The sequence below is a fragment of the Balaenoptera ricei genome, chromosome 16, assembly GCF_028023285.1.
Source record: "Balaenoptera ricei isolate mBalRic1 chromosome 16, mBalRic1.hap2, whole genome shotgun sequence".
Lineage (NCBI taxonomy): Eukaryota > Metazoa > Chordata > Mammalia > Artiodactyla > Balaenopteridae > Balaenoptera > Balaenoptera ricei.
Genome location: NC_082654.1, coordinates 20,055,427 through 20,312,732, shown reverse-complemented (window position 1 = coordinate 20,312,732; position 257,306 = coordinate 20,055,427). Strand labels below are relative to the sequence as shown.

General features: G+C 39.6%; 3 protein-coding genes and 1 long non-coding RNA gene across 9 annotated transcripts; 1 reads left to right on the top strand and 3 right to left on the bottom strand.

Annotated features, from left to right (window-relative positions):
- Nucleotides 1–69,841: 69,841 nt before the first annotated feature.
- On the bottom strand, nucleotides 69,842–78,427 carry LOC132351087 (uncharacterized). Its single transcript, XR_009498072.1, has 3 exons — nucleotides 78,366–78,427; nucleotides 77,371–77,480; nucleotides 69,842–69,905 (listed from the first exon to the last, which is right to left on the bottom strand). It is a non-coding gene; the product is annotated as an uncharacterized LOC132351087 (long non-coding RNA).
- On the top strand, nucleotides 78,309–202,882 carry ADD3 (adducin 3). Of its 6 annotated transcripts, none has more exons than XM_059900878.1 (15): nucleotides 78,309–78,537; nucleotides 175,344–175,566; nucleotides 185,955–186,093; nucleotides 187,869–188,020; nucleotides 188,985–189,065; nucleotides 189,921–190,070; nucleotides 190,555–190,698; nucleotides 190,811–190,909; nucleotides 192,373–192,555; nucleotides 193,117–193,374; nucleotides 194,672–194,791; nucleotides 195,233–195,319; nucleotides 198,159–198,282; nucleotides 199,914–200,009; nucleotides 200,614–202,882. In XM_059900878.1, the coding sequence occupies exons 2-15, from the start codon at nucleotides 175,372–175,374 to the stop codon at nucleotides 200,904–200,906; spliced, it is 2,121 nt and encodes a 706-aa protein (XP_059756861.1). In that variant the 5' UTR covers nucleotides 78,309–78,537; nucleotides 175,344–175,371; the 3' UTR covers nucleotides 200,907–202,882. The 6 variants fall into 6 exon arrangements, with proteins under 6 accessions (XP_059756861.1, XP_059756859.1, XP_059756865.1 ...); XM_059900876.1 differs by lacking the exon at nucleotides 78,309–78,537 and adding an exon at nucleotides 80,360–80,673; XM_059900881.1 differs by lacking the exon at nucleotides 78,309–78,537 and adding an exon at nucleotides 81,042–81,064.
- Nucleotides 79,589–81,198, bottom strand: LOC132351063 (proline-rich protein 2-like). The gene is made up of 4 exons (XM_059900772.1): nucleotides 81,173–81,198; nucleotides 80,537–80,989; nucleotides 80,138–80,401; nucleotides 79,589–79,997 (listed from the first exon to the last, which is right to left on the bottom strand). The coding sequence occupies exons 1-4, from the start codon at nucleotides 81,196–81,198 to the stop codon at nucleotides 79,589–79,591; spliced, it is 1,152 nt and encodes a 383-aa protein (XP_059756755.1).
- On the bottom strand, nucleotides 96,713–96,976 carry LOC132350762 (ATP synthase subunit f, mitochondrial-like). The gene is given in 1 exon segment (XM_059900209.1): nucleotides 96,713–96,976. A coding segment is annotated over 1 exon segment (264 nt).
- Nucleotides 202,883–257,306: the final 54,424 nt, after the last annotated feature.

Genomic DNA, 257,306 nt, shown 5'->3' with positions numbered 1-257,306 from the left:
CTCAGCACGACCTCACTTCCTGAAGCTTTACTATATCCCCCAGATCACTTATACAGGCAAAATCCAGCTGCTCACTCCACTTGGATAGCCAATAGGCTCCTCAAACTTACAATGTCCGAACGGCACTCCTGGCCCAATGCACCAAAACAAAACTGTGCTCCACCAATCAGTGGCTAGATCTTGGAGTCATCCCTGCCTCCTCTTTCACACCCCACGTCCAGTCTGTCAGAAAATCGTGTCGGCCATGTCTTCAAAACAGATCCCTAATCCAACCGCTCCTTACTACCCACACCTGTCCCCCCTCTAGGTCTGCGTCACTACCTTCTCACCCTTGTGATTGATTACTCAGGCTTCCCTAATGCCACGGGCACTCGCACAGTCTAGCCTAAACACAGCAGCCAGCTTAGTCCTTTGAACTCTGAGATCTTGTCCCTGCTCTGCTTAGGACTTTCTGATGGTTCCTCATTTCACTCAGGCTAAAATCTCTGCTTGATTTGCCCCTAACCATTTCCTGCTGTTCTCACACTGATCGCTCTGCTCCAGTGAATCTGACCTCCTTGCTTTCCTTGAAAAAGCCAGGCAGACTCATGCCCCAGGGCCCTTGGACTTGCTCTTCCCCCAAAATCCAGGGTCCCTTCCTCACCTTTCCCTCCCCTTGCCTTCTAATCTTAGCTCAAGTATCACCTTCTCAACAGACCTACCCTGATCACCCTATTTAAAATTGTAAACCACCCCCAACATTCCTAATCCCCCTTAACCTGCTCAGTTTTTTTCTGTAGCACTTATTATCATTTAACATGATTTAAAAAATGTATTTATATGTATTGTATTCTGCCCCCTACTTTACACACACACACACACTTCACACACACACACACACACCATAGCCATCAGTGCAGGAACGGTATCTGTGTTGTTTAATGATGAACGATACCTGACATGCAGTAAGTTCTCATTACATATTTTCTGCATCAGTGAATGTCCCCAGAATGTGCAGTACTCAAAGGTAGGGATGGTCGCTCTCTTGTTCATTGTTCTGACCCTGGTGCTTAGAACAGCTCCCAGAACAGAGTCAGCACTTCCGAAATATTTGCTAAATGGAAGTGACCACATTTTTAAAAGCGACCTGCACCTCTTGCTTTGACCTTGGTGAACCCCTGATACACCTGTATCACAAGTAGGTTATGCTGCCTGCAAGAGCTTAGAGTTCTAGTTGTTATTCGATCAGCATTTAGACAAGCTAAATTAGACCCTGTAGAAAAAGTATAAAAGAACTAAAAGATGTGGCGCCTTGGAAAGCAGCAGACCGTCTGCTTCATTTCCCCAAATTTATGGAGCCAAAAAAAAAAAAGAATGTAAATATAATGACTGGTTCCAGCCCACATGTAAAAGATGGTGGGAAAGATCAAGTTGTACGAAAAAAAGGAGATGTCTGAGAGACAGATAAGTGGGACCTAAAGGGAACAGGTATTTCGTAATCACATCGCCTAGGAGGAGGCTGCTCAAGATTTATCACATCTGGCTTTAGTCGAGAAAGAGAAATACTTTGTATTCTCTGAACTGGATTTGAATTTCTGTTTGCAGGATAACAAAGCATCCCTCCCCTTCTTGAATTTCTTTCAGGAGAACCTCAGGGAGAAATTATTGAGCCGAATTATCAGCAGAGGGTGAGAACACTGAGGCTATGTCAGGCTCTTCTCCTATCTCTGCAGTCCTCACATGTTTGAAGAGGTGGAACAGTCACACTAACATTTACTGAGTGCTATGTGCCTAGCCAACAACAACCCAATGAGCAAAGGACTGTAATCCTCATTTTACTGGTTGAGGAGACAGATTTACAGTGGTTGAGTCACTTGCCCAAAGTCCGCAAGCTAGTAAGTGGTTGGAGTGTTGTATACATACAGGCAGCAGGATGGATTCCTAGCCCCCAAGCACTTAATCATCACTAAGTTATATGGAAGGGACCCTAGAGGTCACCTCATTCAACCTCCTAGTCTACACAGTGGAAAGCGGGAGGCAACTGGATTCATCATTCAAACTCAGACTGGATGGATTTTAAATGTAGCCAGAAACATTGTGTGGAAACATGTTATGGGTTGAATTGTGTCCTCCCAAAATTCATATGTTGAAGCCTCAACCCCCTGTACCTCAAAATGTGACACTATTTGGAAATAGGGTTGTTGTAGATGTAATTAGTAAAGATAAGGTTGTACTGGGGCAGAGTGAACCCCTAATCCAAATTACTGATGTCCTTATAAAAAGAGGGAATTTGGACACAGAGAAAATGCCATGTGAAGATGAAAACAAAATTCAGGGCAATGCATCTACAAGCCAAAGAACTCCAAAGACTGCCAGCAAACCACCAGAAGCTAGGAAAGAGACATGAAACAGATTTTCCATCCTGGCTCTCAGAAGGAACCAACACTGAGGATACCCTGATCTTGGACTTCCAGCCTCCAGAGCTGTGAGACAATAAATTTCTGTTTGAGCCACCCAGTTTGTGGTAGTTTGTTACAAAAGCCCTAGGAAACAATACAAGATGACTTCTAAATGTCCAAGTGTATGAATTGCAGAACTGTTATTTTGGCCACACAACATTCAACCATTATTCTTCTGGTAACCCTCCTCCTATTTCCCTCTAAGGACCCATCTTTTCTTCCATCCCTCCCTCTCTCATTCTCAGTCTATGTTATTTGGTGAAACACTTGGATTCCAGGCACAAGCCACAGTGATAGGCTCAGAAATTGCTTTGGGGCCAGTGCAACAAAATTTCCATGGTGAGTGCTGGAAGAGAGCCTTGTTCACCTTTGCCAGGCAAAAACCTGGATGTATCCACTCTGGAACTGCTGCCTCTACATGCAGCATGTGGATGGCACCAAAGCAGCAGAAGGCAGAGCAAAGAGAAAGAAAGAGAAGCGGAAACCTCATAACATCATTTGGTCCCTGAATCCTGCCATGCCTTAAACCAGATCTCCCACTAGACTTTTCAGATGTCAACCAAAAAATTTCCTTTTGTGTTTAAGTCAGTTTGATATGGATTTTCTGTCACTTGCAATCAAAAGACTCCTCACTGAATCATTTAAGTAAATTATGCTTCATCTATACAACTGGATTTTATGCATGAAGTAGATATAATTGTATGAATATTGATAATCTTAAACTAAGAAATGGAACAAGTATTGATAGATTGTAAAACAATGTAATATCCCATTTTTATAATTTTATATAAATATGTCTATACTGATATAGATTTATTTTTTAGAATAAAAAGAAAACGATCCACAAAATATTAATAACGCTTATCTCAACGTGGCAGAATTTGGGATGATCTTAATTTTGCTCTGCTTCTTGTTTTTTTTTTGAGATTTATTTTTTAATTTAAAAGAAATTCAAAGTACTAGTCATTTCTCTGAGCCTTTCACCTCTGAAGAGAGAATGAGGAACCTGTTCCATCCTTCAAATCTGAGCACCACATGCAATAGTAGTCCTTCAATAGTCAACTTGATAACTGGTTGATGCCCAGACCAATGATTGCGGCGAAGGGCAACATCCTTTTTCGTAAACACCCAGATGAGAGGACTGAAAAAAAAGAGAGATTCCTGTAAGCTATCAAACAAAATTACAAACTTCAGAGGATGGTTTTAACCTTTTCAAACATTTCAATTTGTTCTAATAAAATTGATAGTTATAGGAACAGTGATGAGTGAGGCTCTCATAAATTGTTATAATATGGTCTTATTTTCTGTAAAGTTAACTGAACGATAGGCTTGTGGTTACACCCTAGAAAGGAATCAGAGAAGAAAAGCCAACTTTCAGGATTGTAGAGTCTGCCAAAACAATGTACTGTAAATTAAGGGTGGGAGAATGCATTTGGCTCAGTTCAGAATCCACTCACCCTTTGTATTCAATGAAAACTGAACTCAGACCTTTTATATCTGAGTTCCATTTACTCTTGGCAAAGTTCAGTTCTCTGGTTCAAAAAAAAAAAAAAAAAACCTCAGGAGGCCCAGAGGTTTTCTTGGACATCAAAAGTTTCTTGCACAAACAACATATTGATGAGCTAAGTGTAAATGAATCAGAAACATACAGAGTAAGTGAATCTAAAACACACACACCCTCCCATGCTATACAAAATACTTAGCACTCAGGGAAGCACTATGTTTGTCTCTTCCCTTAAAGAGGATTCCTTTTTACCATATTTTATCCCTTTCTCAAGAAGTCTTTGAGGGACCTTTGTAAAACGTAGCAAAAGAAAGAGAGTATATCCAGCTGTTCCTGATGTTGACTTCTCACAGTCCCTTCCTGGCTATGCCCTGAAACCTAGGCTTTGGACAGAGGTAGCATGGCCTAGAGGTCAAGGTCAAGAGACAAGTACTGGCCCTGGCTCAGCCACTGAAAAGTCATGTGACTTTAGAACTAGCAGAGCACCTTCTTCTCTGGTTTCCTAAGAATTTGGGTTGGACCAGCCCCTTCCAGACCTGCTATGCATTTGATCAAGCCTTAATAAGAGGACTTGAAGTTGGCAGCCTGGCAGATAAGTTTTATGTGGCCCTCACTGTATTCTTTTTTCATAATAGCTTTATGGGTATATAATTCATGTACCATACAATTCACCTATTTAAAGTATGCAGTTCTTTAGTATATTCATAGAGCTGTGCATCCATCACCACAATCAATTTTAGAACATTTTCATCACACCAAAAAGAAACCTACACCCTTTAGCATCACTCCCCAATTCCCTTCACCCTCTCCATTCTAGGCAACCACTAATCCACTTTCTGTCTCTGTAGATTTGCCTCTTCTGGACATGTAATGGAATTCCATTAAATGGAATTTCTATGTAAAAATGGATTCCATATAAATATATATGGAATATAATATAAATGGAATCATAATATATGGTCTTTTGTGATTGGCCTCTTTCACTTAGCATATTGTTTTCAAGGTTTATCTATGGTGTAGTATGTATCAACTTGATTCCTTTTTATTGCCAAATAATATTCCCTATAATGTTTATCCATTCTTTAGTTGATGCACACATGGGTTGTTTCCACTTTTGGGATATTCTGAATAATGCTGCTATGAACATTCATGTATAAGTTTTTTTGTAGACATATGTTTTCATTTCTCATGATTATATACCTATGGAAATATTGAGTCATATGATCAGTCTATGTTCAACCTTTTGAGAAACTGCTCAACTGTTTTCCAACGTGGCTACGCGTTTCACATTCCCAACAGCAGTGTATGAGGATTTCAGTTTCTCCAAATCCCCACCAACATGTGTTATTATTTTTCTTATTGATTCTGGCCATCTTAGTGGATATGAAATGGTATCTGACTGTGGTTTTGATTTGCATTTCCCTGGTAGCTAATGATGTTGAGCTTCATTTCGTATGCTTTTTTGGCCATTTGTAAATCTTTGATGGAGAAATATCTATTCAGATGCTTTTCCCATTTTTAAATTGGATTATTATTAGTGAGTTGTAAGCATTCTTTATATATTCTAGCTGGAAGTCCCTCATCAGATATATGACTTGGAAATATTTTCTCCCATTCTGTGGTCGTTGCTTTTTTTATTCTAATTAGACAGCAACATTTAAAAAGGAGATGTTCACTATTTAAAAATCCACATCTTGGGAATTCCCTGGTGGTCCAGTGGTTAGGACTCCACGCTTTCACTGCCGAGGGCCAGGTTTGATCCCTGGTGGGGCAACTAAGATCCCACAAGCCATGTGGTGTGGCGGCCAAAAAAAAAAGGATGTAAATTCATTCAAAAATAAATAAAAATAAGAATCCACATCTTCAGCTTCTTCTGGAAAATCAGAAGTTTGGTTTTAGCAACACTGGTCCTTCCTTCTTGTTGCTGGTTGTTTCAGCAACACCAGCGTGAATGGAGCACGGGCTACTCCCTTGAGATGGGACAGGGAGCCCTCCATTTGACCACGTTGTCTTTTCTGTTTTACCTTCTAGGCCTCTGTACACATCCCAGTTAGTGATTCCTTCTCCTAAAGAATTTGACAAAGCACGGACTGAATTTCCACTCCACTGAAATTGCCCTGGCAATTGAGTTGAATCAACTACTTCTTGCTAGAATGTTTTCACCTTTGGCACTTAAACGCAGACTCCCCCAAACTTAGCACAAACAAGCAAGTCCCCCACTCTTCTTGTTTGGTGATTTGGATTGTGTAAGGTGTGAGGCAACTCACTGGGGCTTGGCAAGGCCTCCAGGGTTTTGGCAGCCCTGTTGGTGCTGATGTTATGAGTGTCCCTTTTGCCATAATGCATCCTTATTACTAACTCAAACCAGTTAAACTCAAACAAATGGAGTTGAAAAATACAGTAACAGGCTGCCTGAGCTTCAAAACACTGCCTAAAAATACCAGAAAAACAATTTTGTGCTTAAGACCATAGCCAGGAGTGAAAATCACAATTTCTGACTGTTGACCGTCCCTTTCCCTAATCATAATTTACCTTCCAAAAGCAGCCCCCTCTTAGAATAAAATGAGAATGTCTAAAGAGATATATTAGTAACTTAACCTAGTCATATAACATTCTTTTCCCCTGTTTCTCATCAACCTTTGTTTAACTCTTTACTCATCCATTCCTTTGTTTAAATATGTTTATCCTTACTATTCTTTTTTTAAACAGTTTTATTGAGATATAATTCACATACCATACAATTCACCCATTTAAGGTGTACAAATAAGTGGTTTTTAGTATATTCACAGAGCTGTGCAACCATCAACACTATCTAATGCCAGAACATTTTCATCACCCCCAAAAGAAACCTCTTATCTTTTAGCATCAGTTCTCATTTCTCCCATTTTCCCCAGCCCTGGGCGACCACTAATCTATTTTCCCTTAGTAGAGTTGCCTCTGCTGAGCATTTCATATAAATGAAATCACACAATGTGACATCTTTTGCGTCTGGCTTCTTTCATTTAGCATAATGCTTTCAATGTTCATCCATTTTGTAGCACTTATCAGTGCTTCATTCCTTTTTACTGCAGAATAATATTCCATTGTGTGGATATGCCACGTTTTATTTATCCATTCAAATGGACATTTGGGATATAAAAGAAACTCATACAAACCCATAGCAGCAGCAGCAGGAGCATCACCATCATCATCATCATCATCATCATCCAATTAAAACATGGGCAAAGGACCTGAATAGAGATTTTTCCAAAGAAGGCATACAAATAGCCAACAGATATATGAAAAGGTATTCAATATTACTAATCATCAGGAAAATACAAAACAAAACTACAATGAGATATCACCTCCCACCTGTTATGATGGCTATGATTTTAAAAAATTAAAAACATAACAAATGTTGGCAAGGATGTAGAGAAAAGGGAAAATTTGTACCCTGTTGGTAGGAATGTAAACTGTTACAGCCATTTTGGAAAATAGTGTGGAGGTTCCTCCAAAAGTTAAAAATAGAACTACCATGTGATCCAGCAATCTCACTTCTGGGTGTAGAGCCAAAAGAAATAAAATCACAAACTCAAAGAAAAATCTGCACTCCCATGTTTATTATAGCATTGTTCATTATAGCATTGTTCATAATAGCCAAGATATGGAAACAACCTAAGCATCCATTGACGAATGAATGGATCAAGAAAATGTGGTATATACACACAATAGAATATTATTCAGTCTTCAAAAAAGAAGGAAGTGCTCCCACTTGAGACATGGATGAATCTGAAGGGCATTATGTTAGGTGAAATAAACCAGACACAGAAAAATAAATATCACATGATCTCACTAATACGTGGAATTTTTTTTTAAGTCAAGTTCATAGTAACAGAGTAGAATAGTGGTTACCAGAGGCTGGTGGGTAGGGAAAAGAGGATATATTGATCAAAGGGTATCTTAGTTATAAGATAAATAAGTTCTAGAGGCCTAATATACAGCATGATGAATATAGCTAATAATAATGTATTATACAGTTGAAATTTGCTGAGAAGGTAGATCTCAAGTGTTATTACCACCAAAAAAGGTAACTATGGGAGGTGGTAGATATGTTAGTTTGATTGTTGTAATCACTTCATAATGTATACATTTATCAAAACATCACGTTGTACGTCTTAAGTATATATAATTTTTATTTGTCAGAGATTAATTAATTAATTAAATTTTTAATCAATATGCGGGTTGTTTCCACTCTGGGGCTATTATGAATAATGCTGCTATGAACATTCATGTATAAGTTTTTTTTGGTAGATGTAAGTTTTCCTTTCTCTTGGCTATATATCTAGGAATGGATTACTGGGTCACACGGTAACTCTATGTTTAATATTTTGAGGAACTGCCAAACTGTTTTCTAAAGTGGCTGTGCCATTTTATATGCCCACCTGTGATGAATAAGAGCTGCAATTCCTCTACATCCTTGTCTATTCTTACTATTCTTGATTAATATGTTTGTCCTCCTTCCTCCATCAACTCTCCCCAGATTTCAATGAAATTCTAAATGACTTTTGCCACTGGGGAAGTGAAGTGGCACTTCATTTTAGAGAGAAGCCTTACTTAGCCTCTCTTTTCAGGGAAGCCATTGGAAAAAGTATACTTCAAAGGTCCCCATTACTCTAGTAAATCAGATTTATTTCTACAGTGTGCCATAAACCTGAGTCTCTAAGCACCTAGTCTACATATTTTAGCTACAAACAAAAGAAAGTAATTCAATCACGTAAATTACAGCCATAGATTTATGGAATTTCGGAACTGGAAGCAACCCCCCACCAAAGATTTCGTTTTATAAATGAGGATGCTCAAACCAGGAGATTCATGTGAGCGATGCCACATAGTTGGTCTCTTGCAGAATGAGACTGGAACCCAGCTCTGATGATTCTCTACTATTGGTCTTGTCAGTGCAATCCGGTCACTCAGTGATCGGAGCAAACCCAGCTCAGCAAACACTGGGGCAGTTATAATTTCAAGAGCAAGGGCTGCATCCATACACACACCAAGCAAAGTGAAGAATTAGGTGATTCCCTGGATAATTCCTAGACAAAAGCCACTCAAGTCAAAACCTAGATCGAAGGTCGTGAATCGGGTACTTGAGGGCTGACTCTAGCCCATAGGTATGTTTAGCTTAGGCTACATGGTATTTTAAGATTTAAAAAAAAAAAATAGCTGCCAACTCATAAAAATGAAGAGATTTTACCCCCCACACACAAAGATCTATTAACATTGGGCCTGTGGTTCCTGCTTAATTTTTGCAACGAACAGGCTGGAGCTGAGCAGCACCACCAAGGGCCCACCTAGTGGGCCCCACTCATCATGCTGCAGGCCATGTTCCTGAACGTATTTGAATTCAGGGCTCTTAGTCCAGATGATTGAGACCTGGGTGAGGTGTTGGTGCATTTGCTGTCTGCAGGAGTATTCCCACTCTGTATGGCCCTGGTTAAAGAGAGAAGACAGACACCGGACAGACGGCCGAATACTGGTGGGCAACTGAGATCTCTGCAAGGCTTATCAGGGCAGCAGATGATCAAAACAGGAACACCAGAGTGCTGGGAGAAGCTGTTGGGCCTCTGCGGGGCCTCCTTTCGGCCACAGTTCACAAAATAAGCAGCAGATGCTGCAAGGCCGCCACAGATTTCAAAGAGAAATCAAGACAGCATGTAGCCTCAGAGCACAAGCCCCCACAAGAGAAAGTCTGGGAACAGCATGCCGCCTTGTGAGCTGGGGCCCTTCACCTCCCCAGGTATGAGGCGCTGGGCTTTGCTTGTTTCCAGGAAGTGCCATCTAGTTTGCTCTGCCATGCAGCATGGCAGCTCTTCTAATCAATTGCTAATTGGTGGCCCGGGGAAAAAGAATACCTGAGACCCTAAAGGCGATTCTGAAGACTAAACAAAAGAACACAAGACAAGCACTTTGCACTATGTCTGGAGCCCAGAAAGAATACAAGAAATGTTAGTTCTATTATTACTGGTGAACTCCCACAGTGCATTTTAAAAATCTGATACCTATACATCTTCATAAAATCACGACTGTCAAAACCGCAGGAGTTGTGGAGACCATCTAGTTCACAAAACTTATGAGAAAAGCAGTCTCTTTCTCCCTCGGATGAGGTGGTGGCCCTGACCAGTGTGTGGTCCCATCAGTCTAAGGTTTTGTCAGTGCCTCTATTGTGTAAAGCAAGGCACACCTGTAGACTCCAGGGTCCATTTGCCCACGGGGTAGGCCTCACTGTTATGCTAAAGAGTCACCTTTCCTGGCAGTTTTGGCTCACTACTTAAGAGTCAGGACTTAAGAGGCCCTTGGGTGAGGCTCAGAGACAAATGAGCTCGGAACACATGTGGGAGGGCATGATTTACGTCCTTTCCCTCTTTGCTGGAGTTGCCCGAGTGTGTGAAGAGTGGGATGGAGGGCTCTCAGGTTGGAGTTCAGCACAGCTGTAAAAACAGCCCATCCCCCTGGCCTCCCCCAGCTCTTTGGCACAAAGCAGCCATGGAGTGGCTTCAGGAAGTAGGAGCAAAGGAGGAACTGCTGTTCAACGGAGAGAGAGTAAAACAAAAAGTTTCTATTGTATGACCTCATCACCAACCAAGTCTTTCTTCCTTTCTTTGAAGTTAGGTGGAATTGGAATCATGTGGGTGTTAAGTAATAAAAAATAAATGTAATAGATTAAAGCTCTCTAAAGAAGATTTTGTTGTATGACATGATCACCTGTCAACTGCAAATGGGCTTTAAAAGTCTAAAAACCTTAAGCTGCTATGCTGGGCAAGGCTCTGTCCAACACTTCACCTCACAAATGCCCCTGTCTCTGGGCTCCAGCCTCACCATCCAGTTCCTCAGAGGGACCTTCCCTTGTGTCTCAGGACCTTTGCACACCGTGAATGCCCTAAGAGGCTGCAGGTTCCCTGGAACAGCAACTGTGCTCCCAGGTGTGTGTGTGTGTTAGGGGGCAGGGGAGACTGGCATGGAGCTTAAAGAAAAGAGGATCCAGCTGATCTCTCAAGAGAAGCAACAGGATGAACTGGAAGAAGAAAGGGTCTTAGGAGACCTGCTTCTGCCAATTGCTGAACTGTGTGACCTCAGGGGTCATTGTCCCCACTGGGCCATAATCCCCTTATCTGTAATATGGAAGAATGGATACCCTCCAAGCCCTGTCCCTGCTCTAGCATTTGGTGACCCTAATATCAAGTGAAGAATGACCACGATATTCTTCTCCTACGTCTGCACAGTCAACAGACAGACAGACAGACATAGGTTCACCAAAGGGCACATACAATTGCAGCACTGTTCATTGCAGCCCCAAATCAGAAACTACCCAAATGTCTATAAACAGTAGAATTGATAAATTGTGGTATATCTATACAACTGCATAGAATAAAGCCATGAGAATGAACAAACTACTGCTCATGCACAACGTGAATGAATCTTACAAACAGGACCCAGACACCTAAGAGGTAGATGTTGTCTGAATCCGCCTTTATAAAGTTCAATAACAGGAAAAACCTATTTGTAACATTCGAAGTCAGGTTAGTGGTTACCCTAGCAGGAGAGTAGTGACTAAGGGAGATGAAATGGGGCTTCCAGGGAACTGATGATGTTCTTTCTTGATCTAGGTTCTGGTTTATGGATATGTTGACTTTGTGAAAATTCATGGAGCTGCACTATTACAACTTACACACTTTCCTATATTATTCTTCAATTAAAATTTTACTTAAAGACACTTTTAGAATAAAATACAGAAGACTATCTTTAAGATTTTGGGGTAGGGAAAATTTTTTAAATAAGACACAAAGAATACAAATCATTAAGGAAAAATTGATTAATCTACTACATAAACTTTTTTTAATTAAGAGGGAAACAGAAACAACAGCAGTGAACCTGTAAATAGCTTCAGTCTAAGGAATAACATCATGAATAGGTAACATTTATTTTGCCATGAACTATGCCACACCCCTTGCAAACATTATCCATTGAACTCTCATGACTACCCTGTGAGGTCAACACTATTATCATCCCTATTTTGCAGATGGGTAAACTGAGGCTTGGAGTTAAATTGCTCGGCTACAGGCACTTGGCTAGTGAGCCAGTACTTGAATTCAGGTGGGCCTGACTTCTAAGCTTCCCCACTCCCTGCTCAGCCAAGGAGGTTTAGAGGTCAGGTCATCAGATATCCAGGCTGGAGGGAGAGGGAGGTCACAGGTCACAGGTCCAGATTCCCATCCCAGTCCATTCCCAGCTGTTTTTTCGAAAAGAGCAGATGTGTTATGATACCAAGATGCCTGTCTCCGGAGAGCAGGAGCTGCAGTCCCATCAGAACCCTCTCCTCCTGAGGGAGTAGAGTGAGTGTGAAGGATGGGATGTGGGGTTGAGAACTGAGAGGAGGGGGACAGCCTCCTCCCTTTCATTCCCTGTGCTGTTATCATCAGTGGTGATGGCTTCCATGGTTTCTCAAAAGGAAATCTCTGTCCCGCTAGTCCTCTTCCCCTGGGTGTTGCCCCAAGCTGCCAGGTTCATTCCAATCTCTGAGCACAGTTTCACAGTTTCTCCCACCTGGAAGACCCTACCCCTCCTCTTCTACCTAATTCTGCTATCTTTCCAGGCCCAGCCCGAGCCATACCTATTCTATGAAGTTGACCTCTATTACTCTAGGCCAGCACTGCCCAATAGAACATTCTGGAGAGGAATAATATTCATTTGCTCTGTCCAAGAGGGTGGCCACTAGCCACATGTGGTTACAGAGCACCTACTATGGCTAGTATGACTTAGAAACTGAGTTTTTAATTTTATTTAATTTTATTTTACATTTAAATAGCTACGTGTTGCTAGTGGCTACCATATTGGATAGTACAGCTCTGACTCCCTGTATTGCCTTGATTTTATTCCTCAAAGAACAGAATACAAAGTTGATTGGTTCTCTAAATATTTTATTTGCCTAAGTGTTGCCTTTGGAGCTGAACCATTAGCATAAAGAAGGAGTTAAAGGGAGGAAAAATCTACTTTAATGGCCCTACTATGCTCACGCTGAGCACAGAGCAGGTTGGTCTCTTGCTAAAATCAATTGTCGCCCAGAACAGGCAGAGATAGAATGCAAGGCCTGGAGTACTTGGAACCACAAGTAACCTGATGCTCCACTACAGAGGGGAGGTGCGGGGTGGTGGTGACTCCAGGGAAGAAGCAAGTGCTCCCCTGTCACAGAAGCAGCGCCCAGTGTCCCGATGAGGGCAGCTTTAGTCCCAGCCAAGTATTTCAATCCCTCTGAGGCCTCCTGCATTTCCTGGAATCCTCTTCTTGCACCTCAAAAGTGGCTCACGCTTCCAGAAACTGCCCAGGTCTGAGGGCCAGTGCAGAGATGATTGCAATGCAGCAGGACAGTGAGTGCAGGAGCGCCTCTGGGCGCTAACTAGAGGCGTTAATCTTAGCATTCCTGTGAAGCATTCCTCTGAACTCTCCCTTCCCTTCTCCAAGTCCCAGAAACACCCTGCTTAAGATTTTCTCTCTGAAGTGCTGACTGACCAGCACGGGCCCAGTCCCCATAGCTTGAACTTAGGCACTGCCCACTGGCCTAGGGTGTTTTCCATGGGGACAGGCAGTGAAGAAGTGGGTCACAGGAGTACTACCAGCAACAGCTAGAAAGGAGAAGGGCCTGTGAGTCCCTTGAGACAGGAGGATGAAAGACACACAGGGGCTAAAGCCTATTAACGATGTTCATCAGATGCTGCGTCCCAAGGCCCAGATGCTCCCACAGCTCAAATAGGGATTTTTGAAACAGATGAAGGTTGAGCGGCGAGATGAAGATAGGCATGAAAGGGAGAGGACTGGGGAAGCTCGGACATCGTGGGAAGTAGTCTACACACTAGACAATCTGGGAGGTCCTCGTATGGAGTTGGAGGAGCCTCAGTACTTCCTTTAGGGGAAGGTGGGAGTGGAGAGGAGTGCAGATACCCGCTACCACTCAGGATGCCCAAGCTGCCACTCAAAGATGCCCTGGGGCTGGTCTGGGTAGAGAGGAAGAGCAGGAAGTCACCTGGGTTCCTGGGCGCTTTACGGATGGTCACCCTGGGGCACCACCAGTCCTTACCTCGTCTAGGAGAAGGAAGGATTTAGGCTCTGCCAGCTGTCGTAGACCCCAGCCTCCACCCCCTACGCCCACACTTGCCCTCCTTGTCCAGAGAGAGGAGCATCAAAAGGTTAAATGGCCTGATACAAAAAGCACTAACCCATTTAAGACCCTGCCAGGAAAAAGATAGTCTTCTCCCTCTTCTCTGAGTTCCGCCCTAGCTCGCCCTGACCTTCAGAGACAGGCTTACAGGGTGAGGAGCCCTGTCGCTGCCTTCACCACCTCCCTTCCCCGTCTCTCCTCACTGACTCTCTTCCACCTGCCGCATCCCTCCGCAGACCTCCCAGCTGCCAAACTGAGCACACACCGCTGAGGTCATCTAACTTGGCCTCTGAGATGATCCCTCCCTCCTCCGTGAACTGCTCTTCCCCAGGCCTTCTTGATACAGTGTTCTCCTCACTTTCTCCAGCCCCCAGGGTTCCCCTTCCTTTTCTCACTTCTGTAGGTGTCAGGGTTCCTTCTCACTCACCCTGCACTGCCCCTGGGCACTGGCCCTGCACTGCCCCTAGACGCTCAACCTGAACTTACTTGTCTCCACTGTCATGTCCTTAACCACCTTATCTAAATCTCCAGCCCAAACCTGACTTTCTGAGTAATGAATGGGTCCTTATTCCTAACTCCCTGCTCAACAGTATTGCCCAAATAATTCTGTGGGCACTTGAAACTCAGTATATCCAAAATTAAAATTATCTTCTCTTTTCTCCTTGAAATTTGCTTCTTTTGTTGTAGTTACAAATATTCAATACCATTCTATTCATTAATAAAAAGACAACCCCTAATGAGATGAATTTTTGCATGTATTCCCCTTCCTTCTGTTGACAGATTTACACTCAGCCAAGACCCTTATCCACTCCCACCCCACAACCCAGCCCATCTTATCTTCCCCAGTGTCTGGGAAAGAGAGTGCCAGGCATGGTCCTTGTTTACCAGCATATCCCATCCTCCGGGCCACAAAGTTTGGTTTAGGAATAGGCAGTACATGTCCCAGTTTGAACTAGTGAGATGGGAGGAGATTCTCTGGGGAAAAAAATGCCTCACCCTTATAAATTCCTTGGACAACTGCTTTTCTCCTGGTGGAAGTAAATAAGGAAGCATGTAGCTCTCAGAACATTCTGGCAGTCATCCTGTGATGCTAAGACAGCCAGCCTTAGGGTGAAGCAGACAGCCTGGAAGTCTGAGAAGAAAGAAGAAACTGGGTCTTTGGTGAAGTTCTGGATCAAACCTCACCTGAAGGCCACCTTACCACTGGGCTTATCAATAAATCTGTATTATATTTTAAGACTGTTGGAAATGGATTTTCTCTCCCTTGCAACCAAAAGCACCCTAAGTGATACAACTAGTAATAAGTCCTCAATAACTATTTGTTGAATTGAACTGACCCCTGAAAAACATTAATTATACATTGGCCTCTAGGCGATGTAATGCCTTGATCCAGTTAAACTACACACATCTCATTAAGAAAGCACTTCAGTGGCACAAACTGCTTGTTTTAGAGGTTTCCAGAAATAGCAGGCCTTGAGAAGTGCCTCAGTCATACTGTGGAGGTAGTTAGCCATGCTGCCTACACATAAGCCTGCTTTTCTCTCTCTGTTTCAGTTTCCTTGTCTCTAAATCCAGGTGACAGAACTTGCACTTCCTTCTACTGTTCCTGCATATGAAAAAGTTGGGAAATCAGAGGCATTAAATTTTGGTAAGGTTTTCTTCACATAGCAAGAAGTACAGATGCAATGTATATAAAGGAGGCCCTAGCAATCCTCTCACCTTTGGAAGGACAGTTTATTTCTTGGAAAACTTGTGCGAAGAGCCTTTAGGTTGGCTCCTTATGTTGAGAAAACCTTTAATGAGGTGTCAAAATCACAAATAAAACTTCAACTCATTATGTCCAAAAACAAACTTACCAAGCTACAAGAGTATCTGGAAAAAGAGAGGATCAAACTAGATCAGAGGTTTTCAGTCAGACTATTCTAACACCCTGGTAAATCGCAACCCATGTGTAATGTACGTTTTAAGTAATTTCTTAAAAATAATTGTCTAAGTATCATGTTTACTGTAGAGAACATCTGTTGGTTTTGCCCACCCAGCTTCCATTCTCCTAGTTTCTTATAACAGCCCCTCAATTTTCCTTTAGGGAATACCCCACACCCACTCAGTCTATGTGGTTCAGACAAGACTGACCCCACCTCCATCCCCCATCCCCCCATAGTGGAAAGAGTGGGAGACAATATAGTCCCAGCCAATCAGCACCTCCCATTGGCTTGAACCCTGCGGCTGATTCAGGAAGCGGGCAGTGCTTCCAGGTCAACCCAATGAGTCTTAATCCTAGGATTTATGCCAGAATTACAGTATTGAGAAAATAAAGCTCTCTTTTCACAGAGGGTGCTAATCTTTGAGAATACAAACCTAAGGCTGCCAGCAGCCATTTATCACTCATGAAGCGATTCTGCCTGAAAATGTCAACACAAACTAAAGTAGAACCTAAAGATGGATAAATAGTCTAAGTCCCGATAAAACCATTTGTGCCTCTGGATCCAGCCATGACAGAAGCATCTGCCCCTGCATATTCTTATATGACACAAGTCAGTGCATTTTATCTTTTGCTTAAGTCAGTTTGGGTTGGGGTTCTGTTACTTATAAGAATCCCGAGTTTGCATTTTTGGAAAATAAACTGAATGAAAATAAATTGAGTGAAATCAAGGTTACCCTTATAATAACATCTCACTTGCTTGCATTCTGATACACTTTCTTGAGTGAAAGAGAATGAGGTGGAGAAAGCCAACACAGACAAAGGCATTTGACCTACAGTTTAGGCACCCCTTGAAGTGAGAGAGCAAAAATCTGAACCGACAAAAGAAATGTGTTCTGTTCATGACCACCATTCATCTGTCGTCTTCACAAGAGAAAGCTTGAAAACCTCTTTACTGTTTTATTTCTTAAATTCTTTCAAGAGTGTGTAAATGACTTTTATCATCACAGCACATTTCTGTCTGTAAGCATACCTCAGAGATATTTCAAGTTCGGTTCTAGACCATGGCAATAAAGTGAATATCACAGTAAATCGAGTCACGAGTTTTTGGTTTCCCAGTGCATATAAAAGTTACCTTTACACTGTGCTGTAGTCCATTAAGTGTGCAATACCATTATATCTAAAAAAATGCACACACCTTAATTTAAAAATATTTCATTACTAAAAAAATGCTAACCATCATCTGACAACGCAGGGTTGCCACAAATCTTCAATTTGTAAACAACACAGCATCTGTGAAGTGCAATAAAGTGAAGCACAATAAAATGAGGTATGCCTGCATAGCTTTTTGGATTTCCCAAAGCACTTCCCTGCTTTGGGATACACAGGCACATTTGTACGTATCCAACCCTAAGCACCCAATAGCAATTCTGATACCACTTTACAGATGGAGAAACTAAACCTGAGAAGGGACTTGCCCAGACCCAGAGAAGGAGAAACTCAGGTTTGCTCATCCCAACCAGCTCCCTTTCCTCCTCCTGTGAGGGCAAAATGAGATCATAAACAGGAAAGCACTTGGAAAGAAGGAAACTCTATCGATGCCAGATGTATTATTATAAAGCCAAACCTAAGTACAGAATGACCTTGTTATCACCCCTGCAGTGGGAATGCTTACAGATCAGGCCTGCTTAATCTCCTGGTACCCTGGGGAGAGCATCTGGGGCCTTCTCCAGCAGGGTTAAGTCTTGCATGTTCCTGACATCACTTTCTCCAGAGGGAACCCATCAGGAAGAAAAGAGTGACATCCCCTTCATTCCTTAAAAACATCACCCCCAAATTATACCCAAGTCAGGCCAATCCAAATGTCAGAGGATAATAACATCGATGTCAGGATTCAAAATTTATAGACACTGTGGACATGTGTGATGTTTTGTTTGGGGAAATGGATTCTTCATGTGCATGATATATGGCACCAGATAAAACATGCTGACAAGATTACACACTTGGGGAAGTGGGGGGATACACAAGCATATTATTTTGAAAGTACACTGTTATGACATTTAAAAATTCCAGAGTGAAGGCTGAGCAGATCCAGAGGTTAATGCGATGCGGGAACATGCAGCTGTGCGGGACTGTGAAGAACCATTCATTTTGCATCACAGTGTGCATTTTTCATTTTCTTCTCTCTCAAATCATAGAGCACAGTGTATTTTAAGCAAATTTGATTGGGGGTATATTTAAAAGTACATAATGTGAAGGTAATCATAAAGACATTTTTTTGAAAATACTCTAAAATTAAAAATCTGTTCAAAATTGCAAAATTTTTCACCCGAGAGCCCAGTGAATTGGAAATTCTGCTTATTCTCTTGCCAGCTGGCCAACATGATGGCTGCTATCCTTTGCCAGGAAGAGTCTTGCTTCAATAAATTTGTTTGTTTTTTTACTTACATGAGGTCTTACAGAGTGCAACCCTCATATAACATGTAACTTCCTTATACTCAGATGCACTAAATGCTTTTAGAGGGCTCATTAAGTACAGGCTTTCACACATCTGCTATTTTAAACTTCACAACAGCCTAAGAGGTAAATAATACCACCCTCACCTTAACAGAGAAGAAAATGGAGTCTTAGAGGATTCCAGTAACTTGTCCAAGGTTACATAGATAGGAGGATGCAGAGCCAGAACTCACAGTCAGGGCGTCTAACTGCTCATACCACAGACACCGCAACCCAAAAGAGATGGAGGGCATTCATATGTGCATCCATTGACCTCTAGCTTGACCCAGGTGCTGGGCTAGGTGTTAGGTCAATGGGGACAGGATGATGCCAGGACCAAGATTTCCAAGGGGCAGGCAGAGGTACAAGATACAGGGTCCAAAGTTCCCGGCTGGTTCCAGCAGGCTTCAGTATCTAGAGATTCCCCTGCCAGTATGAGCTGAGGGGTTGTGGGGTGAGGGTTGTTCCTCCTACCAACTGACTCTCTCACTTTCTCTTATTGAGTTCAAAGCTCTGAGAGAGAACATCTGATTGGTTTACTTAATCACTATTAATCCTCTTGTGCAGAACTTTTGTACCAGGCTACTTATAGGCTGCTTTGGGGAGCCTGTAGACTAGCTGCCCTTATGACAAGTGTTCATCTGTGATCTAATCAGCTATGACTTTGGGGTAGGAGATGTTAGGGATGTTGTCCAGTTCCAAGGATAACTTGGTTTACAAGATCTAGGCACCAGGCAGCACCCCAGCACAGAAAGTACAGCGAAAAGTTTAAGCAAAAGCCCAGTTGTTTCAATTAGGCAAAGGTAGCAATAGGCTGCAGTTCAGGGAACAAGTGAGTCTCTGAGACATACCTAGTGCCATTGGGATATCGGACCCTGATGAGCACAACTAACTTGAAACCCTACTTCTACAGGCTAGAGACTCGGACTTACCATCTGCCAAGATAACGGTGGGCTCAGGAACCAAAGAAAAGTGGACAAGAGAGGGCTGGGCTTCCAGATTCTGACTGCTGCCTTTTGTCCAGCTTTCCCTTTCTGGGGATGCTGGGGAGTCTAACCAGCCTGGACCCCCCAGAGTTGGAGCTGGGCATGGAGCTGAGAGGAAGACAGTCTGAGACATGGGTGACTGGGAAGCAAGAACCAGGTACAAAATAAAGGGTCAGCTAAGCAGATCAGGTGAGATGGCAGGAGCAGCGGGGGAGACAAGGTCCAGAGACACGCTCTGAGATACATGTCCCAGGGCACCTGCATCGAACCTGTGGCTTGGCAAGTAAGATTGAGGATCACCATCTGGTTTGGATTTTGGTTTGGCGTTTTGAATTTTTTGCACCATAATCCACACTTTATATACTGATCCAGTACACAAATAACTAAAACGTAATTTCACAAAACAATGTTTATCATTATTAGAGGTGGCTTCTCTGCTTCTAATCTTTTTAATTTCATTTTTATGTTTTTAAAAGTGTGACTCACTAAATTGATTTCACAGCTCATTAATGGATCATAGCTCACAGTTTAAAAACATTGGCTTGACTGTATTTATATGCCTTTTGGCTGTTCATTTTTTCTGTCACTGGCCCTTGGCAATGCCAATGCCAAATTCTTTTAGTAGATGCCATGTTTTGAGACATCTATCCTTCCCATCTAATACCTTCTCTACCGTATAACCCCAGTGCCCCCACATAGGCTCCCCAAAAGGACTGAAACGCTGGATCCATGTGTCTATAACATGATGTTTCTAACTTGGGCATATCTGATTGGACAGGAATGAACAACTGACACACAATGGGTGACCATTTTGAAATTAGACCATTGAGATGACAGTTGGATGGTGGATGGTCCTTGAGATAGGTCTGTAACATACGGTTGTACAGGTTGTGGACTACACAACTCCAGGGATTACCAAGCACATAGACCATAGTGTAAAAGGTGCCCCCTAGAGCCACTTGGTGTACAACCTGTACAACGGTACATGACAACCCTTCTGGAGCTCAAAGTTAATTGCGTTCCAGGGCTAAAAGGGCCATATTCCATCATGTCCATGTAAAATAAAGTGAAAAACATGTTTATGCTATTACCAGAATTCATTTTAGGGAAAAAAATTATCTCTGTATGGGAAAGTAACTTGATAAGCTACTTAGGGAATCCTTCAATGACAAACATAAGTTGGTGCCGAGACATCAGAGGAGGAAGAAAACCACACTGCTTGAGACAAAGGGAAATATTTCTTGGTTTTTCTCCTAAAATGGAGACAGTTAAGCAATGCTGTCTTAGGAGGAAGTTGGTAGGCCACAGCCTGGAATGCCAACCTATAAACAGCAGTGAAGCCTCACTATAAAAATGCCACTGGAAATGTGAAGGAAATGGGAAATCTGAAGTTCCCAAAACTTCTCTCAGTTACAAAAGTGTAAGTTTGTAACAGATACTCTGATAAGCCACATAGGTTGGGATGAGCCACCAGGAACATGATTGTATAAAAACAGAGAATTGGTTTTAAAACAACTTTTTAGGATAGTGGGTCAAGCTAAACACAATACTTTTATTTTACTCAGTGAGCTGTGCATGTTTGGGGCCAGAGTGGAATTGCTCAGGAAGACAAAGCAGAGGCTGAGTACGATGTTCCTCTTTTGTTCTCCCCCCATGCACCCCATGCAAGGCATTGCCTCCCCTCCAAAGATGGATTTGAAAAGTCATCCAATTATCAGTCTTCCCAGGGTGACAAATTGTTAAACTGTCCACTGTATCCAAGAGCTTTTGTCTGGTTCTTGGTGTAAGTAAAGGGGAAAGAGAAAGAGGAAGGGAGAAGAGTAAAAACTAAGGAGATAAGGTGAAGTGAAGGGCTAGTGAAACTCACCAGGGGTGGGTGGTTTAAGAATGGTGACACCTACTGTTTCATTGAAGTTTTACAGCTTGTGGTTGTAAGCTCTTCCTCCATTTCTTCCTCACCAATTTCTCTGTACAGCCTCTCATGCTCATAAAGAATTTGTGTGAATAAGAGGTGTGTGTGATGTGTAGGTGTGTGTATAAATCAGAAAGGGGTTGAGTTTCTTGTCTGGTCACTATTGAACAGAAGAGAGAACTGGGGAACTCAAAAGGGAAAGAAATCCATAAGAACAGAAGCTCCTCTGGGAATTCAGAGATATCTTAGAAAAGTCTTTGGATAACCACAGGACAAGGAATTGAGAGTTCATTCCAGTTTCACCTAGAACTCAAGGAGAAGGGAAGCTCCAGCTAACATCTGAGTTACATACAGAGGAGCAACGAAAGCCAGTCTTCAGAGAGAGAAAGGGTTAAGCAGACACAGAGACTATTTTGTTTCTTGTATTAATTAAGTAGGCTAAGCTGGGGTGACAAAATTTCATAAATGCTCAAAAACAGTAGGAGTTTATTTTTCGCTTACTCAACAATCTGAAGACAGCTCTTTTCCATGTGCTGATTCAGAAACCCAGGCTCCTTCTAGCTTGTGGCTGCACTATTCTCCAGGGTCTAAGATCTCATTATTATCTATATCCAGCCAACAGAAAGGGAATGAAGCAAGGATGTGACATATGACCTTCTTGGCCTGGAAATGGCTTATGTTACTTTCACTCACATTCTTTTGGCTAGAACTCACTCATGTACTTGTGTTCTACTGCATATGTAACCCTGGAAGTGTGGTCTAGCTATGCATTCAAGAAGAAGAAATAGATTTTTAGTAAATAGCTTCAATCTATCATGGTCCACCCTTCCAGACACTAACTGACCATCTGCACCCTTCTTCCCACATAAAGAGCCTGCACTCATGTCCTTCTCAAGGAAGACGACCTAAAGCTCCATTTAGTCACTCCATTCACCTCAGAGTCTGGGATTCTTGAGGATGCAATGTTTTCTCATTCAGGTCTGTATGTGGCTCCTCACAGTCCAGTGATTTATTAACTAAAAGACCAGTTACCTGGCCTCTAACACACATCCACTATAACATGATGGAATAGGACTTGATAACCGCAATAAGACTCCAGTTCAGAAAAAGGAAGAAAGGGAAAAACAGAGTCCTGGGTTAATAGCATGATGGAGCCCTGCTAGGTGGACAGTACGAAGACATTCTGCCTGGTAAGAAAGGGTAAGTTCCCTGCTTAGTCCTTTAATCGGCTCTTTGGGAGGAATTCACTGTCTACTTTTCTCTAGGCCCCTTTACTCCACCCTCCTGATATCCTTCCTTGCCCATTATTATAATTTTTTTAAAATTAATATATTTATTTATTTATTTATTTTTGGCTGTGTTGGGTCTTCGTTTCTGTGCGAGGGCTTTCTCTAGTTGCGGCAAGCGGGGGCCACTCTTCATCGCGGTGCGCAGGCCTCTCACTGTCGCAGCCTCTCTTGTTGCAGAGCACAGGCTCCAGACACGCAGGCTCAGTAGTTGTGGCTCACGGGCCTAGTTGCTCCGCGGCATGTGGGATCTTCCCAGACCAGGGCTTGAACCTGTGTCCCCTGCATTGCCAGGCAGATTCTCAACCACTGCGCCACCAGGGAAGCCCTGCCCACTATTCTTTTTGGCCATTTCTGACATGCCCTCCTTGAAGACTCCACAGCCTTCATAGTCTACTTTCTACTCATGCAAATTTAGGACCAAAGGGTAAGGCTTGACCAGTTTAAGATTATTTCACCCAGGTTTGTGACTCCAGTAGTAATACAATCCCCTCAAAAAATTTGGTAAGCTTCTCATTTATTTGCTTCTAGTAAATTCCAAATGCCAATAACCACACCCAAAATTCTTTCCTGGATGTAGTTCTGAGTCTCTGTAGCTTTCTCACAACTTAATGGCAGCTACCTTGAGGCCAGCTGAACAATAGACCCAAGTGGAAAGGCTACACCCTTAATCTGATCTTTGCTGCAGGGGTTGAACTGCTATATTTAACTGAGAATTCTTAATAGGCTTTTGTCCTTTCCAAGTCTGGGGTTTTAATTTTTTTCTTCTGGTCTTATTTCTTACTGTTTGAGACCCAGAATCAGGTTTTTCAAATTCAGAGGCTTTCTTCAGTCCCTTCTATTTCTGCTTATAAACTGGCCAATTATTGCCAGGGCTCATATTTTTCTAGTAGTAACTTGTTATAAGTAGCAAGGAACTCAACTCTAACACACACTAACATTCTGTCTCTTTTTAATGGCTTCCCCTAGAGCTACAGGTTCATCTTGGTCTGCATTCCAAATGACTGCTGGCAACAGCTGAACAAATATTCTGCCACTGCATGACCTGGGTCACCATTTTTGCAGCCCACTCTATTTTCTTGTCTCTCATTGCACAACTGCTAAATGAATGCCACATAATGTAGGTGTTTCTTACTTAGCACTCCCTTTCTAACACCAATTTCTGTATTACTTAAGGTAGGTAAACTGCTGTTAAAAATAGACATGAAGTATATAATGATTTGAGCAACATAGAAATTTATTTCCCACTCTCCTTGTAGTCTGAGGCAGTTGTTCCTGGTCAATTGAGTGACTCCCCTCCACACGGTGATTCAGGAATCAGATTCCTTTATCCTGTGGCTCTGCCACTCCTAGAACTTCCTCATCGTCTGTGTCCAGTCTCAGAGTGAGACAGGCTGGGACCTGGGATCCTCTACTGGAGTGCTTTGCACCTGAACAAACCTCTCCCTGAGCAATAGGATACAAAGAAACTATAAGAGACTAAAAATACTGCATGCATGCGCAGTTGGGGCCATTATGAGCAATAAGATACAAAAAGGCCACAGACAAACTGCCATTTCTGAGGTGCCGGGAGAAAAAGCAGGGTGCTTCGTGTGATCCCTGCACACAGCACCACCAAGAGGGTGGACAGACCACCTGAGCTACACCTCGTGCCTAACCCATGGATTCACCCTTGTTGTTATCCCATTTAAGGACCCAAGCACCTCCTCTCGGGAAGTGGGCAAGGGTACCTGTTTCTTGCTTTCGCTCCCTTGTGCTGTAGCATGAACCCCATTAAAACCTTGCCTGAAATTCTCATTTGGGCTCATCAATTTCTGTTGATTAAAGAGTCCGAGGGGCTTCCCTGGTGGCGCAGTGGTTGAGAGTCCGCCTGCCGATGCAGGGGACACGGGTTCGAGCCCTGGTCTGGGAGGATCCCACGTGCCGCGGAGCGACTGGGCCCGTGAGCCACAATTGCTGAGCCTGCGCGTCTGGAGCCTGTGCTCCGCAACAAGAGAGGCCGCGATAGCGAGAGGCCCGCGCACCGCGATGAAGAGTGGCCCCCGCTTGCCGCAACTGGAGAAAGCCCTCGCACAGAAACGAAGACCCAACACAGCCATAAATGAAATAAATTAAAAAAAAAAAAATTAAAAAAAAAAAAAAAAAAAAAAAAGAGTCCGAGGACTAGGATCGGTAACAAGAGGGTAAAGAGAGTGTGAAGGGGCATTGCGGCTTATTAAAAGATTTGACCCGGAAGTGGTCCACATAACTTCCACTTGGGTTGTGTTGGCTAGAACTCAGTCATGTGGCCACACCCAATTATAAGGGAAGCTGGGAGATTAGCCCCTGGCTGGGCAGCTATTTTTCCAATAGCAACTCTCTAGTTCCAGGGATCTGCAAACTATAGCCCACAGACCAAATCCAGCCCACTGCATGTTTTTTAAATAAAGTTTTATTGGAACACAGCCATACTCATTCACTTATGTATTATCTATGGCTGCTTTTGCACTTTAAAAGAAGAGCTGGAAGCTGCAACAGAAACTGTGTGGCCCACAATGCCTAAAATATTCTGCATCCGTCACCTTTACAGAAATGTTTTGCTGACCCCTGATTTATCCTATGGAGGCTAGAACTATTGCAGCCACCTTCCTACCACAAGGGGGAGTCTGGAACTGCTGGGGCCCACCACATGACTGCTGAAAGTGAAGCCAGTCAAACAGAAGGCAGAGCCTAGAGATGGAGAGAAACCAAGTCCTGCTGACCTCATTCGAGCCGTGAAGCCAGCCATCCCAGAAGCCAGTTTAGCCTTGGGCTTTTTAGTTACTTGATCTAATACATTTCCTGTTTCATTTAAACCAGTTTGAATTGGGTCTCTATCTCAACAGAAAGGGCCCTATCTGATAACCTCTCCCACCCTAGAGTGGCAGACCATGGGGGAGAGAGTGATGCTTACCTTATAACTAAGAACAGTGATGAAACTTCAGTCTGACTTAGCACACCGATGCGTCAGACCTGAACTGTGGACAAATGCTACTGAGGTGTAACCAACATGTGACACGTCCCCAATTTAAACACTGCAAGCTGTTGAGACACTGGTCGCTGGGAGCTTCTTTTGAATATTTCATGTCTCTCTCTGAGTCGATCAAATTTCTCAAAGCAGGTGAAGTGAAAGGCAAGGGTTCAGCGAGGCAGCTGCTTAACGATCCCTCAGCCCTAGGAGACCTTGCGTAAAACCTGGCCAAGGAACAAAGCAGAGATTTTTTTCCATCTGGCTTGTCCTGGAAAGGCCCTGTGTCATCTACACAATGAAACATAATAAGCGGCCTCTCTTCCAGGCCAAGCCCTTGGAGTTCTCTGCAGGTGTACTGGCAGAGCATGGAGGGGTTGGCAAAGGGCAGGTGGCTTTGTTCCCCCTGCCGCCTCCTCCTCAGAAGTTACTCATTACAGAGTGAGACGGCGGTGTTATATAACGCAAACTCGGCCTGATTCCACTGCAGCACAAGGGAGAACAAAATGTATAATGTCTTCTAGACACAGCAGACTGAGAGGCCATATATAGGACCCTTTAGATTCCGACAGGCAATGCATTGAAGTCAGAATATGCCCTAGTGTATGTATAGCTGATTCACTTTGTTAAACAACAGAAACTAACACACCATTGTAAAGCAATTATACTCCAATAAAGATGTTACAAAAAAAAAAAAGAGAATATGCCCTAGACTTCCTGTGAGGTGCCCCTTATGAAGGCAAACACTTGTATAATAAGAGTCTTCTAGAGTAGAGTCAACAATAGCAAAGCCTGTGTTTCTAATAATTCTTGGCATTGGCCAAGCAACTGCCCTTTGTGGATCTCCAGGAGCTTTGCAAACATTTGCTGTCAAATAACTTTACACACAGGCATACAACTATACTTAAAAATCTCCCTTGTGAATAAGCAAAAACTGACTATACATACTCCCCTTTAATTAATAAATATGTCCTTCTATAACCACATATATCCTGCGACATGAACAAGAAATACAATACCCAGGAGATGGAAATGAGTCCAGCTGCTTTTTAACCCTTTGTAAAAGTATGGGGACATTGTGTAAAGAATGTGGTTTCTGAGCAGAAGTATGTAGGGCAAGAACGCCATAAGCCGCTGAAGCACAAAAAGGCAGGAGCCCTGGAGGCTGTGAGCATGTGGACAGTTGTGCGTGTACCTAGCTGAGTTCAGTCATACCTGTTCAGGTCTCTTGGGGTCACTCAGTAAGGTCTCAGAGTTGGAGGCAGATCAGAGGAAGTTTTATTCAAGGAAATAAACAGTAGCTGGGCCAAAAAGAAAGTTTAAACCTTGGTCATCTAGGAGAAAAACACAAGGTTGGAACTAGAAATGTAGAGGTGAGAAGTGAAGCAAGTTCATGTGCAGAAAAATAAGCCAGAAACTGAGAAGGTCACATAGGGAGGTCAAGTGCAAGGTGAGTCAGGGCAAATGGTCCAGTAGGAAATATATTTATCTAGAGAAAGAGGAGAAAGATTTATTTTCAGAAATTGACTCATGCATTTGTAGAGGCTGGCAACTCTGAAATCCATAGGGAAGCCAGCTAGCTGGAAATCCAAGTAAGAGCTGGTGTTGCAGGCTTGAATACTAAATATGCGGGGCAGGCCAATAGGATTTCAATTCAGGCAAGATTTCTATATTATAGTCTTGAGGCAGAATTCCTTCTTATATCACAAGAAATCTCAGTCTTTGCTCTTAAGATCTTCAGCTGATTAGATGAGGCCCACCCGCATTATGAAGAGTAATCTGCTTTACTTAAAATCAACTGACTGTAAATGTTAACCATGACTGCAAAGTACCTTCATATCTAGACTAGTGTTGACCAAACACCTGGACACAAAATTAACTGTCATGTGTTGTTTAAAGGTACCCAGCAGAAACAAGTTCCTTACATCATAAAGATTCAGGGCTAGGAGAGACTCTATAGATGAGGAATCTAAGAAGCAGAGAATGGTGAAGAGTGACCCTGGGGCCAAAAAGGGAGTCTAGGATTTATGTCTCCTAAAGCCCAGTCAATGCTTTTTCTCAAACTCTGGAGCTAGGCACCCTAAGCCCTAGTGCCAACTCCCACACAGTTTCTTTTTTTGATCAAACTTGGTTGGGTATAAAAACAGACATGTGCCTTTAAATTAGTGCCAGCTAGATCACATTCTATTCTTCCAAATATCTATTTCTTCAATAACTTGAGGAGGAAGTTAGGGATAGCAGAAGGCTAAGGACAACAACAAAACGCAAGAGTTTCCAAGAGTCTGGAAAACATATGTGGACTTGGAGCCTTGCCCTTACGGGTTTTAATTTTGAGTCAACTGCATCTAAGCAGTATTTACTTTGGGAATTCTCATTTGCACTCATGTTCATCTATTTGCAAAAATGAGTTGTCTCAACATGGGCCTGCTTATCAAGATAGGGTTGTTCACTTTTCCATTTATTAGGGCTATCGTGGAAAACTCAGCTTATTTCTGACTTCTGTCAATGAAATGACAGTGCTTGCTGTGTGGAACCATCTGGCCCATGCAGAGCATGGATTGTTTGCACCAAACCCTGCCTGGCATCCCTCTGAGTTCAGAACCCTCCTGTGACTGGGGTGCCTCCAGGAAGTGCTTAGAGCAACAAAAATTTGGCAAAAATAATCCACAAGAGCATCATGAATACAAAAACTCTCCCCACAACAGAACAATTACCAGACAAGCCAAGTACTTTTCTATGGGAACCAGGGTGTACTTGAAGAAATCACCCGGAGACGAAGGCAGAGAGAAACAATCTGTTACCGTTCTTCTAATTTGGCCTGCTTTCATTTCTCTAAAATCACAATTTGCAGTGTGTGGGTGTTACCATGCTGTTTTTTCCCCCTAGCAGAAATGATGACCACGAGAACCTCCACCCTGCATTTGAGCAAGTATCTGTCAATTAGAGTGGTGTATATTGAATATAATAATAGCAGCTTCAGCGCTTATTATGTGTCAAGGAGTGGTCTGAGCATTTTAAGTGAACCAACTCACTGAATCCTCACAACAACCCTATGAGGTAGGTACCATTATTATTTTTATCTTTTAAGTGGGAAGGTGAAACAGAGAGAGGTTAAGTTAGAAAGATTAAATTTCCTAAACAAGTGCCATTGTTCATCAATTCTAAGACAAATTTTTGTCATATTTTAACATCACTGAAATTAGGATATTTCCTGCAATTGATGGCATATTAGCATTGTGTCATAATTTGGTTGGCAGCTCTTTTTCTTAGTGAGGCTTAAAATAATGATTGTTTTACAGTCAATGTCATCTTAAATGTGATGAGATACAGAAGGTGAGAGAGCCAGGGTAGAGTCCAGACAGTTTGGTTCTGGCGTCTGTGTGCTCAGGCCATACAGTGAGAAGCTCCTGCTGCCCCAGGGAGGGGGTAGGGGAAAAATACACTTTGATTTCAACCAGGAGTTCAGAAAGTGCTGTGAATAGGATTTCCAGGAATACCACACCACTTACCTAGTTCTTAAATTGGCCATTAAAAAGCAAAACTTTACTTACTTGGTTTTGAAATGGGAAAAAATAAAAGCCAAGACCGTCTAAGCCCGTTTCTCAGTCTTTTTTATTTTTTTAATCCTCAACACTTTTTGACAAATCTCATACCAGTTCCCTCCCTCTGACACCTCCCAGGAATTCTGATATGCTGACCCTGCCATCACCCCACTCAGAGTGCGAGTCTTCGGCCTGAAGATTACCCCAAAATGTTCTTGTTCTGTGTACAGTTATGCATGGGATTGGATCCCTTTCTCTTTCCCTATCTTCTCGAGCATAGTAATATTCACACAGCACTAAACTTAAATTTTTTTAAAAGAGTGAGGCTGAGCCACAGGGTGTGAGGAAGAGTTAAGTTTATGTGCGCGCACGCGCGCACATGTGTGTGTGTGTGTGTGTGTATGCCGTGTGTGTTTATGTGCTGTGTGTGTGGTTTGAATTTTTTGTTTGCTTTTTGTTTTGTTTTATATTTTCGGTTGTTGGGCAAGAAATCTCTATTTTAGAAAAAGAAGAAAATCTGTAATGTAAACCAATTTATTGTTCCCAGTTTTTCTATCAACAACACATTGATTTTGTTGCCCAGGAAACTAGAGGGAGTTTCTGGAGAATTAATTACCTCATTCCAAACCAAGGGGTCACGAAACGCTCTCTTTTCAACTCTGTTTTCATAGGAAACAAAGGCCATTCCTTGTAGCTCACCTGAGTCTCTCTTGAGTCTGAAACCTGAGCCTCTACTCATAACTGGGATTTCGCACTTCCTGCTGCAAACCATATGTCAGGTTATAACGGGAAAACCCTATAGTTACAGTTCGGGGTTGGGGGTGGGGGGAAAGAAAGGATGAGGTCACAAATCCCTGCAGGAGGCAATCACAGCTCTAACCCAAAGCTGCTAGAAAAACATGTTCCAATAAATTAAATAGATTGTTTTCATAGCCCTTCAACTTCAACATTTGGCTCTTTATGGTTGGAAGTGTCTTTCCCTCTACTCCTTGTCATAATTGGGCTCTTTCTAGACATCTGCAAAAGCAGCTAGCCTGCCCTTGGCCTGTAATCAGCCTGGATTTTGTTCCCTTCACCTGGAAAGTTACTTTAATTAGATGCATTTTTATTCCTCTTCTTCCTTTGGTGGAGGCACCATATACAGAGGATCTGGGGGCAGGTGGGGTCTTCGGAGTCACTAAACCAGACGGAGGCCTCTTAGGGGGCTTCCGTGGTGCCGAGGACCCCCCAGGACTCTAGAAAAAGATGCCTGAGGGATCCAGATGAAAGCACCATGGAAGAATTTGCCCTCCCAAAGGCACAAGGATGGGAGTGAAGATTCATGGACATGCCCCACTGTCAAAAAGGAAGTCTTGAGTACCCAGGAGTAATCCAGTTACCAATCTGAGCCAAAGACGACATTCACCAGGAGTGAGAACATAGTCATTGTCACATACGTGGAGGACGACAGACGACAGGAGTGTTTCCTTAAAAATGACTGGCAGAGAACTGACTCACATGCGGATGGTGGAGGAGAAAGGGAACAGGACTGGAAATCTGGCAGACTTAAATCTGCAACCTGGCTCTGCCACTTGCTAGCTGAGTGATGTGCAGTGAAATATCTGAGCTCTCTGAACCTCTGTTTCTTCTTCTATAAAGTGAGGATTACAATAGACAATAGGACTCTTATGAGAATTGAATTATGCCTTGTATTCCACAGGCACTGAATAAATGCTCTGCCCTATGCAATGCATCATGGGATCTTTAAGCAGAAGGTCCTCACTCTCCACAGGAGAGGGTTAAGGCAGCACCTTTGCCTATGAGGGAGCATCTTTCCACGATAGCAGTTATGCTCTCCCCTACCCCCTCACCCCCAACAAAGGACAGACTGCTCCTACTCTTCAGCGCATCTGAACTCCTTTACTCTGGGGCCTAGTGGGCCTCAGAGGTTAGAGCTGTGCTTATTCCACTTCTCCTAACAAGAGACCAGGAATGTGGACACCTCTGGCCTTGCAGGAACCGTGCTGTTTGAACACATCTGGATCAATGTCATGGACAACTTACCATCTTGTGCACTTTCAAAAACAACGTAAAGGGACATCTCCCTTTCTTTCAGCTCTGTTCTGTGAACTTATTTCCATAATAAGCACATTTTAGAAGGCACTTGGTCTATTGCTGCTTAATCCTTTCTTTGGCCTATAAGCCTTTAAAATGCCCATTCTGCCTGCTTTGGGAACCCCACCTCCTCTGTGAGGCCCTCTCTGGTTGCCCAACACCCAATCTGCCCTCCCTTCTCAGGACTCCTGCAACACTTCTAATAAGCATCATATGGTTGAGCAGGGAACACTCCCCCTCCCCCCTCCTCCTCCTTCTCCTCCTCCTCCTCCTCCTCCTTCTCCTCCTCCTCCTCCTCCTCCGTAGTGCTGTGGTCACCTCTTTGACTGATGTTAAGTCCCTCAACTAAGGCTGCCAGATTAAATACAGGATGCCAGTTAAATTTGAATTTCCAAGAAGCAACAAATACCTTCCCAGTATAAGTGTGCCCCATGTATTGCATCCCGTATTTTTATCTGCTACATCTGGCAACAATAAGGCCAGACTATGACGCTTCTGCATCTACCACTGCACTCAGCATGGAAGTGAGACTATTCTGCAACAGGCAAAAATAATTGCTGGTAACAACAACAATAATAATAGCTAACATTTATAGAGAATCAACCACCTGTATTTGCTAGATACTGCACTAATTAATTTTATATAGCCTATGTTAAGGAGAGGGTACGTATACATACACATGTTGTTGATACACAGGGTAGGATATGATCTTTTTTTAAAGGCAATATAGCTTAAAGATTGAGGGGAGGTCCTCTAAGCCATGTGACCCAGCTCTGTCATTTACTGTCCCTGTGCCCTTGGCTGTTTACCTACTCTTTCCTTATTCCCCTCATCTATAAAGTGATGTGTTTTTCTCCTGGAGCTGTTTAATGGAGATAATACACTAAAGATAAGTGAGATAATACACTAAGGATGAAGAACAGTGCCCAGCACATAGTAAGTTCTCAGAAACTGTCAAAGACATCCTGGTGATGGAGATGGTGTCACTCTTGTTGGAAGTGAGGAGGGAAGCTCTTTGGCCTGAGTAATCAATAGAACCCTCGAGGACAGGTAAGTTTGACAAGTCAGGGGTGATTCCCAAGACAGCAGGAAAGTGGGAAGCAATTTTAGGAAATGTCGAATAGACTTGTTAGCCAGAAATCAGCAACCCTGCTGCTTCAGTTTGCATGGGATTGATTAAAAATTTTCTTTACCATCTAAAGTGCTCTGTTAAACCTGAAGTCCTCATAGCTAAAAAACTTGCTATCTTGACTAGCGCAGTTTATAGGTCTAAAGATGCAAGTTGAATATTCCGTTATATGGTGGATTCTTTTTTAAAGAGGAACCACCAGGTACAGTTCTACACTTGATTTCTAAGCTTATCACAATGAGATAATATTCACCAAGGCACTGAGATATTCAATGACTATAAATCTATCAACTGATAGTCTTTTGGTAATGAACCTTGGGAATCCTCTCCAAAATATCTTTTTGCCCCCTTCTTTTCTACAGGAAAACTAGGGTACCAAAGCACGGGCCCAGCACTCGGGACCTTTGCAAGATCTGGGCTTCCGCTGAGGTTTCTACTCAGAGCTGGGGCTGTGGGAACGAAACCAGAGAGGGTGCCAGATGGCAGAGTGTGGGAAGTCTTGGGCTGGAAAGGGATGGCCAAGATAAACAAGCGACTGGAGGTCTGAAAAATGAATGGATAAACATCCAGACCAAAGTCAACAGTGCTGAAGAATCCAACCCGGTCTCCGCAGCCGGCGACGTTTGGACACATGAATTCAGCCTCAAGTCCTTGAAAGAACTTTTGTGCATCTGATTCTTAAGCAGCCTTGCCTTGGGGCATTGGGGGTGAGGGCAATCACACAGTTCCAGTAGCAGTGCAGGAATTGTTAGATTTTCATCAGCATGACTTTCTGTAAGATTTCTGCTTAAAAATCAATAGATGACTGGATACTGGTTGATATTAAAGAGAGAACGTTAATTTTTATAGTATGATAATGGCATTGCGTTTATGTTTTTAAAAGAATCTTTATCTTTTAGAACTACATACTGAACATTTATAGATGAATGATATGATGTGGATTTGCTTCAAAATAAGCTAGGGGTGGAGGCTGGGCATTGGCCATAAACTTAGAGAGCGTTATACGAGTCTCTCTACCTTTATATATGATCCTTGAAATTTTCCATAATACAAAGGTTTAAATTAAAGTTATCACAGACATATTTATTTTGTATCATAGAAAAAGATACAAACAAGGATCTAATAGAATATATGTCTGGGTTGTTTTTAATTTATTCATCATAAGGGACATTGGTTTCAGGTATACATAGAACAAAATGAAATGGCACACTGGCAAAGTTAAGCCATTTGGAGCTATGGATTAAACCTCTTGTATATCAGAATATTTCATGACAGAATGCCTATGCTTTCCTGTAAATTCACTGATAAAGTGTTTATAGCACTGTTTGTATTCTCACTTTCTGGGATAATTGGATTGTGTAGACTTAATTTTGGGGAACAGTAAATTCAGGCAGTAGGATTTATGGTGTGGACCTAAGAGATGCTTCAGACTAGCAGTTATTCCTTGGTTGGCTGGTGTCCTGTTTGCCATGCAGTGGGATCTTGACACAGACTGGGGCAAAAAGAGGAAACAACTGCTTGAAAGTAAGAAGTCTAACACACTGACCAAAAAGTCCCTGCTGGAATTCTTCTCTGACTCAACTCGTTTCCTCCCAGGCTTCTGGTACGATGGGGGTTTTTTTGTTTATTTGGTTTGTCTTTTCAATCTCCGATAAATTTGAATTATAGTCACTCTATGATGTGTGTTATGGAAAAAAACAAAAAGGCAAACTCTTTAGAATCCTTGTTTAAACTGGAATAACGGATTCAACTTTGAAAGTAATACATGTTCATTTCCTGACCAGCAAAAGACCCCAAATCCTGTGTGACCAGAGTTAGTATTCATGCAACTGCAATGCCTCGAGTCTGTTTGCTGTTGTTGGGGGCTGGGTAGAAATGCCCTGCTGTTTCTCTAAAGTACAGTTGGCACAGTCATTGACTATATGATCTTACTTAGGTTGCAAATGTTGTTAGAAAACCAGCACATGTCATATCACATTGTTTTTAATGCAGTAAAGAGTCAGATGATCCTGCACAGCTTGTGCTGTGCGGGAAGGCCGTGTGCAGGCCTGCCTGCTCTGCTCACCGAATCCAAATCAATTATGCTCTAATCAGGACTGTTTCCGGAACTGGTCGGATGGAGGTTCAGAATGAAAAGGAAAAATTGCTATTTCTCTCCAGATCCTGTTTGCATCAGTGGACTCCATCTGAGACACATCCTGTTTGACCTCTGGCGTAGAGGGGGAGGGGAACTGTTCTGTTTGGCTTTTGACTGTCACTGATCCCAGGACCTCCACTTTCTGTTGTTGTTTTCTTTTTTCTTTTTCTTTTTTTTTTTTTTTTTTTAGGAAAAGCTTGAATTAGTACTAAAACTCAGTCATCATCCTCAGTCCATGAGGATACACAGTCTGAGCTATTCGTGCTTCTCAAATAGTGGTGCATCAGAATCCCCAGGATGCTTGTTTAAAATTCAGATTTCCAGCCCTACCTTGAGACACAGTCTGTAAGAGGATGCTAGTCTAACAAACTACCCAGTTGATTCTGAAGTGTGGTCAAGTTCAAGAATTTGCATCAGGATGAGAACTGCTCAAATCCAGGTTCCTAATCTCAGACCACTGACTCCAGTGAGGCCTAACTCCCCTATTTACGTTCTAATGCTGGGAAAATTGTTTTGAATTTTGGGTGCCTAGAAGGGACAACCAAAAGAGATGCCTTCACTTGTGGGTCAGGCAGACTTAAGGACATCACATCTATACATTCCCGGGGAGTGATCAGTGAGAACTAGAGGGTCAGCTAGAAGGCTACTGTCAGACCCTAACCAAGTTTTCACCAAGCCATGTCAAAAAGAGAAAAATGAGGGTAAAGTTAAATTTATTCGAAGTATTTTGTGATTGTGTTAGCCATATATTTCTGGAAATGTTAAAATACCTGTCTTAGTCTGTTTGGGCTGCTATAATAAAATACTACAGACCGTGTAGCTTATAAACAACAGAAATGTATTGTTCACAGTTCTGGAGGCTGGCAAGTCCAAGATCAAGGTGCCAGCATGGTTGGTTTCAGGTAAGAGCTCCCTTCCTGATTCATAGCCTGCATCTTCTCGCTATGTCCTCACATGGTGAAAGGAGCTAGGGATCTCAAGGGAATCTCTTTTATAAAGCCCTAGTCCCATTCATGAGGGTTCTACTCTCATGACCTAAGCACCTCCCAAAGGCCACACCTTGTAATCACCTTTGGGGGTTAGGATTTCAACAAACAAATTTTGGGGAGACACAAACATTCAGACCATAGCAATATCTTTTCTTTTAGAGATTTATTTTGCGTTTACTTACTTATTTTTGGAGTAGCTAATACATGAGGCCCCTAGCACAAAATTCAAAATGTGAGAAAACCTCCAATATTGATTATGTAGGCCACCTCCCTCCTACCCCAGAGTTCTAGTTCCCAAACCCAGAAGCAGCCACTGTTACTGATTTCTTATTCTTCAAGATATGCTCTATGCATATACAAGCAGATATGTTTATAGAAACTCATTTTTAATACAGCAGGCAGCATCCTGCATCTTGCTTTTTTCACTTAATAACAGATTGTAAAGATATTTCCATATCAATACATTTGGGAAATCTTTTTTTAATTAAATGATAGTGATAATATATTGTCATTGAATATATTTTAAATGTCCTAACGACTATACACGCATACAAACACACACACACACACACACACACAGCAGCCTCACATTAGAGACCCAAAAAAGTTGAAAATTTTTTTCTAGTCCATGAAATCTGAAAGCTGAAGCCACTGGCATGATAATAATAAATATGTAATATATATAATACTAATATAATAATTATTGTATTATAACATTTTATAATTAAATGTTTTTATAGTAATAGTTTATTAAACTATTAAATAATAATAGTAAACATTTCAGAATCAACTAGTTCTAAGCTTAAGCCTTACTTCTGTCACTTTCTAGGTCTAAGAACTTAGGTAAGTTACTAATTTCTCTGAGCCAGTTTACTTATTTAGCAAAACTAAATAAGGGTGAGGTGGGAAATAAAACCTCCTTCCTAAAGTTGTGAGGATTAAATAAATAATGAATAGAAAGCACCTGGAGCCTTGAACCTGAGGATTGTCAGTATGTGGGACAGCTATCGAGAGTTGGCAGCAGACAAATGCTGCAGAGAGGTGACATTAAGTAAAAGCTGAAAGTATGCATTGACTTTAGCGGTTAGAAGATCAGTTAGAAGATTCAGGCAGAGCTCAGTAGAGTGTTGCGGGCAAAAAAGCAGAGCTGGCAGGAGGAGAGGGGTGGCTGGTGGCGAGAGGAAGAGGTTGGTGGTAAGTACATGCATTGTTGCTAAAGTTGGATGCTCGGTGGTCCAGGGGAGGTAGGGTCCTTGCCAAAGAAATACTGTCTTGACAAATAAAAAGAAAATTCAGGAATTCCCTGGCCAGCCAGTGGTTAGGACTCCACGCTTCAACTGCACGGGTTCAATCCCTGGTCAGGGAACTAAGATCCCACATCCCGCATGCCATGCCGTGGGGCCAAAAAATTAAAAAAAAAAAAAAAATCAACCCTCTGGTCCTTTACTTGCATTTTCTGAACACCTAAAAGGAAAAACAGTGTAGAGTAGTATTTCTTTCCTTTTTTTTTCCCACCCAAATCCTATCTGTAAATGGGAAGAAATGGAGAGTGGGTCTCTTCTGCAACTCCACTGGGAAAAAATAAAAGTGGTATAAGTGTTATTGAACAAGTGTTGTTGAAATAAGTTTTAAGAAGTGACTTATGCCATCTTGAAAAGTGAGACATTATAAGATTTTTTTTTTAAACAGTGATGGCAGAACTGACACATCATGTTCTCCTGTTTCTTCACTTTCTGTTTTGTTGAATTTTTTTTTAAGGAGAATTTCAAACATATACTAAAGTAGAAAGACAGCATAATGAACCTTATGATCACCTTCAACAATTATCAACTCATGGCCAATTTCCCGGTACATTCCCTGCACCTCTCCTCAGTATTATTTGAAGCAAGTACCAGAAACCATATCATTTCATCTCCAAGTATTTCAGGATGTATCTCTAAAAGATAAAGATTCTTTTTAAAACAAAACTGCAATACTACTAACATCCCTAAAAAATTAACAATAATCCCTCAACATCATTAAATGTCCAATAAGTGTTCCAATGCCAATGGTCTCATGAATGTCTACTTTCTTTTAACAGATTATTTGAATCAGGATACAGATAAGATCCACATTACAATGGCCTTTTCAAAAAATCAGTAGGATCTCCTTTCATTTCTCTTCCCCCGTTCCCCCTTGCAACTTATTTATTGAAGAAGTGTCTTTCTTTCTTTCAGTCTGGATTTTGCTAATTGCCTCCCTGTGACATAGTTACCATATTCCTCGCACTCCTTCCTAACCCCTAGATTTCCTAAAAATTGAAGACTACAGACTTTTCCATTTTTTTTTACAGTTCAGTGGATGTAAAATAGTATTTCAGGTTTTCCCTGGTGGCGCAGTGGTTGAGAATCCGCCTGCCAAGGCAGGGGACGTGGGTTAGAGCCCTGGTCCGGGAAGATCCCACATGCCACAGAGCAACTAACCCAGTGCGCCACAGCTACTGAGCCTGCACTCTAGAGCCCACGAGCCACAACTATTGAGCCCATGTGCCACAACTACTGAAGCCCACGCACCTAGAGCCCATGCTCTGCAACAAGAGAAGTCACTGCAATGAGAAGCCCATGCACCACAACGAAGAGTAGCCCCCGCTCACCGCAACTAGAGAAAGCCCACGCACAGCAACAAAGACCCAACGCAGCCAAAAATAAATAAATAAATAAATAAATTTTAAAAAATAGTATTTCATTATTTGCTTTTTCCTGTTTATTGATAAAGTTGAACATCTTATTAAAAAATTGAAAATTACATCTGAAGCCTTGATTAGATTCAGGTTTGATTTTTTTAAAAGACTATTTCATAGTGTTTATTTTCATCAGAAGGGACTTAATGTCTAATTCTTTCCTCTCTGTGCTGTTAGCAGCCACTGACGTTTGATGCCAAGTCTCTTAATGTTTTTGGTTTTTCCATCTCTTTTGTTCACTGTCTTTTGGTAAGCTGTTGCTTCTGGGCAAGGCTGAGTCACAAGTTAAGTTCTCCCAGCTTTGGACCACTAACAATTTTCAGAGACCAATTACCCCAAAGTTATGCTTTTCCAGAATGATTTTTTTTTCAGTTATATTGAGATATAATTGACATACAACATTGTATTCGTTTAAGGTACAACCCAGTTATTTGATACATGTAAATATTACAAAATGATCACCACAATAAGTTTAGCTAACATCTGTCACCTAGCATAGTTACAATTTTTTTCCTTGTGATGAGAATTTTTAAGATCTACTCTCTTAGCAATTTTCAAATAAATAATACAGTATTGTTAACTATAATCACCATGCTGTACACTGCATCCCCAGAGCTTATTTATCCTCTAATTGGAAATTTGTACCTTTTGACCACCTTCACCCATTTCCCCCACCGCCCCTCCCTGCCTCTGGCAACCACCAATCTGTTCTGTTTCTTTTTTTTTTTTTAATAAATTTATTTATTTTTGGCTGCACTGGGTCTTCATTGCTGTGCGTGGGCTTTCTCTAGTTATGGTGAGCGGGGGCTACTCTTTGCTGTGGTGCACGGGCTTCTCATTGAAGTGGCTTTTCTTGTTGCGGAGCATGGGCTCTAGGCACGCGGGCTTCAGTAGCTGTGGCTCACGGGCTCAGTAGCTGTGGTTCGTGGGCTCTAGAGCACAGGATCAGTAGTTGTGGTGCAGGGGCTTAGTTGCTCCACAGCATGTGAGATCTTCCCAGACCAGGGCTCAAACCAGTGTTCCCTGCATTGGCAGGTGGATTCTTAACCACTGCACCACCAGGGCAGTCCCTGTTCTGTTTCTGAGTTCAGTTTTTTTAGATTCCACATGTAAGTGAGATCATACAGTTTTTGTCTTTCTCTCTTTGACTTATCTCACTCAGCATAATGCCCTAACGGTCCATCCATGTTGTCACAAATGGCAGGATTTCCTTCCTTTTTTATGGCCAAATAATATATATAATTATCTATTATATACATAATAGATATATCCCACGTTTTCTTTATTCGTTCATCTGTCGATGGACACTTAGGTTGTTTGTCTTGGCTGTTGTAAATAATGTTGCAATGAACATAGGCGTGAAGCTATCTTTTCTAGTGATTTCATTTCCTTCAGATATATACCCAGAAGTAGAATTGCTGGGTCATATGGTAGTTCTGTTTTTAATTTTTTGAGGAACCTCCATACTGTTTTCCATAGTGGTTACACCAATTTACATTCCTATCAACAGTGCACAGTGTTCCCTTATCTCCAAGGGAACCCTTGGAGATAAGCTGGAGTTTGGCCTGCTTTAATCCAACATTCATTCATTTGTGAGGAGACAAGAATTATTACACAGCAGAGTTCCCACCCTTTCCCCTCTCTTTACAGACAAAAAGGATTGTGTAATTGTGAACTCTTCTGCCCTTGGAGAAGGATTCTGTCAAGAGATAACAAGCATTGGTGAGAAACAATATTTGTTATCTCTTGCCTTTTTAGGACAGGTGTTCTGACAGGTGTGAAGTGATATCTCCTTGTAGTTTTGATTTACATTTCCCTGATGATTAGTGATGTTGAGCATCTTTTCATGTACCTGTTGGCCATTTGTGTGGCATGCAGGATCTTTAGTTGCGGCATGCAGGATCCAGTTCCCTGACCAGGGATCGAAGCCGGGCCCCCTGCATTGGAAGCACAGAGTCTTAATCACTGGACCACCAGGGAAGTCCCTGTGTGTCTTCTTTGGAAAAATGTCTAGTTCCTCTGCCCATTTTTTAATTAGTTTTTTTTTGCTATTGAGTTGTATGAGTACTTTATGTATTTTGTATATTAACCCCTTATCAGATATATGATTTGCAAATATTTTTCCTCCCATTCTATAAGTTGCCTTTTCATTTTGTTGATGGTTTCCTTTATTGTGCAGAAGCTTTTTAAAGTAGTCCCACTTGTTTATTTTTGCTTTTGTTGCCTTTTCTTTTGGTGTCAAATCCAAAAAATCGTTGCCAAGATCAATGTCAAGGAACTTACCACCTATGTTTTCTTCTAAGAGTTTTATGGTTTCAGGTCTTATATTCAAGTCTTTAATCCATTTAAGACTGGTCCTGGGTCTTCCCTGGTGGTGCAGTGGTTGGGAGTCCGCCTGCCAATGCAGGGGACACAGGTCCGGGAAGATTCCACATGCCGCGGAGCAATTAAGCCTGTGCGCCACAACTGCTGAGCCTGTGCTCTGGAGCCCACGCACCACAACTACTGAGGCCTGCGTGCCTAGAGCCCGTACTCTGCAACAGGAGAAGCCACCGCAATGAGAAGCCCGCACACCGCAACGAAGAGTGGCCCCTGCTCACTGCAGCTGGAACGAGCCCGTGCACAACAACGAAGACCCAATGCAGCCAAAAAGCAAAAAAAAAAAAGACTGGTCCTAAATCTGTATTATTCTGAACACCAAGAACGGAAAAATAGTACAGAGCGATATCTCTTTAAGACCCACTTCTTTCTTATGGGCCTTAAAGACTGTTCTTGTGTTTCATTCCCTAAAACTGCCCCCACCCTGCAATCTTCTTCAAAAACTTTCTTGCTGGTTAATATGCCTCTTCCTACTCTTCCCCTTCCTTTTTGATTCTGTATCTAGAAAGCCCAAAGAACCATTCAGCTGGCGGTGACAGAATCCTTCGCAAAGGGCAGAGCCATTCACAATTACACAATCATCTTTGGCTGTCAAGACGGGGGAAAGGGTGGGAATTCTGCTGTGTAATAATTTTTGTCCCTTCACAAATGAATGAATGATGGACTAAAGCGGACTAAACTCCAGCTGGGATGCACAGACCCATGGAATGTGTGAAGGGGTGTACCTAAGCAAAATCGTGAGGGGCTGTGAGAAGGATGTGTGCCATGACAGATGGTGCACTGCATTTAACATGAATTAGTTGATCACAGGCACTTTGCTGGACCTGTGGGAGTGATATTTGGGAACAAAGGCCATTCTAGGGCCTCTCCAGTAACTGTATTAAGGGAACCAGTTACTCTCTCTCTCTCTGCATATAGAGCTGCATACTTGACCCTAGACCATGTATCATGCAATGGCATGCTACTTTTTTCCATTTCTGAGTAAACAATCCATGGCCAAAGGCTGACTAAAAAGTGCTGGGCGAATCCTGGGCATCAAGCCCAGCATCCCAAGGTGAGCATATGATGGGCAAAAGAAGACAGGAGCCAAGGGGAAAGGGCCAGTTACTTAGCTCTGCAAGCATCCTAAGCTCCTTGGAATAGATGCGTTTCTCAGCCTCTCCTCCCAGCCCCCTCCTCCAGAAAAATTAGAGCCCAATTTAACAAAGCAGAAAGGTGGACAACTTGACCGTGTGTTAAGTTTGGTTACTTTCAAAGTGATACTCTGGTTTACTTAAAGATGCAGTGTAAATAATTGGCTTCATGTTTCACCAACTCAAATGAAAGATGGGTGTCAATGTGAATAAGTGATAATTCTCTTTTACCCAGAGAAACTCAAACTGAGGCAAAACAGTGGAGTGGTGGAGTTGCTGAGAGCCCAGGCTTTGGGATTAGACAGAGCTTGTTACATCCTGTCTCCATCAATTTGTATCTGTGTGTCTTTGGGCAAGTTTCTAGAAAATGAAGATAACTAACCACACCTACTTCATAACAGTTCGTGAACACATGGGTAAGACATTTTGTAATATGCCAACCAGCGTATGGGTTCAATAAACAGTTTCTGTTGTTGCTACTAGGAGTTCTTGGAGAATCAGACTTCATGAATGTGCAAGATATTTTTAAATAAACTTAAAATTTTTTGGATAATTTTATATTTATGGAAAAGTTGCAAAGATAGTCTAGAGAATTCCCATATATGCTTCACCCAGATTTTTTTTTTTACATTAGCATCTTATATTACTGTGGTACATTTGCCAAAACTAAGAAGCCAACCTTGGCACATTACTATTACTATTAACATATCTATTACTGTTAAACTCGACACTTTATTCAGATTTCACAGTTTCCTATTCCAAGATATAATCTAGGATATCACACAGCATTTAGCAGAATGCTTTTAATTGGCACAACAATCAACATTAATCTATCAATTAGTAACTCCATGGTCAAAACCTAAATATGCCTTCCTAAAACACTTGAGAAGTTCAGTAAGTGGTGCTGAGAAAACTGGACAGCTACACGTAAATGGATGAAATTAGAACATTTTCTCACACCTTACACAAAAATAAACTCAAAATGGATTAAAGACCTAAACGTAAGACTGGAAACCATGAAACTCCTAGAAAAAAACATAGGCAGAGGGACTTCCCCGGCGGTCCAGTGGTTGGGACTCCGTGCTTCCAATGCAGGGGGCGCAAGTTCGATCCCTGGTCGGGAACTAAGATTCCACATGCATACCGCAACTAAGAGTTCACATGCCACAACTAAGAAGTTCGCGTGCTGCGACTGAGACCCGGTGCAGCCAAAAATAACAATAAATAATAAATAAATTAAAAAAAAAAAAAACATAGGCAGAATACTCTTTGACATAAATTGTAGCAATATTTTTTTGGATTTGTCTCCTAAAGCAAAGGAAATAATCATGGCCTGCAAAGCATCTGGCACTTAGTAGGTGTTCAAAAAGTGTGTGTTGCTAAGCTACATGTAAAAGGGAACTCAGATCTCCTGAAAGCTTAATTTGCTTACAGGCACAGTTAGGTGTATTTTGCCTTGATCTGGGTCTTGTTTTGAATAATCTCTTAGAGCGTGACCTTACCTTTCCCCATAGAACTTGTTTGTACAAGACTGTACAGAAACTGAGCAAACAAGAATTACTGTTTGGCAAACATCTTTACCATCGTTCACTCAGCAAGGATTGTCCCCTGGGGGGATCAATTCTGATGTTGAAAATATATATTTTACTTTTATCTGTGAAGAAAAAAAATTCATGTGTGTGAATTCAATTTCTTGGAGGTTGGTTGTGGTAGTTGCTATTTTTCATAAACAGTATTAACCAGGGATGATGAGAATCACCAGGATAGCTCTGGCAATGAGAAGGACAAAGATAAGGATGTCCAGCCAGCCATGAGCTTCCTGGTGTGACCAGGTGGGTCTGCTGTAACCACACTGGGACCTCAGGGGTAAGTTATTACATGACAGGTGTGGCAAGGGCATGGCTTCCTCCACCAGTGTTAACAAATGCAGCATTGCATCCAAGTTGTTCATTTAATCATTCTTTTATTCAACTTAAAATACCTATCAAATGACAACTATAGACCATCTACTAGATTTCTGCTACTGAAAGTGTGGCCTGTGGAGTGTCCATTTACTTGAGGGCTTGTTAGAGATGCAGAATTTCAAGGTCCACCCCAGTCCGCTGAATAAGAATCTGCATTTTAACATGATCTGTGGGTGATTCTCACGTGAGAAGCACTGGACCAGATGACAGGGTTAAGAGCCAGGATCCTGTCAGGAGGCAAATGATGTATTTATTGGAGGGACTATTAATAAAATCTCAGTCAGAAGACTTAAATAGACATTTCTCCAAAGAAGACACACAGATGGCCGACAGACACACGAAAAGATGCTCAATATTGCTAATTATTAGAGAGATGCAAATCAAAACTACAATGAAGTATCATTTAAAAGTCTACAAATAACAAATGCTGGAGATGGTGTAGAGAAAAAGGAACCCTCCTACACTGTGGGTGGGAATGTAAACTGGTGCTGCCACTATGGAAAACAATATGGAGGCTCCTTAAAAACCTAAATACAGAGTTACCATCTGATCCTGCGATCCCACTCCTGGGCATACATCTGCAGAAAACTCTAATTCGAAAAGATTCATGCACCCCAATGTTCATTTCAGCACCTATTTACAACAGCCAAGACATGGAAGCAACCTAAATATCCATCAACAGATGAATGGATAAAGAAGACGTAGTATATATATATATGGAATATTACTCAGCCATAAAAAGAATGAAATAATGCCATTTGCAGCAACCCAGATAAGCCTAGAGATTATCATATAAAGTGAAGTAAGTCAGACAAAGACAAATATCATATATCACTTATATGTGGAATCTAAAAAAATGATACAAATGAAATTATTTACAAAACAAAAATGGACTCACCGACATAGAAAACAAGCTTATGGTTACTAAAGGGGATAGTTGGGTGGGGAGGCATGGGGGTATAAATTGGGAGTTTGGGATTAACATATACACACTACTATATATAAAATAAGTAAACAACAAGGACCTACTGTATAGCACAAGGAACTATACTCAATATCTTGTAATGACCTAAAATGGAAAAGAATCTGAAAAAGAATATTTATATATATATAGGGACTTCCCTGGTGGTCCAGTGGGTAAGACTCCGCGCTCCCAATGCAGGGGGCCCAGGTTCGATCCCTAGTTGGGGAACTAGAATCCCACATGCATGCCACAACAAGAGTCCACATGCTGCAACTAAGAAGTCTGCATGCCGCAACTAAAACATTCCACGTGCCACAACAAAGATCCTGCGTGCCACAACTAAGACCCAGTGCAGCCAAAATAAATAAATAAATATTCTTTTAAAAAAAGAACATAATATACATATGTATATGTATAACTGAATCACTTTACTATACACTTGAAACTAACACAGCATTGTAAATGAACTATACTTCAGTTTAAAAAACATTAAAAAAAACTCACTCAGTTACAGGACACCAATAAAGAATGGTGAAGCATCGTGGAACTAATACTAGCAGAAAGCTATTACATCCCAGCAAGAGCTATAACTGTGGGAGAGAGCTGCTCAGTAGAACCAATGGTCTTCGTTAGAGGGAAGCAAATATTACCAAACTGTGCCTTGGCAAGGAGTAAGCTATGGAATAAATACCCCAACCTTTCTCTCATTTTCTTTCAGCCCAGTGCAAAGCCAGAGGGCAACAGACCCCGGTTGGTATAGTCTATAAAAGTTCCATGTCCTGGACAGAGAACACAGGGGGAAAAGGTAGAAAGTGTCTCTCGTGAGGCCAAAAAAATATCCATCACACCATGAAACACGGGTTCTGTTCTCAGTTGAGTTTGGTCTCTATAAGGCTATGGGTTGGAGGTGATGATAGCCCCTATTGTTACAACTTAAACTTATTTTCAAAATGGCCTTGAATTTGGTATACTAGGATTCTCCTAGATCAATCTTTACCAAGCTAACCATATTTCTGAATAAGTATTATGTGAAAGGCACTCAACTAGAAACTAAGAAAGACATAGAAGTGTTAGATTTGGTCTCTGCTTTCAAGGAGTTTGTGATTTTAGGTAATCGATGTTTCTTACATAAAACTTTGCAAAGAAGCTCAAACAGTCAACCAGAATCCAATGAAGCAGTATACAAAGTTGAGACTGGAACCACACTGCTGGGTTTGAACCTCAGTCCTGATACTTACTAGCCATGGGGCTGGGGACACGCTGCCTAACTTCTCTGTGTCTCCATTTCTTACTCTGTGAGGTTAAAATGATAAAAATAGTTGCCTGCCTGAAGAGACTTTCTAAGGGGACAGCTTCCTACAAAGCTTTCTGGTTTAGAGGAAAATAAAATGTAAATATAAAAATAAGAGTGCTTTTAAGGAATTGAAGTTGGTTTGTACTCAAAATTGATCAAAGGCAAGAGGGAGGGGACATGGGGATATATGTATACATATAGCTGATTCACTTTGTTATACAGCAGAAACTAACACAACATTGTAAAGCAATTATACTCCAATAAAGATGTTAAAAAAACTAATCAAAGGAGTTCTAAATACATATGGGGGTGCAGCTACTCTGGGTATCGAATGTGTTATGCAGCAGTGCCAATGGAGTCCCATATATACTAAGGGCAGATGTCAGTTCTTAAGATTTTGTTTAGTTACCTCTGTGTCAGAATTTCCAAAATTGCAGGCTCCTTTTGTTAGATCCAGCACTGGTTATTCTTTGCTTTTTTGATGAACTTTTGCCCTAAATTTTATTTCCAATCTCCAGTCATTTAGTGGAAGACCATTCGTGACTGGTTAAACACACACGTGCCTGCGCACACACATGCATTCATATATTACATTTCAGGCCAATTGAATTACAAAAGGAACCAATTTGAAAAGTTATTGAATTAAAACCCTAGAAGAGAGAGATGGATTTTATTGTTTGTGGTTGGCATGACAACTTGATATGCTGGAGAGTAATATGTGCTGAGTTCACATCATTGGAGACTATGACAAGTTCAAGGCCAGGACCGTGCCTCTAAATCTTGTTGCCACGGTAATGCTGCATAATGCCAGAGTCCACTGAAATGAATACCTCTGACAGCTCATGCCAGCAGGAGCTATCTGATTAAAAGGGATCTTTTTTAAAAAAAACCAACAACAGTATTTTAACAGGGGCAGGAGCAGAATGCAAAGGCGGGATATTGAAATATGGGCAACAGAAAATGTAAAAGGAAGGCAGCCAATGGATGCCAAGAAGTAACTAATAAAGGATCTGTTTTATTCTCAAGGGGTTGGTGATGTGTGAAGGTCTGCAGGCAGGGAGTCCAGCCTGCTGGGCCATTTTGTAAGTGAAATGATGCTGCCCCAGTTTGGTTCCCTGGCTCAAGTTCAGCAGAACGATTTCACTTGACTGGTGGCCACCTCCCTTCCCACCTCAGACTGACAGATTTTCTTCTCTGATAATGCATGAAAGAAAATGATTTCTGAGGGACTTTATAGGTCACACATATGTCCCAGGATGAAAAAGAAGCCCACAAAAACCTCAGCCCAGAGTAGAGGCCACCAAAATGCCACGGCCTTTAACCACTAGCATGGCCTTTTGGATATTCTCCTGATTCATGTCCCAGTAACTTGTCAGTTGATGATTTACAGGATAATAGTCTTAGGATCATGATCTTAGGGGATCCTCGTTTCCTAACTTTGTGTGCCAGTTTATCTTGGATTTGTCCATGACGAAACCGTAGTCTTAGAGTTTCTTATGCTCTAAGAGTGGAGAAGAAGAAAGGATCCTCAAGTTCATGAGCATATTTCCCATAGGGGTTTGACCCAGGCTCCACAGGAGCCAACTCTCTTTTACACTTCCAGGGATTTAATGGGGGTAATTGGTAAATGGGGACATGCAGGTAAGAGGGTGAAAGGTGGAATTTAAAAGGAATTCAGAATCCCAGATCAGCAGCTCTAATTTAAAATTCACATCAGAGTATTATGTCATAAGCAAATAAAAATTTACTATGTTTATCCCTCCCTATACAAGTGGCTTCTACAGTATAAACTGTAGCGGAGAGAATATTGACCTTAGAACTACCGACCAAAATTCAACTCCCGCCTCCACAAATAATTCACTGAGTGACCTTGGCAAAGTATTTAACATGCTTGGTCTTTTTCTTAAGATATAAAATAAGGTAGATTATCCTAGCCATCACCTGTTGTAACAGTAGTTTGGAATGTACAGCCAAACTACGGAGAGAACTTTTTAGAAATTCAGATTCCCTAGGCTCCACCCCAATTTCTACTGAGTCAAATTTTGTAATTTTCAAGAGCTCTATACATGATTCTGATTTGCATCTCTGTTTAAGAATCACCAAAGAGTACGTATAACTTATACTTACATATATTATGTAAGCTAATATATGAGTTGTCTTAAGCTATCAATCAAAGAAGGGTACTGCTAAAGTCAGGGTTTTTTTTCAGCTTATATGTTTAATATTTAAAACAGGGCAAAGAAATTAGGAATGCAGGAAAGTTGGCATACATAAAGTGGTTATAGTTACTTCTATCATTTGAAGTATTTGGAGATGTCCAAGCTTTAAATGAAAAGCTCCTTGAAATAACTCTCTTGTTCACAGTTTGCAGTATTCCCCTCAGTTTTTATTGATCCAGACAGAATGATAATTGATGTTTATCTAACACTTTCTGGCACTATTCTGAGTGCTTTGTAAGTGTCAGCTTATTTGATCTTACCCCCTCTTACACACATGCTGTAGAGAGATTAAGTAAGCTGTCTGAGGCCTCACGGATAAAAATAGGTGGAGGTGGGCTTTGAAGTCAGGAACTCCACTCCAGAGCCCCACTCTTGATCACGGTGCTGTTCAACCACTTTGTAGGCCATGTATTTCCAAAGGAAATTGTTCAACTTTCTGAAGTAAAAACAAAAGCCTAAAAATAAAAGTTTTCTTGGCCTATATCATCTCTTAAAGTGGGGTTCTTAGACTTCCTACATCTGAATCATCTGAGGTGCTTATTAAAAATGCAGTTTCTGAGGATGTGGAGTAAAGGGAACACTAGTATGCTGTTGGTGGGGATGTAAGTTGGGGCAGCCACTATGGAAAACTGTATGTAGGTTCCTCAGAAAACTAAAAATGGAACTACCATATGATCCAACAATTTTGCTCCTGAGAATATATCTGAAGAAAACAAAAACACTAATTTGGAAAGATACATGCACCCCAGTGTTCATAGCAGCACTGTTTACAATAGCCAAGATATGGAAGCAACCTAAGTGTCCACAGACAGATGAATGAATAATGAAAATGTGATTGATACATGCGTGCACACGCACACACACACACACACACACACACACACACACACACACACAGGAATATTACTCAGCCATAAACAAGAATGAAATTCTGCCATTTGCAAGAACATGGATAGATCTAAAGGGTAGTATGCTTAGTGAAATAAATCAGACAGAGAAAGACAAATGCTCTGCGCTATCACTTACATGTGGAACCTGAAAAATAAAATGCATGAATATAATAAAACAGAAACAGACTCACAGATATGGAGAACAAATTAGTTGTTACCAGTGGGAAGAAAAAATGAGGGAGGGGCAAGATAGGGGTAGGGGATTAGGAGATAAAAATTACTTTGTAACACATGAAAGGATGCTCAACATCACTAATCATTAGAGAAATGCAAATCAAAACTACAAAGAGGTGTCACCTCACACCAGTCAGAATGGCCATCATCAAAAAATCTACAAACAATAAATGCTGGAGAGGGTATGGAGAAAAGGGAACCCTCCTGCACTGTTGGTGGGAATGTAAATTGATACAGCTACTATGGAGAACAGTATGGAGGTTCCTTAAAAAACTAAAAATAGAACTACCATATGACCCAGCAATCCCACTACTGGGCATATACCCTGAGAAAACCATAACTCAAAAAGAGTCATGTACCACAATGTTCATTGCAGCACTATTTACAATAGCCAGGACATGGAAGTAACCTAAGTGTCCTTCAACAGATGAATGGATAAAGAAAATGTGGCACATATATACAATGGAATATTACTCAGCCATAAAAAGAAACAAAATTGAGTTATTTGTAGTGAGGTAGATGGACCCAGAGTCTGTCATACAGAGTGAAGTAAGTCAGAAAAACAAATACCATACGCTAACACATATATATGGAATCTAAAAAAAAAGAAGAAGAACCTAGGGGCAGGACAAGAATAGAGACGCAGACGTAGAGGGTGGACCTAAGGACACGGGAGGGGGAACGGTAAGATGGGACAAAGTGAGAGAGTAGCATGGACATATATACACTACCAAATGTAAAATAGATAGCTAGTGGGAAGCAGCCGCATAGCACAGGGAGAACAGCTCAGTGCTTTGTGACCACCTAGAGGAGTGGGATAGGGAGGGTGGGAGGGAGATGCAAGAGGGAGGAGATATGGGGATATATGTACACGTATAGCTGATTCACTTTTTTATACAGCAGAAATGAACACAAAAATGTAAAGCAATTATACTCCAATAAAGTTAAAAAAATTACTTTGTATAAAATAAATAAGCAACAAGGATATATTATTGTACAGCACAGGGAAATATAGCCATTATTTCATAATAACTTTAAATGGAGTATAAGCTATAAAAATATTGAATCACTATGTACACCTGAACCTTATATAATATTCAATTTTTAAAAATGCATTTTTCAGGGACCACTCCCAGACCTATTGCACTAGAATCTCAGGTATGAGTGGGAACTGTTATTTAGAAAATATACTCCTTAGGTGATTCTTCTTTTTTTTGAGCTTAACTGAGGTATGATGGACAAATAAAAACTGGTTATATTTAGGCTGTGATTTTTAAAAGGTATGCAACATGATTTAATGTAACTGTATACACTGTGAAATGATTACTAATCAAATTACTAATTGATCAAATTACTAATTGATTACTAATCAATTTAATTAACACATCCATCACCTCACATAGTTACTTTTGTGTGTGTGGGTGTGGTGAGAACATACACGATTTAGTGTCTTAGTAAGGTAGGTGATTCTCAGCTCGGTAACGTTTAAGAGCCACTGGCCTGGATCAACATTTGTGGGTCACCACTGTTGGGGATGAGGGTGGGTAGAACACTTGGAAGCCAATGAACCAAAGCTGTTTGCTTTAGAATCAGATGTTGGTTGCTGCCTGGGGTGGAATGTTCAGTCTTGTGACTGATGGGTGGTCTGAACAAGGCACAGCTTCTGCCCAGGAACAACTGGCTGTTGTCTGTCAGGGAGGGAAGCCAGCAAACTGACAGTACAAGTTTGCCTTCAGGGCCCAGATCTCAGTTCCCCTCGGTGGGTTTCCGCTTGTTGCTAGCAGGGCTAGCACTGGCCTGGAACTTTGAAGTTTTCCTTTTCAATATCCAAATGCCAGGGAGGCTTCGTGTCACTGCACACACCGTCTCCGGCACGATGGCAGAATCAGGGAGCAGACTGCTTGGAATGCAGTCTGGCCCCACTGGGGCTTTGAATTGGACTAGAACTTGCAGACTCATAAGAGTTCATCCTGGTATCTTTTACAGATAGGCAAAGAAAAGGAGGCCAAGAGGCTAACCCAGAAGCGCTGGGGATTTGTAGATTGGAAGAAGTCCATGGTGATTCTTTGAGGAACTGAAAAAATTTTAGTGAGGCTTATTGAAGTATAATTTATATGCAGTAAATTTCACTTTTTTTGAGTGTACGGTTTGATGAGTTTTAGAAGCTATACTCAGCATCATACCACCAATGCCAGTTCTGAGCTTTGACTAATGTATACAATCAGGTAACCAACATCAAATAAGATATAGAACATTTCCATCTCCCCCCAAAGTGCCCTTGTACCCCTTTGCAGCCAATCCCACCCCCTTTCCCCCAGCCCCTGACTACCGCTGATTTGATATTACTGTATTCCTGAGTATCACATCAATTGAATCTTACAATATGCACTCTTTTGTTGTTGTATATGTCAGTAGTTCTTTACTATTTATTACTAAGTAGCATCCCATGGTATGGGTTACCACAATTTATTTATCCATTCACCAGATGATGGGCACTGGGATTATTTTCACTTTGGGGCAGAAACTGAGATTTAAATGAGCACTAATTCAGCAAGTATTTATTGAACATGCATATAAGTAGACTCTGAAAACTGAAATTGTTTATGCTTGCAGCCTCTGGTAAAAAAATAATCATCACACTGGAAATTCTAACACCTAAAGAAGAAGGAGCTTCATTTGTGGCCCTGGAAACAAATGGGAAGGAAAAGAATGCCATTAAATGGTGTTGGTGTGACTAGAAGAGCATTTTATGCCCTTCGAAAACCCTGAAATGATACTACCACGCTGAGACACATGAGGGCGCTCTAACCAACAAGCATTACAAACACTTTTTTTTCATTCTAACAAAGGTTGTTTGTATTTTAATTTATTGGAACGCTTTGTTGAAAACCCTGGTGAATTCCCACTCCCACCTTTGGTCTCGTTGGCCACTCTTGGGTGATAGAAAAGAATTTGGCATCAAGTGAATCCGTCTTTGACTAGTCCTCAGGGGTTTATTGTACCCAACCACCGTTTTATGGTGAGGCTCCAGTCGGCTTCCCTACTTAAACTGACAAGAAGAGGCTTCCAAAGAAACCCTAGTGTAGAATACCTCGTGAATCACAAAGAGAACCGAGATCAGCCCTAAAGTTCTTTTTTAAATTATTGTTGTTTTCGGACCTTCCCGGAACAGAGCACACAGTGTTAAAGATAATTCCTGGGCAATATTTTACAGAGACTTGTGAGGTGCTTCTTTCACCTGGTCAACAGTTTGGCTGATTGAGAGTTGCTCATTCCTGTCAGAGGAACCATGGTGATCCATACAGAGGGAAGCTATCTTTACAGCAAAGCAATGCGGAGACAGGACAGGGTTACTGGTTTTGGCTTCTGAGTGGCTGTTCAAAACAAAGACCAAAAAAAAAAAAAAGGGTTCTGGATACATTTTAAATTTTTTGAAAATCACTGACTCATTTGTTACATGGGAACCAAGTACAAAATAAAAGACACTTTATAAAAATTGCATTAGAATGCTCTGATGGGACTCTAAATGAATTTAGTGCTGGGGGCGCATGACTTTCTTGCAAGGTCTGGGAATTCTTAGGGATCACTCTCTTAGGGGAAGAGCTGGATTCCATCATTTGCAAAAATGTCTCCGCAAGGACTTTCTACAATGAACAGCATAAAATGCTCACTTGAAGAAAGAAGTCTTTTACCCCGTCAAACCTAGCCAACATAAAATATGATTGTCTCAAGCAGAACATTACCTCTGGCTGTTATATCCAAATTATATAACAGCATGGCCTTAAAACTGGGAAGAAGATAGTAAAGAGATGATTCTAAGGACAGGGTGTGGCCCTGGCCTGGATTCATGGATGCTTGGCACCAGTCAGGAGGACCGCCCCGGGGTGCTCTGTCTCCACATATGGGTAAAATCCTGAACTACTCAACCAGACCTGGGCACCTTTATATGGTCCCACTGTAGATCTTCTCAATCACCCCCTTCAAAAGGCATTCTCCCATTCTATCTTTACCTTAAACCTTGGATCCAAAGCTCATCATCATCATTATCATTAATATTTGTAGTTTGGCTCCTCTCAACTATGATCTGACCTCCCCATCCTGGTAATCCATCTTCAGACTACTGTGGGAAGAATCTTCCTAATCAACAAAGCCCTTAGCCTCTTCTGCCCCTGCATCTCCCCCAGGAATGTCCTCCCCTCCCACGAGGGCTCACAAAGAAAATGCAGCCTACCCTAACAATCTGGTACCTTCTCATATCAGAGTTGTGTTAAGAATGCCAGGAATGTCAAGTGGCCATCACATTAGCTAACCATCAATTTAAAGTGGATTTACCTAAAAGGTGATGTGCACTCCATTCTATTATAAATCCCTACACTCTTCATCCAGGGGAGAAAGGTGACTTCAAGAGCATATTCTGTACATCAGCAATTGTCTTCTTACAAGTGAGATGCAGAAAGAGTACAATGTGAGAGGAAAGGTGTTCTGTTTATGGAGAGGAAATGCTATCTTTTTGCATTTCAGTTATGTCCCCAGCAAGCAATAGAGTCAAGGGCCAAGCTGACAATTATAACTCCAAGTTTTTCAAGAGAAATGGAAAGGAGGAAAAGGAAATCCAAAGAGTTGGTGACCTGAGTTGGTGATCAAGTTCTGCAAAAGATGAATGAGGAAAAGCAAAATGCCTCAAAATAGATCTGTTAACATTTTCTTTGAAGAATGGAAGGGGGAGTTTCCTACATGCAGTTCAGAATAACTTAGAGACAAATTGTATTTTAAACAAGTTTTCTGATTAGATGGTGTAGTGTTTAGAAGTGTAGATTCTGGATCTGTCTATCTGGATGAAATTCTTCCCCTGCCCCTTAATCTCCATAAGCCTTAGTTTCCCCATATGTAAGATGGGGATAACACCATTGTCCACCTTATAGCATTGCCATTAGAATTAAATACAATAGTCTATTTATACCATCAAGCACAGTGCTGGAAATGAGAAGGGGGATAGGAGATGAAGGAGAAGAAAATAATAGAGTAAGATAAACAGAGAAGGGCCTTGTCCAGACTAACGAAGAAAGACTACGTGAACCCGAGTGTGATCAACACAACCCTGTGCACCTGAGGTCCCAGGAAAGCAATAACGTGAAGGAGCTTTAGTACATGGACTTTGATGTTGTGCTTGTCCATTCAGCATCTTTTGGCTTATTTCTTCATTTTCCACTGTGTCTGATTAAGTGAGTTTGCTTTACAGCCAAGTTCCAGAGAAAGTAAATAGCGAACAAAAAGCAATTATAAATATGCATAGAAGTAAATCCACAAACCAAAGGGATTTTAGAGGCTCTTTAGGTCAACCCTGTGAGGTTGGAGAGTTTAAGTGGTCTGCTCGACTCACTGGCAGCCACGGAGTAGCCAAGCCAGGACTAGACGCTAAAGGATCTCCCTAGTACATTAGACTGCAAGAGAGATGGAGATAATAATAATAATGTTACCTTATTTCATATCGTTTGTCCAACGAAAAATGAAACAGAAACTTTTGTACAGACATCTTTTGAAGTTCAACTCACAATAGGCCTTACACTTTAAATGGGTCACTCTCCATCACCATGGTGATTCTTCCAAGTTTTCCTGGAATCATCAGCTGTTTTCTAATGAGAGCACTCCCCAGAACTTGCAGCTCTACCAAATGGATAAATATTTCCTAGCAGAAAATACTTAGATCCTTAAGCAACTTAGTCAGCAACTGCTTTTCCTTCTCCACTTCTCAGGGAAACAGCCTAGAGAATACTCCTACATTTGCTTTAGGTGTCATAGAGTTCTTTAAAAAAAAAGGTCTTGATTCTACTGATGGCAAGGCTACTTCCCTGGGTGTTGTGTGGTTTATATCTTGAAAAACAGCCACCTTCTTGCTTTCTATCTTTCTAACCAAGCAGTAAGTATATAACAATTTAAAAGCCTTGTGACAGTATGGCAGCTCTTCAAAAAAAGAATTACATGTGATTCAGCAATTCCATTTCTGGGTACATATCCAAAAGAATTGAAAGCAGGATCTTGAAGAGATATTTGTACACCCATGATCACAGTAGTATTTTGTACAATAGCCAGAAACTGGAAGCACCCCAAGTGTCTATCAATGGATGAATGGATAAATAAAATGTGATACATATAATGGAATATTATTCACCCTTAAAAAGGAAGGAAATTCTGACACAGGCTACAACATGGATAAATCTTAAAGACACTATGCTAAGTAAAATAAGCCAGGCACAAAACGACAAATACTGTATGAGTCCACTTATATGAGGTATCTAAAGTAGCCAAATTCATAAAGATGGAAGGTAGAATGGTGGTTACCAGGGGTTGGTGGCACTGGGAAATGGGGAGTTGTTGTTTAATGGGTAGTATAGAGTTTCAGTTTTGCAAAGTGAAAAAGTTCTGGAGATTGGCTGCAGACAATGTGAAGATACTGAACAATACTGAACTGTACACTTAAAAATGGTTAAGATGGTTATTGTTATGTGTATTTTACCACAGTTAAGTTTCTTTTAATTAAAAAAAATAATAGGAAAGAAGAGAGGAGAGAGAGAGAGAGAGAGGGAGGGAGGGAGAGAGAGAGAGATGAGAAGTGTCTAACTCTGTACAGTTTGTTATAGGCATACATACAGTTATTATAGTCTCATTATACTTCAGTAAAATTGTGAAGGTTCACTGGTAAAATCTCAGAGCATTCAGGCAGCCAAAAGCATTAGCCTGCTTTAAACCAGGGTAAGTAGACAGCAAATGAAAGAAAACCAAAACCAAGTATTTATGTATTGTTCTTCTCAGTATCTCAAGCTTCCACTCAGCTCATATTGATCTCCAATCAACTTGAGATATCTGTTCTTCCAGTTTTTTCAATATTCCCAGAGTTCCTTTGCATAAAATATGATTTTGACCAAAACTTTAAAACTAGTGTGTTGATTATTTCACAGGAAAAAAATTGGTTTATCTCTAAAGTGGAGATATGCAAAACCCTAAAGTTCAAATTTTTGCACACCACACAGATCACAAAAAATTTTATATCTGCTTTTATGGGTTGAATTTTATGTCCTCCTTCCTGGCTGAAATATGTACATGTTGAAGTCCTAACTAACCCCCAGTACTTCAGAAAGTGACCTTACTCAGGAATAGGGTCCTTGCAGATGTAATTAGTTAAGGTGAGGTCATATTAGAGTAAGGTGGGTGCCCAATCCAATATAACTAGTGTTTTTATAAAAAGAGGAAATCTGGAAACAGGCACACACCCAGGGAGAATACCATGTGAACATGAAGGCAGAGATCTACAAGCCAAGGAATACTAAAGATTGCCAGAAGCTAGGGGAAAGGCAGAGAACAGCTTCTTCCTCAAAGCCCCAAGAAGGAACTAACCTTGCCGATACCTTGATCTTGGACTTGTAGTTCCCAGAACCATGAGACACTAGATTTCTATTGTTTAAATAGAAACTAATAAGAAGTAAAAAATAAAAATAAAAGCCTTGGCATGAGCTTCCCTAATGCTGTCATTTCTCCTTTCCTTGATTCTTTTGCCTCTTAGCTCCTTCTGCTTTTTTTCAACTCTCTTCTCTCCTGTTTCCCTGTCCTTGGGACTTTTACTTACTCCATGCATCATGGAGTGTTAAAAAAAGGCTTTATTTTTATGCAGTTTATTAACTTGTTTCCTTTTATTATGAAAGTAATACATAGTCACGTTTTAAAATTTACTTTCACATAATTTATAAAGAAAATAAAGTGGAAAAAAGAGACCTCTCTCTTCATTCTCACCTGAGCAGAGTTTCACATCACCTCCCCAGAGGTAATCTCTGTTAAAGTTGGGTAGTCTTCTAGAATTTTTGGTGCCTATACATGCATGCATATATGATTTATGCATTTGTTTTTTAAAAGAGAAAATGTAATCAAATAATGTATGCTGTTCTACACTTGTTTTTCTTCAACTAACAATATATCTTGAATAGCCTTCTGTATCAGTATATATAACTATGCCTCTTTCTGTACGGATGTTCCTTAAGTTATTCAACCAATTCACCAATAAAGAATATTTAGATTATTTTCAGTTTAGTGTTATTGTAGTCAGCACTGAAATGAACATTTTTGTGTTTGTATCTTTGAGCACTTATTTCAGTATATCTACAGGATTATCAATTCTGCACCCAATTTACAATGCGGAGGCGGGGTGTGGTATTCCCCACACCACCAAGCAATTCTTTGACACCAACTGAGTGTCCTACAATTCAACTCAATTCTGACACCATCTACCCTAGAGATAGCATCAAATTCTACAGGTTAAGGGCTCAGTCTTCCACTTCAGACACCAATCACAATTCCAGATGCTTCTGACCTGTGCTTCTGACTGACCACTATAGATTCAAAGTTCCAATGACTCCCTCCTTGGGTTCAATTTATTTGCTAAAGCAGCTCACAGAACTCAAAGAAACATTTTACTTACTAGATTACTGGTTTATTATAAAAGGTACAACTCAGGAACAGCCAGATAGAAGAGATGCACAGGGCAAGGTATGGGGAAAGGGCAGAGAGCTTCCGTGCTCTCTGAGAGTGCCTCTCTCCCTGAAACTGCACATATTCACCAAACAGGAAGCCCTCTGAACCCCATCCTTTTTGAGTTTTTAGGGAGGTTTCATTACAGAGGAATGAAGATCATTGTCCATTGGTGATTAAGCTCAAGGTGGGGAAAAGGAAGGGGCTGTGACTCAAAGTTCCAACCCTCTAATCACGTGGTTTGCTCCTCCGGCAACCAGGCTCCATCCTTAGGTGTGATACACAAGTCACCTCGCTAACAGAACAAAAGACATCTTTATCTCTCTCATCACTTAGGAAATTCCAAGAGTTTTAGGAGCTGTATGCCAGAAATGGGACGTAGACCAAATATATGTTTCTTATTATAAATCACAAGATCACGAGGATAAATTCCTACAAGTAGAATTACTGGGTCAAAGGGGATATGCATTTTACACTTCCATAAATGTTCTCCATGGACTTTAGCATCAGACAAAGCTGGGATTGAATCTGTGCTCTGTCACTAACTGTGTTACTTCAAACAAGTTACTTTATTCATTCTCAACCTCAACTTCCATGGCTATAAAATGGATATAATTTAAAGTCTATCTCAGAGTTGTTCATGGATGAAACAATATGTTTGGTTCATATGGTTAGCAGTTAGTTCACATATACTCATCCCATTCTCTCTCCTTTATTGTCTCTCTCCTAACTTCTCCACGGGTTTTTGCAAAGATCTCATTTCATTTCACGTCAACAAATAGAACATCTGATATATGTAAGATTTGACAAATGCTAAGGGGACTCTTAAGTTTTGTTTGTTTGTTTTAAGGCACAGTCCTTTTTGGAGCTTACAATATTATACGAGAAAAACAACTCTCAGCTCCTCGTATGTGGTAAGCTCTTACTTAATATTGTTGGAATGAATGAGTAAAGGAAGAGAGGAATGTTATTGAATGAGTAACAACACCCAATCTGGAACTGAGTTCAGTGGAGGTCCTAGTATCCTGGAGTGCAGCATGGAGTTGGGAATGATGGAGATGAGGCTTCTTAAAACTTTTCCTCTGAATTCCATGTAATGAATGCAAAGGGGAGCATTGGGTCTGAAGGTCAAAGCATTTTTTTTTTAAAGCAGAGGCAATGCTTTATTTACTTTTTTTGTGTGTGTGGGGGGGGCTGTGTCGGGTCTTAATTGCAGCGCACTGGCTTCTCTCTAGCTGTGGCAAGCAGGCTCCAGAGTGTGTGGGCTCTGTAGTTGTGGCAGGCGGGCTCTCTAGTTGTGGCACGTGGGCTTGGTTGCCCAGAGGCATGTGGGATCTTAGTTCCCCAACCAGGGATTGAACCGGTGTCCCCTGCATTGCAAGACAGGTTCTCAACCACTGGACCACCAGGGAAGTCCCCGGTCAAAGCATTTTGGCTAGAAAATTATTTGAAGTCTTGTATTTTATCTTGACACTTCACATAAAATTTGTATTCTATTCCATAACATATTGTTTGCTTTCATATACATGGCATCCTTCTCCTCAACCCTGGAGACACTCCAGCAAGATGTACCATATTTATCAGATGACTCAGGTCCCTCCTGACACGTTGTCAAGGGTGTGCATACCTGAGTTTGAGAAGCATAACAATAAGATAGATGCTCTCACTTCATGCTTCACCAACTATCTCCCCATCTCTCTACCCTACATACCCATCTCATACTCTCATCAGCCTCATTTCTCCCAAATTTCTGCTAAAATTCTCCCCTATCCCTGCTGTCTCTTCAATCCTGATTTTGTTTTTCTAACTAATCTAAATTTTATGTTGAAACTCCACTACTCAAAAAATATTTAAGAAAAATAGCTCAACGGCAAAAGTCCTCCAATATCATTTGAGACCATTAAAGTCTCGCGGGATAGGCTTCATTTATCCACATTGCTTTGGCTTTTGGTCTGTCTCATCCTTGTCATCTATGACAATAGACTCTTAGAGGAATGTAGCTTGTTTCACTTAAATCTTGACAAACACCGAAACTAATGTTGTGGTCAATTAATGTTGATCTGGTTCTGAGCTCTCTCCTCTGTGTTTGAAGGACACTGTAAATGGCACATATGTTTTGAATTGCTTCTCCAGAGCTCAGGGTGACTCTGATCTGTTTGCCTCTTCTCCATTCCCACTGCCTGCACCCTGGGTCAAGCCCTCATCATCTCTCACCTCGATTATTGCTCTAGTTCCCTGAGTGGAACTTCTTTCTTATCTTTCCACCCCACCCTCCTCCAAGCTGCTAGAGTGATTTTTCTAACACAGAGGTCAGCCCAAGCCATTCTCCTGCTTAAAACTTACGTGGCAATGATCCATAACTACATACAATGACATCATGTTTCACTTATCAACATGAGTGAAAGAACCAGACACAAAAGAGTACATATGTTAAATAAAGCACAAAACCCAGCAAAACCAATCTATGGTGTTAGAAGTCACAATAGTGGCCAACAGGTATGTGAAAAGGTGTTCAACACCACTAATCTTGAGGGAAATGCAAATCAAAAGCACAATGAGATATCACCTCACACCTGTTAGGATGGCTATTTCTTTAAAAAGCCCCAAAAGATAAGTATTGGTGAGGATGTGGAGATAAGAGAAGCTTAATACACTATTGGTGGGAATGTAAATTGGTGCAGCCACTATGGAAAACAGTATGGCGCTTCCTCAGAACGTTAAAAATAGAATTATTGTATGACACTGCAATCCCACTTTTGGGTATTTATCCAAAGGAATTGAAATCAGGATCTCAAAGAGTTCCTGCACTCCCATGTTCATTTTGTAGCATTATTGTCTATAGCTAAGATAGGGAAACAACCTAAGTGTCTGTCGACAGATGAATGGATAAAGAAAGCGTGATACATACACACAATGGAATATTATCCAACCTTTAAAAAAAAAGGAAATCTTGCCTCTTGTGACAACATGGATAGACCTGGAGAACATTAGCTAAACCAAATAAGCCAGACACAGAAAGACAAATACTGCATGATCTCACTTATATGTGGAAGCTAAAATCGTGAAGCTCATAGAAGCATAGAGTAGAATGGTGATTGCTAGGGAAAGGTGAAGTGGGGAGGTGATAGTCAAAGGGTACAAAGTTTCAGTTCTGCAAGATTAAATAAGTTCTAGAAATCTACTATATAATATAGTTCTTATAGCTAACAATATTGTATTGTACACTTGAAATTTGCTAAGAGAGTATGTCTTATGTTAAATTTTCTTACAACACACACAATGATAATTATAATAAAGGGGGTGGGAGAAGATTTGGGAGGTGATGGATATGCTTATGGCTTTAATGGTGGTGATGGATTCATGGTGTATATTTATCTCCAAATTCATTGAGTTGTATACATTAAATATGTATAGCTTTCTACATGTCATCTTACCTCAATAAAGTGAGGAGCAATTGTTGGGATTGCTAGGGATCATGAAAGGGGCTTTTGGGATGTTGTTAATGTCCTATCTCATGATTGGGGTGCTAGTAAAATAGATGTGTTCAGTTTGTGAAAATCTATCAAGCTGTATACTTATGTTTTAGGCACACTTCTCTATGACTTTTCCTTCAACAACAAGTAAAAACAAACAGCCAGTATTGGTTGCTTCCCCTTAGCATGATACACAGTCTTTCATGTATCTCCCACTTGTCCCCCTCCTCCCCCATCCCCAATTATCTTCCCCAGGATCCAGCCACACCAGATGACTCAATGTTCTCCAAACAGCATGCTTCCTATATTTTTCCTGATGCTGCTCCCTCTGACAGGAAGCCCTTTAGTTGAAAGTTGAGTTATCCTTTGAGGTCCCACTCAAATATCACCTCCTCCATGAGATTCCTTTCTGACCACCCTTGGCAAAACTAATGGTTCCCTTCTCTCTGTTTTCACAGTAATTTGTAATTCCTTTCCTACAGCTGCAGTGACCATACTTTCAATGTACAAATACAAGATTCTTGGTCTCAAAAGTATGAATTATACTTAAGAGATCAATAGAATACTGGGATCAGGAAAGGCCTAGAACATCTAGGGTGTGTATGAAACCTCGTATTATAGTAATTTCTCTGGATTTGTGTCTCCACCTAGACCAGAGGTTCTTAATCTTTTCTGTGCCATGAATCCCTCTGGTAGACTGGTGAAGCCTATGGACCCCTCTTTTTAAAGTAAATGTTTACCAAAGTACAACAACAACTATAAATAAGTGCTATAGATGGATAGCTCAATTCATTTGTGTAAAGTGAACACATTGACATTGCTAACATCTGGATCAATAAATAATCCAAAAGTCCCATACCCATCCCAGCCACCACCCCACAAAAGGGTAAACACTATATTGATGTCTAACTCCAGAGGTTAGTTAGCCTGTTTTTAAACTTCTTATGAATTGAATCATACAGTATGTTCCGTTTTACATCTGGCTTCCTTTTCTCAATCTATGTTTGTGAGATTCACCCATGTTGCTGAATGTAGCAACTGTTTATTCAGTCTCATTGCTGGGTGGTATTTCATTGTATGAATATACCACCACTGATTTATCCATTCTTCTATTGATGAAGATGTAGTTTTGTTCTGTTTTTCATTGTGATTAATAGTGCTTTTATGGACATCCTCATACATTTACCATGGTATATATATGGTAAATTTATGTTCTGTATGCATTTCAAAACAATGTTTTTAAATGCATAAAGTACAATACATAGGACCACAAAATAAATAAACTAATATATAGTTTTCAAATTATAAAATTTTAGATATAGCTATGTATATGCCTCTTTATTAACACAATTCCCAGAGCCAGCAGTGGGTCTAATAACTATTATAATTTTGAAGTAATGATGCACAAAATAAAATTTCAAAATTTCTGCAGAACTTCAATGTGCTATGACAATGTGATTTCTGTGGGTGACAAAGTCACACATATTGTGAATTCTTCTGTGATTTGTTGTATAAATTCATAATTAAAAGAATGTTAAATTTCAGTTAAGTGGTTAGTGAATAATAGATATGTGATTTTTTTTTTTCCCATCCAAGTTCAGGAAGTCCCTGAATTCACCTCTGATCTAAGCTTAACCCTCTTAAAAGCAAGGATCATATCCTAATCATATTAAAAATTCAGAATCTGACACAAAACTTGGCACACCATAGGTGCTTAATAAATATTTTTTTAAATGACAGTAGTAAATTTTGGTTGTGTGTATAATATGTGCCAGTACTGTCCTAGGCTCTTTAAATGTTCTTCTAAAACTCCTCACAACAACCTTTTGATAACTACCCCTATTTTGTAGATGAGGAATGGAGGCTTCGATAGTTATGTAATTTGACAAGATTCTATAACCAGTGTCAGGCCAGGAATTCAAACCCAAGTATTTCTGACTCTAAAGCCGCCAGCTGACTGCTGACTACAATGTTTTACTGCTGACAATTGAATGAAGAGATATATGAATAACTGAATGAACAAATTGATGACTAACCAATCACACACACCCTCTAGTTCCCTAACCTTTACAACTAGTGGAATAGTTTCAAGATGCAACCAGCTGGAGTTAGTGATGAAGTCTGGTTTAGTGAAGAGTATTTTTTGTGTGTGAGGCAATTTTGTCCCTTGGGAAAAAACTCAAACCCAGGTGCTCATTAACATCGTTCTTTAATCAACTGAACTCTCATCTGGCAAATGGTAGGTGACGGATGTTTCCAGTGCTGAACTTGAGAAGGCGAGCTCCTGGGCCACAGAGCTTTATTCATAGTAACCAGCACTTAACCCCAAGTGCACACATCAGGTTGTGGAAAGTTATCTGATGATCAAATCTCACTTCCTTTCAAGGAAAACACTTGCACTCTATAGTTAAAATTTTGGCCTTCTCTGAGGTCCAAAGGAAGCAGTGGAAAGGTATGAAGAAACCCTGGGATGTCAGGGGTTCCAGATTCCTCCCTTGACTTGAGGATTTGGATAGGAGGGTATATTTCTAGGGAGTTAAACAAGATGATTTTTCAATTCTGAGACTCTTTTCATCCAAAAGAAACAGATTAACTTTATCCATTTCCCTTAAAAAGGTATTCTCCGAGGAGGACTCTTGAAACTTAGGAAAAGGTAACTAAGAGCTTAAATGTATGTTTCTTTTTTTTTTTTTTTTTTTTTTTAATTGATTAATTAATTTATTTTTAGCTGCGTTGGGTCTTCGTTTCTGTGCGAGGGCTTTCTCTGGTTGCAGCAAGTGGGGGCCACTCTTCATCGCGGTGCGCGGGCCTCTCACTATCGCGGCCTCTCTTGTTGCGGAGCACAGGCTCCAGACGCGCAGGCTCAGTAGTTGTGGCTCACGGGCCTAGTTGCTCCGCGGCATGTGGGATCTTCCCAGACCAGGGCTCGAACCCGTGTCCCCTGCATTGGCAGGCAGACTCTCAACCACTGCGCCGCCAGGGAAGCCCTTAAATGTATGTTTCTGAATTTAGCTATTCTCATGTCATTGTTTTTCAAAAAGATACAAATAATATTTACACATATAAAAACGTTCAAATATGTAACATTTAAAATAAAAAATCAAAATGTCCCTCACCCCCCTAATCCCACTTCTCAGAAGTAAATACGTACTGTTAACATTAACTGTTTCATGTACACATTCCAAACCTTTTTCTAAAACATATAACATATATTTATACCTATTTGCACATGCAAATATATGTACATTCACATATGTATGTATGTATATATACAAATATGACATTACTCTCAGCATGTTATTCTACAACCTACTTTTTTCCTTTAACAATATATCACGGGCACCATGCCAGGTTAGTATATCAAGGTCAACATCATGCTTCATCAGTGCTGCATAGTATTGTTTTATGGATCCATTAAAATTGTTTTTACTGTTCTCCTATTTAAAGATTTAGATCGTTGTTTCTTTTGTTTGCTATTAGAAACCACATGGCAGTGAATATCCTTGTAATTATCTCATTCAAATGCTCATACAAGGATTCCTGTAAGGTAGTGTCTTTTAAGTGGATTTACTTAATCAAAGAGTCATATGTTTTAATTTTTGACAGTTATGACCAAATTTAAGAGGACACACTTTGAAGCTTATACTCCTAAGGAAACTCTCTATGAAGTTTTGACTGACTGTGGGATCCACAGCTCTGGGTTAACTCACAGAATTCCTTTCACCCCAGTAAAGTGAACATGTTCCCTATATTGCCACAATCTCTCCTCCCGGTGCACATTTTAGCAACTATGCTTTGTTTCAGAAGCAAATGATTTCTTTACAGCAAAACTCAGAAGCTGCTCATGTTTCAGAGTGAAGATTAAACTCCACCTCTACTGTGGATTTTTTTCTTAAATGGTTAGCATACACTCACCTACAATTTCACTAAGTCCGCATTCATGCTCCTTTCCCCTTTCCTAATTGTACAAGGAAGAGAAGATTTATTGGGAAGGGAAATGCATTGAAATATATAGGAAGTGGTTATTTATTTAGGACTGGAACAAGAGGAAAAGCTAACAAATTTCAGAACAAACCATTAACAAGGACATGCCATAGACTCCTCAGGCCTCACTAGATATTGATTTTATTATATTCTAAGAAGAAGAATCCTCTTAATGGTCTTTCTATTAAGCACTCTCTATGTGAAGGCATTTTACATAAATTATTTCTAATTGTCCCAACAAATTTGCAGGGTGGGTTGCAATTTCTCCATTAGACAGATAAGGAAACTGAGCCTCATAGAACTGATGCAATGGTCAAGATTTCACTGCTAGGTAAGTGCTTGAGTTGGGATCCAGACTCAGGCTCATCCGATTCTCTTTCCACTGTATTGTATTATCTCTGTCGCCATCCAAGTTGCCAACTCAGAACTTCATAGGAAAGAACCATGGCCAATGAATGGAGGTCCTGACGTACCTCCTGAGGTACACAGACCTTAGCTCAGTTTAAGGAGAATAAAGAGATTATGAGTGCCCTTTCATGGGAGGCTGGGTGATTGGTTTTCTGTCAAAAATACTGTAGACAAAATTCTTGCAGTGGATCAGAGGCTGGATCAAATGACCTCTGAGTCCCTTTCCAAGTCTACAAATGTATAATTTGATTCCCACACCCATTTCACAGATCAGAAAACAGAAGTTGAGAATCCTTAAGTAACCTGCTCAAGTTCACAACTAACTAGTGTGGAACCCAAGCATCATGGTGACTCTTCCACTGACCTTTCCATTGAACACACATACTTCCATGACTGTAGTCTTTCTAGCACTTAGCTACATAATTCTGAATCCCTTTTACAGACATATTTTGTTTTATTGCACTTTGCCGATACTGCATGTTTTTTTTACAAATAGAAGGTTTGTGGCAATCCTGCGTCGAGCAAGCCTATTGATGACATCTTTCCAACAATATTTGTTCATTTATGTCTCTGTGTCACATTTTGGTAATTCTCACAATATTTCAAGCTTTTTCATTATTATTATATATGTTATAGTGATGTGTGATCAGTGATCTTTGATGTTACTATTGCAAAAAGATTACTACTGACTGAAGGCTCAGATGATGGTTGGCATTTTTTTAGCAATAAAGTATTTTTAAATTAAGGTATGTACCTTTTTATAGACATAATGCTATTGCACACTTAATAGACTGGGGTATAATGTAAACACACTTTTATATGTACTGGGAAACCAAAAAATCCGCGTGACTTTCTTTATTGTCATATTAGCTTTATCTTGGTGGTCTGGAACAGAAGTCACGATATCTCCGAGATATGTCTGCACTCCTTTGTTTGTGCCTTTAGCTAACCTAGATTCCACCTTGATACCCCACAACAAATACATGATTAGAGGCAGGGAGTCATGCCTTTGTTTTGCCCTCCCATCTCTTCCTTTTTTTCCCTCCTCCTGTCTCTTCTAAGAGCAAAGGCACCAAGGGCAGGACCATTTGGTGTCACCCTACATTCTCTCTTTTTTTTTTTAACGCCTTGGATTCCTAATCCAATAATAAGAGTGTTAATGTTGTATGTAAAGAAAGTAATGGCATGAGAGAAGAGGAGCTGGCATACTCCCAGAAAAAAACAAAAGCCAAGCCCAACTAGAGGTACATCCTGTAAAAACTCTGGCAGTCTTTTAGACAGCAGTCAGGATTGGATCAATTCTACAACTCATTTCAAGGAAAAGAAAAAGAAAAAAGACTAAGAAGAGTCTTCAAGAAACTACCCGCCTTCTGGGCTGAAGCATGCTGTGCCATGGCCAGACTGCAGGGAGACCGGCTCAGAAAATCTACGCTGTATCTGCAGAGCCTCTGAATGTTCGAGAATAAGTTGTTTAATGTATGTGTCACCCTCACTCTGTACCCAGGTGAGTACAGATGCAAGTCCCAGGCTGGTCTCTCAATTATCTCTCTGGCAAAGAAGTAAAAACCACCTATCAGAAAAAGAACCCACTTTTCTGTGAGAGATCGCCACCCATTCCTCCATCCCAAATCCCCTGTAACAACTTATAAACCCTTCAACAGAATCTGAAAATCAAAGGCCTTGCTCATGCATTTGGAGACTTGACTTGGTTTAGATCTCTAAATTCTTACTATTTTACTTTATCTCTAAATTCTTACTATTTTATTTATTTTACTGTAAAATCTGGGTAAGTAAATTTCTGTCAAGGCTGCTGGAAAGGCTCACCATTTAGTTAACAATTAATATCCAAGTAATTTGGCATCTGGAAAGCCTACTTATTTTGGTTACTTGGTTCACATAGTTTTCAAAATGTAGTTTCAAACATTCAAAGTGAGGGTTAGAAGGGCCTCAAGTACAGGTGGAAGGAAAGACCAGGTGTTATTTCACTAATTGGCTAAGCAGTGTTGGGAGGTGGTAAGAGAAGGGGCTCAGAACCCAGATTTTGTAGTCATTTTACTGCCTGGATTTAAAACCCAACCTCTGCCATTTACCAGCTCTTTGATCTTGGGCAAATTACTTAATTTCTCAGTGCTTCAGTTCCCTTGTTTGTAACAGGAATAATAGGATAATACCTCATGGGGCTGTTGTAAAGATTACATGAGACACCTATATTATAAAGCACTTTGAATAGTACCTGGAATATAGTAAGTGCTCAGCAAATGCTTGTAATACTATTTTATGCTTTAATAATGAGAGTGGTGATCCACCCCTCTCATCTGAGAGGAAAATGACCATGCAGACTCTGTACAGATTTATAGCCAAATATTGTTATGGCTAGTTTTCACAAATAGCAACCGCTGTTAAAAATTAAAATGTTTAGGGCTTCCCTGGTGGCGCAGTGGTTGAGAATCTGCCTGCCAATGCAGGGGACACGGGTTCGAGCCCTGGTCTGGGAAGATCCCACATGCCGCGGAGCAACTGGGCCCTTGAGCCACAACTACTGAGCCTGAGCGTCTGGAGCCTCTGCTCCGCAACAAGAGAGGCCGCGATAGTGAGAGGCCCGCGCACCGCGATGAAGAGTGGCCCCCACTCGCCGCAACTGGAGAAAGCCCTCACACAGAAACGAAGTCCCAACACAGCCAAAGATAAACATAATAAATAAATAATAAATAAAAATTAAAAAAAAAATTAAAATGTTTAAATTAATGAGACTGTTTTTTACATTTGATCTCCACTTACACTGCGTACAATCTGCAAGTGATTAGGTTTCATTTTTATTACTCCTGTTAAACTATAACGTGCTCCTTATCCTCCGTGGATGTGGTTCACACTCAGCACGCTCTTGGCTTTGTTCAGCATCTTGTCTGTTGTGGCTTAATCACTAAGAATGAGGGTGTGAGAAACTTGTTCAAAAAAATATTGCTTACAACACATAAATTATTAATTTCTTAAGCGTCTTAAAGAGTTATAGGTCTTTTTTTAAATGGGGGGAGGGGAGAGGTCAACAAATGACTAGGATTTAACAGAAATGATTAAAAGGACAGGATGTTCTTTTTTCCCCCTAGGGGCCACAGAAGGAAATGAGAACTAAATTTAATATTATGAGTTCTCATGTTCATAAATTGATGTGTTAGGTTTACGTGTCCCAGTAATTATGCCCTGCTTTGGAAAGGCTTACTCTGAAAGTTTAGCCTGAAGACAGAAATTCAGAAGCTGGGAGAGCTGAGTAGGAACTATGAAATAAAAGTGTTGAGAGTTTCCAGCAAGCTATTTATCTCATGTGTAAATTCAGGGCAGATTTGTAAAGTGGGATTATGTGTCATGTCCCAGCCATCCTTTTCTTTCCTACCTCAGTGGTGGAACCAATGTCAAGCCACGGAGCCCTTTCACTCTCATCTGCCTGTTCAGTCTCTGCTATAAGACGTTTACACTTTAATGAAAACTTAGGTCAATGTATTACTGCTTTCAGGAAGGGTTTGTTTTGAAAGTTTTACCTCGAATGACAGATTGCAAGGTTTTTAATTGCTGTGTCATAGATTATATTGCAAGCAACTGAGACCAGTCTAATTAACTTAGGCAAAAGGAATTTATTGGAAGAATAAGGCTCACGGCTCATAAAATTGAAGGTAAAGCTGAAGAATCAGGTCTTGGAAAGGACAGGAGCCAAGTCAAGCAAGATCTTTGCAGCAGCATCTAATCACATTCTCCTCAGGGGCCTCATTCAAAATGAACTCTCATCTCCTTAAGTTTTTGTGTCATTCTATTCAATATTTAAATGCTAGGGAGAGAACATCTGGTTGGTCCAGCTTGAGGCCAACCCCTTGCTCAGGGAAAGGGAAGGTTGCCACTGCAAGAATGGGATGAAAAAAGGTTCTACAAAGGAATACTGAGGTGCTCTTAGTGGAAAAGGGAACAGATGCTGTGCAGACAGAAACATACATTTACTATAATCACCAAGTAAAGACATTTCACATACCTGTCAATGGGTGCAGGACACACTTTGGAGATGTGGAAGAAGAGGAGGATTGTCTCCACACTCAGGTAGCCATTGTTCTTCACATGAAGGAGCCTCCTACGAGACCCTTTGCAATGAGAGCACATAAGTCAAATGAGGTGGGAGGGACCCCAGGATTCTTTCAATGGTTTTCTCTCAAAAGCTTTAAAATGAACACCTTATGATTTAACTGCACTTGAGAATATACCATTGAATTCTTAAAGCCACACTCTTCAGTCTTTTGGGATGGTGCTGAAATGTGGTTTCTAAAGTAAATATTTGAATGAATACTAATATACCTCAACCACTGGTTTAGATTGTAGACCACTGCCCATCTCCTGTCCTGACTAAATATGCAGTTTCCTGAGTGCAATCCCAGACCCACTAAAGCCGAGTTCTGGTGGGGAGGGCTTCGGGCAGGGGCTGATACTGAACGTTTAATAAGCTTCCCAGGTGGTTTTGATGTATGTTTGAGAACCACTCACTGAATGGGACTCAACAAATCCCAATAGCTGTTGAGCACATACTCTGCACCAGTCAGTGTTCTGGCCTCTAGGGATCCAACAATGAACAAGATAACCAAAGTTCCTGCCCTTTCGAAGATTCTTACAGGGAGGAAATTAATGATGAACAAATAGGAAAAATAAACAAGATAATTTTAGAGTGGAGCAAGCATTCTGAAGAAAGAGGGTGATCTTAAGCTTAACATGACCAAACAGAAGTGTTCACTTGTACCTGTCATGCTCTTTCTTCTCAAGTCTTCTCTGTCTTAGATAATGGTGCCCTCTCCACCCAGATGCTCAGGCCAAAGGCCTAGAGGTCATTCTGGGTTGATTTCTCTCTTTCCTTCCCTTTCCTTACCCACCACATGAATCCATTCTCAAGTCATGTCAGCTCTACTCCCAAAACGTGCCCCAAGTCCATTCACTTCTCCTCATCTCCACAGCCACCCCTGCAAAGAGACCCCATTTCCTCTTGCATGGATGGCTTTGATAACTTCCTAATTGGCCTCCCAGTCCCTAATCACTTCCCTCTTGAGCCCATTCTCCACACAGCAGCCAGAGCAAAATGCCAAAAATGTAAATGAGACCCAATCCCTCCTTAGCTTAAAACTTCCCAAAAGTCAAACTTTCACCCTGATCTCCCAGAACTGCATGATCCAGCCCAGCGCCCCCCCCAACCCCACCCCCAGCACTCTGGCCACCTCTGGGGAGCTTTGTCCCTTGCACACAGTGTTCAACCACCATTCCCTTCTCTCAGTCTCCCAGACATACCAAGATTATTCTGCCTCATGACCTTTGAACTTGCTTTTCTCTCCAGCTGACAACTTCAGGTCATTTGGGTCTCAGCTCAAATGTCATCTCCTCAGAGAGGCCTTCTTCATCCTTCCTAACTAGTCATTGTCAATGGTATGTTTTCTTTTCTTTATAGTCCTTAGCATCTGAAATAACCTGACTTGTCAACTTGTTTACATGTTAACATCTGTGTTTTCTCAGTACAATAAAACTTCATGAGTACAAGGATTTTTGTCTGCTTTATTCATTGTTCTATCCCTAGCACCTGGTGGCTGGCACATAATAGGAGTTCAAAGAATGCTATTGCCTCAATGAATGAAAAGAAGTGAGTGTATTAATGGAAAGTAACTCGAGATGGGGCTACTTAAACAGGCTATCCATAAATGAAGGTTGAGTTTTCAGGGTCATGTTTGGGGACTACATGTATTCTAACTTTGCCCCACACAAACTTTTCATTCCAGGCAGACAGGTTTACTTGCTGTTCTGCCAACATTCTTTACACTTTCCTGTCTGCTCAGTGAAGAGACCCAAGTCGTGCTTCACCATGAGTACGGCCTGAGCAAAGTGCTAGGGGACCTGTCTCAGGAAACTCACACACATACCTTTGCTCCTGCCACCTCTGTCATCAAAGGCCCTTCTCCTCCATCTTTCCCCTGTCACAGTTCTGCTCTTCATATGCCCTGTTTTCTCCAGCAGGAATTGATCTCTCTCTTCCCTGACTCCTTTTGGATTCTTTGAGTACACTATTTACCTTGACTCTGGAATAGGTATCAAATATGTGCCTTGGGCAAGTTATTTAACCTCTCTGAGCCTCAGTTTCCTCATTTAAAAAATATGGTTAATGGCACTAATTTAGCAGGATTGATAAGATGATTAAATATATATATAGATATAAAACACCAAGCACAATACTTGGCACATGATCACTCATTAAATGGTAGCTATAACAATTATTATTTCTTATTGTTAATAAAACTATAATAATTATGACAATGATTATTGAAATAGAAAATATTATGTATAATAATTGATAATATAATATTGGTAATAATATTTTTGATAAAATTTATTGCTTGTTTACTTTTCGCTAGGAGCTTTACATTTATTACCTCATATGTAGTGATTTTGCAGTCTGGTTGCTTCATGCATTTGTGTTTTATTTTCCAGCTGGGTGTTTAGGGCATAGGCTAGCTATGTCTCAAGGTTTTGTTGCTGTGTTGTTTTTTTTTTTAATAATCCTCTAAGTGCCAAACTGTGCATAGTTCATTGCAAGTGCTCAAGAACTATTTGTTGCAAATGATAAGATTATCCATAGCTCTGAAATTTAGTGACTTGCATTATGTCAGAATATAAGCTGATCTAGAAAATCTGGAAAATTTAAAACTTGGGCTTAGATATGTCACCTGCTTAAATAGTATGCTGGTGAAAGGTCTGCCGTACATCTATTCAATACTTTTGAACACCTACTATGTGCCATACTCTGTTATAGGCAACTGGCAAAGGCTTCTAAGATAGGCAAATGATGGCATTCATTTGTCTGTATTTCTGGCAGGTTTATAAACTCCATTTTTGCAGTTGCTTTTTTCTTCTAAGAGACTGGCTCCTATGTTGGAATCTAAGCCACTTAGAGAATATTCAAAACATACGGCATTATAAACAGTCAGGCTCTGGAGCCAGAATGCCTGGGTTTGAATCCCTGCTCTGCTAATTCTTTGCTCTGAGATTCTGGGCATGTTACTTATCCTCTACAAGCCTCAGTCCCTTTAACCGAAAATAATAATAGTCCCTATGTTTAAGGATTATTCTGGGTATGAAATGAAATAATGAGTATAAAGTATTTAGCAATGGCATACCATAAGTACTCAGAATATTAGCTCTCATTAAACTACTAGTTTGTATTCCTCTACCAAGCATACTAAAACACTGGACAAGAAGAAACCACCTGGAAACTCATTTTTGAACAAGGAGAGAAGGAATGAACATATACTTAAGTTCCATTACGGGCCAGGCTCTAGAGTAGAAGCTCTCCATATGTTATGATTGACATGTCGTGTGACATAATCCTCACAACAACACGGTTGAACAGGAATTATTTTATGGATGAGGATACTAGGACCTAGAGAGATTAAAATTTTTGCCCAAGTTTACACTGTAGAAAGGGTGGAGCCGGTGTTAGTCCTTCTCTGAACCCTTCTCACATAATAAAAAAGGAGCCACCTATGTTTCTCTCATCCTGTCTCTGAGATTCTACACACAGTACATTGTTTCTGTAGGATAGCAGTACTCAAATTTGGTGCACATGAGAATCACCTGGAATGCTTGGAAAAAACCCTCAATCTACGGCCACATCCTAAAAGATTCTAATTCAAGGATAGGGTCCAGGAACCAGAATTTCAGGAAACACTCCAAGTGATTTTGTTGCAGGTAGCTCCTGATCACATTCTAGAAATAGTGTCATAAGGATTAAAACACCCAGTTTTAAGATCATGTAATATATATTAAAGATAAGCAGCTGGGCTTCCCTGGTGGCGCAGTGGTTGAGAATCTGCCTGCTAATGCAGGGGACATGGGTTCGAGCCCTGGTCTGGGAAGATCCCACATGCCACGGAGCAACTAGGCCCGTGAGCCACAACTACTGAGCCTGCGCGTCTGGAGCCTGTGCTCTGCAACAAGAGAGGCCGCGATAGTGAAGAGGCCCGCGCACTGCGATGAAGAGTGGCCCCCGCTTGCCGCAACTAGAGAAAGCCCTCGCACAGAAACGAAGACCCAACACCAGCCAAAAGTAAATATATAAAAAATAAATAAATAAAAGGTTACTATTAATTTAAAAAAAAAATGTTAATATAACAGCCACACTAAAAAAAAAAAAAAGATTAGCAGCTGAAATTTTAAGGCACGAGATGATAAGATATATAGGTAAATGATGTATTTTAGGTTTAACATAGCAATTGCATACTTTGTATTCATTTTACATTTCTCTCCACAGAAACTGGTAAGTTGCTTTTTTGTGAGTTTTTATCCTACCTATGTGTGGGCCTCTCATTTGGAGTATCTTATTTATAGCAATTGTTTATTAGTTGTTTGTGTATTAGCAGTTATTTATTTAGCCATGATGATTTTAAAAGACTCACCAAATGGAAAATGAATAAATGACAAGTAATACTTTTAGGAAAAAAAGGAGGACTCCGAGGGTGATAGTTTATAAACGTTACAGAAATTTATCAGGCCTGATTACTTAAACAGTTGTATAAGGACCTGTCAGGCATTTAACTGAGGTAATTCCTTTAAAATAAACCATATAGGTCACATAGTGCTAATAAAATATGTTGATGAATCCTTGGGGAGAGGAGAACTCATTAGCATGAGTTCCATGTCAGTCCTTCCTGCTCTGTTCTCCAAGTACTTTCCAGACTCGCTTGACACAAAAGGGTGATCAAAACGTATGTATCATGGCCAAGTTTCAAAATGAATGGTTCATCTAACCCCACTGATTGAATACATGACATTAGGAAGTATTAAAAGGCTGTTGTGCTTCACTGAGTTTACTTTTCGGTCTGAGAGGTTTAAAAAGGTAAATTTGGGGGAAAAGGATGGAAGAGGGATCTCTATATAAATTCTTAGCTCTTCATATTGCAGATGTTATTCCCGACCCAAGGGGAAAAGCTCAAAGCTGAGAAGTTGTTAAATTGGGAGCAGCAGGGTGCATGCGTGTGTGTGTGTGCGAGCCTGTGTGTGTGTGTGTGTGTGTGTGTGTGTGTGTGTATGCATGCACGCACGCACACAGGGAGAGAGATTAACCTGTTTGCTTTCCGAACCAGTAAGTAGTAAAACAGGTTGTTTAGGGTAAAGTACCTTGAACTAGATAGTTGATTTTAAATACATCTGCCTATAATAATACCTTCTATTTACAAAGTACTTTGAAAAGTTCAAAGCATTTTTTCCTTTATTATCATTTGAACTTCATAACCACCCTATGAAGCAGGGACAGCAGGTATTATAAGACACCACGACCACTTAAAAGATGGCTAAACTGAGGCACAAGCATGTCGAGAAACTTGTTCGAGGTCACATAACCAGTTGGTTTCCCAACTAGAACTAGAGCACCGGAATTTTGAAATTTAATCCAGTGCTTTCTTGGCAGAGAGACTCTCCCGCTACTGCTTGATCTACCCAGAGTTCACGTGGAGATTTGTGGCTAAAATTTAATGGGAGAATACAAATCAGGCATGCCTAAAGAGCTCTCCAGAAAGGAATTTGTTTCTCTTAGGTCATGACTGTGTTAGAAAAAGGAAGTAGAGAATGGAGTCAGTTGTTTTAGACAATCCAAATTACAAACAAACAAAAACACTTTGTAATCAGTTTCTGGATATTTTGGGGGCTATTCATTTCATTAATTTGTGTATTCATTTTTTAAAGTATCTATTAAGTGCCTTTATATAAGAGACTGTGCTCAGTACCTTGGGGAAGATACAAAGAAATGCATTTAATTTTGAGGGGTTGCTTTGAATTATACAAATAACAGCCATTTTATTCATTGTCCGTTACCACCTGGTAGATGAAATGAAATGCCTTCCTTGCAGAAGAGCAAGATAAAAACAGATGAAGAAACTGGGCAACTAATTTCCTTCAATTCTCTCCCTATAGGAAGTCTTTTTATTTATTTATTTATTTAATAATTTTATTTATTTATTTTTTGGCTGCATTGGCTCTTTGCTGCTCCTTGCAGGCTTTCTCTAGTTGCGGCGAGCAGGGGCTACTCTTCGCTGCGGTGCGTGGATTTCCCATTGCGGCGGCTTCTCTTGTTGCGGAGCACAGGCTCTAGGCCCACGGGCTTCAGTAGTTGTGGCACATGGGCTCAGTAGTTGTGGTTCGCTGGCTCTAGAGCGCAGGCTCAGTTGTTGTGGTGCACTGGCTTGGTTGCTCTGTGGCATGTGGGATCTTCCCAGACCAGGGCTCGAACCCGTGTCCCCTGCATTGGCAGGCGGATTCTTAACCACTGCACCACCAGGGAAGTCCCTAGGAGGCTTTTTTAAAGAAAAAATGTTGGTGACAAATTGTCTTGCCAGGTATATAAAACACTGATTTTGCTATGTCATCTAATCTAAGGTAATGCCCCTTTGAAACTAGGGAGAGTGGGCTTAGGTTAGTGCCAGGTTCCTTATCAGGAATACCAAATCAGGATTTAAGGAAAAATGTTAGAATCTAGCCCCAAAAGCAACTTCCAAAAAGCATCTCTGAAGGCCAGAATTAAATCTCTACAGTACTTTCCCCTGCCTGGCTCCAAAATGAACTTCTCCTCTTGGCAGGTATGCTTGAGGATGTAGACTAAAGGGAACAGAGGCACCAATGGGTGCAAGGAAACAAGGGCAAGGCCCTGTCATTTGTGTGGAAGATAAGTAAGAGTTTGCAAATAATTGTTGTGAGTTTCCTTAGAGGTCACTTAAAAAAAAAATTCCCCTGGACAAATTTCTTTACTTTCTAGCATAAACATCTCCAAGCCTGAAGGCAAAATTTGTGTTAATATTTACACATATTATAAGCACTTGTTTGATATATCTCTTTAGTTTATACTACATGTACACCAATAGTGTCACTGAGTGAAACTACTTTTTTGTTGTTGTGACAGGTCTTGCTCAGCCCCCAGCGTGGGTGTGTGAAACAGTGTATATGGTCATACGTACTGTTTATTTGATTTATGTGTATGGGAAGAGTGGAGACTGAGTTAACTTCCCTGTGTCCCCATTTTGCTTCTCTGGGTTTCCATTTTTTCCACTTGTGAAATTACAGGGCTGGAGTTGGTGAGCTCTAAATTCTGTTCCAACTCTACCATCCAATGATGCACCAGTTTTTTTTAACTATGTTCTCATCGCTATTAAACATACATTTTGTGCTCCAGCCAGTCAGTATCCTTAGCAATACTGTAGGGTCCTGCTTCAGGAAAACTTGTCATAGTTGGGTACAAAATCATGAGTCAGATGAAACTGTTTTTTCGCTTTACAAAAATGATATTTGATTTGCAAAATAATTTTGGAATGGTGGTAAATAACAAACTCTGGTTGCACATTTAAAATAAAAATTTATTTTTAATCCAAGTTTTCAGGAAAAGTAGTGTAGACTGAAAGATACATGCATTAAATCACACAAAAAAAACCTTTAAATCTCATAAAATCATAGTCTATTGGAATGCTAAAGGAAAATTTCAATCCAACATCCTCAATTCACAAAGTAGGGAACTATGGAACAAAAGAGTTTACTTACTTGCTCAAGATCACACAGGTAGTTAACAAAGGCTGTGCAAAAAAATCAATTGCAGAATATTTCCCATATTTTTCTCTATTCATATTTTGGGACCACACCTCCTCATTTACCTATGAAGAAAAAAATCACAGATGTTGAGTGCTTAAATTGAGGAATATTGTCTAAAATAAAATTTAAAGTTATAATGCAGACTCTCAATTTCCTCATATGTGGACACATCACATTCTAATAGTGTAAACAGTAAATTTGCATGCATTTAAAGTTATCTACTTATGAGCTCCTTAATTTTGCTGAACTTTGAATTGCCACTGAAATAGTACCCTGCTATTATTTTCTTAAATTATTTTAGATTTTTTTGTTTTTTCTATAAATAATATTGTGATTTTTATAAGTACAAAGTGGTATCTGTCAGTAATATATTTTCTTTTTTTAAAAAATTGAAGTATAGTTGATTTACAGTAATATATTTTCTAATACTGACATTCATTGAAATTCCAGATATGCTTGTAAGTATTAGTAAGATTGGACTCTGTTGTTTCCAATCATGTAAATCAGTTTTATTTTATGTATTATTCTTTTCACATTCTTGTATTAAATACTAAGTAACCTTCTTTTATATAGTTATCATTGTAGTGCAATGATTGGAAATTAAATATTAACACAAAATACTATTCAGTTTCAAGGCACATGGCTTTATTTTTGCCATGGACCCCAGTGTTGGAAGTTAGGAGGGCTCTTTAAAACTAATGCTTCTAGCATTTCATTGACTCACACTAAATTGGTCCCTCGATCACCCAGTTAATTTTAACCTTGACCTCCTACAGCTGTACTGCCTTACTCAGTCCAAAAAAACTCTCTGCTTCCACCCTTTCTGCCTTTTATGAAGCAATAGTGGAGAGGAAAAACAAAACCCATTCCTTTAAGAAAGATTCCACCTCCTCTCTCATAAGCAAGTGCCTAATGGTAATTGTGGAGTCTCTACCAAAGTCACTCACTTTACTACTCAGTGCTGGGAGAAGCTGCTGCCGCCACTGCTGCTGCTGCTGCTGCCGCCGCCACCGCCGGTCTGAGGCTGCAGTGGGTTTCCGTGCAGCACTGCAGAATCCACACCTAGAAGATACACACGTCTACTACCCTGGACACAAGAAAGCCTTGGATCCTCAGTGGGTAAGCAAATCTTTTATCCATTTTGTCCAAAAACTGTGGGAAAGGGAGTGATCATGGAAAGGATTGCTCATCAGACATGCTTAAAATGGATTATGTTAATTTGTCTTCCTTTGAGGGGGGTCTAGATTTGTGACTGGCAAATGTCCTGTAGAGTGGAGACTATTGTCTGATATGTACCCCTAACACATTTTGGGGGGGCTATTCATAAAAAGGCTAACCTTGATGCGTGCCAAGCTTTTTTCATTTTTTGCTTTTTAAATGCAAGAAAACATCTAGCCACTCCCAATATCTCTCTCAAATACTGCAGATATTTTAACACGCCACATAAAATGACAGGCCGAGCGTTTTCTAAATATTTTCTTCCCAAAGCCAGGAAGCCTTACCCACGATCCTTTAGGGGTATTTAAAAACCATAAGGCATGGTTAGATTTTGAGCATATGGGATATGGTGGTAGACTAAAATTTCTGTAGCTTTAGTCCAGTGGGGAGAGAAAACGAGGATAAATGAATAACAGTTTGTGCCAAGCCAAGATTCATTTCCCACACTTCGTATGTGGGAAGACGAAACTACATTTTAATTAGCACATTTTTAGGGAAGAGGGAGGGAATGAAGATGAGGGGGATGGCATGAAGTATTTGAGGGGGAAGAAGAGAGTCTGCAGAAGAGGAAGGAAATGAAGGGGACTGTCGCCAGTACCTTGGAAACGCAGGGAGATAAGCGTGGGGAATGAAGTTTGTTGCTGTGTGTTAGGGTGGGGTTGACCCAAGGGACCATGAATAACCGGAATGCCGCTCGGAGGGTGTGCTTGGTAGTGGATTCGTGACTGTGGAGGACATGTATGCGGGAGGGATGTGCAAGTCGTGGGTGGTAGAGAAAGGTGAGCGTTGCTGGGAGGTCTATTTCTATAGTAGGTCGTGTCTGGGCGGCCGGGGTGGGCGGCCCAGCGTCACCTGTGGATGGATCCACATCCCTGCCACTGAGTGCAAAGTTTACCCGGCCCCGAATTCATTTTGAAGGCTGTCGGTGCCTTGACTTTTCACCTCCAAGAGCTCAGCTCTCATAAGGTCTCAAGGCCAGGGGCCAACGTCGGGGTGGAAACCCTCGACAGATGCAAGTGGAGCTCATGGAGAGAGCTCTTGCCCGGCCTCTCAGTGGAGGTGAGCAGGGGAAAGAGGCGCCCCCAAAGGCAACTGTGCTGAGAATACCCAGGCCCCTCCTACGGGGGGCGTGCGGAGGTGGAACCTTAGCAGTGGCCTCCCGCTGGAGACCCAGCAGCCGGTGTGGGCGGCTGAAGCTGACTCGGAAAGCTGTGTCTCGGCCTCGGGAGCTGGGCGGGGGTGGCTCGCTCAGGTTAGGGAGGGCGGCATCTCCAAGGCTCCCCTCCTCCCGCTTGTAGTCTGGTTTCCGTCGGGGTCGTTTACTCCTCCGACCCTCAGGGGACGCCGCTAATCGAAGCTGCCTAGCGGGGAGGACGTTGAAGAGATGCTAGGCAGCTGCCCCACACCAGGCCCTCCCAGAGGCCAGGCCAGTAGGGGCCCGGGGCCGCGGCTTCAGAGACAGGGTGAGGGGAGGTAGGGAGGGGGCCGCAGAGGGCGGGACCAAAGCTTTGGAGGGGCGCGAGAGGGCGCGAGGGGCCGCGCGGGGCGGGGCCTTGATGAGGCGGGGCCAGGAACATCCTGTGATTCCGAGGGGCGGGGCCATGAGCGTTCGGGGGCTGCGAGGGGCCGGCCTGTGGGGGTGGAGCCAGGGGGAGCCTGGGGGCCTAAGGGCGGGGCCTTAGGGGCGGGGCCAGGGGACGCTCGGTGGGCGCTCGGCCAGTCCCGCCAGAGCGCCAGCCGCCTGCCGGTAACGGTCGCGGGGCCGCTGGGCGGGAGGGGAAAGAAGGGGGGTTTAAATTATATTTTTTAAAAACAGAGAGCGAGAGCTAGAGGCAGAGCGACCCAGGTGTCGCCGCTTCCTGCTACACAGGGCTCGGCGCCCAGGTCCCTCCCTTCTCACGCCCCCTCCCCTTCTGCCCTCCCCTCTGGAGCCGTGCGGCGCTTAAGAGGCGGCGGTGGAGGATCGCGCGGCGGCTGCAGCCCCGGCGGCCGCGGAGAAGGAGGGAGGGAAGCACAAAGCCGGCTTCGCGCTGCGAGGTAATCCTGAGGGGAGAGAAGGCGCGGCCTTCCCGCCGGTCCTCCCGGCGGGGACGGCGGGCGCCCGCGCGGGCTGGGCTGCGGGAACCCTTCCAGGGGGTCGCGCGGGGGTGGGGAACGCAACGGCTCGCGGGGTGGAGGGGACTGCCTATTGGCTGCCCCTGCGGCCTCAGGTGGACCCCTCTTCCCCCGGGACTGGAATGGGAGCCTCGGGCTGGTTCGAAGAGGGTGGACCTGCAGGGGAGGATCTCGGGACGCCGGGGGTGGGCCCGAGTCTTTCGGGCGTCCTCTGGTTTCTCCCGGAGGACGGGGAGTTCTAAAAATCAAGAGCTGGCTGAAGCGTCGGTGGCCCGGGGTACTTTAAGCACTGAAGGTGCGCTCCAGGAAGGTGGTAGGTTCCCGCGCTTGGAAAGGGTGGAGGTAAGGGAGGGAGTGTTGGTTAGTTTTGTTTTCCTCATTTAAACAACTTCTGTTACAAGTTGAAAGTATTCAACCAAACCTTTCTCCTGTAATTTGCGTTCCCATCCCCCCCGACCCACACCCACCCCACCCTTACAAACGTATACATGTTAGGTTGCGCTTCCTGCCCGGGGTGACAGGCAGAGTTGGCAGCAGGTCCGCTTTGCTGGTGTCCAGCCTCTTTGGGGGTATGCTATTATAGCTGAGGCAAGACCACAGAGACAGGTAGAATAAGCTAGGCCTCTATTAGAATGGCAGGAATGGCCTCAGGTAAACTTTTTTGTTGCAGAGATTTAATTGCAAGTAGGTGCCCGTTTAAAATGGGAGCGTGAGTAAAACCACTCATTTCTTTGGCACATGTGCTGTTGCAGTTGACCTGCTAGAAAGGTATGGCGAGAAATGGAATTTAACTCAACCAAGAGGCTTTGAGTGAGGATTATATGCAAGTTTGGTGAAGGAGTTGATAAGGTTTGGGGAGGGGTAGGAATCAGCTACATAAACGTGCAGGCACGTTTATGTTAAATTGTACAACATGTTAGATTTAGCAGTATGAAATGGTTGATTTTCTTGGAATGGAGTGCAACTGCATCATACCGGGTACATCCTAATTTTGACTTTAGAAGACTTCTAATGAGACTGTTAAAGAGAGTAAACTAAGAATACAACGTAATTTGTCGTTTTTAAATAAGATGCTTGACTCTTTTTAAAAATGTGTAATTAAGATATGGGACCTATTCATTTATAGGGTTAAGTTACTTTATAACTATGTATAAAGTTTTTATATCTGAGTCTCCATTGCATTGTAATTACACTGTAACTCACTCATTTTCCTCTGCTTATATTGAGCAGATTAACTTTGCAGAGGGAAGACCAGAAAAAAAAATGGCCACTTTTGCTATATTTAAGTGTTCATTTTTCCAAAGAATTCAGTCTGTGCTCTTAAAACTCTTTAAATTGACCGCAAATGTTGGCATGTTGGTAATAGTTGCTTTTAAGGAAAAAAATTGGTGTATCTGTTTCGAATGTTAAACATAATTTAAGAGTTCTTGAGGTAGTTGGGTATGAGGCATTCAATATGTTGCAGCTTTTTACAGGTATGATAGAAGAAAATGTTTGTTGGTAAACATTTGACATATGACATAGGTGATCATATGACATCTAGGAACTGTTTTGCGTAATAGAAAGATTGTATTTTCAGAACATAAGTTTTACATTCCGAAAATGAATGAGAAAATTATACTGTACACTTTGCTATTTCTAACCCCCTTTTTCAATAATGTTACACTGGGATGAATGTGGGTTCTGCTCAATGATGTTTGAAGTGTGGATTTGGTCTTGGTAAAACCAGAACATCTTTTGAGACTAAGAGGACACAGCATCAGCCAACCTCCTATACACAATCCTAAAACCTAAATACAGGGTGGGGCCCAACCTCTGGGGTTGTGAGGCCTCCTGAAGTAGGTCTGTCGTGTCTGAGTGTTTTTGTCACACTCAAGCCTATACAGGTTGTTAGCTGTTTAATCTCTCGTATCTCAGAGTAGTTGGTTAGCAGTTCAGGGCAGCACTTATGTATGTCATCAGAGTAAAAGAAGCATTTCTGTTGAAGGAAGAAGTCACATAAAAGCATAAAAACCCAACTCTGAACAAATTGGGTTTGTAAAATGTTGGGGAATGATAATATCAGAATCTTAACTGAGTTGTTATATGTGAAGTGCTTAGAATATAGTCTGGTACTCAGTGTTTTATGTGTTTATCATCGTCAGTATAAGATGACATTTTTTTTGAAGGTGGCTATATCCTGCAACCCAGCAAGTGAAGACTCAGCAGATATTTGTAACAGCCAATATTTATTTGCTCTACCTCTGTGCCAGGCACAGTTTTATATGATTTAATTTACTTGATCCTCATGACAACCCAGTGCCTAAACAGACATAGAGAGGTTAAGTATTTTGTACAGCTACTAGGCACAGACGGGCTGGTTCTGAACCCAGAGCCTGGCTTGAGAGTGAGCCCGCATAACTAGTAGCCCCTGCTGCTATTACACTTGTGGTAATTCTAGCAAATCAATGAAGTACCTTCACAGTATCTCCAAGACTACAGGTGTGCATATGCCTTGTTTAGTAACACCCTCCTGTGTTAGTACCACCAAGTTGTGTTTAAATGTGAATGGTGGTAATCTGCGTTAAAAGTAGAATCACCTTTTGACTTTGGAAGAGGATTCTCTTTTCACACAACATATGTTTAGCTAGGATGCTAGAATTTGGGCTGTAGTATGTTATCTTTTTAATTACTAAAGATTAAAGTCTTTTTTGTTTTTCAAGCTTGCCAGATGTGTAGGGCTCCAGATGGTCCAGCAGGGCCCTTGGAGGGATTCTGGTTCTGCACTAAATCAGTAGGCCTCATCTTCTGATTACCAACACCACATATTAACCTGAGGTGAATTTTAACTTAAGTTTGTTCGAAATTCCACCTGAGTTGCCTCTTAAAATTAGCCTTACATGGAAAGATGTCACTTGTGGCTTTTACTTTGTCATTCACATTCCTCAAGGAACTGTGTGTTGCTGCTTCACCAGTGTAGTGGATACATCAGGCAAATTAATTATAACCTAAATTAGTAGCTGTTTTACATAATGTTTAGAATATTGTAGAGAGCTAATATGTCCTTTGTTGGCAAGTTAGTGAAAGGTAATATTAGGAAAAAATGTTTAAAAACAAGCATACGTTGAATTAAGAAAGCTCAAACGGTAATGAAGACACAGGTCACTAATCTGTTTCTCATACTAAAAATGCTAATATGTTTTTGCTATAATTAAAATTCACTGCTGTTTCAGATTCCTTTGGAAATATTAAACTTGTAGAGTTTGAATAGAAAACATTTTAAATGTTTAATCAAGAGTACTATTCTTTCTTTTAAACATAGACACCCTATTTGAAATTAATTGAGCAGTCATAGACTGTGTCTTGTCACTGAGGTTCAAAATGGGTGCCCTGATACTTTATTTCATGTCTTCTATGTTAATGCTTTGTCATTTGATCTTGGGGTCCATGCCCCAGTATTTCTAGATGCGATTGTTACGAGGTGTTTCAGGTCCTGCTAGTGACTAAATTTTCTTGGCTGAAAGCCAAGACAATCTCAAATTTTTACTGCAATGGGTTGTGTATATTAAGAATCTTCTCTAAATTATATGTTATCAGCCTTTCATTGACTATGGCTTGAAAGAAAAAAGTCTGTTATCCCTTGTATATCCCTTATGTATAATAGTTAGATGAATTTATTTTTTTCTTCTAGCAGTAGCTAGTTATGGACACACATGAGTGTAACCATACTACTTGGGGTATGCCCTTCCTTTCAGGTTAGTTAGAAATGATTCACTTGGCATTCATGCAGTGAATATTTGAATACCAACAGCATGCATAGAACAGCAACTTTAACTGAAAATTAACTGAAAGTGTTGGAGAAGAAAAGGTGTGTGCGTTTTTTGTTTATTTCATGTGTATTTTAATGTTGATCTGTTATATGTGGACTAGTCGCAAAATCAAGTTCAAAAGTAAGTTAATTGCACAGTTGAAAACATACTTGAATGTCAAGAAAGTACTGTTTAACTTACCCTAAAGTCTTAGATGATAGCATAGATAATGAGAATCAGTCTCTTGTTTCTTTAAACTATTCTTTGTTGGGTATCTTTGAAAAGCTGCGTTAATAATCTCTTTTAGGGCTTCCCTGGTGGCGCAGTGGTTGAGAATCTGCCTGCCAATGCAGGGGACACGGGTTCGAGCCCTGGTCTGGGAGGATCCCACATGCCGCGGAGCGGCTGGGCCCGTGAGCCACAATTGCTGAGCCTGCGCGTCTGGAGCCTGTGCTCCGCAACAAGAGAGGCCGCGATAGTGATCGGCCCACGCACCGCGATGAAGAGTGGCCCCCGCTTGCCGCAACTAGAGAAAGCCCTCACACAGAAACGAAGACCCAACACAGCCATGAATAAATAAATAAATAAAAAAAATTTAAAAAAAAAAAAAAAAAAAAAAAAAAAAAAAATAATCTCTTTTAGGTTTCTAGGACATGACTTACTACACTGAAGGCACAATTTAATAAAGAGTATCCTAGAAACCTTAAAGAATGAATGTGGCTTTCAGAGTTGTCTAGCATAGCTCAAAAAGTAGTTGCATGATCACCAAAAGGTATAAAATGGATGAAACCCATCCCTGATATTAAAAGGCTTTTTGTTTTTGTAAATTTCCTTCTTAGGAAGATTGTATAGACTAGTTTTTAACTATGCCATAGCTGAAATGTTATTATGAAAGATGTTTAGACTTTGACATATAGTTATATCTTTATAATGAGGTTAGATCTAACTTGAGCTTTTTACCTGATGTCAAGCTGATCTGTTTCACCACCATATACTTTACAATTACTTGTTTTAAAAGTTGGCTTTAGTTAAAGCTTAATTGGAAATGGTAAGGCACCCTGATATAAGATGAACTTTGAAACCTCTTGTTTTAAATTGCCTGAAACTGGGCCTAAGGATATTGGTGTATAGCAGTACATTAACTAGCATTTAAGATTGCTACCTCCTCAAACAAGACTACAGTTTGAACCTTGGGTTATGCAGCTCACTTTTTCTGCCATAGGCATACTGACTTCCATAAGATAAAAAATTTCCCACAACCAGCCAGCCAGGGGGTAAAAACACTTTTTATAAACTTAAGGGCAATAACAACAACATATGTTCTTAAAAGCAATGTCTCAAGAAGCACACCGTATATATTAATAAAACAATTTAAAAAATTTGTTGCTCACAATGTGCATTAAGGCAAGTAATATGAAAACTTAATTCTAAGTAACATACATGAAAATGTTACTTTATTCTTTTTGCTAGCTCTTATACCCCTTTGAATTTGTTCTTGTAATTTTTCACTCCCCCACCAAGGAAGTGCTTACTTTGGATGGAAGAGGAAAGGACAGTGCATGTGTGAGTTCAGGAGCCTGTTTAATTCAGCTCTCATGGCTATTGTTGTTTGCCTGCTAGGGGAGCTGGAATTCCAACAATGTAGAAAGCAGTCAGGTTGGAGAAGTGCTGAGTTTTATCAGTGTCTTGGGGACTTAGTATATGCCTTTAATTTGTCACCATCAGCAATGTTTCTGTGAAGTTCTTCCACAATGGCTCAGCTCATCCTGTGCAAGGACAGCATTTCCTTTTCCCCTTTCCATACAATATTCTTATCCTGTCATCTTTTGATCTGCTGGAATGACTAAATGCCATAGCAAAAAGATAGGTTTACTCAGTATCCTCATGGAGAAGGTAGTTAGGCTTATTTGGTATGTCTAAAGAAGTATATTTTGGGATCAAGGCCTCCCCAGGGACTCTTCTTTAAGAACACTCTACTTTTAATCCTACAGAAATTAGAGCCAGCAACTGTAAGCTGAGTTGTTACTTCTAATCTCATTTGTCTTATTAGTACATAAGAAAAAGATTCTGTAAGGTCAGCCTTTTAATATCTAAGGAAGTGGTTGGGGAAGGGTGATAGAGCTCAAGTGGAGTTGTGAATGGGCTTAAGTGCATAGGGCGAGAGTGGACAGGCGAAAGAGATTGGCAATGAAATCGATATATTTTTCTTATTTCTTGTCCCTACTCCCAATGCTTTTTTTTCTTTTTTTAATTTTAAAACAATGTTCCTTTTACCTTGCCTTTCTCCTTTGACTTTTATTGCTAGGACTGAGTTTTCTCTCTCCTAGAGAAAGGTGGAATTTTTAAGGTGATTCCTGTGTGACTGCTGAAAAGTTTGGCTTTCACCTGGAGGTTGCACTAAAAAGAATTTCCTTCCATCTCTCTCCACAACTGTCTGCTTTTTAAATTAAAAAAAAAAAAAATCTCTGAAACAGAAGTGTAAGAAACCTTACTTGTCATGTAATAGTTGGGAGCCATTATGTATTAAAGTAAAAGACATATCATTAATGAATCAGAAATCCATATTATTTAAACCCTTTTTTTTGGCAAAACTAGATGTACAGTAATTTTATATTAGGATGTTTGGTTCTTTTTAAGTGGGTATCAAAGATTACATGAATTTTTTCAACCAAAAATGTTGAAAGTAATACAAAAGTAATATATCCTTCATTGGTCTTAGTGAATGTTGATAATGACAAAATCATAGTTCTCTGAACACTTTGCTGTCGTTAAATACCTTAATGAGATATTTAATAGACAAGATTTGGTCACTAGCCACTGAAAGACTGTCGCCTCTGTAGCAGAATGTAATAGGAAAGGAAAATTTTATGCCTGAATAAAAGGTGTATCTGCTTGACATAGAAAAGGCTCTGAGAAGCTGATTACTTGGTAATCACTTGAGTTAGGTGATTTTATATTGTATTTGATGTTTTATAATCTGAACTTCCTTGGGCTCTTTAAAAGTGTCTGGTTGGACCATCAGCTTTTGATGAATGGGTTTCTGGAGGGATTGTGACGACCAGTTAAGTGCTTTGAAGAGGGAATCCCTGTTTTGTATCACACCTGAATGTCACAGAACATGCTTCTTGGTGCTTTTGTAATTTGGGCCCAAAGGAAAGAGTGCCATCTACTGAATGGCCAGCATCGAGTTGAGCAGCCCCAAGTTTTTGTTGCAGAACTTTCAGCTGGCTCCTGGAGAAACCAGACTCAACTTCATCGAAGGATTTGACAGGATCTTAGCACCAAGTGGAATTGTTGCTTGCTTAATTTTAATTATGCTTCCCAGCAGGAGGCCTAACCACATGATGAAGAACTAATTCACTCCTTGTTGGAATGCATGGGAAAGGAGAAACTTGAAGAAATTGTTGAGACTTAATGTTAAAAAATAGTCTAGCAATGGTTAAATCATTGTTAAATTAGAAGTGTTAGAGAAAGGTATTTTAATGAGGCATGTTTCATTAGTAGTGCTGGTTATTGATGGTCCTGCAGACAATAATAATGTTGTTTAAAATTTGTTTGGGCTTCAAATTGTCAATCATTTGTTTAACTGGAGGTAAGGGTTTTAAAAGTATTTGAATAATTTGGTTTGTTTTTTTCTTTTGCCTTTTTCTTTGTCTCAGGTTCTAAGGCAGTGATTCCTACTTGAGTGAATTCACTGTTTCAAAGTGGATTTTGTTGTTGTTTTGGCTTACTCAAGTGGCCTCCTGTTTTGTTTTTTGTTATGTTTTCCCTAACTTCCAGAAACTGCTTATGGTAGTAGCCATGGGTAGAATTGGAGGTTGTAGAACCAGTTATAGGTCAAGAGTGGAGGTTTATGATGCCTGGAATAGACCCGTCAGAGCCAGACAAGAAGGAATTGAAAGGAAACTTTGTTATGATAAGAAGAATATCTTTGTTATATATCTATTATATATAATTACTTAATTAATCAGTAACCACTTTTCTCAGCCCTTAAACCTGCCAAGGATCATGTTAGGCACTTTACATAAATTACCTGAAGTTTAGTTAAGTAACTTGCCCAAGATCATACAGTTAATAAGTGACAGAGCCAAGACTTGAGCCCAGGGCTAATTCCTTTAAACGCTGTGCTCTACTGCTATTTATTTAAGCTCATTCTTGTTGGTGACTGCACAAAGGACTTGAACTGAGGTTAGAATGATATTTCTACCTCTGCTGGAAAATATTGGTGGTTTTTGTTTGTTTGTTTTAAGAGGGTGATGAAATGGGTAAATGGGATTGAGATTTCACTAGAATCAGGAAATATATGAGAGATGGACTTTCAATATTTGCTATTTGGTTTGTCTATAATGTTCTTTTTCCTTTTGCTATATTATTTATTAACTTAAAACCACAAGAAAAGTTTATTATTGAAACATTGAATTGTTTCACATTGCTTAAAGTCTGCTACTTCTTGGGAGGAAGGGTTAAGTTACTGAAGGATTTTATGCTGGATTTGCGGGGAGGAGCAGAGTTGGGGGTAGGTAGGGATTTGTTAGTCTTTCTATATTTTGCTTGCTCCTAAATACTTTTAGGTAGTAGTACTTTTTGATGTGGCAGTAATATTCCATGTCCACAGCACTATAACGTTCAACCATGTGCTAGTCTGGTCCTGGAGGAACCTCAACTTGTGCGCATCAAGTATGCTCTGTAGACCAAATGAGTACCATACCTCACATTGTGCACTTATACTTTTGAATGCATGTGTTCTCAGTTAAAAGAAATTTAACACCTGACTAATATTGAATATGTTTTTGGTGTTTTAAAACATATTTTGATCTTAAAAGGCATCCTTATTACTTTAAAAGGTTGGGAATCATTATTTTGGTATAATCCAAAGCTTTTAAAATTATAGTTCAGTGATGGTTGTGCTGTGTATTGTAAAACCCAGTTACTCTTTTGGGACTTCTGACTCTTTCCCTTCACATGTAAGAGCATAAAGCGTTATTGTCCAGAAAATCCCCATAGGAATATCAATTATGTAACTCTTTGGGATTCTGACTCTATCTAGTCAAATGTAAAAGAAGCCAGCAACAACTAAGACGACTATACAAAAGATGTTACTTGCCAGTGTGTGATGAATGCTAAATGACAGGTACAGATGACAAATGCCGTAGGTCATCTGGTCAAGAAAAGAGCACCATGGATGGAATGGTCAGAAAAAGGTCCCCAGGAAAGAGGAATAAGGGTGGGCCTTTAAAGGCACAGTAGGATTTCACTAGATGCAGACCATGGAAAGGGTTTTGGCAAGAAATTACTGTCCATGAAAATAGTAATCCTTTTTGTGTAGCATGACAGGAGATAGTTTATAATTGTGGTTCAGTCTCGTCTCACTGTAAGGCACTTGAAGGCTGCAACATACTCGTATCAGAAACAGTGCTGAGGACACACTTCCCTAGGAGGTGTGTTAGAATATTGCAGGGGAAGGGGGAGAGAGTGGTAGGTGTGGTGAAAATCATGTACCTTTTAACAGATGTTCTCTCTGAACCCCATGTGAAAATGATTGGTTCATAGAAACATCCTTCTACTGCTATTTTGAAGCCAGTAATGCTTAAGAAAGTTGGTACTTGAAAAAGACTTTAGAAATCCTCATCATTCCCAACACTGGACAAGGAAAGCCTCCTTTGGGGAAGAGGTGTACATTTTTTTAAAATCCAAATTTATCCATCATTTACTGTTTGCTGAATGCCAGAGTAAAGTTTCATTGATGGTTCTGTTATAACTTTTAACTTTAATGTGTGGATAGATAGAGTTGTTGATACTATGAGGTATAATTTCGACTTAGCTTTTATAAATAACATTGTCTGGTTTTGGATTTTAGAGAATTTGTTCCAAGTGTCTGAATTCTCTTAGATTTAATAGTATTTATCACTTACTATTTGAAAAATACTTAGTGTAACTATTCAAGTTATTTTGAGCAAGTCAGTATTTCTTTTTCACTGTAGTTTTTTAAATATATAAAATACGTAAGGGGTTGAGATCATTTTAAGATACATTTTAGTTTGAAGATGCTGTGATTGTAGTTCTAAGGAAGGTGAGTTTACCAATTAGTGGCTTTAGCTGGAAGGTAGCCAAGAAACCTATGATTGTACTATATGATGGTCCTGGGAATAGATCTAATAGAAAGCCAAGACCATGAAAGTCCTTGGCTCCGTGTATATGTGGCAGTTTAGAAAAGGACATCATCATTCTAGGAACTTGTCAACTCCCAGAGTTTTTTTCAGTTCTTCAGAAGCTAAGGGCCCTTGGCAATAGACAATGGATGGACCCTTTTTGAAAACAATGAAATAGGCAAGGATAGCAATTTTTCTTAAAGCCAACTATAGAAACATTGTAGCATATTTTTCTAGAAATGGTGCTTTCCATTCCCATCACAACTTTATTATGTTTAGTATATTAGTTCCTCATAAATATTTCTCTGGCCTCTTTTTAGCTCTTCTGAGCAGCTTTATGCTTCCTTTCACTTGTTCATTTGTTCAATCAACAAATATTTATTGAGCACTTACTATGTGCCAGGCCCTGTTCTAAGTGCTGGGAATACAGCAGTAAGCAAAACAGACAAACCCTCCTGCCTTAATGGAGTTTATATTCTTGGAGGTAAAGAGAAATAAATAAGTGAAGTATATATTTTGTTAATATAAATATTATGGAGAAATATAGAGCAGGGGAGGAAGATAAAGGGAGTGTTAGTGGGCAATGGCAAATTTAAATAGAGTGGCTAGGTGAAGTCCTCACTAAGAAGGTGACATGTATGCAAAGACTTGAAGAAGGTAAGAGAACGTGTACAGTCGGTATTCTGTATCTGTGGCTTCTGCATCTGCAGATTAAATCAACCACAAATCAAAAATATTTGGGAAAAACAATTCCAGAAAGTTCTGAAAAGCAAAACTTGAATTTGTTGTGTACCAGAGCCTATTTACATAGTATTTATAACTATTTACATACCATTTACATTGGATTAGGTATTATAAGTGATCTAGAGATGGTTTAAAGTATATGGGAGGATGTGCATAGGTTATATGCAAATATTAGGCCATTTTATATTGTGTAAAGGACTTGAGTAGCCACAGATTTTGCTATCGCCAGGGTCCTGGAACAAATCTCCCTCGAGTACTGAGATGACTGTGTAATATCAAGGGGACTATCATGGCAGGCAGAGGGAATACCAAGCATGTGGTACTTGGTGTTGGGAAGCCACTGGATGACCCTTAGAAGTGGGACACGATCTGACCTATGTTTTAAAAGGATTGTTTTGGCTGTGTTTTGACACTAGACCATAGTGGTACAGTAATCTTGGTGAAAGATTGTATCTGATAGAGGTGGTGAGATTTGAGTGGATTCGGAATGTATCTGGATGATAGAATCAATAGAATTTACTGACTGGGATGTTGGGTATAGGTGAGTGGAAGAAGTCAAACTTGACTCCAAGGTTTGGGATGTAGGCAAAAGTTTTCAGGAGGAACTGTTTTGGGGAGTAGGAGAGAACAGAAGTTCAGTTTGAGACATATTAAGTTTTTTTTGTTGTTATCTTTTTTTTTTTTTAACTATTTATTTATCTTTTGGCTGTGTTGGGTCTTAGTTGTGGCATGCAGGATCTATCGTTGTAGCACGCGAGCTCTTTGTTGTGGCACGCAGGCTCAGTAGTTGTGGTGCACGGGCTTAGTTGCCCTGTGGCATGTGGGATCTTAGTTCCCCGACCAAGGATCGAACTGGTGTCCCCTGCATAACAGGACGGATTTGTAACCACTGGACCACTGGGGAAGTCCCATGAGACATATTAAGTTTGAAATGTCTATGAGTGATGTTGGAGTAGATGTTTCTGTGAGTGGAGATCAGTGCATAGTTATTGGCTGACTGTATAAAATTGGGAGTTGTCATTATTTTCCTCTTTCATTTAAAAATATTTGCATATTTAATGCCTTTGATGACTAGAATAAACTTTGCTGTAGTAAGGGTTTGATGTACTGCTGTATACATCTTTATTCTTTGGAGGGGTTTAATCTGTCTTGTAAAATCTAGAATTTACTTTGACTTCTAAGGACACTTAGTCCCAAAGGAAATCTTTTCCTCTAGGGACAGAACAATTTACTTTTAAGCAAAATGTGAAAACAAAAAGTGTTGTTACTGCCCTTAAAAATGTGTATGTGAATGTAAAATGGAACAGTTTGACTGATCCTCCAAAAGTTAATGTGGTTTAATGGTTAAAAGTAGTAACATATTGATAGTTTCCATTATGACCCAGCAATTCTATTCCTACATTATACACTCAAGAGAAGTGAAAACATGTTCACACAAAAACTTGTACACCACTGTTCATGGCAGCATTATTCATAATAGCCAAAAAGTGGAAATGACCTAAATGTCTATCAGCTGATTAATGGGTAAATAAATGTGGTATATCCATGCAATGGAATATTATTCAATCATAAAAAGGAGTGAAATGCTGATACATTTTACTACGTGGTTGAACCTTGAAAACATTATGCTAAGTGAAAGAAGCAAGACACAAAACGCCACATATTGTATGGTTCCAGTTGTGTGAAATGCACAGAATAGGCATATCCATAGTGACTGAAAGCAGATTGATTAGTGGTTGCCAGGGGCAGGGGATAAGGGAAATAGGGAGTGTCTGCTTAATGTGTACTGGGTTTCCCTTTGGGGTGATGAAAAAGTTCTAGGACTAGATAATGTTGATGGTTGCACAACATTGTGAATATACTAAAAACCACTGAATTGTAAGTTTAAAAGTGAATTTTATGGTGTGTGAATTATATCTCAATTTTTAGAGGAAGATACCAGGAAAAAAAGTATATGTGCACACCCATATGTACACAAGAACAACTGAAACAACTTACATGGATCTTATTTCTAAAATCAAACTGTTTTCCCAGTAGAAAGTTGATGAAGCAAGAATTACCACACTAAACTTGGTTTAGCTTGGTTTGCTTAAAGAGGCAGAGTTAAGATACTTAGATCATTCAGGTAGAAATCAGGAAGCAGTTTGTGATCCTATTGGTGGCAAGTCATGGGTGAATCTAAATGTTTTTAAATACCCAATTTCATGGAGATGACCTAGATAAGCAAAAGAAGGCTCTATTATGATCATTTCTATGGGTTTCAGAGAGCAGGAACCAGTTTATAAATAAGTTTATTAGGTCTTAAGTCATTAAAGATGGCTTAATTTTTTTCTGCGTGCCTGTAATTAAAAAATATGGAGAACTCAATTCCCAGCAATTTTTTTCGACAACCCAAGATGATATTTACCTTCTTAAAAACATTATTACCATCAAAGAGTTGCCTGTTGAGGAAGTACAGGAAAGGATTGTCTTTAACTTTTATGTACCACTTACCCTAATGTTATTTTTTTATTAAGACATAATTCACATACCATAAAATTTACCCCCTAATTTTATTATGAATATACATATATTCATATATTCCTTTATTAGAATAAAAACATCTGGAGAACAGAGGTCCATATTATTTGAGTGGCTTGATATGTTTTCAGCATTTTAAGGGAAGCATATGAGAGAACCAGACCGGAACCATAGTGGGAAAAAGAGACACTTATGTAACTGACTCCAGCACCAACCTGAGAGCAATGCTATAGCAACAGTTTAAAGGAAGTGCAGGTGGGCACAGAAAAGGGAAATGTTTATTCCAATGGGAAGAAATAATTCATGGAGGAGGATGGAATTTGAGTTGAGCTTTAGAGGATCTCTTAAATGTTGAAGAGGAGAGTAAATTACTGACCAAAATAATAGGCTATGCAAAGGCATGTGGATCTGTGGATGGATGTGGTGGGAGAGAAAACAGGAAGGTAAGGTTGATAGCACCAGATCATGAAGGCCTTGGGTGCTATTTTAAGAAATTTAGGTTTTATTCTGTGGCACTTATTTTAGCTAAAGAGAGGCATAATCAGATGTGTCTGAGATTTGTTGTTGTGAAGAATGTGGTGATAGAGTGTTGGCAGAGAGGCAAGTTAGGAAGCATTGAGAGATAAGCAAATGAACTGAGGCAATGGCTTTGAGGTTAGAAAGGGAGGAATGGGACATTTTGGAGACAGAAATCCATACAACTTGCTGAACAGTTCAGATGTTGAGAGAACATTTGATCACCAGGGATAGAAATTTAAATATTGTGTTTTACTCCATTTCGAATACTCTGATTTATGACAGAGGCAAGATGCACCTGTAAAACTAGAAATTAGGTGGATTCAGCAAGTCTTGAATGTATCTTTTCCTTACTATACATAAAAGACTTTAGAAATGTGACTATTTCGTAATCTTCTTTAATTTTTACTGCTTGTCAGCTATTACTCAATTTTCCAATCTTTGGATATGTTTTCATTTGTGCATTTGGAAATGGTTGAATAGTCATCATTTTGGCAAAAGAATAGTATTTTTGTTTCCAAATGAAACTGCCTCCCTATGCTGTGCTTTTGTGTTTCGTTTTAAACTTTTGTGTAGTGGAATAATAAAAAAGAACTGAAGGTAGTATTGGGCATTGCAATATTAAGTATTGTACGCTGTCATTACAGGAAGTCATTGTGCCATCTTGAAGTTTCCCCTTTATTACATTTAGTGGTTTATCTTGTAAATTCTAAAGTAACACATGGTAAGCACCTGTAAGAAGCAATTAGAAATGTCAAAAGAAGTACGTGCAAAGTCATTTGTTTTTTTCTGTGTAAATTTAGTGGAGAATTCAATCCAATAAGACTTTTTTGCACATTTGTTTAATGAAACAACTAATATACGATTTGGCTCCTCTGATGTTTCTCATCGCTTATTTACAGGCATGATGGGCCATTTTTGTTTGTTTGTAATTCCCTTTAATAAAACATGTACAAAGAGAGTGTTATATTAGGACACAGTGCTTTTATAAATGGCTGAAAGAAGATACCAGATTTGACAGAACTGACTTCTAAAATATCGCAGTATAAAACTTGCTTTCGTGCTTAAAAATTCTAAGTATTAAGTAATGTTTAAAATAACCTATTCAAAAGCAACTCAATAAAATTAAAAAATATTTTATGGACATTACAATATAATGAGAGTTTAAAAATCAGAAACAAGAGCACTCGCTGATTTGTTTTTAAAGCAAGAATGATTTTATTAACTTGATTTCTAAGGTAAACTTACTATTTGGGTCACATTTTTACGAAATCAATTTCATTTAAAAATATTTGAAATTAACTTTTGAGTATGAAATATGAGGACATGAAACAAAATCCAAAAGGCACAAAAGAGTATAAAGTGAAAGTAAGTTGTCACTCCATCCCTGAACTACTACACTTTCTTTCTTCCTTGTATATTATTCAAGAGATATTTTTCATTCTTTATTTTTAAATTCCTGAATCAATGCTTTGCCTGCCTACACCTGGTGGTTGAATTGCTGCAAAAGAAATATAGCTTTAGGCTCAAAACAACCTGGGGAAATAGCCAGCCCTGTTCTTCTCATAGGTGTGGTTTCTCGATTCATTGTCTCTTTTTATTAAAGAGTGTGCTTTCCTAGCTTCCCCTCCACTTAAGGCAAAGGTATGGAAAGTGGGAGGTGGTAATTGTAATCATCTTTCACTCATATTTTACCCTAGGCAATGACAAGTAACTTTTATGAAGTGATACATGCTAACAAAGCAAATTCCAGCTGAGAAGTGCTCCAATGCAAAAACATTCTCTAGTACCTAAGAAAAAGAATGGTCAGCCTTTCCCATCTTTGTGCATCTACCCTGTTATGCCAGCTGGACTGGACTGCTTCTAAAACTTTACTTTTCGTTTTTTAGTGCTTGGCATTATTTTGTTGACTCTGCCTTTGGCTGTCCACCAAGTCATAAGATTTTCTCCCAAGCCTTGGGATTACCTGACTTGGTTTCTTTTCTTCTTTCGATGGTATTTAATAGAATGTCATTCCTATGGAGATACTGTAAATAATAGTTTCATATTTGTGCTATGTGTGGAAAGGTCCTTTTAAAAAGTTTTCCAATGTATTTTTAAATTTTTGCACTGGTTATCTTTTATTGGTCATTGTTTTCAATTAACATATGAAAAGATTCAGCAGTGATCAGGTTCCTCAAGGAGGAGTGTCGGGCAAAGGTCATGGTCAGGAAAGCACCGTGTGTCCTCTGCACTGGGCCTTCTTCAGTGGTATTTGCAGAGCTGCTCATGTTTGAGTTCCTTCTAAGAAAGGCAGTAGTTGAAAAGCACCTAAGCTGCCAGTACTGTAGAAACCCCAGCAGTGTTTCCTTTCTTCACGTTGACATACCTGTTGTCATACCACTGGTAACCTCTTTGGAACACTCCGGCAATGCCCTTAGGGGCAAAATCCTGCCTCAGTATCCAACTTGGCAGCTCCCCTATTTTAACATCCATGAGTTTCTTCTTCACTGGTGCAACTGATGCCATCTTGGAGTCCTGGGTGTCTGCCAATACTTTTTATTGTGCTAAAATACACATAATATAAAATTTACCATTTTAGCCATTTTTAAGTGTACAGTTCAGTGGTATTAAATACATTCATAATGTTGGGTAAACATCACCAACATCAGTTTCCAGAACTGTTTTCATCTTGTAACACTGAAATTTTATACCGATTCAACAATAACTTCCCATTCCCCCTCCTATATTCCTGGATCAGAAATATTAAGATCAAGATTTTGGGTGATACAAAATCTGTTATTCCTGTTCCTAATCAAGATTGTAATTTGAAACCCTCTATACAGGTCTGTATTATGCAGCAAAGATTGACATTCAATCTTGAATATATGATTGACATTCAAGACCCAGGAATTGAGACAAGGAGCACAGAACCTATGGCCTTTGATACATATTTCAAAGTGAAAAATTTAGCTGCATTATAATTGGAAGAGACCTCACCCCTCAGCTGTGTAAATTATATGTTGGTGGATGGGAGAGGGGGTGATAATTATGGGAGAGGCAGGGATCAGCAAACTGGTGCTAGCTGACCTCTGCCCCCATGACCCAATAAAAAGGAATTTTCCCCAGTAATAGAAATTGGGGTTCCACAGGTTTGCAGGTTTCATTGGATGCTAAAATTCTGCCTTTGTTGAATCATTCAGACTTTCTATTATGAGCAGAAGTGGGAATTCTCTGTAAACTTTATCATTTGGAGAGGCAAAGTTTGGGAGAGTAAAGAGGAGGATGAAATCTAGACTCATAGAATTTTGGAAACCCTCACCTCATTTTTATGGGCGAAGGACTTGGTTTGATTGAGTGAAATGACATGTTCAGAGTGGCTGATCTAGACTCACAACTGTGATTCCTGACTCTCAGCCTAGTGCTTTTTCTACTTTATCACATTACCAGCCATCTTAACCCATTCATGCAATTCTAGGGTGAGGGAGTTCACCAGAATTCCACTTGACCTTCCTTAGAGCAGGGTTTAGGCAGGATGGGAGACCTTCATCTCTTAGGGATTTGAAGCTGCTTTTCAAGAAATAGTTGGTACCTTTCTTTGTTTTAATCTTTCATTGAATTAGGGAGTGTATTGTAAAGAAGTTTTTCTTCTAAAAATCTGGACCATGTCGTGAACTTTCTTGTTATCTTGACGAAAAGCTATGCTGATCTTCTATGTATAGTTCCAGTTGAAGCATGCTCACCACTGAAGCAAGTCATGTACATGGTAAATGTTACTGACATGTTTAGGAACATTATATTAAAAACTCAAACTAGATGTGTTTGGCTGCCTTGATTTTTTTTTTTTTTCTTTCTGGAAAAGAACATATTTAAATGAGAAACAGTTCCACCCTCTGATGAAAAGAAAAAGTTTTAGGTCATTTGTTTCAGTAAAATAGATGATAGAATTTATGGCCCCAATTTTCCATTATTTTCAACTAAGTGTCCCATTACATAAGGCACAGCGAAGGAAGAAATTGGTCATATTAGAAATGTTAATGTTTTAGTATAATTTTGTGATTAAACTCATTTATCAAATAAGATTTTTAGCCATCATATGTTGCATCATACCAAGGACTTTGAATGGAATCTATCAGATTTTTTTTTCAGTGTTTTGGTATAGCATTTGGTTTCATGACAACAGTTTCAGTAGGCAGTGTTCAAGGTAACCTGGTCTTTTCAAAATATTTACTACATATGGCCTTATGTAATACATCCTTCTCAGGAACTGAAAAGACTCATTATTATGGTGGGTGTGTAAATAAAATATAATTGCTTTTGATTTTACTATGAGTATAAAAGATGTGTTTTGATCTGATTTTAAGCCAATGTTAATAGGAGTAGGTACAAGGTCAGAGTACTTTCTGGAGAACTTTGAGTTCAGTGTTTAAGTTGATTTAAACTACTTGGGGGCTAACTGTGTTTCATGATGACAGTATTTGTATTTAAAACCTTATAGGTCAATTTTATGAAAACCATGTCATGTTTCTTTTAAGTTAATTATTGATTTTTTAAAAGCTTCTATTGGTGCTTCTCCCTGAGATTTTGGTCTGTAGAGAATAAAATGTCTTTTAAATAGACGCTTCAATTACCTGAAATTCCTTGGGTCCTTTAATGGAAGATAACCAAATGATTAAGCACACAAGGGAGTTTCAGGGATGTATTGGAAGCAATGACTTCTAGGTGGGTGCTAAAGTCAGCGCACTTTGACTCCTGTATCTTCTTTGGTCTACTGTACTTACAATCAACATTCAGAGGGAAAACTGTAATATTTTGCACAAGTCTTAAGCAATAAAGATAAATGTATTCACGAATGTATATGAAACCAGAAGTTGGAATGATGGCTTTTAGATTTTGGAGGAACATAAGTGAGAAGGCCACATGTTTGGCTGGTTACTATAAGAATTGACATTTATTTACCATTTATGATCAGAATAATTAATTATGGGTTTCTCCAAAGTGTTTTGATAGCCCACTACATTTTCTTTTAAGAGGTTTAGTCATAAGGGTTTGGACCTTCTGTTCAGGGATGGCTTTTGTACACAGTTTGATTTGAAGTCTCATATGAAGGCCCTAGACTACTGCTGTCCCCTTCCCCAAAATACAAGTGTAATTTAAAATTTTCTAGTAGCCATGTTGAAAAAAAATAAAAAGAAACGTGTGAATTTTATTGAACACAATTTAAAAATATCCAACATGTAATCAATATTAATGAAGTGTTGATTAATTGAAATATTGATTTAGTGAAAGATTAATGAAGTATTTTGCTCTTTTTTCAATATACCAAGTCTTTGAAATCTTGTACTTATTTTACATTTTAGTACATCTCAGTTCACACTGGCTGCATTTCAAGTACTCAGTGGTCACATGTGGCTGGTGGCTACCAAATTGGACATTACGGCTCTAGAACATCTTTCTCTTTTGTCCCACATCAGTGTTGAGGATTCTTCCACTAGAAATTTATTTTGGGGGGACTACAGTCTTGCCATCTATCTCTATGTATGCTCTTCTATAATTGAGTGGAAAATGAAAAACTCCATAGAGAAAAAACAATTCTCAATCATATTTGTTTTAACAATTTTTCGCCTTTACAGAAACTAGTACTGCTGAAGAAATGCCAGTATTACTGAATGAGAACTTTAGAGGGCAGCTTCAGTTGGTGTGCGTAGGTGAAGAGAGCTGGGGTAGAAAAGGAAGAGTCAGCACTGCATAGTGGAAATAGGACAGATCTGACTTTGAATCCTGCTGGCCTTGAGCAAGTTACTTCACTTCTCTGAGCCTTTTTACTTTATTCATGTGTAAAATTGGGATAAAATTACCTATCTCTTGAGTTGCTATGAAGATTAAATAAGATGATGTATGTGAAGTATGTCCTGTGTATCTGGTACCTATGAGGTGCTCAATAAGTTTGTGTTGAGTAAATGATTGTTGCTTGCTTATGTCCCCCACTCCCAAATCCCTGCTTGTGAGAGGAATAAGGAAGGAGGTAGGTATGCCTAAAATAAATGTCGAAATAGAGTAAAGAAACCTATCCCGTTTATTAAACTGATTGGGATTCAATGTTTGTCCAGAACAAACTAGTCCCTAAGCATTGTGGTTAATTGAGATTTTAATTCAGGACCATTATCTGAAAGATTCACAAAGTAATGATGTGAAATAGTTCGTACCCTACATTGTTGAAATAGAAATGAATTTTGCCAATTTTATTTCAGTATACTTATTTCAGTAATCAGTAAAAATAGCACCTGCAAATATTTCTAAAATTTGTTTCAATTATTTAAGAGAAAAATCTCAATTATTAAAGATACCTCTTTATCTTTTTACTGCAAGGGATTTTGCAATTTGGAATTTATGTTTTGCATCTACTTCAGAAGGCTTGTCTTCAGAGTAATAGTATACTGATGATTGTAAACTTGTGTAGTAATTGGAACTGAGGAAAACTTCTAAATGGAAGGAAAGCTGCCACTTGGTGACTAAGCTTTATGTTACAATGCAAATGACCTTTTGTTCTTGCTCAGACATTAACATCAATTTGTATTTTTAGATAGAACGGGGACTTTCTGTGTCAGTAGCTGTATAGCATGTTCTGAATCTATTTAGGAGGGAGTTTTCAATCATACATATATTTCTGATTTGCTATGCATTTTGAGAAATTTATAATTCATTGAAATGTGGGAAAGCGTGGAGTGTTCTGAATAGATGATTAGATTAGATATGAACTTTTCAAAGCTTTGTGTGCACCCAGTGTGTAGCCCATATCTGTGGTAATGTTCTTGGAAATCGGTCACGTTTGAAGATTCAGTTCTTTGCCAATAGCATCTGGTTGCACTTTGCATTACAGACTTTGAAAGCAGTTTTTGAATTGCAAAATAGCAAACCACATGACACATTTTCTTACCTGACTGAAAGTTGTTTACAGTTATAGGTGAACGTTAACAAACAACGTAACTGAAGGCATAATTGTCCAAATGCATGGATTGTTGTCACTGACACCTGAGATAGGGGATTCTTATAGTTACCGGCTTTTCAAGTTGTCCAGACTTTTTCATTATTCTAGTGACCCCTGACAGAGGTCTTATTTACTATAAAAGTTCTTAAAGGTTTGTGGAATTTTGAAGGCACTGACCTGGTTGGAATACACTGTGCTGATTGACAATCAAGAAATGGTGTTAATTGATGTCATTGGCATTTCTCTACCAATTTCTTACAGCTCCCTACAGGTGTTACTAGTTACACTCTTGTGTAGATCTTTGTCATAACTGATTGTGAGCTTTTGATATAATAATAGTAATCTAGGGCTAGGCAACCTAGAGAAGATTTGTGCCATGTATTAAGTGGCATGAATCTAGGCTAACCTGTGAACTAGGCAAAATATGTCCTTGGTTTCCTTAAGATTCCCTTCTCAGCACCCCCTTTTTTTGCTTTCTTTTGCTTTCTTCCTCTTGCGTTTCCAGGTGGCTAACCTGTATCAGATAATCTCTGTTGAAATGTTAGTTAATTAGTTCACTGCTTTTCCAGAGATGTTTACATTTTAAAAGTGAGATCTTTTAATAACAAGGCTTTCAAGGTCCCTAGTGGGGTAGTGAGTAACAAGTATTGGGGTTGATTCTGTGGACTGGGCCCAGGCTTGGTGTCAGGATTGTAGGGCCCCACTGTCCAATACAGCAAGCACTAGCTGCGTGTAGCTACTGACCACCTGAAATGTAGCTAGAATTAATTGAGATGTACTGTTAAGTGTAAAATACACACTAGATTTCTAAGACTTAGTACAAGAAAAAGACTGTAAAATAACTCAATTTTTATATTTATGACATGTTGAAATGATGATATTTTGATATATTGGGTTAAATAAAATATATTATTAAAATTAATTTACCCTGTTTCTTTTTACGTTTTTAATGTGACTACTAGAAAATTTAAAAGCAGTTATGGGGACTTCCCTGGTGGTGCAGTGGTTAAGAATCCGCCTGCCAACGCAGGGGACAAGGGTTCGAACCCTGGTCTAGGAAGATCCCACATGCCGCGGAGCAGCTAAGCCCGTGCGCCACAACTGCTGAGCCTGTGCTCTAGAGACCGTGAGCCACAACTACTGAAACCCACGCGCCTAGAGCCCGTGCTCCGCAACAAGAGAAGCCACCGCAGTGAGAAGCCTGCGCACCGCGACGAAGAGTAGCCCCTGCTCGCTGCAACTAGAGAAAGCCCACGCACAGCAACGAAGACCCAACGCAGCCAAAATAAATAAATATATAAATTTATTTTAAAAAAATAAAATAAAAGCAGTTATGGCTCACATTTTATTTCTATTGGACAATGCTATTATAAGGACAAGAGAGTTTATGTTGTGTTCTTACTGTTGGGAGCTTGCAGAGGTTCAGGGAAATGCTCCCTCAGGATGCCTTAGCTACAGCTATTCCAGCTGACTTGGCTGGGCCACTTTGTATTACAGTGCTGTTTTGAGAGCTGTTGCCTACAAGCAGCCACTGTCTCTCCTTGTTCTCTAACTCTCCCAATTCTTGAAGTAAGTATGTATGTATGTATGTATTTATGTATTTATTTATTTTCATGAGGAATTAAAAAAAAAATTTCTCTGCCCACAACCTCTAACAGTTGTTATCTCCTGACTAGCTTCTTCTTGAAGGTAGGTGATTAAAAAGATAAATTTATAGCTACTATTTATTGGGCACTGGCCATGTACCAGATACTGTGCTAGATACTTTACATAAAATCTTGAATCCTAACATCACTTCTTCAAGATTGATAATTATAAATGGCAAAAGAGATTCAGATACATTGTGACTTTGCCCTGGGTCAGCTAGTGGCAGCTATGTGGCAAAATCAGGATTCCATCCCAAATCTCTCTGATTCCAGAGCCATTGTTCTTTCTGCTTTATTATGCTCTACTCATGTTTTCCATTAACTATGTGTGTACTTTAGTCTGAAACAGAGTGCTCTATGTAAAGGGATCTCTTGCCAAATGGTGTTGACTGATCTTTAAGTTGATTTCCTTTGTCTTGGTGAATGACTTCAGTGCTCCTGACTCCAGGTCGCTTTCCTTCCCTGTCTAGTACCTAGTGAGTGGCCCAGACATTAATGGAGAGACTTAAGCTTATTGACAGCTTGTTGAGCAGGACAGATAATCTAAAAGCCTCCTGTGAAAGAGCATCCCTTCCACCTTTAAAGTCAATCAACAAAGAATGTTTCAGATGCCTTCAGGAAGAGGTACAAGAAGAGAACTCTGAATGCCAGGAATATCAAATCTTAGACTTCAGAGACTGGCCGTATAAGGAAGGGGCTTTTTATAGACAAAGGGGGTGAAGTAAAATAATGGGATAGAATAAGCGTATTGAGCTGGATAAGTCTTGTATAATCCTAGGTCATCGTTTAATGGCTGTGTCCTTGACATTGTTGCATTAAGAATGAGAGCAAGGGGAAATAGTCCATGTGTTGGCATGCTTGTCTATAAATTAGAGTAGATATAGTCATAACTCATGAGTGCTCTGGAAGGCTGGATGCTGCATTTACTCTGCTGCCTTCACTTAGGCTCAAGCAAATTTTTGAAAAAAATAAGGGGAGAAAAGGAAGATCAAAGAGGTTCAAGGAGTGAAACTAGACTGGAGGTGGGCCACAGGGAGGTTTGGGCAAATTCAAAAATGCAAAGCCCTTTTATACATGTACACACATTATATTGATAATACTAAAAGCTGTGTAAACTGTAAAATACTGTTATTTCCGGAAAGAAACTGTGATATACTAGAAAGAAAATAAAATTTCTAACTAGGTGGTGTAGATTCAATTTTCCCAGCTCTACCACCCCTAACTGTGTAACCCTAGGAAATTATAGAATCTGAGATAATCATTGTCTTTCTACCTCTCTGACTTTCCTTCATGGTTTAATAAGATTGTGATGAGTTTGGAAACACTTTGGGTATGCTCATGTGCTGTATGCATGTTTTTAGTGTTTTTATACTGTAATTTACTCTTCATCTGAAGTGTTGCTTACCTATGAAACTTCATTGAGAGGAAAAAATGGGTACCCAAGAACACACATGATAAAGGGAAGTTAGAGTTAAATGGCCAACAAGTAGGACTAATTTGGCTCACATCCCTAGGCTTTATAAAAGGGACAGTGGCAGCCTTGTGGGTGAAGGGAATGTGGACCTAATTGCTTATTTAATTCATTCATCCTTTTAACCCCTTTTAAAACTTGACTTTTGTAGGTCGATTATGTAATGCATGAGTGTGCAACCACACACGATGTTTCTCTTTAAGTGAAAAGCCCTATTCAATGACTATTTTAAAAAAGATTTTGATATATTTATAGTAATAAACCTGGTTTGCATTTCTTTGAGGCTCATGGTCTTCAACTTCCGACCAAGTTAGTAAAGGGTTGCTATAACTACCAGATGGCAGTCTTTCTTAATCCAGTGTTAGACATCAACAGACTTACACAGAATGAATGTAAGCAGAATTGAAGCAAAGAATTTGAAGTATTATTTAAACTGCTCATCTTGTAAATTTAGCATAAAGAGGATAAGTTGAATGTATTCATCTTACCATACAATTGTTTGGTTCTCAGGGCAATCCCGGAATGCATCTTTAGTTTGTATTCCATGTAAAATGCTGGCTACAGGGATATTTTGCCAAATGCCAGTTTGAAATTTACTTGGGATCCATCCAGCTGGCAGATCAGTTGTGCTAATCAGATGAGCCCATTTCTGGGGAATGGAATTTCATAGCAGGAGCAGTATCCTTGAAGTATAGTTATTTTTAAAATAAATTAAATTTTAATTTTAAAATTCTCATGTGCTATATTGAAATGTATATAGTATAAACATTGTATTATATGTAGTGCAGATACTTCATGCATTTTTATAAATAATAAACAGCAGGAACAGTAGGTTCATTGTATTGTATTCATTTGTTTTTCATTTCTATTTTGAGTTCCTGGGATCATAACTTGCTTCCCCTTAATCTCTATGAACAAGAAAGATACTGAAGTGCAGATGGGTTAAACCTAGTAAAGGTAGGCAACTCACTTTCTGTGTAGAATTAGCTTTAAACTAATACTCTGTTTAAGGTGTGGTGGTAGATAGGCTTAGTGAAAGACAACTTAGCACAAATGAAAAAGAATTCAAACAACATACATGGGGATTAGACCTGAAGAACTAATATGACTCCTTTTTATCCTCAAAGTTAACCTGTATAAGTGTTAATATACACTTTCATGTTCACATTAGAAACCTCGTGCCCCAGAGTAGCATTTCCCACAGTATGTTCTGTAGATCGTTAGTTCTAAAAGATTTCCCAGGAAAAATAGTTCCAAATATGTTTGGGAAACTATTTTCTGCACTCTTTCTCTTAAAGGCTCATAATGAACATTAGCATAGCAAAGACTGAGAAGTATTGCTAAGTACTGGGTTTACCTTAAAAAAAAAAAAAAACCTCAGTGTATCGCAAATTAAATATGTCACATAGACCAGGGAAATCAATAAATCAATCAGTCTCTCTGATAAAATGTATTAATATCCCATGGAACTCTTGTTTCTTAGAATATACTGGGGGGAAATAATGCCCTTAAGTAATGTGTTAGCAGATCTCAGAGCTTATTTTTGTGATTACTCTTTTTTTAAAAAAATTATTTATTTATTTATTTATGGCTGTGTTGGGTCTTCGTTTCTGTGCGAGGGCTTTCTCTAGTTGCGGCAAGTGGGGGCCACTCTTCATCGCGGTGCGCGGGCCTCTCACTATCGCGACCTCTCTTGTTGCGGAGCACAGGCTCCAGACGCGCAGGCTCAGTAATTGTGGCTCATGGGCCTAGTTGCTCCGTGGCATGTGGGATCTTCCCAGACCAGGGCTCGAACCCGTGTCCCCTGCATTGGCAGGCAGGTTCTCAACCACTGCGCCACCAGGGAAGCCCTGATTACTCTTTTTTTTTTAAAATCACAATTAAAATTATATTTGGCAGTTATAGATATCTTAGCCTGGGGGATAGAATGCTTGTGTTTAAAACTTTTGTTTTAAAATTATAAGACAACTTTACATAGAAATTTTATAATTTTACATAGAAATGTTCATTTCTATGAGGTATGTCTTTACATTGATATTCATATTTTAGGGGCATTTTGATGTTTTTTGTAAATGTAATTTTTCTTATACTTTAAAATTTGCATTTACTTTTGATAGGCCAGATAATTTCTTTAGCAAGCTATTTTCTAATTTTATATTTTTTCAAGAATAAAATAAAATGTAATTGTTTTAAATTCAACTATTAGGTAAAGAGACATTTTAGTAGCAATTAAACTAGTCTGTAATTGTTTTTACCTGAACTGGAAGGAAAATCAAAGATTTCAGTAACCCAAGTTACTGCTATGAAATTTGTTCTATGAAATGAGGTTTTGAGACTGTCAACTTAGACAATGACACTCTACAGATAAACAAATTACTTATCTATATCAAAACCTACTATTTATATTCTCTAACCTGAATATACATCATGGATTTTAAGCATTTCTTGCTTTTCATGAATTCCTTAAAAATGACATCTGAGAATTTTAAAAAATGTTACAGCTAAATGTGGATCTTGAATCATCCCCAGGTTGGAAAACTGGAAAGTTGTGTCGTATTGTGAGTAATAAAAAATACTAAATATATTCAAGCTTAGTGTGAGCCAGTGCATACATTAAATTAAACCAAAAAAGCTTAACCAGCCATGTTTCAGGTTTTGGGATATGTAATGTATAAATATAACCTCCTACAAGAAAAGAAATAGCTGTCTTACCCATTAGTCACCAAACTAAACCATGAGACAATATTTTATTTTCAGTTGTATTTGGAAGACCATGTTTCTGTTAGCTTTGGCTTACCATTTGCTGAATAACTAAAAATGGCATGTTTAAAACTAAGTAGTATTTAATGACTAGACCATCAAACCCCAAATGGAATTGAGGGAGACATTCTTTTACTGAAATATAAAATTTTTTTTCCCTTTAGTATTATGTTAGACAGTACAAGATCCTTAAACTTACTCTCTTATGGAACATAAGGTAAATATCTTATCCACACAGTTTACTTTCATCCATAGGATTGCTTAATGAGGAAGCCTAAAGATTATAGTGATAACTAACTCCACCAGAAAGGAGCTGCTCAGCAACAGAAACAGGATCAAAAATTTTACAGCCAAGCTAGATGAGCTGACGAAAGAGAAACTGCACGTGTGGAGCTAACTTTCCCAGTTACCTCTAGAGGGACCGGCTCTCTTACTGCCAGTGATAGTGTGAAGCCTTTTAGACTGATGGTTCTCAGACATCAGCCTGCATTGGAAGCAGCTGGTGGGCTTAAGCCATAGCTTGCTGGGCTGCACCCCACACTTCCTGGTTCAGCAGTTTGGAGTAAGGCCCAATAATTTGAATTTCTAATAAATTTTCAGGTGATGCTGCTGTTAGGAGACCAAATTTGAGAACCACTGTTTTTTTCCTAGACTAGGAGATCTTTCTGAATCTTCTCTTTTCCTTTTGTTCTTTTTCCTCCCTCATGCCACCCGCTGTCCCCAACAAAGCCAGCTGTCTTCTGTTATGGAACTGTTCCAGAAGCCCTCTTTTCTTATTAGCTTTTCTTATATTGGTTTCCTTTATTTTTTTTAATCATCTACAGTGAGACAGCATTGTACAGTGGAGTCAAATTATAACTGTACAATATTTTTACCAGTCTTGGAATTCTTTATACTTTCTCCAAGCCTTGATATTTCTCATGTAAACATCCCCTTTCATAGTTTAGAAAATACATCTTCCTTTTAAAGTTCAAAGTCTTGTTTCATTTTTGGGGGGAGGTGATGGATGTGTTTATTACCTGGACAGTGGAGCTGGTAAAACGAGTATATACATACATCCAAATTCATCTAATTGTACTCATTAATTATGTGCAGGGTTTTTTTTTCACATCTTTATTGGAGTACCTATCTTTCTTTGAGGGGGAAAAAATGTCACCATTGGAAGCCACATTTTTTTTTTCACATCTTTATTGGAGTATAATTGCTTTACAATGCTGTGTTAGTTTCTGCTTTATAACAAAGTGAGTCAGCTATACATACACATACATCCCCATATCTCCTCCCTCTTGCATCTCCCTCCCACCCTCCCTATCCCACCCCTCTAGGTGGTCACAAAGCACCGAGCTGATATCCCTGTGTTATGCAGCTGCTTCCCACTAACTATCTATTTTACATTTGGTAGTGTATTTATGTCCATGCCACTCTCTCACTTCGTCCCAGCTTACCCTTCCCCCTCCCCGTGTCCTCAAGTCCATTCTCTACGTCTGCATCTTTATTCCTGTCCTGCCCCTAGGTTCTTCAGAACCTTTTTTTTTTTTTTTTTTTAGATTCCATATATGTGTTAGCATACAGTATTTGTTTTTCTCTTTCTGACTTACTTCACTCTGTATGACAGATTCTAACTCCATCCACCTCACTACAAATAATTCAGTTTCGTTCCTTTTTATGGCTGAGTAATATTCCATTGTACATATGTGCCACATCTTCTTTATCCATTCATCTGTTGACGGACATTTAGGTTGCTTCCATGTCCTGGCAATTATAAATAGTGCTGCAGTGAATATTGTAGTACATGTCTCTTTCTGAATTATGGTTTTCTCAGGATATATGCCCAGTAGTGGGATTGCTGGGTCATATGGTAGTTCTATTTTTAGTTTTTTAAGGAACCTCCATACTGTTCTCCATAGTGGCTGTATCAATTTACATTCCCACCAACAGTGCAGGAGCATTCCCTTTCCTCCACACCCTCTCCAGCATTTATTGTTTCTAGATTTTTTGATGATGGCCATTCTGACTGGTGTGAGGTGTTACCTCATTGTGGTTTTGATTAGCATTTCTCTAATGATTAGTGATGTTGAGCATCTTTTCATGTATTTGTTGGCCATCTCTGTGTCTTCTTTAGAGAAATGTCTATTTAGGTCTTCTGCCCATTTTTTGATTGGGTGGTTTGTTTTTGTGATATTGCGCTGCATGAGCTGCTTTTATATTTTGGAGATTGATCCTTTGTTAGTTGCTTCGTTTGCAAATATTTTCTCCCATTCTGAGGTTTGTCTTTTCGTCTTGCTTATGGTTTCCTTTGCTGTGCAAAAGCTTTTAAGTTTCATTAGGTCCCATTTGTTTGTTTTTGTTTTTATTTCCCTTACTCTAGGAGGTGGGTCAAAAAAAATCTTGCCGTGATTTATGTCATAGAGTGTTCTGCCTAGGTTTTCCTCTAAGAGTTTTATAGTATCCGACCTTACATTTAGGTCTTAATCCATTTTGAGTTTATTTTTGTGTATGGTGTTAGGAAGTGTTCTAATTTCATTCTTTTACATTATCTATCCATTTTTCCCAGCACCACTTATAGAAGAGGCTGCCTTTTCTCCATTTTATATTCCTGCCTCCTTTGTCACAGATAAAGTGACCATAGGTGCGTGGGTTTATCTCTGGGCTTTCTATCCTGCTCCATTGATCTATATATTTCTGTTTTTGTGCCAGTAACATATTGTCTTGATTACTGTAGCTTTGTAGTATAGTATGAAGTCAGGGAGCCTGATTCCTCCAGCTCTGTTTTTCTTTCTTAAGATTGCTTTGGCTATTCGGGGTCTTTTGTGTTTCCATACAAATTGTAAAATTGCTTGTTCTAGTTCTGTGAAAAATGCCATTGGTAATTTGATAGGGATTGCACTGAATCTAGATTGCTTTGGGTAGTATAGTCATTTTCACAATATTCATTCTTCCAATCCAGGAGCATGGTATATCTCTTCATCTGTTTATGTTATCTTTGATTTCTTTCATCGGTGTTTTATAGTTTTCAGAGTACAGGTCTTTTGCCTCCTTAGGTAGGTTTGTTCCTAGGTATTTTATTCTTTTTGTTGCGATGGTATATGGGATTGTTTCCTTAATTTCCCTTTCTGATCTTTTGTTGTTAGTGTATAAGAATGCAAGAGATTTCTGTGCATTAATTTTGTATCCTGCAACCTTACCAAATTAATTGATTAGTTCTAGTAGTTTTCTGGTGGCATCTTTAGGATTTTCTATGTACAGTATCATGTCATCGGCAAACAGTGACAGTTTTACTTTTTCTTTTCCAATTTGTAGTCTTTTTATTTCTTTTTCTTCTCTGATGGCCGTGGCTAGGACTTCCAGTACTGTGTTGAATAATAGTGGCGAGAGTGGACATCCTTGTTTTGTTCCTGATCTTAGAGGAAATGCTTTCAGTTTTTCACCATTGAGAATGATGTTTGCTGTGGGTTTGTCATATATGGCTTTTATTATGTTGAGGTAGGTTCCCTCTGTGCCCACTTTCTGGAGAGTTTTTATCATAGATGGGTGTTGAATTTTGTCAAAAGCTTTTTCTGCATCTATTGAGATGATCATGTGGTTTTTCTTCTTCAGTTGTTCATATGGTGTATCACATTGATTGATTTGTGTATATTGAAGAATCCTTGTATCCCTGGGATAAATCCCACTTGATCATGGTGTATGATCCTTTTAATGTGTTGTTGGATTCTGGTTGCTAGTATTTTGTTGAGGATTTTTGCATCTATGTTCATCAGTAATATTGGTCTATGATTTTCTTTTTTTGCGATATCTTTGTCTGGTTTTGGTATCAGGGTGATGGTGCCTCGTAGAACGAGTTTGGGAGTGTTCCTCCCTCTGCAATTTTTTGGAAGAGTTTGAGAAGGATAGGTGTTAACTCTTCTGTAAATGTTTGATAGAATTCACCTGTGAAGCCATCTGGTCCTGGACTTTTGTTTGTTGGAATATTTTTTATTACAGTTTCAATTTCATTACCTGTGAGTGGTCTGTTTATATTTTCTAATTCTTTCTGATTCAGTTTTGCAAAGTTGTACTTTTCCAAGAATTTGCCCATTTCTTCCAGGTTGTCCATTTTATTGGCGTCTAGTTGCTTGTAGTAGTCTCTTAGAATCTTTTGTATTTCTGCGGTGTCAGTTGTAATCTCTCCTTTTTCATTTCTAATTTTATTGATTTGAGTCCTCTCCCTTTTTTTCTTGATGAGTCTGGCTAAAGGTTTATCAATTTTGCTTATCTTCTCAAAGAACCAGCTTTTAGTTTTATTGATCTTTGCTATTGTTTTGTTCATTTCTATTTCGTTTATCTCTGCTCTGATCTTTATGATTTCTTTCCTTCTACTAACTTTGGGTTTTCTTTGTTCTTCTTTTTATAGTTGCTTTAGGTGTAAGGTTAGATTGTTTATTTGAGATTTTTCTTGTTTCTTGAGGTGAGCTTGAATTGCTATGAACTTCCCTCTGAGAACTGCTTTTGCCGCGTCCCATAGATTTTGGAACGTCGTATTTTCGTTGTCATTTGTTTCTAGGTGTTTTTTGATTTCTTCTTTGATTTCTTCAGTGATCTCTTGGTTATTTAGCAGTGCACTGTTTAGCCTCCATGTATTTGTGTTTTTTACTGTAATTGATTTCTAATCTCATAGTGTTGTGGTCAGAAAAGATGCTTGATATGATTTCAGTTTTCTTAAATTTTCCAAGGCTTGATTTGTGACCCAAGATGTGATCTATTCTGGAGAACGTTTCATGAGAAGAGAGTGTGTTCTTCCGCTTTCAGGTGGAATGTCCTAAAAATATCAATTAAGTCTATCTGGTCTATTGGGTCATTTAAAACTTGTGTTTCCTTATTTCTTTTCTGTCTGGTTGATGTAAGTGGGGTGTTAAAGTCCCCCACTATTATTGTGTTACTGTCAATTTCTCCTTTTATGGCTGTTAGCATTTGCCTTATGTATTGAGGTGCTTCTATTTTGGGTGCATAAATATTTATAATTGTTATGTTTTCTCCTTGGATTGATTGATCCCTTGATCATTATGTAGTGTCCTTCCTTATCTCTTGTAACTGTCTTTATTTTAAAGTCTATTCTATCTGATATGAGTATTGCTACTCCAGCTTTCTTGTGATTTCCATTTGCATGGAATATCTTTTTCCATCCCCTCACTTTCAGTCTGTATGTGTCCCTGGTTCTGAAGTGGGTTTCTTGTAGACAGCATATATAAGGGTCTTGTTTTTGTATCCATTCAGTCAGTCTGTGTCTTGGTTGGAGCATTTAATCTATTTACATTCAATGTGATTATCAATATGTATGTTCCTATTACCATTTTCTTTTTTTTTTCTTCATTTTTTTTAAGTCTTTATTTTATTTTTTTTAACTTTGGGTTTATTTATTTATTTATTTATTTATTTATGGCTGTGTTGGGTCTTCATTTCTGTGCGAGGGCTTTCTCTAGTTGTGGCAAGTGGGGGCCACTCTTCATCGCGGTGCACGGGTCTCTCATTATCGTGGGCTCTCTTGTCACGGAGCACAGGCTCCAGATGCACAGGCTCAGTATTGTGGCTCACGGGCCTTGTTGCTCCGCGGCATGTGGGATCTTCCCAGACCAGGGCTCGAACCCATGTCCCCTGCATTGGCAGGCAGATTCTCAACCACTGCGCCACCAGGGAAGCCCCTATTACCATTTTCTTAATTGATTTGGGTTTGTTTTTGTGGGTCTTTTTCTTCTCTGTGTTTCCTGCTCAGAGAAGTTCCTTTAGCATTTGTTGTAAAGCTGGTGCTGAATTCTCATAGCTTTTGCTTGTCTATAAAGCTTTTGATTTCTCCATCAAATCTGAACGAGATCCTTGCCGGGTAGAGTAATCTTGGTTGTACGTTTTTCCCTTTCATCACTTTGAATATGTCCTGCCACTCCCTTCTGGCTTGCAGAGTTTCTGCTGAAAGATCAGCTGTTAACCTTATGGGAATTCCCTTGTATGTTATTTGTTGCTTTTCCCTTGCTGCTTTTAATAATTTTTCTTTGTATTTAATTTTTGATAGTTTGATTAATATGTGTCTTGGCATGTTTCTCTTTGGGTTTATCCTGTATGGGACTCTTTGCACTTCCTGGACTTGATTGACTATTTCCTTTCCCACGTTAGGGAAGTTTTCAGCTATGATCTCTTCAAATATTTTCTCAGATCCTTTCTTTTTTTCTTCTTCTGGGACCCCTTATAATTAGAATGTTGGTGCGTCTAATGTTTTCCCAGAGGTCTCTGAGACTGTCCTCAATTCTTTTTATTCTTTTTTCTTTATTCTGCTCTCCGGCACTTATTTCCCCCATTTTATCTTCCAGCTCGCTTATCTGTTCTTTTGCCTCAGTTATTCTGCTATTGATTCCTTCTAGAGTATTTTTAATTTCAGTTATTGTTTTGTTCATCACTGTTTCTTTGCTTGTTAGTTCTTCTAGATCCTTGTTAAATGTTTCTTGTATTTTCTCCATTCTGTTTCCGAGATTTTGGATCATCTTTACTATCATTACTGTGAATTCTTTTTCAGGTAGGTTGCCTATTTCGTCTTCATGTATTTGGTCTTGTAGGTTTTTACCTTGCTCCTTCGTCTGTAACATACTTTTTGTCATTTCATTTTTTTGTTGTTGGTGGTGGGTGGGGCTGTATTCCTGTCTTACTGGTTGTTTGGCCTGAGGCGTCCAGCACTGAAGTTTGCAGGCAGCTGGGTAGAGCCGGGTCTTGGTGCTGAGATGAGGACCTCCAGGAAGCCTCACTCTGATTCATATTCCCTGGGGTCTGAGGTTCCCTGTTAGTCCAGCAGTTTGGACTCGGCGCTCCCACCACAGGAGCTCGGGCCCAACCTCCAGCCTGGGAACCAAGATCCTGCAAGCTGCGTGGCATGGCAAAAAAAAAAAAAAAAAAAAGAAAGAAAGAAAAAGGAGCGGTACAATAACAAAGAATAAAAAATAAAATAAAATTAGAGAGATAAAAAAATATATTAGGAAAAATAAAAATATAATTGAAACAACTGCAACAAGCTAAAACAAAACCACAATAGAAAAAAGAAAAAAAATGGGGGGGGGAGCAAGTCAAAAAGAGCAGACCAATAACAAAGTATAAAGAATAAAATAAAATTAGAAAAATAAAAGATTTATTAGAAAAACATAAAAATATAGGGGGTGATGGTGGTGGGATGAATTGGGAGATTGGGATTGACATAGACACTAATATGTATAAAATAGATAATAAGAACCTGCTCTATAAAAAAAATAAAATTCAAAAATATAAATGAATCAACAACAGCAAGGTAAAACAGAACCCCAACCTAAATGAAGGAAAAAGGAAAAAAGAAAAAAAAAGGCCTTGGCTATGGGGAAAATGAGTATATACATACATCCAAATTCATCTAATTGTGTTCATTAATTATGTGCAGTTTTTTTTAATAAGAATTATACCTCAATAAAACTGGGAGGAAAAATTAGTCAAACATCAAAAATGGGGTCAGACTCTTTATTTCAGGGGAACGTTAAAACCCCCCTGGCCAGAGAAGGCTTAACCCAGAGAAGGCTCCACCCATAGAAGGCTCGGACTGCTCCTCAGCGTAGGCTCTACCAGAAAGTCTTTAGGCAAAAGCCATGTAAGTAGCCTTCCTGAGTCATGTATATGCAGCATCAACAGCATCCTTTATGGTTTAGAGAGATTAATAAGAAAGGTGCTTTGCCCCTGCTTGAGAAAAGGCAAAAAAGTTAGTCGTTGAGAGGTGGGATTGAGCTTCTGGGTCTATGAGGTGGTTGACGGGAGTGGATCCTGCTCAGCCTCCAGGGTTGGGCCATGCCGGGAAGCGTGACTGTGTGTGCAACAAAAGGTAATTCCATAGAGCTGTAGTAATAGTTGTAGTAATGACTTGTTAGGCAGTTGCCACTGGGCGTGTCCAAGGAGATTGGTGTTACTTTCACTGCTAGGGAAGGGCTCTGTAGCACCGGCACAGGGGCCTCAGCTTGCACTGCCATGCCCAGGCTTCAAGCTTCAGGGACAGCCTTGTCATTCTTTTTTTTTTAAAATTAATTAATTAATTTATTTATTTATTTTGGCTGTGTTGGGTCTTCGTCTCTGTGCGAGGGCTTTCTCTAGCTGTGGCAAGCGGGGGCCGCTCCTCACCACGGTGCGCGGGCCTCTTACTATCGTGGCCTCTCCCATTGCGGAGCACAGGCTCCAGACGCGCAGGTTCAGTAATTGTGGCTCACGGGCCTATTTGCTCCGCGGCACGTGGGATCCCCCCGGACCAGGGCTTGAACCCGCGTCCCCTGCACCGGCAGGCAGACTCTCAACCACTGCGCCACCAGGGAAGCCCCCAGCCTTGTCATTCTTAACTTCTACCACAGACTTCATGAAATTCGTGAGCAGCTTCAGATCACCTGTGCTGCTTCAACTCCATACTGCTTGTCCTTTCCAGAAAGACCTATATTTCTTTTTTTATATGTTTCAGGTGTACAGCATTATAATTTGACATCTGAATATACTACAAGGTGATCACCATTAGTGTAGTTACCATTCATTTCAGCTTTTAAATAGATGATTCCCACTCTCTGTGGTACTGTCATATATGTGATCTTCTAAATTCATTTTGGCATTTTAAGGCAGGAGGATAGTGTTTCATAGAGGGGTGTGCAGATCATTGCCCAGCAATCAAAAGTAGTGTCACGACTAGCCTACTGGAGTGAGAATTTAGGTAAGGAGAATCAGACTATCCCTCTTCAAGCAAGTGTTGCTTTAGCCTCAAACAATACAGATTCTTTTGTTATCCCAGCCCCTTCCTGGCCCGTGGTTAATCAGACTAGTGCTTTTTTGCTTTACAGAAATGGCCAGGTACTGAGTTCTGAGAATGAGCAGGTGGGTTTCTGGGGGACGGAGAGTTATAGGAGCACTAGGTGCATCATAAGAAAGTAAGAAAATGCTACGTGCAAGGAACTGTTCATAGATGTTAAAGGTCATCTGGTTCAGCTTTCTCACTTGACATGGTAGGAAGTGGAATGTTTCCCAGACTTGCCCAAGGTCATAGTCATATAGCCAGCCATTTACAAATCACTTGACCACTGTTTCCGTCTGCTGCAGGGCTTCTGCTGCTCTTTGACACTGGAATGAAGAAATTTTGTGGCATACTGAGATAGTAACTAGCCACATAGTTCAGCTTCTTAAGAAATTAATGGCATATAATATTTATTTTTAAAATCATAATTTTTTGGTGATTTAAAAATTATGTAAATCCAAAGAAATTGCTGCCATATCATAACATATATTGTGTGCATGTGTGTATTTTATTTTTTTGAAATAATGTTTGTTTCTGACTGTAAAAATAATACAAGCCCATTGTAAAATGTTTAGGAAATACAGATACAAGTTAGTAAATAAAAACCAGGAATAAATCATCCCACAGAAAGAGCCTAATATATTACAGTAGGCTATCGGTGCTTATAAACATCTCCAAAATTCAGTGACTTAATGCAGTGGTTTACTTTTCACTATGTGTAGTTCAGTGTAAATGGGGAGAGGGGTGGTTCTGAGATCCAGGCCCATCCAAACAGTGGCTCCATCCCTCAGGGCCTTTGGATCCCGCACTGGATCTTGGATCTTTTGCAACTGGCCAGTAAGTGAGGGAAGAGAGAGACAATGAAGGAACCCATAGTAGCTTTTAAGAACTAGTGTTCAAACCTGGGACAGCAGTGTAAAAACAATTTTGTATCTTGTTTATTAAAACATTTGCTTATCATTTGCCCCTAGTCATTAAGTACTACTGGAATATTATGCAGCCCTTACAAACTATCCCATTATTAAGTGTTGTTTTTAAACAGATGTGAAAGACAGCTGCTGTACTCTAGATGCTCTTGAAAAGCACATTGTCTTGATGCACCCTTTCTGAAGGTTTGCATGTGTGTTAAAATGTTTTATGCTCTTTGACTAAATCCTACTCCAAAGAATTCAGGAGCAGAGCAAACATGTAAAAAGTTGTATGCATAAGGATGAAAATTATTTCTGTAAACTAGTGAAAAACTAGGAAAAAAACCTGAATTTGTTTGAAAAGAACTGATCAAGTAACTTTTGATAAGTACATATGACATTGGAATACAGTACTGCTGTTAACAATGATGATCTTTATTTGCTTAGAAAGATGTCACAACAAATGAGACTGCTAGGTTTCAGAGTAGCATATATAGTACGTAAAACTGAATATATGAATGTGTATGTGTATAAGAAGAGATAGATGTCCTTATGTGTGTTTGAAGGATGTTTACCAAAATGTTAACAGTAATTTATCTCTGAGTTGTTAGATTTGTGATTTTTATCAACTTTTCAGAAATGTTTTAGTAGTTTTTAATTTTAACATTGTGCATGAATCATTTTTATAAAATCAATAAAATTAGTAAAGTTATTATTAGAAGATAAAATATGGCCAGGGTTATTTATATATTGATTTACTCAATGCTGAAAGTTACACATTCTTCTAATCATTATGGGACAAAATCATAAGGTCACATGTTTGGTTCTGTTTTTTTAGTGTTTGGGTTTTTTCCTTTAAAAGTTGGTGTATTATTCAAGTTTGACAAATGCTGCTTTAAGGAATTTCTGGTAAAATATTAGAGATGGGTAAAGAATTTGTGTGCCTCATTGTTTCCAAGAGGAAAGCATACATGAGCACTCTCTGATGTTAAAATAAGCAAAACCCAAAATACTATATATTAGTTACCTACTGCCATGTAACAAATCGCCTCAAAACTTAGCAGTTCAAGACAACATTTATTATTTCATGGTTTCTGTGGGTCAGGAATTCAAGAACAGCTTAGCTGGGTGGTTCTGTCTCAGGCTCTTTCTTGAGGTTGCGGTCAGGCTGCTGGCTGGGACTTAAGCCATCTCAAGGCTTGTCTGGGGCTGGAGAATCTCCTTCCAGCCTCATGCACTTGGTTGTTGGCACACCTGAGTTCCTCAAGACCGGAGCCTCAGTTCCTTGCCACGTGAGCCTTGCCACAGGGCTGTCTGAGTGTCCTTAAGACATGGCAGCTGGCTTCCCCCAGAAGGAATGGGTGGGGTGTAGCGGGGGCAGGGAGGATCTAAGATGGGAGCCACAGTCTTTTTATAACCTAATCTTGCAGGCATACCATCACTTGTCATATGCTATTATTGCTTTCTCAGGCCAAGCATAATACAGTGTGAGAGTGGACTACACAAGAGTGTGCACACCAGGAGGGTGAACTCATTGGGGGCCATCTTAGAGGCTGCCCACCACAAATACTAATGGTGTTTTTAGGTAAATCACTAGGGAAGTTAATATTTTCACACATTTCCAACCTTTATCTCATAAAGAGATGTTAGACATTGCCAGCGATGCTTGTTTGAGTGAGCTTTGGATGAGAATACACTCAGTGGGAAAATGTGATATAGCTTTTTTCTCTACCTAGTGAAGATAGATCATGTAACACTTTTGCCAAGATTGGGAGGTGATTAATAGGCCAGCTTATCTGAAACATGATTGAACAAATTCACACTGGCAGGATTATATAGCACACATCTACAACCAATTAATATATGTACCAGTTGATATATGTATACTTCTACAGTAATTTTTTAATGGTTATCCATAATTAGGAGTTAATTGCAAATTTAAGTACTCATTATTTCATTGCAGTATAAAGCAGATAGTAATTTATAGCAAAGATTATATCATGGAGAAATTTACTTACCATGTTAAGGAATTTGGATTTTATTCTTTGGAAAATGGGGAGCCATTGAAGAATTTATGGGAAAAGGAGTGATGTGGTCAGAGTGGTTTAAAAAATCTCATTTTGGCAGCAATATTGAAAGTAGATTGAGGAATGAAAGTTTGAAGGCAAAGAAATTATTACAGTATTCCAGGAGAGAGAGAATGAGTGCCTGAAATAAATCAGCAGTCTCAGGGATAGAGAGAGAGAGAGAGGAAAAGCCCTGAGAGGAAAAATGGTAAAATCAGAAGGAGTTGGTTATTACCCAGATGTAGGAGGTAAAGGTTCAGTTAAAGAAACTCTGGGGTTTCTGGCATAGAGAAAGAAAACTGTGGCAAAGATCTCTTCTGTCTCTGTAGAAGGATGTGTGGGAAATAGGAGTTTGATTTTTCAACATGTGAAGGTTGAGAGTTGGACAGCAGTAGGAGATATAAAGTGAGCAGTTGGACATATAGATCTGGAGCGCAAGCAAGGAGTTTGACAGGACTGGGAATAGAGATTTGTGAATGAGAGAGGAGAGTGATAGTTGAAGTCGTGGGAGGCAGATGAGGTTGTCCAAGGTGAAGGTGAGAGTGAAAGAAGTATGCCCAGGATGGAACTTTGTCAGATATCAAGGTCTAAAGTCATTCTTTTTATAGCTACAATCCAGACTAAAAAGTACCTTTGTAGGGATCCGTTCTAATCCCAGCCCTACTTGAGATTACATAGGCAGAAGTACCAGGACTCCTCTGTGACTTTGAACAAATCACTTAAAATCTCTGAGCCAAAGTTTCTTCATCTATAAAATGAGGACGTTGGTTCAAATCAGATATTCTCAAGCTTTTTTCTGCAGGATTATGTGTAACGTAGGATGTTCACATGCACAGCACATTTCTACAAGTGTGCTCAGAATTATGGTCAAATTCATTGCTCTGAGGCTCTGTCATATAAGAAATGCAAGTAAATGAGAGTTATGTTAATATAAAGATAATTTTAGGTCTGCTCCATTATATATTTCAAAAAGCAAATATTTCACAAACTTGAGTACTTAAATCAGCAAGAAGTTACTCGTGATAGATAACCTCACAGCTGATAGGCATGTACCAAAGAAACCATACTTAAAACTCCCAATCTAGGATCCAGGACCATCTGAACTGAACTAGCGACATCTGCCTTCACTGATCCTGGTCGACTTCAGTTTCCCCCTCCAGAAATCGGCCAGCGCTGCGCGCGCTCTTCCTTTACGCCAGTCCCGATTCCAGCGCTTGAGCGCGACCCGTGTCCACGTCCGCGGCGCTCAATAAAGTTGCTCGCTTGTTGCCAAAAAAAAAAAAAAAAAAAAACAAAAAAAAAACTCCCAATCTAGTTAGATCACTTCCTAAACTCTTCTGAGGTCGCAGGCTACTTTGAGAATCTGATGAAAGCTATGGACTCTCCCCAGAAAAGTACACATATAATTCTTGTATTTAATTTGAAAGAATCCAAATTAATTTTTCTGAAGTTTATCCATGGAAGCTCTTGGGATCCATGAGCCCTGTTTTAAATTCCTTATCTCAGAAAAATCTTCTCCTCGAAGATTTTATGACTTTATATGTTGCAAAAGGAGGCCTCATTCTTTTTGAAAATATACTTTGTGATTAGATAATTGTAGGTAAGGAATTCTGTCCTAGTTTTCAAACAACATTGTTTCTTAAAGGCATTATTACTGTTTGTATCGGAGCTTGTCATAATTAGAAAACAGTTGCCTATTCTGTGGGCAAACTAGAAACCACATTAACATTAAGAAGAATAAGGTGATTTAAAACACAACTATATTAAAATAACTATTAGTTAGTTTATACTAACATTCTATATTATCGTCTCGGGAGGGAGGCAGAGCCAGAAGGTTACAAAGAGCCCAGGCATTCAGGAGGTTTGACTAGTACAAAAGTGTTCTGCTTGTTCATGGCAACGTGTTTGTCAAATTCGGTTTGACCCAAGTGACTTGGAGGTGTTTAGGAATATATGTTAGGTGAACTAGAAAAAAATCCTATAAATAAAATAATCCTATGTGAGAAATAATCCTATAAATATTTTTACAGAAAAACCTCATGTTTTAAAAGGAGAAAAAATAATTCATTTCAATTAAAATAATGCTATTATTAGTCAGGGAATATTCTGGAATTACATGTAATGTGGATTTTAGTTTAGATTTAGCACAGTAATACAATATTAATAATAATCTTACTCATAACTGATTTTGTCTGGTAATTTTTTCCATCAGTTTTTTCACGTCTTAAACTCAGGAACCAAATCTAATTATCCTGGTAATTACAAATAAGTACTTCTTCAACAATTTCCATCATCCGGTTATTTCATAAGAAAGTTTCCACTAATGGTAAAACAAATTGATTTTGTTCTTTGTCTAAAATTATATACCTACCAAAGAAAATTTAAATTAATTTGACCTAAACTAGTTATTAAAACTTTGAGAAAAAAAGTAGAATGCATGTTTTTTTACTTCAGAGTTTTAATGGGTCACTTTTTATTTTGTTTTTCATGAATTATTATGTATTTCAGCTTTTCGGCAAATTACATGCACTGGGCCAGTAATGATTAATCCTGGTTCAGTGGTCAAGAATGTTGATTTAAAAAACTTATTTCCAGGCTGTGGAATAGCCTAGGGAGGACATAGTAATTCTGTTTGCACTTCAGTTGTGTGCTGGAGACCTTGGTCTGTATGGTTGTTGGGCCAGTTCAGTTTTTAGTCAATCTGCTTGCTCTTTACAGGTGGACATCACTTTCTGCTCTTGTAGTAGCTGTAACTTTACTTGAGGTTGTCTTAGCCTTTAAATCCAGATGAATTTTTTTTTCTTTAAATAACTTTAAGCACTAAAAAAAATAAGATTAATATATTCATCAAGTTTTTTGATATTTTAAAATCATGCAATAGAAACTTTTCAAATCTGTGCCTGTATATTTTTGAAAGAAGGAGGATTTATTTTCAACTGTATCTGAATTAATGTTTTCAGAGAAAGCTATAACATTATCATGTAAAGAAATTGATCCCCCACCTTAGTATTTTCTAACAACCCTATTTCTAAAGTATAGCTAGTCTTTCCTTATGATGTTCTACCTTTACTGTGTAAGTTATATTTGAGTGTGTTTATATATTTCACTTACCCATTTGCTGTTACTCTACTTTTATGGTTAAATTAGTCCGATGTTTTATGTTTCAACCAAGGAAGAATGACATGGTGAAAAGAACCTATCTTTCTTTGAGGGGGAAAAAAATATCACCGTTGGAAGCCACATATTTCCCCTGAATAAGTTCTCTCAAGAGTAGACTAGGAAATTTTAAAAGCTACAATAATCCCTTGAAACTAAGATTTTTTTTCAAATTATTTCATGGGGTTCTGAATTCTTCATTCAATAAATATTTTAATTCTTTAAAATATTTTAAATATTTTAAACAGGATAAAGGATACAAAGATAAATCAGAAATAGATCCTTTCCTCAAGGAATATCAAGTCGCTTGGAGAGGACATGCTGTGTACTTAAATAATTATGGTATAAAGTACAAAGTGGTAAGAAGGTACAGCTCAACAGCTGTGGTAGTTCAAAGGAAGGATTGATTTTTCTGTTTTAGAAGGAATGAGAATTAGGGAAGATATTCTTATGTATCTTTTATAAGAAAATTTGCTAAATACTTAGTAGAAAAAGGAAACTTATGGTTATAGAAATTAGACTTCATAGTTTGAGTATATCCTATGGGAGACCTTATGCGGGTATTTATCATTTTGTATTATTGTGTCTTCTGGCCTATTAGACCATTGGCTTCTTGACAGTAAGAATCATATATTTTTATGTTTGTGCTTCCAGAACTTCATACATATAATGCTTGATGAAGCATTATAAAATACTGGTTTGAAAAATATTGGTTTAAAATATTGGAAAAGAGTAAAACCTGAAATACTGTCATAATCCAGGATAATGTGTCCCTTTTTTCATTTGTTTGGGGTTTGTATCCAAGCACTGCTGAGATCCGGTATGATTCTGAAGTACTATTTACCATATGCCATAAGGCTTGTCCATAGGTCACAAATTGTGACTACTGAGATGAAGTATTTGTCATCCTAAAGACAGTGGAATCCTGGGTCTTTACCCAAAGAAAATGAAAACACTAATTCCAAAATATATATACAGCCCTATGTTCATTGCAGCATTATTTACAATAGCCAATATGGAAGAAGCCTAAGTGCCCATCAATAGATTAATGGATAAAGAAGATGTGATTGGTATATTGATATATATATACATATATATATATATACACGTACACACACACACACATATATATATATATAATGTTATACATATTATATATATAATGTTTATATAATGGAATATTACTCAGCCATAAAAATGAATGAAATCTTGCCTTTGTAGCAACATGGATGGACCTAGAGGGTATTATGCTAAGTGAAATAAGTCAAACAGAGAAAGACAAATACCAATGATTTCACTTATATGTGGACTCTAAAAAACAAAACAAATGAACAAAGATAAAACAGAAACAGAGTCATAAATACAGAGACCAGACAGAGGGGTGTTGGGGAATGGAATTTCATGGCAGGAGCAGTGTTCTTGAAGTATAGTTATTTTAAAAATAAGTTAATTTTTAATTTTAAAATTCTCAGGGTAGCCCATGCTGTAAATCTCAGTCTGAGAGCAGGAGGTGAGATGAGATGTCCCAGCTCAAACAGTAAGGCAGAAAGAAAAGCGAGTTCCTCCTTCCTCCACCTTTTGTTCTATTCAGGCCTTCAAAGGATTGGATGATGCTCATCCACATTGGGGAGGGCAGTCTACTAAATCCACCGATTAAAATACTAATCTCATCCAGAAACACCCTCACAGGCACACCCAGAAATAACATTTAATCTGGACATCTGTGGCCAGTCAAGCTGACACATAAAATTAACTATCACAGGCACTAAGGCCCTTACAGTGACAGGGTTGCTGGAGAAGTTGGAGTAGGACAGAGGAATTTCCTTACAGCTTAGAGAAACCATTGTTCAACTGTAGTGCAGAAACAACAATATTGTAAGGAAGTATAGCATATTCTGTTGCGTTAATAAATAATCATGAGGCCTTAAAGAATCCATTCTGAGGTGGGCAGAATACCTGGCCTGGCACATGGGAATAACTGTGCGAACACAATAGGAAAGACAGAGCTTTTACTTTTGTTAGTGAGCAAATGTAGCTTCCCAGAAGGACAGTAAATACAATCCAGATGGCTGAGAGCATAAGATCATAGTAGAAGGGGGAAAACTAAACTCAACAATTTACCATTAGTCGTCTTTCTACATTTTCCCGTTTAGTTCAATGGTAATAAAAAGGATGCTTTTAGATTCACTTTAAGGTAGGTGAATTTAAATAATGCCAGTTTCTGTTTGGACTTAATGTGAATATTTCTTTTTTATGGCAAATAATATGGAATATGAAAGCTTTTCACTTTTCAATGAGCACTCCTCAATATACTATCTTTTTGGTTATTGCTATTAGAAACTGTCTATCTGGATTCTATAAGGTCACTGTTGGGTGTTTAGGTGTATTTTATGTCAGCATTTCTAGTAATACTCTATTAGAATCAAGTGCTATGCTCTAATACCAAGACTATTCTTTTTCTATAAATTTAAAGTAGCAAAGTTTATATCACAGAATGTACTTGAATTATTTGTTTTTTTAGCTTGATTTTTTTTTTTAACTTAAAAACCGTAAATGGAACGTTCACTGATAATTAGTAGTCTAATCTTGCAGGAAAGTTAATAGAACCACTGATTCCTTTTCCTTGAGCATTAATGTTTTCACTGAGTAAAGAAATGAGTAAGATTCCCCTGGAACAGAAATTATAAGTGAAACTTTAATTCTAATGTGTACAGTGGTGATGAGACTGTTAATAAGTCCAAATTTCACGGAAGGTTATTTGTCAATATTTATCAGAGGTTAAATGTCCCTAACCCTGGACCCAGCAATGACATTTCTAGGAATTTACCTTACATTTTACTTCCAAAACGTGTGCAAAGTTATATGTACAAGGATGTCTGTTACTGCAGAGTTGGTTATGATTAAAAAAAAAAAAAAAAAACCTGAAAATGGGGGATGACGATGGCATAATCATTCACCGTGACTATTAAAGAATGGCATCATTCTGTTTATACTGATTTAGAATAAAATGTCCATTACATAATTATTAATTTAAAAACTAAGGTGTAGAACAGAATATACAGTATATGAGGTTTTCTTTAAAAAAGTGTGAACAAGAATGTTTCTGTTTCTATATGCTGAGAAAATGTATGAAAGGAAACCTCAGAAACTGTGATTAAATTTATTTCTGGGGAATGGTATGTAAATATGAGTATGGTTTTTATAATAATACATTTTCAGAACTCAAGAACGTAGTATAAAATGTAAGAGCTGTAACTCTTAGTCACAAATTATTTTAGTACTATCAGATAATGCTAATATTATTTGTGTGTAATGGATGGAGCACTGGATTTAGAGTTAGAGGTCCTAGATTCATATTCTGGAACTACCACCCAACTTGTGACAAAACTTTGAAGAAAGCCGGTCTTGAGGAGCTAATTTTCTCATTCTTTAATGAAATCCAAGTAAAGTGTTTAGCATCTAGTGAGTTCCCAATAGTATTAATTGTTATAATGCTGCTGAAATCTTCCTTGACTGACGTGATGTCAAACTGGAAAAAATCCCAGAAAGACAAGAAACAGGAGAAAGCTGTAGTGATAAAAACATCCAGGCAGATGTATTCACAGTATTTGATTGAACTGTTGAACTTCTTGCCCAAGTGTTCTGAATTATTTTGGCATTGTGTGGATGTAGAAAATAGTGGTAAATCAGTGTCTTTGCATAGACCACTCAGCTGCTTATCACTCTTACCCTTAATTTCAGAGTTACTACATGTGGTACTTCCTGAACATTACTTTGCTTTAAAATACGTGTATTTTGGGCTAAGTGCTGAGTACAGTGGTCCATGTTTGGCAGAGTCAATCAAAAATCGGGTTTGCCCCTAAGTGAAGTGTCCATCAATGGATGAATGGACAAACATAATATGGCATATTCTTACAATAGAATATTATTCATCCTTTAAAAGGAAGAAAATTCTGACATATGCTATAACATGGATGAACCTTAAGGGCATTATGCTAAGTGAAATAAGCCAGTCAAAAAAAGGCCAATACTTTATGACGCCACTTATATGAGATTCTACAATTTTCACTTGAAGTGACAGAAAGTAGAATGGTGGTTACCAGGGGCTGGGAGGGGAAATGAGAAGTTATTTCTTAATTGGGATAGAGTTTCAGTTTTATAAGACAAAAAGGGCTATGGAGATGGATGGTAGTGATGGTTGCATAACATTATGAATGTATTTAATACCAGTGAACTGTACACTTAAAAATGGCTAGGATGGTGAATTATATGTTATGTGTATTTTATCACAATAAAACAAAACTGAAAAAATTTCACAATATAAATTATTGGGGTGATGGGATTATCTAAGGTTCAAGTCTTTATAAATATTTACAATGTTAATAACTTATTATTTTTACTTGATTTTTCATATTGTAAGTTTAAGGAAACCTTAATATAAAAAACTGATATGCTGAAAGTTTAAGTTTCTAAAGTATGCCTAAGAATAAAGAGGCAAGCATCAGAAGACTTGGATTCCAGTCCTAATCATGCTATTTATTAACTCTGTGTCCTTGATAGATTTTCATCTGTGTAATGGAGGTATAATTTTAGAGTTGTTTTGAGCATAAAGTGAAACAATAGGTATGAAAGTGTATTGTAAACTAGAAGGCACTATGCATAAAAGGGGCTGTGTAATCTTTTTGCAATCTAGACTTTCTTTGCACAGTATGTTTTATTAGATGACATAAAAGCTCATCATACCAATTTTCTTAATGGAATTAGACAGTAATGGTAAAATGGAACACTTATTGTAAATCCAAGCTAACCACTATGAAATCTTTTGGCCTAGCTAAACATGCAGACAGTTATAGTGCCTGTGGTAGCATAGGAGCTTATGACCTGAAGGCTGTTGAATTGCAAACAGGTTTTTATACATCAACAAAGACATTAATCCAAAAATCACATCACAATCCCAAGTGTTCTTAATGAGATAACTAGCTGCATAACTGTCACCCTCTCTCCGTTCCAAGGCTTAGACCTGGAGGGAAAGCCTTAATCCTTGAGCTGACATAATTCAAAAGGGTTCTGATGAGCCTCAAATAATTAGTTCCATGAATAAATTGCATACCAGAGTGACTTCCATTTTGCATTTGCAAACTTTCTGTTCCTGGATTGAATGGTATGTTTTCTGATCAGCTGGTTCCTTTAATGATCAATTTCAGGCACAAACAGTAATACTTATAAAAAGCAGGAAAGTACAGGTGAGACCTAGCAAGGTTTAAAAAAATTAGTCTTGACCTCCTTTTATATTGGGAATTAAAATTATTTTGAAGGTTACAGCCCAGCTGAAGTTGAGGATTTTTTCCCCCTTCACGAACAATAGTAGGTACAATTTTTAGAAGTAGGAGAATACCTTTCCTTATGCTTTGGGAAGAAATAGAATTTTTTGCAAAATAATTCCAGGATTTGGTATAGAAAGTGAAAAATGCACTTTGTGGTTTAGGGTGTTAATTTGTTCTGACCAAGCGTTAACAGAGGCAGTGGGAAATGGACAAATCAGATTTTTCATCCAGTCAACACTGAATAGATTCACAAAAGTATTGAATTTAAAACCACTGGCATAAATCCAACCCTCCAACCCCTCCCAAGTGAAACTTGAAGTTACTTTATAGCTCACCTTCCTCAGAGGTACCCTCATCATGTATCTAGAACAAATGGAGAACTGTTTCTTTTGATTGGTTTTCTTCAGCTTCCAAAAGGACTGTTTGGACAGCAGCGATACTAATGGGAAGATAAAATTATAATTAGATTATTTTGGTTCTTTCCAGACCCATGTCTTTATTAGAAAGTTGTTTGGATTCCTGTGGTCAGTGTTATAAGGAAACACTAGGTTATTAACAGTGGTTAATAGGTTATTTCCAATGATTTCCTCAAGAGTTCCTTTGGCTGAAAAATCCTTTGATGCCTTTGTTGATAAGAGGTGGGGTGAGGGTAGCGACTCAGTGACACAGACTCTTAAGAAATCTGTGATACTTGCATATTCTTCCCTCACACCCCTAGCTCTCCCCTTCACTACCCCATCCCACCCAACACTTTTCTAATTGGTTATTATGTGACAACTAACTTTTCTCTGTGTATTACATTGTTGCTATGTATCCAAAAATAATTGCCAGTAATTTTCCCTAATAGCTTGCTCTGGAAACTTCTCCTTCCTTTGAAAAGATGTGGGAAAGCATTTTTACTTAACCAAGAGGTGTCTTTGTTTTTCGCCGCTAGATCTCTTTATCTCTCTACTCATAGATGAAAGAAAGATGTCTTCAACTTGGAATGTATTCTTTGTAACGTGGGTTGAACTTTGTACATAAACATGTCAAAAGAGATTAAATGTATTGTTTGGTTAACAGGCAATATACTGTAATGAATGGTTCTACCATCTTAGAAATAGTGATTTTTGTGGTGTCTGTGTATGATGTTACTTTTCCAATAGTTATTTTTAAATCATGGACTATTACCAAGTACATTCTTGGGACATACTAATGGGACATGCTTAAAGCATTTAGAATATTTACTTCGAAAAGATGTATACTAAAAACTGAGTATGGTGGATATTACAACACATGGCATAAATATTGAGAAATGCTTGTGACTCACATGTGAAATGAAAACAACCAGGAATGGATCAGTGACATGCCTGAAAGATTTGGCTGTAAAGTCTGATGGATATAGTGAACTGGAGGAGCACAAGGGTTTGTAAACTAGGTAATGACAAACTTTCTAGATGCAACTTTTAAGATATCATCAAGTATATTCTCTAGAAAGATCTGTGCAGGTCTAGAATGGGAACTCTTTAGAATTTTATAAATCAGCTTTTATGAGATATTTAAGTGCAGGGAATGACCTTTCATGGTGAAAAATTTAGTTCCATTTTGCTCTTACTAGTTAATTTAAATTGCTTTTTAAATAAACTTATATAGAAATATGAAAATTAAAGGGACTATATTTTGCTTTATAGAAGACTTTAATTTTGTCTGTCTTTTGGCTTTTGTTTCCTTTAATTCCACAACATTATTAATAATACCTACCTTTGGATTTGGGCATTTCCTAATGATTTTACCTGTATTCTTCCCATTGAGAACCAAAACATCTTGATTTTGGATTATGTTTTTTTCAAACGTATACTTGAGTTAATGGTGCCTAAACCCTTCTTGCTAATTTGAACCTCAGTGTGACTTTTTGATCCTAAGATATAAAAAAATGATCCAATAAGCAGAATTTTTTAAACAAATTCTTATGCTATGATTATCATATTATAGAAGCACCCCTATATGCTTCATGTATGTCAGCATATTCCAAGATGACTCTTTTGTCCCCACTTATCCCAGATGTCCTAGCAGAAGGCAGAAACGGCAAGCTTGGTAGCCCCCCCTAAAGGAATTATATTTTGACTAGGGTGAGGGGTGGGGGAGTTGCTGATGTGGATAGCAAGTAGATCTCACCTCCCCACTAAGAAAATTGTCCTGTACGCCCAGTGAATCTTCTTACTTTGGGTTGGTAGGATTAGGAGAAGAACATAGAGGAATCTATTTCTAGGGATTCTTTATTTTTATCTTCATTTCTTCAGTGAGAACCAATGTGCTAGTTCACCGGTACTCAAATATGACTATTCTTTGAAGTCATCTGGGAAGCTTAAAAGAATACTGATGTTTGGGTCTCACCCCCAAGATTCTGATTTAAATGGAATGGGATGCAGCCTGGGATTTTTAAAAACTCCTCATGTGATTCTGTTTTGCAGTAAAGTTTTAAAATCACTGCTACTATTCAGTACAACAAAACTAGACAAAGCAATTTTTAAAATATACCCTTCACCGTTGTGAGTAGTGTAAGTTCATAGAGGGCAGGAAGCTTGTACTCCACTGTGTCTCAAACATGTAAACTGGTATCTAGTGCAGGATAGGCACTCAGAGAATACTTTTTGCTGAATGAAAGAATATGCTTAAGAATTAGTATAATTTATTTAAAGAACAAACCATTCAAGCATCAATTCTTTGAAATAATCTTAACTATAAGAACTTGTGATAAGTTAGTGATGAAACATGGATCCTTTTTGTGTGTGTGTGTGGAAGAAAAACTGAAACTAGACATTTATTTTTTAAAATATATATAAAAATCCCTGCATGAATATAAAGTGCAAATATGTTCTTATCATTCCCCTTAAGCCTATTTGCACTTGAGATAACCCACTGGGGCAAAATGATTATCCCACTAAGGCTAACTCCTACCATGTGAAACATTTCCTTGGTTTAGTTGTTTTCTCCTTTATCTCTTGAAAAAGATTTTTTTCTGCTTGCTGTATTCATGTATTTTGCTTTTCGTATGTGTGTGTGTGTGAGTGTGTGTGTGCATGTGTGTGTTTTAATAAAGGCTGTGCTCTGTCTCCTTTCTTCAGGAAACACCTTTTTTTCTGTGTGATACAGTCAGTTTTTGTCATTTCCACTTTAATGTGAACTAAGAACTCATCCTTTTCCTGTGAAAAGGAAATTTCCCAGCTGTTCATAAATTGTGGATCCTGTGGTGGCAGAGAGCAAAATCTCAGAAACAGTTCCTTCTCTCCATTCCACATGTTTTTTTAATTGTTTTTTTCATACAGCTGATCTTTTCATTTCTAATGTGTACCATCTAATTGACAAGATGGTGACTTCCTGTTTGAGAGTGAGCTCTGTTTTTGTGAGTCAGACCCATGGTGATAACACTTTGTAAGGATTGTGGCAACACTGGTGTGCTCTCCTCCTATTGATTTAAAAGGTAAGCTGGGAAAATCAAGCAATTAAAAGGGGTATTCTTTTGAAAGTAATTCTATAGTGTTTTCTTGGTTAAAATGCTCACCGCTTCCTCCCTTCTCTAAGCACACCCATTTGAGCATATCCCTATTTCCTTTGTTTTGAGCCTCTCTTATTTATATACGCAGAATTACCATTTGGAATATGATCTCCTGTTGATTCACTTGAGCACCTCTAATCAGCACCCAAGTATCCAGCTAACTGACTTTTTCAGTATCAAACCCATTCTAAAGTGGAGCTATGTATAAAATAGATAACTAATGAGAACATACTGTATAGCACAGGGAACTCTACTTAATGCACTGTGGTGACCTGAATGGGAAGGAAGTCCAAAAGGGAGGGGATATATGTATATGTATGGCTAATTCATTTTGCTGTACAGTAGAAACTAACACAACATTGTAAAGCAACTATACTCCAAAAAAAATAATTAAAAATAAATAAAGTGGAGCTCTAGGGAGGATCTGCTGTACTACTGCTAAATTATCGTTGGTCCCAGATACACCGTTGCTTTTGCTCGTGCTGCTGCTAGTGCCTGGAACACTCTCTCACTGCTTCTTTGCTTGGCTAACTCTTATCCTTTGAAATTATAATTTATAAATTAAATATATAATTTATAAGTCTCATATAAATTTTATATATTACAATCACACGTTGGCTCCACTATGAAATGCTCCCTTTCCACCTCTGTTGCCCTGGGCCTGGGTTAGGTGTCTTGTTTGTGAGCTTACATAGTGTCCTGCAAAGGATATGAAAGGAAATTCTATTTTTTTTTAGTTATATTTTGATGCCATGGAAACAACTTTCAGAAATGGGAAACTAAAGATCATTCATACAAACATGAATTTCTTAAGAGCCAAGGCTGGTTTTGTCATTCTTACTACAACCTCTTTCCTCAGAAGAGTACAACCAACATAGATTTTTTTATTTGGGGACGTCATGGTTAAAGGTTATTCTTGTGGACTCTCAAAAATACTTGTCATCCATAGACTACTGACACTTCATCAAGGCTAATTGAATGCGTGTGTTCAACACAGGCCTGGTCAAAGGGTGAGTGTGTGCTGAATATGTGAAGGGAAGGGAATAGAATTGGGGCTTGGGAACATTTATACTTTTTAGATTGCTACTTCCTGTTCAGCTAAGGAGTGTCCTGTAACTTTGCTGTTAGCTAAGGAGATAGTCCCATAAGCTTGACAGATCACAGCTGTATCCTGTACTTTGTGTGAAAATATATTTGCTTTCCCTCCTGTTCATTTTTCTAATTTCCTAATATATTAAAGTTTATTCCAGTGTTGCATGGAGCAAGGGCTTGGATATATGCCCAGGTTAGAATGTGAACATTAGTAAAATACTGGGTTAGAGGCAGAGAGTGAATTAAATATGGAATATGTGTGCTGCAAAGACTGAATGACAAGGAGAAACCCCTTCTGAATAAATTTTTTAAAGAAGGTCCCAAGAACATTTGGAAGTTTTCATGCTATAATTGAAGCAGTTCTATTTCTTTTATAAACCAGACAATTCCTTTACAAAGAACTAAATACTTGCTCTGTATTGTAACCATTCTACCACTTTATTCTCTCTTAAAGCTTCAGAACAACCTCAGGATATTACGTCTTTCATCTTACCATCCTAAAAATCTTTGATTGCCACTGGAACAATACTAATTACCCAGAGCTCCTTCCTTCTTTGGGATTTATATTCTAATGTCTGTTACACCGATAAGTTGCTCTCAACAGTGCAAATTCATTTTTTGACATTAAACAGATAGCTTGGAAATGTTTTTCAGTATCTCATCTCAGTTGGGATGGAATGGTTTATTGATGATTCAGCGGAATGACAATCAACAAGTTCCATAGGAAAGAGGATTCCAATTTGAGCATTCTTTCCTTAATGGCAACTTTAACTTTTATGATAAGAGTGGAAAGAGTACTGGCCTGAAGTCAGGAGATGAGTACTCTGTGTGACCTTAGGTAGCAGCCTTAGGGCCCTGAATTCTCACAGGTGAAAAGAGAGAATTGGACTAGATGACCTTAAAGGTCCCTTCAGCTGTATTTTACATTTTTGGAGCATGAGTTCTCTGCTAGAACAAAATGCAGGAGTCTCTCTCATTATATTAATGGCTATTTCTTCAAACACCCACTATATAATACGAAAGATGAAAAGAAGGTAAGCCAGTTGAGCTTTTTGATTTAGAAGGATGAAGCCACAGTGTTACAGATGGTTAGGCTCATCCAGCAGAGCCACAAACTACAGCCAAAGTAGACCCAGGTAAGGCTGGTGGCCTCCTGACACTGTAGGTAGTGGACTGGTGGTAGGGGCTAATGGATTGACTTATTCAGTGACCCTCACTTTTATTGGAGTAGGACATTGCAGAAAAGGATTGTCTTCTTTTTCTCTTACTGCTAGTTGGCCTTGGGGAAGTCTAAGTGAGAGAATTGACTGGAGTTAAGCCTTCCTTTGGGAACACAGAATGAGAGCATCTTCAAGAAGTATTTTTATAAGGAGTGAAGCAAATTGGTGCTATACTTCACACAGAGTAAACTTCCTGTAGTGCACATAGTTGCTGTAATACACAGATGAAATCCAGGTGCTTGTAGAGAAATAAGGAATATCCATTTGTATGGAGATCTACCATGACAAATAGACTGGATTAATGAAGGATGAACTGTTTGCTTTTTAAAAAAATATATATTTATTTATTTTATTGAGGTATAATTAACATACAACAGTATGTTAGTTTTAGGTGTACAGCATAATGATTCAATATTTGTATATGCTTTTTTTGCTATAGAGAGGAGGCTTTTCTCTCTTTTAAATTGTTTTAATTTTTTCAGGTATAAGTTAAACATAACATAGAAAAATGCACAAATCATAAGGTACTACAGCTTGGTGAATATACACAAAGTGAACCCTGTGTAACCTCACCTAGATCAAGAAACGGAACACCAGGAACACCCTGATATGCCTTCTCAGGCATTTCCTCCTCCCTGCAAGGTAGCTGTAATCCTGACGTACCATAGCTTAGCATTGCTTGCTTCTGAGTTTTGTATAAATGGAATCACTTACTGTCTACTCTTTTGTATCTGGCTTCTTTTGCTCAACATTTTTTTCCCCATGTTGCTGCATGTAACAATAGTTCATTCTCATTGTGTGTATTCCATTACATGAACATACAATAATCTACCCATTTCGTTGATGGCCATTCAGATTGCTTCCAGTTTTTAGCTATTAAAAACAATTCTGCCATGAACATTTTTGTGTTGTTTTTGGTGTTCATATGTATGTTTTTCTGTTGAATCTGTTCCTGGGAGAGGAGTGGCTGGATTACAGGGCAGGTGTGTGTCCAGCTTTTGTAGATAATGCCAAACAATTTTCTAAAATGTTTGTACTAATTGCACAAGGATTTGTAGTGTTCAGGAGTCCCAGATGCTCCACATCCTTGCCAATACTTGATATTAACAGTCTATTGTGTTTGTTTTCATTTTAACCTTATTGGTAGATAGCAGTATCTCATTATGATTCTAATTTGTATTTCCCTGATGACTAATGATGTTGGGCACTTCTTTATGTATTTATTGGTCATTTAGATACTCTCTTTTGTGAAGTACCTGTTCAGATCTTTTACTAATAGGCAGAATTAGGGTGTCATGTTTTATTAGTACTGATTTTAGTGGTTTTGAAAATATTCTAGACAAAGGTAATAGCTCTCTCTCCCCTTCTGAACAATATAAGGATCTTAAAACAGTTTAACTCTTATTCTCCATTCCAATCTTATGTGATGGGGTTTTAGTTCTTTCTTGTTTTAACCCCCTACATTTGTTGTTGGAATTGTTTTATATAACATTTTTGAAATTACTCACTTGTTTACCAATTTCTTCCCTCACTCCTTCTTCCATCTCAGCTCTTCCTTCCAGTTTTAATTTCTTTCTGAAATTGAAAGTTCCTTTAATGAGCTTATCGAACACTTTAGTGAGACAGTGATTTATTTTACTTACTCTTGATAGTTTTGTTCGATATGCAGTTCTAGACTGACAGTTATCTTCTCTCAGCGCTTTGTAAATATTATTTGTCTCACGACATATATTTATTTTTTCTTTTGACGTCTACTGCAAATCTAATTGTCAGTCCTTTACAGATGATTTGTCTCTGGACAGCTGTGGAAAACTTCTAGGCATGATCTCCTCGAACATGACCTCTGTCCTATTTCCTCTTTAGGAATTCCAGTATGTTGGACTTCTTTATTTTCTATGTTTCTTAGCCTCTCTTTTACATATTCCGTCTCTCTGTGCTTCAGTCTGGCTAGTTTTTTCAAATCTGTATTCCAGCTTATTCTCTTTCCACTTGGGTCTAGTCTACTGTTTATTCCATTCATTACGTTTTTTTCAATTATTCAGTAACTTTTCAAATCTACTGGTCTTTATAACATCTTGTTTCTTTCTCATGCTTCTAATTCTATCTTTAAGGATTTTGAACATGGTGAAAATACTCATTTTACAGTCTGTGTCTCAGTATTCTATTGTCTGCAGTTCTGGGCTTGGGGGAGGTGTCAAATTCTATTCTGTTGTTTCTGCTGACTTTTGTTTAATGTGGTTTGTTTACGCATGTGCTTTGTAATTCTGAATTTTGAACTTGGCAGGATTTTATCTGTGGGAATCCTTAGGTAGCCCACTTTTGAGAGCACCTTTCTCGAAATATATGTTTCCTTTTCGCCAGGTGTCTGGTGGGGGTGTAAGACCACTTCAGGTTATTCTCTTGGCGTGGGGTTTTGTGGACCATGATGGTGTGTAAATTCAAATCCCGAGTTCTTGGGAGGATAGACCTCTGTTGTTACAGATTCTCAGGAGAGATTTTTCTTTTCCCACTCAGTGCTCTGGAGAAGACAGATAAGGCTTTTTGGTGGTTGTGTGTGTGTGTGTTTTAAATTCCCTCTGTTTGTGGACAGATTTTTTTTTTTTTTTTTTTGTCTACCTTTTAACTGAGGGTATTACCCTTCAGGATTCTGACTTTTGAGAGGAGGGTGGTGGCAGGGAGGTCTAATAACAACTCCCTACTTTCTGGAAAGAACTCTCTTTCTGTCTACCCCTGTAAGTTGTGACTTGAAGAAAACCTGATTTCTAATTTAGCAATTTTTTCTTCATAACATCATTTTCAGAAGACTAGGCAACTTTTACTTTTTCCTTTTGATCCAGTTTACCCTGGTAAATTGACTGACTCTGATTAGGAATTCTTTCATAAGTTTTAAGCTGTTTATATTGCTTTGCGATGTAATTAAATGTCTAGTTTTTTTGAAATTACTGAAATAAAAGAATAGTTCCATGAGTATTTCTTAATAGTGGTATGATCTGTGTAATGACTTTATATTGAGAGAGGTTTGCTCCTTTGAGCCTTACCTACAGATTTTTGTTGTTAAACCAACGAGTCAGAATGCTAAAGCTGCAGCTGGTTGCTCTGTTCTGACTGTACTAAAAACACTAGGTCTAGGTGCACTGATGGCTTACTGGTTATCTAGGTGCACTGATTTACTGGTTTATCAGGTACATCTTTTGTGTCATGACAAAGGCAAACACTTGACTATGCAGTATCCCTTTTCCAATTCCTGTAGGAAGGTATTCATTAATGCCCAGACGAATGAAGAGATGTGATTAATGTAGTAAATCATCTGCAAAAAGCTTGAAATATCTCTTATGGGGGGGGTTGTTATCAGCTTTCATTTCTGAGAGTGTAGCAAATGTAATAAATAGCTGTTAAACTTTAAATTGAAGCAAGTAATTTGCTTCTGGTAGAAGGCCTATCCAAAATCCGTTCTGTAATTTCTAGCCACATGATTGAAAAATATAGTAGTAAATGTGTATTATCTTATTGCTTCCCACTTCCAGTTTTTTGTGTTTTTTTTTAACTTAACAGCAACTTCAAAGGTACTGTTTGGACCTTCTTTTTCCCCTCCCTCTCCCCTTTTTATTTAAAACATCATGTCATTTATTATATTGGACCAGCAGGAATCAGTTTAAAGGACTCGAGAGCTGTTTTAGATTAATGGCTTGGCAACTTGGAAATAGCCCACTGGAGTCACAGTCCTGCTTATCTTGGAGTAAGTTTTTAAAACTCAGCCATTGAGAATTGTTTCTATAAGCTGCCAAATCAAAAGTTGGATTGAAGAAAAACTACACTGATGCACATCCCCCCAAATTCTTGTCAGTATACTTTGCCGGCATCTTGTTGTTTGAAGGATGGTGTAGTCCACAGGATAAAAAGCTTTATCGTGACAATCAATAAATGACGTGGCTCTGGATTTACATGGACTTTATAGTGTTTTTCCTCAAAGGTCTCAATTTTTCATTTTCATATATAAGGTATTTACTTCTCTTTTTCGTTTAATAGTTTTAAACATGATAGCCATTTATTATATCCTAACTTTTTCTATATTAGAAAAACACCCCTTTTTCCTTCTCCCATTTGTAGGATTGCTCAACCTTTCAGTTAAACAAAACCAAAATTGTTCACTTGCTCAGTGTTCCACCCCCTTGAAATAAGCCGCATAGCTCCGTGTGGGTGTGCCGGCCTCAGACTGCTGCAGCAGTTACTTGATCCTCCTTATCTCTTGGCTCCTTAGTTGTCTCTTCATCTACTGTCTTAGCCCCTCCTTTTTCCTCTTCCACCCAGTTTTTATACTGCTCTAGTCACCTCCCTTCTCAAAGGCTCAAGAGCAGTTCTCATAAGGTTTTTTTTTTTTCCCTTTTCTCTAAATATTTTGAGGAAGTTACTTATACACTGTCCAAAGATACATGTTTCATTGAGAAATTCCTACACTAGGATTAAACCTCTCAGTTCAAACATTTTGCAGGAGGTCTTTTTTTTCTTTTTTGTCAGAGCTTAGGTATTATATGTGTGAATTCATGAATATAAAGTACAGATAGTGCTTGCTTTACGTAAAATATGTGCGCTAAAAAATTGGCTGTATCCTAATATATTAAATGCAGGGGAGATTACTATTTAAAAGAACCTGGCAAAGGAATCTTTAGAATAAAGAAGTCACATAATGTAAGTAATCCTACTTTAATTTTTCTGTTTTAGATTTTTTTCACTCAGGTTGTCATATAGTGTGCATTGTAAATGATCTTCATAATATTCTCCATAAAAATGGGAGATTTGTTACTTATGTGTACTTTGATGTGGAAACATATCTTAAATTTTAACTTTACGGCATCTTCACATCAGTAGTAACTTGATCAAAATGGGTGGTCTATTCTCAGCTATTTAACATGGCATTCTTTTCACCTTTCATCAGATTAGCCAAATTTTCCAATCCACAAAAGTAATCTTTCTCGTATGTATCAGCATCTTTCTGGGCCAGTGAACTTGAGCATTTAGATGCCTTACAAACACAATGCTTGTGATCAGTTGTGTTTTTCTTTTTCTTTTCCTAGCCCCTCCCATTGAATCAACCATTCTTTATACTTGATACCATTAAGGCTTTGAGCTCATAGGGTGTGGTATATCTGTGCCAGGTGGACCAAGTCTTTGTTTACTGACCTTTGTGTTAACCTAGGGCATTCTTAAGCCTCCTTTCATGATGATACGGTGGCAGATTGCAGTTGGACTGGCTTCAAGATAATTGGTCTTAATTATTTCTAAGTCATTGGTTAGTGCAGTGTAAGAACAAGCATTGTTCCAAGAAAGGATATAAATGGCTTTTGAGTTTCTTTTCTTAGCATGCAAGTCAAAAGATTAGGGTGAAAGCAAAAGCACATGGTACAAAACTATATGGTTTGCTAGTAGATTGTAGGGTTCCTCTAGCTTAAATTATATGAACCACTGTTAAGCTGTTAACTAGTGACAATTTTGATTTCCTTTTTGTATTAATGGCAATCTGTAATACTTTTATTTAAAGTAAAACCATGTGATAAAGGACAGGTTTATTAAGTATGCTGCTTTGCATATCTGTCTACCCCCCACCCCTCATACCTACTCATCCTTTTAAGACCAGACTCCAGTGCAACTTCTCAGGAATCTTTCATATTGGCTCCTTTCTGAGTTTGTAATACATCTATAATAATACAGTATACTATATAAATTTTTAAGAAACTGTCTCTCCCTTCTTCCTCCCCGAACCCACTAAGTTGCTAGTATTTTAGAATCAGGGATCATGTCTCATTCATGTCTTGCATTCTCCAACTGTACCACCTCCTCAGTTGTAGCACATGATAGGTGTTGAATGAGTTGTTGTTCAAAGAATAAATGAATTTAAGCAGAAAAGTAGAGAAATTAGTTGATGAATTGACTAACCTACTTAGAATTTACAGATAATTTTTTTAAAATCTAAAATCAGAGTAGATTAAAATCAGTATAGTATAGATTTGGCACAGAACAAGTTGATATTCTCCAACTTTAGTAATATTTGGGGGCAGGAAGTATGATGCAGTAAACTGAAGTGTCTCCAGATGCAAAGAAGAGATGTGTTTATAGACTACTTTTGTTTTTGTGTTTGTTTTTATTTTAATTAAACCTCCTATCATGCATGCTGTCGGTTTGCCTGAGGAAATAGAAAGTTGGCAAATCTACCAACCATCCATGGATACTTTCACTGAGGCGTTGAGGAATGGGAGTGAAGATGGGGAGAAAATTCCTAAACCTGTCTCTTGCCCTGTCTTGGAAAGAGCTTATGATAGGATTTGGTGACTCAAAGCTGTTTTAGTTTTAGAGGATGGGATGTGGTTCTTATCATGGTTGGGCAGCACGTGCTCTAGAGCAGCAGTCCCCAACCTTTTTGGCACCAGGGACTGGTTTCCTGGAAGACAGTTTTTCCACGGACCGCGGGGTTGGGGGAGGGGGATGATTCAGGCAGTAATGCCAGCGATGGGGAGCAGCAGATGAAGCTTTGCTCACTCGCCCACCGCTCACCCCCTGCTGTGTGGCCTGGTTCCTAACAGGCCACGGATGCTAGACCCCTGCTCCAGAGCTTGATCTTGGAGAAGTAAGATTGTTAGTCCTGTAAATCCTGTGATTTGTCAGCTTGGCCTCCTACCTGTCTTATTAGCAGTCTTTGAAGCTAAGTACTTGAATCTGGAAGGAAGAGAATACTTAAATTCCCCAAGATTAAAAAACTAATTTGGTATGTCTTTTTTTACTGGGTAAGTCATTTGAAATATGACACATATTTTTCCAACTAAAGAGTTTTTTCCTCATACTTAGAAAAAGCAACAATTAAAAAATGGCTGCATAGTCCCATACCCTTAGATGGTGCAGATCAAAACAAAAGTAATACTTTTAACAAGAAATTGCACGTGTCATGAATGTTTCATATGTTGCATGGCCATATTACATTTTATTTTTGCTTGTTTTCTGTTCTGTTTTTGGACTTATTCTCAAAGCAAAAATTATTTGTGAATGCAGGTTTTTTAATAGCACGTAAATATTTATTCTTCACTTTTTTCTGTGTTTTTTTCTTTTCGTGTAGTCTTTGCCATCTTTTAAGGGGTGGTTAATGAAATGCATTGTTTTTGGAAGTATTATGCCATAGTTGAGTCAAAGTCACATTTTTTTCCACTTGGAGTTTGGCAACCTTCAGATACAATATAAGCTCACTAGTTCGGTTAATTTTTGTCTTAAATTGGGATCATGCCTAATCTTAGACCCAGTGTTTTACTGAATTTCAGCCTCAGCTCCATTAGACTTAACTCGCCAATCATTGTATGTTATGTTGAATACATTTCTTTTAAATCCAGAAAAAAAGACCTGTTTTGAACATTAACCAAGTCTGAGTTATCCCCAACCTTTTCTATAATATGACTTTTTTATAATTGCTTCCTCTTTAAAGCCTGTATTACCTCTTTTGACAGATAACCATCTATCAAATATTAAATAGGCAAAGGACATTGTTCATTTACCATCCATAATATTTTTTGAACTTGCCCTGTGCTAGGTCCTGAGGGACCCTGCCTTGCAGGTTCCCACAGCACATGTGAGAGCTATATCCGTGAACAGCCAATTGTGAGTCAGTGTAATGAGTGCTATGTTGGAGGTAAGCCAGAGGGCTGTGGGACTTGAGGCTTTAAACTTCAAGGTGGAGGCTTCTAGGAAGCTTTCCTTCATAAATCCATCTTTGCAAGGGATGCAAAACCAGGGTATTCCTAAAGGAGAAACTACAGAATGTAGCCAGAGATGCCTGCAGAGAAGAGTTCATTTCACCAACTTGGCGAGGCTCTCATTATCTTCTGAAGCATGAACACCATGGTCAGCATTTTTATCAAGGAGTTATCCATGTTGTATTATCACTTCTGAGAACAATTAGTTTGGGGAAAAAAAGCCATGCTGAGAGTAAGAGCTACTCTTTCGCACTCCTGCATGTTCTCGGGCCATCTCTGGCTTATGTTTCATAACTCCGGGCGGCGAACTGTTCTGTGAAAATAACTCCTACGTAGAAGTCACACACCTCTTATCACCTCAGCTTTGGTTTGTTTTTTGTCTAGGCCTTTTTTTCTGCCATTGAGTTTTGCTCCCTCTGTTGAATCTCTTGCACGGTTTGGTTACCCCTCAACTGTTTGGGTCTTCTTTAATGCAGAGCCTCCCCACGCTGTGTGTAAAATAGGCCTAATATGAAAATGACTTGTAATGAAACATCACTACTCTGCTTTTTATCTCCATTGCCACTAGTTGTGTGACCTTATTTGCTTAACCTCCTTGAGTCTCAGTATTCTCATCTATAAAAGGAGCATAATAGTACTGCCTGATAGGGTTGTCGTGGGTGGTGCATGGGATAAGTATATAAAGCACACAGCACACTGAATTATTCCAGTGTCACTTCAGCTGCTTAGTGGCAGTCACTTCTTTGAGAACACAAAAGTTTACACACAGTTGGCTTTTATTTTTTTATTTTATTTTATTCATTCATTCATTCATTCATTTTGGGCTGCCTTGGGTCTTCGTTGCTGTACGCAGGCTTTCTCTAGTTGCGGCTAGTGGGGGCTTCTCATTGCGGTGGCTTCTATTGTTGCGGAGTACGGGCTCTAGGCATGCACAGGCTTCAGTAGTTGTGGCTCTCAGGCTGTAGAGCGCAGGCTCAGTAGTTGTGGCACATGGGCTTAGTTGCTCCGCGGCATGTGGGATCTTCCCGGACCAGGGCTCGAACCCGTGTCCCCTGCATTGGCAGGCGGATTCTTAACCACTGCGCCACCAGGGAAGTCCACAGTTGGCTTTTAATCTTTTCTAAATTTCATGCCTTTTAATATGCCCTGTGATCATCTCCCTGCCCCCCATTTTTCTGGCACTTTGCTTTCCTTTTTTGGTGAGTGTTCAGACTTAGTTGTTTTGCTACTTTGACCGTAACCGAATACGGATTTACCCAGGCATATCCATTCAGCAGATACTTACGGATGGTTTCAGTGTGCTAAGCTCTGTGCTAGGCTTTGGGATACAGAGGCGCTCCCATTCAAGTAGGGGAAACACATGGAAGCAGCCTGCTGGGATGAGGAGTTCTGTAATGCTGTTATTTAAAGCATTATGGAAACACAGATGAAGGAGCTTTAAATTTGTTCTGAGTAAATCAGGAAAGTAGGTTAGATTTTAACTGTACCGTCTCATTTGGTGGATAAAAGGAAGATCAGTCCAGGCAAAGGGAGCTGTTTATGCAAAGACAGGTAAGGATATAAGGTACATATAGTCACCATGAAGTCAAAAGTCTGTGCGTCTCTCCCCCCACCACTCCAGTTCTGTCATAAAGGCAAACAGAAAAGGAGTAGCCTTTGTTTTTTTTTTAGATGTGAAAAACGGCTTGCCTCAGTGCTGTTATTTTCTTTGCATATATATGCAAAATGAGAGCAAATGTCGGGGTAGCACAAGGACTTAGAAGCAATATGTGAAAGTGCATATTCTTGAACTGTGCTTCGTATTGTCAATCTTCCCTCCACTTCCTGTGTTTCCTTCCTTTGATCACTTACAATATGCCGGGCACTTTACAAATGTTATCTCTTTTAATCCATAAAACTTTATGAATTAAGATTTTCCTTGTTTTGCAGATGAGAAAACTGAGACTCAAAGGAGTTTAAAAAAAACAAAACCAAAAAACTTGTTTAAGATGTATAGCCTGTAAGTGGTTGAGCTCTTCCTCTGAACCAGCATTATCTCCAAAGTTTGTTCTCTTCACCCTAAAATGAAGTGTAGGGCTGCTGCCTAAGAGCCTTAGACTAGGTCCACCCAATAAATTACTGAGTAGTTGGATGACTGGTACAGGCAGCCAAAACTTTGTAAGTTTTGTTTCCTTCACCTAAGAAATTGAGTAATTGGAGCAGATGAGTCTACACTTCCTTTTAACTTTATGATTTCTTCTTTGGCTCCTTCCATCTATTTGGTTCATATCTGATCATTTTGTTCAGCCAAGTATAAGTTATGTGACGTAGTGGAGAATGTTCTGATGCACAGGTTGCGAAGGCATGACTACTTGGAGTTGTTTAAAATCACTTTTAAAATCAAAATAGTGATTGCCTCTGGGAATGTGGGAGAAGGGGATTGCCTGGGAAGAGGCATGAGAGAACTTTTCTGGGGTGAAGGTAATGTTCTATATCTTGACAGGAGTTGGGGTTATACAAGTGTACACTTCGATTTCTGTATTTCATTGTATGTACATTTTACATCAAAAGAAAAAAGCGATAAGCAAATACTGAACTCTAGGTAATGATATGTGTGCTGAAGTATTTGGGGGAAGTATACTAATGCTTGTAATTTACTTTAAATGCACGAAAGGTGAGATAGATTAATGGATGGTAAGATGAATGGGTAGTTGAAGAGATATGTGATAAAATAAGTATAGTACAGTGTTACTGATAGAATCTAGCTAGTGCATACATGGTGCTTACTGTAAAATTCTTTCAAATTTGCTGTATATGTAAAATGTTTAAGAATAAAATAGTAAATCCATATATATTAGTATTAAATATTATCATAATAAATTATTGAGGGAAAAAAATCACTTTAAATATGAGCTGACAATTTCGTATCTCCAGCCTCCTCTCCTGAATGGTCTTTGTTAATGCTACCCAAGGCTCTAGTTAGACTATCATGAGTTTAAGTGACCTGATTTCAACAGCTCAGAGAGACCTTTTCTTTCCTCAGCCAACCTTGTAGGTGGGGAAGTTCCTTCCCTTAGACATTTCAAACTAGTCTGTGTCCCACAGAGCTGAAGTTTGCCAAGCAAAGCTCGTCTCTGTGGCTGTTTGAGTCACTAATAGTTATACCATATTTCTATAAGTTAGTGTCACCATCAGCCAAAGGTTAAACTTTTCTTCTCCTCCCCTTTCCTACCCCAGATATATCCTCGATCAGATGGTGTTTGTTAAGGAAAAAACCCTTTTTTGGTTTTGTGCTTTGTTTTCAGTCTACCACTTGTTTGAGATGCCTTCTATTTCTTTAACAAATCACACTTCGTGCTTTCACAGCACTTTAGTTGGAGACAGCTTCTCATTGTGCTGGTTTGAGTTCTGGCACTTGAGAGCATCTTCATTCTGAAGATTACAGAATGTCTCTCTCATACTTGGAGCAGAGAGCTTTTCTTCTTTTCACTGGTTAAGCCCTATCCCCTAGTGGTGCCCAAATTGAGTGTGCCATCCAAGTTGTGCTTGAAAATATACTGGCATTAGGAGTACGTGAACTCTTGTGCAGCAAAAGGGGAGAGGGGAGGTGCTTAGAACAATGAATTCAATCATGGGATACCTAGTGTCATATTAAAAAAAAAACAGTAAAATAGCTTAAATATGTTTTGAATTATTTTGTTCTAAAAATGTCATCTTTTTCTTTTCTCTAACTTTCAGGACAATAATTAACCACAAGTCATTTTACATACTGAAAACACAGTTATTTGACTCACTGTATATTTGAAAATACAATGTAACAAAACGACATTTTACAAGACTTAAGTGAAACAGACATTTTGAGATAAAATTGGAGTTGGAGTGCAGGGAGAGAAGGGGATAGAATACCTCTTGAGTTGCACATGAGTCTCTGGCACTCAGTAGAGAGTATTTTTATTTAAAACCCACAAAACTGAATGGGAGAGGAAAGGAGAAATTTGATTACTTGACTGTTACACTAGAAGATTGGATCTGTAAATTTACCTGAATCCCTGAAACGGGCAGGTATTTGTAGGTGCCAAATAATGTCAGAACTAACCAAGAAAAACTTGCTTTCCTACATGACTGGTGAAAGCTGTTGGTTCCCAACAGCTTTCACGTTTATAAGGATTTTGTTTTGAGGACTAACTACACATTGGGCAGGCAGCTGTGTAGTCCAGAAAGTATTGGCTGGATTTAGTGTACTAGGGGCATGCGGATTCCGAGCAGTGTCACACCTTGTCTATGCCAATAAATCAGAGTGTCTGTTCTTGATACTAAATCTGATGTCATTGGCAGATTTTCCTCCTTATTGGTAGGGTGATATTCAGACAGGATAATATTTTTGTGTGTATTTTCCTCTCTCTGTGATTGAGGTGTTTTTATGGTTTCTTTTTCTTTTCTTTCTTTCTTTCTTTTTTTTTTAAGCTATGAAATAATACTGGCAAGTCCCAAGAAAACTAGATCTGGATTTCATTTTGTCTCTTCAACTCTGTGTGATCTTGTGCACATTCCTGACATGTTACAAACAGCTTGTGTCTCTGAATATGCAGTATCAATTTTCAGTGGTGAAAGCCCCAAAAGGAAACAGACTGATTCTTCCATGCACAAACAGCTGGGCAGTTGTGGATGGAATTAATTGCTGATATGTATTGGCTGTGTTTTTCTTCTCTTGTCATTTCCTTTGCAGCTGTGAAAGTGAAGTTTGACTTGAAAACAGACATTTCCAGCAGTGCAAATCCAGAAAGTATCAAGATGGGATTCTTCAAATGTAATATCCAACTGCTGCCTTTGAGTTGTTCAGTTTGGGGGTTAGGTGGGGAAGAGCAAGGGATGGCAGCAGGCAATTCATAATTATATATATGGATGAAAAAAATAATTATATCAGGCACTTGGACTATGAAAGGAGGATTTTGGAACGGGTTAACTTATCATGGCAAGAGTGACCTCATAATCCAACAACAGACGAAATCAGTCAGCACCTACCCGCAGGATGCTGAAAGAGGGTGTTCTAGGCCATCTCTCAAAATATTGAAATATTCAATACTCCAGACTGATTTATTGTTCCAGTGTGAGGGAGTAGCAGTTGGAGAGGGTAATGTGACAACATGTATCATTAAAAATATTTTCCTGGTCTTCTCCCAAAGCTTTTTCCATTGTTTGTTTTAAATTCTATGTAAATGATTATATAGCTTATTTTTTACATGCTTGGGTATTCTACTGAGAAACCTATTTTTTTATTTCATGGGTTATAGGAGTTCAGTTAAAAGTAACTGTTGGTGCGTCTCTGAACGTGCATACAGAAAGTAGTATTGATTAAAATCATTTTGAACAATAATCGGATGTTTAATAATAGTTTCAATAACTGAAATTTTAAACGCTATGAAAGATTTTTAGACAGTACGTATACATCCTCCTGAATATCTTATTTGGAAATAAATCAGAAAAAAATTAAAAATCAAAACTTATGGAATTATTTGCAAAAGTGGGTGATTGCAAATTTTTTAAAGCATAGTATGCGTATTAATGATTTTCATCAAAATGATTTCCCCTTTTATGTGTTTATTTCAATATTAAAGCATCAGTCAAATCCCTTATTTTTGAAGGCAATTCTTGCTAATTAGTTGATAAGAAAATGCTTTTATTGTTTCTGTATTGCCGGGAGAACTAGAGCATTGGTAGAGAAGGATAGGTAATGCTTGATAATGTTCAGGTCCCCTGTCTTGGCCATCTAGGCCAAAGTCAAGTTCTAGAGCAGTGTTGCTGACACCTTGAGATATGCAGAAGCTGCTGTTGCTAAACTTAGCAGTTGGCATGGTTGGACTTCCTTTACAGTAGTCCACTTCCACCTAACATTTTGTTGGCTGAGCTGCGTGATCCACCTTGCATTTTATCTTTACTTTCCTCACGAAAAAGAAATGTCTATATTTCATTCCATGGCAGGAAAGCTGAACTTTCCCCCCATTTCTATGAAGAGGGTTTAACCCAATTAATTTTGACTCTGAGGCACTGAAAAACGTTGTGGCAACATTAACGTGCCGTTTGCTCTCACTGAAGTCGGCCTGGGTGTGTTGTTTCCCCCAGAGTGGGCTCCACCCCTGCTCTAACCGCACCGTGTGGATATCTCACTGTTTAAAACAAAGTTCATTTTTAGGGCAGCGTTGCATCAGAATTGCCACACAAAAACCAGCTTAAGATATGTGCGGCAGCTTCCATTCTTCTTAATAAGTAAGTACAAAATTGTCTATTGTAATACCGATAGCTCACAGCTTAGGGGGAAGCATAGATAAGATTAGATGGTTAATTTTGTGCCAGCTGCTAGCAACGTGCAATATTCTTCTTGGGGAGGAGCCTGTGGCTTTATCACTCACTTAAATTTTTCCCTGTTAGTTCGCTTTTTACCCCCCTTGAACTGTTTACTGAATTGTTCTTAATTGTTTGGGGGATGACATTGACTGTTTAAGGAAAATACTGGTAGTCTCTCAAATGTGCTAGTTATTTAAGATAAAAATGCTTAAAAATATTTCACTGAATTTATTGGACTCATTAATAGCATAATCTGGCAATACTGTATTTCGAGACATCGTGGCATGAACTCTGTGTGTAAGAGTGGGTTCATTGAATTAAAAAAAGGCAGCATCTAAAGAGCCTTTATTTCTGTCATAATGATGCTTTGTCCTCCTGCTGTTGGGTATTTGTCAGAGGAGTTGGGGAAGGCTGCAGCCCAAAGTTCTGCTCTGTGCCTTGTCTGTGCCTCTGTGTTCTTTCTAGAGTTTGTGACGTGAACAGTAAGTTGAACTATAGGAGATTGATTGTTATTCAGTGAGGTCCACATTCAGCAATATTTCTTTGCAAATGGGTCTAACCTTTCTTCTCGCATACTGGAGTTCTCTTTGTAGTTGGGTTTTAAATGCCTGTGAAGTGTTTAATTACGCACTGATCAAAGTGGGCACGTTGGGAGAGAGGTTGTGCTTTGTGATGTCTGTACTGTTGTCTTCCTCTCTTGCGTGTTCATTGTGTCCCCTTGTGGGGCAAACACACCCATTCAGTACAAGCAAGTTGAATCATTTGCCTTAGTTGAAATCTAAAGCTGCGGGTTGAAAACGGCAGATTTCTGTAAAGCTTGCAGGGGTGGCATTGTGTCATCCTTTCTGGACTTAAACTTCCTAGGATTTCCTTGCTTCAGCTTCTTCTTGGCTGAATTACTACTCTTTGGTAGTAGTAATGTGTTTAGCTATTTTCTAACATCACAAGGATGTAAGAATAAAGTAAAAGCCTGATATCATACAAAAAAGCACTAGGCTGGGAATTAAGAGGCACCAAGGCATTTGTCATTCTTACAAATGACATGAAAACTAAAGCTTTGCTTCAAATAAATTGTATATATCAGAAATTTTGGAAATTTACTGTTTAATATCTGAGCAGTAGAATTAGTATATAAGTGATGTCCTCAACAAGAAAATAAATTTTCAAGCAGGAACTAGGTGAACCTCTTGCCACAGGTGTCGTGTAGACATTTATTAAACATTGCCTGTTATACTCAGTGTACAATTATTAGTTGTATAGCCTTGGGTAAGTGGCTTTCAATCTTTTTTTTTTTTTTAATATATTTTGCATCACGACCCAATACATGTACCACATACACACCACTTAATCTCTAAAATAAATTTCTCTTAACAGTGCAAAACACACACTGCTATATTTTCTGTTCTGATTTATTTTTAAAAAATGTGTTTCAATCCACTGAGCTAGATGACCTCTACTGTCCCTTTGAACTCTAGGAGAATATAGTTACTCCTAGACTTTTATAGTTGCTCCAGAGCAAAGCTTGCCAACTAGTTTGCTGTTAAATACTGAAATTAGAAGATTTTCTAGATAGATTTTTATTTGGAAATTTTGTAGATAGTCAATAGCTAATATCTAATAATACTCTATCTTATTTTTTTCTTGTAATAATTATGTAATATAGAGAAAATGGAGTGGGTTTTTTTTTTTACTTAGCCCTATTATATAGCTGCCCCCAAACCCCCTCCTCTTTACTCCAGTATGCTATACAAATTTTATTCATGCACACTGTATTAGTGAAAACTAACGTGACATGAAAAGGGTTAGGAAGTCTTTTCTAGAGAAATAAACTGTGTATCACGTAGATTAGATACAGAGTATCAAATTACCCTTGATAGACCCCATCTTTGTCTTCCTCAGAGTTTTCCCAGGGCTCTAGAGAAGTTCCCTTCTCTGCTTTAATGTACTTCTAAAAAGTATTAATTTTATAACTTAAAAAATGCACATGGTAAAAAGATGAAACAATATAAAGGGCATATGACAAAACGGCTCTTTCTTACCCTAATCTTTGAACGCTGTGCTCCAGTGGGGAGTTTCTTTTCTATTTTTCCAGAAAATTTCTGTGAATATGAGTGGATTTTAAAAATCCAAATAAAATTATACTACACACACCATTATGTATCTGCCTCATTCTTTTTAATGGTTGTATGGTACTTCAGTGTATGGATGGGTATACTATATTTAATCATTCATCTTTTGATAGGTATCTGGATTATTTCCAAGTTGTTCCCTTTCTCCCCATCAGATATACTTAGGCTATCAGCCTTCTCTCCTACCTCCATTTTGGGACAGAACCCAGAACCTAGGTGCTATTGGAAAGAGGTGATAGTGCTGTGTGGAAATGGAAAAACCCCTCACCAACTTAACTTCCTCTGGCTAGAACACCAAAAGTAGGCCCCACTGTCCCAGCCATTCATGAGTGGGTAAGACTGCCCTAGGAGTCATTTTTCAGCAGATTAATGAAATAACATTGGGTTCAAAGTCTGGTAACTGGAGTGTGAGGTTGTGAGCCTGTCACTTAACCCCCTTGATCCTCAGTTTTACCATCTATTGAGTATAAAATGAAAGATTGGAATAGATGAGTTTTAATGTCCCTTCCAGCTGTAATAGTTACATAGTATTTTTTTTAATATTGACTTAAGCTGTATAACCCAAATTGTATGAAGTTTCTGTTATTTAAATTAAAAACATCTTTTGTGTATATTGTGTGGTCTGTAATTTGTTTGACCTGCCATATGGCCTAAGCTATTTGAAAGTTTAAGAATGTGGAAAAAAAAAAAGAGAGAGAGAGAGAAGTTGAATAGTATACTATATTTTACATAAACTCTCCTTTTCTAAAAAATTACTTTCAAAAGTATAAAATCCATTCCAGAAGTAAAAGCAAATCTTTTTATCAAGCTTGAATACTTGAGGAGAAGATTCTGAGGTGATGTTTGTTTTTAAAATGGATCTTTGTAATTTTCAATGAATCCAGCCATTCAGAGTTAATCCTGAGGGCTTTGAAACTTGGCTTCGGTCCGCTTGTTTAAATTGTTTTCACATTCTAGCCCTCTAATCCATCTCTCTGTTTCACTGAATGCTAAAATTGATGTTGCTTGACATAGCTAAAGTTTTCTGACTTGGTGCTGAGGAAGCAGCCTTAGAGGTGAACTGTGCACTACCATCCTGCCAGCAGAGTTATCAAGTTACACAGCAAAGTTATAAAGTAACCGAAGCAGGAATTTTTGCTGCATCACATGTAGGATGTTTAACATTACCTGTTTCACAATTTTATTCTTATAATTCCATCAAACGACAGCTGTCCTGAAAGCAAAATGGAATAAGAATTCATCGTTTGATTTATATAATTACAACAGGAAGATAAAAAGACATTTTCTTGGCCTGGAGGTAGGGGAGTCTGTGTGTTTTCATGCTGGTGACACCCTAGCTTCTTAGCCGAAGGCTTGACATACCTTGAATAAGTATACTTCCCTAAACCCTGAGAGATTATTTGTTATCCAAATAATGCTAGAATTCTGTGTCAATTTTCATATCAATTGTTTGACATAGTTCAGTTTAGCAAAATGTGTTGAGGACCTTCTAGGAGGCAAGCACTGCATTAAAAGGTGGGAGAACCTAGATGACAGAGACAGTCTCACTGGACTGTACCAAAATGACAACTGTTCTTAGTTCTTCTATTGTTGGAGTGTTCCAATATCCACTGGTAAGTGGAACTGGGCAGAGAAAGTTCTCCAAGTTTGAGTCTGTGAAAATAGATGGAAAAAAAGTACATTTTCAGTATTTAAAAAGGGGTACTAATGTCTTGTTAGGGTAGTGTCAGTTACTCTTCTGTGTCTGGATCTGCTAGTGACATCAGTTTCTCACTAATCAAATTCTAAATGAAATAAGCACATTTGTGATGTGTGGATTAATTGAGCCCCAATTTTTGCCTACCGTTGCAATTATTGTACCTTGTATGTTATAATGGCTTAAACAATTGCTTGTATGAAACTAACCTTGAAAATGGTCACACTGTGTCTTTATGACACATCCCAATATCTTCTTTGTCATGTTACCTTATCCATTGTGGCATTTACGACTAAGGAAATTCTCCAGAGTCAGAAATATGCAGGATACTGCTGCCTACAGGATGTTGAACAAACTTTGTCTAAAACATTTGAAACCATTTTAGAAAAACAGTCCTATGATAGCAGAATCAGTCAAATAGACTGTAGTTTGAGCTGAAGCAGAAAGCCTTTTTAAACAAGAGAGAAGAAAAAGTCTAATCATTACTCTGGTCTGTTATGTATGCAATCTCAGAAGGGACTGCTTTTTCTCCTTTAGAGCCCCGCTTTTGGCTAGGGTCCTGTGACACACAGTGGGAATTCACTTCCTATCAGGAAACGCTGTTTTTCAATGTATTATCTTGTTGAGACAACCACAGTGGACAATAGGCTATTAGTGTATTAGAACAACAAGTGTCATAACTAAGCCAATATTTGCTTTGTTTTGAGTGTTGCCCTAAAAAAAAAAAGAAAGAAAAAAAAAAAACTTTGGCCGAGCTTCAGAATACATTTGATCATCAGTAACTGCTGGGTACAAAAGCCATGACAGTTAAAAAGAACAAAGAAAAAAGTGCTTTAATAGTGGTGATGAACTTTTGCAGGTTTACTCTATTCACTTCCTATCCACAGAGAGACAAGAATAATTTAAATGATTTCAAATACAACTTTTGGGTATGAAAAAGTGTGCACTTAAAAGCCTGTTTTGAATTTTGGAAGCCACACCAAGAAACTGGTATAAAGAAAAAAAGCCTCCAACTCAAGTTCTCTTACAAAATACCAAAACTTCTTGTGAGATATATCACATTTGGTTTTGGATATTTATATTTAAAATAATTTGATAATACTGCTTACTTGAGGACTGACAGCTTTTTAAAAGCTGTTACTTTCATAATGATTAAGAAGAAAACTCTATTCAGGGGGTGGTTAGTTAATATCAAGTCACTATTATTGATATAATTATGTGATAAGACTACAATAAAATTTCAGATTTGGAAGGTAAGCCCAGAGGTCATCTATTTCAAACCACCTCATTTTATACATTGTGAAACTCAGACCTTACCTCTTCATTGAAATCTTCCCTTACTGTCTTAATCCATAATTCTGTTTATCAGCAATCCTCAGCAACTCTTGGATATCTTACATTTATCTTTCATTTGGCATTTGTCATAAACTGGTTTTTATGATCAGTTTTCTTTCCATGAGGTCAATAGAGAATTTTAGGAGAGAATTTTAGTTCTCAATAGTTAAAACTGGGAAGTCTTTAAGGGCAGAACCTAGATCTGTGCTTTATATCTCTTTATACTCTTTACCTAACAGCTGTATTAGTGTTTACTGATTGACTGAATAAGTAGTTTTTTGGTTATTTTAAGATGACATTTTGTAGCACCATTTGTATCTGGTCTCAGAACACAGCAGTAGGTATAGTTTTTTTTTAATTGCTCTTTTTATACCTTCATACTTTTTTGTGATTACTTTTTCATTACCTCAACCATCTTGGGTAGCTGGCCATTCTTATCAAACCATGATTAGCCCACTTTTCAAGAGTTGCTCTAGATTCTCTGCCCTAGTTTACTCTAAGACTAGAGAATGGGATATTATGAGTCAATAGCCCTACTCACCTCACTCAGTTTAATAAACCCTTATTGAGTATAACTGTTAGTAGACAGTGAAGAAAGGAAAAAGATGTTGGCCTAGTTACTGGGGCAGAAAGACATACTCAAATAATTCAAAAGCAACACAGACTATGACAAAGTGCTTTGGGAACACTAAGGGGGGGGGCGCTAATTCTGACAGAGGAGATTGGGAAGCCATCGTGGAAGGAGTTGATTTTTGAACACACCACAAAGTGTGGAAGATTTGAATGGATGGAGGTGAGCAGGGAAAACAGTCCAAGTGTGTGAGAAATAAGGTGAGCAAAGCATTAGTTAGAGAAATGGCTTTTGTTTGGGAGGGTCATCATTTTCCTCTAGGTCTGTGGGGTATATTTAAAGCCTTTTCCATGCTATTTTCAGAGCCTGAATTTTAAAAAACCCCAGCCTGATTAAGATGTGACTCCAGGATGCTTAAAACACAAACAAACAAACAAACAAACTTGGGAATGACTAAGAAAATGGTGTGTTTGGAAAATTATGGTAGGGGGCTTTGTGCTTCTCAGTTGTAACCATGAACCTGAAGGATTGTAGTATCCATAGTACCTTTTAGATGTGTAAAATAATACTTCACCACTCTATAGAACCCTTCCTTGACAATAGATATAAAAAGTAGACACAAAATATTTACCAAACTCTGGAGAGCTACTTAAGTTACTAAGCTCCATGAAGATTGCTTTTTATTTTGACAGTAAACTACTTGATGTAGGCTTTAAGTCCAGCTAAACAGGCACTGTAGAACTAAGCTGTGAGTCTAGTCTTCGTGAGCCTCAGAGAAACAAGAATCCTACTCCAGGCCTGAATTTAAAATATAGCAAGCAATTTAAGTGGACCATTCAGGCATGTGTGAGTGAGCACAAAAAGCTGAGTCATAAAATTTACTCTCTCTAGTGAATTACCATGAAAGCTTAAAAGAGAAGTGTTCTCATTATTTTAAAATGGTATAAATGACTCAATTCTTATGAAAGCACACATCAAGAAAATTTGTTTTGTGTGTTTTTAACCCTGAATGCATACCTACAAACCCCTTAAAATCAAGAAACTGGTGCTTGAGGCATTAGGTGATTTTCCTTTTTCATGAAAGTTAACATTTTATTTAATGTACAGTAGCTTTTGAAATTAGTTTATTGCCAAAACCTTTAGTTAAAGGAATTTTTAAAATGTAGTTCATATTTAAATCTTTTCTTACATTGATAGATCATATGATCTACATTCTGTGTATCATATGCTGCTCCAGATAATATGAAAAATCTTGAGTAAGATAAATTGAGGGACTTGGGCAAGTCAGATTCTCTCCTGGGACCTGTTTCTTCATATGGAGAAATGAGGGTAGTACTAGATGTAATAATACCTTATATCCTATTGAGCTCTAACCCCTTTAAATTCTAGAGATGCTATTCCTCTTTGGGCTGTAATTAGATAATATTAAGGAAGGCAGTATTTATTTCTTGGAAGAGTTGTTATATGGACTTATAAATGTTTTGTTTCTCTGTTATTCTTACAAAGGTATTTTTCAGCCCGCTGTTTTTGATATACTTTCCTCCATAAGTTAAACGATGAGTTATTTTAATGCTTTCTCTTTTCCCGTGAATTGGACAGTTAACCTTTTTAGGTCTTCTTTCAGATTTTCTTTTACTTTTTATTAAGACCAGTTTCCAGCTGTGGCTTAGAGGCTTGGGTGGTTGTCTCTTTATCTTCCCATCATCTTCAGTCTCCTCAATGTTCATGTCAGAAAAGAATCTCGATCTCGTTTCTCTTATATGAATTGTCATAAAATATCAAAATGTCTGCACACATTTTCAGGATTCTTATTCATATTGACTAGACCTACTTTGCAAGGCTAAGTCTTATTTTATACCAGGTCAGAGCCTAGACCTTTTTAAATGAATTGACAAACCTATATGGCAGTAAATGTCCAACACAGTTCTAGATGAAATAATGGGGCATATATAATCTAGATAGTAGGATCCAGAGGACTCCCCTCACCTCTTTCTAAAGCTCACAATTATAGTTGTAATTTAGATTACACTTTGTAGAGGATGAAATTTGATGAATGACCAGGGGATTTTACATATTTATTATTGATTTAATCATCAAATTCCTGAGTGTCACACCCTGTACTTCTTGCTTTTACATTCAGGTAAATTTCATCGTAAGAAGATACAGCCTATGAAAACATATATCTTGTCAAAGAGTTCACATTAGAGGTGGGGACTTAGATTTGGGGCTGGGTAGGGGAGGAGTTGGAGACATTTACCAGAGGATGTTAACAGGTATAAATTTGAAATGACTCAAAATTTGAAAACATCATTGGAGTTTAGGGATGGGGATAGGGTAGTAGAAGGTAGAGAAGCAATTATAGTGTAGTGGTTAAGAACACAGGTTCTGGAGCCCATCTACTTGAATTTATATCATAGCTGCACAGATATTGATATGTGACCTTGTACACGTAACTTCTGTATGCTGTTTCTTTGTCTGTAAAATGAGTATGGTAATAGCACCTACCTGTCTAAGGTTATTATGAGGATTAAATGAGTTAAAACATGCTGCCTTCTTAAAACAATGTTAGGTAATAGTAGATGCTCAGGAAATGTTGACTACTGGCCATTAACCCTCTCTCCCCATAAAAACATATTTTCATCAAAAATTGTGTTTTTAAAAATTCTGGTGTAATTTGTTTAATAGAAAAACACGAAAGCTAAATTACTAAGAAGGATGGTGTCAGTAACAGAGTCGGAGTGGCTGAATGCCTGACAAAGATTTGGAATCCAGGCAGACCCTTGAGGACAGGGCAGATTCCTAGCAACAGGCAGTAGGAAAAAGCCCAGGTGTATGGACTGTCAGGGAGGTTGGACAGTAGGTTTCAAACCCTGACCTGTAGGCAGTGCATAGGAACAGGGTGTTTTGGCAAAGGGTGGCAATTGGTAGAAGCCTAGATGGGGAATTAATACCAGGGAAGTTTGCATGGCATCAGAAATCCTCTACTGTAAGCCAGGGTGTGAGCCATCAGGTTACCTTAGGGAACGGTAGAAACTGATAGAAGGGTCTAAGACTGAGACCTGGGAAAGAGGGTTCAGGCATAGATCTTCAATTTTGAAAGTATTTGGAGTTACCTGATAGAAAAACAAGAAAGGGATTTAGGCTGCTTTAGAGTGAGTGGAGTGGCTAAGAGATTAACAGAGTTTGATTATTAACAATCAGATAAAAGTATGGCTAAGGTGAAAGTCAATCATCAGAGTGGGAGCAGCAGCAGCAAGACTAACTTGATGCTGAGCTGCTACACTAGTTTCTTAAGGTTTCTCATAATCCTGGGGGCCCAGAGCCGGGCATGATGCTGAATCTGCAGGTTAGGGTTTAGTGGTCCCTAATGTGGGGAGAAGGGCAGAAATGCAGCTTGTATGTACACATGGCAAGAAACCTGATAAACAGAGTGAGTGGCTTTTTAAATCCACTCTTGCTTAATGAAAAGACATTCCATCAGACTGGAATATTTTAAAATTTGATAACTGCTTTAAGTGTTTCAGCTATGATAGAACCAGTAGAGCCCACTGCATCTTTACTTTGTGGTTGATATTCATTGTGAATCTTCATGGAGTTTTACAAAGAAATTTCTGTTCAGAATCTGATATGACAAGAACATTCATATCATCTTGCTTCAGATTTTCTTGGAAACATTGTTTCTTGATCTAACATGGTAATAGTTTGTAAAAGTCATACCATTGTGGAAGACATCTATGTTGCGTTGCCCTTATGTATATCAAATGGTATATCAAATGTCATTCGGGAGGCTTCCCTGGTGGCGCAGTGGTTAAGAATCCGCCTGCCAGTGCAGGGGACACAGGTTCGAGCCCTGGTCCGGGAGGATCCCACATGCCACGGAGCAACTAAGCCCGTGCGCCACAGCTACTGAGCCTGTGCTCTAGAGCCCGCGAGCCACAACTACTGAAGTCCGCCGCCGGCTTAGAGCCTGTGCTCGGGAACAAGATAAGCCACTGCAATGAGAAGCCCGTGCACCGCAACAAAGAGTAGCCCCCGCTCACTGCAACTAGAGAAAGCCCGCGCACAGCAACGAAGACCCAATGCAGCCAAAAATAAATAAATTTTTTTTTAATGTCATTCGGGTTGCTATTTTGATTTCTGTTATTCCTAAAGAGCTGACTTTGATTTTGCAAAGGTGTGCTATCTGTCTACACTGTTGTGATGGTGAAATGCCTCCTAAAATAAGTATTATTAAGATAGAAATTCCATTGGAACAGTATGTATATTAGTTTCCTAGGGCTACCATAACAAAGTACCACAAAATGAGTGACTGAAGACAACAGAAGTTTATTCTCGTACAGTTCTTGAGTCCAGAAGTCCAAAATTAGGGTGTCAGCAGGGTTGGTTTCTTTTGGCTGCTCTGAGGAAAATCTGTTTTGTGTCTCTCTCCCAGCTTCTGGTAGTTGCTGGCAATCATTGGTGTTCCTAGGCTTGTGGCTGCATCAGGTCGGTCTGTGCCTCCGTCCATCATCACATGGCTTTTTCCCTTGTGTGTCTCTGTATCCACATCTCTCTTACTTTTCTCTTATAAAGACACTAGTCATCAGATTTAGGGCCTACCGTAATCCAATATGACCTCATCTTAATTTAATTACAAATTAAGACCCTATTTTCTTTTTTAAAAAAATATATTTATTTATTTTTGGCTGCGTTGGGTCTTCGTTGCTGCGCGCAGGCTTTACTCTAGTTGTGGCGAGCTGGGGCTACTTTTCGTTGCAGCGCGTGGACTTCTCATTGCGGTGGCTTCTCTTGTTGCAGAGCACAGACCCCAGGCACGTGGGCTTCAGTAGTTGTGGAGCGTGGGCTCAGTAGTTGTGGCTCGTGGGCTCTAGAGCGCAGCCTCAGTAGTTGTGGCGCATGGGCTTAGTTGCTCCGCGGCATGTGGGATCTTCCCGGACCAGGGCTCGAACCCGTGTCCCCTGCATTGGCAGGCAGATTCTTAACCGCTGCGCTGCCAGGGAAGTCCCAAGACCTTATTTTCAAATAAGGTCATATTCTGAGGTAATGATAGGAATTTTAGGGGACACTATTCAACCCAGTACAGGATGTAATATCAAACTTTAGATTTAAAGGATAATTCATTTGAAAAAGCTAGTTCCACAAAAATAGTTTTTTTATTATAAAAACAGATTTTCAAGGTTGATAAACATCTCTTTGCATGGACTTCCACTTAAAACTGTTATCAGAGTTCTAAATGGTGGGTTATGGCCAGTATTTTTGGAAATAATTTTCAAGTACTATTACCTATGCTTAATAAATTGCATTTTCATGACTCAGTATTAGACTTTCCATAGAAAGAAAACAGATGAGGTTGTGATGATCTTGAAATCCTCCTTACCAGCCAAATCTAGAGGTAGGAACTCCTTCAAATGACTTCTTTGCAGTAACGATGTACTGAGTTACCTACAGCTTTTGGATTGACTTTTGCAGCTGTATTTTATAAGTAATAATCATGAAAGCCAGAAGTCTTTAGTTGGGATACCTGATAGTAGATCAAAATGAACTCTTGGAACTTACTCATACCTTGTGTTCTTTAAGATTTTTTTGTATATTTTCCTCCAATTTTTAAAATAAGGAACTTTGCCTCATATTTTTTGTGCCAGCCTCCCTTCTGTCCCTCACTGGTCACAACAATCACGTTAGGAATGGACCATTAGAAGTACCATCCACTATAACAAATCAGTTTTCTAGACCAGCCTTTTGGGTGAATGTTTTGTTTTGCAAACTCAACTCATTTTTAATAATGAGCTTTTGTAGGATCATTTGCATTTCTTCAGAATGAAGAACTAGAATTTCTTGAGTTCAGAAATTTTGAAAAATAGGTATATGTAAGATTGGAATTTGAGGGAATTAAGTTTTCTATATTACTTGTATTCTGATACTCACTTTGGAAAATGTTTCCTGAGGTTTCAGAGTAGATATGCAGTAATAGGTAAGAGTGATTTTTCCTCAAACATTGCTCTCAAGAAAATGTCAAAAGCAATGGCTTTAAATTTTTCAAGCTCAGTGCTGCACATGTAATTTTGTTTTTTAAAAAAAAGCTTTTTTCCAGAACTACTAAATAGTAAAGAGCCAAAGATTTAAGGTATCTCCAGAAATTGAGAGCAATGAATCTTTCTTTAAAAATCATAATCTCCACTGATTCCACTTTTTTAAACCTCTCATTTATCATGAGCTGTCAAGTTCTGGATAGTTTCCTGGATCTCAATTTAAAAATTTTCACTGATACCAGGGGACATAATAACAGAAACTAAATGTCTTAGAGGCACATCTGAGTAATCAATCCACTGGTCTCCGTCAACTTTCTCTTAGGGAAAAAAAAAAAACAAACCCACCTTTTGGTTTTTTCCCAACCATTTCCAATACACTCCATGTTGAAGACAAATGATGACTGAGGGAATATATACAGAACGTTCATCGTGTTTTGTAGAAAGGAGGGTAAAGGCACTGAGGCCATGTGTTTTTGGATTCTGCAAGATACTTGAGAGACTGCCCTCTCTCTACGGTTGATTGTTTTACTCATCATTTTATAAGATATATATATATATATAATCAGTCTTATATTTGCTTTTCCAAATGATTCACGTTGGGAACAATTTGAGCTAAGTCTAAAAATTGATAGAGTTTAGGCTTCAAGAAAATACACTTCTTCTGAACTTTTTGTACATGTTTTCAAGTTTATAACTCTGCCCCTCGCATGGCCATTACAACTGGTAAATTTGACCTATTTATAATGAAAATTTTTTTCAAGTTACCAGTGAACATTATTTCCAGTCCTACCAATGTCTAAGCAAGTGACTGACTCTCTTCTCCCCAGCCCCTACTCTTCACGTACAGAAGTCCAGCTCTCTGTTGCTTGCAACAGGTAATGTTGATCAATAAAATATTCTTCATCAACTGCTGATACCTTAGTGAGAAAGAAGTTAGATTCATTTTCTGCTTTATCCAGCAGTGAATGCCTTTGGTCTTTGGATCACCCTGCTCAGTGTGACCTAGCAAGCACCTACTTAAACAACGTGTATTATGGTTATACAGAACTACTACTATGTTCCAATTATACAAGCACAGGATGTATTTTTCATGTTTGCTAAAGTAGTTTATGTTAATTAGCAGTATAGCTTTTATTATTAAAACAGTTTGAGACCAGAATACTCTCATAGCTGTGCCTTCCAGTTGATGCTTTTCTTATATCTGTTTTTTTAATAAATGCTGAGCCAGCTATCAACTTCCATTAAAAGTACAAGACCCTTAGAAATATAAAGGGTTGCTGTTACTGTTATTAGTTTGTTTTATTATTGTTGGCATTTTTTCCTTGACATTGTCAGATTTTTTTTTAATTGAAGTATAGTTGATTTACAATATTATATTAATTTCAGGTGTAGAACATAGTGATTCCCTATTTTTACAGATTATACCCCATTAAAAGTTATTACAAGATAATGGCTATAATTCCCTGTGCTGTACAATATATCCTTGTTGTTTATTTTATACATAGCAGTTTATATCTCTTAATCCCATTCCCCTAATTTGCTCCTCTCCTCTTCCCTCTCCCCTTTGGTAAGCACTAGTTTGTTTTCTGTATCTGAGTCTGTTTCTGTTTTGCATATACATTTGTATTTTTTTAGATTCCACATATAAGTGATATCACACAATATTTGTCTTTCTCTGTCTGACTTATTTCACTAAGCATAATATTCTCTAGGTCCATCCACATTGCTGCGAATGGCAGAATTTCATTTTTTCTTATGGCTGAGTAATATTTCATTATATATATATATATATATATACCACATCTTCTTTATTCATTTGTCTGTTGCTGGGCACTTGGGTTGCTTCCATATCATGGCTATTATAAATAGTGCTGCTATGAACATTGGGGTGCATGTGTCTTTTCAAGTTAGTGTTTTCATTTTTCTGGATATATACCCAGGAGTAGAATTGCTGGATCACATGGTATTCTACTTTTTTTTTTTTTTTTTTGGCTGCGTTGGGTCTTCATTGCTGCACGCGGGCTTTCTCTAGTTGTGGCAAGCGGGGGCTACTCTTCGTTGCGGTGCGTGGGCTTCTCAATGCGGTGGCTTCTCTTGTTGCGGAGTACGGCGCTTGGGCTTCAGTGGTTGTGGCTCATGGGCTCCAGAGCACAGGCTCAGTAGTTGTGGCGCCCGGGCTTAGTTGCTCCGCGGCATGTGGGATCCTCCCGGACCAGGGCTCAAACTCGTGTCCCCTGCATTGGCAGGCGGACTCTCAACCACTGCGGCACCAGGGAAGCCCTGTTATTCTACTTTTAGTTTTTTGAGTTAAGTTGCATTTTTGACTCAGGCCCAGATTAATGGTATCTTTTGCTAATCAACTATAGATTCATTTTTTCCTAGACTTTTGTATTGAAGCTTAGAGTTTATAGTTTTATTTTAAAGATATACTCAGCAGAAGTCATTTCAGAAGAGCAAAAAAAGTATTCAGAAATTTAAGGACCATTTGGATCAATTTTAGGATTCTGGCAATAGACCACAGAGAGTTAAATTTTCACATTTATACCAGTTTGGTAACCATACAAGATTTTTTTATTTTACTACCTTGATAATATTTACCATTTCTGTTTTGGTGCTGAATATTGTGATCCTATAATATATTTTCAGGTGCCCCAGTAAAGAAAGACAGTAATTAAGTTTGTAATAACTGTGTATACTTCTAGGAAATAACAGTCCTTTGAGCCGTTCCATCTTTTTTGGTCATCTCTTCCACACCTAATTAAGATCTATAACCGTGAATAATTTCTTGTTTGGTGAAGAATATTTGGTAGTCTGAGGCAAATTATTAAATCTCAGTTTTTTAAATCTATACAGTGGAATTATTGCCAACATAAACTTTTTCTGAGGGTTGATTTGTTTCATTATAAATAGTTAAAGGCCCTCAACTCTTTCAAAATGATGCTAAATTAACTTTAGAGATAAAAATGTGAACTTGAACATAATTTATTGTTACCCAGGGCACAGTCAATGTCATTCTGATAACTTCTAATTAAGACATAGCAGTCATCTGCTAGGTTAACAGTTACAACTTCCAACATACTGATCATTGCCCATGTGGTGGTGTTTTCAGATGAACTTGAACCAGTTTAAGGGCCCTTAACCCTGCATGTATTTAGTTCCTCTTTGTTTGGAACTCAAAATTTTATGGAATGTCTCATGATATTTTATGATACTACTCATCTTTGCCTACTTCATTAAGCTTCTTGGTCTGCCCATGTCCTAATACTCCTTGTCCTTATGTATCTTACTTATCTGGTTTGCTAAGTACTGATAGAAAACAAGGCCAATTATGAGGAGGCAATATTGTGTGGCATAAAGAGCTAGGAGAACTTAGATCACCCTGATGATGTTAGGTGTATGATATTGGGCATGTCTCTGTATGAAGACCTCTTTCATTAGTTATCTAACCTAGAAAACAAGAGATTTGGACTGGTTGTTCTCTTAATTTTTGCTTCAAAGCCTTCAAAGAATTTAAGTGAAAAGACAGATCCTTCATTTACTGGTAATATGTTAGTAGATACTTCTTAATCATTAAAAATCTAGTTACTTAAAGAAAGTGTATTCCTTAGGTATTTAAGTCATGCAAACCACCACTATGCAACTACCTCATTTGTACATCTACTTTTCTGTGCATGCTAGACAGACAGACAATCATAACATTAAATCCATTTAGAAACACTAGGATTTTTAGGCTTTCCTTATAGTCTATTCTTCTCAGTCAATACTATTTATAAATTACCTGCATAAACTGTGTGTGGTGGGCCTTGTTTTTTTTCTTATATTTCATTTGAGGGTAAATTATGGCCATGGGGCAGTCTGTGAATGATATGGTAATACTAATAAATGTCATTATTATGATTTTATAGCAATATCTGATACTTGAGCTTTAGAAAAATTGTAGCTTTAGAAAAATTATTCAACACCTCTGATTATAGTTTCCTCTCATCAGTGAAATGTGTTCCTTGAATCTAGTCTGAAAAATTCCAAGAGAGCTCTCATAGAATCAGTAGCCATTATAGCAATGAGATTCTAGTTCTTTGTGGGGTAATTAAATCTTCTTCCATTTGGGCACTTAGAAAGTGCCATCTGTATTACTCAGTGCCACTCAATGCCTTTTTTTCTTTTTTCATTTTTCTTGACTTTTACCTACTTCTGTTCAATTTTCCATATCTATCAATTTCTATGTCAGCTGTATATAAAATTTTGGCTAGCAGTTGAAAGTAGTTCATGTATTTTGCAGTTTAAAATGAACAAAATTTCAGTGGTCGATCTGACGTGGCTTGTCATAGTTTATGCAGAGTCCAAGTTGTTTTCTAGAACTTTAAATACCTTCACAGTTTTATAGTAACTTTCATCAAGAAAAACTAAATAAACTAGCATTTGTTGTTGTTTTTAACCAAATATGCTGCTTTGAAGTCTTGGCATATCTTTGATTATTGTTTTAAATACCAAACAATGGGCCTGGTACTTGAAAGTACAGCCATCTTTTTGCTTATGTTCTAGAGAAAGCTGTTAAATCTACCAAGAATTTCAAGTTTGGAAAGACTTTTTATAAGTAATAACTTTTCATAGGGTTGTTTTTACCATTCCCAGTCTAGAAGTAACACAAACAAGGTTGTTTTGGAAGGAGCTGTGATACAGTAAAATAATTCAATTCAGCTGATGCTGTGGAGTATTCTGCTGTTGTGGGGACTACAAACATAAGCAAAGAGGTCTTGAAAATTGAACTAGAAGTAGATATGAGTCAAGAAAAATGAAGAAAAAAAAAAAACAAATAAACCCTGACATTGGGTAGTACAGGTGGCACTTTCTAAGTGCCCAGATGGAGGAAAATCTAGTTATCCCACAAAGCACTAGGATCTTATTGCTATAATCTGCCATAAATATTAAAAAAAAAAAAAATCAAGGAATCATTTCTTAGTTCCTTCCATCCCTCTAGCACATATTTATTCCCCCCATCTCTCTCTCTCTCTCTCTCTCACACACACACACACACACACACACACACACGTACACACACATGCACACACACATTCTTCTTTTCCTTTCTATTTCCCATCTGATCATGACTTAGAGTTCCTAGGGCAGTGTTTTTCAAACTGTAGATTACAACAGCTTATTAATAGATCATAAATCAATTTGATGAGCATTTTTTTTTAAAAAAGGAAGAGATTAAAGTAGAAAATACCAGAATATACTACATAGTAAAGGAAAGTATCATGTCCTGAATTTGTTTCAGTTATACAGCTCATGTATTTGTATGTGATTACAATATAAAATGTATTTCTTATTGTGGATTACCATTTTTAAAAAGTTCAAAAGCCATCATTCTAAAGTGTTTTATCTAATTTTGTCTTCAACCTAATGTTCTTTAAACATACATATTGGATAGTTACTGCATAAATATTTGGATAAGATTTTTAAAGCTAGAATTTTGTTTATGCTTGATATCTTGTTTCTAATCTGCATGGCCAGAGGAAAACCCATAGTATTAACAAGTTTTATAACATTATTTTTTTTTAAAATCTGTCTTCTGCATCATTTTCAATTCAGAGAACATTGTTGAAAGACTAATTTTTTTCCCCTAATGGAGTTCATACTTGTTTGCACTGGTGTTTATATTGTTCGGAATTAGTAGAAAGCATGACTGTGTATATGTGGTATTAAAAAATAGGGTTGGTTAATTTTAAAGAGAAGGAGCCCTAGAACTGAGTTGTTCCAAATGTCACCTGGAAGCAGGAATATTTATGCTTAGAATTAGTTGTTCAGGGTTAAGAGAAACTAGAATCTACCACTTTCTTCCCTTAAAACATCTTTCCTTAGGGGGCAGTAGTGAAGATGCCTGACTCCCTTCTAAGCCATGGCAATTCTGGTACTTTTTCTTCTGGGGCCTGAGTAAAACCTATTCAACCCCTCAGTGCCACCGAATAGCTGGAATTGGCATTTGAAAAGAAACTACTAGTTACCCCTGCCTGGGTCTGAGTTGTGATTAAGTCCATGAGCTTTAGAGATCAACAGACTAGATTTAAATCCCTGGTCCACCACTTGCTAGCTCTTGGACCTGAAACAAGTTACTTCTCAGTGACTTTATTTCCTCATCAGTAAAATGGAGATAATAACACCTACGTCATAGGATTATGAGGAGCAAATGAGCTAATGTATTTAAATTCCAGTGGCTAGCACATAGTAAGAGCTCAGTAACTGACAGTTGTTTTTAAATGCTGTGATGACCCATCACTAAAGTAAGGAATACCTAGTTATTGTTGGAAAATCTCTAGCTGTTATGAATACCGAGCTGTATCAAGGTTCCTTATCTGCCTCATTATGGCACTAGATCAGGGGGTACCAGTAGGACCATAGGATGTTAGAACTAGGAAAATCTGAAGGGTCTTTTGAGATAGCCCTTTTATTTTACAGTTAATCTTGGGAACTTTATGATGTAATTGCTTACTTACTTCTTCGTATTCCTCACTAGACTGCAAACCTCAGGAAGAACTGTGTCTTATTTGCTATTTTTATCTCCACATAGTAGGACCTTGGCACGTAGTAGATGCTCAGACACTTACTGATTGAATGTGCCATGGCTACTCTAAAGTCACACAGTACTTGGTGGACGTGCAAAGACTTGAGTCCTGGTCTCTTTGTCCTCAGTCCAGTACTCTGCACCACTCTACTTTCTTCTTGACAGGATTACATACAAGGAAATTTTTAGAATATAATTAGAAGATTTTTAGTCTGATAATCAGCTAAGGCTCCTAGAACATTTTAACTATTTTCAACTAAGTGAAAATTTCTGATAGAAAACAATCATATTTAAATTGATCTGACCACAGCAAGATTTTTTAAAGTTCCTTTACAAAGCCAACAGTTGAGTTAATGTTTCCCCTTGCTGTGTCCCTTGGCTTATAAAGCCTAGTACTGAAATCTGAACAGTATCTGTTAAATGCTTTTTTACAGTATTTTATTTTGTCTCCCGGGGGCTTCTTATTCTAACTGTCCTTGACTTGTGTAAACTGCTATGTAAGCAGATGTTAAGTTCCAAAGTTGCTCTAGACTAATCATCATGAGAAGTATTTTGCAGTGACCAGTTGATGCTAATAGAATGTATGCATTTTTATTCAGATGCAATTTAGTTGTATTGATGGAACTGCTTTTAAAATACATTCTGGTACAAAAGATATCTAAAAATAACTACAATATAAGCTTTATTCTGCTGTAGAGTTGATCACATTCTTATGGAATGGACTTTTTTTAAATTAAACTTTTAAAGTTTGAGATAATCGTAGATTTGCATGCAATTATAAGAATTAATACAGAGAGATCCTGCACCCTTCATCCACTTTCCCCCAATGGTAACATCTTGTAAAACCATAGTGTAATTTCACAGTCAGGATATTGACATTGTGGTAATCCACTGGTCTTATTCAGATTTTCCCAGTTTTGCTTGTAAGTCACTTGTATGTATGTATGTTTGTGTGTTTAGTTCTGTGCAATTTTATCACATGTGTATGTTCATGTATCCACTACCATAGTCAAGACATAGAAGAATTCCATCACCACAAGGATAACCATACCTCCTTTTTTTTAACTTTTGGGTTTTATTTATTTATTTATTTATTTATGGCTGTGTTGGGTCTTTGTTTCTGTGCGAGGGCTTTCTCTAGTTGTGGCAAGCGGGGGCCACTCTTCATCGCTGTGCGCGGGCCTCTCACTATCGCGGCCTCTCTTGTTGCGGAGCACAGGCTCCAGACGCGCAGGCTCAGTAATTGTGGCTCACGGGCCTAGTTGCTTCGCGGCATGCGGGATCTTCCCAGACCAGGGCTCGAACCCGTGTCCCCTGCATTGGCAGGCAGATTCTCAAGCACTGCGCCACCAGGGAAGCCCCCATACCTCCTTTTAGAACCATACCTGCTTCCCTCCCTCCCTCCCTCCAGAGCATACTCCTTTCCAACCCCTGGCAACCACTGATCTATTCCCCACTTCTATAATTTTGTCATTTGAAGAATATTATATAAATGGAATCATGCTGTATGTAATCTTTTGGTATTGGCTTTTTTATTCAGTGTAATTCACTGGAGATTTATTCAGGCTGTTGTGTATCAGTAATTCATTCCATTTTATTATAATGTTCCATAGGGTGGGTATACTACAGTTTGTTTCATCATTCACCTGTTGAAGGACATCTAGATTATTTCCAGTGTTTGACTGTTACAAATGTCCATAGTAGCTTTATTTGTATACAGATTGTGTGAACATATGTTTTCTTTTTTCTGGATTAAATGACCAGGAGAGCAATTGTTGGGTCATTTCATAGTTGCGTATTTAGGTTTTTTAAATGCCGAACTGTTTGCAGGAGTTGCTGTACCATTTTACATTCCCAGTAGCAAGGTATGAGGGATCCAGTTTCTCTGCATCCTCTCCAGCATCTGAGATTATCATTATTTTTTGTTTGTTTTAGCCATCCTGGCACCTGTGTAGTAGTATCTCATGATTTTAATTTGCATTTCCCTAATGACTAATGATGTTAAACATCTTTTCATATGCTTTTCTACCATGTATCCTTTTCAGTGAAATGGCTGTTCATGTCTTTTGCCCATTTTCTAATTGAATTGTTTGGTTTCTTTTTACTGTTGAGTTTTGAGAGTTTGTTACATGTTATACATACTAGTCCTTTGTCAGATGTATGGTTTGCAAATATTTTCTCATGGTCTTTGGCTTGTCTTTTCATCCTCTTAACAGGGTCTTTTGCAGGTAAACATTTAAAATTTGGGGGAAGTTCAATTTATCAGTTTTCCTTTTATGGACCATGTTTTGGTGTCAAATCTATAAACACTGCCTGGGCCTTAATCCTGAAGAGTTTCTGTTTTTTTTCTGAAAGCTTTATAGTTTCTATTTTGAGTTAATTTGATCTAGTTTGAGTTAATTTTTTATCATGGTAAAATACATATAACATAAAATTTACCATTTTGAAGTGTATGATTCAGTGGCGTTAAGTACATTCACAATGCTGTACAGCCATCACCACTATCTAGATCCAGAACTTTTTCATCATCTCAGACAGAAACCCAGTACCCATTAAGCAATCACTCCCCTTTTCTGCCCCCCACACAACCCAGCCCCTGGCAACCATCAATCTGCTTTCTGTACCATGGATTTACCTGTTCTGGATATTTCATATAAATGAAATCATATAATATGTGGCCTTTTGTGTCTGGCTTCTTTCACTTAGCTAATGTTTTTGAGGTTCATTCATGTTGTAGATGTATCCATGCTTCATTTCTTTCATGGATCGATATTCCATTATGTGGCAACACCATATTTATTGTTTATCCATTCATCAGTTGATGGACATCTGGGTTGTTTCCACCTTTTGGCTCTTGTGAATAGTGCAGCTATGAACATTTCACGTACAAGTTTTTGTTTGAATACCTGTCTTCAGTTCTTTTGGGTTAATATTTAGAAGTGAGTTAATTTTTTAATAAGGTATAAGACTTAGGTTGAGGTTCTCTTTCTTTTTTTTTTCTTTGCCTATGGATGTACACTTTCTTCACCTTTTTTTGAGAAGGCTCTCTTGCAAGGGCCATTTTAAACAATATTGTAAAGCTTTTGGAGAATCACTAGAATTTCTTTATGTATACAGTAATTTTGAAGAAAAGCAAAAGAATTTGTAATGGAGCATTGTAAAGATAGTTTGGTGGGTTTTACTGGGGTTTTCTTTATATTATATTTGTGAAAGTTTAGGCTGGGATGTTTCTATTACAGACAAAGCAATTGTATTTTCTATGTATTGAGGTGATGAGGGAAAGATAAAACAAGTGAGCCACGAATAGTTTTATCCCATGGATGACAGGAAGCCATTTAAGGTTATAAGAAAGACACATAATCAGATCAAATTAAAAGATGGAATTTAAGAACAATAACTCTTGGTAGGATGGAATAAGGGCTCTGGTCAGGCAAGACTGATACAAATGTGTAGAAAGGTTTTCACACCCGGTTTAAGTGAACTCGCATGCATTATCTGTGGCATTTCTGACTTAGAAGCTTGAAAAACAACTTGAGAAAAATCAGCCTCAGACTAATAAAACTGGTACCATTTTACATATACTGCTTATGACTTGTTAGTTTTTGTTGAATTTTTTTAAGCTCAAGGACCTAAAATCTTACTCTTGAAACTATCTTGAGGAGGAAACTTCTGTTTAAAGAAGTCTACTTAGCTGCTATCTTTAGGGGCCTATTAATATTGTTATTTTCCTTAGACTACTTTATTCCCCAGCTCCCAGAAAAGAATATTTTAACATTAGTGGGTGAAATTTTAACATTAGTGGGTGAAATATTTTAACATTAGTGGGTAAAGTAACATTAGTGGGTGAATTAGTGGAAATCAAATAACTTGATTTCCTAGTCTTAGTAAAACTACTGAACTTTATTACAAAATACTATGAAAAAACTTCTGGGTCAACTTTTTAGTGAAGGAGAATAGAGTGTATGCATTAATAAGTAATGATTACTAGAGTAATCATTAAGTTTAAAGTTTTCACTTTGGAAACCCAATTTTTCACTTGATATTGTACGAAATTCTGAGAAATGGTAGGAAATTACTACTTGGCTTGCCTTATCAGTCTGTTAGTAAGTTTGCATTGCCTTCTAAGCAAGTGTGAAATTCACCTGTTTCTTTAAAACTCATGTAACTTTTTATTATAACAATAATGTATTTAAATGCTTTAAGTTACCTGTAGGACTGATTTTTAACCAAATCTTTAAGCAATTGCTTCTGTAAGATGTGCTGTTTATCCCATTGCTAACTTTATTCCCTGGCACATTGCTGTTTCCCTGGGCCTGTACCTTCCTTAGTGTGAGAAAATGTTATGTTCTCTAGGAAGCTTCCCCTTGTGATGGATAGAATCCTTTTCATTGGGTTATAGACACCTCTGAGCTACTCTAGGAGCTCCCAGAAGGATTTGATTCAACATTCCATCCATACCTTTAGTACAAGGCCTGGCACATAGTAGATGCTCAATAAATATTTTTGAAGGAAGGAAGGAGGACCTCTGACATATATTTATATACAGCACGTTATTTAACTGTGGCCCATTTATCATTATTTCAGACTAATTTAGGAGTTCTCTCTAAGCATAGAAACCACTTATTTTTATATTGTATAAGCAAATTTATTAGGTTGAGTAAAAATTCTTTAGTCTTTTCCTTTTGGTATCCTAATCTTCCATAATGGTATTTGGTGATATGTGTCTTATGGGTAACTATATAATTGAGATATAATTGACATAACATTGTATATGTTTAAGGTGTACAATGTGATGATTTGATACATGTATAGTGAAATACCATAATAAGGTTAGTTAACACAGCCTTACATCACATACTTATTTTGTTGTTGTTATGGTGAGAACATTAAAGTTCTACTTTCATAACAGCTTTCAAATATATAATACAGTATTGTTACTATAGTCATCCTGCTGTACCTTAGATCCCTGGAACTTATAACTGAAAGTTTGTACCCTTTGACCTACATCTCCCCATTTCCCCCACCCCTCAGCCCTTGGCAACCACCATTATACTCTCTGTTTCTATAAGTCTGATGTTTTTAAATTCTACATATAAGTGAGATCATATGGTATTTCTCTTTGTATGACTTACTTGACTTAGCATAATGCCATCTAGGTCCATCCATGTTGTTTCAAGTGGCAGAATTGCCTTCTTTTTTATGGCTGAGTAATATTTCATTGTGTGTGTGTTTCACATTTTCTTTATCCATCCATCTGTGGATGGACACTTAGGTTGTTTGCATGTCTTGGTTGTTGTAAATAATGCTGAAAGCTTCCCTTATTTTTTTTCTGAATTATGTTTATTTCAGATAATCTTGTGGATCCTAAGTTTTTTCCAGGCTTGAAATAACACTTCAGTCTGTAGTATTTGGTATGTAAAATTGCAAATAATCAGTTGTTGCTTATGATTGGCTTAAAAATCTGTGTAAAACTCTTAGTGTTGAGTATCTAGGTATAGAAGAGCACCAAAATGGCAAACTAGTGTTCTTATTCTTTATTTCTATATCCTTCTTATAAATTCTCAATTCTTATTCCAAGTACATAAAACTTTGAAACTTCTTGTATTAAAAAGCCATGCTAAATAAGCTTTTTAAAAAAAAAATTTATTGAAGTATGGTTGATTTACAATGTTGTGTTAATTTCTACTGTACAGCAAAGTGATTCAGTTATACATATATATATACATTCTTTCTCATATTCTTTTCCGTTATGGTTTATCATAGGACATTGAATACAGTTCCCTGTGCTATATAGTAGGACCTTGTTGTTTATCCATTTTATATATAATAGTTTGCATCTGCTAATCCCAGACTCCTAATCCATCCCTCCCCCACCCCTCCCCCCTTGGCAACCACAAGTCTGTTCAATAATGAGCTTTTGAAGTTTTAAAAAGGTCAGAGTGTTTTGAGTCATTTCTAATCCTATTTCCCCTTTTTGGTGTCATTTCCTCAATTTTGACAGATTCTATAAACTCTGAATTGTTTAATATTTAGGACAGAATGTAGACGAAAAGTCTCAAAATTTTGTAGCCCTCTTATGTTTTATGATATGTTTCATTGTAAAGTGGACTAGGAGGCAGAAATTGTGGCTTTGAATATTGCCTATGACATAAGCAGTGTGATTTTTGTCAGCATGTTTAATCCCCTGAACCTCCAGATTATTAACCTCTATCTCATTGTGTAGTTGCAAAGGTAAAATAAGATAGAAAGGTGTAAGAGCATGGTATAAACCATATAAAATGTTACATGTATATAATACGTTCTTTTATTATTAAAACGGGTGGTTAGATATATTTTCCTCTTTACCTTACTCATCTAAAAATGCATTCATCAAGAGTTCTTTAAACTCTAAGCTTTTACTTATCAATGTTTCTATTATCAGTTTCTTAAACCAGTGCTGGGACAACAAAATGAATCTACTACAACAGTTCCTTGCTTTTTGCTGTGTTTTAAAAATAAAATTAGTTTATAAGCATCAGCAAATTCAGTTAGACATAAGCTTATTATCTAACTCTGTTCCTCCATTAGGCTAAATAGAGCTTTTTGGGGTTGAGGAATAGGTTAAAATCCAACTGAAGGCAATATTTGTGGAGTCTCTTTTTTAAAAATGACTTATTCATAGCCAGTGACCTAGTGTGGTAAACTAAACAGAATTGATTTCTTTATTAATTGATGTCCCATTTATTGAGTACCCACTTAGTCTGTACTTGGCCAGAGCAGCATGACATTTACTAATATATGTGAGTTTGTTTGTTTGCTTTTTTAAAAACTTTCATTCTCCTTGAAAGTTTTATCTGCTAGCAGTAAACTATTTTAAGGAGCTCAAATGGCCTTATTATAAAAAGCTTCTAAGAAAACTATGTTCCAAAGATTGGTTAGACCTTTAGACTGCTGATAACCCAGCTGGATATGAAAATAAGTTTCTTACAGTTGGTGCTGTGTGCACCACATTTTTGGATAATAGCAAGATGATGATAAATACCATAGGCTAGGGCTTCCTTGGTGGCGCAGTGGTTAAGAATCCACTTGCCAATGCAGGAGACACGGGTTCGAGCCCTGGTCCAGGAAGATCGCACATGCCGCTAAGCAACTAAGTCCGTGCACTACAACAACTGAGCCACAGCTACTGAAGCCCGTGCGCCTAGAGCCCGCGCTCCGCAACAAGAGAAGTCACCCCAATGAGAAGCCCGCGCACAGCAACGAAGAGTAGCCCCCGCTCCCTGCAACTAGAGAAAGCCCGCGCACAGCAACAAAGACCCAACACAGCCATAAATAAATAAATAAATAAAATACCATAGGCTAGTGCCAGTCTAATAACAGTGTAGAAAAACCTAATTTTTGGAAGAATATAATATGGCCAGGATCATTCCATTAATAGTGGATGTTATACTAAAAAGAAGAAAAAATGGCCATGTATCCTGTGGAGAACACATATAATGATCAGATATTCATTCTTTAGTTGAGTGTTTTCTCCCAATTTTTAAATTAATGAATTAGGATGTGGGAGACTCAGTTATAGAAAAGCTTATTTTTCACATTTCCTTCACTGATTAGTTGCTTTCTAGTCAAAAAATCAGAATTTCATTAAAGCCATATGATATAAAGTGTTTTTAACCATATTTCATGAATTTTTGGGGTAGTACACTAAAATAATTTAGGTAGCTTTTAGAATGTTCTGCATGAGATTGATGTTGGCAAGTAAGAGAAAACAGTTTTAACATTGTTTTGCAAAAATTATTTAACAGAATAAGTTTACATTTCCAGGACCAGAATTAATGCAAGAATGTTTAATGTTTTGCAGTGAGTTTACTTGGGCTAAGTTGAGTCAAGGCAGCTTTAGAAATGAATTCTATCAGAGAAGACTATTATTAGAGATAAATACAGTAACCTCACTGGTTGTTATTGTGCTTAAAAGATGAGATCAGGTATCTCTGGTCTTTATCAGGGATTCAGATCCCTAAGAAAAAGGTGGCCCTTGCCTTTTCCCTTCTGGATCTACCTAGAAACTATTCTGCTGAGAGGGAATCCAAGACTGTGAAGAATCTGCAGAGTTTCAGGTCCACAGATATTTCTCTCCCCTTAGTTTTCTACATAAATAGAAAAAGAATACTTGGAATTTTTCACATTTAATTTCCCTTATTATGAAGTGATTCTTCTTACTAGGCAAATAATCAGTTGAATAAATACCATTTTGTAGTGAGAATGTTTTTTTCTGTTACCCAGTCATTTATATTGAACAGGTTGCATTTGTTACCACCTGTAGAGAAAATTGTGTTAAGCAAAACCGTCTTTACAATTTCTTTTTTAAAATTTGTTTCCTTTTATTCTTCCTTGTTGCACATTTTTTGCACTTTCTACATTCAGTTCAAAAGAACAACTAGGTAAAGGGATACACTAATCAGTGGTGTCCTGTTCTCTTGATTTAGGCTTTTGCCAAATCACATCTAAAAGTTAGAGGAAGCATTCCTTCAGTGTGCAGTGTCTGTTACTCTCTGCTAGGTCAGTGATACTCTAAATGTGGTCCAGGATCCGGTGCCAGTCTGCAGACTGCAGTCCGTGACAAGTACAGAATATAATATTAAGTGTTTAGAAACTTCGTGCAGTTTGACGTTGCCGTGATATCTAAATGCATTATTTTGTATTTTACAAAAATACTGGTTTACAGCAAATTGGAGAAAGTCCTTCACCACAGACAATCTGAGAAGCACCAGGTTAGATGACTTCATCAACTTCTAGCACAAGCCATCACAGCCTGGGGCTGGGGATGGATGTTAAATAACTGTCCTGTTGATCTAGCTACAGTTGGTTGATTAGGTGCTCAGCTGTAGCAAAGCCCAAATGAATTTGTTTCCCTGGCATAAAGTCAAGGATTATCCTAAGTGTCAGTAATAATTAAATGAATCAGCTGTTCCTGTGGTTTCTGAATGGCTTTTTATTTTTTCTTACTTGGATTTGAAGCACTATCTGCTAAAGTTATATAGTCTGGCAAACTTAGTAATTCCTACATTTTCCCTGGAACTTATTGAATCATTTGAAAAGCTTACAACTGTGTTTCTCTCATGTGTTAATAAACTAAAACTACATTCACTATAAAATAGTGATCATTAAATATAGCCAGAGTTTGGTCTAACGTAAAAGCATGAGTAAGAGAGGAAAGAGAATCTCCACTAACAGTAATCACTAATTGTGAAAATTTGCTGTCTTAGGTGTGACATTTTACTTTTGGATATTTTGATCATTGCTCCTTTAAAAAATTCATATAGCAGTTGATGACATTATTATAATTGAACCACAAGTTTCCACTAGCTCTGAAAATATCAATTTCCAATTTAGCATTGTAATCTAAGATATTTTTACCTTAAAAAATTGTTCTAATATTTTTTGAAAAGCTACTTTTTAAAGAAAGTTGCCACTGTTACTCTGAGGGCAAAAAAAAAAAAAAAGTGCTGCATGACCTATGTAAAATTTGAATTTAATAATGAATTTATTATGAATGTCCTACTTTCTGTTTATTAATGCAGATAGCAAGGAGAATTGCAGACTTGAAGCATGAGTTCAGATGCTAGCCAAGGCGTGGTCACTACTCCTCCTCCTCCCAGCGCGCCTCACAAAGAGAGGTATTTTGACCGCATCAATGAAAATGACCCAGAATACATAAGGGAGAGGAACATGTCTCCTGATCTACGGCAAGACTTCAATATGATGGAGCAGAGGAAACGAGTTACTCAGATCTTGCAAAGTCCGGTGAGTCAAAATAATTTGAAGGCTATAATTTTTCTTCCTCTTTGGAAACCTTAATACAATGATACTCTCAGGTTAGAAGAGGGGTGGAGGAAGAGTGACTAGTTGTCCCCAATCTTTCAGAGGCAAAATAAGCACCTAATTTATAAATATAATTTGCAAGGCTTCAATAATAAACTAGTATCGTCTTGGTGGGATAAATTTTCTTGAGTGATTTCTGAGTGTAATGTTTCATTAAAGGAGGGCAAAAGATGCTACTGAACTCAAGGATGCCCATTACAGACTGAATATCTGTGAAGAAAATAAAGGTATGAGTGAAGTGTTAGGAACCAAGAAATAGATACACCCCATGAACATACTTTCTTCTTCCTTTGGGTATCTTGACACTCAGAGCAGCGTAGGAAGACTTAAGGTTCATGAGGATGTCTGTGATTTGGCAGCCTAATGTTACATACACCTAATGTAGGCACACATATGTGCATACGCACCAAACTAACTAGATTAAACATGGATTCTAACCTTAACTCAAGCTGAAAATTCTGTCCGCACAGTAATATCCAGACTTTGTAAATCATATTCAAGTGATTTGTTAAGTTTCTTACAAACCTTTAGTGGAATTGTAAAGGTCACATATAAGTTTTAGAAAATGAGTGAACAGCTTGATTTAACATGCAAAATGAATTCATAGCTTTATGTATAATGAAGATCATGGGCCCCTTAAGACAGAGTTCAGCATACATAGACACACGATGCCCAGGTTGGGGTTATATTAGATTTCCAACTTAGGCACTGAAATAAACACCAAGACATAGAACTGCCTGAGGTGGCCCTGGTGAATCATTTTTGTTGTGTCCTTGTGGATTTAATCACAGAGGCTGAGTCCAAAGCCAAAGGGGAATTCCACTCCTGAGTAATTCTCCTATATCAGTGGCCTAGATAAAAGCAAGTACAAGTTATAAAAGCAAGGCAAGCTTTGAGGAATTTAAGTATAGCTTAAATGTAAAGCTATCCTTTAAATAAACCCTTAAAGAACCCTTTTCCCAATGAAAAGGAGACTAACCAGAAAATTCATCATGAGGGACTAAAAGTTCAGTGCCTTCTTTTATGCAGACTAGTTTCTATGTTTATAAATACTTGAAGAGCATGCTAATTATATAGATATATTTCCTTCTATAAAGAAACTCCACTTGAAGAACAAACTCATTAGCCAAAGGATTATGGTGATATATAGAATAAAGTAACTGAAAGAAAGAGATGAAGTTCAGATTTTGTTCAAGATTATTACATATTGAGACTTCTTTGGAAAGTGCTCCAAAGAGGACCATTCAATTCTAACTAAAGTTTAAAAGGAAAAAGTACCAAACTACATTTCTATGCCAGGGTTTTTAAAAAATAATTTCTCCACTAAACTAAGGACAGTATAACAGTGAGGAGATTACCTAATGTTTTTACTTGTGTATTGCTACTTGTAGATTGGCTTAAGAGTATCAATTTTACTTATGCCCAGGGGAACTTAATGAAAGAATGGGAAAGGGCAGGTATATAGATTGTCATTTCCATGTTCATATAGCAAGAGTGATAACTTTTAGCCCAGAGAGAAACAAAGAAAATTTAAAAGAATTGTGGATTGATCATTTTTTTCCTAGATCTTTGCTAGTGAATTTAAAATCTTGTTTGTGAAAGACTTGGAAAAGTATATACATTTTGTCTTTCAGCCATGTTTTAGGACAATGGCTTTCAAATTTCTTTTAATACAACAAACTTTTCACCACAGGAGATGATGTATGGTGGCCTGTATTGCTGAATAACAAAACCTAGCAGCTTAAAACAACAAGCTTTTAATAGCTTGTCATTTCTGTGGGTCAGGAATTCAGGAGCAGCTTAGCTGAGTGGATCTGGCTTAAGGTTTCTCATAAAGTTGCAGTCAAGACATCAGTCAGGGCTGCTGCATCTGAAGGCTTGACTGGGGTGGAAGTTTCTGGTCTTAAGATGGGTCACTCACAAGACTGTCAGCAAAAGGCTACAGTTCCTTGCCACATGGACCTTAACCTGAGGCTGTTTGAGTGTTCTCCCCCAGAGGAAGTATCTGAGAGCAAAGAGGAGCCTGCAATGCCTTTTATGACCTAATCTCAGACATTGAACACCATCACTTCCACCATATTTATTAGTTAGAAGTGAGTCACTAAGTTCAACCCATACTCAAGGGGAGAGGAATTAAGCTCCACCTTTTGAGGGGAGGATTGTCCACTGTCTGATCATAATGTATTTTAAAAGTATCACAGTCTGCCACAATTTATTTACCTTCCTTCCACATGCAAAATACACTCACCATCTCCTAACACCCCTGCAAAAGTTTCATCCCATTACAACATTAGCCTGAATCCAGAATATCATCATCTAAATATGGTCTAGGTATAGATGATACTCAAGTGTAATTTCTTAAGTACAGTTCCTCTCAGTCTATAGACCGGAGAACTAAAGAGACAAGTTATCTGCCCCACACACACCCAGTGGTAGGACAGGCAAAGATAACTGCTATAGACATTCCTGTTCAAAAAGGGAGAAAATTGGGAGTACAAAGAAGTCACTGGTCCATAGCAATTCTGAAATTCGTCTGGGCAAATGTTCGGCAGTTCCCTTGATGAAGACTCAGTCCTTCTACTTAGTAGGAATCAGTCTCCCTAGTTCTTGGCTCTGCCCTCTGAGCTTTTGGTTCCACTCTCTGAATCATCCTTCCTTTTCCTTAAAAGGTAGCCTGTGTTTGCAACTGTGTATTTTTCTCACCCTGTTTCCTTCTTGTAGAGGTTTTAGAGTTCAAAGACCTCTTTCCTTTTTGTACTCTCTTTGTTTCTTTAAGTCCAAGCTTGTAATGTTTCTGTGAATATAATCTTCTTAAAACCTTTGTGTGTCTCCTGTGGATATTGGGGTTCATTCTGTTAGACAAAACCCATAACCAATAAAGATCAAAATCAAAGGTATTACTAATTCGTGTTTGTAAGAAACAAATTTGTAATCCTTCTATTTTAATTGCTGAGTTCATTTGGGAAGAAAGGAAATCAGGAGAGAAACTAATAAAAGCAAAGTATAATACTTTTTTTTAAAGCACTTACTATGTACCAGGCACCTATTATGTATCAAATCCTATTTAATCCTCAAAGCAACTCAATCAAAGAAGTATTACTATCCCTAGTTTACAGTGGAATAAACTGAAACTTAGAGGCATTAAACACCTTGCAGAAGTTTTTACAAGCTTAGTTAAATGGTGGGGTCTGTATGTAAACTCCAAAGCTCACACCCTTACCCACTAGGCTGTACCACTTAAAGCATTTAATAACTATGAAAAAATTCCACTCATATATTATTGTTTCATTCTTCTTCAAATTCTCTTGCTCAAGTTAATTCAACCCAACTCAAGATGAGTTTCGAATCATAAGACATTTTGGTGTCTGTAAATTTGGATAACAAGCGTGACACCTTATTGCCTTGAGCTGAGAAAATACGAGCAATTTGTCTCATCCTAACTCCAAGTTATTACTTCTTTCTAGGAATTTCACGGCCTTTTGTCTTTTTTTTTTTTTTTTTAATTTAAGAAAGTATTTGTCTTAGAAATTAAGGGCTGGCGAGTAAACTTGTTTAGCTAGAGATTTTGTTAATGCACTAGGGAGAATCCATAAGTTTTCTTTGACCAATATATTCCTCATATATATGTCTCTGATGACATATATATGATTGCCCTTGTCTCGGAATGAAGTGTCCAGGGCAAACTGTTAGAATTAAATGATGGACCTCATCAAAGTTAAAGAATCATGTAAGTTGAAAACTAACAGCACATTGTGCATAGTAGATATTTAGTAAATTCTGAATACATGGATGGATGGATATATGAATAGCTGAGTGGGCTTTGAGTCATTAAGCACTTGAATGTTGTCCAACAAGCTCCTACTGAACTTGACTGCTTAAATGACAATCAGTTGGTGGGTTTCAGAAAAAGAATGAACGTTCTTAAGCCATATCACTATAAGAAGCAATTTAGACTTGTTAACAGAAGTGTGTAATGTTACTCTGAAAGATAGGACAATAGGAGTGTAGGTGGTGATTGCTCAGGCACATGACACACTAACATTTCTTAATAAAAGGGCAGTGTGTAATGCTTCAAACTTATTTTAAAGGTAGCAGAAACTTCAAAGCCATATACATGTTAGAATATCACTGTAATCAAGGCCTAAAATGTTAACAGATCACCTCAGTTAGAATAGTTGGTCAAAATTACCATGATTTATCTGGTCACTTCGGAAGCTGCAGATGCAAGTATTCTTTATTAACTTTGTTTGCATTTTTATTTCATACCAGCTTTAAGAAAAGATATTATTCTAACCTTTAGCTTTATATTACTTGAGACACATAGATAGAGGAGAAAGATCATCCAGAAGAAAAATGGGTTTATTTGTGTTTTCTCCTTTCAACAGGACCAGTGGTAATCTATTTCCAAATGAATACATTTCTTAATGGAGAAATTCTAAGTAAGTTTGTTATGCTCCTAATCTCACTTTAGGAGAGATCTAAGAACATAATTGCAGGGTGCCTTGGGAGCAGCAAGTCCGTAATCTGTTTTTCTTTTTGCTCCAGTTTTTCTTTCTAGTAATTATTATGAGGTAGAACATCCAGATGCGGATATTTAAAATCCAGTTCTGATACTTATCAGTATTCTGTTAACTGATTTTCGTAAGTTAGACATTACTTATAGGTCAGTCTATGTAATTTTTTTTAGCCTTAACCAAAATAATCACATCAAGTCAGTTTCTTTTATCAAATTGGTTCTCTTTTCTGTGATTTAAAAATAAAAAATCTTTCATCTATTGCCACTTTCTCCTGAAAGTTCTGATCTTAGATGCAGAAGCCTTAAGATCTGATGTTTCAAATTACTCCTACTTTTGGTGTATAGTATACATGAATATGTATATACTTAAAGTATATACTTTAAGAGTATACTTAAAGTATACTCTGACCTTACGTGAATCTCAAATCTCTGAATCTTTTGTGTTTTTACAAGTTTATTTTTATCCATACCTTTATGAATTCAAAGTTTACAGGATCACTCCTTCAACATTGACAGGAGAAGTATCAAATGAAACGGGTGAGATAGATTCAGAGAAGGCTTTAAAGGCAGGCACCCTCTCTCTAACTTAAACATTTTGTTTTTCACCTAGTGATTTTTTTTTTTTTAACCACACTTTTTTGGACATGTGTTTGATGAGAGAGCTGTCCAAACTATAATGTTCTGGGGACAAACCAAGTTTTCAAGTAGGATTTTCTTTGAGTTGAAGAATTAAATGACTTTTCAAAAATGTATAACCTTCTGTGAAGATTCATTTCTTATTTTAAAAAACTGAATTTCTCCCATTAGGTGATGGACAAGCCTTATTACACAGGAGGAGTTTCTCATTCAAGTGACAGACTGTTAAGACTGTTTTCTAGAACTTCAGATTCCAGTGCTAATAACCTATGAAATGGATCTTTGCTATCATTAACTCAAGAGGAGATCAGATTCTTTGCATTCTTTCCTTATATCTAGGAAAATATAGAAGAGAAGCTCTAACTTACGATTATAATAATTGAGCACTGAATAATTGTGTCCAGGAGACTCTAGAAGTGTGAAAGACACAGTCCCAGCCATCAGATATTACTGTATAGTAGAGCATGAAAAATAAATCACAATCATGGTAGCTACCCTAATTGTAGTATAGGCAAATGTTAAAATAATTCAAAGTGGGGTGAGAAGAGAAGAAGTATGGAGATCCCTCCTAACTGTGGTGATTAAAGGAGAGACTTCAAGGAGAAGGTGACATTTTAAGACGAGTGTTGAGTAAAGGGTAAGAATTCATCTGGTAGAGGAACAGTAGAAGCCAGCATTTCCATTTGATGAAATACAGTGAGCAAGGATAGAAAAGTACAAGTTGTGATCAGAGAATACTCAGCAAACCTCATAGGCTACCAGAGCATGAGGTAGTAATGGGAGATACAGCCAAAAATTGACCTAACTGATTGTAGAGATCATGGAGTACCAGACTATTGTGACCTAAGTTAGAGGTCAGCCCATTTTCTCATCATTTCCAGTTTTAATCTGTTTATATAAATGTTTTATACATGCATATATGCATATAGTGTTTGTTTTGGATCTTGGCTCACCACCACTTAATAGCTATGTGACATTAGGAAACTCACTTAACTTGAGCTTCACTTTTCCTTGTTGGTAAAAATGGACCTCACATGGTGGTTGTGACAGTTTAATGGAATAACATAAAAGCATGTGGTGCAGTGCCTAGCACATAGTAGACAACTGTTTTTGTGGAAATGTATACATAGGGTTAAATACAATATCACTAACTTAAAGCATTTTTATGCTTTTGTGACAACACTTTGAAGATTATAATCATAATTCATTAGACTATATTTTGGTTTTTGAAGGCCTTAAAGAATCTATCACCCCGATGGCACTCTGCCTTATTCATGTTCATGTATTCATGTATTCAGGAACTGCCTTCTCTTCTCTGTTCTTCTCTATCTGAGAAGGAAGACGGTTTATGCTGTAAAACCACATATGTGTATGTGTTGTTTGATATTTTAACCTGACTCTTCTCTAGTAGAGACCCTAGGGAATTGTTGGTTTAATCTGACTTCAGAAGCCCCAGCATGTGATCTTGCTGCCCTGCTTATAAGTGAGTTTCTCATTCTGCTTTGGTGGGAGGATTCCTAGCTATAAGAGGGCAAGTTTTGGTACTCCAAGATCTGCTGTATAATTTTTTTTGCTTTATCTATCATTATAACCTAATGCTCTAATCTAGCCTAAGAGGTTTACTCATATTTCTGATCACAGCACACCTGCTGCCTTATTAGTTGTACAGGCATACCTAAGAGATATTTCAGGTTCAGTTGCAGACCACTGTAATAAGACAAACGTTGCAATAAAGTGAGTCACACGAATTTTTTGGTTTCCCAGTGCATGTTAAAGTTATATTTACACTATGCTGTAGTCTATTAAGTGTGCAGTAGCATTGTGTCTAAAAAAACAATGTACATACCTTAATTTTAAAATAATGCTATTGGAAAAATGGCACTGATAGACTTGCTCGGCTCAGAGTTGCCACAAACCTTCAATTTGTAAAAAAACACAATATCTGCAAAGTGCAATAAACTGAAGTGCAATAAAACGAGGTATGCCTGTGTTTGGTTTCAGTGATAGAACCCATCTCTGATAAAATTAGGCAAATATCTGTGCCCAGCTGAGAATTCGAGATTTGAATCTTTATTCCATTTACTTGTTAGCTGTGTAACCGTGAGCAAGTCATTGCCTATTTCAGGACTTTGTTGTGAGATTCAAATGAATCAACTGTAAAGGACTATTTTATTATCATTGAATTTTAGTAGGAATATGATTAACTATCCACCATAAAGACAAGCAAAATTTTTATTATTTTAACGAAAGCTTAAGTTTACTGATAAATTTTAAAAACCAGCTGAAACAATTTTATATCATTAGTAAATTTTATACTGACTGTTTTATGGCTTAGGTAATTATCTGAACAATATTTCAGAAATATTTGAAACATAATAACTGAGTTATAAATGTTCATGACAAAAAAATATTAAATCTTTTGGAATAGAAGAATTCATATCTGTTGAAGCACTGTCAACTATATAAAAAGGCTGGGGACATTTCATTTACTTTGAAAATTATTTTCTTCTCCTATACTGCATAGAAGCAATTCACTAGCCTTAAAGGGGAAATTCATACTTTTTTCTTAATTAATTTCAGAAGGGCTTATACATTCCTCTGTGACACCATGGATCATCTCAAAGCTTTAGGATGGTACTCACCATACTATGGGATAAATGGAAGTAAAAAAAGCATTTTCACTGATAAAAAAAGCATTTGACCTGAGTCCTTGCCTCTGACATTTACCAGCTCTGTGACCTCTGTGAACGAATTTTTCAACCTCTCTTATTTAGCTTTCTCAATCCACCCAGCAAAAATTTCTCATCAGGGTCATAAATAGTCGTGATTCTCTTGAGCAACTAGTTGGGTTTTGTTTTTTTTTTCTTAAAACCCTTGTAAACCAGCATATTGAGCGATTGTGTTGATTCATGTTGGCTGCTGGAGACTTTAGATAAAAGTTGGCCCATCTCTAGCAAATGATACAATTTTATAGTATGCTCTTTGTATCTTAACCTCATTCCTGGCTCTATCTTACCTTCATATGCCTATTTTCTCGTTAGCTTGATTTTTCTTACCTATATTTAATTTATTTTCGTGTCATGTTAATCTATGGAATCTGCCTTAAATTCTTCCTGGAATAACATAAGGTGCATTCAATAAAATAAATTATGCCTACTTCTCAGAGCTATTGTGATACATACAGTAGGTATAAATTTTTTTTTTGCACTGAATCAAAGAATATTGGTTATAGCTGCTTTGAACTGTGGAAGGTTTAAATAGAGTTTGGTTTTGAAGGGAAGATGAAGTTTCAGAAGAGCATTTTGGCCCATTGCCAGGTATCTAGAAGTTTTCTGTAGTTTATATAAAGATAAATGAGTATATCTGGAAGATTCTTTTCCTTTCAGCCTTAAACATGGTAAAACACTCATGTTATTCATCAGTATGAATGCGTCCATCCATCTTATATGCAGCTCACAACCATTTTATGTTCACAAGGTCTTAGACATGTATTAATGGAGTTTTCTGATAAATGTAATGTGTCTTTGTAGAGAATATTTTATACGATAGTTTCTCCGGTTTAAATCATGTATTTAAGTGAACTAGATAAAAGTCAATGGAATTAGATGTTTAGAATTTTTTTATAATTATGCTAAGGATTTACATTTAATAAACCTTGAATTTGTAAAAGAAAAACCATGTTTAACTGGTATAAACTGCTCTATGAACTCAGAATTCAAATGTGGTCACAACTAGTATTTTTAAAATTAATCATTCAAACATCCATTTGCTGTATGAGCAGAAAGTTTTCTAAAAGCAACACGAGCATGAGTCAGTACTGGTTCTAATATGTACTACTACCTCATAGCCTCACAACCACATTTCCACTTTCACCATGGGCTTCTCTGCCATTATTTGAATTTTTTTTTAAAGTTCTTCCTTCTGAAAACCTCAGAGGTATTCAGCCATCCTCTAAGCAAAGCTACGTCTAAGCAACTGCTCCAGGAGATCTTATTTCCAGCCTTATAGAGGAGGGCTACTCTCAGCGACTTGAAGGAGAGTCACTCTTCTAAGGAGGATTTCCCAGTGATCTCCATGGTGTTTATATCTACCCCTCTTGGAGGTAATGTTTCCAAAGCAGTTTTCTGCCTTCTCCCTCTTAGGTGAAGTGGGAACAAACTGAATTTAATTTCCAGCAGGGCATTCTGCTATACATGTAACCAATCTCAAATGGAAGAGCAAGGTCTAGATGGTTTATATTGCAAGAGTCTTCATGTTTAAGATGAATGAATATAAACATGAGCAAGAGAATAAATGATGAATTTAATAAAATAAGTGTTGGATGGGTGTGATAGAAATACAAAACCAGCTATTTCAACTAATGTGAAGTATTGGGAGATGTTTCAAATGATGAATCATATTAGCAACTCAAGGGTTACTGGAATAGAAAATTTTCTCTTAATGTTCAGTATTTTTATTTATATAAATACTGCTTCTGCCACACATACCCCGCCCCCCGCAAAAAAAAAAAAAAAAAAAAAAGAAAAGAAAGAGAAGCAGCGCTCCAGAACAGGAACATACAGTACCCAAAGTTGGGGGGAAAAGTTCTTTCTTTAGCACAGTGTTGCATAAGGGGAGTAATCAGCTCTCAGCTTTTATAAGTTTGCTTGCAGAGTTTATAGAGCTACGGAATTGCCATGGAAACCGTAAAATGGAAGCCATGATTTACTATGTCTTAGTGAAAACTTTTGCTGGGAGTTGCTATAGTCAGAGTCATGCCCCATTCAGATAAGAACTCTATCCTAACCTAGATAATGAGCTGCTAGGCAAGGAATGGGTCTCTTTTTACATCAGTCTGTACTTGGTGCTCTAGTTGCATATTATTAACAAAGTTGCTTTTACCTATACCTGTCTATTATAGATGTTGTAATAGCTCATTTGCTTTGAGATTAAGAATGCCTAATGATTTTCCCTCCCCTGAAAGCAAGCTTCTTGCTTCTTCTTCCAGTGTTTTAATTTTATTGTTTTGTGTTTTATATTTGTTTTAAAATAATGTACATAAAAGCTATTCAAGAGAGGGATGGGGGAAGAAGACTGATTACATCAGAGCAAGTTATGTTTGGGTCGTTCTGCTCCAAGCGAGATGCATGTGCTCAGTGATTATTTTTGTGTATTACAGGCCTTTCGGGAAGACCTGGAATGCCTTATTCAAGAACAGATGAAGAAAGGCCACAATCCAACTGGATTACTAGCATTACAACAGATTGCAGATTACATCATGGCCAATTCTTTCTCGGGCTTTACTTCACCTCCCCTCAGTACGTCAGTTTCGTAAAGTTTAAAAGACCGTAATTTCATCTCTACTTTGTACACTGCACATTTCTAGCAGCATATTCTGATCTGGTTCAGTCCTTAAGTTGATAACATCTAATAGTTAGAGTGACATAGTGTTAGGATCTCTTACTTTTTCATACCAACCAGACATTTATTAAACTTTGTGAGGATTACAAAATAGTTATAAAATGTGGTCCCTGCCCCAGATAAATGCATATTTGAATTGAGGAGACATACAGTGAATGCACAAAAGATTAAAACTGCAAGGTAACTGTAGAGGAAAAAATTACAAAGCAGCTCGTAAGAAATTGTCTAATGACCTTTTCTAAGTCATCTTGCCATGAACTCAGAGTTGGAATTGATTGTTGGCTGAAGTGGACTGAGAGAACTTTGTGGAAGAAGAGAGGCCTCAACTAACCAGACTTTAAAGGATGGAGCAGTTAGAACTTGGTGTAAAAGGGTTTAGGCCATTTTATTCATTCAACAGTTCTTTAGCGAGAGCACCAATTTGGTGGACTGAACACTAAGGATACCAAGAATCATAAGGCGTTGAGTCCAAGCACTTTACATCTCAGAGAGACATGCACAGAACTCACTGCTGTACCAGGGCAGGTACACAGAGTCCCAGACCGTCAGGGACTTTTCTTTTCCTTCTCTTTCTTCCTTTGTTACTTCCTTTTTTTTCTTTTTGGTTAAAGATTTACAAACAGGAATTCAACAAATTCAAATACTTCACAAATAGAGGAATGGTATGAAAAGAGACATGATGGTGGGAACGTGCAAGGTGAGGGTAGAACTCCTAAGTGGATCAGTATGTTGGGACATACATACTGGTTAAAGAATCTTTGAAAGAGTCCCAAAGTGAATTATAAGTGCTTGAACTAAAGTAGTAGTTGCGGGTAAAAGAAGGAAGAGATCAGTGAGAAGGGCATAGCCAAGGAAGAGGAGAGAAGACTTAGCAACAGGTTTGAATGTGGTGATGGCGGGGGTGGCGGATGGATGGTGAGAACGATGAGTTCCAAAATCACTCACTCTTCCAGCTTGGGAGAAACATTCTATCAGAAGCAACAGGAAAATTAAAATGTTGAGCTAGTTTGGTTCACTTTTTCTGTAACATTGATTATCTGTCATGTGCCATGCATCCTAACAAGAGTCCATAAGGGCTAAGGGAGAAGAGGTCCATGATAGTACCACACAGGCCTGGAAAAGAAGTCTAGGAAAGAGGTGGGAAATGGGATCCAGGAGAATGAAGACTGAGCGAAAGTTGAATTCAGCAATTGTGTCATTAGAGATCAAGACTAGTTTTTGTTGCTTGGTGAGGGCAGAAACCAGACTGCTGTTTGACTGCATTCTTAAATATTTTTTGTTTGAATAAAAGTCAGAAGAGGTATTAGAAAGGTACAATAGCTTTCTGTTGAGATCTTTTCATCATAAAATTAGCAATAACCTCAGTATTAGTAACGCTTTTACCATTGGGATCCTGTGACCATTTTTCCCGAGTGGTGTGAGCCTGACTCCCTAACATCACTCTCGAACAAGTACTAGATGAAACAGCAAGGCGATAACTGATACGTATTTTTACTCTCAGTGTACTTCTCTGAAGGAAGATAAGCCTAATGCAACATTGTGTGGGCTGATAAGGTTCAGATCATCATTTACAGGCTGGGACACTCTCGGACTCAGGCTGCTTCCTGGCAACTAATTTTCAGGTAAGGAATTATTTGACCTGAATCTTTCTCCACAATTTTTCCTCTTTTAGGTCTCGGCATGGTCACACCTATCAATGACCTTCCTGGGACGGATACATCCTCGTACATGAAGGGAGAAAAGCTTACTCGCTGTAAACTTGCCAGCCTATACAGACTTGCAGATTTGTTTGGATGGGCCCACCTGGCAAATACATACATCTCAGTGAGTCCTTCGTCTTTCAGTTCCTTTTTCTAAAATCCCAACTTAAAGGCAGCTATACTCTCCTCACCTTTACTCAGAAGTCTGGTTTTCAGGCCTTATTCTCTGAACCTAGCACGCTGGACCACAACCTCATCCTGATATAAACCTTATGTTTAAGGGAGAGGCTGCAGTTACCCCAGCGTTCTTCTCCATTTGTTATCTGCGTTGTTTCCTTAATTCAGACCAGTCACAGAACCTATCCAGGAAGAAATCCTCCTGGCAGAATTTTCTCTCTCTGTGTTAATTATATCTGGGAGTCAGTGATGTTAAAAAATGCTTTAAAAAGCACTTGGGGCAGGGAAAATAGAGGGGGCCAGGGAAGTTTCCTCTCTCATCTTTATTTTTTTAATATATTTTTCCCATTCATCATCATCTTGTTTTCATGTTGCCACACTTGGACACAAGACAATATTTGGAAGCAAAAAGTATGAAAATATTGTGTGATGAAAATGGCACAGATGTGAGGTGCAGTCTTCCTACAACTTTTCGTCCCTTCCTCCAGCTATTCCTTGGTTTCCCCTTCCATTTCCACCTTAATTCGTTCCTAGGAAGAGAATCTATTCTCTTTCCTTTGCCCATTTCCCCTTAATTTCCATATTGTATTGGGTTGAACAATGCTGGCATTCGTTTCTCCTGCATGTAGCTGACCCTAAATAACCTTAGAACCCCCAAAATAACACTTTTAGGTAAGTCCAGTACATGAGAAACTAATGTCAGAATTTTTTAGCAAGCACTTGAGGGCTTGAGGGAAGAAAACTTTTCAAGGAAAGTTTCATGTTGCACAGCTTTAATTTCTGCTTTGTTTTTCCCCCCAGATATCTTACAGTTATTCATTGTAAATATATTCCTAGTCATGTTTACACTGCAAAATATGAACACCTCATAGTAAATCTGTATTGTTTTGGTTTTTTTTTCTTTCTCCCAGGTAAGAATAAGTAAGGAGCAAGACCACATAATAATAATTCCCAGAGGCCTGTCTTTTTCTGAAGCCACAGCCTCCAATTTGGTACAATTTTCATTCCTATGTTACTTTTTCTGTGATTCCTTGTACTTTTCTGACAGATTTTAGCTTTTAATACAGGACAGAACAAGAAAAGGTATGGATGGAAGAACATTTACTAGTGAACAGGGAAGAATTTGGAAAGCTAATGTTGATTTTTAAGAAAAGCTTTAGTGTTCAAGAAAACAGGGTAGTTGAAGAGCCTAATAAATGAATTGGTCTAATCAGTTAACCTATTCTTGTTTTGAAGAGAATCTTGATTTTTTTCACCCTGAACTCTCTGTAATTTGTTTCTTTAAAAAAAACAAAAAATAAAAAAACTACACACACACAAGTCTGTATATTTTATAGCTAGATTTAAACAAAGTTCAGTTGGTGTGAGTATAGGGTCTGACATTCTAGTATTTTATTTGTCCATGATTGTACCCCGAGCCACTGTCATTGGCCTCTAGAAAAGTAGGAACTACATTGGTTCTGGTGCTATAGTGTTAATTAGCAAATGAACATTTTCCAGCCAGTTCAGTAAATGCCAGACTTATCCAGACCTTCAGTGAAGAGCTTAAGTTATTCAGTTTCTTGGAAACTGTGCTTCTTGCTAAATGCTAAGTTTTCTTGCAGACTACCTGTTTTTGTAAATAAAATTTTATGGGAACAAAGCCACACCCATTCTTTTACAGTAGTTTGTGGCTGCTTTTATACTACAGTGGCAGAGTTGAGTAGTTGCAACAGAGGCCCACAAAATCTAAAATATTTGCTATCTGGCTTTTGACAAAAAGTTTGCCACCCCCTGGTTTAGCTCATGAAACACAGGAAACTTTGATGCACGTGTGCCAGTTAACTGTGTCTTTCTGATTTTTCCAGGTGAAAGTCAATATAATAGGAGAAGTGGTTGATCAGGGAAGTACTAATTTGAAAATTGACCACACAGGCTTCAGTCCCCATGCCGCAATCTATTCAACACGTCCTGATGTTAAGTGTGTGATACACATCCATACCCTTGCAACGGCAGCTGTAAGTCACTGAAGGGCCAAAATCAACAATGACCCTGGGAAGTGTAGTTTTTCATGGCTTTCATTACATGATACTTTATAATCTTCATTCTTTCAGACCCCACCGTTTGAAGTTATTTTCAAAGTATTAATCCTCTGCATATCCAGAAAGCCAAAGGCCCTTTGGAGTAAATGCTACTGTTCTAGGAAACAACTGGAGAGATAGCATTTGCATTTTTGAACTCATCAGTTTAATAATGGGGTCATTGAGTTCTTTAGAGCAAGGCTTCTTTCCTAATATCTGGCACAGCATGTAAATTGAGTAGTATCCCCAAAAGGTCTTTTTTTTTTCTCTTGAAGAAGTGAAGAACTAAAGTGGGAGGTGGGCTGGAATGGTGAACACAGTGAATAGGCCAGCGCTTCCTGAGCTGACTGAAGAATCCAGTTCCTATGAAGGTGTAGTTAGTAACTAAGTGTGTTATCTTGGCATGAACCCAACCAAATAGGTATCCTCCATGAAGTGCGGGATCCTTCCAATTTCTCAAGAGTCCCTGATCTTGGGAGATGTCGCCTATTATGACTACCAAGGATCACTTGATGAACAGGAGGAGAGAATTCAACTGCAGAAAGTTCTGGGGCCAAGTTGTAAGGTATGTAGTAGAGTTTCTATCTAAGGAGCTATTTTTGTTGCTGTTACTGTTGATGAAAGCAGTGTGAGCTATGCCAGTTATTTAAAGTGATTGCTTTGGGATTCTATTTTAGGTGCTGGTACTCAGAAATCATGGTGTGGTAGCACTTGGAGAAACAGTTGAGGAGGCTTTTCATTACATTTTTAATGTGCAGATAGCCTGTGAGATTCAGGTAAGAAAAACTGTTTACCCCCCTCTTTTTTTGTTTTTTGCTTTGTTATTTGTTGTGTTGGGTATTGTGTTTACTTATTTCCAGAGTTCTATCAGTTGGTGGCTTTTTGTTTTGTCTTTTAAGAGAAGTTCTGCTTCACTTGAGTAAAAAAGGGTCAACTGAGGTATCTCTTGAATTGAAAACAGGAGGAAAGAAAATTAAAATTCATATACAGACACACACACCAAATCTAAGTTCTTCATAAACATCATTTTCCTCATAATCCTACTTTTTAAGATGGTATAGTTGCACATTTCTCCATTTTCACCCTCTAGTGATGTGGTGCTAATTGAGAAACAAAGGTGACTACCAGTTATCAGAGATCAGCTGTGCTGTGGCCACTTTTATAAAAAGTATAAGAGCAGTGCCAGAAGTTTTATGAACTCATGAAGTTTCCAGCGATGCCACAGCCTCAGCCTCATTATTATAATGGATTACTTATTAGCCACTTTTTCCCCAGAGAAGCTGAATGCATTTAATGGCCCTAATTTCCCCCTTTAAGAAAAATCAGGGGCTTCCCTGGTGGCGCAGTGGTTGAGAGTTTGCCTGCCAATGCAGGGGACACGGGTTCGAGCCCTGGTCTGGGAAGATCCCACATGCTGTGGAGCAACTGGGCCCGTGAGCCACAATTACTGAGCCTGCGCGTCTGGAGCCTGTGCTCCACAACAAGAGAGGCCGCGATAGTGAGAGGCCCATGCACCGCGATGAAGAGTGGCCCCCGCTTGCCACAACTAGAGAAAGCCCTTGCACAGAAACGAGGACCCAACACAACCAGCCATAAATTAATTAATTAATTAATTAATTAATTAATTTTTAAAAAGTCTTTCAAAAAAAAAAAGAAAGAAAAATCAAGCAGATTCTCTTGAAGTAAATGGTAATAATCTGAATTTATTGGAAAGGCCGCAAAAAAGGGGGAAAAAACTTTTTCTACCAACTTGTCTTAACAACCACCTTTTTTTTTTTCTTTTTTGCTTTAATGGTCGCTCTTCTTCTCAAATGAGGGTATGAAAAACTTAATTATATTGAGATAATGAGCTGACTTCTGCCTAAATATTCTTAAATTCACAGTATAGTGTTTATATTCCTTTAAAATTATAACTGTCAACAAAAGTATTAACTGGATTGCCATGGGAAAACTACAAGGAAAGAACTTTAAAATTTGGCAAGAGAATTCAGTTTCTTCAAGTATATTAAAAGGTATGGCTCTAAATGTGTTTTCCATCAGGGAGGGTCAGAGTCCTGGAAGGTATAGATAGATGGAAAAGATACTTCAGCTGCCTGCTTTCACAAGTGTATTTCTTTGTTGGCAGCCCAGAGGGAAGTGTTACAGATATTTGCTGAATCAACCTTATGCCTCTTTAAAAGTGAAATACTCATTCTAGTCTTTACAGTCCTGTGCCTCTATATTTTGCCATTGATTACAGGTGCGGGCATTAGCAGGGGCAGGTGGAGTAGACAATCTGCTTGTACTGGATCTTCAGAAGTATAAAGCTTCCACTCACACTGTGGCAGCATCTGGAGGAGGAGGAGTGAATATGGGTTCCCATCAAAAATGGAAGGTTGGCGAGATTGAGTTTGAAGGGCTGATGAGGACTCTGGACAATTTGGTAGGTGAAAAATTGAACATAACCTTGATTTCATGTTTCCAGATTCAAGAGCAGATGTTTCCATCTCCCTTTGGTTTTGGAACACGCTCCTTGCTCCAGAGTGTGACCCTAGGAAGGAATTCAGTGTATTTTAAGAATCAGTGAAACATGCAACTGTCATCTTATCTTAGTTATTAGCCTCTTGCACTAAGAGTCAGAAGGCAGATTGCCTTCAGACCCAGGAACAAATACTTAAATGAGCACTGAGATTTGGCCTCCAGAAAACCAGTTTATATCTAGGAAAATGTTTCTGGTGAGCAGTTTTGAAATTACCTTTGTCAGGAACAGTTGTGTGAGTGGAAATTGCTTTGTCAGCTGAAATCAGTTTTAACCAGATCTTGAAATTTGCTTAATTTTCAACTCTAGTGTTATGTGGAGGTTATATGGAGTTTGGAAGGATCTTCCCTTTATTTGTTTTTCTGTAAAAGGGTCTTATTGAATCATTTGTTTAAAGAATTAGACTCTAAATGCTGTGTTTGGTACAAGTTTGATAGCTTCAAATGTGGTCTTTCCCTCCCCTAGGGATATAGAACAGGCTATGCTTACAGGCATCCTCTCATTCGAGAAAAGCCTAGGCACAAGAGTGATGTGGAGATCCCAGCAACTGTGACTGCCTTTTCCTTTGAAGATGATACAGTGCCACTCTCTCCTCTCAAATACATGGCACAGAGGCAGCAGCGTGAAAAAACAAGATGGCTGAACTCACCAAATACCTACATGAAAGTGAATGTGCCTGAGGAGTCTCGGAATGGGGAGACCAGTCCCAGGACCAAAATCACAGTATGCCCCTACTTTACGTGGTTTGCCTTTACTAAATATTTTGCCTAGTTACTGATGAATTGAATGGTCTATGTTGAAAATATTGGGGAAGTAGAATATAACATTAACAATAATATCGCTATAACTTATCAGGTAACCTTTGTGCAAGGCACTTTGTTCTAAGTGCCGTACATGAATTATCTCATTTACTTCTCCTAATTTGGAAAGGATGCTGTTTTTCTCCTCCATTTTATAGATGAGAAAACTGAGGCACAGAGGGATTAACTAATCATTTGTGAATGGTAGAATCAGGGTTTGAATGCAGGCAGTCTGACTCTGGAGCCCAGTGTTACCCATTGCATGATACTGCTTTGTAGTTTATATTGTACTTGTGAATCAGAACTATAAAAGTTATCAACACCTAACGGTGCCAGATTTTGCGAATTACTGCACATAGGCAAGATCTTGTAGATAAAGATACAGGTTATCTTAAATTTTTCAGCATTTTGTCTCAGATTTGGTTTAATTTTGGAGTGCTTATCACTAAATATTCTATAGATACTCAAAATTGGTTCATCCTATCATATAAATCAGTAGTATTTAATATGGAAATACCTAGGCGTCAAAGTTTTTTTTTCCCCTAGTCTATATTGATTTCTTATCTTCTAGTAAAAGAACATAAGTTTCCCAGAATTAATTTTATTGACAGAAACTAATGGCCAGTTATCATTAATCTTGATGAATATTAGCTTTCTTTAAGGGATATAATGGGTAAATGAGAAGAATTATTTAAGGCTCCTCCACCCCTGTGGTGCCATTATACTATAGATTACTACAAGATTATCCCCTTTGTAAAATGCTGGTCAGGGGCTTGGCCCATTCTGTCAGCCAAAAATAAAAATGAAATCTGGAAAACTAAATCTTAAGAGATTTCTTGAGTCCTTTTTGATGACTTCTTAGCCATCATCACTTAAAACTTGAATGCAGGTGGCAACTCTGAATGTGAGTTAATGTGAGATCAAGCTCTATATGCTTGAAATATTTTCACCAACATATTTAAAATGCCAAAAGAAAAAAATTTAAATAGGCATAATTTAGTATTCATGTGAATAGTAATGACATTTGTTTGTTTTTAAGTGAATGCTGATTCTAACTAGTATGGGAGATACAGTAATTGACCACTAAAAACTACTCAGTGAAATTCTTTAAAATATTAACAGTGTATGCACCCACCCACTGGAGTCAATAAACAGTTGTCAAGAACCTACCATATTTCCTTAACACAAAGCTTCATTCTAGAAAATTTTTGATTCTTTAGTGGATGAAAGCAGAGGACTCTTCAAAAGTTAGTAGTGGAACACCTATCAAAATTGAAGATCCAAATCAGTTTGTTCCTTTAAACACAAACCCGAATGAAGTACTAGAAAAGAGAAATAAGGTAAGACATGGTCGATCTTCTGTGACTAGAGGAGGCCTTTTTATGCTGTTTTATGTTTAAATCACTGGTGACTGAATCTGATTAATGCTAAGCTTAGAGGTTTAAATACAGAAGAATTTGAAATTTAATTCTGTATAATTTTAGGTTGTATTGAATACCTCCAGCTCTGTTCTAGTTTCTGGTGAGCGGGCTGTACAGGGAAGAAGTATTAGACATATTTCTGCTGTATTAGTGAAAAATGTAGTCCTCTAACAATGTAAGACAATAGGAAATCACACATCAAGAAGAGTGGAGGAGATTAATGTGAGTTGTTATGATGGTAAAAGAGGGCTTTGTGGAGGTGGGAATTAAAGAGGCTCTTACCCTGGGGGGGGTCAAATAGTAAGCCAAAGGTCACCTGCAGAGTTGCCCCCAAGAACTTGTTACTGTTTTTCAATTCAGATTCGAGAACAAAATCGATATGACTTGAAAACAGCAGGACCACAATCTCAGTTGCTTGCTGGAATTGTTGTGGATAAGCCTCCTTCTGTAAGTCCATAAAGCAATATGATCTTTGTTTTCACATTAATTTCTTTGCTTTTTAAATATGAATATCTGTCTTTACTAAAGTTAATGTAAACACAAGTTAAAAAGTCAAATAATCCCCAAGACTTAAAATGTCACCTTCAGTTCCCAATTTCTAGGGGCAAGGACTTTATTCTAGCATATACCTTTGTTTCTAAAGAGCATCTTTATTCTGCTTTTTCTTGGTTTATCAGTTTTAGACGTCAGCTGTATTTCATCAAATCTATTTCATCAACTATGAGAAGTACCATTATTTTATGTATCACTAAAAGAGAAAAAACCTAATTGTAAGAAACCAATTATAAGATGAATCCCAATTTCAGGATCAGAAAATGTGGGAGAAAAGTGCATCTTAGAATTAATGAAAGACAGTAGTGACTTCTTTTATGGACTATGAGGACTTAGCCTGTTTACACAAGGCTTCCCTTTTTCATTCTCCCAGTAAGGTCGTACCACAATGTTTTGTCTAGTCAGCTTTCAGTGTTTATATTTTTAAACGCTTACTGCTGAGCCAGGTAGTATCCCATGATGACATTTCCTTTCTTATACAACTTTTCTCCCCTTGGAGAAAAAGTTGCCTCCTTTTTTCATTGGCTTAGTACTTAGGATACATTGGGCTTAGTTCTTCCCAAACTTTTCTTAATATTATTTTCCATAGGGTCAGAGGTAACAGGTAATCTCTCAGTTCTAGCCCTTTGTCATTGTCATTCTGGTCCAGATCTGGACTAGGTGCTCTTCAGGCCAGATGTACAGGCCCATCCTGAGGATTCCTGTGCTTCTCACCATGTAGTCCTGTTTCCTGCATCGTATGTCTCCTACTTAAGAAAGGAGACTCCTTTCTTACTCTTTTATCATTGAGCGCATCCTCTAATAGCTTTCTGGGAAAGGATACATAGGAGGTAACAGTCTGAAAACCTGTATTCTACCTTCAAATGTGCATGTAATGGATACAGAATTCTAGTTTACAGATAAAATGAAAAGCATCACCATATTATCCCCTAACTCCATCATTGTTAAGAAGTAGGAGAGTATTGTGATTCGTGTACCTTTGTGTAGGCTTTTTTTTTTTAAGACCTTTTCTACATTCCTGCTGTTCTGAAATTTTATGATGGTGTGCTTTGTAGTAATTTCTATTTAGTCTCCACTTTTAGCATGTAGTAACCCTTTTCAGTCTGCAAAGTCATGTCCTTCAGTTCTGGGAATTTTTTAAAGTATTTCTTCAGTAAGTAGTCCTTTTCCCTTCAATTTCTTTTTCTGTCAGGATATATATATACTGTTAGTTGGATCTCTTTGACTAAGCCTCTGATTTTTTTCTTTCCTATTTTATATCTCTTTGTCTTTTAATCCTACTTCCTGGGAGATTTGCTTGACTTTATTTTCTAAGCCTTCTATTTAATTTTCTATTTTGATTTTTTTTTTTTTTTTTTTACTTTTTAAGACTTCTTATTCCCTGAATGTTCCTTTTTTTTTTTTTTCCTTTTTAAATAACATCCTGGTCTTTCTGGATACAGTATTTTCTCTTATTGCTCTAAGGGAATCAATTTTAAATTTTCTTCGGCTGCCTTTATTGTCTGTTTCTTCTGAGTTCCCTTTTTCTTCTTAATTCTGGTTTCCTCCATGTTGGAAACTTTCCTCAAGTGTCTGGAAATCCGTGGTAGTCTGTCTGTATTTAAGAATGAGACACTGAAAGCTAGTCAGAAGCTTCAGGTGTGTGCAGGGCTTGGGAACTGGCAAGCTCCACTGTAGGGTGACTGGATGTGGACCAGGTTGATTCTTTCAGGAATGCCCAAATGTTAGTATCTGTAGTTGTTTATCTGGGGTCATTTAATTTATCCAGAGAATTCTCTAGTCTCTTGCCAGTCTCCCACCATCATCCTGGGAACCCTCAGCTATGTTTTGTGTCCCCTAATCAGTTGTTCTGAAGAATAAGCCTCTGATCTTCTGCAGAGATGAGAAAGAAATAAATGCTCAGCTGTGTGGAGCAGGAAAGGGGACCTGAGAGTCTGTCTGTTCCTTATTTACACTTCTAACTTGTCCCCGCTTTTCTTCACCGCACCTTCTGTGATACCTGAGCCTTACCAGGCCTCCACAGGGCAAATGAGCAGGTTGTTCCTTTGCAAGGCTAAGGCTTCAACTTTCTCAGCTCTTCCACCCATTCTTCCACCTGCTTTCCATCTTCCAACAATGTGTTACGACTTCTCATCCTCTGTTGTCTCATCTTCCATTCTTTTGTCCTTAAAAGTTTATACTTTTTTGTTGTTGTTCGTTTACTATCATTTTAGTGGGGTTTTGGGAGGAATTTTTTTAAATGCATGGGTTCAATCTGCCAGGTTTAGCTGTAAGTCTCATTAATTTCTTTTCTAGAGCAAATAGGTACAAGTTTATTTTCATAGCACATTTAAAGTTCTTTTGGTATAGTTTCATTTTTCTAAGACTTTTTTCAAAGGCTTTTTGAAATTCTTGGTTTTTAAGATATTTCTTAGTTATATGAAGCTTTCTAGAACTTGGCTTAGTTTTTTTTCAGAGTTATTAAAATTGACCTATGCAGGCTTATTGAGGAAACATCACTGGCAATTTTAGTCTATTGGATCAGTAGTCTAAAAGCATTAATCTGATATGAATATTTTAAACAAAGCACGTTACTTTATCATTTCTTATGATTGTTGTGAGATGGGGCGTCACAAACATCATATATACATTTAAGTGTGTGTGTATGAAGTTGTGTATATATGTAAATATATATAAATAAATATATAGATATAAGTAAAGCTCTTGGTAACAAGCCATTGTTTTTCTTTGCAAGACCATGCAGTTTGAAGATGACGATCATGCCCCACCAGCTCCTCCCAACCCCTTCAGTCATCTCACAGAAGGAGAACTTGAAGAGTATAAGAAGGCAGTTGAACGTAAACAGCAAGGACTGGAAGGTTAGTTCGTTTTGAGATTAAGCCCAGGATAGCCACACTGCTGACAGAGCCTCTTGAGTTGGATGATAGAGAGCAGTCAGGGGTTTTTTTTAATGTTCCTTTTACAATCAGTTTTTCCATATCCTCTCTCCCAGTCCTTACTTGAGTAGAAGTAGGACTGAAATGCAAGTAGCTACCACACACCATCTATGTTAACATGTAGAGAAGACTGTTTTCCTCAGAAAGCAATCTGATTGCTAGCAAAAAGTCTTCTATAGTAAAGTGAAATCCCCGGATGAGTAAAGAATCACTAGCTAGAGTAAATGTAGATACATTAATAGATTTAAACATTCAGAATATGTGGCTTTTTAAAAAAACTTTCTACTTTGACATAATTATAGATTAATAAGTATGTGGCTTTAATGCTTTGTAAAATCTCTATTGTTACTGGATGTCTTAAGATGTCAATATTTAATTTCAAAATCAAAATATAAAGCAAACTGCTAGAATTTTTATGTGACTTTCCTTAAGTACATGGGCACTCTAGTGAGGTTGCTTTTATCTGACTTCAGAACCCTAAGCAAGGCTTGTATTTAAGAATTGTTCATGAAAATGCCAATTGAATATTAGCTCCCTTTTTCTCAAGAATAAGAGATTCTTTATAGCAAGGGTTCTCAATCTTGGGTCTTTGGATAAGCTTCAGACAGTCCATGAGCCATCTGAAAAATATATGCTTAATTTTGTACAATACAGATTTGAGGAAGGCAAGGGTGCAAGGTGGAGGGCAAGAAGTCTGTAACCCCAAAAGAGGGTAAGAGCCTCTGCTTTAGAGCATCTTCAACATGCAGTTGAAATTTTTATGCAAAACAGAACCAATAGTTAAAGAATCTTTGTCCCAGTTAGATATCATGTAGAAAGAACTAATGACATCTGGATCATCCAGGGAACAGTTTTTATCAGTGTGTTAGTGTCTTTGTCACAAAAGGAAGTCATCCTGACTCATTAATGTAATTACACTAAATGTTAGGTGATACTATTCAACTTGTTTATTCTAACATAAGGTTGGAAACTTTCTCTGTTTTTGTATTTTGTAAAATGTCCCTCTTTAATCTCTTATTTTTTGAAAGCCTAAAGATGCCAGGTAACAAATATTGCACAATAGAACCATCACCTTTTATATATAACTTTATAGTTTCTTCCACGTTCATTATGACCTGAATTAGCTCACTAATATTGCTGACAGGAATCACTAATTGGATATTGATCAAAAATTCAGTGAGGCATTCTGCCTCATTAATGTAGCATCATTGGTGAAGCTTTCATATTTCTTTTCATTTGGCTGCTCAATGTATTTTGGTTTTCTAACACTCTAGCAAAAGTTAAATGCATACATATCATTTGCCCGGGCTTCCAATAGCCATGCTTCCTTAAAGCATGTGTATAAAATTACCAGTAGCAGCCAGAAATGTTAACACATTAACCTCCTCTTACTGCATAATTATCGATACGTGGGATAACTGTTAGCATGCTCAGCTCATTGCTGAGGAGTTTATCATCCCTGTGTATGCAGGTATTTGACGTATGCACTAACCTCGCTGAAATCTTATGCTTCTTTGTTTTGCATGGCTTTTAACTAAACTCTTATCCAACAGATGCTGAGCAGGAATTACTCTCAGATGACGCTTCATCTGTTTCACAAATTCAGTCTCAAACTCAGTCACCGCAAAATATCCCTGAAAAATTAGAAGGTATTCAATGTACTTTCCCATAGCCTTCACCGACTTAATCTTTAGAGTCTGTCCCTCTGTCATTTGTCTTCATATAAAGAAATTGAACACCTGATACAGTAAGTTTACCATGGATTTTACTTAAAGCTCCCAATAATTTTATATTTTTTATTAAATGGGGTGCTACTTTTGTTCAACATTTATATTGACTTACCTTAATCTGGATATTGGGAACCTATAGTTCTTAAGAATTTGTGAAATTAAAATTGGTTTGTCATATGTCTTCCAATCAGAAGCATGAAATCTTTTTCAATTTTGATTGCCCAGTGACCCCAAAATTAAAGAAAAATGTACGTATGTTGTCTTCCTCATTTATACTGACTTGCTTTACAGTGAAACTGTCAAGTCATCAAACTGGACTTATCCAGCCTTCATTCTTTGGTCTAACAACTTTGTCCTCTTTATACCACTTAAGAGCATTAACTTTATGCTAATAGGCCCATAGTCTATTAAAATAATGATCTATCTTTATTGGAATTAAAGTACATTGCTTAAACATGTCAGTTTTGTAAAATAAAACAAGGATGTTGACTATATAAAATTTAAAAATCCTCCCCTTTTGTAGAAAACCATGAGCTGTTTTCCAAGAGCTTCATCTCCATGGACATGCCTGTCCTGATAGTGAACGGCAAGGATGATGTGCATGGTGTTGAAGACGAGCTTGCTGAGCGAGTGAGCAGGTTAACTACAAGCACCACCATAGAAAACATCGAGATTACCATTAAGTCTCCAGAAAAAATTGAAGAAGTCCTGTCACCTGAAGGCTCACCTTCAAAATCACCATCCAAGAAAAAGAAGAAATTCCGCACTCCTTCTTTTCTGAAAAAGAACAAAAAAAAGGAGAAAGTTGAAGCCTAAATAAAGTCTTTTTTGTAATTATTATTATTACAATGTGATGTTGCACATTTAAAAACCACATTTAAGTTGATCATTAATATGCAGTGGTAGATTAGATTGGGGGTATGTAGCAAACTGGACTTTAAGAACTGGAAAGAGGTTTTACTAAAAGAAAAACATATTATGAAAAACACTTTCAAATTCATCTCTCATTTCGTATGTCCAAAAAAGGTTTTGAATTTTTAAACAATTGCTAGTTTTGATTAGCTCTGCCCTCATGAAGTATTATTATAATCACCACAAACAGATATCTGTCTGAATTACTTCAGGCCTTCTACGTAATATCTGTTGGAAAGAAATTACCAGTGAACAAGTGAGAGAATTTTTGTTTCTCAAAACCTGCTTCACTTGGTAAGCAGATTATAGTTTTTTATCATGATTATTGACTGTCCCTTTTGGGTTCCCATTGTTAAAATGGGCATTAACAGAATGCTTTAAAAGCTTCTAAGATAAGAATCTATAGCATTAGTATACACTGGCACATAATTGTCTTTTTAAATTTAAGAAAAGATTCATTTGGAATTTTATTCATAGTATAAAATTTCCTCACCTGAAGTAACTTTGTTTGCAAAAAAAACACGTCATTTTAGTAAACTATAATTTTTGAAAAATTCCTTTTTTATTAGTTTAGAAAGCCCCTTATTTTTCAACAGAGGGGATTTTATACACATAACATGGGTTATTTAGTTTAACTCTGGCAAAAAAGATTTTTGTATGTTGAGATGTTTGTATACCATTCAGTATAAAAGTGTCTAAGCATATTAGCCAATCATTTAACAGTAGAGCACATTTGAGGCTGCTTGGTACTAAGTATACTTAAATATAATTAAAGAATCCAGAGACTTGGTATCAAAAGGGGATTAGAGCATTTAAAGGCATAACAGGATTCATATTTGAACCTTATAATGTATTTTTCTCTTAGTATCGCTAATGAATGAAGAAGCCCTCATAAAGTAACCAAGTGGAAAGGAAAAGAATGAGAGAGAAAGTGAAAAATGAAGGGAACAAGAGAGGTGTCATGAGAAGAAGAATTCTAGTTCGATAATGATTCATAGTCATGATAGGATTTGAAGTGTCATTTATTTGACGTGTGTCCCAAATTTCTAAAATTCTGCTTCTCTGCCAAAATCATTGTATTTCTTAGTTGATATTTGAGTTTTAAAAGGGTCAAATCCTCCTTTTAACTTGTGTATCTTCAGAAGGCAGCACAAGAAGAAATCAGTGGGTCTAATCCCACCCCCACTGTGAGAAAACTACCACTTCTTAATTTTTACCAATTTTTCTTATCTTTTCAGTTAACTTTCTTTCTAATGTAAATACAAATTTAAACCTAGGCTTAATATAGTTTTTTTTCCCTTTCACCCAAGTCATGTCACAAATCAATGTAAAATCAATGATCCAAAATAGTCAGTGGGTAAAAATAATCCAAAGTATTTCTGAAGGGTGAGTTGGTGTGTAAAAAATTACACTGATTATAGTGTGTTCTGGGGCTGGTTCTGTTTGACTGTGAGTGTATGATGATGCAAAGTTGAAACGGAGCCTGGAAAGTTCATTCTAGATCTCACTAACTACTGGAATCAGTGTTTTAATCTTAGTGGAAACTTTCAGTTGCTTAATTCTGTATTTGAGGATTCTTTTATGTTCTACATCATTTATGTTGTATTACAACGTATGTAGAAACAGTAACCTGTGAACTATGCTTTTCCATTACTTTTTAAAAATATATATAAAATGAATGCAATGTGCATAAATATTTTTTAAATGCAACAGTGAACTATTTGCACCTTTTGCTAATGCCTCTATTTACTTGCTTTGGCATAAAGAATGAGCCAGTGAACCTCTGTGTCATGTGGAAAATGTATAAATGTTATCTGATATTGCTCTTAGATGTAATGCTAATTAATGTAAAATCACAAATAAACAGTATTTTAAATAGATGGACTTGGTATCAAGAGCTTTCAATTCAAGGGTGGTTACTTATCCTGAATTACTTTGTGGGCTGTTGAGTTTTGTACTGCAGTGAGATTTTGAGTAAGACTGACACTTCTGAATAAGGAATGTCCTAATACATTTATTTTCAAATTAGTTGAAAATCAACTATACAAAACCCTTCTTGTTTCAACTCATTTTGGAGGAAATATTCCCCAAGTGACCTATTTTTTTTCTTGATAGGATATGGCAACCTTAACTATTTCTCTGACATCTAGAGATCTTTGAAGGACTTAGGATTCTGATTCTCAGTCTCAGAATCTATGGATGTAGAATAGAAAATGTTGCAGAATGTGTTGAGTTTATAGATTACTTCCCTTTGATTTTTATTTATGTAACAATGTAACAATAAAGAAGATGGTAGAGTAGAGAGGTTACAATTCCACCACGTTAACATTCAACAAAATATTTTACTCCCTTCTAGCTCTTGTTCAGCTATGTATGTATTTCCTGTGTATTGGTTATCATGGGGTGAGTGTAATTGTATTCAAGATTTTTTTTTCTACTTAAACATAGCATAATCTGTCCTAGAAGATTTTCAAACCAAATCCCTCACATGAGTGATTTCTTGTGATTTTTTTCTACCATTTTGTCCTAAAAATAAAGTGCAAGAGGGGAAGTCATGTTAATTGAGGGTTCTGGTTAATTGAAGTTTTTGCTATAATTACCCATTATTAAAATGAAGGGTTTGGGCAGAGGATAGATTCATAGTCTTGGGCATATTTAATTATTACCTTGGCTTGTAAATAATCCTTTGGTGAAAAACTGCTGTTTTAGAAAGATGCTCATTTCAAAATTCCCTTTCAGAAAGCAACAAAGGCAATTATCTTCAGTTCTCACTTGAGAGTCCATATAGCATGAAAGGTAATGTTGCCTGTGCCTTTTCCTCTATTGATTAGTATTTTCATTCAGCAGGGAATAAAGAGAACCAAATGGATCGTATTGTGACAGCATTGGTTTTTCTTAACATCAGCATTTCTTTTTTTTTTTGACATAGGCAGAAAACACATAGAGGCAAGTGGGTTATTTTTTAAACTCCAGGGTGAAGTATCAAAGTTGCAGTCTTGACCAAACTAGGATTTTAAAAAGAACAATCTTCTTTGTGGCCACTAGAGGGTGCAATAGACCTAACAATCCTGTATATTTCTACTTGAACTTAACTTCCCTTTTCTTGATTGCGAGGCACCACCATGTTTGTTGTGAAATACCCAGAACTTAGAAGACTTTGTTGCTTATCATTCTCCTCTCTAGACTGTTCTCAACCTAGTTGTCTCAGCAGGTCCCATTTCACCAATACGAATACCACCAGCAGGGACTCAGTGCCTATGGAGAACACACTGAAAATTGTTGAGGTGTGGTCTCAAAAAGAAACCACTGTAGAATATAACTCCTCAGAGGAGTTTTCGTGCCTGTGAGTGGTAATATAATGCCTGCTTCAATAACTGACATTTTGGGGGGAGATAACATAATATCTGTCATTTTTTGGTGCCTTCTGTTTATCAAAGATTATGCTAAATGCTTTTCATGTATTACCTCATTTGGCCTTCCCAACATCCTAAGAAAGTAGATGATATTATCCTCATTTTGTAGATAGAGACTAAGGCTTGCAGAAAACAAAAAGGGGGTGCTAGTATTTCACTCAGAGATTCAGATTTCTAAAATTGCTAGTGCCAGACCCTATGTGCCTCCAGTGTATGTTTTCTGGGGGGAGAGGCAGTTTACTTAATGTGGACTATTAAGTCCAGCCGTGGTGAATTTATGTTTTGATATAAGATGGGATATAGATTTGGGATAAAACATTAACTTTTGATTTGGAAGACTTTTTTTTAACAAATTACCCCAAGAATGAAGAAATTGATGAATACCTGGAAAGTGGGAACAACCTGCGGTAACATCATCCTTTAGGATAAAGAACCAGCTCTTGAACCTTCACCATAATACCTGGAAGATAAGATATCTATACTTTTGCTTAAGATGCAAAAAAGGCTTGGGTAGACGCTCTTTATCTTTGCTTTTTTTTAAATTCCCAATGTTGGGGGCAAGGAGAGACATTCTAAGGAAAGTTATTTTAAAAACCTGAAAAGGCTGCTTAATCTAGTTACAGAAGCAGTTTTAAAGATAAATATACTGTACCTACTTACAATTTTATTTAAATGAACATACTTGGAGATGATCTTTCTTGGAGAAAAATCTAGTGTACATGCTGGAGATCAGAACACGGATAAGCAAGCCTTTGGGAGAAATCTGGATAGAAAAAACAATTTGCAAATTCAGTAGTTTTCAAAGAGATGACCATTAGGGGGCAACCCTGGGTCTATATTTAGTTTTAGTTAATTGAGGGAAATTCCTTCAAAATATCTATGAGCTTGGATTTGCAACTTTTTTCTGATTAAGCATTACTAGATGCAAAATAAGGTTGGGGAAAGTTTATAAATACCAAATTACTTCATTCATGCCTTACAGCCTAGTTATCTTGTTCCGACTTAGGAAGAATCAGTCCTCCAGAGAAGTTGTGCTTGCCTGACATACAGTTCAGAGATGGCTTAGCCAGGATTCAAGGAAAGGTCTTCAAGTCTGCGTCTCACACTTGTCTGCTATGCTACAGTCTCCCTTGGAAGCCCATTGGATTGTAACCTAGGAACAGATACACAGTTATCTAAAATTCCCTGCAAATTAATGTTTAGAACTTTATTATGGGAATAGTTAAGAGGAACATATTGCGGAACAGAGCCTGTATATTATTTATCAATAATTGTTTTTCCTAAAATTTCAAGTCTGTTAGATGCTCTGTGACAGTCTTCTATGTTTCCCCTCAAGATGATGGTTTCTTTAGTGCTACAGCCTGTAATATTTTAAATGCCATTTATACCTTAAATGACAAACTGATACCTTTAGATATTCCTTCCATAGCAAAAAATGTTATATGTCTTATCCAGCAGATAGATGGATATGTCTCCAGTCAACAATTATTTTTAAGGCCTATATAATTTCTGGTTGGTTAAGTCTTGATGTTGAAGCAATGGTGAAGGTTATTGATTAAGCTAGCTTTTGTTTTATTCCTACACAAACTACTTTAGGTTTTGTCATTCTCAGGCCAGCATTGACCTTGCTTATAATAGTAAAAAAAAAAAAAATTCCTTATTTTCAGTCCCAGGTAACTCCTGTCACTAGACAAAATACTAGTTCCTCACTATATCTTAAAATTAATAGTATTGATTTTATTAATCCAATTTGGATGTTCACTGAAGAATATCAAATTTCTAAGAAATCATTCAGTCTCTTGCCTTCTGAGACGGACCGCATTCTGCCTGTGGAATGTGTATCTGTCTAAATAAACTTGCTTTCACACACACAAAAATAATAATAAATTTCTAAGAAATGATTCTAAATTTTTTAATATGCTTTTGAAATAACAATATGTAGCACAAAATCTTGTAGACAAGATTTTTCCTCATTATTTGTCTACTTATATTAGACTGTCCCTCAAAAGGCCAGTAAGTATGTGAGCCCTATGGAAGGACCAATTTGTTGTGTTAATTACTGGACTTCTTAGACCAAAGAATGTCCTATCAGGTTGATATTTAGACTTGAGATTTTTCGAGAAAAAACTTGGATTTCCCAAAGCAGTAATATCCTAACCGATGGGGATGGAAATGAGGAAGTGGTTTGGTTATAAGAGGTAGACTGTTCTGTGGATTTCCCACTGGTCCTCTTGACTTAAATGATATTTTCTGGGTTTAAAAAAAAAGTGGTAGTGACAGTCCCAGCCTGGACCTGGAGCTGCAGTGCTGCTAGACGCCTTTCAACGATTTACCAGACTAGCATGTGTCCTTCCTTAATGTAAGGGCACTTTCTTTCATAGGCAGGATCTAAACTAATTGTTTTTTCCAAAAGCAATAGCTTCTGAAGATTCTTACTGAGCAGGAGCTATGGAGGAAGTCGTTGCTGCACTCTATAACTCAGCCCTTTCCTGTTGAGTAACGCTCTAGGCGCTGGATTTCAGCGGTGACTGGTTTGGTAGACTTTGACTTCAGAGTAGATGACCTCCTCGGTTTTATGAGACAACATGGAGATACAGACAACTTGCTGGCTGGCACAGGCCTACTCTTCCAAAGGTGTTCACTGGACTAACAAGTTAAGGTTAAACATTACTTCCTACCTGATTTCTATTTTGGAAATGTTGGCTTCAATTGTTTCAACTGAAATAAAGGTCATTTGAGGCTATTCAGACAACCAAAAATGTATTCCAAATATTATCTACCGGGCCTCGGTGCTGAGAGGAAGAGGGGGAGAGGGAGGGGCGAGGCTCCCACTGCATCTGGATGTTTGGCTGTATTAAGCCCTTTAAAATGAGTTTTGTGGTAATTGAGATGGTTCATTTTTAAAATATCTTTTAAGTAATTTTATATTGTAGAACCATGCGTGGGAAATGATTTTGTATAAGTATGGTCTCATGTCTCCATTTTGACCTTTAGGTGGATATTGAGCAAGAGTACATGCCCATACGCTTGCTAAAGTCAAGCCAAGCATGGCTCAGTTAACTGCAGAAGAACAGGGCAGACTGGGTGGGGCAAGCTCTGGAATTCTACCCAGTCACTGAGCCAAGTCAGGCGCTGGGGCAACAGCTTAAGCTGAAGCGGCTAGTAGGAAGTCCAGCCCAGCAGGTGAAGCATGGAATCTGGAGACGTGGCAGTCAACCAAGAGCACAATCCGGTAAAGCGGTCTGCATCTGGGAAATGTAAGTGTCCGTCAGACACCGGAGCAGGAGAGCAGGACTGCAGAAGTCTTTTAGCACGTGTAGGAGCCCCAGCCCCAGGCTAAGCTTCAAGAGCAACGCTTCCTCCACTTCCTGTGGGGCAAGGGCAAGATCAAGGCAGGACCTCGGGCTTACGGGGCCTGAGTACAGTTCAGACTTCAGGACAGAAACTCAGATGGAAGGAGAATGACAGATGGGGATCCTGTTATCAGAGCTGAGGCACGTGATACTGCTCAGGATCCCAGGAGCAAAGCAGGGTTCGGAGCCAAGATACAAGGTCATGAGGGGCCTGGAGACAGGTGTGGCTTCTTGCTGAGTGAGTCCCAGAGCCTGGAGCTAGAGCCACCTTAGTTCCTCCTGCCTCATCAGGACTCGTCCTGGAGCCCACACCCACATGAGGGGGTCCAGTGGCTCCGGCCGATGTGGGGGAGGGGAGTGCTGCAGAGACAGGCAGGGGCCTGGCCTGACTCTCACAATGGAGGCAGCCCCATGTGACAGCAAGACTCAGCAGGGCAGCCAGAATGGGTTATTAATATTTCACACCAGAACCTACCTGGGAGGACAAGGGCCAAGTGCTACTGAAACACTAGCTGTGAAAATGGCCCTGTGTTCCTTGGGAACTCATTGTCTCTATCTGAAGGCACAGCTTCACTCAGAAAAATGAGCTCTAGTGACGAGTCTGGCCCCTCTTCTGGGGCTCACTAGGAGATGCTCCTCAAGAGTACTACCTGGAAAGGAGAGGATCAGCACGTGGTCTGCGTTTCCTCCCCCTCCGGCTGCTGCTGCTGGAATAAGTGAGGCTCTGACTTTAGGCTGGCGAAACAGCTTTGATTCCACATGGCACGTCCTCCAGACCCTCCGGCTGTGGTAACAGCCTTTTGCCCCCGAGTCAGAAGGCCTCACTGATTTGTCTCGCCACACTTGCCCGCATAATGACCCCTCAGTCCACTCCTCCAGCCTGCTACCTGAGAGGATGGCTTCCTCGGGCCCTTACCTGTCAAAGCTCAGGTTGGTCATCATCTTCTCTTTGAATCATTCTGTCCTCTGCTCCAGTAGCTGTCCACAGAACACCTGTTCCCACTCCCTGGCAAACAGAACCTCTTTGCACCCATCTCCCGTAACCTGCTTACCCCGCAGAGGGCTTGCAGCCTCTCAGGTAGCTTCCCAGCTCTCCAGGCACCCTCCACCTGGCCCCATTGATGAAAGATGTTACTCTCACCAAAATGACTTCCTTCTTTACCAAACTCCAGTGGCACTTCAGTGTCAAACTTCTCTCAGCCTGTCTTAAATTACCATTGTTGATTATCTGTCCCCCCTACAAGATTGTGAACTCTGGGAAGGCAAAGACTACACCTTGTTCATCCTTTTGTCTTCCACCATGCTTGGTCAAACATAGAGGCTGCATTTTTGTTGCTTATGATGGACGCTACTGTACATGTTGATGACAAGTTAACGATATGTACATAGCAAAAAGATGTTCTCATATACCTTAAATGGCCAAAGTCAGGAAGTGGCTTGAGGTGAAAATCCTGATTGGAGTTCCTAGTTTGATCTGCACAGCAAATAATAATAATAATTGCTACAGTTTATCACGTGCCTACCACTCGTAGGCATTGTATTACATGTTTGAATTACATTATCTCATTTGATCCCCATTCCCGCAGTGACAGGAGCCTGAGGTTAAGGGAGAAGCTAATAAATTGTCTCATATCGCTACATAATAAGTGGTAAATCCAAGATTCAAACTCCAAGTCTGTTTCTTACTGTTCGCCAGGTTATTCACCAAATGCAACCCTCTTGTCAGTTGGTAGAAAAATCAAGCGTTAGAACTTGCAGCAATGTCAGAGGAGCCTTCCCCAACCTATCTGTCTCATGGCTAGAGTGGCTTCTAAGTGACTAAGAGTTTACCCAGGGCAGACTGCCTGGGCAGCCCCACTGCAATCACTAATCTACAGTGGGGGAGGGCTTCCTGTGCACGTACACAATGTAGTTTTGGCTGGGAACCCAAGGACAACTTAGAGGATCTAAAAAGAATAGAAGACTGGGTGTTGGTCTTTTCTCAGCAAACACCACTACAGGTGTGATATTAAATTAACAGTGATACAGCCACTACATCCTGATGAGCAGTGCGGTTTTTTTTAATTCCTGTATTGCCCATTGGATCTTTGCTAATTGTTTATTTAATTGAAGACTGCTATCATTGACAGAAGTTGTTGGCACATTATAACTCCATGGATGAAGTGTAATAGCTAGGATTTACTGAGCACCATGGGCTTTAAATGGATGCATTAATTTAATACAACAAACCTCCAAGATAGATAGTATTATCCCCCATTTTACAGATGAGAAAACTAAAGTTTTAGAGAAGGTGCCTAAGGTGGCAAAAGCTGGGGTTGAAACCTACGTAATCAAACTTGAGAGCTCATACTTCTACTGTCTTTGATTCCCAAGGATAACTGCTATCTTATTCATCTTCTTCATTTACATGACTTTCTGGGGGCAACAGACATCAGTTAAAGAAACTATTACATTATACAGGGTTCATGTTTTCTTTCCCTCTCAGTCACTTTGGTGCTAGAATACTCTATCTATGGCACATGATGTGGTACATATTATCTAATTAAACAATTGTACCAATAATACCCTGAAATTTCCACATCTAAAATTGTTGTAGCATTTTTTTCTTTGTCCAGTAATAGAACATGATAGTCTAATAATTAAGAGCTTATGCTCTGGAGTCATAGAGACCTGAGTTTGATTCCTGGCTCTTTACTTTTCTCTAAAATGGGTATAATAATTGTACTCACCTCTTAGGATGATTATAAGAATTAAGTGAAATTGTAATATACACAAAACTTAGCATGGAGCTCAGTATCAGTAAGCCCTCAATTAATGTTGGTATTGTTAGTATTATCACTTTCTTTGGTCTCCTTTATCTGCCAGAAGAGAATACATATTAGAAAAAAAGATGAAACTATAGATGGTTTATCCCTTTCACTGTTATCCATTTGAAATGTTGTCATTCCTGTTCTTTTCAGAATTCTTTGTACAACTATGACCAGATTTCCAGTCTTTGAAAAAGAAGGGCAGAAGATGACAAGGAATGAACACATAACCATATGTAACTTGCTCTTTTCCAGTAAGAAACTTTGTTGTTGGAAGGTGTGGTTTGTGCCCTGGGAAGGTGATGGTTGAAGGAACTGTTCCATTGATTCCTCCCAGACAAGGCTACTCCAGAGCAGCAACTTCAAGATCAGTGGGAATGCCTAGACTTAAGGCAGCTTCCTGGAGAATCCTGTAGGTTCTAAGGTGTATTCGTGGAAGCAACTAACTTTGGGGCTCTTGCTGGAAAGGACTACATTTCCTAGCTCTCTTTGTCCCTTGAAAGCTGAGTGCCATCACATAGGGGGTTGGTCATCTGCAGCCTTTGTGGCCCTAACTGTCTGACCTTGGAAATCTAAGAAAGTCCTTTATGAACAAGCTTAAATGATGCTTCACAGTTTCAGTTTTCCATCTTGGGGATGCTCTGGTGTCAGAGGTTAGTCTGAACTGTTCTCAGAGCACCATGGAGAAGTCCCAGAAAAGACAGGTTCATATCAGTCCTGGGCTGGGCAAAACATTAGTAAGAAAATAAAGATGCTTCATGAGAAAAACCTGCATATGCTCACAATATAATTGTTAACAGTGGGGGAGAAGGAAAGGGGTTATGTAAAAGTAAATGGGAAGGGAGCCCAGAAAGTAAAATTCTTTCTACAGTTTGAATAATAAAACACATTATACACTTTCATATTCATAGGGGAAAGACAGGAAAGAATACACCCAAACAGAGTATATTTAACAGTGGTGATATCTTTTTTTTTTAATTTATCTTATTGAAGTATAATTGATTTACAATGTTGTGTTAATTTCTGCTGTACAGCAAGGTGATTCAGTTATACACATATATACATTCTTTTTCATATTCTTTTCCATTATGGTTTTTCACAGGATATTGAATATAGTTCCCTATGCTATACAGTAGGACCTTGTTGTTTATCCATTCTATATATAATGGTTTGTATCTGCTAAGCCCAAACTTCCAATCCATCCCTCCCCCACTCCTGCTCCCCCTTGGCAACCACAAATCTGTTCTCTATAACTGTGAGTCTAACAGTGGTGATATCTTGGTACTGGGATTACATGTGCTTTTTATTTTTTTTTTGACTCTTTTATATTTCCAAATTTTGAGTAAAATATTAAAAACTCAGAAAATAAAAAATTATGATAATTAGGGTAAATGTTATTTTTAAGTCATATATCAATATTGAATGACAAGCACAGAGCAGAACAGTGCCTATTTTATGCTACCATTCATGTAATAAAGGAAGCAAACAATATATATTATTTGTATATATATAAAATATCCCAGGAAAATTAAGCCAGAAATCAGTCACAGAAGATTGACCATGGGAAGGGGAACTGCCCTGTAGGAGACAGGGATGGGAGACTTTTCACTATAAACCCTTTTATATATTTTTTTTTGTAAAAAATTTTTTAAATACAGTATATTTTCCCCTATTTTTGTAATGTCAAGAGTTCCTGAAAACTGTCAGAAAGCACATCATTATAAGTGAACTGTATGCTCACCATTTCAAACATGCTCTGTGTGATCTACAGTAGGTAGAATGTCTGCAAGATACCACGATACCATCCACCACACTGTGTGGGGCTGTTTATCTAAAGGCCCACATGTGAAATGCGGATCCTCATTTAGAGCCAAAAGAAAAAAAAATTAGTCTTAATATGACCCATCAAATTTCTACTTTTGCCTTGGCTTCCAAGAAGCCTTGAGCTATGTTTTGTCTTCAACCAGATTGTCTGGTTAAAGGGACAGTCAGACTCGTAACTAAATCCACCTCATTTATTAGTCCACTCTCATCTTTCAAATCTTGTTCTAATAGCTTTCCATTTAGTTATAACTATGCCTTTCCCTAGATGCAGTTTCAAAACCTCTTTGGAAGGCAATGGATATGTATTAGTTAGCTATTGCTAGGTAACAAGTTACTCTAAAGTGTAGAGGCTTAAAACAACGATATACATTTATTGTATCTCGCAGATTATATTTCTTTGGGTCAGAAATTCAGGAGCATTCTGGCTTGGGATCTTTCAAGAGGTTGCAGCTAAGATGTCAGCCAGAGCTGCCGTCTTCTGAGGGCTTGACTGGGACTGGAGACCCTGCTTCCAGGAGGGTCGGCAAGCTGGTGCTGGCTATTGGTGGGAGGCCTTCGATCCTCCCCACATGGGCCTCTCCACAGGCTGCCTCAGGACAGCGTGGCCCATGGAGCAGACAATCCAAGAGAGAACAAGGCAGAAGACACAATGCCTTTTATGACTTTGCCCGGGAAGTCATACACCTTCACTTCTGCCATAGCCTCTTCATTAGAAGTGAGTCACCAAGTCCAGCCAGTCTTCAGGGGGAGGGCTATTCAGCTTCACCTTTTGAAGAGAGAGGTGTCAAAGAATTTGTAGTCATATTTAAAAACCACCACAGGGTATAATAAATAATCAGAATTAGTCAATTAATATCAAATTAGTTAAATGAGATGATAAAGACAATGAGAAATAAGGGAAGGTCGTTTTTAGAAGGACACAGCCATTCAGCACCTGCTATGTCCTAGGTTCTGTCCTTCACATACATGATTGTGTTTAATTTCATCAAAACTTATTCTCCGTTTTACAGATGAGCAAAGTGAGACCCAAGGAGGATGTATAACTTGTCCAAGGTCACGTAGTAGCTAGTAAGTGTCAGAGGTGCATGTCAAGCACATGTCAGCCTGAGGTCACAGCTGTGCCATCTCCATGGGAAATGGAAAGCTTTCTCAACTATTTGCTACCTGGACTTATCTAAGCCATGGCTATTTCGCCACCAGAGAGAAATGTGATTAATACTCCAAGTTGAATGAATTCTTACAGAGCTGTTTAACTCACTTTTAAATCCCCTGGAATCAAATGTGTTAATGCTCCTTCAGAAACACCTCCCCTGCCTTCTGCCATGGCCAGTATGTGCCCAGTCCAGGCAGGGCCATGCCTCTGCTCACCCCTGACTTTGAAAGCCAGCCAACTTCTCTTCCCATTGCAGCTGGCTGTGATACGGAGGCCAGTGGGGTCAATGGAGTAGTATGACACAGCACAGGAGTGTGTGAGGACAAGGCCCTCCTTCTTATGGGGACTGAACCAAGCCCAATAGGGTGGAGATCGGACAGCCCATCTGCCCTGGTGCCACGCTGGACTGCGGGGGCCTGATAAGCCAGGGAGTCACCCACCCAGTTCAGTGTCCTCTTCCAAATATAGATTTCTCCTGATGCTGCCCTCCCAGCCGTTGATTGTCACATGAGTACTTTTCTCCAAAAGTAGCTGGTGGCCTCCTCACTGCTGTGAGATGGGACCTGATCCAGGGCAGGACCAGCTCTTTGGCATGCCAGGTTTACCGGCTGGGGTTAGAGGAGAAAGCACTGAATCCCTAACTCCCCTACCCCACTTTCCTTTTCAGCCTTGGCCGCTCCATTCCTCTTAGGAAACAAACTTCTGATGGATTCTCTGGTCAACACTGTCCTTTCTGCTGAGAATTCATGCCTGGGGAATCCCTGGAACTCTGCTCCATGGGTATCTCATCTCCTAAGGCACATTTCCTTGTATAGAGAATTCTCCTTGGTTTGGAAGCTAAGGAACCAGTGCTGTCATCAGAGGCAGAGCTGGAGTGAGATGTAGGTCAGCTGGGCCGTTAAGCGGGGCTCCAGTCCATAGGGGCACTCAAAACCATCCTTTCAGATAAAAAGGAAGAAGAATGTCAACTTCTTAGGAAGTATCTTTCAACCATTTGTGACTGAAAGAATACTGTGAGGAAATACTTCGAGGTAGGGGAAGGCATTGAGATCTCTTGCATCAATTTATTGCCAAAGGTGAAGATCTGGTGAACAGCAGGACTTTTTCGCTGGGTGTGGTCTGTGCATTTGAAGCTCCTGGCTGCTCCCACCCAACCCCGCTTGGTTCTCCACCCTTCTCTCTGTGCTCAGCCTCCTCTCCAAGAAAAGGAGCAACAAATACTGAGAGGTTATGGGCAGGGAACCGTCACCAAGCTGTCGGCTCATGGACAAGGACCCAGGGCTTGTCTGCCCTGGTTGGAGCAGTGTGTGCATGGGACACAGAGCAGGGCCTCTGCAGAGGACCAGAGCTGCCCTCGCTGGGATAGAGGGAGACTCTGGGAGGGACCGAACCCATAAACTAGCTGCTGGCTGTCCACCTTGGTCAGCAATTAGGTTGAAGTTCCCCTTTCTTTATAGCTAAGGCTGATCCCTCACGTGGAAGCCCCCAGGACATCTGACACTGATGAATGAAGCAGGTGAGCCCACAACCCTGCCAGGAGGGCAGCTTCAGGTCAGTGCCAGACCATGTTGTGTGCAGGTGAACAAAACTCTGCCATGTTGTCCTGAGAGCCCACGAGTGTGTGGTGTGGCCCCGGGAGAGGTCAGTCTGGGGGTAGAAAGTACAGGAATGATAACCTCTGCTAGTATGCATGGTGCCCCTGCCATGTCCAAGGCAGTGCTCTGGGTGCTTTATAAAGCCGGTTGTGTTCCCAGCAATACCCCTGGGGACAGACTGCAATATTACTCACCCTGTTCTGAGTGAGGAACCTCAGACCCGTGGAGGCTAAACTACTTGTCCAAGACAGTGGTAAGTGGGGGTCAGGATTCAAAGGCTGGTGTCTCTGACTCCCGATCCTTTCGAGCTCCTAGGTCTCTCCTGAGAGAAGTCGCCTCTTCCTTGCGTGGGACCCCCAAGTCTTGCCTCTCTGAAGCCATCTGTTCTGCTCTAGCTTCCTCCGAGGACGGAGGCTGGGCCCTGTCACGCTGGGAAGCTCCCGTGATCCCTGCCGTGAGGCAGGCTTTTCCAGAACAGATCTGGGGCCTGAAACCGGGCCAAGTGCGTCCCTGGAGAAGGCAGGGCCCAGCCTGGTGAGGAGGCGCCGGGTCGTGGGTGTGCAGGGCCGTGATCGTGGACTCCACTCTGGGGGAGGGAACAAGGCGAGGCAGAGGCTGAGCGGCCCAGAAGGAAGCAAACATGTGAACTCTGGAGCCGGAAGCTCTGCCGAGGACCAGCTGAGTGACCTTGGGCAGATTTCTTCACCAAGCTCAGTTTTCTCAGCTCTAAAGTGAGCGTGAGCATGTTTGCCTTGTAGGGTTGATGCTGGGGGTTAAGCAAGTGTGAGCCCAGCGCCTGCACTGGCGCTGGCCCGCCCCAGGCGTCCGCGTGTCACTGAAGGGCTTGTAAGGCTCCTCCTGGGACCCCCGGCCCACCCCGACTGTACCCCTCCTACTCCTGTCTCCCTCCTCTTCCTCCTTCTTCACTCTTTGCCTCCCCCTCCCTTCTTTGTGGCTGGGGGCCTCCGTGTGGCCAGAGAGATGTGGCTGAGTGTCCAGTGACACACTGGGAGGGGTCACTGGACACACCTGTTGGTGACCTAGAACACTTCCAAGCAGAAGGGTTAACTGAGCCAGGCCCAGAGTCAATCAGAGAACACGTGTCCCATGACAGCCATACCCCAGGCCTCCGACCCACCACCCCGCCCCTCACTCACAGGCACCTGCTTGCCACCGACTGCCATCCCAGGAGTTCCAGCTATGGTCCAGCGGAAACAGCTGACTGCAAAGAGACCACGGCCATGGTCACTTTTAGCTGGAGGGGAGACTGCAGACTGCCTTTCTCTCTCCCCCCGCCGCCCCAGTCCCTGAACCCAGAGGAAAAGAGAGGCAGGAGAGGGGGCCCTGGGATCGCCACGCTTGGCTGGCTGGCTTTCTGTGTGCAGGGTATTGAGGCCGCCTAGTTGAAAGATAGTAAACAGGGATAAAGACCCTGGGGCAGAGAAGCAGGGGGTGGTTGGGATGAGGCAGGCGAGGCACTGGGGGTGGGGTCTGAGGGTCTTGGGAGAAGACCAGATGGCTCCCTGCCATGTCCCCCTCTGGGCCTCCGCTAACTTTAGGCTGAGTGAGCAGGGCCTCGTGGACAAAGGCTGATGCACACATGAAGGGGGCCGTGGGGAGCAGGGCCTGGGGGAAAGTGGAAGCAAAGGGCTGCCCCGTTCTGTGTGAGGCCTGACAGCTTGGGACCCCCCTCCAGGTGCCCCTCCCTCATCCCCGACTCAGTCGGTGGGGCATCTTGTGCCACGTCCACACCGCCCCTCAGCTCACCTGCTGGGAGTGTTCATTTTTCCTGCAAGGGGATGGGGGTCTCCGCCCCCACCGCTGCTGGCAGCATTCAGGAAGAGGCCCCAGGCTATCTGGGAGAGCCTGGCCTCAGCCACCAGCCCTGTGACTTCCCAGCATGGCCCCAAGCCCAGAGGATCTAGGTCTCACTCCAGGATGGGGTTCTAAACAAGGGAGGAAGTAGGGGCTGCCTGCCCTCCTCCCGGGCCCACACGTCATCACCCTTACTCCAGACGTGGGCGAGCTGGGTCATGGTCTGCCTTGAACACACTTCGTTTCCAAGGCTTCATGCTGTGCCCAGCCCCCAGGGGAAGAGAGAGGATCAGAAACATCTCAATTCCTTTTGGGCAAATCCTCTTATTTCACCCTCTGTCTTGCTCCTCGGAGAGGCCTTCCAGCCCTCAGCCTGCCCCACCTGAGTTCTGAGCTGCCAATCAAGCCAAGCCTCTCAAGGAGAAGAACTGTCCTCCCGCTGCTCTCCCAACCCTTCCAATGTGCCCCATACAGCTAAGTCCTGCCCAGAGAGACACCAAGACAAAGAGAGCAGGCAGACCTGGGTTCAGATTTTATACCTGTGCTATGACTTTGAGCAAGTCACTTACTTTCTTCAAGCCTCAGTTTCCTAATCTGTAACTGGGAAAGTGGGTACCTCCTTGCAGATTTGTGAGGGTTTAGTAAGGTGAGATCTGTAGAACGCTCTGCCATAACAGAGGCCACATGGCCATCGTATCCATTGGTGCTACCTCCTAAATCTCTCCCCATTTTGGCCCCTTTTTCTATCCCCATTGTCTTGGCCCTAGTCTAAGCTCTTCATTTTTCACCTAAATTCATTTAAACAGTGCCCTTACTGGTTTCTCTGCTCCAACCTCACACTCCTGGAGAGGGAGCTCCTTCAAATGCAAATCGTGGTCCTGTCACACGCTGCCCAGAATCTATGACTTATGGCAAAGATGAAATCCAACTTCCTTTGCGTTCAAGGAGCCCACTGGGGAACCAGCCTGGTTTTATTTCCACACTTCAGCTGCTCCCCTGGCTCCAGACACTTGCTTTCACACACGTGTCACTGCAAGTGCTCTTTCCTCAGAGTGGCGTGTCCTTCCCCAGCTCATCGGAGAACCAGCTCCTCATCCTCCCAGGCACTGTGCTGAGCATTTGATTTGCATCATCTCATGAGGTAGGTTATCATGCTGTTATCATGATAACAGGTAGGATGAGGTAGGATGCTGTTATCATCCCCCACTTAACAGGTGATACAACTAAAGTCTCAAGCAGTTGATCCTGCTCCCAAATCCATGCTCTTTGTTACAACTGTCTTCCAGATTAAACTCTTCCTCCTCCACAAAGCCTTCCCCATCTCCAAGGATGGAAGCTGGATCTGGCTTAGCGTTTGGGGGACAAAGTGTGTAGATGAGTTTCAAAGAAGCAAAAATTGGTTCAGGAAAAGCACATGATCAGCCAAGCAAACATGGATTCAGCAGTTCCTATATTCAAGGGACAGGTCTGGGTGCTGTGTGGGGTTAAAAACCAATTGGTTAAAAAAAAATTGGTAAACAAAAACAAGTGCTGGCAAGGATGTGGAGAAATCTGAGTCTCCATACGTTGCTAATGGGAATGTAAAACGGTACAACCACTTTGGAAAACAGTCTGGAGTTTTTCAAAAAGTTAAACATAGAGTGAACCTATGAGCCAGCAATACCACTCCTCAGTATATCCCCCAGATAACTGAAAAATACTTGCCCATAAAAACTTGTACACAAATGTTCAGAGCAGCATTATTCATAATAGCCAAAAAGTATAACAACTCAAATGTCCGTCAACTGATGAATGCATAAACAAAATGTGGTATTATATGTACAATGGGATATTATTCGGCAGCAGCAGAAAGGCAGTACTGATACACGACACAATACGGATGAACCTTGGTAACACCATGCTAAATGAAGGAAGCCACATATTGTATGATTCCATTTATATGAAATGTTGAGAATAGTCAAATCCATAAAGACAGAATGTAAATTAGAGGTTTCCAGGGTCTAGGGGTCTAGTGACTGCTAATGGCTATGGAGTTTCTTTTGGGGGTGATAAGAATGTTCAAAATTAGTTAGTGGTAATGGTTGCAGAACCCTGTAAGTGTACTAAAAACCACTGAATTGTTCACCTTACAAGGATGAATTTTATGGCATGTGGATTATATCTTAATAAAGCTGTTAAAAAAACTAGATACAACTTAAATGTCCAGCAATATAAGACTGGTTGAGAAAACTGTGTTACAACTGTCGGATAGAACACTCTGCAGTGATTTCCAATAATATAAAATGTTGATATGAAAATGTCTTAAGATTATTGAGCGGGCATAAAAGGAGTTGCAGAACTCGAAATAGAATATATGATTCCATTCTAAGCTCTAAGTAAATGTGGGGTGTATGTGTGTGTGTGTCTGCATAGGAAAATGGAAAGATCACCAAAATGTTACAAGCCTTTGTGGATAAATTTTGTCTTTTTTTTTTTTTTTTGGAGACGAAGTCTCTCTGAATTTTCTGATATTTCCACACAGTAAACATTTACTAGCTGCTGTGTAATTTCTAAAAAGAGTGATTAAGAGGTCATGCATGCCCTTGCAAGTGCTCACGATCCAGCAAGGGAGACAGATACGAACGTTGCAAAGGGGAGGCTAAGAGATTGGGAGAGGGTGGAGTTAAATCTTACTGAGGGGCCTCAGGGACATCTCCTGGAGGGGACGGACTTTGAAATCATGGCTGGAAGAAGTATTTGGGGGGCAAATCAGAAAACTCGGCCAATGGTCCGTGGTTTTCTAGGGGACAAATGGAGAGGGGCAAAGGGCATTTTTCATCAACTGTCCCCAAAATCATATGTCTTGTAACATAGTCCTCCCCTAAGCTTGTGTAATAATTTCACTTAGAGTTCATGCCTTCCATGTCTCCACAACCACCGGTGGGACAGTGGGGACATTTGTCAAACCAGTAAGCAAGATTCGTCCAGGTTGGCCCTGGCAGCCTTTGAGTTGGGTCTGGACCAGGGTTCCCGGGGGCATCCACACTGGCAGGTCGGAGGGGGATTCCCACTTTCCCAGCAAAGTGGATGAACAGAGGCAGGACATCGACACTCACTACCCTGCTGTTTCCCACCTTTCTCCTTCTCTCGGCCTTTTTTTTTTAAAATACTGTTTCTTCTCAAGCTGGGGGAGTGCCCAGTGGGCTGTGAACAGAAGTCAGAGGCTGTGAAATAAAACAACCTTCAAGATCAACAGGAAGCAAGGAGATAAATCACAAGGAGAATGACTTGGGGAGGGCGTGTGTAGGGTTTAGTCTTATTTTTAGTGGTCATGGTGGTAATGGTGGTGAGAAATTGAGGCCAGAAGCAGGAAGCCGGGTTTCCCAGCCTCAGCTTTTGATGGTTTCCGGGTCTCCTTGGGTCTGTGAAGAAGGGACTCAGCTCTGTGATGAACCAGCTCTTTTAAGTTGCCTTTGTCTTTGAGAGGCGTTAATATGTTCTTGTGAAACTGCTGCTCCTGGGAGGGGGTCCCTCAAAGCATGAGCAAAGCAGAGCATGTTAACCAGGGTCTGGGTATTGTCCTAGAACCGAAGCATTGTGAATGAGCCCCCAGTACACACACTCATGCAGGATGATCACTCACAACATTGGGAAGATAAGCTTTCATCAGACTCTCCAAGGGACTCACAATCTGCCCCAAATTAAGAACCACTGCATGGTGACTATAGTTAATAATACTGTACTGCATATTTGCAAGTTGCTAAGAGAGTAGATTTTAAAAGTTCTCATCACAAGAAAAAACAATTGTTTTGTAACTATATATGGAGACAGATGTTAACTAGACTTATTGTGGTGATCATTTTGCAGTGTGTACAAATATGGAATCATTATCCTGTACACCTGAAACTAATATAATGTAATACATCAACTATAACTCAATTAAAAAAAAAAAAAGAATCACTACTAAAAGGAAAAGAGCATGAACTGGGGGTCGAAAACAAAGTCTGAACCTCTGCTTTGCAAACTTACTTGCTGTGCGAGTTTAGGCAAATGATTTAATGTTTCTGAGCCTTGGTTTCCTCATCTAGAAATGATGTCTAAGTGAGCTATAGCATTTGAAAGCATCTGCTACTGATTCTTAGATGCTAAGGAATATTTGCTGTATCCAAGTCTCTCTGGAGAGGTGGGAGGGCGTTCTGGGGCAAGCATGCAATGCTGCAGGAAGGAATGGGGTCGGTTGTAGGGCTCATAAACTGTACAGAGGCACTGCCACAAAGAACCACTTCTTTTTCCTGTTTGTTACCCCCCTGCCCTTCCTCACACTGACATGTCACCCAGAACCACTCCATACACCGCCCCCCCGCCCCAAGCATCTCGCTCCTTTCTTTGTTGGCCTGTCTAGCTACCACGTGTTTGAATTTGTGTCCTGACTCCGCCAGAATGCTGGAGTGCATCCAGGGTAGAGAAATGGCCTGGGAGGGAAGCTGGCAGAGTGGAGACAAACAGACGTTGCTTGAAGCCTGGTTCTACTGAGCTGTGAGACCTCAGGCATCTCAATCCCTCTGAGTCTCAGTTCGTTCATCTATAACGGAGGAATAATTAAAAGTACCTTCCTCCTAAGATCTTGTTTGGAAGATTAAATGAGGTGTTCCACGTCAAGGCTTAGGCAGAACGAGGTAAGCTTTCAATGAGCCTTCGTTATTGCTTTTCTTTCTTCCTCTGGCATATGCGATACAGCCCTGAGTGGGGCATCAGCTTCCAAACCTCAGCCAGGTCGATTCCTGCCCTTCCCACAGCCTTGCCTTTCTGAAAGGCACTCCAGTGACTAGCTTATTGCAAATGTAAACCCTATACTCTAAATGGCCTCTAGGCTAACCCTATACTCTAAATGGCCTCTAGGCTTACTGGGTCCCACCCAAACCTGGCTGCATTCAGAATCACCTGCAGAAGCTTTTTAAAAATACAGATTCCCAGGGCCCTCATCTTACCTACCAAATCAATCTGTGAGAATGGGGCCTGGGAATCAGCACATTTAAACCTCTCCTCGGGTGACTCAGATATAACCAGGAGATAACTATTTTAGAGGAAAACACTCTTCTCTTCTGTTAAAGCTCCTTTTTAGTAAGCTTTGAGCCATTTGTTCTATTATTCAGAACACATAATTGACAATGACAAGATGTGTTTATTTCTTCATTAATTTAAAAAATATTCACTGACTTTCTCCTGTGTAGAATAATAATTAAGAGTTTAGGCACTGGGCCACTTCACACCCATTAGGATGGTTAGAAACAAAAAGATAATAACAAATATCGGTGAGGATATAGAGAAACTGGACCCCTCATACACTGCTGGTGGGAATGTAACATGGTGCAGTCACTTTGGAAAATCATCTGGCAGTTCCTCAAAAAGTTAAATACAGAGTTACCATATGGTCCATTAATTCCACTCTTAGATATATGCCCAAGAGAAATGAAAACATATGTCCACACAAACACTTGCTCATGAATGGTCAGAGCAGCATTATCCCAAAAAGTGATACCCAAAAAGTGAAAACAACTCAAATGTCCATCAACAGATGAAAGAGTAAATAAAATGTGGTATACATATGCAGTGGAATATTATTTGGCAATAAAAGGAAATGAAGTACTGATACATATTACAACACAGATGAACCTTGAAAACATTATGCTAAATAAAAGAAACCAGTCACAGAGGACCACATATTGTATGATTCCAGTTATATGGAATGTCCAGAATAGGCAAATCTATAGAGATAGAAAGTAAATTGGTGGTTACCTAGGGAATGACTGCTAATGGGTATGGGCTTTCTTTCAGGGGTGATGAAATGTTCTAAAATTGATTGTGATGATTGCAGAACTCTGTGAATGTACTAAAAACCGTCCAGTCTTACACTTTGAAGTGAGTGAATTCTATAGTATATGAATCAGATCATGGTAAATCTGATATAAAAAATAAAAAATCTAACTTCCCAGGTTGGAATCCCATCTCTGTCATTCTCCAGCTAGGCAATTTGGGACAAGTAACATAACCTCTCTCTGCCTTCATTAACTCATATGGTTATTGTAAAGATAAATTGAGTTAATACATGAAATATCTCAGAAGAGTATCTGGCCTGTGGTAAGTGGTCAGCAACTATTAGCTATTATTGCTTTGATCCAGGCATATTCTAGACCTGTGCTGCTCACTGTGGTAGCTACTAGCACTTAAAATTTAGCCACTCTGAATTGAGATGCGCTAAACATATAAAATACATACCAGATTTCAAAGGCTTAGTATGCAAACAAAATAAAATATCTCATTAATAATTTTGATATTGATTCCATGTTGAAATAACATGTTTGGTTTTTTTTGTCCACGTCACGCAGCTTGCAGGATCTGTTCCCTGACCAGGGACTGAACCCAGGCCATGGCAGTGGAAGCCCGTAATCCCAAACACTAGGCCACCAGGGAACTCCTGAAATTTTTTATATATTGGGTTGAATGAAATAGATTAGTAAAATTAATTTTGCCTTTTTCTTTTTAAAATGTGGCTACTAGGCCACCAATTTTAAATTAGTGCACAACTCACATCATAATCAGTGATAAAAGACTGAATGCTTCCCCCTAAGATCAAGAGTGAGACGAGGATGTCCATTCTTACCATTGTTCAACATTGTGCTGGAGGTTCTAGCCAGAGAAATTAGGAGGAAAAAGAAATAAAAGACATCCAGATTGGAAAGGAAGAGGTAAAACTATCTCTACTGGCAGATCTTTTACACAGAAAGTTCTATGGAAGCTACAAAAAATTACTATTAGAGCTAATAAACAAATTAAGTTTTCAGAATATAAGATCTGTATACAGGGACTTCCCTGGTGGTGCAGTGGTTGGGAATCCGCCTGCCCGTGCAGGGGACGCGGGTTCGAGCCCTGGTCCAGGAAGATCCCACATGACGCGGAGAAACTGGGCCTGTGCACCACAACTGCTGAGCCTGTGCTCTAGAGCCCATGAGCCACAGCTGCTGAGCCCGCGTGCCACAGCCACTGAAACCCACACGCCTAGAGCCCGTGCTCCGCAACAAGAGAGGCCACTGCAACGAGAGGCCCACGTACCGCAGCAAGGAGTGGTCCCTGCTCGCCGCTACTGGAGAAAGCCCACGTGCAGCAACGAAGACCCAAAACAGATAAAATATTAATTAATTAATTAAATTTTAAAAAGATCTATATACAAAAATCAATTGTATTTCTATACACTAGCAATGAACAGTCTGAAAATGAAATTTAGAAGCAGTTGCATTTACAATAGTGTCAAAAATAAAACACTCAGGAATAAGTTTAACAGAAGGAGTGCAAGATTTGTACATTGAAACTGCAATACATTTTTTTTTAACTTTTTAAAAAAATTATTTATTTATTTTCTGGCTGCGTTGGGTCCTCCTTGCGGTGTGTCGATTTCTCATTGCAGTGGCTTCTCTCGTTGCAGAGCACGGGCTTAATTCCTCCGCGGCACGTGGGATCTTCGCAGACCAGGACTTGAACCTGTGTCCCCTGAATTGGCAGGCAGATTCTTAACCACTGCGCCACCAGGGAAGCCCCTGCAATCCCTTGTTGAAAGAAATTAAAGAACACCTAAATAAATGGAAAGACAGCTTATATTTATGAATTGGAAGACTTAATGTTGTGAAGACAGCAATATTTCCTAAATTGATCTGCAGATTCAGTGCATTCCCTATCAGAATCCCATATGGCTTCTTTTCAGAAGTTGGTAAGCTGATCCTAAAATTCATATGGAAATGCAAGTGATTCAGAATTGCCAAAACAATTTTAAAAAGAAAAACAAAGTTGGAGGACTCACACTTCCCAGTTTCAAAACTTGTTACAAAGCTACAGAAATGAAGACAGTGTAGTACTGGCCTAAAGATAAGCATATAAATCAATGGAATAGAACTGAAAGTCCAGAAAGAAACCCTCACACTTATAGTCAATTGATTCAAGAAGGGTGCCAAGACCATTCAGTGGGGAAAAGAAGTCATATAGTCATATAGTCATATAGTACTGATCCTGAAACTATCACAACATTGTTAATCGGCTATACTCCAATATAAAGTAAAAAAAAATTTTTAAATGGTGCTGATGCAAATAGAGACTCACATGCAAAAGAATGAAATTGTCCTCTAACCTTGCACCATCTACAAAATTTGACTCAAATATGGACAAAAGATCTAAATGTAAGAGCTAAAACTCTAAAAACCCTCAAAAGAAAACATAGGGATAAATCTTTGTGACCTTGAATTTGGCAGGGGTTTCTTAGATATGGCACCAAAAGAGCAAGAAACAAAACAAAAATAGATAAACTGTACATCATCAAAATTAAGAACTGTTGTGCTGCAGAGGACACAATCAAGACAGTGAAAAGACAACCCACAAACAGGAGAAAGGTTTTTCAAATTATGTATCTTATCAATCAAGGACTTGTCTCTAAATACATATAAAGAACTATCACAACTCAATAATAAAAAGATAAGTAACCCATTTTTTTAAATGAGCAAAGGATCTGAACAGAAGTTATCCATAGAAGATATACAAATGGCCAATGCACATGAAAGCACATGAAAAGATGTTCAACATCATTAATCATCAGGGAAATACACATCAAAACCACAATGAGATACCACTTCACATTGGTAGGATGACTACTAAAAACAAAACAAAACAAAAACAAAAGCAAAGCAGGTGAGTGTTGGCAAGGATATGGAGAAGTTCATACACTGCTGGTAGAAATAATAACATGGTGCAGCCACTTTGGAAAACAGTATGGCAGTTCCTCAAAAAGTTAAATATAGTTACCATATGATCCAACGATGTCAGTTCTAGGTATACACCCAAGACAAATGAAAGCATATAAAATCTATGGAGACAGAAAGTAGGTTAGGGGCGTCCCTGGTGGCACAGTGGTTAAGAATCCGCCTGCCAACGCAGGGGACATGGGTTTGAGCCCTGGTCCAGGAAGATCCCACATGCTGCGGAGCAACTAAGCCCGTGAGCCACAACTACTGAGCCTGCGTGCTACAACTACTGAAGCCCATGAGCCTAGAGCCCGTGCTCCGCAACAAGAGAAACCACTGCAATGAGAAGCCCGCGCACCGCAACAAAGAGTAGCCCCCGCTCGCCGCAGCTAGAGAAAGCCCGCGCGCAGCAATGAAGACCCAACGCAGCCAAAAATAAATAAATAAAATAAATAAATTAAAAAAAAAAAAAAGAAAGAAAGTAGGTTAGAGGTTGTAAGGGCACTGGGGAGAGGGAGGAATGGAGAGCAACTGCTCACAGATATAGGGTTTCAAACTTTTGGGGGATGACTAGAATGTTCTAGAATTAAATAGTGGTGATGGCTACACAACCATTTGAATATACTAAAAACCACTGAACTGTACCCGCTAAAGGAATTAATTTTCTGTTATGTGAATTATATCTTAACTTTTTGATGGAAAAAAATACATACGTGGCTCACATTTTTTAATGGACTTTATTTTTTAGAGTGTTTTAGGTTCAGAGTAAAATTGAATGGAAGGTGCAGAGGATTCCCATATACTCTGTGCCCCCCACAACCTCCCCCGCTACAAATATCCCACAGCAGAATGGTGCATTTGTTAAAACTGATGAACCCACACTGACAAATCATTATCACCCCAAATCCATAGTTTACATCAGGTTTCGTTCATTCTTGATGTGGTACATTCTGTCAGCTTTGACAAATGCATAATGACATGTACCCACCATTATCGTATCATACAGAATAGTTTCACTGTGCTAAAAATCCTCCGTGCTCCACCTACTCATCCTTCCCATCCCCCTCACCCCTGGCAACCACTGATCTTTTCACTATCTCCATGGTTTTGCCTTTTCCAGTATGTCATATAGTTGAAATACTACAGTACGTAGCCTTTTCAAATTGTCTTATTCCACTTGGTAATGTGCATTTAAGGTTCCCCCATGTCTTTTCGTGGCTTGACAGGTCATTTCTTTTTAGTGTTGAATAATATTCCACTGTCTGAATGTACCACTGTTTATGGATCCATTTACCTACTGAAGGACAGCCTAGTTGGCTTCTTCCAAAGAATAAGGCCAAAAACCTGGTCCCAACCAGCCATTTTATAAATGAGAAATGTCTTCAGAACAGAGATAAGACAAGAAGGTAAGAACAGTTCGTGCTGCCCTTACCCATTCCTGGAAAACTCAGCAAGAACACCTACCAGAATCACAAAGAATAAGGAGCTGGTAGGTCCTCATATCATGTGCTCCAACACCTTGATTTTACAAAGGAGGGGAAAGACTTGGGTTAGGCATGTGACTGACCTAAGATCACACAGCTGGTTTAGGACAGAACAGAACTAACACCGCATGTTTCCTAAGTCCAGTGTCAATGTGTGAAGTTGGCCAGGATTAAACATTAAACATGAGAAAAGGAAACCCCAAGTCTCCTCCTGGGATCCCCCTGCCAGAGCAGCGTCACAAGGCAGCCTCCAACATCACCTAAAGAAGCCTCTGTATCTTGAGCCAACAGTTCCACTTCTAGGAGTTTATCCCACACACGCTCACACAGGTGTGCACAACTTAGGTACACAAGTATCCACTGCAGCATCGCTTCTGATAGAAAGCACTGGAATTGATCCATGTTCATCAGTGGGAGGCTAGTTAAATACATTATGATGCACCCATAAAGGGCCATAATATATATAGCAGTAAAAAGAGTTAGAAACCTCTTTGCGTACTAATAGGGAACAATTTCCAAGATCCATCATTAAGTTAAAAAGTAAGGTGCAGACAGGGTGCAGAGTATGTTCATTTTGCCCTGAAGACAAGAAGGGGATGTGAGTCTTGTCCTCACCTCCCCTTCACCCCTGAACAGGGGTTAAGTAACTCACACAGCAATTATGCAGGCAGATTAGCCACCCACTCCTGACTTTTAGCTCCTGTTGTTTAGGGATGCTGAGCAGCTCTAGGTTCTTCAGGCTGAGCTTTGAACTCCTGGGTCACTCGGCACCCTTCCACTGGCCCTGGATGCAGCTCAGGGTGGCCCTTCGGGAAAGCGGCCCTTCAGGAGCCATAGGGCTGCCCCAGGGCTCCCCCATCTGACTGAGAGTCAGGAGGTCTGGCTCTGGCCCAACTCTGGCCCCAACTTGATGTGGGAGAGCAGATAAGTAGGCAAACTGACTGTTCCAACAGTATCCCATAATACCTGTCTCCCCAGCTTCACAGGGACAGGGTAAGGATCACAAAGGAGAGTGTGAAGCAGCCTGACCCTGACTGGTTTCTGAGGACACCAGTGCTCCTGGAAGGAATAAAGGGCTCTGCGTGGTTAAAAAAAAAAAAAAGTCTAGGAAAGCCTGGGTAAACAGAGTTAATCAGGTCCTTCACTGCAGACCTTCTCAGAGCCTTGAACATGCTAACTACATTGTGACATTCACATGTGGCTACAGTATGTATCATTTCCCAAACTTTTCTGACCACAGAACCACTTTGGAGGAAAATATCTATTAAAATCTCCCGGAATAAAGGTAATCCATGGGACACAGTTTGACAAATGCTGTTTAGATAAAAGTAGGGTAAACACAAAACACTATTCATAGGCACAATGGTAGAGATCATGACTCCAGTATAAATTCCTGTCATTAACACCCCCTATTCAGTTTCCCTGGCCCTGCTCACAATGCGAGGAGTTTTTTTTAAACTGTGGGTCATAAACAATTTGTGGGTAGTGAAATCAGTTTAGTGGGTTGCAACCAGCTTTCAAACAAATGAATCTGGTTACAACGGAAAATAACAGAGCACACTGCATTTAATATGGGTGAGTAATGTTTTTCTGAAACACAGGTACACATATGTACATGCTGGGTTATACCAGAAAATATATTTCTTACTGTGGGTTGTGGTCAGAAAGTTTGAAAAACACTGCTATAGAGTTCCTCCTCTTCCCGATAGAAGGAAACTGTCGTGTGAGATGTAGCCTCATCTCCTGACTCAGACTGTTTGACTATCTGGTGAGGACTCCTGGGACAGGGGCCTCTCCCTGGCTGTGCGATTGTGGGATCGATTTTAGGATTAGCAGTGTCACCTTGCCGGACCCAGAGAATGACAGAGGCCCCTTTTGTTATTCACCGTGCTCCAGAAATTCAACCGATCTTTCGTTCGTTTTTCAAGTGCTGCCTATCCGCCCCAACCAGAAAGCAACTTTCTGTTTAGAAAAACAGGTTTATTGAAGCTCTCGCTTCTTGCTTCAACTTAGCCATTCAGAATGCAGCTTAAACTCTGAAGACTCACTTTGATGTCTCTAGTTGTTAGATTTTCCTTTTTTTAAAAAATGCTGTGCCTTGGCCTAAGTCATTTCTTCATGCTGGTTCTAAACCTCTGTGACAGGTGAGTATCGTTTAAAATGTTGGGGCGTTTCACATTGACCAATTAGAGCAAATATCCTGTGGATCTTTATTTATTCCTCAGTTAAGGTGTGCTTTGTCCAAGTCCCAGCTCAGCAATTGGCCAGCTGTGTGACTTTGGGCAGGTGACCTGCTCCCTTTGTGCCTCTTTCTCCTCATCTGTCCAATGGGGGTAACGGAACCTGCCTCACCAGGAAGTTATGGGGATTAGATGGGACAGCACCTATTAGACACTTATAACAGTCCTGACGCATAGTAAGAGCTCAATTAAGAACTAATTTAAAAAAAAAAAAGAACTAATTTAGTTGTCACTCCTCCTCCTGTTTCTTGGAGTGTAATTCATCTGTTTACTTGAAACTTGAGGTGAACTGGTCCAGCCTCTGTGTCTTTCAAGGGACCTTTCAAGGTTTGTAAAACAGTCTGGCATATTCAGAAGTGGGTCCCCAAATCTCCAGATACCCCAGCTTTCTTTCACCTCCTCCCTGGATGGAGAGTGTCATGAAGAGTTCAGGTGGGCTCTCGTGTGTCTTGGGGGAACACTTGGGGCCTTCTGAAGGTGATCTCAACCTGCCTTCCCTATAGAGTCTGCCCAGGACTTTCCACTGAAAGTTCTGCGTCCTGGGAAGCCCCTCCATCCCCAGAAAAAAAGAGTCAGTTATTTACCCTACTTCCCAGGTTCCCCACCGTTCGCCTCTATGCCCCCAACCAGTGTTCACTGCAGCCTCTCACTGGGAATCACCTCCCTTCTCTAACACTCTGCTTCCCTGCCCCTGGGCTGGGCTCTGGCTCCCACAGTCCCCTGATTTCAAAAGCCCCAGGTTCACTGACATTTCTCGCTTGACTTATTCACCTTCTCAATGAGACTTTGGTCCCTTGAGGCCAGGAACTATGTCTCATCCTATCAGATTCAGTCTTGTAACCCTCAGCAGCTTTCACAGCTCAGAGCAGGGACTCAGGTGGAGGCCTGGTAAAGGCCAGCGACTGGTGACGGGGAGAGAGGAAGAAAGGGAGAGTGACTGATGTGGGGCAACCCGCAGGGACTCTGGGAGGCAGAACCAGGAAGAAGTTCTAGGACCGCCCCTTCCTTCCCTCCCTGCTCAGTGTACAAACCCAGGAGCCCCTGCCCTGCCCCAAGCATGAGTAGAATTAACCAAGAGTCCTCCTCTTAAGTGCAACTGCCGACAGGGAGGATAATGTGGACTCTGGCCTTGATCAGAGGTTTGGTCACTGGGCCATCTCGTCAGAAATACTCGAGGCCTTTATTAAAAACGTCTCAGATGGACTCAATCAGAATCTTTGGGGGGGTGGAGCCCAGGAATCTGCTTTTGAACAGGTGATTCTGATATAAACTAAAATTTAAGATACCTGTGATCTAGTTGTAGAACTTTCTTCACCTGCCCCACCTTCCTGGACTTGACCACTGGCTCATACCCTTGCAGGAAGGCAAATGTAGGCCCAGCAGTTTCAGGGCAAGGGGACAGGCGTGAGACGGAGTTGCCCAATAGCATGGCCTCTCAGAAAGAAAGGCATGGCTAGAGCTGACCTTTTCACCAGGCTGGAGGTAGACTCCAGGATCTAGGATTGGTGAATGGGGAAAGAGAGCTTCAGAGCAGCCGGGCCGAAGACTCTAGGCCTGTGCGCCCCTCCTCCAGTACGTGGTCTTCCTGGACAGGTAAAATTCATCCATAGTTATTGTTAATTGGACCCCAATTAATTGGACCCCCTAGAATTGGACCCCAACAGAGGATTTCAGAAGAGCCTTATATCCCTTGAAATTAAGTACACAGTAGTGTGTGTATTGCATGGCGGGGGAGCGTGTGCTTTCCTGGAGTAAAGCAGTATAGAATAATGATTAATGGTATAGACTTTGGGGTCAAACTCACCGAATTTGAAGCCTGGCTATGCCAGTTTACAACTGTTGACACAAGCTACTCAACCTCTCTGAGGCTCTGTTTTCTCATCTGTTAAATGGGGATACCCTGTAGGGTTGTTGCCAGGATGAAATGAATCAGTGCAAAGCACCTAGAATAGTACTTGGGCCATGGCAAATATTACTGATCACTAGCTGTGACAACAAAATAATAGCTTTTGGCACATCTTCAAAAGTCAGTGATCCAAATGTAGGTTAAGAAACATTGAGGTTCTCTGGGGGCCTGAGAGGCAGCATGTGGTGTGGTTAGGAGTGCAGTATCCCTATCAGTGAAATCTGAAGGCTCTGCCAGGTACTGGGGGCTGGGGACAAGTAATCTTACCTCTCTAAGCTTATTAACTCATCTGTAAAATGGGAGCAGTCATGGTACTTACTTCCTGAGACTTTCATGAGGGTTAACTGAGAGGCTGCCCTATAGGGTGATCAGCATAGTGTCTGGCACAAAACAAGCACTCAGGGAGGCTCAGCAACCATCCCCGCCCATCATTTTGGTGCTGCAGAAGCTCCTAGAAACAGGACTTCTCTACAATGTCCCTTCTACTCATTTCCCAAAAGCCATCTTCCATCCCACCAAAGCAGTCAGGAAAACGGTCCATGGAAACCTCCCTCCCTCCGTCCACGCTTTCGGATAAGGGATAGCTTCTCTGCAAGGGAGGGTTACAGCAAGGACAGGCTCTCAACTGTTGGCCTCAGTGTGGAAAGAACCAAGAATCCCCCTCAGAGCTGGAAATGAAAGGTCTTCTCCCTCTCACCTCCCCCACCCCCCTTCCACTCGGCAAATGTGGCTTCCCTCTGCTTTCTCCTGGCGCCCAGAGTTCCTCCCAGCCCGGCTCCTTGTATCTCTGGGGCATCAGGGCAGCTCTGAAGACAGCTCAGGTGCCCTAGAGCCATCACAAGGTGCCAGAAAGTCTGACACTTTGATTCAGGAAAGACCTGCCTAAAAATAGAATCACAAAATCTCAGCCCACACAGGAGTTGGGAGCCCTGAGGGGCATCTGGTCCAGCTTCCTCAGTGCTGGCTTAGTGCCTGTTAAAAACAAACTCTGGGGCCCTCCCCGGAGGTTCAGCTGTGGTTCCAGGGTGAGGCCTGGGCGGCTGTATGTTGAGGAACATCTAGGATGATTCCTGTGATCAGGCAAGTTACAGCATCTCTGGAATACCTCTGAGAACGGGGAGCACACCATCACCTCTAGAGGGTGGGGAAGAGGACGGGCTTAAAGGTTAAGAGTGTGGACTTGGGGCTTCCCTGGTGGCGCAGTGGTTAAGAATCCGCCTGCCAATACAGGGGACACGGGTTTGATCCCTGGTCCAGGAAGATCCCACATGCTGCAGAGCAACTAAGCCCGTGTGCCACAACTACTGAGCCTGCGCTCTAGAGCCCACGAGCCACAACTACTGAGCCCGCATGCCACAACTACTGAAGCCCGCGTGCCTAGAGCCCGTGCTCCGCAACAAGAGAAGCCACTGCAATGAGAAGCCCGCACACCGCAATGAAAAGTAGCCCCTGCTCACTGCAACTAGAGAAAGCCCGCGCGCAGAAACGAAGACCCAACGTAGCCAAAAATAAATGAATTTAAAATAAACAAAATTAAAAAAAAAAAAAGGAGTGTGGACTTGGAGCCAGGTGTGGATAGGGAGCTCAGCTTTCCCAATTGCTAACTCAGCCACATTCAACCAGTTACTGATCTTCACTGAGCTTAATTCCTCACCCATGATGTAGGGACACTAATTAATTGTAGGCGTCTACCTCCCAGGTGGTCAGGAGGTTTACTTAAGGCAGTGTAGATAAAAGTGTTTAGCATAAAGCTTAACGCTGTCTTCAATAAAGGCAGCTGCGAGAGTAATAATAACAACAACAAGAAAGTAGTCTACCTTCTTTCTTATGTTAAGCTGATACCCGCCTGCCTAGGATGCACATCCACCGCACTCTCTGTGCCTTCTGAAGCCCTACTTCCTAATCTCTTTTTTGTGATAGGCTTTCAGGTATCTGGCAGTGGCTGATGCCACAATCCCCCCTTTTTTTTTTCCTTCCAGCTTTACTGAGGTATGATTGACAAATATAAATTGTATAAAGTGTACAAAGTGACGTTTTGATATACATGGACATGGTGAAATGATTACCACAATCAAGCTAATTAACACAGTTACCGTGTGTGTGTGTGTGTGTGTGTGTGTGTGTGAACACTTAAGATCTACTCTCTTAGCAAATTTCAACTATACAGCCGTATCATTAACCACAGGCACCAAGCTGCACGTTAGGTCTCCAGAACTTATTCATCTTATAACTGAAAGATGGACCCTTTGACCAAAATCTCTCCCATTCCCCCACCACCCAGCTCCTGGTAACTGTCATTCTACTCTCTGTTACTATGAGTTTGACTATTTTTTAGATTCCATACATAAGTAAGATCATGCAGCATTTGTCTTTCTATGTCTGGCTTATTTCACTTAGCATAATACCCTCCAGGTTCATGCATGTTGTCACAAATGGCAGGATTTCCTTTTTTTTTTTAAGGCTGAATAATATTCCATTGCATGTATATATGTATGTGTATATATACATACATATATACACACATATACACAAGCCACCACATTTTCTTTATCCGTTCACCTGTTGCCAACACTTAGATTGCCTCCATATCTTGGCCACACCCCACTTAATTCCCCTCTCCCCGACAAGATTTTTTTCTGCCCTTGAATGGGAGGACCTCAAGGCTGGGTGGCAACCTCTCGGGTTGGATTTGAGAAAAAGATAGAGATCTCCCCCTCAGACCTGCTGTGGTGCCCCAGATCCCTAACACTTCCCATTTTACTTCTAGAAGGCCTCTGGAGAAATGTTTGGGACCCAAAGGAGGGAACAGGTGACCCTAGCAGCCAATAGCCCATTCACACAGCTAAGCTTTAGAATGTGTTGGAGGAGGAGAGCTAGGTGTTGAGGGGAAAGGGCCCCAGGGCCTAGATTCTGCCTCTGATCAGCAGTCCAGGGGCCAGTAGCCCCTGGCAAGCCAAGGCTGCCGACCCCAAGGGTCCTGAACACACGACCTCCCACCCATGCCCACTCCCCCTCCCGACATGAACATGTGCCCCCTGAACTCTGAGATAACCACTCCCTCTTTTCTCAGGAGGGAGAGGGGCCTCTAAAAGCTTCCCATTAACTGGTCATCATGGAATGGAGGACATCGTGGATTTCTTCCACCTCCGAGAGGAACCCAGAGTTCCCTTCGGCGTAGTGGCTGAGAGCTTAGGCTCTGGAACCAGACTGCCTTGGTGCTTGTCTTGCTTCTACCTCTTAAAGTCTCGTAGCCTCAATTTGTTCATCTACCAAAAAAAAAAAAAAAAAAAATAGGGATAGTAACTATTATCCACCTCACCTGGCTACTTTGAGAAATAAATAAGATTACCCATATGAATGTCTCTAGCAAGCCTTCGCTACTGTTACTAGTAGAAGAAGCTAAGGCTACTCTCCAGCTGTGTTAGAATGGTCCAAATGTGAGGTGTCTTTTGCTTTGCTCCCCATGGTTTGATGAGCCACAGCCGGTCTGCTTGTTTCCACAGCTGGGAAATGTTTGGTCTAAGGTTCTGGGTGTCAAAGCATCATATGGGGTCCCCTAGAGCGCCTGTTTGTCCATGGAGAGAGAGAAATAATCTGGGCCAAGGGGAGGGGCTCTGCCACCAACGTCACCAACCCTGAACAGCTGCTTGTGTGAGGCAGCTGAAGTGAGGACGCCCGGGGCTGTTCCTGGAGCTGCCCTTGAGCCCTCTGTGACCTGGGCTCTGTCCATGGCTGCTGCCCCAGGAAGGGGAGGATCAGTCTCCATGTCCTTTTCTCTGAGCTTGTGGCAGGCACTTTGGGGGCTCATGTGCAGTCCTTTTGCTGGGGCAGGAATGGGTGTGGCTTTGCAGCAGAAGAGTTGTTTTCTGGTGACCTAGGAGGCTTTTTTTTGGGGGGGGGGGCGCGGTGGCAGGCATAGAGGGTGGGGATCTCTTCTTTTCCTAACAGCCTTGAGCCAGAGGTTTGACACCGCCCAGGGTTGATTTTCCTTCTGTTTGCATTTGAGCTATGGGAGGTTAAGCCTGATGTGTGGTCCTTCCCAGAGAGGATCCCCGCCTTTCTGCCTTCCTCCCAGCCCATTTATTGTGTAGCCACTGGGGGTTGCTGAGGCCACCAGTGGCCAAAAATATTTTTTTACCGGCTAACAAAGAGACTTCCTCTATCCCACACTGCACTGAGGATCAGTAAAGTTTCAAAAAGAGATGGGAGATCAGGATCAAAATGTGAAACCAGAAAAAAAAAAAAACCTCATCCTGTTTCCCTGGTGGTTTTGCTGCAACTTGCTGAAATATTCCTGGCTTTGGACCGTCCATGCTCACCTCTCACCCAGGTCTAAGAGCGGTTGCTCTAAAGCCTGGCAGCGTGGGTGGAGGTGGGGCAGGTGTCCAGTCTCATGATGACTCCTCTTTGGAAGGCAATGATCCCTCTTGGAGAGCAAGATCTTCCTTTTCTTTCGGGTCCAGTGATTCCCCACTTGAGGTCTTGGTAGGCTCCTCAAGGGTCTGAACTGGGAGGACCTTGACGGCACACAGGGAGCCCAACCCTGTTGTCATAGATGAGGAACCTGAGGGGAAATGACTCACCCAAGATCACAGTCAAATGAATCCTAGGGGAAGATCACACCTCATGTTTCAGAGTTAAACAGATTTGCATCCAAATCACTACTGTACGATGTTGTATATACAAATGATCTTTCTGAGATATAGGTTCATCCACATAAAAGACTACCTCCTTTTGCAGAGTTGTTATGAGGATGAAATTACTGTCTTATATGATGCCTGGCCCTTAATAGGCCATCAACTAATCATCCACGAGCCCCACCTTCCCCCTGCCCCCAAGCAGCTTTAGTCATTCCCTTTTCTGCCACAGTTCCTGCAATACTTGTATTATTCCCTCTTGAGTTTTGGGGGTGTTTTTTAATATAATAATTGATTTAAATCAGTCTCTCTCTTTCTATCTGTAAGCACCTTGAGAAAGTTAGAGGATCAAAGAGGCAACCAGAGCCCCATTCCATTCCTGTGCCTGCCCCAGCCTGAGCTCCAAAACTCACACCCCAATCCATTCATAACAAGATGGTAGACGTCATACACCATTGGCCAATGGTGACAGAGATGACATCAGTAAAGTTGGGTGCAAGGGCCTTGGTTTCCCTGTCTTGGCCTCCCCTCTGGGGGAGGGAGACCTCCCCCCTTTACCTCAGCATCCTATGCTCTTGGGTTCTTCCTTCCTTCTCCCTCCTGTTTCCTCATTAAAAAGTGAAAATGACCCATATGGCTTCAAGGAGGCAAATGGGGTGGTAAGTCTGGGTTAGGATTTGCACTTTAAAATAAACTAAATCTTGGACTTCCCTGGTGGCGCAGGAGTTAAGAATCTGCCTGCCAATGCAGGGGACACGGGTTCGAGCCCTGGTCTGGGAAGATCCCACATGCCGTGGAGCAACTAAGCCTGTGCGCCACAGCTACTGAGCCTGCACTCTAGAGCCCGTGATCCACAACTACTGAGCCCACGTGCCACAACTAATGAAGCCCGCGCGCCTAGAGCCCTTGCTCCACAACAAGAGAAGCCACCGCAATGAGAAGCCAGCGCACCGCAACGAAGAGTAGCTCCCACTCGCCGCAACTAGAGAAAGCCCAACGAAGACCCAACGCAGCCAAAAAATAAAATAACTAAACTAAATAAATTTATAAAAAAAAAATAAATAAAATAAATCTTTAAGCTCCATACTTCTTGGAGTATAGTCCTAGGACCACATGCATTAGTGTCACCTGACAGGCTTGTTGACAAATAGTTTGTAGTCTAAATCAGGAGGTGGGACCCTGAATCTGTTTATTTATCAAGCATCTGAAGTCCATCTCAGACTAAAGTTTGAGAACAGATGGGTTGAGTCTCAAGCTGTGCAATTTGGGGCACCAACCATTGAGTTAGAGAAGCTATTTAGAGGGGATACATGCACTGACCTCCTTTTGACCCCAGAAACATCCTACATTGAGCATCCTGATAATAAAACCTGGCTTCTTCAAAGGAAATTGGATGCACAGCTCACCTTCTCACTGCTCATCTTTGTTCTTTCTCATCTTTATGCAGTGCTTGCTATTTATATTAAAAAACGAAACAAAAGAACTTGAATGCAGGTTGAGGCCAGTCTTCCAAGTGATGGATGAGAAATATGTTACTGATGTGATTTGAAGGGCACTAAATAGACCTCCCTGAACTCCAAAACTCTTTCCTAATATGCTGGCCTTGTATCTGAAATCCCATCATAGATACTGCTGTATGTTCAGTGGGTATGGCTTTGTATTTCAGGGGGTCCCCAGAAATATCCCTGGGAATGCCAACTCAGCAGCGATCTATCATTAAGCCACTCAAAGTCCACAATAATCCCCCCACTACTATCCGCTTGTTTTCTTCTCATTTGCACTATTGGTGTTTTGCACAGTGTTCTAAAAGCCAGGCAGCATGTGTCTCTCTCTTGCTACATTCTAGATTTCTCACTGCGTATTAAGCTTACATAACCAAAAAATTACAATCAGTCCCATTTACCTTAAAACAACTATTTTTATTTTATGACATCTTCCTACAATCATTGTTGCTGTGCATATATGATTTTACACAAGTGTGACTGCTTAGAAACTGTTTTGCACTTTTCTTCTAAGCAATATTATTTTATATGCACTTTTCCATGGAGCTACTTAAACTTCATTATTATCCTTTTTAATGATAAAGTAATATTTCATCAATTTGATAATGCAAAGTTTGCTTAACCAGCTCTCTTTTATTGGGCATTTGGGCAATTCGTAGATTTTCGTCACTCTGAATCACTGCTATAAATATCTTTGTCCAAATAGCTTTTTCACTTTTGACCAATTTCCGGGAGATGGCTTCCCCAGAAGGGCATTTCCCAGGACCCATTTGGATTTCGAGCTCCTGGAAGGCAGAAACCAACCTTACTGTTTCGCTGACATTTCATATCCCCTATCCCTACCTCTCAACCCCTCATCTCACCAAGGACAGAAATCTACTCACGGGGAGGGCTCTGTATGTGCGCTGACTGACATTGCAGGGGGTAGTCTTATCTTTCCTACAGTCCTTCTAGAAAGGAGTTCATCTTTATTCAAGAAACACCCTAATCCTTGGAGAGTTCAGCTGTTGGGACACATTGTCCAGCAATGTGGCTGGAGAGGATGCTCCCAGTAATGGTGGAGGAAGGGCCCTCAGTGCAATCGGCTGGCTGCCTGCATGTCAGCTGCAGAGTTTGACTTGGATAGTTCTCCTTGCGAACTGTTGTGGGTCCTTTTTTTGTCCTGGCAGTGAGTGATGAGGACAATGAGAGTTTCTTCGCCCCAGAAAAAAAAGGCTCCTGGACTGAAAAAGCCTAAGACCTTGGTGCTGAGCCAAGGTGAGATCTGAGTTGTGTTTCCAGGAGATGAGGAACATTTCACTTTAAGCTATCTGCATTCAATAAACAGAAAAGCAGAGGTTAATGTACCATTAGCGGGACTCTTCATGGGCCCTCAGTGCTGCAACAGCTGGTTTACTAGGGGCAGCGTGGGCCCTTGGAGTCCCAGTCCTGCCACTTCGGAGCTATGTATCAAAGGGCAAAGCACTGACCCCCAGTGATACTCCTGGAAGCTGTACAATGGGGACAATGCTGATCCTCAGGGGCTCCACAAAGTGAATGTGAAATTCAACAATGTAATATATGTGAAAGTGCTTTGTAAGCACTAAGCAAATGCCATGGATTTCTGTTATTTTTGGTATTTGGATTATCATCATTGGCTAATTGGAGAACACTCCCGTTATGCTTTTGAATGGGGCTATGACCTGTGCCTTCTCTTTGAGCATCAGGTAACTGAGCTTAACAGCTCAACCTAGTCAAGAAAGTTATGACTTCAGTCATCATGTATTGAATGTTATTTTATGCGCAAGACACTGAGCTTCCTGTGGAAAGAGAAGGAGAGTCCGGGTGCCAGACTCTTCCCTGTCCACTACTTGATTCAATCCCTACTACAGCCTCATATGATAGATGTTATTACTCCCGTGTAATAGAGCAAAATTTACTTGCTACAACTCCAAACTCTGTCCATGCCACAGCTGGAATTTGAACTCTGTCCGACTCCAGGGCCTATGTTCTTGCCCTGGTACCTTACTACCTTTCTGTCCCTGGGGACTCTAGTCTAAATGGGCAATAGATCAAGGTATACAGACAGTGAGTATGAGGGGAGGGAGAAAGTACACTACTAGCTTACTATTTGCATTAGTTAGCTATGGCTGCATAACTAACCACCTCCAACTTCAGTGGCTTAATATAAGAAACAAATAAATAGCACACGAGTCTATGTCTTGACTAGGTGGTTCTTCTGGTCTAAGATGGCCACATTTATGCTCCTGTGGTCAGTCGTGGGTCACCTGTGGGCTGCTCATGGCTGGGCTTTCTCCCATGCCTGGGGCCTCGGCTGGGAAAAGAAGGCTAACTCAGCTCTGAGTCTCTTATCGTCCAGCAGGCTGGACTGAGCTTGTTCTCATGGCAGAGGCAGGGTTCCAACAGAACAGAAGTGGGTAAGACCTCTTGGGGCCTAGAACTGGCCCACTGTCACTTCTCAAAGCCACTTTGCAAAGGGTTTAATTGAGGTCATCTGTGCAATAAATCTATAGTACAATAGTTCTGTTCTACATGCTTTATCTGTATTAAGGCATTTCATCCTCATAACACCTCTGTGAGATGGACACTACTAGTAGCCCCACTTTACAGATGGAGACACTGAGGTACAGATGGATTAAGCAAATTTGCCCAAAGTGGTGCATCTGCTAAGTGACTGTGTGTTACAATGAGGTGTGTTTGCAACACAGTGCTCCTCTGGGGAGGGGCAGACACCAAGGCCATGAAGGGAGATGGGACAGGCTACACAGCACTGAATGCCCGACTGTGCAGCTCTAGCAGGTGGTCATTTTAACCAACTTATGTGACGTCCTTTTCCTGAGAAGCTCCTGAGGGAAGAGAGGTCAGGGGCCCTGGAGGGTGGCAGAGTCCAGCCTGGACCATCGGCCCCCATGTCACTGAAGATGTTTGTTTTGTTGCATTCAATTTTTTTGAAAGGTCCCCTGTCTGGGACTTCCCGTGTCTGGCTCAGTCTGCAAGCTGTTTGTCTGGGAAGAGCTGGGAAGCCCTTGGACCTCGGAGGCCCCGACTGCCGCGTCAGCTCAGCATTGTCACAAAAATAGCCCTTCTCAGGGAAGGCAGGTACTTCCTCTGGCTGCGTTTCCCCTCTCAGCCGTGCCTTGCCCTCAGAAAAAAAGAGACAAGAACCAACTGCACACAGGATCGGGATATGGCTGGTAAGAGGGCTTTATGGGGACTCAACAGTAACAAAGGGAGGAAATGAATATGCAGTATTAGTAATTATACTGTACGCGTCCCAATTTGTATTTCAATATGTCATTTCCATAATAAAACTGCCAAAGCAGTAACTAATGACACGGACTCACGTCAGGGAGTTGGGAGAGGATGGACGGGGGTGGGGTCAGAGGCTTTTTTTCTTCCTAATAGCAAAATTGCCTTCAGTGAGAAACTCATGGCCGCTGACTGGCTCTTTACAAGGCGAATGTATTCCAGGAGATGAAGCTGCAACCTAAGACTTCTATGGTAAAGGAGTCAAGGTTGATTGGCCAGCTGAGAGCTCCTTGAGTTCCATAACTGTGTGCAGTTGTTCCAGGGCAGAGATGCAGCCTACAGGATGGTCAGGCCAGATCAGAACAAAGTGAGATGGACTTTGGGCTTTGGGAGGCCCGTAAGATAAAAGTATGAGCTGGCAACAACCTTGTGAATTTGGCTGTCCCATCAAAGGCTCCTGAACCTATGATACTGTTGAAAACCTCCATGCCTTTGCACATGCTGTTTCTTCCACTTGGAATGCCCTTTCCCCTTCCTTTGCCTGCCTGTTTGTTTGTCTGAACTCAGTATATGATCACCTCCCTAGAAGCCACCCCTGGCCACCAGTCCCCAGCATCAGATTTCCTATTCTGGGAGAATCTGCTCTCCAAAGATTCAGATGACATCTGCAACACTTACCACAACAGGTGGTAATTGTCACTTCGCTTCTCCACTCCCCCACTGGACTGTAAGCCCCCCGAGGGCAGAGAGCCCTGTGAGGTGAGCAGGAGCCCCTTCTGCGAAAAGGGAGCCAGAGCAAATGGCTCATCCCTCTCCATCTCCCCTATGGCCAGGTGAGACTTACCTGGCTTTGCCCAAAGCTCCTTTCCCTACTTTTAGATGGAATAGAATGTAATCTTCAGGAAAAATAACAGAAGAAGTCTGGGCATGAAGAAAATAACAATAGTGCCCCCAAATTATATGGTGCTTTACCAATTACAGTGCTCTTTGTGGACTGTTGCAACTGATTCTCATATAACAACACCGTGAAGTGGGCAGGTATTATAATTATTCTCGTTTCACAGAGAGGAAGCAAGAATAAGTGACCTGTCCAAGGTCACATAGGTGCGTGTAGCTGAGACTCAAACCCGGGTCTTCAATTCCGATTCCAGAACTCTTCTCACTGATATGGAAAGTGTCAGAGGTGGTTTCATAAAGTAAACTTGTCATAAGGCTCTTATGTCATCAAAGCACTGGAACTAGAGGGCTTAAGTTACCCCTACCTCAAAATTTTTGAAGAAGCCAATATAAAAAGATTTAAAATAATATATACAGGAAGAGCGTGCCTCTTCTGAAACTGATATTGGGTGAACGTTTTTTAGAAATATCCTCTAGTGAATTTTTATCTTAGAGCCAGAAGTTTTGAGCAGAATGAAAGAAAATGAAGGCGGTTCCCCAGCTGAGAGACCTGGCAGACACAAGTTTTCGAGTTAAAAAATTACATAACATTTATTTCAATCTTTAATTTCTCAAAATCTCCCTTCTCATTCATTGTCTTGTGCCCTCAGCCAAAAATCACACTTAGGCACTTTATTTTATCTTAAAAGATAAAACAGTATCAACCAACAAGCAAATACAAGAAACATCTTCCTTCAGCTCTATCTTCCCTTTCTGTCTTGACTTCTAGAAAGATCTTTCTCAAGTTCTTCACATCTCCTCTCAAGTCCACTATCCCCTCCACTCACTTCATTTGGTCCCTTTCTTTCTCCTGGACCATCAAGTCAGCCTCCTGACAGGTTTCCCCTATTTAGCCTCTCGGGACTTAGGCCCATCCTCCCCACTGCCCACCAAGATGAGCTCTCCAAAACCCACGTTGCAAACAGGGCTCCGTCCACAACTCAGCCAGGTCCAAGTCTCTGACATGGTTTAATTCAAAGGCCTGTGGTGGGCAGAATACAGGATACATCCTAAAATGTCTGCCTCCTAATCCCTGGGACCTGTGAATAAGTTACCTTACATGGCAAAAGGGACTTTGCAGATGTGATGAAGCTGGGGATCCTGAGATGGGAGAGTATCCTGGATTATCCAGCTGGACCCAATATAACCACAGGGGTTCCTATATATGAAAAAGGGAGGCAAGAGAGAGAGCCAAAGAGAAAATGACTTGAAGACGCTACACTTCTGGCTTTGAAGATGGAGAAAGGGGCTACAGGCCAAGAAATGTAGGCAGCCTCTAGAAGCTGGAAGAGTCAAGGAAATGGATTGCCCCCTAGAGCCCCCAGAAGAAACATAGTCCTGTGGGCACCTTGATTTTAGCCCAGTAAGATCATTTTAGATTTCTGACCTTGAGATCTGTAAGATAATAAATTTGTATTGTTTTAAGCCACTAAGTGCTAAGTGCAATAGGAAACTAAAACAGGGCCCTTCATAGTTTTTCCTGACCTACTTTGCCAACCTCATCTCCTGGTGACGGCCCCTTCCCACACCTGCCCAGCCTCTCAGCTCTCCAGTCACTCAGACTTCCTTTAAACGTGCCGTTCTCTTTCACACCTCTGTGCCTTTGCAAAGGCTGTTCCCTCTGACTCAAATGCTCTTCCCCTTTTGGTTGCTTGTGAATTTCCCCTTGTCCTTCAAGACTGATCTCAAGTGTTGTCTCTATGTGCAGCCGTTCCCTGCCCCATCAGGCTGGGCTAGCTGCACCCTCTCCCACCCACTGTGTGTCTATCTGCATTTGTTTGAGCCTCTGAGGTAGGTTCTATGCATTTTTGTCCATTTTGTTCACTGCTGTATGCTTTATACCTGGAGTAGGCTCTCAAGAAATACAGGTTAATGGCTGTGTCTTTCTTCCCTGATAGAACAGGGGATCCTGGCACCTAAACTTTTCCTTCTTTGTATCTCAAGCATCTAGTACAACGCCCGGTACCTGGTAACTCCTCAAATATAGTCTTAACTGACAAATTAATGGCAGTAAACCATGGTTTAAAAACAGATTGCTCTAAAGGCTCATCTGATTTCAGAGAAGTAAAACTTTGACTTCTCCCCTACTTCCTGGAAAAAGTGGACTCCTCCACATCAGGGCAGTACACAGAGCAGCTGGCTCGGCGTCCTGTCACCTGTTCCAACTGATTGTGTGCTTACCATGTGCCTGTTGCTTCCACACACATGTCTCTCACAGCTTCTGCAGAACACCCCTGCGTGGTCCATGTGGCTGTCACCCACCCTTACCCATGAAGCAACTGTGAAGTCAGCCTTGGAGGCTGAAATCCAATCCACATCTACTAACGCCAAAGCCATGACTCCTTCCACCCAGTCTTATTGCTTGTGGGATGACCCGCATTCACGTGGACTGTTCTCTCCCTCAAAGCTCTGCCCCCTGCCAACTTGCATGGGGGTAGGAGGAGGGAATAAAGGAGGCGATGAGGGGCTGTATTTAAATCACAGACTGTATTGGCAGCTGTGCTTGTGTGTGCACGGAATATCTTCAAGATATACCGGAGACCAAGTGACTGTGGTGACTGTCCAGGAGCAGGAGGGAGGCACCCTTTGTTTACTGGGTCGCCATGTGTCAAATACCATTTTAGGTACTGGGTATACATCAGTGGACAAGACAGACACCATACACACCCCTTTGAACTGTTTTAATTTATCCATGCATATATTCCCCTTTCAAACTAAAAATAACCATTTAAATAACATAGAGGGGGGGAAATCACATTCATACCATCGAATACTATACACCTATTCAAAAAGATGGAAAGAACACCAAGATATATTTTTTATGTGAAAAATAATCACAATTTATACTATACGATTTTTGTGCATGAAAAGTATACATCTACAAAACAATATATTTATGTTTGCACAGATGAATGCAAATGTTTGAAGGAAAACCTGGAAGGATTGCGGCGAGCGATGGGCGGGTGTGATGAATGAGAATTGTACTTTTTACGCTATTTGCTTCTGTGTCATTTCAAATGTGTTTATGTGTAAAAATATAGAACTTTTTAGATTAAAAAAGGACCCTGAGACCCTGAGGCCATAGGTGGTCTCAGAACACAGATCCCCGTGGAAGGGAGAGTCCATCGGCCCTTGAAGGCTGATCCAGCTGCAAGTTTGGACTAGCCTCCGAAATGGAGCCAGGGCCTGAAAGCTGTCCCTTCTCTTCTCTGGAAATAGAGAAAGCCTGCTGGCTTTGGAAACTGATAGTGCTCTACCTGCAGATAAGACGGGAGCCCTCAGGAAGGCTGAAGGGGTAGGAAGGCCATGGGCCCTGCCACAGTCACGTTGTTGATGGTGTCACCCAGGCCCCCACTCCAGGAACTGGCAACTTTGACATGGAGGAAATTGCTTTCTTCTGTAGGAAAGAGGAGTTCTGTTTCAAGGACAAAAAGCCACTTGCCCTGACAAAATGCTTAATTAGGAGATAAGCCAGGGAGCAGTGGGAGGGGTATTGTTTGCCAGGGGTCCTGGGGAGCGAGTACACAGATGCTGTCCTGGCGTCCCATGGTCACTGCCTATCAGGGCTTTGCGGGCCACTGGAGAAGTGGTGTGTGAGCGACTGTGATCAGGGCTCTCCTGGCCCTGGGACAAGCCATCAGCTCTATCCAGACCTCAGTTTATTCATCTGTAAACCAGTGACTGTAATCCCCAGTTCATCAGGGGTGGAGGAGATTAAGTGAGACTCTGCATTTCAAGTTCTCAGCACCATGCCAGACACCCAGTTTATCTGTGTTCAGTGGCTGGTGGGTGATGGCACTGTGATTACTATACAGACAGTTTTGCATAGTAGCTAAGAACGTGGGCTCTGGGGTCAGACCACCTGGGTCAGATTTCCAGCTCCCTCACTTACCAGCTGTGGGACTTGGTCAATCTCTTGACCTCTACGGGCCTTAATTTGCTTACCAGTAAAACAGGGATAATGCTAGCACCTACCTCATAGAGTTTGTTAAGATTAAGTAAGCTAATACCTGTTAAGCAATACGTGCCTGGCCCATGGTGGTCTGCACTTGGTACGTGTTAGGGACTATTAACAAGAACAATGATAATAAACGCAAGGCAAGCATGTCCTGAGGGCTCAAAGTCTGCTCTCTCACCAGACATTTTCCCATTGTCCAATCCTGCTAGGTTGCATGAGACATGGAACAGGACATCCCTTCTCCCTGTTGCCAGGATGAATGACACAGAAGAAAGAGGTTTTACTCCACATCCCTGGCTGCCCTGCTGAAGAGTTGAGATCCAAGACCCCTACTTCCTTGGTTTCAGAACCAGTGCTCTTTTCTCTACATGTGGCTCAAAGGCAGCCTGGCCAATCAGGGACCTGGACCACGTGTCTACTTGGAGGAAGGATGGCAAGGTGCAGATCCTGTGCGGAATTTGAACAGATCCTGTGCCTTCTAGAGATGGCCTAGAAGGGGGTGCTGCCACCACTGAAGTTGGTGATCCTGGAAGTAGAGGTGGTATGCGTCTGTCCTGGTGGGTGGGCACCTTGAGAGACTTAGGCTCTGCTGTTTTTCTATTTATTTATTTTATTTTTTAAGTTTATTTATTTTTGGCTCCATGGGGTCTTCGTTGCTGCACGTGAGCTTTCTCTAGTTGGGGTGAGCGGGGGCTACTCTTGGTTGCGGTGAGCCGGCTTCTCATTGCGGTGGCTTCTCTTGTTGCGGAGCACGGGCTCTAGGTACACGGATTTCAGTAGTTGTGGCGTGCAGGCTCAGTAGTTGTGGCTCATGGACTTAGTTGCTCCGCGGCATGAGGGATCTTCCCGGACCAGGGCTCGAAACCGTGTCCCCTGAACTGGCAGTCAGATTCTTAACCACTGTGCCACCAGGGAAGCCCTCTGCTGTTTTTTAATGGAATCACTCCTTCCCAAAAGGGGTGGAGACAGGGGTGCTCTCAGCAAACTGCCCTCCAACGTGGTGGGTAATAGTTGGGGACACCCCAAAAGTACCTCTTCTAATCTCTGAGTGCCAGCAGCAGATGTTACAGAGGCAGAGTCCATTAAAAGAGACACACCACCCTCCTAGACACCCACATCTAAAATGCAAATTGCCATGGAAAGGTCCGAAATTTGTCATTAGCCTAAACCTTTAGCATCAGTTAAGAACCAATCAGGAATTAGTTGGCAGCTCCTTGAAAATTAGAATGGCACCCAAGTGTTGGGGACTCTGCTGCTGCTTGTGTGTTGGGGAGAGGAGGTGGGACATTTTCATATACAGAGAAAGGGAGCAAATTAACTGCAGGACAATGTGACAAAACCTTTTTATAACCTTAAAAATGTGCAAACGTATACCCAGCTATTCCCTTCCAGGAAGGTATCCTAAGGAAATAATTAAGGATGTGCTAAGATTTTGCTCCAGGATGTTTATTGTAACATTGCTTACAGCAGCAAAAAATATTTGGAAACAATTTAAATGCGTACCTTTGGGACGCTGGTTAAATAAATTATGGTACAGTCATACAGTGGAATATTGTGTAGCCATTAAAATATTGTAAAAGCATATTTATTGACCTGGAAAGATGTTCATGATTCACTATTGAGTGAAAAAGAGGTTACAAAACAGCCTGTTCAGTATGGTCTCATTTTTTATTAAAAAAAAAAGTATATATATATATATATATATAATGTAGCTCGGGAGAATATTCTTTGCTAGAGGCACATGTGATATAGGACCTTATGCAGGAGGTTTCTGCATTATGATAATATACTTTTTCACTTGACATGCTTTGACTTTACCCTAGAGGGGAGGGTAGTACAAATTAAGGGCCTGAAGTGGGTAGAGTAGGTGTATTTGTGTGTATATATCAACCAAGGTATTATAAGTAGCAGCTGGGATTTGGATGGTTTTTATTTTTTTTTTTCTCCTCTGTATTTTGTGTTAATTCTTTACTTATTTAAACTTTTTTAAGTTATTGGGGAAAAAAAAGGATTAAAAGAAATCCAAGCTAGATGGCTGGAGGACCACGAGAGCTGGGAGGGAGGAGAGGGTTGTTGAGAGAGCAACAGGCAAACCCCAGTTGCTTCCGAACCTCATCTGCAGTCTGGTCTCCCAAGGACAATGCCCATGACCTTACCTGGGCCCCTGGGACACATGCTACCAATTGCTGGGCCCTCTTTTCTTTAATCATGTTTCCTTAGGGCAATCGTGTAGACATGTGCTAGATTCTGTTTCTGGGCAGACACAGTCACCTCAGCCATACTGCCATGTGGCCCACTCATTTGACAAAATATTCTGCACTTATGAATGGGGAACACAGTTGTGTCTTCCAAGGGTAGCTCTGATTCCTTTTTTTCCCCCTGACCTATTTTTTAAGTAAATATTTTACTTTAATATAATTATAGATCCTGTCTACCCTTTACCTGGTTTCTCCCAATGATAACATCTTACAAGAAACTTGTGAGTGTGTATATGTTTATAGTTATTTTTTCCCAGCTTTATTGAGATATAATTGACATATAACACTGTAAATTTAAGGCATATAGTGTGATGATTTGATATACATGTATATTGTGAAATGGTTGCCACAATCAGGTTAATTAACACATCATCACCTCACATAGTTATCTTTTTGTATGTATGTTTGGTAAGTACCTCTTAGATCTACTCTCAGCAACTTTCAAGTATGTAATACAGTATTATTAACTATAGTCACCATGCTGTACATTAGATCCCCAGAACTTATTCATTTTATAACTGGAAGTTTGCACTCTTTGACCACCTTCACCCATTTTCCCCAACCTTGCCTCTGGCAACCACCAATCTACTCTCTGTTTCTATGGGTTCAGGTGGTTGTTTTTTCTTTTTTTTTGATTCCACATGTAGTGAGATTATACGGTATTTGTGTTTCTCTGACTGACTTCTTTCACTTAGTATAAAGCTCTCAAGGTTCACCCATGTTGTTGCAGATAGCAGGATTCCCTTCCTTTTATGGCTGAGTAATATTCCATTATATATGCGTATATATCACATTTTCTTGATCCATTCATCTGTTGATGAACACTTAGGTTGTTTTCATGTCTTGGCTATTGCAAATAATGTTGAAATGAACATGGGGTGCAGATATCTCTTTGAGATAGTGATTTCATTTCCTTCAGATACGTACCAAGGAATAGAATTGCTAGATTCTATGGTAGTTCTATTTTTAATTTCTTAAGGAACTTCCATACCATTTTCTATAGTGACTGTACCAATTTACATTTCCATCAACAGTGCACATGGATTCTCTTTTTTTCACATCCTCACCAGCACTTCTTATCTTTTTGATAGTAGCTGTTCTAAAAGGTGTGAGATGATATCTCATTGCAGCTTTGATTTGCATTTCCCTGACGATTAGTGATGTTGAGTACTTTTTAAGTACCTGTTGGTTATCTTCTTTGGAAAAATGTTTATTCAGGACATTTGCCCATTTTAAAATTAGATTAATTCTTTTTTTTTTTTTTGCTATTGAGATATATGAGTTCTTTATATATTTTGGATATTAATCCCTTACAGATATACAATTTGTAAATATATTCTCCTATTCTATAGGTTGCCTTTTCATTTTGTTGATTGTTTCCTTTGTTATGCAGAAGTTTTTTAGTTTGATATAGTTCTACTTGTTTATTTTTGCTTTTGTTGCTTGCACTTTCGGTGTCATAGTCAAAAAAATCATTGCCAAGACCAAAGTCAAGGAACATTTTCCCTATGTTTTCTTCTAGGATTTTAATGTTTTTGGCTCTTACATGTAAGTCCTTAATCCATTTCAAGTTAATTTTTGTGAGTTGTATAAGATAGAGTTCATGCTAAGTGTTAATATCAAGCAGATGGAGTCAAAATTGTTTTAGCTATTCTAATTCACTTGCCTTTCCATATAAATTTTAGAATAATCTTGTTTATATCTACACTTTTCTCTGGCTGCTTTCAAGACTTTTTCTTTGTTTTTAGTTGTCAGAAGTTTAATAACAGTGTGTCTTGTCACAGATTTCTTTGGATTTATTGTCTTGGATTCACTCAGCTTCTTGAATCAGTAGTTTATGTCTTGACAAATTTGGGAAGTTCTCAAACATTATTTCTTCAAGTATTTTTTCAGCCTTGCCATCTTTCTCCCCTCCTTCTGGGATTTCAATGACTTTAATCTTAGACGATTTGCTATAGTCTCATGTTCTGAGGCTCTGTTCATTTTTCTTTTTTTTAAATTCTACTTACTCTCATTTGTTCAGACTAGATGGTCTCTAGTCTATCTTCTAGATCACTGATTATTTCTCCTGTCCCCTCCATTTTGCTGTTGAGCCCATCCACTGAGCTTTTTATTTTGGTTACTGTACTTTTTAGTTCTAAAACTTCCATTTGGTTCTTTTTTAGATCTTTGATTTCTGTGCTGAGGCTTTCCATTTTTTAATTTGTTCCAATCATGTTTGTAATTGTTCCTTGAAATACTTTCATCATGGCTATTTCTCTGTTATCTAGGTGTTGGCATCCTTTGATTGTCTTTTTCCATTTGCTTTGAGATCTTCCTGGTTCTTGGAATGACGAATGATTTTTCTATTGAAACCTGGACGTTTTCATATTATAAGACTCTGCATCCTATTTAAACCTTCTGTTTCATGTGGCTTCCTCTGACACCGCTATGGCAGGAAAAGGGGGTGCCGCGCTGCCTTGTTACTGCTCGGTGCAGATAGAAGTCCAGGTTCCCCTCTCATCCCAATTGACACCTGACGAGGATGACCTTTTGTTAAGCTGTGCAGAGACAGGAGTTCCCCATGTGATCTGCACTAACACTGTGGGGAAGGGCCCTCTTTACCAGCTGGTAGCAGTGAGAGTCCTGGCTCCCTGTTCTGCCTTCTCTGGGACCATTCTGGCAGGGGATGTTGGGGGGCCTTGTTACAGCCTGGCTAGGGTGGAAGTCTAGTCTCCCCACTTGGCCTTTACTGGTGTGGGTGTGGGTGGGGTCACAGTTTTTCTGCGGCGTTTGGCTGAAGCAGAGTGGTTATTATCTAAAAGTTTTTTGTCTTCCTAGGCTGCCCCTTTCCTGATCATTTGGCTAGAGAGGACAGACTTTTGTTTGTCTTTTTTTTTTTTTTTTTCTGTCTGCACTTGGCATTTCCAGGTTGTTGTGTTCTTCAATTCCAAGTCTGGGATAAATGAGGCAAAAATAAAACCCAGAGAATTCACCACTGTGTTGTTCCTTGGGTCCTGAGATCCCTAGCTGGTCTGTTTTTCTCTCTCTGCCTCTAAGAGTCTTCTTATGTTTGTTATATACATAATGCCCAAGGTTTTAAGTTGTGCTTAGTAAGAAGAATGAGAAGATTATGTCTACCTCATCTTCCTAGAAGTGGAAGTTCTTTCCTCCCTGTGTTTACTTACACCTCTTAGCAAAAGCAAAAGCCCACTGAAATTTCAGTATCATGCTAACTTTTAGCATAACTTACCAACACTTTTAAGTGATCAAAGTCCTTTGCTAATAGATTATCTCCATGAGATATTTTGGGCCCATCTTCCCAAAGAGATGATCAGTCTTGAATTATGCAAGGATCCTCTCTGGGTAAATCTGTTATTAGAATAAAATTAACCCCATCGAAGGATGTTAACATTTTGATAGTTCAAGGGGGGAGGTGGAGATAGTTTTATACCAGAATGTCTGCCTTAAAAACACCAACATGACCAACAATTTGGTCTTCCTTCACCATGCCAAAACTTCAAATGGTTGCTGACAAGTTTCCCCCAAATTAATTATCTGAAACCCCTTCCAACCTTCTGGGTTTGATTTCCCACAGATATTGCCCAAATTCCTATTTTGTTTCTTTCAGCACAGCAATTTACCAAAACCAAATCAGGAACAAATCTCTGAATATGATTAATAAAGGAGGAGTTTCCTTTGAACTAGAGTCTTTTAAACTGTGTTTCCCAGAGATTTCCTGTGCAGCTTCAAAAGGAGTTCATGACCACTTTGATTAGGGCTTTATCTCCAGCGCTCATGGAGACAGGCGTGTTCTCAGACTATCCATCAGAGTGGATGTTAGCCAATTATGTCCCCTTGTAAAACAGTAACACAACCCCTCCTTGGGATCCACACTAATAAAGTGATCTTCTTCATCAGAGGTGAGAGTTGGCTGTTTCTCCAGCTCTGAGCCCTGTGGCAGGAAAACTTGGGGAAACCAAAGAGGACTTTTCTGTTGTTACTTGATTTATTTGTAGGTCCATCCTGATATTGAACACACATGGACAAAATGCTGTCTCTTGCAACCAGATTCTTCTATTGCACTATTATTTCAGTCATTTAGGGGTTTGGAGAAAGATGATGTGTGGGGGACGGCTAAGAGAGACAGATGGCCAGTGCAATTATCACTTGAGAAACAGGTTTGTCCTTCAAAAATGGCAACAGCAGTGGACTCTCAGTGGCAGGTGAACTTTGAAAAAGGATTAGTAAGGGATTACCTAAGAGAAAAAGAACAGGTGTATCCAGGGTGCTCCAGCTGGAGGGGGCACTTTAGCTTTTGAATGACACCCTCAAAGTCACCCCTTCACATTTCAGGTCCATTTGCACCCATGGACTTTGGCAGTGACCAGTGGTGATGAGTGTGGGATCATCTTTAAGAAGGGCAAAAGACAGAATAAACACTGAAGTTTCCCTCCATTCTTCGAAGGGAAAACATAAAGGGGAGGTATGTTGAACTTTGTAGCAGAGTATATATGTACCTGAAGAGAAGGCAGGAAACCCACAACTCTCAGAGCTCTCTGCCCGGCATGAACCCTGAAGCTCCACTTCAGAACCCTGGGAATAAGTAGAAAAAGAACCTTAATTTTCTGAGGACAGTGGCTAGGGAGTCAGGGCCAGAATTTCTACAAGAGAGCTGATCACAGAGAATTATGGCTAGATGTGACCATCTGGCCTATATCCATTTTACAGAGAAAGAAACTAAGCCTTGAAAAGTGCAGTGACCTGCCCAAGACCATGACCAGTTAGTGACAAAGCCACAAGTGGAATTCAGGGAGTCAGGTCCCTTTTGTGTAATCTGCCCTTTCCCTTTTGCTATGAGTAATTCTATCTTACAAGGCTTGGTCAAGGGCTCAAAGCCAGAAGGGTGAGAACAAGAGGGTCTGAGCTCATGTTCTGAACTCCTTGGGGAGCTCTGGGTTGGACAGTTCTATAGTCACCTGTATGAGCCTCTTTTGCTGTCAAGCCTTGGGAGAGGAAGATCTGCAGGGGCACCTGGGAAAGGCAGCAGCAATGCAATAATAATAACAGCTACATATTGAATGCTTCCTCCACGCTAGGCACTGTGCTAAGCACTTTACAGGCATTATATCATTTGATCCTCACAATAACTTTGTGAGGTAAGTATAATTATCACTTCCATTTTGCAGATGAAAAACCGAGGTTCAGAGAGGTTATGTAACTTGCCCAAGCTTATATACCTGAGTAAATGACAGAAACAGAATTTGAACCTATCTCTGCTTGGCTTTAAACCCCAGGCTTTTTATTTATTTATTTATTAAAAAAATTTTTCATAAAAAAATTTTCTTTTAATTTTATTTTTGGCTGCATTGGGTCTTTGTTGCTGCGCGGGCTTTCTCTAGTGTGCAGGCTTCTCATTGCGGTGGCTTCTCTTGTTGCAGAGCACGGGCTATAGATGCGTGGGCTTCAGTAGTTATGGCTAGCGGGTTCCAGAGCACAGGCTCAGTAGTTGTGGCGCATGGGCTTAGTTGCTCCACGGCATGTGGGATCTTCCCGGACCAGGGCTCATACCCATGTCCCCTGCATTGCCAGGTGGATTCTTAACCACTGCGCCACCAGGGAAGTCCCTCTCCACCACTTTCTGTTCGGGGGTTACCTACCCTGGGCCAAACCACATTTCCCGTCCTTTACCCTCCACAATATTAGGTCCCTTCTATCAGTGATTCTCAAGCCCAGCTGCACACAAGAATCACCTAGGGAACCTTTTAAAAATATTGGTATCTGAACCCCATTTCCAGAGATTCTAATTTTGATTTTTTTGTTTGTTTGTTTTTGGCCGCGCCACGTGGCATGCAAGATCTTAGTTTCCCAGCCAGGGATCCAACCCGCGTCCCCTGAAGTGGAAGCGCGAAGTCCTAACCACTGGACCGCCAGGGAATTCCCCAGAGATTCTAATTTAATTGACTAAGTTAAGCTCCCCAATTAAGTTGCCAGATAAAATACAAGACACTTGGTTAAATCTGAATTTCAGATGAACAATGAATAATTTTTAGCATAAGTATGTCCCCAAAATTGCATGGGCCCTACTTATACTAAAATATTATTTGTTGTTTATCTGAAATTCAAATTAAAGTGGGCATCCTGTATTCTCATTTGATAAATCTGGTAATCCTATCTCCAAGTCATTCTAATGCACAGGCCCAGGCTGAGAACCTCTTCCCTATGTGGTCAACAATCCTTCTAAGTGCACTTATGTGTTGTACTCAGCTTCACAACCTCTGGCACGGGCAGCAAATACGTGTGTTTTCTTAGGGCCTTCTGTGGCACGGTGTCTGGCCTCTGGCTCAGCAGTGAGACTAATTGTGTAAAAGGGCAGATAGCTCATGAGAAGTTAGCTTGGGTGCCAAGGGGAGATGGGCAATGTCTGATAAATAACACTGAGGGTGCTGCCTACACCCTGAGTTGGTTCTGTGCGGAGTTCCTAGTAATTGAACAACGTGTATTGCAGTTATTTTACGCAAGGCACTTGTTAGGCACTGCAGTGGACGCTGTGGAAGCTGTGGAAGAGCTCACAGCCTGGGAAGGGAGAATCCACGTTTCCTTTACTGGAGAAATTTTCGGTCTACAGTCTAAAGAGGATTTGCAACAAGCACCTTGTTATGTACATAGGTGCAAGACTGCATAAACTTACACCCAACCCACATGGGCTGGACAGAACTGGATGAAGGTAAGTTGGTTATAAACAGGAAGAAGGAACATCCTGCTGTGCTCGACTGGAGACCAGGGAGCGCCCCAGCACTGCCACTTGCTTGCTGTGCCATCTGGGACAAGGCACTTATTTTCCCTCAGTCTCCATTTCTTCATCTGTAAAATGGGGGTGATGATAATAGCTCATGGAGTGATTATGAGGATGAAATAGAATGTGCTTGGAGAACGGGGCCTGGAATATTAGAAGCATTCTGTGAATACTAGCTCTTATACTTACAGTGTCTCAATGTGGGACCCCATTACACGTAAGTATAGTACACTCAAAAGCGCTCATGTCCAAAGGATGAAAAATTAAACTTACAAGATGAGAAGACATTTCCTTAGCATCAGTTCAGCCTAAGATTTGATAGAGTTCAGTTCTTCCAAGACTTTGAAAAATGAACCAGGAAATGGAGAAGAATTTCCCAATTCTAGCCTCCGTGTTTGGTACTTTCTACTCAATTCTACTTTAACAATGATGCAATTAAGAATCAAAAGTCTAAAGCAAATTCTTGCAACTATATGCCAACATGTTATTCTCATGTGCCTGCCTGTCTGGGATGGGTGTTTTTAGGGTGTAGTTATATGGAAATAGCCTCTGATTACATTTCTGACTTTTCCAGGTAAGTCATAATTTTAGACAGTTGTTTTGACGTGACTCTTTGACAGGCCACACATACCTGTGAGATTTTCAGAACTCTGTGAATTAGAATAACATATGAAAATTTTTAAAAATTTAAGTATTCTGATACATAGTGTAGTATGCCTTACTATGTGAAAACACGCAAAAGGTCAGTGTATGCAAACAAAAGTCAATTTCCAAGGTAAGCAAGAAGAGAGAAAAGGTTTCCAGTGAGGGCAAACCCTTCTTTACTCTCCTTTATGACTGTTTCTGTGATACGTAAAAAGATATAACAGTCCCTCTGTATGAATCCCTATTACTCTGGCTCCAACTTGGAGTTTACATTTCATTTTCTGAAAGATATGGGAGTAAAGGGTTTTGTGTGCATGTATGTGCTTATGTGTATACCTGCATGCATACCACTGGTCCTATGTCACATGTATACCTGGGTAAGAAATAAGTCCCATGAGGGTGGGAGTTTTGGCTCTTTGCTCACTGCTATGTCCCTGCACCTAGAAGAAGCCTGACACGTGGGAGACTATGTCTTCTGATGGAATGAATTAATCCATGTGTTGAGTATGTGCTCGTGCATCTATTATCCCTGATAAATATACCCACTTCAGTGCTCATCAACCTTTTCACCCAGAACTGAGCTCTGGGTCAGGAAAGGGAGAGGGCAACCTGCAGGCCTCAGTCAGGAGAGATGGAAAACGAAGTGAGAGAAAAAAGCCTTCAGAGGGGAGGAGAGCGTGGGTGGTGGACAGGTGTCCAGGCAGAAGGTCAGGAACTAGAAGCAGCACCATTCTGGGCTGCTTCTTCCCTGTAGATTTTGTGTAGCCCCCAATGTGGGCGCTGATTCCCAGATTATTGAGTCTAGTGGTTCACAGACAGGGGTCCTGGTCCCCCAGACCTCTTTGAAGACAGAGATGGGTCTCCTCCACCTGTCTTTTGTTTGTTTTCCAAAAAGAATATCAAAGGGAAGCAGGTATTTTTCCCAGAGATAAGGCAGATAGGGTGACCTAAAATGCCAGTTTCTTCACTTTTGGCTAGAATTTTACCAGCTCAGTGCGGTCATCTGGTTCTCCCATGCTGACCCCAAACCCCATAGGTAGTGACATCCCTGTCTGTGATTAATGAACACGGGGAAGATGAATTAATGATGCTTTTCAGAAAGGGGGAAAGAGGTAGACTGTGTGCCAGTGGAACTCTCCCATCTTGGGTGGGGACACTGACACTGCAGATGGTGAGATTATTTCTCCAAAATTACACAACAGTGCAGTCGAACGGCTGGCCCCAAACTCTGGGGTCCTAATCTTGCTCCCATCCTTTTGCCATTCTTTTAGTTTTCCCTGAAAATCTTCCAAGACTCTCTTAGCCCAATACTATCCTGACATGTGTACAACACAGTTTCCAAATTTCCTTTATATATACCCTTTCAGCAAGGCAAACATTGTTCTTCACTACTGAGGCTCTGAGTGACTCACACAATCAATCAGCTCATCATCAGGAAGAAGATCCTTTGCCACCTGCATACTGCCTTTCCCTTCCATCTCCTGATGCCTAACATTTCACCATTAGAACTGTATTCCTTTAGCTTAAGGCATTGGCCATCTTTTATTTCCAAATGCCCCTGGAAATGATCATATTTGAGCTAGTGTCAGACACTGGTACCTTAATGTACCTGAATTTAGAATCTTTGTTGAATTCATTTTAAAAAATATGGAGATGTTAAAGAAAAAAGAGGCCTGAGGGACTCCCCCAACCCCTCGCCCCAGGTTACACCTTAGAATAAGAAGACATGAAAAAGTAAGCTCTGTATGATTCCCACTTTGGTCTCAGGCCACTGCTTTCATTGCCTGGTGATTTTGGAAGATTCTCCAGTAGAGGCAATTTATTACCTTGGAGACCCATCTTGTCACCAGATATGTAGAACAATAAGAACATGGGAGAAGGTGGCTGGGTTTCTGCACTTTTGGGGAAGGGAACCTCAACCATCTGGCTCAATGGGTTTCTGGCTTCTCTACAGAGGCAGCATTTTGATATTTAAACCTTAAAGTGAGTGAC

Coding starts and splice junctions, on each gene's coding strand:
- LOC132351063 (XM_059900772.1), bottom strand. CDS start 81,198: ATGGGAACGCAAATTACAGGAGAAAG. Junction 80,402..80,536: donor AGGGCAGAAGGGGAGGGGGC/GTGAGAAGGGAG, acceptor CCTCCCGCCCAG/CGGCCCCGCGACCGTTACCG. Junction 79,998..80,137: donor CGCGCCCCTCCAAAGCTTTG/GTCCCGCCCTCT, acceptor CCTCCCCGCTAG/GCAGCTTCGATTAGCGGCGT.
- ADD3 (XM_059900878.1), top strand. CDS start 175,372: ATGAGTTCAGATGCTAGCCAAGGCGTGGTCACTACTCCTCCTCCTCCC. Junction 195,320..198,158: donor TTGTGGATAAGCCTCCTTCT/GTAAGTCCATAA, acceptor TTTCTTTGCAAG/ACCATGCAGTTTGAAGATGA. Junction 200,010..200,613: donor TATCCCTGAAAAATTAGAAG/GTATTCAATGTA, acceptor CCCCTTTTGTAG/AAAACCATGAGCTGTTTTCC.